This window comes from Leptodactylus fuscus, chromosome 7 (genome assembly GCF_031893055.1).
Source record: "Leptodactylus fuscus isolate aLepFus1 chromosome 7, aLepFus1.hap2, whole genome shotgun sequence".
Classification (NCBI taxonomy): Eukaryota; Metazoa; Chordata; class Amphibia; order Anura; family Leptodactylidae; genus Leptodactylus; species Leptodactylus fuscus.
The window spans coordinates 136,353,093-136,641,450 of NC_134271.1; the positions used below are offsets into that span (position 1 = coordinate 136,353,093).

Consider the following 288,358-nt stretch of genomic DNA (forward strand, 5'->3'; position numbering starts at 1 on the left):
CCCCACACAGTATAAAACCCCCTTTACACAGTATAAGGCTCCCTTTACTGGCTCCAACATGATATGAGGCCACCTTTTCTGGCCTAAAACCCTCTTTACTGATACTCATCACAGTATAAAACCCCCCGCATGGTGTATTGGCCTCCACACATTATACTGCCCGTTTATTGGCCTCCATGTTGTAAGTGCCCCCTTTAGTGGCCACTCTACCCTAGCTGACCCCTTATATGGCTCTTCACTTACTGATCCCTGCTCCTGCCATCCTCTTCCCCTTCAGCCATCCAGTGGGACCCCAATATCGCACATTCGACTCTGTGGAGCACAAGGCGAGGGCCCCACTGGAGGATGAAGGCAGGAGTGGGGATGGGTAAGTGATGGGCAGCAGTTACCAGTAATCCAGCAGGTAGGAGCCTATTAAATAATAAAAGCAGTAGGCCGACCAGGCCCTCTAACAATGGAGGGCCCCATAACAGTCTCGGTCATTACTCGAGAAACTATTTCTATTGGATGTTAGCAAACATACAGTGTATTCAAAAGAAACAAACAAGAACGATAAGAGGATTCAGGTCATCGAAGGCCAATGAGAAGAAACTAAGCCCAATAAGGAACGGTGTGCCTGTGTCTGAATAGTGACCACAGCTAATATGAGCCTGTAAGAGATTGGACTTCATTGTATAATTGTTATTATTATATTTTTATATCTAAAAATAAATTTCCATTTATTTAAACTATATATATATATATATATATATATATATATATATATATGTACCTATCATACCTACAAAGTGATACTACATACGTGTGTCCCGATGTCACCTGTGCTGCCCCGTGTCATTCTGCAGGTCGCTGTCTGCCGGTGACAGTGGCGCTGTCATTCTGACTGAATAGCCCTTAAATGAAGCTATTAATTGGTATAAAACAAGTCTCTCCCATCACTTAATTAGCAGAGCCCGTTACATTACATTAGAGAGTCAGTGGGAAGTCCAGGCAAATATCTCAAGATTAAATGGGTCAACTTGACGTCTGTGGATAATACAAAATAGTTGTATAGAGAACATGAGAAGGGAGGGAAAGGGCAGAGTGATTGTAGTGCGCGCCGCAGCTCATGTAAGTAAGGAGACAGTGCAAAGTGCCTATGAAATTATACCACATACAAAGTTTATTATCCCTGTACTGTGACATCACTGTGTGTATTATCCTGTACTGTGACATCACTGTGTGTATTATCTCTGTACTGTGACATCACTGTGTGTATTATCCCTGTACTGTGACATCACTGTTTGTATTATCTCTGTACTGTGACATCACTGTGTGTATTATCTCTGTACTGTGACATCACTGTGTGTATTATCCCTGTACTGTGACATCACTGTTTGTATTATCTCTGTACTGTGACATCACTGTGTGTATTATCTCTGTACTGTGACATCACTGTGTGTATTATCTCTGTACTGTGACATCACTGTTTGTATTATCCTGTACTGTGACATCACTGTGTGTATTATCTCTGTACTGTGACATCACTGTGTGTATTATCTCTGTACTGTGACATCACTGTTTGTATTATCCTGTACTGTGACATCACTGTGTGTATTATCCTGTACTGTGACATCACTGTGTGTATTATCTCTGTACTGTGACATCACTGTGTGTATTATCTCTGAACTGTGACATCACTGTGTGTGTATTATCCCTGTACTGTGACATCACTGTGTGTATTATCCTTGTACTGTGACATCACTTTGTGTATTATCTCTGTACTGTGACATCACTGTGTGTATTATCCCTGTACTGTGACATCACTGTGTGTATTATCCCTGTACTGTGACATCACTGTGTGTATTATCTCTGTACTGTGACATCACTGTGTGTGTATTATCCCTGTACTGTGACATCACTGTGTGTATTATCTCTGAACTGTGACATCACTGTGTGTATTATCTCTGTACTGTGACATCACTGTGTGTATTATCCCTGTACTGTGACATCACTGTGTGTATTATCTCTGTACTGTGACATCACTGTGTGTATTATCTCTGTACTGTGACATCACTGTTTGTATTATCCTGTACTGTGACATCACTGTGTGTATTATCCCTGAACTGTGACATCACTGTGTGTATTATCTCTGTACTGTGACATCACTGTTTGTATTATCCTGTACTGTGACATCACTGTGTGTATTATCCTGTACTGTGACATCACTGTGTGTATTATCTCTGTACTGTGACATCACTGTGTGTATTATCCCTGTACTGTGACATCACTGTGTGTATTATCCTGTACTGTGACATCACTGTTTGTATTATCTCTGTACTGTGACATCACTGTGTGTATTATCTCTGAACTGTGACATCACTGTGTGTATTATCTCTGTACTGTGACATCACTGTGTGTATTATCTCTGTACTGTGACATCACTGTTTGTATTATCCTGTACTGTGACATCACTGTGTGTATTATCCCTGAACTGTGACATCACTGTGTGTATTATCTCTGTACTGTGACATCACTGTTTGTATTATCCTGTACTGTGACATCACTGTGTGTATTATCCTGTACTGTGACATCACTGTGTGTATTATCTCTGAACTGTGACATCACTGTGTGTATTATCCCTGTACTGTGACATCACTGTGTGTATTATCCCTGTACTGTGACATCACTGTGTGTATTATCTCTGAACTGTGACATCACTGTGTGTGTATTATCCCTGTACTGTGACATCACTGTGTGTATTATCCTTGTACTGTGACATCACTTTGTGTATTATCTCTGTACTGTGACATCACTGTGTGTATTATCCCTGTACTGTGACATCACTGTTTGTATTATCTCTGTACTGTGACATCACTGTGTGTATTATCCCTGTACTGTGACATCACTGTGTGTATTATCCTGTACTGTGACATCACTGTGTGTATTATCCCTGTACTGTGACATCACTGTGTGTATTATCCCTGTACTGTGACATCACTGTGTGTATTATCCTGTACTGTGACATCACTGTGTGTATTATCCTGTACTGTGACATCACTGTGTGTATTATCCCTGTACTGTGACATCACTGTGTGTATTATCCCTGTACTGTGACATCACTGTTTGTATTATCTCTGTACTGTGACATCACTGTGTGTATTATCTCTGAACTGTGACATCACTGTGTGTATTATCTCTGTACTGTGACATCACTGTGTGTATTATCCCTGTACTGTGACATCACTGTGTGTATTATCTCTGTACTGTGACATCACTGTGTGTATTATCTCTGTACTGTGACATCACTGTGTGTATTATCCTGTACTGTGACATCACTGTGTGTATTATCTCTGTACTGTGACATCACTGTGTGTATTATCCCTGAACTGTGACATCACTGTGTGTATTATCTCTGTACTGTGACATCACTGTTTGTATTATCCTGTACTGTGACATCACTGTGTGTATTATCCTGTACTGTGACATCACTGTGTGTATTATCTCTGTACTGTGACATCACTGTGTGTATTATCCTGTACTGTGACATCACTGTTTGTATTATCTCTGTACTGTGACATCACTGTGTGTATTATCTCTGTACTGTGACATCACTGTGTGTATTATCTCTGTACTGTGACATCACTGTTTGTATTATCCTGTACTGTGACATCACTGTGTGTATTATCCCTGAACTGTGACATCACTGTGTGTATTATCTCTGTACTGTGACATCACTGTGTGTATTATCTCTGTACTGTGACATCACTGTGTGTATTATCCCTGTACTGTGACATCACTGTGTGTATTATCCCTGTACTGTGACATCACTGTGTGTATTATCCCTGTACTGTGACATCACTGTGTGTATTATCTCTGTACTGTGACATCACTGTGTGTATTATCTCTGTACTGTGACATCACTGTTTGTATTATCCTGTACTGTGACATCACTGTGTGTATTATCCCTGAACTGTGACATCACTGTGTGTATTATCCTGTACTGTGACATCACTGTGTGTATTATCTCTGTACTGTGACATCACTGTGTGTATTATCTCTGTACTGTGACATCACTGTGTATATTATCTCTGTACTGTGACATCACTGTGTGTATTATCCTGTACTGTGACATCACTGTTTGTATTATCTCTGTACTGTGACATCACTGTGTGTATTATCTCTGAACTGTGACATCACTGTGTGTATTATCTCTGTACTGTGACATCACTGTGTGTATTATCCCTGTACTGTGACATCACTGTGTGTATTATCCCTGTACTGTGACATCACTGTTTGTATTATCCTGTACTGTGACATCACTGTGTGTATTATCTCTGTACTGTGACATCACTGTGTGTATTATCCCTGTACTGTGACATCACTGTGTGTATTATCTCTGTACTGTGACATCACTGTGTGTATTATCTCTGTACTGTGACATCACTGTTTGTATTATCTCTGTACTGTGACATCACTGTGTGTATTATCTCTGAACTGTGACATCACTGTGTGTATTATCTCTGTACTGTGACGTCACTGTGTGTATTATCTCTGTACTTTGACGTCACTGTGTGTATTATCCCTGTACTGTGACATCACTGTGTGTATTATCCCTGAACTGTGACATCACTGTGTGTATTATCTCTGTACTGTGACATCACTGTTTGTATTATCCTGTATTGTGACATCACTGTGTGTATTATCCTGTACTGTGACATCACTGTGTGTATTATCTCTGTACTGTGACATCACTGTGTGTATTATCTCTGAACTGTGACATCACTGTGTGTATTATCCCTGTACTGTGACATCACTGTGTGTATTATCCCTGTACTGTGACATCACTGTGTGTATTATCTCTGAACTGTGACATCACTGTGTGTGTATTATCCCTGTACTGTGACATCACTGTGTGTATTATCCTTGTACTGTGACATCACTTTGTGTATTATCTCTGTACTGTGACATCACTGTGTGTATTATCTCTGTACTGTGACATCACTGTGTGTATTATCCTGTACTGTGACATCACTGTGTGTATTATCCCTGTACTGTGACATCACTGTGTGTATTATCCTGTACTGTGACATCACTGTGTGTATTATCCCTGTACTGTGACATCACTGTGTGTATTATCCTGTACTGTGACATCACTGTGTGTATTATCCCTGTACTGTGACATCACTGTGTGTATTATCCCTGTACTGTGACATCACTGTGTGTGTTTTCCCCAGGTGTAAAGGAGATCAAATAATGTAGCCTAATCCATTCCACAAACCGTGCCAGAGCCGTTTCGGAGGGGTATGTCGGACCCACACAACTGTAACGTTTGGGCTGAAGTAATGTTTGGTGTAAGGCAGATAACTGTGGATATTTAGGCGGTATCCTCTCATTTATGGCTAATCTATTGGCTACACCGCATATAATTTCCATCATTACACTACAGTTATGGAGACATGGCTCCATCCACATTTATTTAGACCCTTCATTATAAATTTGTTCCGATCAGTAAGCAGAAAAATTACCTCCCATCATAATGCGATAAGCTGTAATTTTCTGTCTGCTAATGTGCCGCCTCTCTCTGCCTTGTTATCGGAAATGACCGGAGATGCCGCGCATTACTTCTACAAGAATCGTTTACCCCCACACATTGCTATACTCATCTCTTTACTCATCGCCTTGTACTATTCAGTCCGAAAATTCACAAGTCCTTTCTTATCCGGGTACGGTAAGGTCATCCTTGTGTTAGCAGAATTGGTTAACAAGTTAAAGGGGTTACCCATTTATCTAGCTTTAGCGTAGGCCATCAATATTAGTCGGAATGATTCTTAAGTTTTTTTCTATTTTAAAGGGATAGAAAGGGGTACAGAAAGGAAAGAGTACGGTAAAATATAGTATTGGCATATTAGTGTATCCGCGTAATATCGAGGGCGATATGGAGTATACTGTAGTACCATCTGTATAAAACCTTATAGCAAAGTTCATGGTGGTTGGCACAAGAGGTGTCTCTCAAGAGCTGCCAACCATCGTTGAGATCTATGTCATAGTCCCTACTCCATTTTAGTATGTGGGTTTGGGACACCTTAGGGCTAGTTCACACGGGGGCGGATTTTGGCCCGGGGAGCCGAGCAACTCTAGGGTCAAAATCCGCCTGCCATGGTCGCGGCTTCTCACTCCGGAGGCAGCTCAAATGAATTAGTCGACTTCGGAGGTTGTTGCTGCCAGGTGGACACCGCGGCTCAACGAGCTGCGGGATCCGCCTGAAGAAGGGGCAGATCGCTCCTTTTTTCCGCTAGCGGTCTCCATAGACCACCATTGTGAGGGGGCGGATTATGCGCCATAATCCGCCCCCTCTGTGCCCATGTGAACAGGGCCTCAGACAGATGAGGAGTGAGGGCCCGATAAAAGGGGCTTATACCTTTTTATAGGTTAGTTGATCATTATAAAATAGGGATACTCCAATTGGCCGTAGTATTAGAGGACGGGGAGTTTTGAAGAAACGTTGCCCATCTCTAGTAAAACAATATAAATTGGGCAACAATCCATTAAAAACAGCCCCTTTGACATTAATGGGGCTCGTGAGACTGCGGCCTAGCCAGTCTCCAGACCTTAATCCCATAGAAAACCTATGGAGGGAGCTGAAGGTCCGAGTTACCAAGCGACAGCACCAAAATCTTAATGATTTAGAGATGATCCGCAAAGACATGTGCGCCAACCTCATCATCAACTATAAAACCGTCTGACCGCTGTGCGCGCCAACAAGGGTTGTACCACCAAGTACTAAGTCTTGTTTGCCCGAGGGATCACATACTTATTCCCCTCGCTGTATATACGGACAGAATTGATCATTCAGCTCTTATCGGTTCTGCTACATCAGACATACGGTATATCTTTTTTTACGTCAATTTTTCACTTCTCAGCAGAACTGTTTAGTAAGAAGAGAGACGCGGCGAGGACACAATGACTCCGATAAAGAAGTGTCCTTAATAAACTTAATTTCCGCCTATTGAGACGACAGTGTCGCGGTTACGTATTGATCGCGGGCACACATGGAGCTCAGTTAATGGGCAGCTGAATTGCACCAGCATTATGCCACCTTCTTATCACATGCTGCCAGCTTTGCATGTCCTATCTGGGTCTTAGAAGCAGCTCCTCATCTGTCACGTCTTATCTTCTCCATGGTGAGGATGAAACGCATTTGAAATTCAGACTAGAAACACAGTCAACAGAACATTTCCATTAATGGATGAGACGCATCGCCAGATAAGAGAATTGTTTAGCCGCGCTGAATTTGCATGAAAGTTTCTATGTTTGAGTAGATTGTTGGGGATGGGGGGGGGGGTTCAATTGTCTCGCTGATGGTGAGAGGGTGCTCAGTTGTCCTGTTGATAGTGAGGGAGTGTTCAATTGTCCTATTATTGGTGAGGGGGAGTCCGTTGTCTCATTGATGGTGTGTGTGTGTGGGGGTCTTCAATTGTCCTATTGATGGTGGGGGTTCTTTAGTTGTCCCATTGTTGGTGATAGCGTGTTCAGATGTGCTGTTGATGGTGTGAGGGGGGTTGTTGAGTTGATCTATTGATGGTGTGTGTGGGTCCCAATGTCCTATTGTTGGTGAGGGGGTGTTCAGTTGATCTATTGATGGTAGGTGGTGCTCAGTTGTCCTATTGATGGTAAGGCGGGGAGGGGAGGGGGTCATTGTTCCAATGGATGGTGATGGGGAATTCAGTTATCCTATTCATGGTGCTGGTGGGAATTGTTCAGTTGTCCTATTGAAATACGCATCCAATTACCAGAATTGTATGGGGGAGGCGCCAGGTGGCCACTCTACAGATATGAGCCAGAGAGGCCCTCTCTGCCCAGGAGATGGTTACTGCCATAGTGGAATGGGTTCCAAACCTTTAAAGGAATTGTGGAACTTGAAGAGTAGGTTAAGGCAATATCTTCCCAGGCTTAACCTCATACCACCAGATGCATGGTGTCCTTGCTGGGACTCCTTGCTACGCTTCTCTGATTTGGATAACATAAGTCCTTTATTACATTTACTCTGCGGGATCTTCTCACTGTCGAGGAATTTACTCTTGTACTAAGGAAATGGCTAGGACATCCCCAAAAAACCCCAATGTCCGAGCGCTCCGCTTACATGCTTTAGCAATGGGTGTGTCTATTGTAAGGCTCAATCTTCATCAGTCCTTTTCGTCAATAGGATAATTCCTCTTTAAAGATCAAGGGACCATCACTCTCCTATTAGGATTCTTCCATTATTTTCTGATGAGGCACTTAACATTACCATGAACACCCTTCTTTTCCTAGGGGCCAACGCCTCGAACACCTGGTCCAAAATAAAACAGGCTTCTTTGGAGTCTTCTAGCCCCATAGATACCATGACTGCTTTAATTAGGAAGTCCATGTCTTCCAGGAGGAAGGAGGGTCTGCCTGAAGAGTCTGAACCTGAATTAAGTTCTCCCTCATCTGAGACCTCAGAAACAGATCTTTGTGAGCTCTGAGGGCACTTAGGGCTATTGGTTGCGTAGTGGAGTGTCTCAAGCCTAGTAGGAAAAAGGAGACCTCTTACTTGACGATCTGCCTAATATTGTCCATATGAGGGGGGAAATTTTTTCGCCATAATCTTGTCCAAGCAGAACTGACACAATGGCTTAAAATCAGAAATAGATCTTACATTAGAAATATTCCAGCAACCCTCACAGTAACTGGGTGCTTGATCTGGGCTTTCCTCCTGAATCACATTTCTGAGGCTCAGATGCTTCAGACATGGTGGCAGGCCTCGTTTCTGGAATCGTGCAGCAGTGTCGTGAATGAGAAACAGACTGCTATGGACTAGAACCGTATCACATTTGCTGATGAATCCAGGTTCAATGTGGGATCAGATGATGGTCGGGTTCTAGTATGGAAACCTCATGGTGAAAGCTTTAATCCCGCCATTTCTGTGGAATGAAACACTGCCCCAACTGCTGGTTTGATGATTTGGGAAGCCATCACCTATGATTAAGGTCACCCTTAGTAGTGATATAAGGGACACTAAGAGCTCAGGGATCAGTCCAGGACATTTCATGGGAGAGCTTCCTACTGGCACATTTCAGCAGGATAATGCTTGCCCATACGCAGCAAGGGTTTCCCAGGAATGTCTCCTCCAGATTTGTTAATCGAGTGGTAATGGGACTCCAGCTTCAGCAACCTGAGACCTGTGTAAGAACTACAGGCCCGGGTGCAACATAGTTGGGCAAATGTGCTGGTGGATACCATATGAAACCAACTCTATTTCATCTTGTATCTAGGCTAAAGATGGCCCAAGAGGGTACTAAAGCCTCCTTTCAATTGAACCGTTTTCCCCAATAAACTTTTCCTTTGACTCTAATATTGTGATCACTTACCTATATCATCATACCATTCTCAATGAGAAAGTTCTATACCATTCCCACAACTCCTTCTTGGTGCAGTATTTTGTTGTCATTCAATGTACAAGTTAAATATAAAAAGTTTCTTGGTGGGTTCCTTGTAACACCAGTTGGCTCTCCAAATGGAAGAGGTAGATCTCAACTGCAGAGCTACCTCTTCTTTTTGGAACTTCAACTGGTGCTACAAGGAACCCACCAAGAAACCCTTTCTCAAACTCAACATGGAGAAAACGGAGTTCATCATCTTCACCCCACCCCATATGGCCCCTCCACCTGACCCATCTATCAAAGTTAATGGGACCACAATTACCCCTGTCTCACAGGCCCGATGCCTTGGGGTAACCCTGGACTCCGACCTATCCTTCAAGTCACAAGTTCAAACCCTCAACACTTCCTGCCACCACCAACTCAAGAACATCCACCGAATCCGCTCCTTCCTCACCCCTGAAACTAGTAAGATGCTTGTCCAGGCCCTCATAATCTCCCGCTTAGACTACTGCAACACCCTTCTACATGGACTCCCAGCAAACATCCTCGCCCCCCTCCAGTCCACCTTAAACTGCGCTGCTCGTTTAATTCACCTCTTCCCCCGCTCCTCATCGGCTGCTCCCCTCTGTCAGTCCCTCCCCTGCTAGCTATAGCCATGTGAACTGAGTTCAAGCTACTAACGCTAACATACAAAGCCATCCACAACCTGGCCCCTCCATATATCTCTGAACTAATCTCCTGCTACCTGCCCACACGTAACCTCAGATCCTCCACTGACCTCCTACTCCGCTCTGCTCTCATCCGCTCTTCACACAACCGCCTCCAAGATTTCTCCCGTGCATCCTCCATACTCTGGAACTCCTTACCACGACACATAAGACTGACCCCCACAATCACAGGCTTCAAGAAGGCCCTGAAGACTCACCTATTCAGGAAGGCCTACAACCTCCAATAACACTATCACCGCACCCCCATCTGTACAGTCTCCCCCTCTCCTTCTGTCTCTACCCCCTTCCCTCAGATTGTAAGCCCTCGCGGGCAGGGCCCTCTACCCCACTGTGCCAGTCGGTCATTGTTAGTATTATACCTACCTGTATATTTTGTGTATTGTATGTAACCCCCAAATGTAAAGCACCATGGAATTAATATAATAATGTAAAGCACCATGGAATATATATAATATATTGATATGAGAGAGAAAAAAAATTTCTCTGTTATTTTTGCATGTTTGTCATTCTACATCGCTTGTCTTATTATTAGCAAAAAATATCTGCAACAGCAAATTTTATCTTCATTATTTGGGATGTTTAAGCGCACATGACTTGCATATTTCTGCCCACCAATGGGAATAACGCTACAAGAGAACTACGCCAATTAAAGCCGGTCGGTAACCATAGATTGGATGCGGAATACGTAGTCCATTCAAATTGAATATTCTGGTCATTATCTTTTAAAGGGGTTCTCTGATTTTTACCATTCCCTTTTAGAAGTTTTCCCTGAGAAAAACACTGAATTGGTTTTCTCCTCAGTCAACAGTAATCTATGGAAGGACCCATCAGTATCCTACTGCAGCACCACCACAGGGCAAATGAAGCATTACATGGTGTCCAGCGATGTCAAATAAATATGGGTTCCTAAATTAGACAGAATGTAGATTGTAATATTCTGTAGGTACATCACCAAGAACAAGACCAGTCAAGGTAAAACCAGATGTGGTAGGGTAGAAAATGAGAGAAAAACATGCTGCTCTATGGCCAACACCAAGTAGTCCTTGGCCACAGGAGTGTCCACACTGGTATGGTAGGTATACCATTGAGTCCAACGATCCATCCAGAAGTAACATCAAAGTCACCAACAGCGGTAACAGATCCGGCAGGTTGGAATTTTCCCTTTGGTATTTGGCCACAATGTTGGGACCTAGACTAACTTTCGGCCAATTATTGTTAGGTCTATGGCCACCTCTTTAAGGAGGACCTTCCATCAACTTCAACTGTATGCTTCTATAGGTAGTGTTTGATTCTTACCATTGAAGTTGGAATCTTTTCTCTAGCACCCACCGTTCCCAAAAAATCTTTTCTGTTAGTTGCAACACAATATATGTCATGGGTCACTGGCTCTGAAGTGTCTCCAGCATGTGTACTATACACAGCAAAAACAGTTGTCACCGCACCCGGTATAGGGGCCCAGTGCCGATACTGCAGGTCAGCTCTCATTGGGGTCAATGGGACTGGGGCTGCAGTATTGGTGCTCGGCCACTATACAGGACACAGAATTATCTGCTTTCAACTCTGTGCACTGTATAGTATACAGACCAGAGGCACATAGAACAGGATGGATCCAAAGGATAGGCCATACATTAATATGGACAACCTCTTTAAGCCACCGACAGTGTTATATGGCAGCGACTTATTCTCCTCTCCCCATTTAGATGACATGCCTTGCTCGGCTGATAGTACACTGGGGTCAGGAGGAATATCTGTCCCATCGCTAACGTGTATCGTGTATGGCCAGTTTCAGTGAAGATCATCACTTTCTATAGTAGACTGATCACCGTGAGTTATGCGGCTCCATTTTCATTACTGGTGTCTGCGCCTTCAATCTTCTCTCCAGACAAGGTGGTGATTCTCACCTGAGAGATGCCAGATTACTCTGGGAAATATTACTTTAAGTTTCACATTTTTGGAACAAGGTAAGAATTTTTTTTCTTCATACATAGTAGAGGAATGTTGGTGGAACCTGCCGATTTCGACTGGACAGCCTACTATTTGATGTGTATTTCCTAACCCTTCTCCAACAGCAGTTGTCACATGGAATAGAAGGATTGGGCTGTTGGATTTCAATATGCCTGATCCTTTCTTCTCGAGAGAGATAAGCTATCGGAAGAGTCTGGTAGTGACTTATGGAGATCATATGTACACTGCCAAGCGTGGTCAGTGGTAATACCAAATAAGAGTTCGACTGGAGAATGTCACAATGAATCTAACTATATGGCGCCGCATGAGTGACAGCCTCAATACAGAGCTCCAAGCCGAGAGCAACCTTTATCTTTCCTTTTTCACTCCATGAATTAGCTAACTATAATCGAACGTAAGAACCTACGGACTATTTTCTTTGTGTCTATTGTTTAAGCTTGGAAGATACCTGCTTGGCTGGAATTTCCTATGTACATGTGCCTTGTTACATCCTCCCATGAGCAAAGGAAAGCATGGGCAACACGAGGCAGACAAAGCACAGAGGAGAAACTTGCATGAAATTGCAGACTTCTTCTTTAAAGGAAATGTTTTTGGTATCTATTGCTTATGCGTGGAAGATGCCTGCGGTCGGCTGACTGATATGTTTTTCTTTTACTGTGGACATGTGGGACTCTGTTATATCCTAGGAACCTACAATCCTGCCCCCATTGTGGGACTATTAAAAGATTATCTTATCTTAATTTCACTTATTATTCGCTAGATATAGGCTAAGTTCACAACTGTTTCACCGCCTCTGTTCAGTCTTCTTCTCAGAATCAAAAAAATTGCGAACTAAAAAAAAAAATCCTACATGCAGGAAATGTTGGACACCGAAATGGAAACATTATGGACAGTGGAATCTTTTGGGCTCTGCCGATGCTTAAAATATCTGCCGCTTCAGTAGTTCTGAGAACTAACGGAAAACAACAACGGAAGAAAGTGCTGATGTGAACATGGCCTTAGGGTGAGTTCACATCTGCATTAAGTTGCTCTTCTGGTCCATCTAATGACGTACACCAACAGATCATGAGGGACCCCACTGACGATAACGGGTTCTGACAAGCATCCGGAATTTTCTCACCAACACGTTTGGACTTACAGGGCCTTTTCATCTGAGATTTTAGACGGACTCTGGCGCAAATGTGAACATAGACCCTTGCGGTTTCGTGCCCTTAACTTTTTGTAGGGTGAATGTTTGTTAAAGTGATTAAAAAATATAAGTCCACGGACACCCAATGGTTAATTGCGTTGCTTTGTATCATTCAGGTATTGGGTTCAAACCCAACCAAGATCATCATTGATATATTCTTTCTGTATTTGGGTGGGCTTCATCCTACTCTCCAAAAACATTCCTATAACAATAGGTTACTTGGCTTCTTATACACTTGGAGTGTATGTTAAAAATAAAAAAAATCTCAAAAACACCAGTTTGTTTTTTTTGAATGACATAAATGGATTCGGATCGATTCAAATTTGTTACAAATTTCACAAATTTTGGCAAAACTTTTGCCAATTGTCCCACATGAATTTCTCAAAATGGAAACCGAAGTCTGAGATCGAGGTACGCGATCGTGAGCCCCAGTGTAGACAGGGACGAAGGTGATAGGTGTATAGCACTACAGAATATAATGGCGCTATGTGATCAACAGGAAAGATGGTACGTGGCATTGTCAGAAGAAAGCTCTACGGTGCTCTACTGTAGAAGTCAGGAACAATCGTAATCCTCCCATTTTCTTTAATTTTAAGGCATCATTACATGACAGATGCAAAAGACAGACAGTGTGTATACTATACTACAGAAATCGTCTCATCTATCTACAGGCTGAAGGCACTCTAACAACATTACAATCTAGTCACACCAGTCATAAGGCAATTCCCACTTTATGATTGTACACACAGTTTTCTGGTCAGCTCTCAGAAATCGGATGGGAGGACAGTCGGAGCTTTGGATGGCTGCTGGTCAACTGGGGAGGATTGCGAAAGACAAAATATTCCGAGCACAAGATCAGACAATTATTTTTGGCACGAACTGGAGAACAATTAAAGGGGTTGTCCCAGAATTCACTGGGTAGGTGACAAGTGAGGGATGGGCGGGGGTCCGACCGTAAGAATGGAGGACCTGTGCCCTCTGCCTGAATGGAGGAACCATCTCACTTGCTCCATTTAATCCATATGGGACAAATGGAGACAGCCTAGAACGGTGCTTGACCATCCATTAAATTAGAATGGAGCTGTAGTGAGCATGTGCGACCACCATTCCTATTGAGTGGTCAGGTGATAATTTGTAACTGTGAGACAACCCCTTTACCGTTGTATAAAATGAAGATCCCTAACAGAGAATTTGACAATTTTATTCTCATCCAGACAACCCTCTTTAAATCTTGGAAAAGGCCCTTTAAAGGCTGGGCTAACACATGCAGTTTTTTAAGCGAAATAAATATCTAAGGGTATATTCACATTTAGTTTTTTGGATTTTTTTTTTACATCCATTTAACGGCTGAATGAACGGTCATTCATTCATATAGAGATCAATGTTAAAAATGAAAAAATAAAACTCAAAAACACCAGTTTGGTTTTTTTGAATGAAATAAATGGATTCGGATCGATTCAAATTTGTTACAAATTTCACAAATTTTGGCAAAACTTTTGCCAATTGTCCCACATGAATTTCTCAAAATACAAGCTGTCTGGTTACAGATCAGAAGTAAAAATATCCTATGATCATGTGTATTGTCAGAGTCTGGGGAAAAATTCTGGACAGGACCTTTTCCTGTCCGTTTTGTAGCCCGGGCTCACTGAAAACAATGACTGGGTCCACAGAGGAACTGGCGACATACGGATATCATCCTTGTGTCGTCTATGCTGTTCAGCCACGGATCTGGCACATGTACATAGTCTTGTGCATGTACCCTTACACTGTGCAAAAAAAAAAAAGCACCTCAAAAACTGCATGTGTGATTCCAGCCGAAGCCTACAGTAGTATTTTGTGCGCAAAATCAAATATGTTGTATTTGTGAACTAAACCTAACTTTAAAAGGATTTTCTGGGAGTTACATACTTATGACCTGATCTTAGGATAGGTCACCACTATTGGATTGGTGTGGGAGCAATACCGGAACCCCATAGGTCAACTTTTTAAAGAGACCACAGTGTTTGGTTCTCTGCTGCAGTAAGCAAGCGGCCATTTTCTTGTGCCCAAGGCCTAGAAGCTGTAACCCAGCTCTGGAAGAAGACACGTGAAGAGACAGTTCCAGAAGAAGATGGAGGTGGCGCTGGAGATTTCTCTCGCAGCATTGGGGACACCCCCAGTGCTGTTTGAACGCTGGGGCCCGCCCCGAGTGCTACGAGAGAGCTCTCCAGCGCCGCCTCCATCTTCTTCAGGAACGGGCTCTTCACACGTCTTCTTCCGGCGCTGGGGGTCAAACTTCTAGGCCTTGGGCAGCCGACTGCACATGCCACCGGCCACAAGAAAATGGCCGCTTACAATACTGTGTAAGCGCCTATTCTCTTGTGGCCGGCAGGCATGTGCAGTCGGCTTTGCCCGAGGCCTAGAAGTTTCAAACCACCGCCGGAAGAAGAGGACGTTCTTGAAGAAGATAGAGGCAGCGCTGGAGAGTTCTCTCGCAGCATTGGGGACGCCCCCAGTACTGTTTGAACGCTGGGGCCCGCCCCCAGTGCTGCGAGAGAACTCATTTGCATACCGACGAACACCGGGATTTCTACCGAACGACGGCGTGGAGAAGACATCTAAAGGTAGGAGAAGAATAACCTTTCTTAAGGCTATTCCAACGTGTGATTGACAAAAAATATGATTTTAATGGTAGAATCCCTTTAATTTGAATGAGACTGAGCAGGCCACGTAACAAGATAACCCAACATGACCTGTGAAGTGCAAGTGCTTCTTTGAAAAGCTGATCTGTGGTGGTCCTTAGTGTCAGACCCTCACCGATCAGATATTGATGATCTATCCTGAGGATAGGCCATCAAATATGTAACACCCAAAAAAAAACCTTTATATATACTGTACATCATGAAGATTTCTTACTAGGCCTGACTCAAAAGTACTTTTAGCCTCACTATTGGGATCCAGTCTCCAGTCCACAAACCGATAATGGAGACCTGTTGAGCTATCCAATATGAAGGCCATTATAGACCGTTCTACGGCAGATCTTCCCATCGACACCTCTCTTCTCAACAATTTGCAACCAGTTATAAATAGGTCATTTTTTATATTATTTAATTGTTTGTTATCAAAGACAACGCCAAGAAACACGGGTTTAAGAATCATCTCATGGAGAATTTATACAAAAAAAAAAAAAATTCTTCCTACGGTAACAAACAGTGAATGGTTTTGTCTGTGTGATGGGCCATTCATGTACTGAACATCAATGTGACCTTTCCTCGAGGGGTCTGCCTAAACCCAATGTCTGTAGGTGGAACCATCTGACTTCCTTTAGACTCTTGGACGGGACTAGTTGTCAGTCACAATTGCTACGTAAGCTCCGGAGACCCGCACAGTGCTTCAGGCTGTGGCGGGCTCTTATTGACGGGCGAACCAATGGTAACAGGCATCGTCGATTAAAACCTTGCACGTATAAAACCTCTTCATGTCGCTCTAATTGCACAATATGGCAGTGTTAAACGTCTGAGATACCGTCACGTTAATGGCAGAAGGAGAGCACCGCGCTCTACTGGCCGGCCAGATCGGCAGACCGCTTTACGAGAGAGAGTTTTGCGCTGTAAATGTTCTGCAAAGACGTTCAAGGAATAGAAACTTTTTTCCTTTCGTCGTGTTTAATGTAAAACAGCTTTACGTCTCGACATAACTTAGACCTGCAGTCCAGTCTCTCTGGTGTTGCGATGGGCACGTGGTATATTCCAGGATCAGGCTGTCGTCTCCGCTCATTTGTCAGCGTCCGGGTATGTCGGGTATTTGACAGTTTCAATTTTTTCCTTAACTTTGTATGAAGGGTATAGACCGGTCCGGCCTAGTTTACGATTGACGCCCTTTGAGTAGCCGTCCCAGTGATTCCCGGCCACGCCAATAATGTCCCCTGGTTCCATAGGGATTTCGTCTGCATTTCGCGGATGGTGGGGATATATTGCGATTTGGTTGTGAGCGTTCTGTCCTCCGAAATAATAAATATCATCCAGGGAGTGGAAGTTTGCTGAGGCATCGGGGTGGAGCGTCTGCATGATCTCATAGGCAACTCGGCAGACCTGCGAAAGGAGGGGAAATCATCAATAACGCGACAAAACAATATAGAAATGTAACTTTTAACTTTGGAGTTTTGGAGAAAATTCTCCAGATTTTAGCCAAAAACAGAAACTTGTCTAATACTGATCCTGCTTACTTAAGGTGGAGGAGAAAGTACCACTGTAGTGCACAGGCGACGTGCCAAGGAGCTGTGAGGAGTCTGTGCCTTGACATACAGGTTATTAGCCCATAGGCATGAGCCCTTAAGGCAGTGGTTCTCAATCTTTCTAATGCCGTGACCCCACAATACAGTTCCTCATGTTGCAGTGACCCCATTCAGTTTGGAACGCGCGTCCATTACGGTGTGCATTCCAGCTGAATAGCGCTGCTGCAGACAGTACCGTGGCTTCTCAGCGGCTAAAGCCATTGGAAATATGTATTTTCTTATGGCTTTAGGCATACCTCCCAACTTTTGAAGATCAGAAGGAGGGACAAGATGTGCAGCGCGCGGAACATTTAGCTCCGCCCACTTTTGTTGACCCCACCCATTCTCATTCATTTTTCATTTGCTCCCACACAGTATAATCCTCCTACAGTCTCCCGTACATTATATGTCCCCCGCCATCTCTCCCCCAGATTCATATAACCCCTTTATCTGCCCCCAGTTTCATGTCCCCCCCCTCCATCTCTACCCCCAGTTTCATGTCCCCCCATCTCTGCCCTCAGTGTCATGGCGTACCCCCCCTTCATCTGCCCAGTTTAATGTCCCCCCATCTCCTCCCCCAGTTTCATGTTCCCCCATCTCTGCCCAGAGTTTTATGTCCCTCCATCTCTGCCCCCAGTGTCATGCCGTCCCCCCCTTCATCTGCCCACAGTTCTATGTCCCTCCATCTCTGCCCCCAGTGTCATGCCGTCCCCCCCTTCATCTGCCCACAGTTCTATGTCCCTCCATCTCTGCCCCCAGTGTCATGCCGTCCCCCCCTTCATCTGACCCCAGTTTCATAGGCCTCCCTTCATTACACCTTAATGTTTAAAACAAAAAAAAAAACACTTATATTCACCTTCCAACGCTACCCCGCCTCTCTCCACAGTCTCGCTCACTCATATAGTTGTAGGTGCGATGTGACGTCATCACATCGTGGCTACACATGCAGAAGCCGCAGTGCAGCGTTAAAGCAGGAGCTGGCTGTGACAACTCCTGCTTTAATCGCTTGTGCGTTCAACTCATCGGCATCCTCCGGGCGCCGATCAGTTGAAATCGGGACATACCTCCCACCGACCAGGACGGTTGGGAGGTATGCTTTAGGCGACCCCTGTGTTTTGGTCGTTCGACCCCCACCGGGGTCGCGACCCACAGGTTGAGAACCGCTGCCTTAAGGGGAATCTCTAATTTTATAACCACTTTTATTAATAAATGCACAGTAAAGGTTTCAACATAATAAATCTGTAATATATTTTACTAAAGAAATCTATTTCCTTCTCCATTTATCAAGCCGAGTTACTTTCTACATAGAAGTCTATGGAACGGGGAGAGAAACGTTGCTGGAAAAGGCACACAAATAACTGAAGCTGCAACACATTCCTACCCTTGGGGGAGCGAACGTAAGGATCTACCAGCACTCAGGAAGAAGCAATAAATTCCTCCCCTAACCTCTCCATAGACTTCTGTGTTTGACGTGAATACAGGGATGGACTATAGATAAACTAGCAGTCTTGGTGAAGATAAGGAGAAGGCCCATTAAAGGGGTTGTATGGGACTGTGATATTGACTGCTACGGCCTCTTCATGGCGTGGCAAGCACAGTGCCATACATTATGTAGTGGCTGTCTTTGGCATTGCAGCTATTGATGAGCCCCATTTATTTAAATAGAACTGAGCCACGGATGGCCATGAGATCAATGGACGTGATGTCACTGCCCGGACAACCCCAATAATTGTGAATTTTTAGTTGGAAATAGCTGTAGATAAGTGAGTTTGATGACTTGTCTGCACTGTGACAGGTACGCGTGTAAGGCAGCAGGTCCAATACATCGGCTTGTGTCCATTTAGTATGATGGTGGTCAGGTCCGGAGCAGATTCTACTGTGATGCATTGGCAGGAATAACATGAGGGGTTAAAATCCCAGATGACAACCTAACAACCCGCGCTATCTTGCCAAGAAATACATTGTTTGTCAGCATAATTACATTTAACAATACAAGCCTGACGGAGTATCTGGGAAGAAGCGCGTGTCCTCATTGCCATGCTCGGCACATTGATTTATATTACATTGTGCTGCCTCAGCACTTACCGCAGAACAATGCCATCTCCTCCGCGCCTGCCCTGTCATCTCTCCTGTCTGTGGAGAATCCCGAGACACATTCAATACAGACACAATGGGGAAGTCTCCGGGAACAAACGTCTCTCGCACAGTGCAGACTATTAGTACATACGCATAATAAAAGCTTTGTATGTACGGGACTCACAATATGATAAATGTCTCCTATCTGGCAATATCTCCTAGGACAGCTAGGCCCCGCCGATACTGCCAGAAGTTATTTACCGATCCATTATACGGCGGCGGCACTTGGGAGCCCCATCTCTAGATAATAGGGCCATAGCATTGGATGGGCCAGTGGGCTGTCCGTTCATAGAAAGGACAATGGAACAAGGACAGTGACAACTGGTCACTGCTGTAGCCCCTCAGGCTGCGCTAGCGCCCAGTGTTCCCCTTCGCTTGGTCCCGTTGGTTGAACAGGACTGGCTTTATTCTTATGGAAATGTCCTTTAACACAATACTAAAACCCGTTTCTGCATTCTGGAAGAACACCACATTAGATGTATTTTATCTCCGTTTTATAGGAGCGCGGTGAAGATATCATAAATTCTACACGTGACACGTATCAGCGGGTGGCAGATAACAGATGATAATTCTACGCTGCCTGTGCGGTTTATTCGGCGGCCACAAGTCTGTTTAGTCAGGCCTTTTATTACACACCATGATCTACAGTTCATGAAGTCACAGCCAGTCGCCTGCCGGGATATGACAGAACGGCGATGCTTTGTGTCGAACCTAATAAAATGTAATCCTCTCTTCTATCCTGAGCTAATGGTGGAAGATGCGGGCACGTCTTTGTGAGCCCAGGTCATTACTCGGGTCTATGCTAGGCAGTAGAGAAGAGGTAAAGTTATGGCCAAGGCCGATGCTTAGTCACATTAGTACAATGAAAGGCTACAGGCGTTATACGTTATTCCCATAGCTGAATGTAGCTGCATTGGAATAGACTATTGAATGATGTTTTTGAGCTGGTATTTGTAAGCTCCATACAGGACGATGGGCACATGATCACATGTTATGTCCATATTATATGGTCTATCAATGTCAGATTAATAGGGGCCCCCAATCCCAGCACCCACATGTCTCTATATACCTGCACGTCGCCAACGTAGTGGTAGCTATGTGTCCCATGTGAACGCAACAATGACGATACTGCAATGGTTGCCCAAGCACCGTGACCCCTTTAGACAGCTTATTGGCCCTACTGATCTGATATTGATCATATATTATGAAATTCTACCTTCCAACTAACAAAGGCTATATAGCCGGCAAGGATCTTCCATTATGGCCAAAACCCAAAATTCTAGGATTGCCATTAAGTCTCTAGAACAGCTGAGAAATAAAGGACAACCCAAAGAGGTCCGTGATGCTGTGTTTTTCAAGAAAACAAGCGTTTACCTTCATGTATAAGACATAAGTGCACAGAATATAATCTAAAGTAGACGCCACCATCGTGCACTTAGTATGAGTAACCTACTAAACTGTCCACGCCTAGACCGCGGCTCACAAGAAAATTCACCTAAACAATATTGTCAGCTCGGCTACTTCAGTGTCAGAATGACATCCAAGAGCTGCGGAAGATGTCAACTCCTTACATCAATATCCTGTGAAGAGGGCAAATGGGTCCCGTGTATCTATCAGAGTCGTGTGGAGACAAGCGTCAGGCTGGATTTCAATAAACTGGCAGCCGTATGTTACCAATCTCTTATGGAAACGCGGTGAGATGTGATGGATTTAGCTTCGCCAGCTCTAAGTGCCCATGGCAGGTGATGGGCTACACTCGTACGAGGCAAGCCATGTCTCCGCCACCAGTCTATAGCACTTTATATACTGAACTACCGTTTACCAGGTGCTTCTTCTCTACTCCAGGGCCAAGGGGGTTGGTGAGGGAGTCTATCGGTGGTGGTCTTGTACACCTCTATCCTATACCGCCCCCTTAGGTCCTGCACTACACATAACAGTGCAGACAGAAGAGTCGGCAGGGTTTGTAGAAATCATGGGGCCCCAAAACAAAAGCACTGGGCCCCTTCTTCCAAAAAACACAGTAAAGAAGGGCAGGGATCGGAGAAATCGCTTTATATTTTTAAGTAAAAATTTGAAGACAAAACAAAAACCCTCAGCAATAATTACAGCAATTGTGCGCTTACGTCCGCCTACGCCGTCCACTAGTCCAGCTGACAGAATACTGTAACCCTTTCAGAAACTTCCCCCCTGCCGCCACAGGCTCCCTTATTTTACTATACTATACTATTTTACTTTATAGGTCCAAGCTCCATCCACATGTTACAGGACACGACTGGTGACGGCTCATAAAGTTTTATGTTTGTGTAATGACAGTCACCTCTATTACAGAAGTGTCTGACCTCTGTATAAGCAATGCCGCCCCTGCTACCTCTTGTATCACCCCCTCTACCTCATAGATTGTAAGCTCTTGCGAGCAGGGCCCTCAGTCCCATTGTGTGAAGTGATTCTCTTTGTAATGTATCTGTATTTTAACCCTACAAATTGTACAGCGCTGCGGAATATGTTGGCGCTATATAAATAAAATGTATTATTATTATTATTATTACTATATATTGAACCCCTGCTACTTCTGTGACATTAAAAGGTTAAAGAAACATAGACTGCCAGACATCAAAAGAGAGCCAAGTCTTGTAAGGGAATGGCCGGTCTACTCTATCCCATAGCAGTTGCCTACACGGTCTCCATGGTAGGTATGTCACTGTTCACACATAACTGCGTATTATGAACCTCGGACCTGTCAAATATAGCCCCATATCTAGCTTCTTGTGAGTGTGACAACAGAGGAACACTTGAAGAAAGCTGGCCGTTCAGCAGGGATTTCAGAAGGCCATTTTCTCGATGATCTTCATGGTTAGGCTACATGCACACGACTATGTACTTGTAGCCTGGCCTTGATGGGAAGCAGAATCTGGGTGGAATCTACTGGAATCTGCCACCAAATCAAGTGTCAAGGTCTAACCGTTAAAGGGATCCTCTCATTAAAACTCAATTTTTTGTCCCTAACACATAGGAATAGCCTTAAGAAAGGTTATTCTTCTCCTACCGTTAGATGTCTTCTCCATGTCACGGTTCCGTAGAAATCCCGTTTTTTGTCAGTATGCAAATGAGTTCTCTCGCAGCACTGGGGGTGGTTCTCAGCGCTCAAACAGCACTGGGGGCGTTCCCAATGTTACGAGAGAACTCTCCAGCACCGCTTCCATCTTCTTCAAGAATGTCCTCTTCTCCCGGCGGTGGTTTCAAACTTCTAGGCCTCGGGCAAAGCTGACTGCGCATGCTGGCCACAAGAGAATAGCTGCTAACACAGTATTGTAAGCAGCCATTTTCTTGTGGCCGGCGGGTATGCGCAGTCGGCTGTCCGAGGCCTAGAAGTTTGACCCCCAGCGCCGGAAGAAGACGCGTGAAGAGCCTGTTCCTGAAGAAGATGGAGGTGGCACTGGAGAGTTCTCTCGCAGCATTGGGGCCCGCCTCCAGTGCTGCGAGAGAACTCATCTGCATACTGACGAAAACCGGGATTTCTAAAGAACAGCAGCGTGGAGAAGATATCTAAAGGTAGGAGAAGAATTAAAATTAAAAAATTGAGTTTTAATGATAGGATCCCTTTAAAGGAGATTTCCGGTTTCCCAAATCAAGTTTTCATACTGATGACCTATCCACAGGGTAGGTCGTCAGTACATGATCTGTGGGCGCCTAACACTTGGACTAAGCTCAGATCAGTTGTTCTAACAGCCTCCGAGGGTGCCAGAAGCTCACCAGGACCACTGATATACAGTTGACGGGGCTGCTGCTTACTGGCATAGGAGTGGTGTTGGATAAGCTGTCCATCCACTACTAGTTACTGGCACCCGAGGGCTGCTTGGACAGCTGATCTGTGCAGGGTCAGGGTGGAGGACCCTGACAGATCACATACTGACCACCTATACTGTGCATACTAGAATTGGGAAACTGGAAAACGCCTTCAAGGGGGTGTTAACATGTAGGAATTTGACACTGATTTTGGGATAGATTCCAGGAGACAGAGGTGGTAGCTGAATGAATAAGATTTAGCCGCGGAGTCTGCAGCTCCAGTCTCACCGCTCATTAATCCCATCTGGGCCTAATCACTGCTTCGGCAACGCGCCGTGGGGAGTGGGCGGCCGGAAAATGAAGAGGACTTACTCTTTACTTTCCACCTTGTGAACGGCCCCCAAGACCTTCACCAACTCTTTGCATCCATCAATGGGCGCTGCTCCAGTGAAAGGTCCCTTATTATTAGGAGCCATATATTTCTGAGAGATGACACCATACTTGATATTTCTTTACAACGCTACTAATCCTACGCCGGGTCATTTACTCTGCCGCACATGATCAATACAAACTAGAAGGGAAATTAGAAATGTTGAAGACTATAAAAAAAAAAATTGCATTGTGATAATTTCTAGCTTACCTGAAAGCGCCCTGAGAATACGCCGAGCAGATTAATGGAGGGACAATGCGGCTAGCATTATAAAGCAAGTCCATCCTGGGAGATTTATTACTGAGGGCGCCATCAATATCTCATCTATTAAATCAACAGTAAACTAAATTACAAAACACTCACCGCACGGCTCCCGAATTACCTGGCCGCCTTAAATAGAACTTCACAAAATGCTAAATCAATCGACATTGCAGAATCCATTTGCACAGTCTCCAACTACAACTCCCAGCATTCCCTGACGGCCTACCGAGTCGTCACCGCTGGAGATCCCCGTCATCGGAGGATCAATGAACTTGCTTTAGTAGTCAATTATCAATGACCGCCATGGCGGTAATGAACGGGACTGAGCTCATACTGTATCCAATGACCAGAATAGATTACTTGTGACAGCTCTTCACCACAGACAGGCAGTAACCGCGAAAGGGATCGATAAGTGCACTGTGGGAAAACGGCATCAAGTACGTCAATGTGGATGGACATTGGGTGACGTGGCTCTGCGGCAGCATTGATGAGGCAATGACAAGAGTCACCGTGGGAAAGGGATTTTTAGGAAAGTAAGTCGTCTTTGGTGGAGAAAGAAAAATTGCTCTAGCGCCACTTTTTGGAAGGTACATCCCTATGGAACATTGCCTGGTTTTCCAGATACCTAGTGTCATGATCTGGGAATAAAGCCAAGATATTCAACGACAGTTGTTTCAGGGTTACTGCTCCTCATCAGTGCTAAGCAATGGCTGAGTTAAGGTTGGCCGGAATATGCCCCCTTAAAAGAAGAGGAAACAACCAAAAGAAAATAAGAAAATAAGTTCTTCTTGGCATAAAAAAGGGAAATCGATCTGGCGCTACCTTTGGGCAGGTAGATCCCTATGGATCAGTTCTTGGTTTTCCAGAAACTCAGTGACAAGCCAGAATATTTCCCCCAAAAAGAAGAGAGACCCATCCCCTGATAGCTGTTTCAGGGCTATAGCCACGTTGGCTGGATAAGAGTCCCTCAAAACAGCTATCTGAAGATGATTCTCTCTTCCGTCTGGCTTGGTTTTAACTCCATGCCACCAGGTTTAAGGAAAATGATGCATTGATCTATAGGGAGCTACCATCCAAAAGCTGGCACTAGAGAAAGTTCTCCTTTTCTCCGCCAAGGAGGATGTAATTCCATGAATAATTCTTAGCAGGTCATGTAGGGTCTATAAGACACCAAAACATGTCCTGAAAAGATGATAGTCCACTTTAAGGTGACATACTTTATTTTTTCGAACTGTGCCACCATTCACACCAAGTGCATGAAAAAAGTGGGAGTGCCACTAAAAAAAAGGTGCTCAGGATGCTTTCTGCTATGAGTGCCCATCCCAAAAGGGAATAGGCTCCCGACTTGCTCAAGGCTGCTGGGCCAAAAGGCACCAAGCAGCCCAGTCACAGTTGGGACGGACTGCCGAAGTAGAAGGTCCCACTTGCTCTTTTCCCCTTGGGCTGCCACCATCTAGGGTACTAAGAGCCGATCCTACATCCAGTTTCTCCCTGGGCTGCTACCACCTGGGATACTCCTGGCCTCAGATCACTCGCCCACCTCCACCGAAGCAGGTCTCAAAAGAAGGGGAGAGCCCATTACAGACTCGCAACCCCTCCACTAAACGTCAGGAAGGTCCCAAGAGGGCACCGCATCCCTTCATCCACACAAAAAACGTGACAAGAGTGACAAAAACAAAACGTGACAAAAAGACTAAACGAGTGATAGAGTGCCCATTCAGGCCCAGTCTACCAGCCATACTACCCCTAGAAATGACTGTCATGCCATGGCACGAAGAATGAAAGCCCAAGTGTGATATTTTCCCATTGCCTCCATTCCTTTGTATAACTCACTTGTGACGAGAAGGTGCAAACAAGGAAGTCCGATTGCGATAAGAAATGGATATCTAGTATAACGCCCCTCAAGGAATTCTCTGTGTATCGATTGTGCAGACCGGCTGACCAGGATATGGAGTTGTCACTGATGAACTGATATTGGGGGTATCTGCAATAGAGACCAAAGAAAATCACGTTAGAGATTTTACATTTTTCTAGAAATCCAAAGGGTTTTTTTTATGCAGCACCCCCTAACTTTAGTTAGGAACCAACTTGTATTTTGTTAAGTGGTTGTGTCATCAAGACACCTTATGTCTATAGGGAGCCTATTAGGGAATGCTGACATGACAGCTATCAATCTGGATATCCGTGTAGCACGTGGATAGCAGTTCATATATCTGACCAGGGGCATAACTACCATAGAGGCAGCGGAGGCGGCTGCCACAGGGCCCGGGCCATTAGGGGACCCGGTGACAGCCGCTACCGCTGCGTTTTTTTTTTTTTTTTTTTTTTTAATAGGCCGTTATGGGCCCTATTCGCTTGCCGATCCTGGCAGGACCGGGATCGGTAATTGACATCGCGGGCCCCACAAATACTATCATTATACTCGGGGGTCTTTGCAGACCCCAGAGTATAATGATTGGCGGACCGGGAGAGTTAAGGAAACATAAACAGTATTACTTACCTCTCCACGATCCTGCCAGGCCTCCTTTCTGATGTCTCTGACGTCACATGAACCCGGCCTGCGTCCCGGGTCATGTGATGTCTGACGTCATTTCAGAAGGACGGCAGCAGAGAAGACAGCGTAGGAGCCGGGGGACAGGTAAGAAACAGTAATTTTTTATGTTTTATTTATATTCCCCCGGGTCTCCGATTATTATACTCTGGGGTCTGAAAAGACCCCAGAGTATAATAATTGTTTATGGGTGTCCACTATGGGGTATAATACTGTGTGCAGGGGACACTATTGGGGATGATACTGTGTGCAGGGGCCACTATGGGGGATAATACTGTGTGCAGGGGCCACTATGGGGGATAATACTGTGTGCAGGGGACAATACTGTGTGCAGAGGCCACTATGGGGTATAATACTGTGTGCAGGGGCCACTATGGGGGATAATACTGTGTGTAGGGGCCACTATGGGGTATAATACTGTGTGCAGGGGCCACTATGGGGTATAATACTGTGTGCAGGGGACACTATGGGGGATAATACTGTGTGCAGGGGCCAGTAAGGGACAAAATACTGTGTGCAGGGGCCAGTAAGGGACATAATACTGTGTGCAGGGGCCACTATGGGCTATAATACTGTGTGCAGGGGCCACTATGGGGGATAATACTGTGTGCAGGGGACCCTATGGGGGATAATACTGTGTGCTGGGGCCATTAAGGGACAAAATACTGTGTGCAGGGGCCAGTAAGGGACATAATACTGTGTGCAGGGGCCAGTAAGGGACATAATACTGTGTGCAGGGGCCACTATGGGCTATAATACGGTGTGCAGGGGCCACTATGGGGGATAATACTGTGTGCAGGGGCCACTATGGGGGATAATACTGTGTGCAGGGGCCACTATGGGACATAATACTGTGTATAGGGGACACTAAAGGACATAGTAGAGTGTGGAGGAGGGGGTCGGTCGAGGTCTTTGACGTCGGTGTCTGTTGGGGGGGGGAGCCTAGTTACGCCACTGTATCTGACTGTAGAAAATCCACGTGCTCTGGAGTGGGCACGACTGCCCTTACTACCGCCATGTTATTAGACCATCTGTTTAGGGTTGGGAGGGGGGACCCATTCTCATCAATTGGAGTAGTAGTGAGTCTTATAGGCCATGTAATGCATCCTGGGAAAAAGTGTTTGTAAATTAGCTCCCGCCCATGAGGAAGGCAGCTGTCTCTTTACTGCCACCTACTGGAGATAGCCACTAAATATGTCAATGTCCAAAGCTGTTAAACCATAATGTCAAGGGGTCTATTCTAGTAACCGATTGCCTTTATGAAATGTTTTACTATTGGGAGGTAGTAACAGGACAATTAAAAATTTGCTGAATCGTTAACGGGACGGCGCTCCTAATTTCTCTCAAAGGATGAGGGATTTTACACCGAGCTCCTTCGTGTTCATTCAATCCATTTGCATTTTCCGTATCATTTTCTTCCAATAAATAAGAGAGGGTCTAGTCGCTCATGAAAGATAAAGCAGCCCTATAATAATTACGCTCTAATATAGCCGAAGCCACTTGTGGACTGGAACATATCTCCCGCCGTTCAGCGCGCCATTCCCCCCCTCCCGCACATCATTCATGTGAGCAGTAGTGATGGCAGTCACGCCGCTTCTTCCGCCATTATTACAGGATTTGCAGCCGCTTGCGTTAAGCACTTCAACTAGAACTTGATTTGTAACATTAAAGATTTAACACTCCCTTGGTTTCCAGATAGTCACATTATCCAGAAAAGAGCCGGCGCTCAAAGCCATCGTCTATGCATCACTGGTGGACTAGTTTGCATACCGGCCCATAAATACGTCTCCGGGAGAAAAATGGCCATGAATGGGGATGGTGGAGGGGTCAGAAGAAGGTCTCCGCTAAACTAGCAGCACCCTCAGTGTGGGCCCTGTAGACTTCATTGTATCAAGTTTAACTCTTACTTGGACTTGGCCTCTTGTAGTAAACCTGGGTCGTCTGTGGCTAAGTAGACGCGCTTCTTGTCGATCTGAATCCTGCGGGCAAGGAGCTGAAAATGTTCTTCAACGTGCACCATGTATTCTTCAATGGGGTGGAAGGCGGCCTCCGTCCCGACTTTATCCGTTCTTCTGACATGGACTCTGAGGGACGTAAACAGAGAATACATATAAATAATGCGGAAGGGCTGTGTGATTGTGCCCATGATAAGTGTCGCAGTGGGGTTTTATGGGGATCTCTGGAGCAGTCAATGTCAGGTCTCCATAACATATGCATCCATTTACCTGAATAAATGAGAATAAATGGCTGCCTGGATATGACTAATAAAGGTCACTCTAACATTGACGGCACTGCAGCGGGATAGGGCTGATTCAGCAGTGTGCATGCGACCATAGAATTACACTAAGAAACTTCCGGAAATTACAGTCTGCAGTATATACCCATGACCCTCCATTACTGTACAGTCTGCAGTATATACCCATGACCCTCCATTACTGTACAGTCTGCAGTATATACCCATGACCCTCCATTACTGTACAGTCTGTAGTATATACCCATGTCCCTCCATTACTGTACAGTCTGCAGTATATACCCATGACCCTCCATTACTGTACAGTCTGCAGTATATACCCATGACCCTCCATTACTGTACAGTCTGCAGTATATACCCATGACCCTCCATTACTGTACAGTCTGCAGTATATACCCATGTCCCTCCATTACTGTACAGTCTGCAGTATATACCCATGTCCCTCCATTACTGTACAGTCTGCAGTATATACCCCTGACCCTCCATTACTGTACAGTCTGCAGTATATATATGACTCTCTATTACTGTACAGTCTGCAGTATATACCCATGACCCTCCATTACTGTACAGTCTGCAGTATATACCCATGACCCTTTATTACTGTACAGTCTGCAGTATATACCCATGACCCTCCATTACTGTACAGTCTGTAGTATATACCCCTGACCCTCCATTACTGTACAGTCTGCAGTATATACCCATGACCCTCCATTACTGTACAGTCTGCAGTATATACCCCTGACCCTCCATTACTGTACAGTCTGCAGTATATACCCATGTCCCTCCATTACTGTACAGTCTGCAGTATATACCCATGTCCCTCCATTACTGTACAGTCTGCAGTATATACCCCTGACCCTCCATTACTATACAGTCTGCAGTATATACCCATGTCCCTCCATTACTATACAGTCTGCAGTATATACCCATGACCCTCCATTACTATACAGTCTGCAGTATATACCCATGACCCTCCATTACTGTACAGTCTGTAGTATATACCCATGACCTTCCATTACTGTACAGTCTGTAGTATATACCCATGTCCCTCCATTACTATACAGTCTGCAGTATATACCCATGACCCTTTATTACTGTACAGTCTGTAGTATATACCCATGACCCTTTATTACTGTACAGTCTGCAGTATATACCCCTGACCCTCCATTACTATACAGTCTGCAGTATATACCCATGACCCTCCATTACTATACAGTCTGCAGTATATACCCCTGACCCTCCATTACTGTACAGTCTGCAGTATATACCCATGTCCCTCCATTACTGTACAGTCTGTAGTATATACCCCTGACCCTCCATTACTATACAGTCTGCAGTATATACCCATGACCCTCCATTACTGTACAGTCTGTAGTATATACCCATGACCTTCCATTACTGTACAGTCTGTAGTATATACCCCTGACCCTCCATTACTATACAGTCTGCAGTATATACCCATGACCCTCCATTACTATACAGTCTGCAGTATATACCCATGACCCTCCATTACTATACAGCCCATGACCCTCCATTACTGTACAGTCTGTAGTATATACCCATGACCTTCCATTACTGTACAGTCTGCAGTATATACCCATGACCCTTTATTACTGTACAGTCTGTAGTATATACCCATGACCCTTTATTACTGTACAGTCTGCAGTATATACCCATGACCCTCCATTACTATACAGTCTGCAGTATATACCCATGACCCTCCATTACTGTACAGTCTGCAGTATATACCCATGACCCTCCATTACTGTACAGTCTGCTGTATATACCCATGACCCTTTATTACTGTACAGTCTGTAGTATATACCCATGACCCTTTATTACTGTACAGTCTGCAGTATATACCCATGTCCCTCCATTACTGTACAGTCTGCAGTATATACCCATGACCCTCCATTACTGTACAGTCTGCAGTATATACCCCTGACCCTCCATTACTATACAGTCTGCAGTATATACCCATGACCCTCCATTACTGTACAGTCTGTAGTATATACCCCTGACCCTCCATTACTGTACAGTCTGCAGTATATACCCATGACCCTCCATTACTGTACAGTCTGTAGTATATACCCCTGACCCTCCATTACTGTACAGTCTGCAGTATATACCCATGACCCTCCATTACTGTACAGTCTGTAGTATATACCCCTGACCCTCCATTACTGTACAGTCTGCAGTATATACCCATGACCCTCCATTACTGTACAGTCTGCTGTATATACCCATGACCCTTTATTACTGTACAGTCTGTAGTATATACCCATGACCCTTTATTACTGTACAGTCTGCAGTATATACCCATGTCCCTCCATTACTGTACAGTCTGCAGTATATACCCATGACCCTCCATTACTGTACAGTCTGCAGTATATACCCATGACCCTTTATTACTGTACAGTCTGTAGTATATACCCATGACCCTCCATTACTGTACAGTCTGCAGTATATACCCCTGACCCTCCATTACTGTACAGTCTGCAGTATATACCCATGACCCTCCATTACTGTACAGTCTGCAGTATATACCCCTGACCCTCCATTACTGTACAGTCTGCAGTATATACCCATGACCCTCCATTACTATACAGTCTGTAGTATATACCCATGGCCCTCCATTACTATACAGTCTGCAGTATATACCCATGACCCTCCATTACTGTACAGTCTGCAGTATATACCCATGTCCCTCCATTACTGTACAGTCTGCAGTATATACCCATGTCCCTCCATTACTATACAGTCTGCAGTATATACCCATGACCCTCCATTACTGTACAGTCTGCAGTATATACCCATGTCCCTCCATTACTATACAGTCTGCAGAATATACCCATGACCCTCCATTACTGTACAGTCTGCAGTATATACCCATGACCCTCCATTACTATACAGTCTGCAGTATATACCCATGACCCTCCATTACTGTACAGTCTGCAGTATATACCCATGGCCCTCCATTACTGTACAGTCTGCAGTATATACCCATGGCCCTCCATTACTATACAGTCTGCAGTATATACCCATGGCTCTCCATTACTGTACAGTCTGCAGTATATACCCCTGACCCTCCATTACTGTACAGTCTGCAGTATATACCCATGACCCTCCATTACTATACAGTCTGTAGTATATACCCATGGCCCTCCATTACTATACAGTCTGCAGTATATACCCATGGCCCTCCATTACTATACAGTCTGCAGTATATACCCATGGCCCTCCATTACTATACAGTCTGCAGTATATACCCATGACCCTCCATTACTGTACAGTCTGCAGTATATACCCATGACCCTCCATTACCGTACAGTCTGCAGTATATACCCATGGCCCTCCATTACTATACAGTCTGCAGTATATACCCATGACCCTTTATTACTGTACAGTCTGCAGTATATACCCATGACCCTCCATTACTGTACAGTCTGCAGTATATACCCATGACCCTCCATTACTATACAGTCTGCAGTATATACCCATGACCCTCCATTACTGTACAGTCTGCAGTATATACCCCTGACCCTCCATTACTGTACAGTCTGCAGTATATACCCATGTCCCTCCATTACTGTACAGTCTGCAGTATATACCCATGTCCCTCCATTACTGTACAGTCTGCAGTATATACCCCTGACCCTCCATTACTATACAGTCTGCAGTATATACCCATGTCCCTCCATTACTATACAGTCTGCAGTATATACCCATGACCCTCCATTACTATACAGTCTGCAGTATATACCCATGACCCTCCATTACTGTACAGTCTGTAGTATATACCCATGACCTTCCATTACTGTACAGTCTGTAGTATATACCCCTGACCCTCCATTACTGTACAGTCTGCAGTATATACCCATGACCCTTTATTACTGTACAGTCTGCAGTATATACCCCTGACCCTCCATTACTATACAGTCTGCAGTATATACCCATGACCCTCCATTACTATACAGTCTGCAGTATATACCCATGACCCTCCATTACTATACAGTCTGCAGTATATACCCCTGACCCTCCATTACTGTACAGTCTGCAGTATATACCCATGTCCCTCCATTACTGTACAGTCTGTAGTATATACCCCTGACCCTCCATTACTATACAGTCTGCAGTATATACCCATGACCCTCCATTACTATACAGTCTGCAGTATATACCCATGACCCTCCATTACTATACAGTCTGCAGTATATACCCATGACCCTCCATTACTATACAGCCCATGACCCTCCATTACTGTACAGTCTGTAGTATATACCCATGACCTTCCATTACTGTACAGTCTGCAGTATATACCCATGACCCTTTATTACTGTACAGTCTGTAGTATATACCCATGACCCTTTATTACTGTACAGTCTGCAGTATATACCCATGACCCTCCATTACTATACAGTCTGCAGTATATACCCATGACCCTCCATTACTGTACAGTCTGCAGTATATACCAATGACCCTCCATTACTGTACAGTCTGCAGTATATACCCATGACCCTCCATTACTGTACAGTCTGCTGTATATACCCATGACCCTTTATTACTGTACAGTCTGTAGTATATACCCATGACCCTTTATTACTGTACAGTCTGCAGTATATACCCATGTCCCTCCATTACTGTACAGTCTGCAGTATATACCCATGACCCTCCATTACTGTACAGTCTGCAGTATATACCCATGACCCTTTATTACTGTACAGTCTGCAGTATATACCCATGACCCTCCATTACTGTACAGTCTGCAGTATATACCCCTGACCCTCCATTACTGTACAGTCTGCAGTATATACCCATGACCCTCCATTACTGTACAGTCTGCAGTATATACCCCTGACCCTCCATTACTGTACAGTCTGCAGTATATACCCATGTCCCTCCATTACTATACAGTCTGCAGTATATACCCATGACCCTCCATTACTGTACAGTCTGCAGTATATACCCATGTCCCTCCATTACTATACAGTCTGCAGAATATACCCATGACCCTCCATTACTGTACAGTCTGCAGTATATACCCATGACCCTCCATTACTATACAGTCTGCAGTATATACCCATGACCCTCCATTACTGTACAGTCTGCAGTATATACCCATGGCCCTCCATTACTGTACAGTCTGCAGTATATACCCATGGCCCTCCATTACTATACAGTCTGCAGTATATACCCATGGCTCTCCATTACTGTACAGTCTGCAGTATATACCCATGGCCCTCCATTACTATACAGTCTGCAGTATATACCCCTGACCCTCCATTACTGTACAGTCTGCAGTATATACCCATGACCCTCCATTACTATACAGTCTGTAGTATATACCCATGGCCCTCCATTACTATACAGTCTGCAGTATATACCCATGGCCCTCCATTACTATACAGTCTGCAGTATATACCCATGTCCCTCCATTACTGTACAGTCTGCAGTATATACCCATGGCCCTCCATTACTGTACAGTCTGCAGTATATACCCATGGCCCTCCATTACTATACAGTCTGCAGTATATACCCATGTCCCTCCATTACTGTACAGTCTGCAGTATATACCCATGGCCCTCCATTACTATACAGTCTGCAGTATATACCCATGACCCTCCATTACTGTACAGTCTGCAGTATATACCCATGACCCTCCATTACTGTACAGTCTGCAGTATATACCCATGGCCCTCCATTACTATACAGTCTGCAGTATATACCCATGACCCTTTATTACTGTACAGTCTGCAGTATATACCCATGACCCTCCATTACTGTACAGTCTGCAGTATATACCCATGACCCTCCATTACTATACAGTCTGCAGTATATACCCATGACCCTCCATTACTGTACAGTCTGCAGTATATACCCATGACCCTCCATTACTATAGAGTCCGCAGTATATACCCATGACCCTCCATTACTATACAGTCTGCAGTATATACCCATGGCCCTTTATTACTGTACAGTCTGCAGTATATACCCATGACCCTCCATTACTGTACAGTCTGCAGTATATACCCATGGCCCTCCATTACTGTACAGTCTGTAGTATATACCCATGACCCTCCATTACTGTACAGTCTGCAGTATATACCCCTGACCCTCCATTACTGTACAGTCTGCAGTATATACCCCTGACCCTCCATTACTGTACAGTCTGCAGTATATACCCATGTCCCTCCATTACTGTACAGTCTGCAGTATATACCCCTGACCCTCCATTACTATACAGTCTGCAGTATATACCCATGTCCCTCCATTACTATACAGTCTGCAGTATATACCCATGACCCTCCATTACTATACAGTCTGCAGTATATACCCATGACCCTCCATTACTGTACAGTCTGTAGTATATACCCATGACCTTCCATTACTGTACAGTCTGTAGTATATACCCCTGACCCTCCATTACTGTACAGTCTGCAGTATATACCCATGACCCTTTATTACTGTACAGTCTGCAGTATATACCCCTGACCCTCCATTACTATACAGTCTGCAGTATATACCCATGACCCTCCATTACTATACAGTCTGCAGTATATACCCATGACCCTCCATTACTATACAGTCTGCAGTATATACCCCTGACCCTCCATTACTGTACAGTCTGCAGTATATACCCATGTCCCTCCATTACTGTACAGTCTGTAGTATATACCCCTGACCCTCCATTACTATACAGTCTGCAGTATATACCCATGACCCTCCATTACTATACAGTCTGCAGTATATACCCATGACCCTCCATTACTATACAGTCTGCAGTATATACCCATGACCCTCCATTACTATACAGCCCATGACCCTCCATTACTGTACAGTCTGCTGTATATACCCATGACCTTCCATTACTGTACAGTCTGCAGTATATACCCATGACCCTTTATTACTGTACAGTCTGTAGTATATACCCATGACCCTTTATTACTGTACAGTCTGCAGTATATACCCATGACCCTCCATTACTATACAGTCTGCAGTATATACCCATGACCCTCCATTACTGTACAGTCTGCAGTATATACCCATGACCCTCCATTACTGTACAGTCTGCAGTATATACCCATGACCCTCCATTACTGTACAGTCTGCTGTATATACCCATGACCCTTTATTACTGTACAGTCTGTAGTATATACCCATGACCCTTTATTACTGTACAGTCTGCAGTATATACCCATGTCCCTCCATTACTGTACAGTCTGCAGTATATACCCATGACCCTCCATTACTGTACAGTCTGCAGTATATACCCATGACCCTTTATTACTGTACAGTCTGCAGTATATACCCATGACCCTCCATTACTGTACAGTCTGCAGTATATACCCCTGACCCTCCATTACTGTACAGTCTGCAGTATATACCCATGACCCTCCATTACTGTACAGTCTGCAGTATATACCCCTGACCCTCCATTACTGTACAGTCTGCAGTATATACCCATGTCCCTCCATTACTATACAGTCTGCAGTATATACCCATGACCCTCCATTACTGTACAGTCTGCAGTATATACCCATGTCCCTCCATTACTATACAGTCTGCAGAATATACCCATGACCCTCCATTACTGTACAGTCTGCAGTATATACCCCTGACCCTCCATTACTGTACAGTCTGCAGTATATACCCATGACCCTCCATTACTATACAGTCTGTAGTATATACCCATGGCCCTCCATTACTATACAGTCTGCAGTATATACCCATGGCCCTCCATTACTATACAGTCTGCAGTATATACCCATGTCCCTCCATTACTGTACAGTCTGCAGTATATACCCATGGCCCTCCATTACTGTACAGTCTGCAGTATATACCCATGGCCCTCCATTACTATACAGTCTGCAGTATATACCCATGTCCCTCCATTACTGTACAGTCTGCAGTATATACCCATGGCCCTCCATTACTATACAGTCTGCAGTATATACCCATGACCCTCCATTACTGTACAGTCTGCAGTATATACCCATGACCCTCCATTACTGTACAGTCTGCAGTATATACCCATGGCCCTCCATTACTATACAGTCTGCAGTATATACCCATGACCCTTTATTACTGTACAGTCTGCAGTATATACCCATGACCCTCCATTACTGTACAGTCTGCAGTATATACCCATGACCCTCCATTACTATACAGTCTGCAGTATATACCCATGACCCTCCATTACTGTACAGTCTGCAGTATATACCCATGACCCTCCATTACTATAGAGTCCGCAGTATATACCCATGACCCTCCATTACTATACAGTCTGCAGTATATACCCATGGCCCTTTATTACTGTACAGTCTGCAGTATATACCCATGACCCTCCATTACTGTACAGTCTGCAGTATATACCCATGGCCCTCCATTACTGTACAGTCTGTAGTATATACCCATGACCCTCCATTACTGTACAGTCTGCAGTATATACCCCTGACCCTCCATTACTGTACAGTCTGCAGTATATACCCCTGACCCTCCATTACTGTACAGTCTGCAGTATATACCCATGTCCCTCCATTACTATACAGTCTGCAGTATATACCCATGACCCTCCATTACTGTACAGTCTGCAGTATATACCCATGACCCTCCATTACTGTACAGTCTGCAGTATATACCCCTGACCCTCCATTACTGTACAGTCTGCAGTATATACCCATGACCCTCCATTACTGTACAGTCTGCAGTATATACCCATGACCCTCCATTACTGTACAGTCTGCAGTATATACCCATGACCCTCCATTACTATACAGTCTGCAGTATATACCCATGACCCTCCATTACTATACAGTCTGCAGTATATACCCATGACCCTCCATTACTGTACAGTCTGCAGTATATACCCATGACCCTCCATTACTGTACAGTCTGCAGTATATACCCATGACCCTCCATTACTGTACAGTCTGCAGTATATACCCATGGCCCTCCATTACTATACAGTCTGCAGTATATACCCATGACCCTTTATTACTGTACAATCTGCAGTATATACCCATGACCCTCCATTACTGTACAGTCTGTAGTATATACCCATGACCCTCCATTACTGTACAGTCTGCAGTATATACCCATGTCCCTCCATTACTGTACAGTCTGCAGTATATACCCATGACCCTCCATTACTGTACAGTCTGCAGTATATACCCATGTCCCTCCATTACTGTACAGTCTGCAGTATATACCCATGACCCTCCATTACTGTACAGTCTGCAGTATATATATGACTCTCTATTACTGTACAGTCTGCAGTATATACCCATGACCCTCCATTACTGTACAGTCTGCAGTATATATATGACTCTCTATTACTGTACACCCCTGTATTATTTTCCCTCTGACTCACACCTTAGTACAATATGAGATGTACACACTTACACCATGAGCTTTGCAGTACGATGCACAGCCCCACTTGTGGGTCACTTACCCAATTACTGGATGCTTAAACCCAAGCTTTTTAGTGGCTTCCTCTATTTCTTTTTCAAGCCATGGCTGCGGCCTGATCAGATACTTGACAAACTGGGAGACCCACCAGACGGCTGGATCCCCATGTAAACGTATTAGGCGATCTGCAAGATCCTCGGGCACTCCTAGTGGCAGGTAAGGGGGTCTCGGGTGAAGGCTATCCACGATTGGCAATTCCACAACTTGAACGTCTTTGTCGTTGGCTTCACCTGAAACAAGGAAACTTGTAAGAAATCCAGAAATCCATTACCAGGTCAACAATCCAGGCGCGCCATTCTCTAGTGCCAATATGCCGGTCATTGCCGATATTGTGGAATCTGGAAAACCCATGTACAGAAGACTGCACAATGCTGTAGGAACACGATCCATATCCCTATTGATAACCATAGGGCCATGGAGGCGCTCAAAAGATTAAAATCAGAGATTTGCTCTCCTTCCGATGACCGATTTACCCAAGGGAAACTTTATTAGAGTTACCGTACTGAAACACAACCCTTTGATATATCGCCAACATATTCAGAGATTGCTGTCACCCACGTTGGTCCTAGTCTCCATCAGGGATCTCAGTGTAATTTCCATGCTCCATGTGCTTGTTGTCTATGGATTGATCTGAACCCTCAGCCTATATTCACTGTCTATAGTCCAGTGATGGCGTGTCGTCCATAGTCATCTAAATGTCATTGGCGGCCACCACCGTGTAGGAATGCTCTGTGGTGGCGGAGTCACGTACCAACGCTTACGTTTTAGGCTTACAGAGGTGCCTTCATCCAGTCCAGAACAGGGTTGATATGTTGGTGGGCCATGCCACTGCCATGTATGGCTTTCCACCAAGTGAACAGTCCCTAGGACCGCCCATTGGACTCCTAGAAAGAGCAGGAACTTCAGCCAATAGGAGAAAAGGTATACTGAATTTTCACCAATTATGTATAAATCTGTTCAGATCTGACACCATGTACAACGTTACAGATTCCCTCTAAGCCATGTACACAAACATCTACAATGGAAAACCAGAGAATAAGACGTATCGGTGTTTGGGTAGCAGTCAGGTTAGCGGTAATTCAGCAATAAGTGCAGACGTATTAGAGGCAGATGACATGATGTAGAAGATCACAGGAGCGGCAGTCTCGTGACGAGATGATGCTCAGTTGGAGCAAGTCGAGAAGTCTCCATTTGCCGTCTACAGGGTGTGAAGGCAGTGACACATCTTCCATTAGCGCAATCCTACGGGCTTTGTTCTTAATGACGTGAAAGCTGCCGGCGTACAGGATTGTGGGAACGCTCGTACTTCTCAAACACTTTCATACTTCTGTCTATAGTTATTTTGCACGACGACAGCTTTGATATCTCTGTAAGGATCCGACCACGGCATATATATCACTCTCTGAACACACCAGGGGATTTACCAAGACGAGTGTTTCATAAACGACTGCTAAACTAAGTACAATACAACAAACTTATTAGAGAGGCCCTTGCACCACTTGTCGTCTTCAATAGGCGCTGTTCTACCGATTCCAGCACAGTTGGAATTTTAGCTTTAGCACTTGCCGATCCCAAGAAATCAGTGTCGTAAATGTTGTTGCCTGATATGTCTGTCAAGTGGCCAAAGCGACACGACCAACCTGGCGTCCCTCCAGTGAGGTGGGATCCGTCAAATAAAGCACCGTGCGGGTTGACGTCAGATTGGTCGTGTCGTTTTGGCTATTTTTCTTTTTTTTTTTAAATGTAGTTTGTGAGCCCCACATAGAGCTCACAATGTACATTTTTCCCTATCAGTATGTCTTTGGAATATGGGATGGAAATCCATGCAAACACGGGAAGAACATACAAACTCCTTGCAGATGGTTTTATGCCCTTGGCGGGATTTGAACACCAGGACTCCAGCGCTGCAAGGTTTTGGCTATTTTTCCTCCACTATTGGTGTTGGTAAAGGCAACTGCTGCTGGCCTCAATATCCGCGTGGTGCTTTATTTGGTGGATCCCACCTCAATGGGTGGACGCTAGGTTGGTCATGTCGCTTTGGCTATTTTTCCTCCTCTATTGGTATTGGTAAAGGCAACTGCTGGTGGCCTCAATATCCGACCACTTAACTGGAGACTCCCCTGACAAACGGTTCCATCGGAAATTACGGTGTGCTCGGTGCTACCCTTCCATTTTTCTGCAAATGTCTGTCAAGTGGGCAGTATCAGGCAGAAGCACAGAAGGGGGCATGACTTTAAACTCTAAGGGCTCGTTCACATGGTGGCAGAGGGGGCGGATTTTGGCGCGGAATCCACGTCGTAATCCGCCCCCTCACAATAGAGGTCTATGGAGACCGCTAGCTTACTTTTTTCCGTGAGCGGTATGTTCCCGCTCACAGAAAAAAGAAGCGAGCTGCCCTTTCTTCAGGCGCATTGATTTGTGTCTACTCCGGAGCGGAAAGCCGCGACCAACGCATTTTAGTCCTATTCTGACGCAGCTTCCCGTGTCAAAATCAGGACCAAAATACGCCATCCCGTGCCCCGTGTAAACTAGCCCTAACACTGTGAACCTCTGATTAGACAGTGACAAAGAACTTTGACTAACACCCCCTTGCCTGATACCGCCTACCTCACAGGCATATCAGGCACCAAAACTGACTGCACTGATTGTTCAGGAATGGCGGGGGCTAAAGAAAAAATTCCAAGAGTGTCAGAATCCTATATACACATTGTATCACGGTCTAGTAAGAAGACGTCCTGTTATCCAGCACGCAAGTGTCAGCTGCTTGTATCTTGCCACAGGAGGGATATTTTAATAATCCGCCTGCGGTTCTGGTTTTCTTCTTCCTGTGTCTAATCTTTTGCTCATCTCTACTCCTCTGCATTTGCATCTACAACCTGCGTCACGCCTTAACAAAGTTTACTTTGTACAACTTTTTGGCCACTACTTTGTAAACATTCAATAAAATGAACCAATATCGGAGAACAAACAGATGTCGGCGCCAGGTATTCCCCAGACTCCAGGAAGTACCTGCCTTGTGCAACCTTATTAGTCGCTGCCCTAAATCTCGTATGACACAAAATAAGACGCAAGCCTGTGTAGCGGCAGTAAAGCGAACTATATCCTATAACAGATGCAATAGTTGCCGTATTATAATAAGAATATACACAAAAACTAGGACACGTCCCTAACCGGCAACTGATCTCTAAAGCAAACACATTCCAATAGCCGCAAGTGGAGGCCATTCATTTGCTCATTCAATCCGAGGCAACGGATCTGACTGCGAAACAAAAAGCCTAAAAGTATAAATGAATGTTATACTCCCCGTGACTCTGGTACTCTATTCAACCGCAGAACAAAGGCTGGCGAGGGGAAAAATACGCCAAATAATCACACTCAGAAAACGGCGCCACGTGATGCCAACAGGTAGAAATAACATCAGTCTGTTATAGAGAGTTAATCGCACGTCAAATCCCAAGTAGCAGGTCCGTGGCTGAAAGACCTATGAAATAATACACTATGAGGAACGCACAATATTAATCCGGACCCTTTATAGCATGATCATTGTGACTAATTGTATGGTCAAATGGTGACGCACTTCGGAGGGAAAAAGAAAAAAAACCCCTAGGGAATGTACACTTCAGCCGCCATACAATAAAAAAAAAAGCTCTAAAAATGTCTTACCGTATGGTGTATACAGCTCCTGTACAGATCTATGGGTCCCTGTGATCATGGGCTATCGATGAACCTATTCCTGCAAACCTATGTTAGATCCCTCCTTGTTTCCACTATCTTCAGTAATTCATAGGATCTCAGTGTGACCTGTTTTTTCTAGCGTCGCTTGGTGTGTAAACAGGAGGTCTCTCTCTGCTGACTGCAGATACTATGAAGAACTACCATGTACCATGGGAAGAATATGCAAATCTGTCTTCCATGATATAATTAGGAAGTCAGCTGCTACCATGTAGTCTAAGATTAATAAGAATTCTGCAACTATTCCCCCACCGATTCATCTGCGTTACCTCTTTTGTTAATAAGTAGAGATGAGCGAGTATTATTCGAAACTCCCGTTTCGAATAGCACGCACCCATAGGAATGAATGGACGCAGCCGGCACGCAGGGGGTTAAGCGGCTGGCCGCTGGCAACATCTGCGTGCCGGCCGCGTCCATACATTCCTAAGGTAGCGCTATTCGAAACGGCTGTTTCGAATAATACTCGCTCATCTCTATCCTTCCCTGCTCCACTCCCGGGGGGGGGGGGGGGGGGGTGGACATCCAAACCCTGATCTTGCTAGACAAGAAGGTTGGGTGATGTCACAGCAGTGGGAAGATCACCTCCCACCGCATGGGGTGGCACGGGCAGAAGACAGAAGGGTCCAGTAAGGTTGAGTTCCAACTGGGTTCTTTGGTCCAGATTTTGACGCAGAATCCACCTCAGAATACGGTTTAGCCGGTCAATTTTTGGGCTCCACGCTGTGTAGCGATTAAAAAATCCCCTGGCTACTTTGTCCCGCCCCGCTTAACTGCACAGAAGCGCTGCCGCTTCCCGTTCATCTTGGTACTCATCTCTCTCATTCACACGCCTTCAGAGCGACGTGTGCGCCCCCACAGCTATTGTTACTTTTGCTGGGAGTAGGCGGGGCTTGTGGCTTAGGAGAGTGGGGGCGGGTACAGGGTGAGTGATGCACTCCCGTCTCCCCTCCCAGTACCTGCTCACACTCTAAACCACAACAAGCCCTGCCTTCTTCCAGCGTCTGTAACACTAGCCTGGGAGGCGGGGGCACGCACGGCGTTCGGCAGGCATATGAAGTAGAGAGAAGAGGAGCGAGAACAACAGAGTGCAGCAGCGCTTCTGCGCAGGTAAGTTGAGTGATCGGGATTCCGTTCTCAATCTTTTTTAGGCGAGATCTGAACCCGATCACGAAATTTACTCGATCACCGATCGGGATCCGATCGTTTCCGATCCCGATCGCTCAACCTTACCACAGAATCCAGCTCCGAAAAACGCCTCCCAATGACTTCAATGGAAGCCGTTCACTTCTTTTTTGTTAGCGTTTTTTTTGCTGCTTGCGGAAAAACGAAGCGAGCTGCCCTATCTTGACGTGGATTCCGCTGCGGATTTAGGCCTAATCTGGAACGGGATGCCGATGCAGGCATCCAGTCGCGGCTAGCCCTTTTTTCGGACCGGATTCTGAGGCGGCCTCTGCGTCAAAATCCAGTCCAAAAAACATTGTGTGAACTCAGCCTGATATATTATAGTTTTGCAGTAAATAAGGGTATATACTGTTACTAGTTCTGCAGCCCATTTACAGGACCAAACATCCGGATACTAATAGACCAGACTATGTGATGGGACAAAATTATTTCCATTTTGTAGGGTCTTTTTTACAGTGCACATTAAATCTTGCTCTCTTCTATGACTCATATTAGCCTTATTGTTTGGCGCGGAGGTTGTGCATCCACTTATACATGCATTAAGAGCCCATAGGTATCCGCAATTCAGCGCTGATGGCCGTCACATGACGCTTGGAAGCTTTCTGCTTGGAGCCAAAATGAGACATCTGCCCTTTTATTACCACTTATGATATGCGCCCAGTAATAGTGAGGTATAATTGTATTATATGCAGGTCCTTGTACTAATTTTTTGCCATTCTGTAGTGTTTGCCTTCCTAGGTATCATGAATCGGCACTCGAATATAGAGAGAGTTCTCTCCCAGATGAGCCATCCTGTTTTTTTCTCTTTCGTTTGCCTGCTCCTAACGTACCAGGGATACAAATCTAACAGGAGATATATCATAAGTGGAGTCTCTGTCAGTCTCGTCTGGTCTAACAGGCCATGAGACGTTACATAGGATGACCTATTATGGTGACACATCGGCTTTCAGAGGTTCTCAACCTCACAGTGTTTTCAAAAGGTTTGGGCACCTATGACAAGGAAAATATATAGTTACACGGTAGTAGTTATGCAGGTGTAGTAGGTTTAAAGCTGCCAACCCCATATGGGCATTCTCAAATCCCCTATTAGACTTCCCCTTATCCCAGTAATACATTCTAGATATGATTTCTGTGCATCCAGGAGGCTGCTGACATCCCTAGCTCTCATATATCAGCACAGATTTATTCATGTACTGATTTTACTTTCTATAGCCAATGAGGGCTGGAGACAGACACTGATGCCGATGAGTGTGTGTTCCTCCCCCTGCAGTGTCCTCCTCTCTCTATATGGATATAGTTCACTCCTTCCTACTGCAGACTGTAGTGTATGTTCTCCTCCATTTCACTCACAAACAGTATAGCTTGGGTGATCTGCCTTTCCTGAAGACTTGGAAGCTTTTCTTTCCACTCTCTGATCTGCTATATACAACCTAATTAGGGTTGAGCCAATCTTGAGATTTCAGGATCGATTTTAAAATCCGGTAGTGAAATTTGCTCGATCGCCGATCGGGATCCGATCTTTCCAGATCCTGATCACTCAACCCTATTTATGATATATACATGAATAGGGTTGAGCCGATCTTGAGATAACCTCTGACCTTAAACCTGCTGGAAAAGATCGGGATTGGAATTCCGATCGTGAAATTTGTTCAATCGCCAATCGGGATCCAATCTTTCCCAATCCCAATCACTCAACCCTATTAATGATATATACATGAATAGGGATGAGCCGATCTTGAGATAACCTCTGACCTTAAACCTGCTGGAAAAGATCGGGATTGGAATTCCGATCGTGAAATTTGCTCGATCGCTGATCGGGATCCGATCTTTTCCAATCCCTCAACCCTAAAACTAATCCAACCTCCCCGATGCTATCCCCATCACTGAAGGAAGATCAACAGCAAAGAGTAAACACAAAACAAGAACTGGTTCCATGTCAAACAGTAACCTTGGTGAAGGAGTTGAACAGATTCTACAACAGCAAAATGGTAGGAACTTTTCACTGACACACAGTATAACTTGAGTGATCTGCCTTCCCTGAGGTCTTTGATGCTTTTCTATCCTTTGTAATCTTTGATCTGACCCTCCTTGATTTTCTCCCTAACACTAAAAGAATGCAGGGGAGAACAGAGAAAGTCCACACAAGACAGCAACTTTGGTGAAGGCATTACACAGACTGTAAGAAATGTTAGTGAACACTTTAAAGAGTTGCACAATTTTGGTATAACCTTTAGGGAAATGCAATATAAACTCCTGATGCACTGGTATCACACCCCAGCTCTTCTTCATGCTCTGAACCCCGCTTCCGTCAAGGTGTTGACGTTGCAACGTCGCGGTGGGTACATTATTCCACATTTTTTGGTCTTGTCCTCGTGCCCTGGGTTTCTGGGGGGAGGTGAAGTCTTTGACAGACGCCCTCTTCATGCAGGGGGTCCCTTTAGATCCCCTCCTGTATTTATTGAACCTCCCTCCTAGACACCTGGGTAGCAAGACTTCCAGACTTTTTCCCCATCTTTGTACGGCTGCAAAAACCCTTATTGCAAAACACTGGAGGAGAGTCAACTCCCCCTCAGGTATTGAACTCTTAGCCCGCATGAAGGATGTGAGGAGCCTTGAGTTTTGACTGCTATCCTCAATAACACCCTGGACACCTTCGACTGTATTTGGTCTCCTTGGGATGCTCATTGTGCGCTACGTGGCCTCTAATCTTGGACGTTCCTCCCCCCCCCCCTTCCTCCTGTCTCCGTATGTCTGTTGTTTCCCCTTTCTGTTGTCTTGTTGCTGAGTTACACCGTCTGTTCTGGTTTGACTCCATTGGGGATTTGGCGGTTCCGCCTTTCCCTCCTGATTCTGGTACTTGTTTGCCTTGTTCTTTATTTGTGGTGTTAAGTATTTTTGAAAATTCAATAAAAATTACAGTCAATGACCAGCCGCAATAGTAATGAAGAGAATCTCCCATAAAATAGTGAAAGTGCCCGGTCTACAGAATATAGGGGATCTGCAGTGCTCCTGTTCCGTCGGGAAGGGGTTAATAGGAGCACTGCAGATCCCCTATATTCAGCCAGACTGAATTCCACGTGGGGGGAAAAAAAAAAATCACAGTCCTCAGGCTCAGGGAAGGGGCAGACAGACAACCAAAACACCCCCTCCCCTTCCCCAGCATCTACTGCACCCAAAAACTCCAACCATTTTAATTTTTGAAGTTTCCCAGTAGCTGCTGCATTTCCCCCCCTCGGCTTATACTCGAGTCAATAAGTTTTCCCAGTTTTTTGTGGTAAAATTAGGAGGGTTGGCTTATACTCGGGTCGGCTTATACTCGAGTATATACGGTAAATTGAAGAAATTGGAGAAAGACTGGTTATTTTGGAAAGACTACCTGATAACCGAATATAAAAGGTTGTAGCTGTCAGATCGTATGCCTATCTAGAGACCAGTCTGTCTCAAATGACATGGGTCTTAAAATGGGTGTCTCATCTCATAAAGAGATGGTATACATGGGTCCTGAGAATAAAGGAATCACAGCATTGATCCTATGTATAGGGTGGTGCTGCAGTTTGCTGTATGGAGTCTTACCGCAATCCCTACGTTCCGTACAGAGAATGCAGAGTCCCCACCCCCAATAAGGACCCTCTCATATTAGCGAGGCGAGCAGCCACCGATGGCCACTTCGCTGTGACAGATGCAGCAAGTACTTGCATTATACCTATAGTCCATTCACTTCATCCAGAAATGTGCAATGCCGTATTTCCTCGGTGGCATACTTGCAGTTACACTGAACATTTACTTCTGGGTTCTCCCACATAATCCAGCAAGATATTATGTGATGCTTATTAATAAAATGTTATAACGTAACCATTATCAACTTTATTTTCCCTTTGATGACCCTTTATAGCCATTACCAGCAGACGAAGCAGTACAGAGAGTCTAGTGAACGGAACAAACGGAACACAGGGAGCTGTAGAAGGGGCTACTGTAATAGGAACATCTAGTGCACAAGATTTCTACTGCTAATACAAAATAAACCATTAGAAAGAACCTTACAGATTTAAAGGTACAGTCCATGCTGGGTGGGTTACATTGACGCTATGGTCACCTACAAATTAACATACTGGGCCATTGGGCTTCCTTGTGCAGGAAATGGGAAAGATTCCTAGAATGATGGGAATCCTAAGGGTCAGAACATACACGATATGGGCAAAAGTATTGGAACATATCGACAATGCACTTATAAGAGCTTCTAAGACGTCTTATTCTGAATCCATAGGCATTAGTAGGGAATTGCCCCCCTGCAGATAATCCAGCTGTGAGGTCAGACACTGATGCTGGGCATTAAAAGGACCTAGCTCATAGTCTCTAGTGGATCGAACCAATTGACTATGCTAAATCCATGAAGATTGACCCAGCAAGCAGGAAGAGACCAAGGGAATCTGCTGCCTGCAGTGAAAGACTATATACTCATACCTATAGTGCATAGGACTGTAACTTTAAAACCACGCAGGGGCTCATGTATCAACGTGTCCATAGCAGATGGAAAATGGAGTAAATATGTTGTATATATGGCCCTGAAAAATCCATCCTATTAACCAATCCTCTGGTTCCTATAAGGCCGCCAGTACCGCAGCACAATCTAACAATTTTTACATGACACCATTGATACATGGCCGCTCTGTTCCTACAAGGGCAGTAAATAAAGCACGAAGGGAACCAATAAAAAAAAGGAGAACAAAAGTCAAAAATTACACTTCTGTGCGTACGCTGCCTTCATGGGATTTGTGGATCCAGTGCAGTAGGCTGTTAAAGAGAAAGAACAGGTGAGTAGATAGAGCAGTATCCATGATAGAAAGAACAGGTGAGTATATAGAGCAGTATCCATAGTATTAGAAACTCCTTAGGGAGAGACCACCATATAGGTGTGTGGAGACTTATTAAGCCTTTAGCACTCCACTTCGCAAAGAACCATGGGAAGAATATGCAAATCTGTCTTCCATGATGCAATCAGGAAGTCAGCTGCTGCCTCAGTGTTGCAAACCAATAGAGGGCGCTCACTGGAATGTGCAAGCCTGTCTTCCCTGATGTAGTTAGGAAGACAGAATTCCAGTGAAATAAAGGCCTCTTAGAAGGTCGAGCATGATGCGTAAAGGGAGCAAATCATTATTGGGTTATTTCACTGGAATTCTGTCTTCCTAACTACATCAGGGAAGACAGGCTTGCACATTCCAGTGAGCGCCCTCTATTGGTTTGCAACACTGAGGCAGCAGCTGACTTCCTGATTACATCATGGAAGACAGATCTGCATATTCTTCCCATAGTATTAGAAAGAACAGGTGAGTATATAGAGCAGTATACATAATAGAAAGAACAGGTGAGTATAGAGAGCAGTATCCATAGTATTAGAAAGAACAGGTGAGTATATAAAGTGAAATCCATGATAATAAAAGGAGCCTACAGGTGGACTGGACAAAGAAGTGTAGGACACATCACTAGACCATAAGTATGGAGGAAACAAGGGCAGCAGATCAAATACATTGGAAAATTGGCAAAGTCTGGTGTGGACTCTTACTTATATTACACATGAGTACCGTACGTAGAACAGACTTGCTATAGCCTACATACCTATTTAGGTGAATCCGACCAATAGCAATGGACAGCAGAATGGCCAAAACTAGCCATATGCATAACATAGCAGCCGATCTACTGAATTCTCCATAAACATGCATGTTTGGCCAAGTGCATGAATGGAGGATTGGGATAAGTGGTCTACATCTTACATTATTATTTCCCCCAAAAAAGCAAGGGATCATATAGATTAGGCTGGTCGCACACTTTAGATTTTGTGACTGTCCAACTAAAGACGGGATTATTTCTATGAATGTTCTCATCATCAATAATAACAACTAACCATGTAAAACACTGGTATTTTCAGCCAGCAGCCAGACGAATATACCCAGCAAGACCAACATGTTTTTGGAAGACAAAGGCCTGCCGTTAGTTGGCTATAAACTAATAAATATGACAACTTGCCGGACGATTGTTGACCAAAACCAGACATTTCAACCAAAAGAATCTAATGCCTATGACCAACCTTAAAATCTAAAAAACAATGGGAGAAGTGGATTATATCCCAACCTGTACAATATGGACCATTATTGGGTGAGGATCCCCTGGTGGTCCAGTCCACCACTAGAGGTGCGTAGCAAACGAAGACACATGCATGCAAGGCTGATCCTAATATACATGTGTATGGCGGAGTCGGAAGGGATAGCATTAATATGCACCATTACCCCAATAGTCAGAGAAGAGTGAATACGCCCATATACATTTTATAGGTTTAGCATATAGAAGTGTGTAGACCTCCGGGGTTAATGTGATGAATATTTTATCATGGGATCGGAGCAGCCGTTTAGGGACACGCTTGTGCGGTGTAATAGGCGAGGTGATTACCATCACACAGATTACCGTGTTATTTACCACGACTCATTGTGCTGTGAAGAACAGGCGAGTGGAAGCCAGCGATAAGATCGGGAGCGGATTAATGAAGCCACAAGTCACAGCTCCTTCAGCAATGTTATGCAGGAGTAATGGATGGCGTCTAATCACACGGATTACTATGAAGGACGCATATTACTGCTAGAAAACTAACAATTTCATCAAAGAAACCATTAGAAACCTGCAAAGATGTGTTTATACGTGGTACCGCATCAATAAGATAGGCACGTACAACTCCAGGACTAGTAATGCAACAGGTGCCATGGATGAGGTTACTAAAACACCAAGGACAGGTGACCTATAGGTCACCAAAAACAGCTACATTTGGGCAAAAGAGGAAGCAATTCATAAGGGGAAAACACTCGATGCAGGTGACCCTAACTTATCTATCTGCGGTGATATGCTGGTTCTGGTGTCACTAACCTATCTATCTGCAGGGCTGGGGTGATATGCTGGTTCTGGTGACACTAACCTATCTATCTGCAGGGCTGGGGTGATATGCTGGTTCTGGTGACAGTAACCTATCTATCTGCAGGGCTGGGGTGATAAGCTGATTCTGGTGACAGTAACCTATCTATCTGCAGGGCTGGGGTGATATGCTGGGTCTGGTGACAGTAACCTATCTATCTGCAGGGCTGGGGTGATATGCTGATTCTGGTGACAGTAAACTATCTATCTGCAGGGCTGGGGTGATATGCTGGTTCTGGTAACATTAACCTATCTATCTGCAGAGCTGGGGTGATATGCTGGTTCTGGTAACATTAACCTATCTATCTGCAGAGCTGGGGTGATATGCTGGTTCTGGTGACACTAACCTATCTATCTGCAGGGCTAGGGTGATATACTGGTTCTGGTGACAGTAACCTATCTATCTGCAGGGCTGGGGTGATATGCTGGTTCTGGTGACACTAACCTATCTATCTGCAGGGCTGGGGTGATATGCTGGTTCTGGTGACACTAACCTATCTATCTGCAGGACTGGGGTGATATGCTGGTTCTGGTGACACTAACCTATCTATCTGCAGGGCTGGGGTGATATGCTGGTTCTGGTGACACTAACCTATCTATCTGCAGGGCTGGGGTGATACGCTGATTCTGGTGACACTAACCTATCTATCTGCAGGGCTGGGGTGATATGCTGGTTCTGGTGTCACTAACCTATCTATCTGCAGGGCTGGAGTGATATGCTGGTTCTGGTGACAGTAACCTATCTATCTGCAGGGCTGGGGTGATATGCTGGTTCTGGTGACACTAACCTATCTATCTGCAGGGCTGGGGTGATATGCTGGTTCTGGTGACACTAACCTATCTATCTGCAGGGCTGGGGGGATATGCTAGTTCTGGTGACACTAACCTATCTATCTGCAGGGCTGGGGTGATAAGCTGATTCTGGTGACAGTAACCTATCTATCTGCAGGGCTGGGGGTATATGCTGGTTCTGGTAACATTAACCTATCTATCTGCAGGGCTGGGGTGATATGCTGGTTCTGGTGACAGTAACCTATCTATCTGCAGGGCTGGGGGGATATGCTAGTTCTGGTGACACTAACCTATCTATCTGCAGGGCTGGGTGATATGCTGGTTCTGGTGACAGTAACCTATCTATCTGCAGGGCTGGGGTGATAAGCTGATTCTGGTGACAGTAACCTATCTATCTGCAGGGCTGGGGTGATATGCTGGTTCTGGTAACATTAACCTATCTATCTGCAGAGCTGGGGTGATATGCTGGTTCTAGTGACAGTAACCTATCTATCTGCAGGGCTGGGGTGATACGCTGATTCTGGTGACACTAACCTATCTATCTGCAGGGCTGGGGTGATACGCTGATTCTGGTGACACTAACCTATCTATCTGCAGGGCTGGGGTGATATGCTGGTTCTGGTGACACTAACCTATCTATCTGCAGGGCTGGGGTGATATGCTGGGTCTGGTGACACTAACCTATCTATCTGCAGGGCTAGGGTGATATACTGGTTCTGGTAACCTAACCTATCTATCTGCAGGGCTGGGGTCATATTCTGGTACTGGTGACACTAACCTATCTATCTGCAGGGCTGGGGTGATATGCTGGGTCTGGTGACACTAACCTATCTATCTGCAGGGCTGGGGTGATATGCTGGTTCTGGTGACACTAACCTATCTATCTGCAGGGCTGGGGTGATACATATGCGTTGGGAAGGAGATCCACTGTGGCAATAAACGGCATATGGCTTATTACAGATGGAAATTTTCCTTCAACATGGCTTTAGCTCCAGTCGCTTTGTCGTTTACAGACTTGTGATGTCACTACACAATGGCCCCATTCATGATCTGCTTATAAATTGTTTATCCTATTAAAACGGCCATATTGTAGACCCGATGTTTCCCAACCCTCTCCGCCTCCTCAATGTATCTTCTCAGCAGACGTATACTTGCCCCAGGTAACTTCCTTGACATTTTCTTCCCCTATAATCCCTTACTAAAACACAGAAACTTCCTCGTTCACAAAGAAGTATTTATCCAATAAGACGTGGACTACGACTACAGTGCAGGCCGCACAATGGCCGACTTGTCATAACCCTGACGGGATCCAACAGGAAGCAGAAGCTTTGCCTTTAATAAATCCCTTTGAAAATTGGGTCCAAAGCCAAAGGGGCGACGAATGTGCCAGAAATATCAAATCTGACGTAGGGAGCTGAGAACAATGCACAGAAGAGGTGTCCTGGACAGGTAAATCTTATTTAACCTATAAGGTCCTGATACCATATCCTTGTCACTGGAAGTCTACGTCATGTGACTGCCAAGACTAAGTCATGGCCCCAGTGGTTGTTACTGGGCGCTGAACTTGTCGCAACAAGGGCCATGGCACAAAGACTGCACGGACACCTGTGGTGGAGAATGGAGTGGTGGGAAAGGTCAGGTTCGTCTGGTCGGCTGAGAGGGCCTCCATGACCACTGTGGTGAAAGTGGCCCTTAAATCCTCCAATCCCAGACATATTACAGCTCCTGAACCTGTGCCGTAATAGTGGCTGTCCATAGTTACCAGCATCAACATGTATGGGGGCGCTATTGTAGCGCTATTGTGTAGAGGAACATAGAGAAGAACCCTAGTCATGTAGGATCAAGTCAGACCCCACCGATCAGGTAGAAGGCCTTCAAGGGGATCAATTGGGAAAGAGTTGATTTTTCCTGACGGAGGACGTGACCAGTCTAGAAGTTTCCCTGTAGCCGCCATTGCAACGGGAATGTATTATTACACGGTAACAAGCACCTATACACGGCGGTGCCACGTCCCGTATCTCAGGACTTACTACGCCACCTCCCGGGCACAGAACGATTGAGTTCACTCACTTGGCTCATTTACCATTTCTAGAAAGAGTAAGGACGGGTATACAGACGCATTGTGTGTACTTCTTGCTGCCAGCCTCCATTACGCTTCATAGCCCAGTAAGTTCCAATTAATGTCAGGATTCGTTGCGGCGCTGCCATTGATACTAATTGCCACGAACATTTCAGACCATATACAGTAAGTTAATGCAGGAAGGCAGACGCCAGAGAGGACGGGAAGCTTTTATGACGCTTTCAATTTGGCGAATGCGAGATAGAAAAGTATAAAATCACAATATAAAGACTGAAAAACTCAAATGTACAGAGTCATAGGTATAAGATATTAACCCCTTAGACCCACGGCCTAGTCTAGCCTGTGGCGGGCTGCCATTTTTTTCCTGCCTTCTGAATGGCATACATGTTTGTTTGTTTTTTTACAGTCTTTCAGGGGCCTATACTGTATATAATGTATTCGATTACTGCAAGGGTTAAAGAGCACAATTTTATCATTCAGGTGGTTATGGTCGCTGCAATCTGTGTATTTTTTTACAGTTCTCTTGTATCTTTATGCCTGCTGAGAGAGTTGGCTCTGCTTGGTGTGATGTCACAGCTAAGCAGATTTCTTCCTTCTCTGCTGCTCCTTATCCCCTCCCGCAGCGTGAAGTCTAAGATTCTAAAACTGCAGCTGCATCCTCCTTTTCCCCTTCTTCTACGTATAGTCAAACCCCTAGATGAATATTTGGGGGGACTAAGGAAATTTTCAAACAGTCAAACAGATTATGAGGAGGATGACACTGTTTACAAAGCTTTAAGGGGGCAAGAGGAGGCAGGTTTTGACGCGGAAGCTGCCTCAAAATCCGCCCCCTCACAACAGAGGTCTATGTAAACTGCTAGCGGTTTGATCCCGCTAGCGGAAAAAAGAAGCGAGCTGCCTTTTCTTCAGGCGGATTCCGCGGCTGATTCAGCTGCAACAGCACTCTCCGGACTAGGCCCATTCATTTAGGCCTAATCCAGAGCGGAAAGCCACGACGGGATGCCGATGCACTGCACCGTGTGAACTAGCCCTAAGTATTTATATGTATTAAAGGGCAATCAATTAAAGATCGGCAAGGGTCTGATAACCAGGCCCTCAGCCTACCAGCTGTTTGAAGAGACCAGGTGAGCTCTGCAGCCTCTTCAGTACTTACCAGGCACATCGCTATACATTTATATAGCAGCTGTGCTTGATATAGCAGCTCAGACCATTCACTTGAATGGGACTGAGCTTCTATCAGGCTGTGTGACCAATGACCATGATTTCACATGGACTGTGAGGCAGAAGCTGTGCTTAGGGAGCTTTGCTGATGCTTCGAATAGTTGATCCGTGTGTGTGTGTGTGTGTGGGGGGGTGTTGCACCCCCTTGGATCCTCACAATTGAACTATCCTAAAAGTTATCACGTCTCCATCAGACTCTGACCGACCACCAGCCCAGGGGTCCTGCACCCTCTAGCCACCCATTAGGAAGAATGCAGACACAAGGAGCTACATGGGGTCAAGCATGCACCCTGCCACTCTGCATCCGGGCTATGGCAACGTATAATGACACTGGATGTATGGTAGATTGCAAATAACCCTTGACGCTCACATGACAATATAAGAGTTATCTATTCTCCGCATCTATGGTGATACTAGAATGACAGAGACATAGATACATGTACTGTATACACCTCAATAGAGCAATGCATTGCATAATGTACATAAACTACAGACATGTGTATACACGTGTGGTGACATCACGCTGACAGGCAGATTCGGCTCATTAATATTCATTCAGACATTGCCGGACCTGAGTTTTCAGTAATGTCTGAACCTGTCACAGCAGAGCTGGGTGTGTGTCCCGTGAGTCGGGGGATAGAAAAGCAGATCGTCTTAAGAGATCCAGAAGAATAGAAGGAAGCCTGGAGCTGATGCAAGCAGGAAACAAGGCGTCTGTATGTATACACGTATACGCACGCGTCCCCCACTATTTACTGAACATCCCGCTATAGTGTGAAACACAAATGTGCAACGACCCAAGTGATGGTCAATTGAGAAGGACGTTGGCTAAACTTACCAAATGAAAAAACGTTCCGCTTGAAAAAATCTGCAGACGTACGGCTCACGGGAGATTAAACGCAACGCAAGTCAAGCGCGGTTCTGCTCCGAGGTTTGTGAGATGGGTGTTAATGAGTGAATCCTTTCAAGGACGCAAGCATCACACTCCAAGAATTTCACATCACCGGGAAAGTGAAGGTCAATGGCCGGATGAAAGAGTCTTAATAGCAGAGGACAGTCGTGAGCAGATAATATCTACGGGGACACTTGGGGTCATCAGTAGCCGTCCAGATTATGAACACATTGAGGCAAGGCTTGAGAACATCAGGAGATATCATGAAGATCTAGGAGGAAGGGACTGACCTGACCAGTGTCCGGTGGATGTGCCAGACCTGTCCGTACACGTGTCACTGACTGGCTTAAAGACCGTCTCCCATCCACCGGTGGCGTATCTCCAGCTCTGCGACTCCAGGATGAGAGTCCTCTGCGTGCCAAAGGCGATCATGAAGCAGTAGACCACGTGGTGAAGTTGGCATCCATAGCCGCAGCCTTTGTTGATGTTACACACTAGTTTCTTTGCTTTGCTGCAATCCTTTGGGTTCTGAGGTCAAAACAAAGGAGAATTTTATTAAAAAAAAATTAAAAATCATTGTAAAGTGCCCAAAAAACATCTACCTAAGAGGGGTCGGTCTCCTGCACCTTCCTGAACGAGGAGCACTTGCTTCACTATAGCTGCGCTCTTCCATATAGGCTTGGTACGGAGGACTAAACTGGAACGGGATGCGCCAAGGGAATCAGTTACATGAAACTTCAACTATATATTGGCCAAACCCATAAAATTTTCATAAAAAACAGCGCAGAGTGGTGTAATCCAACAAAAGTTATTTGTTTTACCATTTTCCATCCACCCCTGCTCCGCCACCATCTTTGGTCCTTCTTCCACCCATGATGACTTGTCAACACCACCACAGTAGTCACAAGTCATGTTGACATGTTATCGCTGGAAAAAGGTAGACTAGAGACTGGTGGAGAATCAAGAAAGTGTAAGTATCAGTGCGGCAGGGTTTTTTTTTTTTTAAAAAAAAATTCATGTTAAAAGGGATTCTACCATTAAACTACCTTTTTTTTCTAATGAACAAAGTCGGAATAGCCTTAAGAAAGGCTATTTGTCTCCTACCTTTAGACGTGGTCTCCGCCGCGCCGTTCCGTAGAAATACCGGTTTTAACCGGTATGCAAATGAGCTCTCCGCAGCAATGAGGGCGGGCCCCAGCGCTGAAAGGCCGATGAGCGCATCCCCATTGCTGCCGAGAGCTCTTTCCTGCGCCGTCTCCTTCTTCTGCAGCAACTCCGCCTCTTCTGGCTTCTCTTGCTCTTGTAGTTCTATACATGAGCATAGAGAGGCCACCCCAAAATGGCCGCCGGCCAGCTCCTGTGTTGAACTGCAAGAGCGGCTACCCCAAAATGGCCGCCGGCCGGCTCCTGTATTGAACTGCAAGAGCGGCTACCCAAAAATGGCCGGCGGCCATTTTTGGGTAGCCACTCTTGCAGTTCAATACAGGAGCTGGCGGCCATTTTGGGGTGGCCTTTCTATGCTCCTGTATAGAACTACAAGAGCAAGAGAAGCCAGAAGAGGCGAAGTTGCTGCAGAAGAAGGAGGCGGCGCAGGAAAGAGCTCTCGGGCACCAATGGGGATGCGTTCATCGGCCTTTCAGTGCTGGGGCCCGCCCTCATTGCTGCGGAGAGCTCATTTGCATACCGCTTAAAACCGGTATTTCTATGGAACGGCGCGGCGGAGACCACGTCTAAAGGTAGGAGACGAATAGCCTTTCTTAAGGCTATTCCGACGTGGTAATTAGAAAAAAAAGTAGTTTAATGGTAGAATCCCTTTAAGTTACAGAAGGCTATGGGCAATCTTAGCTGGTCCACCAGGGGATCTGCTTGCGGCAAAAAGCAATAAACTGAAAAGCTCAGGTCTGAATCCTGCCATGTAAGACAGTGGGAACCATCGGTGGTTAATCCAATGCAATATGCCACATGGGGTCCCGGCCTGAGAGGACCTTACAGATCTATAGCCACCCAGTATTCCTAGGCAAACGGCAGTAAATATTAACAACGCAACTTCGGATGACATCTCGAACGCCATGTGAGATTTTTATTTTCCAGGGAGACATAAATAATCGTATACGTGATGGAAATCCACACTATCCCGCCTAGGCTACCAGTGAACATCCCTTATGGGATTACAGAATCCTACTAGCGGCATCTCATAAATAAATGAGGTAACATGGGTCATGGGACAAAAACAATCCCCGTAAGGATGTGGCAGAGCTGTGATTGTCAGTGTAGCGGAGCCGAGCCCGGTGCCGCTCATGGGAATATCGCAACGTGTCATTTCTTTTCTGTAAGGCTGGCGGTAAACCTCCTGCACAAAACAGAGAGACGACAACTCCAGTCTGTCACTGCCGCTAATGACTGTATTACCATACAGATTATTACCTAATATTCTGGAAGTAATCTCAACAGTAAAGACACTCGCAACGTCTCGAGACCTCACATTTCATGAATTGGAGAATATGTTCTAAGCTCTTGCACCTGCCCCGGGGGAAAATGGTTCATTCCTGCATATATTGCGCAGGCCCTAGTGGTAGTAGCAGGGCCAATGAGGTCAGGAGCCACACCGAGCCCTCTAGTCTATAATACGCCACATGTAGACCGGAGTATTTTATTATGCATGCAGCATAGCTAAAAGCAGTGCTCCAGACTTAAAGGGGTATTCCCACGTCGCATACTTACCCGTCTTCGTTCCTCTAAAATCTTCTGTCTTCCGGCTTTGTCTCGTCATTGGTGGGCGGGGTCACATATGCAAAGCCAAGCGGCGAGATGCCGCCGGTCCTGCGTGCGCGCTCATACACCAGTCTACCCTTCACAATGCGAATACAGTATAATGCTCCCTAGTGGGATCCACACACAGTATAATGCTCCCTAGTGGTCCCCACACACAGTATAATGCTCCCTAGTGGTCCCCACACACAGTATAATGATCCCAAGTGGTCCCCACACACAGTATAATGATCCCAAGTGGTCCCCACACACAGTATAATGCTCCCTAGTGGTTCACACACACACACACACACACACAGTATAATGCCCCCCAGTGGCCTCCACACACAGTATAATGCCCCCCAGTGGCCTCTACACACAGTATAATGCCCCCCAGTGGCCTCTACACACAGTATAATGCCCCCCAGTGGCCTCCACACACAGTATAATGCCCCCCAGTGGCCTCCACACACAGTATAATGCTCCCCAATGGCCCACACACACAATATAATGCTCCCCAGTGGTCCCCACACACAGTATAATGCTGCCCAGTGGCCTCCACACACAGTATAATGCTGCCCAGTGGCCTCCACACACAGTATAATGCCCCCCAGTGGCCTCCACTCATGGTATTATGCTCCACTGTGCCCATCTCTAAACATATGCTTATCAGACTGAACAATCTTGGCACCATTTGCAAAAAAAAAATATTAGTTACAGGTGGAGCCTTGAAGAGGTATATCTGTAAAGTGCAGCAAAATAGGATGATGCTATATAAGCGATATGAATGAATAAATACTGTAACCCTCAAAGCTCCCTAAAACCAGCCATACACATGCATGCTTAACCAAGGTGGGGCACCTGCTTGTCCATCACATGACAATTACAACATTTGTATCCCCTGGGAGTAAGATTCCTATTGTCGTATATAAGCAGAGTACCCCTTTAAAACCTCTAATCCCATAGACTGTATATAGTAGTGACTCTTTGGGCCTAGCTGATGTACACCACTCTGCCTATGTCGTCAGGAATTTGCAGTCACGGTACAGAACGGCTAGATGAAGTTCCAGCCAAGACTGGCGAGAACCGCCAACGTAATTGGCAACGACAACGTCCATGTCAATTATATAGGGCCAATTTATGTAATGATATGTAAATGGGACCACAACAATGCTAAAGATTTTTATGTTTGCACAAGATATAAAAAAACAAAAAAAATACCCAGCGAGACGGTAAAGTAAAGTTGGAAGGTGGTTTAGTTTGTTAGCTGGATGTCTTTTAACTAGATACCAAGGTGACCTTGTGTGGCACTCGCTGCATGAGGAACGCTTTGCTGTGTTCTTACATATGCATCAAACTCTTGATATGAGTCCAACTGGGAAAATCTACAAGCAGCATTGTGAATAAGAGCACTAAGATCCGTAATGACGGCGCGGCTCACGCGGAGCGGCCGCTCTCCAGAGAATTATGATATAGGGTTAGGGAGATGAGAAGAGGGATACAGTGGGGTAGATAACGTCACACGTGCGGTACTGCTCCAGATCAGATGGAATACATGTTTGTCTTACACGTATGCATTAAAGGGATTTGCAAGCCTTAGTACTGACGGACTTTCAATAAGATAGGGCTTCGATATCGGAGCTGACACACCACCTATTAGCTATGGCTGACGGGTCTGCACAGTGGAGATCCGTAAATTGTATAGTGGCTGTAGTGTTGAACCGCATGGGAGCTGAGCTGCAATAGCGCCACATGGCCACTATACGGTGTAAGGAGTCGTCTGTCTCTAACTCCGGACCTACTAATATATCCTAACCTACTAATCCTACTAATCCCATTTGGATGTTTGTGTGTTTGGATGTTTGTTCCTCAATCACGCCAAAATGGCTGACTGGATTAGCCTGAAATTCCATACATACCTAGATGGTCACTTGGAAGGAGACATAGGCTACTTGCGATGCCGCTAAAAGCACGGAATTCCGACCGCTGCCGCCGAATGTATGTGCCGGTTACACTTGAAGACCCAAGATGACGTCATCCAAGGTCCTTCACCTGGTGTCCAATGGATCGCCCACACAGTGCCGCGAACTTGACAGTGTGCGAGCCGGAGAACATGGCAGCTACTCGCAGCTTGCAGCCTCGCTGTGCGGGCCACGACATATCTATCGGGTGTGCCAGCTCGGTGAGTACCCAGCGGGAACTGTTGAGTTCGGGTATGGGTGCCCGTCTGGGGCCACGCGGTGAGAGGGGAGCAGGAGAGTTGCGCGGGAGGAGGTGAACTCGGGACAGGCATCTGGGGGGCCCGTAGGTGCCCCTGGGACCAAGAGGAGTTAGAGGGGGGGACGCACAGGGGCGCATGGGAGGAGTTTGGGGTTCGGGGGCGACCAGGAAAGGAGGGGACACGGGAGAGAGATTTGAGGAAGGGGGGTTGTGGCCCTGTGTAGCATAGGTACGCGCGCCTTCAAAGAAATGTACCACAGCCGAGAAGCGGGTGCCGGCGGATCGTGGCCAACAACTACACACAATCGAAGTCGCGGGCAAATGCTAGTGTAATATATAGGGAGCATTAGCTCCCATCTATGAAAGGGGTTGTGCAGGGCTCAAAAACAGCTAATTTCTTCGGACTGAGTTGTAGCATGGTCATGTGACCAACGGACATGATGTCCCTTCCTGAGAAGAACAAAGAATCCATGATTTAAAGGGGTTCTCTACTATGGAAGGGTGTTGTCCAAAGCATTGTCCCATAACAATAAGCTATTTGCGGCTTCCAACATTAGTCTGTCCAGCAGTAACTGTTCAATTTCTCTGCACTGCCTCCAGAGGAGAAATTACGCATTACACAATGTCCATTCATATCAATGGGTTATCTGTGCAATGGCAGCCAGGTCCTACAGAGCGAGAGACTGTCTGAAATGACTATTTTGGCTAAGAGATAAGGATTCTGGACAGAAGAACCCCTGCGCCCTTCCCTAAGTTTTTGTATGATAACGGGTTTACTAAATCGGATGACCCATTTAACATAAGTTAGTTGATTCTTAGGGGTTTTATATCTAATGGGGTATGGTAAATGATTGTGAGAGCTGCCATCTTGCCTGACCTTTTGCTCTGCTAACAAGATGTAATAACTGTGTCAATTAAAGAGGTGTTAACTCATAGTGTAATCGTGTCAGTTTATTATTAGGCTTAGTGGCCAGAGTAAAAATTGCACGATATACTTTTTTAAATATAGATAATGCCATGGAAAATTAAAAATAAAATCATCAAATATTCTTAAAAAATGTTTCACATAATTTTGTTAAAAAATAAATAAATAAAAAATAGGTCACTTTCTGAGGACGCCTTCCCCCTTAAGGCTGGTTTACATCGCCACGTGTAATACATTGTACATAATTCAATTTTTGTAAAGAAATTTTCCCTTAAATTAAATATTCACAAATCTACAAAATGTGACACCTCGTAATGACTTTTATTCAGACTGAAGAAGCTTTTCGGAGTACGCGGAGACATGGTTCGCGCTGGAAGCTGCCATGTTAAAACTTTACTGCAATTTTCACGCCCGTGGGCATGAAATCCAACTAATATTAATGACAAAGAAATAATATATGAGGCCGTCAATCATCGGTAACAGGAGCTGCCTCGCAAACAGATTTTTTTTTTTCCTTTTGTTACTTGGGGGATCAAAAACCCAATTTCTACAGCAGATTATTATTATATTTTTTTTCCTGGACTTGGGAACGGAAAGAGAAGAAAAGAGAAATAATTGGGTAGTACGGAAATTTTTTTTTTTTTTTTTTCTTCAAAAAATACATTTTCTGGTAAAGTCAAGCAAATCTGATTCCCGTTAACACAGACGTTAGAATGTCAAAATTCTGGAACAGTATAGAAAATTTTGGAGGTCACGCAACATCACAAAGTAGCGTATATACTCGAGTATAAGCCGACCCGAATATAAGCCGAGGCTCCTAATTTTACCACAAAAAACTGGGAAAACTTATTGACTCAAGTATAAGTCGAGGGGGCTCTTTCAGTACAAAAACTGTGCTGAAAAATTCGGCTTATACTTGAGTATATACGGTAAGTCCAAGAGTAAGGCCTCCTGCACATGGCCGCAAGGAGTCTGAATATTCCAGAATGTATTCTGGTTGCAAATCCCATTTCGACCTTGAGTCTAATGATCTGAGCTTTCAGCATCCTTATGATGTTTTAGGCCTGGGTCGTTTGACCTGAGGTCAGGATTGAATTTGTGCTCGTCATATGGCCTGAAAAATCCAGAAGACTTCCGGCCTTGTGCAAGAGTCCTAAAGGTGGCCATAACCTTCCATCTGTGAGGGTAGAGACAGAGGGTAGGGTGAGGGTAGAGAACAGTCTGGTTACTTTGTAGGAACGTGTAGGTCCTACAATATTATTTTACAGCCCAAGCTACATGGTGGCGTCCATGATCTTCTCACGACCTTAAGACACCATACGGCCCAAGTCTTGATCAAAGTCATCCTTTACAGGCCACCATTTCTGGTCTAGTGAAATTCCAGGACCCAGGAGATCCCTGGTACCTGGTTAGGTTATAGTCACATGATTGCTTTGATTCTCAGATGTGTTTTTCTTCACCTGCTCAGGTCCACTGTGGCAATGTCGTTTTCGCAGACCAATTGGCTATCGATGGGAGAGTCAGGTCTACGAAAATGAAATAAAACTCTTGGCCTACTTTTTCATAGGTCACGGATCTCTTATACTAGTTCAAGACGGGCCTGGATACCTTTCATAAGAGTAAGGTCACGGGAGACTGAAATTTTTGAGATGTTGACTCAGGAATTTAGTCCAATTTCCAAATTTGGAGTGGGGAAGGACTCTTTTCCTCTGAGAGTACAAGTGGCGTCCACCTCATGGGGGATTTGTGCCTTCCTCTGGATCAACTTAGGTTGGACTTGAGTCTTTATTTAACCTTATCTATTACGTTACTATGAACCTTGTTGGTGTGAATAGAGGCCAGGTAAGACCATGGCCTGATACTGATGCCCTTGTACTCGTTGTACATAATTCCAGTGCATACACATATAGCAAGAAGTGTATTTGTCACCTGAACATAGGCAATCCGTCGCTGTACAAGGTCTGTCAAATCTTTGGCCTCTCTTTCTCGCCAATCGCCTGCACCATCGGTCTGACTGAGGTAGTAGAGATCTGTCATAACTGACCTGTTAAGCAAAACACAATCCATTACTCTGCTGCCCTAACATAGATCAACTCTGTGTATCCGAAGGTATATACCGGCCCCCCTTGTGGAGACCCAGCCGGAGTAGAGAGGAGCCCTTCATGGTACGTACTGATATAGCAATAGGGAAGGATACCAATATCAAGGCACCAAGTGTACATTGCTCCTCCCTGGACAACCCCTATACAATAAATTCCTCCCTGGACAACCCCTTTACAATACAATATATATATATATATATATATATATATATATATATATATATATATATATATATATATATATATATATATATATATATATACCCACACACACACATATACACACATGATATATAATAATAGGGGTCCCGTTCGTACCTTTGCTGGTCACCCATGTCGGTTAGTAATTCATCCACATGTCTTTGGAGTTCGTTTCGGTCCAAATGTTTTAATTTTTTTAGCTCACTTTGGACAAAATACCAGAATTCCTTGGCTCCGTTTTCTATTGCCCGTCTTAAGATTTCATGATCTTTTCCCATGCCAGCCACTATAACAAAAAAAAAAACAAAAAAAAAAAAAAAAAACACCACATAAATAAAAAGTTGGCATTGATATTGCGTAAAGGGGGTATCTAGTTTGCCCAGACACATGGAAGGCCACAGACCGTATATACTCGTGATCCAAGTCTATATCCTGACTGCGGTTCTCTTAAAGGGATTTTCCAGGTGTATTCATAGAGGACAGGATCATGATTTATAGATCGGCGCAGGTCCAGCACGCGGGTCCACGGTCAATCAGTTGCATGAAGAGGTTGCAGCATTTAGGAGAGGGCCGCAGCTTCATCACTACTTACCAAGCACAGCACCATACAGGGGATAGTGGTTGTACTTGGTACTGCAGCTCAGCCCATTCATTTGTTTGGGACAGAACTGTGATCAGGCCAAGTGACTGATAACATGACATCACATGGCCTGTAAAGTGAATATACGGTTCAGGAAGTGACGCCGCTACTTTAAATAAGTAATCCAAAGGGGTTCTGGGTGTTGGATCCCAGCAGATCTGAAACCGTTGAGCGATCCTAAGTATAAGCCATCAATTAATAACTCCAGGAAAACCTCATTAAAGTACAGCTAAGAGGATTACAGTCATTGCCTACCTTCTAACATTATGTAGTTTTTGGTCCCAACATTGTGTGCCAAGAAATATCTTGAGTTTGTTTTTTCTATGACATAGGGCTCCAAACCCTCTGTATTAATAAAAATGTAACAAACAATAATCTGGCTGACGGTGACCGCCACTAGATGGCGCTAACGTTTATACTGTTAGATATGGAACCCATACACTACATCCCCCTCTAGTGGTGACTGCAGGTAGCACATATGCTAAGTTTACTATCTATTCTAGGTCTATGCATACGATTTGGAGCTCTGTATCACAAAAACATAATCTTGCACCAGCTATAATCATAGTATGAAGTTAACCCGTCTAAAATTGTGAACTGAATTTTAGCTGGTAATGGTATTCTAGGGTGAGCATTTCACTAAAGCGTTATGGCGTCCTCCAATGTAACCCCTTATGGGCAAGGCTGTATATATATATATATATATATATATATATATATATATATATATATATATATATATATTCTACGCACAAAGCTGTGTAGATCCATGCAGTGAATGGAACAATTCTTACAACGAACCGTCTAGTAATAAGCTATGAACATAGAAGCGGTGCGTGGGCGATATACGATATCACACGGTAAACATTTCCGAGTATTGCGAGACTCTATATAAAGTGCTGCACACTATGCTAGAGCTATATACAGTACATAACCGGAAAGAGGTAGAAGACTGTGTAACCTACATGTATATAGAAGACTATTTTTACATGACTGCTCATTTCCTGAGCTCGGCCAGAGGAAGTGCAGAGCGAGGAAAGTAGTCCAAGCCTTCGTGCGGTAAGACGCGAGCGAGGAGAATGTGTGTCACCCAGTACTGGAGGGTCAGCTATAAATCTGACTATTGTAAGGAGCCTTGTATCACTGCTATAAGACGCAATCGGAAGGAACGTGCCGACCTCTATGACCCATTAAAGCCCTTAATGGTATTGGTGTTGGGTGGGGTGGTGGTGGTAGCGGGGTGGGGGGTGGGGGGGTAGCATTGTTGGTATTGGGGAGGGGGGTGGAGGGACAGGGTTGCATTTTTTTTTGGGGGGGGGGGGCAGGGTCGCAGATTTTTTTTTTTTTTTTTTTTTTGGGGGGGGGGGGGTGACGCATAGGGTGTGGGGCGGAGCTCGGTCGGTCGATCCTGGTCCTGCATGGGGGGGAAGGAGGAGGCCGGGGTCGTGGCAGCTGCAGGCCAATGGGGGGGCCCGCGGACGCGCTGCCCCCCTATAATAACAATACTTAATAAAAAAAATTCCTTCCACCAAATGTTTAAAAAAGCCAAAACTACTCTTTATCCATCTACCAGTGAAAAAATAGTATAAAAAGCACTGAAAAAAACAACTTAAAAAATGGCACCAATAAAAACATACCGCAAAAAAAAAGAATCTCAAGTAATTTTATATTTAAATTTATAAAACGGCAGGGGTGTAATTGGTGCCCCCCCCCCTCCTCAGAAGTGTTAGTCTATGAGATTTCTGTACCCCAAAATGGTGTCATTAAACATTACAACCTGTCCCACAAAAAACAAGTCCTTATGTAGTTACACTGATGGAAAAATCAAAGAGTTACAGAAAAACTGCAAAATATGGCTCAGTCATTAAAGGGATTGACCTAGATATAGGTTATCAGTATCAGATTGGTCAGCGTCCAACACCCAGACCCCATACTGATCAGCTATATAGACTGCCAGAAGTTGTATACTAGTTATACAGCTGGAAGCAGCTCTGTGGTTTGGTCATCAGTATCCATCATGCCTAGACAACCCCTTTAAGCAGCAGGCTTTAGGACTAGCCACTAAGGTGTTAATATATATTTCTTAACATGAAGCAGATGGTGACTTACCAGCACTGCTAGACTGTTGTTTGTACATCTCTATCTGTTCTTTGGCCTTCAGCAGCTGCTCTTCTAATGCCCGTACCCTTCCCGTCACCGCTCCTTGCTCCACTGGACCTTCAGGTATCCTAAAAATATACACAAAGTGCAAGGTAAGAACTAACGCAGCAGCCAAGACAATATGGAGAGGGTCACAAAGTCTCTGCTAAAACAAGTTGCCACAAAAAACACACAAATGATCACTCGTTTCAGTTCTATAATGGATGAAGACTGCCGTTGTACTGTAACGTGCGGCCGTATTAAAAATAAAAAAGGTTTATACCTATCTAGAGGCGAGTCCACTTCTCAGTCAACAAATTTGTCTATGAAGAAGGGAGGGGAATAGAAAAGACGCCCTATCTAAACGCTGCTTTTACACTCTACTATTCTAAACTATTTTAAGACTGCTAGGTTTGTAGATAAGAGGCTGTAAGTGCACAGAACGAGGCAACAAATCAAGTCACTAGTCTGCAGAACTGCCCTGCTCCACCCCTCCCTGCTCTATAGCGCTCTATGTGTAGCTATATAGCTATAACAGTGATAATAAGGAGCAGGAGAATAGCTCAATAAGTGGTGAAGGAAACGGATCTCCTTAATAAGATATATTACAGAGTTTCTTATAGTCACAATTACTATTCATTCATGTAAGGTTTCCTATAACTAGAGGGACGCTTTAAGGACTGCACAAATAAACTGAAACGTAACACCATGAAAGCAAATGGCCGTCGCGCTTCTATGTGCTGCTTATGGCAATCTGGTATCTTATTTATTGTGGGTGCCCATTATTTGCCTAGTAATATAATGCCCTAACAGGCACTTCCATCCACAGAAATGACTGCACTGCGACTTGTACAGTCTCTAGGCACAAAGCAAGAGAGCAGAAGATGATAAAAGCCGCCTGGAAATGATGATAGAATTCAATAGATGGAAAACAAGGTGGAGAGCAGACGGTTTTATAAAGTGCACCTTATAAGGAGGAGGAAAGGAGTGGAAGAGTCTTCTATACACTGCACTATTGTCATCTAGCTGGCACCTTCCGGGCACCATGTCTGAGGCAGACACTAGGATGGGCGCACCCGTGCGTGGAGATATCAGCCATCACCATCCCACTAAGTACATTGTATGCGTTGTTTCCTCTTCCGTCCTCAAGTTTCCTCCTTTAATGAACGTGCGAACTCCGAACAATTGTGGAAACGACAACCGCAAACTAGATAAAGGCATTGCTTTATTCTAACACAAAGGGGGTTTAAAGGGCAACCCCACCTTCCTATTAGAAAGGTCAGGCACGTCCAGGCATCACACAGACAATCCAATGATTGCTATGAGTGTAATGCTTGTTTTCACCTGTGGGGGTGCTGTGGTAAAACTAGGAAAAAGAAAAAGCTTCCTAGTTTTCAATGGGGCCCACTGAACAGAGGAGCTAGTGTCAGGATAGAGATGAGTGAGTACTATTGGAAACGGCCGTTTCGAATAGCACGCACCCATAGGAATGAATGGAAGCGGTCGGCACATGGACTATGCCAGCAGCCGTCCGCTTAACCCCCTGCGTGCCAGCTGCATCCATTCATTCCTATGTGTGCATGCTATTCGAAACTGGAGTTTCGAATAGTACTCGCTCATGTCTAGATATGTCAGGCCGTGTGTGGTATAGCAGCTCAGCCCCACTCAAGTCAATAGGAAAACCAGCCATGGACAAGCACAAAGAATAAAAATAGTAATAGTCAGAACTTTCTGCAGGAATCCATCTGGAAAAAAAATCCTAAACAGAGCAAAAAGGGGTTAATCTCCTGCAGATCTGCTTCATCTTCAGCAAGTGGCAGCTAGAAAGGCGGCCTTAGGGTTGTAACCTTTTGCACTACCGTAACAAGATAAAGGGGAGAGGCTCCTGTTTCAGCCACTTGCCTTATCACCATACTCCAGCCAGTGAGGAGGAGCGATATCGGCTGCGCTCCTGAAATTTCTCATTTTCAATTGTAAAATGAATAGGACCAATGGGAAGGAGGAGACTAAAGGATGAAGTGCTGAGACTTGTTTTGTGTGTGTGCGCGCGCGCGCGCGCGCGCGCGCGCATGTGCCTTTTTCTGCGTTCCATTCATAGTTACATTTTTCACCATTTTAGTATGTCAAGATCACATAAAAAAACAAAAAACTTGTAATATTTTTTCGTCTTTGGATCTGTTAAAGGAGTGATAAAAATTACTTATCTGATAATTTGTTGATTGGTGGGGGTCCAACCACTGAGACATCCCCACCGATCTCAGAATGCAGTGGTGGACATAGAATGCGGGCCGCCCTCCATTCAGCCCTTAAAGGGGTTATCTGGTTTCTATGATCCTTAGGCCTAGACTCAAGTCTATGGGGCAGTGCTGCAGTACCTAGACTTGCCACTACACTTTGTACTGCTAGTGAGCAGTGAGGTTCTCCTGTGCTTCCTTGGCAATGATGATCTGCAGGGGTTCTGGGTATCGGACCCAACAGATCTAATATTGATAGTCTATCCCAAGAATGGGCCATCAATCATAGAAACCAGATAACCCCTTTAAGTACAGGACATGGGTATTGCCATGTAAATGGATGGACACATTCTACGCCCACCACTAAATTCTAAACTGAAGTGGGAATATCAGTGGCCCAACCAATCATCAATTTATCTTCTATCCATAGGATACAGGATGGCATTTTTTTGCCAAAAAAATGAATAAAAAAATATAAGTACAGCTTTTCCTGACACTGACAAGTGTGTGAAAATTTTACGCAAGAAAAGGAACCTTTAAAAAAAAAAAAAAAAAAAAAAAAAAAAGCTATCAGCACTTCCTCGTTTTGGCTCCATATTCACTTTTGACCCTATTCATTTTGCAATAGAAATTGTGCAAAAAAAAAAAAAAAAAAAAACTTAGTTTCAGTGTCCTAACTGTGGTGGTAAAAAGTAATAACCCCTAAACATCTGGTATAGTCAGGCGTCCGCACCCATCAGGGAGAAGTTATCAGACCGCATCAGGAACGTTCGTTAAAATGTGTTACAACACTCCAACATGTAAGAGCGGGGATGTGCAGGTTTCTTCTGGGTACTCCAATTTATTCCCACATTCCAAAAACTTACTACCGTATATACTTGAGTATAAACCGACCAGAATATAAGCCGACCCCCCTAATTTTACCACAAAAAAACTGGGAAAACTTATTGACTTGAGTATAAGCCGAGGGGGGGAGTATATACGGTAATAGATTGTGAGCCCTATACGAGTATTGTGGAATATTTTGGCAAAATACAAGTAGGGCAGATTTACAAATACTGTCCAAGTCTTCGTGCAAACTTAAGTAGACACTCCTAAAGCATACTTAAATCCGAAATCTCGTCTTTCATATAACACCAGACCCAGCCTTCTAGGTTTTATAATGCTTGAGATACAAGTTTTCGAAGTGACCCTACAGCCTCAGCTTCCTTGTATTATACAAGAGCCCATTGAATGAAAGCAATGTACAGGATAACAAAATAGGAAGATACAAGACGTCCCCATCCGACAGGGAAAGGGCACAGAAGGGACAAAGTGGATTTCAGCACAGAGTTTCACACAAAGGAGATACAATTTGCTAATAAATGATATTACGATGCTGCCAGAAAATAAAAAGTTGTAAAAAAGTTTAGGTACACTTTAAAATGCAATACGATATATATAGAAAGAAATTAGTATACAAAAACAGCATATAAAGTTTGCGTATAACTTTATGCAAAAATTAAAAAAAAACAAAACAGGATCATTGTTAGGCTAGGTTCACACCTGCGCCAGATCTCTGCATGGGGATTCCCTGCAAGTAGGACTCTTCTCTCTGCATTTTTCGCCCTTTTGGGGTGGAAACCCAAGGGACTCCATTATAGTGTATAGTTTCTGCATGAAACTGCTTTTTTTAAGCAGATTAGGTTTCCGCTCGGGGTCCCCTAGTGGACAAAAACAATGCTGCGAGAGAGATCTCCAGCGACGCCTCTGTCTTTGCCTGGAACGGCCTCTCCCTCAGTCTTCTTCCGATGCTGGGATCTACTTCTAGGCATGCACAGTCGGCTCTGTCATTGGGCCTCGGGAAGAGCCGACTGCGCAGGCCCGCGGCAATTTTGCTGTGGTCGCTTACACAGTAAGCTGGGGTAAGCAGCCACAAGAAAATGTACGCGGGCATGCGCATTCGGCTCTGCCCGAGGCCCGACGGAAAAGCCGACTGCGCATGCCTAGAAGTTTGAAGCCAGCACCGGAAGACGACACGGGGAGAGGCGGTTTCAGGCGAAAATAGGGGCGGCACTGGAGATTTCTCTCGCAGCATTGGGGACACCCCCAGTGCTGTTTGAGTGCTAGGGACCGCCCCCAGTGCTGCGAGAGAACTCATATGGATACAGAAGAAAACCAGGATTTCTACCGAACAGCGGCACGGAGAAGACATCTAAAGGTAGGAGAAGAATAGCCTTTCTTAAGGCTATTCCTACTTGTTAGGGACAACAAAATGTTTAAAATTTAAACTTTAAAATTTTGGTTTCCCATATTAAGCCTTCCTCTTTTTTTTTTTTTTGGCAAACCATGCCCCTTTTCCCATAAATTGCCAGCACGTCAGACGGCGCAGATACGTTTGGAAACATTGGCTAAAATGGCTAATAAATGTGGTAATACACGTATATTTTTGCCACAAATTGGTACCAGATTTCTAGAGTCTTTTCAATAGTAAATCTACACCACCCTGTAGGATGGCACATAGAGTTCCCATAATTTTCTACGGACCCATAGATACTAAATGTGCCACCCATAAGACAAACTCTACTAGGAGCGCTTCTGCTGCACGACAATACTTCCGTCATACAGAACAACAAAAGTTTAGCAGAAAAAATACTGTAAGTGAAACACTAGGGGCGCCCTATTATGGAGCCACATGAGGCCGTGCTATAACACAGGCACGAGCCCTAAGACCGGCCTAAGAGGCAGCTCGACTCTTTCATTGGCCCCAAATCCGCACAGATCGATACGAAACAATCCAAAAAATTAGATGCAAGTAGAAAACGTCTATGTGCGCTGGCAACCTGGCTCGAGGGATCTGTCAAGTCTTATGTAGGAGCAATTAACATGGCCGCTTCCAGTCCTATTAGTGTATTCAGAAATGCCAACATCGGCTACGCAATATATATAAAATCAATGTCTTTGAGTGCAAGTGAAATTGAATCTTTATAGCCATAAAAAAAGCGAAGCGATTGAATGAAATAACTACAGAGGACATAACGGGAGAGGACTTGGACAATTCGGTATGGCAGGAGGTATCATCCGGGGCACTGGAGACGTTTGTCTCTTATCTCTGGATGAAGCGATGGCTGAATGCTGCTTATAAAAAGCCATTCCAGTCCGCAGAAGAGAATTAATTCACAGCCTTGGAATAAAAGTAACCTCTAGATTAGTGTTGCCGCGATCAATTTTAATTGTGCTCAGTAGCTAGGAGGAAAAAAAAAAAATCAAAACTCATTACGGACTCTTAGACTACAAATTAGGTAACACAGCAACATATTCATCGAATGGAGGGGGAGGTTAGTGCTCGTGAAACTTCTACAGTCCATTGAATCAAATTCATTGGGGATGAGACCAAAGTAATCATTGGCCAGAACTGATATGGTGGAGAGCACTCAGAGATGGGTGCAGGGTGCCCAAGGCTGGACGGTCAGAGACTGGAGGGGTGCAGCATGGACAGGCAGAGATGGGTGCAGGGTGCCCAAGGCTGGACGGACAGAGACTGGAGGGGTGCAGCATGGACAAGCAGAGATGGGTGCAGGGTGCCCAAGGCTGGACGGTCAGAGACTGGAGGGGTGCAGCATGGACAAGTAGAGAGGGTGCAGGGTGCCCAAGGCTGGACGGACAGAGTCTGGAGGGGTGCAGCATGGACAAGCAGAGATGGGTGCAGGGTGCCCAAGGATGGACGGTCAGAGACTGGTGGGGTGCAGCATGGACAAGCAGAGAGGGTGCAGGGTGCCCAAGGCTGGACGGTCAGAGACTGGAGGGGTGCAGCATGGACAAGTAGAGAGGGTGCAGGGTGCCCAAGGCTGGACGGTCAGAGACTGGAGGGGTGCAGCATGGACAAGCAGAGAGGGTGCAGGGTGCCCAAGGCTGGACGGTCAGAGACTGAAGGGGTGCAGCATGGACAAGCAGAGAGGGTGCAGGGTGCCCAAGGCTGGACGGTCAGAGACTGGAGGGGTGCAGCATGGACAGGCAGAGATGGGTGCAGGGTGCCCAAGGCTGGACGGTCAGAGTCTGGAGGGGTGCAGCATGGACAAGCAGAGATGGGTGCATGGTGCCCAAGGCTGGACGGTCAGAGACCGGAGGGGTGCAGCATGGACAAGCAGAGAGGGTGCAGGGTGCCCAAGGATGGACGGTCAGAGACTGCAGAGGTGCAGCATGGACAAGCAGAGAGGGTGCAGGGTGCCCAAGGCTAGACAGTCAGAGACTGGAGGGGTGCAGCATGGACAAGCAGAGAGGGTGCAGGGTGCCCAAGGCTGGACGGTCAGAGTCTGGAGGGGTGCAGCATGGACAAGCAGAGATGGGTGCAGGGTGCCCAAGGATGGACGGTCAGAGACTGGTGGGGTGCAGCATGGACAAGCAGAGAGGGTGCAGGGTGCCCAAGGCTGGACGGTCAGAGACTGGAGGGGTGCAGCATGGACAGGCAGAGATGGGTGCAGGGTGCCCAAGGCTGGACGGTCAGAGACTGGAGGGGTGCAGCATGGACAAGCAGAGAGGGTGCAGGGTGCCCAAGGCTGGACGGTCAGAGACTGAAGGGGTGCAGCATGGACAAGCAGAGAGGGTGTAGGGTGCCCAAGGCTGGACGGTCAGAGACTGAAGGGGTGCAGCATGGACAAGCAGAGAGGGTGCAGGGTGCCCAAGGCTGGACGGTCAGAGACTGGAGGGGTGCAGCATGGACAGGCAGAGATGGGTGCAGGGTGCCCAAGGCTGGACGGTCAGAGTCTGGAGGGGTGCAGCATGGACAAGCAGAGATGGGTGCATGGTGCCCAAGGCTGGACGGTCAGAGACTGGTGGGGTGCAGCATGGACAAGCAGAGAGGGTGCAGGGTGCCCAAGGATGGACGGTCAGAGACTGCAGAGGTGCAGCATGGACAAGCAGAGAGGGTGCAGGGTGCCCAAGGCTGGACAATCAGAGACTGGAGGGGTGCAGCATGGACAGGGAGAGAGGGTGCAGCCTGACCAAGGCTGGACAGTCAGAGATGGATGCAGAGTGTCCAAGGCCAGACAGTCAGAGACTGGAGGGGTGCACAATGGACAGTCAGAGAGGGTGCAGCCTGCCCAAGGCTGGACAGTCAGAGATGGGTGCAGTGAGACCAAGACCAGATGGTCAGTCAGGTGCAGCATGTCTAAGAACAGAGAATCTGAGATGGTTGAGCGGGTTCAAGATCGGAAAGTCAGAGATGGGTGCATCGTGTCCAAGGTTAGACAGTCAGAGACGGGAGGGGTGCAGCATGGACAAGCAGAGAGGATGCAGCCTGCCCAAGGGTGGACAGTCAGAGATGGGTGCAGTGAGCCCAAGACCAGAAAGTCAGAGATGGGTGCAGGGTACTCAAGGCCACACAGTCAGAGACTGGAGGGGTGCAGCATGGACAGGAAAAGAGGGTGTAGCCTGCCCAAGGCTAGACAGTCAGAGATGGGTGCAGTGAGACCAAGACCAGACGGTCAGTCAGGTGCAGCATGTCTAAGAACAGAGAATCTGAGACGGGTGCAGCGAACCCAAGGCTAGACAGTCAGAGATGGGTGCGTGGTGTCCAAAGCTACATGGGTGCTGCAGATTCAGCCTGACCAAAACTGAACAGTCAGAGCCGGGTTTTGTGTGAACAAGACCAGACAGTGAAACAGATGCAGCATGCCCAAGATCAGACAGACAGAAAGGGGTGCAGCGTACCCAGGACTAGACAGAGACAAGTGCCATATATTATTGGGATCGTCTCCTCTAAGAACCTATTTGATGATCCACTCATATATATATCCATTATCAATAAATAGTAATGTTTCCTCCTCTGCCAATGGGGGGGCGCACTACTATAAAATGTTAGAAAGACAGCCGCACCATTAACGTCAATCTCTATTTTCTGAATCTGGTGATGAGCTCAATGTTTACGCTTATTGCATCGATATCCACATAAAAACATGCAAAAATGGTCATGATGATGCGAATACTGACTCCCTACGGCAATATTGACTCCCTACGGCAGCATTCAGCTGAGTACGGAACAAGAAGTTCTGACACGCAGGATAGCAGGCTCGCTGCCGCTAGGACCTGGATAGGCATAGACGCTTCCAAAACAAAATCGTCTGGGTTTTTCCCCTAAAGCGACTGCAGACTGACATTGTGCAGAGACAACGAGGGAATTTACGATTAGTTCTATGGCGGTGGAAACACGTAAAAAAAATAAAAAAATACCCATTTCATAAATTTGAACTGCAATACCAGACATAGTCCAAGAACAAGAGGGGGCGCCGTTGCTGGAAGAAAGCAGCCGTGATTTTCCAACCTCACACATTTCTTACCAGCAAACACACGTCTCCTGACTCCAGCAAGGAACAGTCGAAAATCCCCGAGATAAAAAGAATTACTGAACAATGTAATATATTAGGAGCGCTATTCACATTCTTCCGTCGTCGCCTAAACTGACTTGATAATTCTTTTCAGCTCCTCTTAAAACCCAACGCAACGCCATAAAGCAGAAACTTCCTATCGACAAAACAGCTTTGAACTCCCTATCATAGAGGAGACGTCGGTGGAAAATCCTTTAGCTTCTTTGTGAACCAGAGGAGAACGTGGCCGTCTTAGCGGTGCGAGCTTTAGAGAAGAAATAAATCCAATTTCTTGTTCCTGAATAATCTTTCTAATGTTTCGTGCTCATTAAAAATTACATGAAGGACATTGGCAGTCAATTAGAGAATGCTCCGTCTAAAGGTCACAGAAGAAGGGAAAGGAAAAAAAATTGGCTAGGTACTCGAGCAAAAAAGATTTCCCTAAAGAAAAGCTTTATTAAGAGCGATGCAATGAACACAGAAAATTAAATGGAAAATTTTCATAATGAGAGAGAAGGAAAACTCAGAGTCAGGAAGGGAAAAAAACTATCTTGTCGAATCTGTAGACTGGAAACGCTTAGCACATCTGTATTCCCTGCTGCGGTATGGTATCTACATTGTAGCACCCTGTGCCTCTGCTGCGGTATGGTATCTACATTGTAGTACCCTGTGCCTCTGTATTCCCTGCTGCGGTATGGTATCTACATTGTAGTACCCTGTGCCTCTGTATTCCCTGCTGCGGTACGGTATCTACATTGTAGTACCCTGTGCCTCTGTATTCCCTGCTGCGGTACGGTATCTACATTGTAGTACCCTGTGCCTCTGTATTCCCTGCTGCGGTACGGTATCTACATTGTAGTACCCTGTGCCTCTGTATTCCCTGCTGCGGTATGGTATCTACATTGTAGTACCCTGTGCCTCTGTATTCCCTGCTGCGGTATGGTATCTACATTGTAGTACCCTGTGCCTCTGTATTCCCTGCTGCGGTACGGTATCTACATTGTAGCACCCTGTGCCTCTGTATTCCCTGCTGCGATATGGTATCTACATTGTAGTACCCTGTGCCTCTGTATTCCCTGCTGCGGTATGGTATCTACATTGTAGTACCCTGTGCCTCTGTATTCCCTGCTGCGGTACGGTATCTACATTGTAGTACCCTGTGCCTCTGTATTCCCTGCTGCGGTATGGTATCTACATTGTAGTACCCTGTGCCTCTGTATTCCCTGCTGCGGTATGGTATCTACATTGTAGTACCCTGTGCCTCTGTATTCCCTGCTGCGGTATGGTATCTACATTGTAGTACCCTGTGCCTCTGTATTCCCTGCTGCGGTACGGTATCTACATTGTAGTACCCTGTGCCTCTGTATTCCCTACTGCGGTACGGTATCTACATTGTAGCACCCTGTGCCTCTGTATTCCCTGCTGCGATATGGTATCTACATTGTAGTACCCTGGGCCTCTGTATTCCCTGCTGCGGTACGGTATCTACATTGTAGTACCCTGTGCCTCTGTATTCCCTGCTGCGGTATGGTATCTACATTGTAGTACCCTGTGCCTCTGTATTCCCTGCTGCGGTACGGTATCTACATTGTAGTACCCTGTGCCTCTGTATTCCCTACTGCGGTACGGTATCTACATTGTAGTACCCTGGGCCTCTGTATTCCCTGCTGCGGTATGGTATCTACATTGTAGTACCCTGGGCCTCTGTATTCCCTGCTGCGGTACGGTATCTACATTGTAGTACCCTGTGCCTCTGTATTCCCTGCTGCGGTATGGTATCTACATTGTAGTACCCTGTGCCTCTGTATTCCCTGCTGCGGTACGGTATCTACATTGTAGTACCCTGTGCCTCTGTATTCCCTGCTGCGGTACGGTATCTACATTGTAGTACCCTGTGCCTCTGTATTCCCTGCTGCGGTATGGTATCTACATTGTAGCAAGTAGTGCCTCTGTATTCCCTGCTGCGGTATGGTATCTACATTGTAGTACCCTGTGCCTCTGTATTCCCTGCTGTGGTATGGTATCTACATTGTAGTACCGTGTGCCTCTGTATACCCTGCTGCAGTATAGTATCTACATTGTAGTACCCTGTGCCTCTGTATTCCCTGCTGCGGTACGGTATCTACATTGTAGTACCCTGTGCCTCTGTATTCCCTGCTGCGGTATGGTATCTACATTGTAGTACCCTGGGCCTCTGTATTCCCTGCTGCGGTACGGTATCTACATTGTAGTACCCTGTGCCTCTGTATTCCCTGCTGCGGTATGGTATCTACATTGTAGTACCCTGTGCCTCTGTATTCCCTGCTGCGGTACGGTATCTACATTGTAGTACCCTGTGCCTCTGTATTCTCTGCTGCAGTACGGTATCTACATTGTAATAACTTTTGCCTCTGTATTCCCTGCTGCGGTATGGTATCTACATTGTAGTACCCTGTGCCTCTGTATTCCCTGCTGCGGTACAGTATCTACATTGTAGTACCCTGTGCCTCTGTATTCCCTGCTGCGGTATAGTATCTACATTGTAGTAACTTGTGCCTCTGTATTCCCTGCTGCAGTATGGTATCTACATTGTAGTAACTTGTGCCTCTGTATTACCTGCTGCGGTACGATGTCTACATTGTAGTACCCTGTGCCTCTGTATTCCCTGCTGCGGTATGGTATCTACATTGTAGTACCCTGTGTCTCTGTATTCCCTGCTGTGGTATGGTATCTACATTGTAGTACCCTGTGCCTCTGTATTCCCTGCTGCGGTATGGTATCTACATTGTAGTACCCTGTGCCTCTGTATTCCCTGCTGCGGTATAGTATCTACATTGTAGTACCCTGTGCCTCTGTATTCCCTGCTGTGGTATGGTATCTACATTGTAGTACCCTGTGCCTCTGTATTCCCTGCTGCGGTACGGTATCTACATTGTAGTACCCTGTGCCTCTGTATTCCCTGCTGCGGTATGGTATCTACATTGTAGCAAGTAGTGCCTCTGTATTCCCTGCTGCGGTATGGTATCTACATTGTAGTACCCTGTGCCTCTGTATTCCCTGCTGTGGTATGGTATCTACATTGTAGTACCGTGTGCCTCTGTATACCCTGCTGCGGTACGGTATCTACATTGTAGTCCCCTGTTCCTCTGTATTCCCTGCTGCGGTACGGTATCTACATTGTAATACCCTGTGCCTCTGCTGCGGTACAGTATCTACATTGTAGTACCCTGTGCCTCTGTATTCCCTGCTGTGGTATGGTATCTACATTGTAGTACCCTGTGCCTCTGTATTCCCTGCTGAGGTATGGTATCTACATTGTAGTACCCTGTGCCTCTGTATTCCCTGCTGCAGTATAGTATCTACATTGTAGTACCCTGTGCCTCTGTATTCCTTGCTGCGGTATAGTATCTACATTGTAGTAACTTGTGCCTCTGTGTTCCCTGCTGCGGTACGGTATCTACATTGTAGTACCCTGTGCCTCTGTATTCTCTGCTGCAGTACGGTATCTACATTGTAATAACTTTTGCCTCTGTATTCCCTGCTGCGGTATGGTATCTACATTGTAGTACCCTGTGCCTCTGTATTCCCTGCTGCGGTATAGTATCTACATTGTAGTAACTTGTGTCTCTGTATTCCCTGCTGCAGTATGGTATCTACATTGTAGTAACTTGTGCCTCTGTATTACCTGCTGCGGTACGATGTCTACATTGTAGTACCCTGTGCCTCTGTATTCCCTGCTGCGGTATGGTATCTACATTGTAGTACCCTGTGCCTCTGTATTCCCTGCTGCAGTATAGTATCTACATTGTAGTACCCTGTACCTCTGTATTCCCTGCTGCGGTATAGTATCTACATTGTAGTACCCTGTGCGTCTGTATTCCCTGCTGCGGTATGGTATCTACATTGTAGTACCCTGTGCCTCTGTATTCCCTGCTGCGGTACGGTATCTACATTGTAGTACCCTGTGCCTCTGTATTCCCTGCTGCGGTATGGTATCTACATTGTAGTACCCTGTGCCTCTGTATTCCCTGCTGCGGTATGGTATCTACATTGTAGTACCCTGTGCCTCTGTATTCCCTGCTGTGGTATGGTATCTACATTGTAGTACCGTGTGCCTCTGTATACCCTGCTGCGGTACGGTATCTACATTGTAGTCCCCTGTTCCTCTGTATTCCCTGCTGCGGTACGGTATCTACATTGTAATACCCTGTGCCTCTGCTGCGGTACAGTATCTACATTGTAGTACCCTGTGCCTCTGTATTCCCTGCTGTGGTATGGTATCTACATTGTAGTACCCTGTGCCTCTGTATTCCCTGCTGAGGTATGGTATCTACATTGTAGTACCCTGTGCCTCTGTATTCCCTGCTGCAGTATAGTATCTACATTGTAGTACCCTGTGCCTCTGTATTCCCTGCTGCGGTATAGTATCTACATTGTAGTACCCTGTGCCTCTGTATTCCCTGCTGCGGTATGGTATCTACATTGTACTACCCCGTGCCTCTGTATTCCCTACTGAGGTATGGTATCTACATTGTACTACCCCGTGCCTCTGTATTCCCTACTGTGGTATGGTATCTACATTGTAGTACCCTGTGCCTCTGTATTCCCTGCTGCGGTATGGTATCTACATTGTAGTACCCTGTGCCTCTGTATTCCCTGCTGCGGTATGATATCTACATTGTAGTACCCTGTGCCTCTGTATTCCCTGCTGCAGTATGGTATCTACATTGTAGTACCCTGTGCCTCTGTATTCCCTGCTGCGGTATGGTATCTACATAGTACCCTGTGCCTCTGTATTCCCTGCTGCGGTGCGGTATCTACATTGTAGTACCCTGTGCCTCTGTATTCCCTGCTGCGGTATAGTATCTACATTGTAGTACCCTGTGCTTCTGTATTCCCTGCTGCGGTACGGTATCTACACTGTTGGTATACATATACTCCTCCTGACCCCACCAAACACAGGCTGTGTGTGTATGTATTCATGGTGAGAGGAGAAGAGGCTCTGCTAGACACCTTTGGTGGTGACTTATCTTATATCTCATGAGATATGGGCAGGGAGAAATCCTTTATCATGACATTATCTCTTGGAGAAGTCACCATGCTCCAGTCTCCACATTAGACTGTCTGTTGTACCATCTTTGTTCTTATGTGTAGAGATAACATAAAAGATGACTTTTCATCCCCTCTAACTTCTGGTGCAGTTGGATTATTTCCTCCAGCCCCCACCATTCCTGAGCAATCATTTCTATTAGTTTCAGCACCCAATTTGCTAATGAGATTCCCAACTGTCACGTGGGCGGTCCTGGGCCGAAGAAGACAGTCTGGGACCGCCCACCTGGCAGTAGAGAGACTAAATTTATACCAATTGTCAGAGAGAAAAAAAACGCTACCGTGCTGGAATCAATGGAGCAGAGGCTAAAGAAGGAGGCAAAGATTGGAGGAGGTGGTGAAAGGTCTTCTTTAAAATCTTACATGAAAGATTGTTTGCTTGCTGGTTTGTCTCCTCGCCCACTCTTTCATGCAAGACTTTAAACCAGCACGCAAGTAGAGAAAAGCCGATACACTTTCTGAAAATAAACTCAGAAAAGTGACAGAAACTGCAATTATTTTTTTATTATTTTTTTTGATGATAGGCCTCGAGGAATTTTTATTTTTGAAGAATTTCTTGGGATTTTTTCGCTCCTCCTCCTCTCTTTATACTAGTTTTGCAAAACCTGAGCCATCAAAAATTAACTGTTTTTATTTTTAAAGAATTTACTATGTCCTACAATTTCCACTCTGGCCACCAAGCCTAATAATAGTCTGCAACTTGCCAATTCTGCATTTGTTTTATTTTTTTACATCACCGGCAGGGTTACAACAGAAGATAATTGATCTACAGATAGCATATCTTATCATCGTATTCACAAGATGATGTCAAAGCTTCTCTCCTACCCCTCTTTGCCCAGAAAAGGTCTAGAAAACTCTCAACCCCCTATAGGCCTCAAAGAGTTGGCTCCAGACTATTGCTGCTCATGCCCATGACTATGCTGCTGTCAGGAACACGGATACAGTGTGCACATGGCCTTACTTCAATGGTTTCTGCCCCCTCATGTCTATCTATAAGTACACCCATGCAGAGAGATACGCCCGGATGAACTTGCGTACGAAACTTACTGCGGTTTCCTCCTGCTGGCACTACATAAAAGCCCTGAAACGAGACACGCTCCGCTCAGCACAACACATCCACCTGTGAATCCGAAACTGCAACAACCTTATTTTTAGACATTTTGTGTGGTGACCTTAAGACTGAGGCCGCTGCATGCGATACCCGGGAAGACTGCGGCAGGTGGCGGTATATGTTTTTACATACAAAACCATGCTCGTGGTGAGGTTTGGCGGTTTTTTTTAGAAACTTTCAGTATGATGTACATGTCATAATAAATTTCGATGGACCAGCTGACGGCGCCACTGAGAATTGTACACCAGGGGCGAAAAAACAAACAAACCCCAAAAACAATCTGAAAATGGAAGTGTTAGGTTTCATGTTATTCTACTGCGAGGTATCAGAGTTCAAGGTTTCCTGCTCTTGTTACAATGACTTGTCACCTTTAACCTCCCACCCATTCCATCTGCTCTACTACTCTGCCCAGGTGTCAGTCTGCACTGTAGTTCTAGAATTATATTCACTGTGTTGAAAGGGGCTCTATCATCAAAATTACGCCCTATGAGCCCCATACATGCCAGAATAGCCTTTAAGAAGGCTATTCAGGCACCGCTAATGGTATTTTAAAAGCCCCACTGTTTTAAACTAAGACCGAAAAACATATATACAAATTACACTTACCGTGCATGGTGGGCGGTTTGTGCACTGGTGGACGTCATCTTCGGTCCCGCCTTCTTCTGGTGTCTTCTTCCAGCGACGTCCTCCTTACACACCTTCATCTTCTTTTCTTCCGGCGGTTTGTGTTGAAATCCCGCGCATGCGCAGTATCGCTCCCTCCAAAGCTCCACGCTCCGGCGCCAATTTCGTCGTAGTTCTTAAGGGGAACTGAGCATACTGAGCATGCTCAGTATGCTCAGTTCCCCTTAGAACTACGCAAGCGTACTGCGCATGCGCAGAACGGTCGCGAACTTCCATTGACAAAACTGGCACCGGTGCTTGCGCAGTAGCGCTCCGGAGGGAGCCATACTACGCAACCCGCCGGAAGAAAAGATGATGAAGGCGTGGAAGGAGGACGTCACTGGAAGAAGACACTAGAGCAAGGCGGGACCGAAGATGATAGAGCCCCTTTAACAGGTCCTGTCTATGAATGAGCCATATAACACCCCAGCACGAGACCACTGCTGTATACCCCCTCCGTCCTGGGATAATCCACGAACAAACCAGAATATTCCGTTGTACCCTCTGGGTTATACAGTGCTACGCACTATGTTGGCGCTACGTAACTACAGAATGCCATTCTGACTAGTCAGCTCTTTCTTACATTACCAGGCTCTATGTACGGTATCTGCGGCGCGCTCTACTTTTCCCGGCAGTCTTACAGAATTGCTTTTGCAATAAGCCCCGGCGACTTATTACCCAGCCGGCAGGTTCCAGAGATTACAGCGGAGAGATTCTTTCGGAATGTTCTCCCCGGATACTATTTCCGCAGGTGGATTAAGAGGAGGATTAGACGCGGGTACTTTTATTTGATCTTATAATCAGAGGTATCTGATGGTCACATGCCGCACTCTAGATCGATTTTTCTTAGATGCGTCTCCTCTACCAAACATGTTGCGCAGGGGGGAGGAATAAAAAAAAGTCATTTCTCATATTTTTTTATTTCCTTTTCTCTCGTCAGATCCATTTTAGATCTTAGAAATCATTTCTGGTGATGAATCTCCTGGTAAGGAGACGGCGGCGCGGTGTACTAACGCACTTACCGGAATTTATTTATTTGTATGTTTTTGGAGTATGGGAGGAAAACCACACAAACACGGGGAGAACATACAAACTCCTTGCAGATGTTGTCCTTGGCAGGATTCGAACCCAGGACTTCAGCGCTGCAAGGCTGCACTGCTAACCACTGTGCTGCCCGGAATTTAGGTTTCTGGTTGGGTTTTCATGTGGTGACTGCAGGGGGCGGTAGTGTGCCACACAGCCCAGATCCCATGTGCTATTACCCAGTGGTACACAGCTGCCTAGGGCTGGGCAAGTCATCGAAAAATAACCAAAAGTCAACCCAGATAACCAACAATTCACTTATTACAACATTCGCCAGGTTCTACCTATAAATTCGTTCCAACCCAACACGTCCAAACCGGAACTGATATTATTACACTTTGGTGAGTCTTCAGACCCCAGAATATAATAAGCGGAGACCCATGGGACGTGATCCAACGTAATAAACAAAACTAGGGTAAGGTCACATGTAATTTTTTGGTCAGGATTTTGAGGCCATATCCGCCTGACCGAAAAGACGGCTCCTATTGAAGAAACGGCTCCCGGAAAAAAGAAGCGAGGCGCTCATTCTTCAGGTGGAGTCACCTCGCGTTTCGGCCTGAAGACACTCCCTCCTCCGGACTAGGCCCATTCATTGGGCCTAATCTGGAACGGAGTGCGTGACTGGATGCCGGTTCAGTGCAACGACGTTCAGTCGGGGCTACCCGGCTTCCAAAAAACCTCTGTGCGAACTTACCCTTACTCACCTCTCCTGGGCTACAGCGCAGGTCTTCAGGCCTCCTGATCTCTTAGACTGAGGCCCCACGTTAAGGAACCGCCGATTTTTTGTTACAGATTTTGCTGCGGTTTACTGAGCCGAAGCCAAGAATGTCTACGAAAGGAACGGGAAAATATAGGAAGCTCCAATACTTCTCTCTTCTGCTCGATCCGCTAATGGGTTTGGCTCCAAAAACGCAGCAACAAAAAGCTGCGTTTCCACAACGTGAGGTCTCAGCCTTGGGCTAAGGCCCTAAAAAACCACGGCAGAAATGAATTGTGATTTTTCCCGCAGCACGTTTTTCTCTGTGGACTATCTGCTTCGATTATACCTACAGGGAAACCATCAGCATTTCCGTAGGTATAATGGACATGCTGCGGTTTCGATAACCAGAGCATTTTTCTCACGCAAACTTTTCGGCAATGTGTCCTAGGTTGGTAGAGATCGAAACAAAAAAAAACAAAAAATACACTGTATCCTTAAGGCCCAAAGTAGGCCATGTCCTTAAGGGGTTAAGGTAGGTAAATATCACTTGGAGACGCCCACTTATAGATGTATTATTTATCTTTTGTGTTCACAAGATAATGTTTGTATTGTACTCCAGAGCTGCAATCACAATACCGCCTATCATCACAAGCAGCAAACGTCAGGCTTGTTCTCACACACACCCCAAACAGCCTAGCTGAGTTACTATCATATTGGCGTGACCATGTGGCGTGTACTGGATGTTCAGCCAACGTTCATTCAGCCTATGTCGGGGGTAAAAATCTGATAAAAAGTGTCGCACAAAGGTTACTCCACTCTCTTAATCCAATACACGACCATGCCAAGCTGAAGCGAGTGTGAAGGTATACGTACGGTTCGGGAGAAACAGAGCTACCGAATGTGTACGAGTCTCGCACATCAGGTCACCATATTACAGTAGCGTGTCATCCGGTGTAAAACTGTACCTTCTGAACCCAAACCTAGGATACTTGAACCCTGAAGGTTGCAGAATTGTGAATGCAGCTCTGGAGTACAATAGATAAAACAAATGATATATGTTATTGGAGGCAATATCATTTGAATCCTGAAGGTTGCAGAATTGTGAATGCAGCTCTGGAGTACATATACGTATATGGCATTGCCAAAGCTAGTAAAGTGGGGGGGGGAGTTGGAGTGGAGGGGGAGAGTATGGGTGGGGTGGGGTGGGGTGGGTGGTTTGGGGTATAACAGTCCGTGGAGTCTCGTCTTCCTCTTAGTTGGTGACCGCTATATTGGGAGGTGGGGTGGGGTGGGAGGTTTGGGGTATAACAGTCCGTGAAATCTAACATAACAAATGATATATGTTAATAGGTGGTTACATCATTTGAACCCTGAAGGTTGCAGAATTGTGAATGCTGCTCTGGAGTACAATATACACTCACCGGCCACTTTATTCGGTACACCATGCTAGTAACGGGTTGGACCCCCTTTTGCCTTCAGAACTGCCTCAATTCTTCGTGGCATAGATTCAACAAGGTGCTGGAAGCATTCCTCAGAGATTTTGGTCCATATTGACATGATGGCATCACACAGTTGCCGCAGATTTGTTGGCTGCACATCCATGATGCGAATCTCCCGTTCCACCACATCCCAAAGATGCTCCTCTATTGGATTGAGATCTGGTGACTGTGGAGGCCATTGGAGTACAGTGAACTCATTGTCATGTTCAAGAAACCAGTCTGAGATGATTCCAGCTTTATGACATGGCATTGCATTATCCTGCTGAAAGTAGCCATCAGATGTTGGGTACATTGTGGTCATAAAGGGATGGACATGGTCAGAAACAATACTCAGATAGGCTTTGGCGTTGCAACGATGCTCAATTGGTACCAAGGGGCCCAAAGAGTGCCAAGAAAATATTCCCCACACCATGACACCACCACCACCAGCCTGAACCGTTACCGATACAAGGCAGGATGGATCCATGCTTTCATGTTGTTGACGCCAAATTCTGACCCTACCATCCGAATGTCGCAGCAGAAATCGAGACTCATCAGACCAGGCAACGTTTTTCCAATCTTCAATTGTCCAATTTCGATGAGCTTGTGCAAATTGTAGCCTCAGTTTCCTGTTCTTAGCTGAAAGGAGTGGCACCCAGTGTGGTCTTCTGCTGCTGTAGCCCATCTGCCTCAAAGTTCGACGTACTGTGCGGCGTTCAGAGATGCTCTTCTGGCTACCTTGGTTGTAACGGGTGGCTATTTGAGTCACTGTTGCCTTTCTATCAGCTCGAACCAGTCTGGCCATTCTCCTCTGACCTCTGGCATCAACAACGCATTTCCGCCCACAGAACTGCCGCTCACTGGATGTTTTTTCTTTTTCGGACCATTCTCTGTAAACCCTAGAGATGGTTGTGCATGAAAATCCCAGTAGATCAGCAGTTTCTGAAATACTCAGACCAGCCCTTCTGGCACCAACAACCATGCCACGTTCAAAGGCACTCAAATCACCTTTCTTCCCCATACTGATGCTCTGTTTGAACTGCAGGAGATTGTCTTGACCATGTCTACATGCCTAAATGCACTGAGTTGCCGCCATGTGATTGGCTGATTAGAAATTAAGTGTTAACGAGCAGTTGGACAGGTGTACCTAATAAAGTGGCCGGTGAGTGTATCTAACATAACAAATGATATATGTTAATAGGTGGTTACATCATTTGAACCCTGAAGGTTGCAGAATTGTGAATGCAGCTCTGGAGTACAATATATCTAACATAACAAATGCTATATGTTAAAAGGTGGTTATATCATTTGAACCCTGAAGGTTGCAGAATTGTGAATGACGCTCTGAAGTACAATACATGTAATGTAACAAATGACATATCGTATCAGGCAGCCATATCTTTAACATATTATTGTATAACAGGACTGGAACGGCATTAACCGCAGAAAAGGGGAAATGCAGCTTGGCGATAGCGATACTATTTTTCAACCCAGATTTTTCCAAAAATAAACCTTCATGATTAAATCTGAAACTCAGATTTTCTTTGCTTGTAAACCATATAGACAGCTGTCCGAACTAAAACACCGACTGGCGTAATAGACTCTCACAAAAACACATCTCCAAAAAAAACAAAAAAAACCCCAGAAGAGCGGGTCTGATGCGTGAGAGGTAAGTGGCGAGATATAAAAGAAGAATGCCTTATTGATTTGCCATTCAGTAGCAGCCATGGTAACTAGACACATCTCAACTTTCTTTGGATAAAACGACCGCACTCGCGTCCCTCTATTAGTTGAAGCTTGGCAGCGGTATCGATCAGAATACCTGACATATGAGGATCTCTCTCTGAAGGGATTAGATAGAAGTGTCAGCTAACGCCAAGCCATGGGCGGTCTGTGTACACAGCCGCCTCACACTATGGACACATTTATGCAGAGATGCGCTCCATCAAGAAACTTGGGAAAAACTCTAACTCCAAAAATAACATTTCAATTTGTGTTTTTGACATAGAAAACTAGTAGAAAAAGAGAAACATTTTGCCCAATTAAAATACCTAATGGTGTAATTCTATAAGCTGAATCCAATATTCATCATTTTAAAAAAAATTATTTTTAAATTACATTTTAAATTATTTTAAATGTATACAATATCTATCTATCTATCTATCTATCTATCTATCTCATATCTATCTATCTATCTCATATCTATCTATCTCCTATCTATCTACAGTCCTATGAAAAAGTTTGGGCACCCCTATTAATCTTAATCATTTTTAGTTCTAAATATTTTGGTATTTGCAACAGCCATTTCAGTTTGATATATCTAATAACTGATGGACACAGTAATATTTCAGGATTGAAATGAGGTTTATTGTACTAACAGAAAATGTGCAATATGCATTAAACCAAAATTTGACCGGTGCAAAAGTATGGGCACCTCAACAGAAAAGTGACATTAATATTTAGTAGATCCTCCTTTTGCAAAGATAACAGCCTCTAGTCGCTTCCTGTAGCTTTTAATCAGTTCCTGGATCCTGGATAAAGGTATTTTGGACAAACAATTCAAGTTCAGTTAAGTTAGATGGTCGCCGAGCATGGACAGCCCGCTTCAAATCATCCCACAGATGTTCAATGATATTCAGGTCTGGGGACTGGGATGGCCATTCCAGAACATTGTAATTGTTCCTCTGCATGAATGCCTGAGGATTTGGAGCGGTGTTTTGGATCATTGTCTTGCTGAAATATCCATCCCCGGCGTAACTTCAACTTCGTCACTGATTCTTGAACATTATTCTCAAGAATCTGCTGATACTGAGTGGAATCCATGCGACCCTCAACTTTAACAAGATTCCCGATGCCGGCATTGGCCACACAGCCCCAAAGCATGATGGAACCTCCACCAAATTTTACAGTGGGTAGCATGTGTTTTTCTTGGAATGCTGTTTCTTTTTGGACGCCATGCATAACGCCTTTTTTTTATAACCAAACAACTCAATTTTTGTTTCCAAAATGAAGCTGCCTTGTCCAAATGTGCTTTTTCATACCTCAGGCAACTCTATTTGTGGTGTACGTGCAGAAACGGCTTCTTTCTCATCACTCTCCCATACAGCATCTATTTGTGCAAAGTGCGCTGTATTGTTACCGATGCACAGTGACACCATCTGCAGCAAGATGATGCTGCAGCTCTTTGGAGGTGGTCTGTGGATTGTCCTTGACTCTTCTCACCATTCTTCTTCTCTGCCTTTCTGATATTTTTCTTGGCCTGCCACTTCTGGGCTTAACAAGAACTGTCCCTGTGGTCTTCCATTTCCTTACTATGTTCCTCACAGTGGAAACTGACAGGTTAAATCTCTGAGACAACGTTTTGTATCCTTCCCCTGAACAACTATGTTGAACAATCTTTGTTTTCAGATCATTTGAGAGCGGGCTGTCCATGTTCGGCGACCATCAAACTTAACTGAACTTGAATTGATTTGTATTAAGAAATGGTCCAAAATACCTTCATCCAGGATCCAGGAACTGATTAAAAGCTACAGGAAGCGACTAGAGGCTGTTATCTTTGCAAAAGGAGGATGTACTAAATATTAATGTCACTTTTCTGTTGAGGTGCCCATATTTTTGCACCGGTCAAATTTTGGTTTAATGCATATTGCGCATTTTCTGTTAGTACAATAAACCTCATTTCAATCCTGAAATATTACTGTGTCCATCAGTTATTAGATATATCAAACTGAAATGGCTGCTGCAAACACCAAAATATTTAGAACTAAAAATGATTAAGATTAATAGGGGTGCCCAAACTTTTTCATAGGACTGTATCTATCTATCTATCTCCTATCTATCTATCTATCTATCTATCTATCTATCTATCTATCTATCTCCTATCTATCTATCTATCTATCTAATCTATCTCCTATCTATCTATCTATCTATCTATCTATCTCCTATCTATCTATCTATCTATCTATCTATCTATCTATCTCCTATCTATCTATCTATCTATCTATCTCCTATCTATCTATCTATCTATCTATCTCCTATCTATCTATCTCCTATCTATCTATCTATCTCCTATCTATCTATCTATCTATCTATCTATCTATCTATCTCCTATCTATCTATCTATCTATCTATCTATCTCCTATCTATCTATCTATCTCCTATCTATCTATCTATCTATCTCCTATCTATCTATCTATCTATCTCCTATCTATCTATCTCCTATCTATCTATCTCCTATCTATCTATCTCCTATCTATCTATCTCCTATCTATCTATCTCCTATCTATCTATCTATCTATCTATCTATCTATCTCCTATCTATCTATCTATCTATCTATCTCCTATCTATCTATCTCCTATCTATCTATCTCCTATCTATCTATCTATCTCCTATCTATCTATCTATCTATCTCCTATCTATCTATCTCCTATCTATCTATCTCCTATCTATCTATCTATCTATCTATCTATCTATCTATCTATCTATCTATCTCCTATCTATCTCCTATCTATCTATCTCCTATCTATCTATCTATCTCCTATCTATCTATCTATCTATCTCCTATCTATCTATCTATCTAATCTATCTCCTATCTATCTATCTATCTATCTATCTATCTATCTCCTATCTATCTATCTATCTATCTATCTATCTCCTATCTATCTATCTCCTATCTATCTATCTATCTATCTCCTATCTATCTATCTATCTATCTATCTATCTATCTATCTACCTCCTATCTATCTATCTATCTCCTATCTATCTATCTCCTATCTATCTATCTATCTATCTATCTATCTATCTATCTATCTATCTCATATCTATCTATCTATCTCCTATCTATCTATCTATCTATCTATCTCCTATCTATCTATCTATCTCCTATCTATCTATCTATCTATCTATCTCCTATCTATCTATCTATCTATCTCCTATCTCCTATCTATCTATCTATCTCCTATCTATCTATCTCCTATCTATCTATCTATCTCCTATCTATCTATCTATCTATCTATCTATCTATCTCCTATCTATCTATCTCCTATCTATCTATCTATCTATCTATCTATCTATCTCCTATCTATCTATCTATCTATCTATCTATCTCCTATCTATCTATCTATCTCCTATCTATCTATCTATCTATCTATCTATCTATCTATCTCCTATCTATCTATCTCCTATCTATCTATCTCCTATCTATCTATCTCCTATCTATCTATCTATCTCCTATCTATCTATCTATCTCCTATCTATCTATCTATCTATCTATCTCCTATCTATCTATCTATCTCCTATCTATCTATCTCCTATCTATCTATCTAGATAGATAGATAGATAGATAGGAGATAGATAGATAGATAGGAGATAGATAGATAGGAGATAGATAGATAGATAGGAGATAGATTAGATAGATAGATAGATAGGAGATAGATAGATAGATAGGAGATAGATAGATAGATAGATAGATAGATAGATAGGAGATAGATAGATAGGAGATAGATAGATAGATAGATAGATAGATAGATAGGAGATAGATAGATAGGAGATAGATAGATAGGAGATAGATAGATAGATAGATAGATAGGAGATAGATAGATAGATAGATAGATAGATAGATAGATAGATAGGAGATAGATAGATAGATAGATAGATAGGAGATAGATAGATAGGAGATAGATAGATAGATAGATAGGAGATAGATAGATAGATAGGAGATAGATTAGATAGATAGATAGATAGATAGGAGATAGATAGATAGATAGATAGATAGATAGGAGATAGATAGATAGATAGGAGATATATAGGAGATAGATAGATAGGAGATAGATAGATAGATAGATAGATAGATAGATAGATAGGAGATAGATAGATAGATAGATAGGAGATAGATAGATAGGAGATAGATAGATAGATAGATAGATAGATAGATAGATAGGAGATAGATAGATAGATAGATAGATAGATAGATAGGAGATAGATAGATAGATAGATAGATAGGAGATAGATAGATAGATAGATAGGAGATGGATAGATAGATAGGAGATAGATAGATAGATAGATAGATAGATAGATAGATAGATAGGAGATAGATAGATAGGAGATAGATAGATAGATAGATAGATAGGAGATAGATAGATAGATAGATAGATAGATAGATAGGAGATAGATAGATAGGAGATAGATAGATAGATAGATAGGAGATAGATAGATAGGAGATAGATAGATAGGAGATAGATAGATAGATAGGAGATAGATAGATAGATAGATAGATAGGAGATAGATAGATAGGAGATAGATAGATAGATAGATAGATAGATAGATAGATAGGAGATAGATAGATAGGAGATAGATAGATAGGAGATAGATAGATAGATAGATAGATAGATAGATAGGAGATAGATAGATAGATAGATAGATAGATAGATAGGAGATAGATAGATAGGAGATAGATAGATAGGAGATAGATAGATAGGAGATAGATAGGAGATAGATAGGAGATAGATAGATAGATAGATAGATAGATAGATAGATAGGAGATAGATAGATAGATAGATAGATAGATAGATAGATAGATAGATAGGAGATAGATAGATAGATAGGAGATAGATAGATAGATAGATAGATAGATAGATAGGAGATAGATAGATAGATAGATAGATAGATAGATAGATAGGAGATAGATAGATAGGAGATAGATAGATAGATAGATAGATAGATAGATAGGAGATAGATAGATAGATAGATAGATAGATAGATAGATAGATAGGAGATAGATAGATAGGAGATAGATAGGAGATAGATAGATAGATAGATAGATAGATAGATAGATAGATAGATAGATAGGAGATAGATAGATAGGAGATAGATAGATAGGAGATAGATAGATAGATAGATAGGAGATAGATAGATAGATAGGAGATAGATAGATAGGAGATAGATAGATAGGAGATAGATAGATAGATAGATAGATAGATAGATAGGAGATAGATAGATAGATAGATAGATAGATAGATAGATAGATAGATAGATAGGAGATAGATAGATAGGAGATAGATAGATAGGAGATAGATAGATAGGAGATAGATAGATAGGAGATAGATAGGAGATAGATAGATAGATAGATAGGAGATAGATAGATAGATAGATAGATAGGAGATAGATAGATAGATAGATAGGAGATAGATAGATAGATAGATAGATAGATAGATAGATAGATAGGAGATAGATAGATAGATAGATAGATAGATAGATAGATAGATAGGAGATAGATAGATAGATAGGAGATAGATAGATAGGAGATAGATAGATAGATAGATAGATAGATAGGAGATAGATAGATAGATAGATAGATAGATAGATAGATAGGAGATAGATAGATAGATAGATAGATAGATAGGAGATAGATAGATAGATAGATAGATAGATAGATAGATAGGAGATAGATTAGATAGATAGATAGATAGATAGATAGGAGATAGATAGATAGATAGATAGATAGATAGGAGATAGATAGATAGATACAGTCCTATGAAAAAGTTTGGGCACCCCTATTAATCTTAATCATTTTTAGTTCTAAATATTTTGGTGTTTGCAGCAGCCATTTCAGTTTGATATATCTAATAACTGATGGACACAGTAATATTTCAGGATTGAAATGAGGTTTATTGTACTAACAGAAAATGCGCAATATGCATTAAACCAAAATTTGACCGGTGCAAAAATATGGGCACCTCAACAGAAAAGTGACATTAATATTTAGTACATCCTCCTTTTGCAAAGATAACAGCCTCTAGTCGCTTCCTGTAGCTTTTAATCAGTTCCTGGATCCTGGATGAAGGTATTTTGGACCATTTCTTAATACAAATCAATTCAAGTTCAGTTAAGTTTGATGGTCGCCGAACATGGACAGCCCGCTCTCAAATGATCTGAAAACAAAGATTGTTCAACATAGTTGTTCAGGGGAAGGATACAAAACGTTGTCTCAGAGATTTAACCTGTCAGTTTCCACTGTGAGGAACATAGTAAGGAAATGGATAGATAGATAGATAGATAGATAGATAGATAGATAGATAGATAGGAGATAGATAGATAGGAGATAGATAGATAGGAGATAGATAGATAGGAGATAGATAGATAGATAGATAGATAGATAGATAGATAGATAGATAGGAGATAGATAGATAGATAGATAGGAGATAGATAGATAGGAGATAGATAGATAGATAGATAGATAGGAGATAGATAGATAGATAGATAGGAGATAGATAGATAGGAGATAGATAGATAGGAGATAGATAGATAGATAGATGATAGATAGATAGATAGGAGATAGATAGATAGATAGATAGATAGATAGATAGATAGATAGATAGATAGATAGATAGATAGATAGATAGGAGATAGATAGGAGATAGATAGATAGATAGATAGATAGATAGATAGATAGATAGGAGATAGATAGATAGATAGGAGATATATAGGAGATAGATAGATAGATAGATAGGAGATAGATAGATAGATAGATAGATAGATAGATAGATAGATAGATAGGAGATAGATAGATAGATAGATAGATAGATAGATAGGAGATAGATAGATAGATAGATAGATAGATAGGAGATAGATAGATAGATAGATAGATAGATAGGAGATAGATAGATAGGAGATAGATAGATAGATAGATAGATAGGAGATAGATAGATAGATAGATAGATAGATAGATAGATAGATAGATAGGAGATAGATAGATAGATAGGAGATAGATAGATAGGAGATAGATAGATAGATAGGAGATAGATAGATAGATAGATAGGAGATAGATAGATAGATAGATAGATAGATAGATAGATAGATAGATAGATAGATAGATAGGAGATAGATAGATAGATAGATAGATAGGAGATAGATTAGATAGATAGATAGATAGGAGATAGATAGATAGATAGATAGGAGATAGATAGATAGATAGATAGATAGATAGATAGATAGATAGGAGATATATAGGAGATAGATAGATAGATAGGAGATAGATAGATAGATAGATAGATAGATAGATAGATAGATAGATAGGAGATAGATAGATAGATAGATAGATAGATAGATAGATAGATAGGAGATAGATAGATAGATAGATAGGAGATAGATAGATAGATAGATAGATAGATAGATAGATAGATAGGAGATAGATAGATAGATAGATAGGAGATAGATAGATAGATAGATAGATAGATAGATAGATAGGAGATATCTATCTATCTATCTCCTATCTATCTATCTCCTATCTATCTATCTATCTATCTCCTATCTATCTATCTATCTATCTATCTATCTATCTATCTATCTATCTATCTCCTATCTATCTATCTATCTCCTATCTATCTATCTCCTATCTATCTATCTCCTATCTATCTATCTATCTATCTATCTCCTATCTATCTATCTATCTATCTCCTATCTATCTATCTATCTATCTCCTATCTATCTATCTATCTATCTATCTATCTCCTATCTATCTATCTATCTATCTATCTATCTATCTATCTATCTATCTATCTATCTATCTATCTCCTATCTCCTATCTATCTATCTATCTCCTATCTATCTATCTCCTATCTATCTATCTATCTCCTATCTATCTATCTATCTATCTATCTATCTATCTATCTCCTATCTATCTATCTCCTATCTATCTATCTCCTATCTATCTATCTATCTATCTATCTATCTATCTATCTATCTATCTATCTCCTATCTATCTATCTATCTATCTATCTCCTATCTATCTATCTATCTCCTATCTATCTATCTATCTATCTATCTATCTCCTATCTATCTCCTATCTATCTATCTATCTATCTATCTATCTATCTATCTATCTATCTCCTATCTATCTATCTCCTATCTATCTATCTCCTATCTATCTATCTCCTATCTATCTATCTATCTCCTATCTATCTATCTATCTATCTATCTATCTATCTATCTATCTCCTATCTATCTATCTCCTATCTATCTATCTATCTCCTATCTATCTATCTCCTATCTATCTATCTATCTATCTATCTATCTCCTATCTATCTATCTATCTATCTATCTATCTCCTATCTATCTATCTATCTATCTATCTATCTATCTATCTATCTATCTATCTATCTATCTCCTATCTATCTATCTATCTATCTCCTATCTATCTATCTATCTATCTATCTATCTCCTATCTATCTATCTATCTATCTATCTATCTATCTATCTATCTCCTATCTATCTATCTCCTATATATCTCCTATCTATCTATCTATCTATCTATCTATCTATCTATCTATCTATCTATCTCCTATCTATCTATCTATCTATCTATCTATCTATCTATCTATCTCCTATCTATCTATCTATCTAATCTATCTCCTATCTATCTATCTATCTATCTCCTATCTATCTATCTATCTATCTATCTCCTATCTATCTATCTCCTATCTATCTATCTATCTATCTCCTATCTATCTATCTATCTATCTATCTATCTATCTATCTATCTATCTATCTCCTATCTATCTATCTATCTCCTATCTATCTATCTCCTATCTATCTATCTCCTATCTATCTATCTCCTATCTATCTATCTATCTATCTATCTATCTATCTATCTATCTATCTATCTCCTATCTATCTATCTATCTCCTATCTATCTATCTATCTATCTATCTATCTCCTATCTATCTATCTATCTATCTATCTATCTATCTCCTATCTATCTATCTATCTATCTCCTATCTCCTATCTATCTATCTATCTCCTATCTATCTATCTCCTATCTATCTATCTATCTATCTATCTATCTCCTATCTATCTATCTATCTATCTATCTATCTATCTCCTATCTATCTATCTCCTATCTATCTATCTATCTATCTATCTATCTATCTATCTATCTCCTATCTATCTATCTATCTATCTATCTCCTATCTATCTATCTATCTCCTATCTATCTATCTATCTATCTATCTATCTATCTATCTATCTCCTATCTATCTATCTATCTATCTATCTATCTATCTATCTCCTATCTATCTATCTCCTATCTATCTATCTATCTATCTATCTATCTATCTATCTCCTATCTATCTATCTATCTATCTATCTATCTCCTATCTATCTATCTATCTCCTATCTATCTATCTATCTATCTATCTATCTATCTATCTATCTCCTATCTATCTCCTATCTATCTATCTATCTATCTATCTATCTATCTATCTCCTATCTATCTATCTCCTATCTATCTATCTATCTATCTATCTATCTATCTCCTATCTATCTATCTCCTATCTATCTATCTCCTATCTATCTCCTATCTATCTATCTATCTATCTATCTATCTCCTATCTATCTATCTATCTCCTATCTATCTATCTATCTATCTATCTCCTATCTATCTATCTATCTATCTATCTATCTCCTATCTATCTATCTCCTATCTATCTATCTATCTATCTATCTATCTCCTATCTATCTATCTATCTATCTATCTATCTCCTATCTATCTATCTCCTATCTATCTATCTATCTCCTATCTATCTATCTCCTATCTATCTATCTATCTCCTATCTATCTATCTATCTATCTATCTCCTATCTATCTATCTATCTATCTCCTATCTATCTATCTCCTATCTATCTATCTATCTATCTATCTATCTATCTATCTATCTCCTATCTATCTATCTCCTATCTATCTATCTATCTCCTATCTATCTATCTATCTATCTCCTATCTATCTATCTATCTATCTCCTATCTATCTATCTATCTATCTATCTATCTATCTATCTATCTATCTCCTATCTATCTATCTCCTATCTATCTATCTATCTATCTATCTATCTATATATCTCCTATCTATCTCCTATCTATCTATCTCCTATCTATCTCCTATCTATCTATCTCCTATCTATCTATCTATCTATCTATCTATCTATCTATCTCCTATCTATCTATCTATCTATCTATCTATCTATCTATCTAATCTATCTCCTATCTATCTATCTATCTATCTATCTATCTATCTATCTATCTATCTATCTATCTATCTCATATCTATCTATCTATCTCCTATCTATCTATCATATTATCTATCTGTCTATCTATCTCTTATCTATCTATCTATCTATCTATCTATCTATCTATCTCAGAGTCCCTTAAATACTGTATATATGTGTGTGGCCCAGGGCAGGTCTTGAGTAGGCCTCAACCCACGTGTGGGTCCTGGGCTTTATATTAGGCCATAAAGGACTGAAGAGCCTGCACTTCAGAGCAGATCCTGGGAGCGAGAGGAGGCGTCTGGGTCCTTCCCGAAATACTAAGAGTCTGGTGAGACTGTACTGTGCTATTTTGTATGTTCATGTGGTTGGTAGTAAGCCACACGTATGGTTAGCTCTTTACTGTTTAGTTAGTGCTCAGACGAGCAGGATTGTGTTTGTCGTTTTTTGCCTGACGTTAAGGCAAACCGTTCACACGGGGCAAGAGGGGGCGGGTTTTGGTGCTGAATCCACATCAGAATCTGCCCCCTCACAAAAGAGGTCTATGTAGACCACTATGTTCCTTTTTTCTGTGTCAAAATCAGGACCAAAATATGCCCCCCATGCCCCGTGTGAACTAGGCCTAAGGCTCTATCTTATTTTGCTTATTCTGTACCTGAAGTGAAGGTTTATTTATTTTGCAGTTTTTCCAAATAAACCTGTTTGCACCAGACATTGTGTCCCTATCTCTGACTGGTTGGGTCCGCACCATTGCTGCTACCAGAGCTACCTTCCCTACAAATATAATATAATATAAATATATATATTTTCCCCATATAGGGATCACAATGTACATTTTTCCTATCAGTATGTCTTTGTAGAATGGGAGGAAATCCACACAAACACGGGGAGAACATACAAACTCCTTGCAGATGTTGTTGCTGGCAGAATTCGAACCCAGGACTCCAGCGCTGCAAGGCTGCTGTGCTAACCACTGAGCCACCGGGGCCTTATAATTCTTCCTTCTTCCTTTCTGAACCATTTCAAATTCTGTACATCATTGCTGTTGGCATGAGCACAACAGGCGTGTCCGAGTATGACTGGCATATCCATACACTTATCTTGACCAATACAGTAAAGTTGTAGAATTTTAAAAATGTGAACAAAAAATTAACAAAAATTCTTACATATAAGAACCAAAAATACTACCAATGAAAATAACAGCTTGTTCTGCAAAGGTCGAGTCCTCATATAGCGTGTAGAAAAATATAAAAGATCAGTAGCTCGGGGGTTAGCTGTGTCGTCTTGCAACGTTGACGTCCTGGGTTCAAATCCAGCCAATGGCAACGTCTACAAGGAGTTTGTAGGTTCTTCCCGTATCTAGAAAAGCTGTACTCGCACCAACTGAGAGAATAAAGGTAGCATCGGAGTAAAATATAAAATGTAATAGAAAGAGTTGGAAGAGGAAGATTTTTTTTAAGGTTTCCTATTAAGAGTTAGCCAACGTTGAAACAATAAGTTCTATGTACCCCAACATAGATCCACTGAAAAACACTGCCTCTCCCACAAAAAAACAAGTCCTTATATGCATATGTCAGTGTAAAAATAAAAATAATGTTCTGGAGATTGGAATGAGACTATAAAAAAAACAAAAAGAACGTGTATTCTTAAAGGGGTTCTTAAAGGAACTTGGAAGGTTATACTCAACAAACGCCAACAGTCCGGTCCTTTTTACCTCTCGTGCAGGGACTCGTCAGGCCAGAAGTGGACAGGATAAAATGGGCAGTGGGATTGTTCAGAAGCATCAGCAATCACCGGGAAGAATGTCACGGCCACCGGTCCCAGAGGACAGTGATTGATCTCATTGTCCACCATGTGATCCTCTCCACTTTAGGTCCGATGGTTCTCGGCACGGGAGGTAAAAGGAACAGGGCTGTACAATACAATGCGGTGGATAGGCACGTCCCACCAATCTAACGTTCACCAGTCCATCGAGGATGTTTTTGATAAACAAGACATAAAACAAAAGTGAGAAGTTCCGTTGATGGCCCCCCACCATCCTGACTAATAGTCACATAAAAGTATATATATATATATATATATATATATATATATATATATATATATATATATACACACATAACACATATAATTGACTCTATGAATAAAATATACATCCCCTACTACGCAGAGACATTTGATGGCAGCGATATAACCCACTCCCCACCAAGATACCAACCTCAGGAAGAATACAACATAAAAAGCCGCAACGTACAGATGACTAAACAAAGCACGCTTTATCTCTATACCACAAGCAGCGCCGTATCCAGGCAATGACCCATTTTATTTCAGTGGACATATTGCACATGACTCAATGAATTTTGCTTTGGGCATCCGCACATGTAAAATCGATGGGGTGGAATCTTCTACTGTTTCGCTGCTTTTATTTTATGCGGTCTGTGTTTGACTTTGTTAGAGGGGAAATGTATAAATGAAAAACGACCGCGCGCTGTAGATCGTGATAGAAAATCTGGGGGAAAAAAAGCCTATTTTATGAACATTTGTATAGAAGTACAAATGTTCGGAAAACGATTGCCTGGTGACTCATGGGGCTTAGAAAAAAAAAAAATATATATATATATAAATATATATATATATATATATATATATATATATATATATATATATATATATATATATATATATGAGGCACTGTCATTTCGTGTAGTCTGAACAGCTCCCACTGGGACAGGTGTTCTTCAGTGCTTCTCTCCTCTTCTTCAGTCCCTGTGATAAGGAAGTGTGGGCGGAGCTTAAGGAGGAAGTGCTGTCATCATCCCTCCTCCAATCAGCTGTGACGCTTGAAGGTGATGTCACAATTTGTTTTGGGATTTCAATAAAAATTGGTCTGGCCATACAATATGTCTGGGTATCTAGAGAGGTGAGTATTACTGCTTTTTTACCTTTATTTTCTTTTTAAAAAGTTACTGTCTGACAATTCCTTTTAAAGGAATGTGTTCCCAAATGTTTTACTTTTATTTTTTTTTTAATTAAAAGAAGAATTCAGCACTTTTTTATAATTATTTTTTTTTCGGATTATAGATTTTTTACATTCTAATTTTTGTCCAGGATTATGGGGCTGCCATCTTTAACTGAGCTTCTCCTCTGCGTATAGTGATATATTTAATAGCATAGGTATGGCCCATAGGCAGCAATGTTCTGGAGCCGACTCATTGACGACTATGGAGAAATTTTCTACACAATGTTCTGCTTAGGTAGCAGGGGTAGATAAAAGTGATATAATTTATTGTCAGTGGTGAATATAATGCTGGGTCACTATGGATGTTATCTATACAGGTGTTATCTATTATTGTGATCCTATCTGTCTTAATTGTGATGTAAATGAGGTGATTGCTGCAATGAAAATCTCTACTGAATTGGCAAGTGTCTGTCTATTATTAGGCTTAGCAATATATATATATATATATATATATATATATATATATATATATATATATATCCTATCCTACTAATATTAATGTGAAAGCTTGGATGTTTGTTCCTCAATCACGCAAAAACAGCTGAACGGATTTGAATGAAATTTGGCACATAGATAGATTATAACCTCGATTAACACATAGGCTACTTTTTATCCCAGTAAATGTCATGGCTTCACGACTGTTATGAATGTATGTTCACATACTATATTACGCTGCATGTGCATATTATCTCATCTGCTCCAGGCACTGAAGACAAACTGATATGGGCAAACACCTTGAATCCAAATTGGCAGTTTGCCAATTTTCAACATGCCTGGAAAAAGAAAATCTAATTTGTCGCAAACAACGACAGCTATGAAGGAAGCCAGAAGTCACAGAGCTCTCCTCAAGCGGAGCAGAGGGGGATCATCAACAGCAACAACACGCTCGTTATATGGCATCCCAGTGAGCTGCTGAGATACCGGAACAATCACAGACACGGTGTGAGGAACAAGGTCAGCAGCAGGACAGCTTCAGAGCTGCCGAAATGCCGGAGAAGGCAAACCATCAGCGGCAGCAATTTGCTGAATATAGGCGGATCACCGACACCAACAATATATATTTAAAAAATATATATTTTTATTAATAATAATAATAATAATAATAATAATAATAGAGACAGTGACATAGAAAATTTTAAAAATATGTTTCACTTGAAACTTTGGCCTAAAAAAATAGCTGGTGGCTAAATCTCAGGATCCACACCATCGCCATCGAGACAAGTAATATGCGACCGATACTTAATTTTTGGCCGTTTTGTATTGACTCTTTCAAAACAAATAAAGAGAAACTGTTCCCCTAAGGTGAACACTTTTCTATGGGCACACAAAACAAAACAAAAAAATTCAGAAAATACACAAACCCACCCCCAGAAAAGAATCCCAGCAATTCCGCCCTTCTGATTTGTGGCCATACTTTCCTCTTATGTTCTCAGATCACAGCTCGTCCTGGCTGTAAGGCATCTGACTACAGCACTAGCTCTCCCCCACCGCTCTGCTTACAAAGACAGGAGGAAATAAATCCTTCTCCGTGAGACGCCTGCCAGAGCAAAACCGAATTAGTCAGGAGCAACAACTTTTCCTTGAAAGAAGCTTTGCGGTATACGCTGCAGAAAATAGAGGGACACTGTGGACAAGGTTCAGCTATATTTACATCAATCAGTTTTCGGTTTACAAGACGCTGGATCGGGAGAGGAGTTCTCGCTCACGCTCCTTGGCTCGGCTTCCTACAGCTGTATGTTCTGCCAGCTCCAGCAGAGGATGTGGACAAGGCCTGGAAGAGACTTTACTCCTGTTGAGGTTTCCGTTCACTTCACTTCCTCAAACTTTTTTGGTTGACACCAGAGATGGCGCAAACTGCTTTGTCACAAGCCGGGCTCGATCTGAAGATCTCAAATTGTTTCTTTTTCTACAAAACCGAACAATTGGGGATTTGTCTCAAAAGCAAATGAAATGGCTGCAGTAAATTATTATATTCTAGGGTCCCATCCCATCCGAAAGTATTATAGCTGGAGGCCCTGGTATAAAAATAATAAAAACATTTATACTCACCTCTTCTGGGTCACCTCTCCTGGCAACGTCGTGTGCCTGAGGTCACCACTGAGGCTTGGAATTGGGTGACAGCAGTCACATGGGCAAGCAAGGTGAGCGTCATGTCACGGCTGTGGCCCAATCATAAGGTCGGACACATGACGTTACCGAAGGGGCAGAGAGAAAGCGCCGGACACCATGAAGAGGCGAGTACAAGTGTTTTATATTTTACACCTCCTCTGGGATTTCACCTATCATACTCTAGGGCAAAGGACCTTAAACTTGTGAGTGATCTGGATGATGGCGCGACCCTGCCGGTGGGCCGGAAAAATGTCCATGTGGCCCGCAGGCTGTAGTTTGAGGACCCCTGCTCTAGGGTCTAAAAAGACCCCAGAGAATAACAATTTCACTTCCGGTTTTATCCAAATTTGTTTGACCCAAAAGGAATCAGGGGCCCGAGCCACATGAACCCAAAACAAAATGAATCTTGGGAGGATCACCCATCTCTCACACACCAGCAAACTAAACAACGATCAAGGTAAGGGCAAAGCTTTTATACTTTCCACTAGCTTCAAGGGAAGATGCCCTCTACCGTCCCCCAACATCAGCCATTCCACAATTACACAACTAATGGAAATCCCAAAAACTATCTGCACCAAAAAGTACCACTTTATCCCACACCTCATTAGCTATAAACGGTACGTGATATCAGAAGCTTCACTGCTGCCCATAAACTAGGAGACCTGATTACTTAGGTTTAGTGTCCCTTCATCTGTTTTGCAGCATTCCGAGAGACATCACAGTGAGGGCTTGTTTTTGTGGGACAAGCTGTATTTTTAATGGTAAATTTTTTTTCACTGTTTACCAAGCACCCCAGGTCAGTATGAATACAGCAATATAACATAGGTCCAGTTTTGTCAAGTTTTTTTTTTTTTTTTGTTCAATCTTTACAGTGATTCAATATTTTTGGATTTTTTTGCACATTAAAAAAAGTTGGGGTTTTTTTTGTTTTGTTTTTTTTTTAAACTTAGTCTAGGTTCACATCTGCATTTGGGGGTGGGGTCAACTTGGGAAAACCACATAAAAAAACGGTTACCTTAGGAAACCTACAGACCCCATAGACTATAATGGATTCCGTGTGGTTTCCGCACGAAAAATACGGAGAGGAAAAGCGTCTTTTCTCTCCACATTTTTCGTGCGGAGAGGGGAACGGAATCCCTGAACATAATTGTGAACTGGGCCTGATCCCTGTAGTTTTTATTGGTACTATATTGGGGTACATTAAATGTGTTTAATTTTTATTAGGTTTTTTTTGGCACCTTTTTTTCATATTATTTTTACTCTCACTAGAGGACTAGAAGCAGATACAGCTTTATTGGCCGGTATAATGCTTTGCAATAGAGGAATGGTCTAGTACCTGGGGGTCTTTTGTAGGCCCCCGACTCCTGAGGGACCCACAAATGCACCATCTAGTGGGTCAAACAGCCAATACTAGATGTTCCTCTGACCCAGCTAATACCATGGGAGTCAACCTATGTCTTTAAGATCCAAGGGATTAACAATCTAACCCAGAGGTTCCCAAACTTTTGTTTCTCGTAGACCACTTTCAAAATTTTACTGGTTTCGGTGGACCCCCTGCTGCTACATTTCTACCATATTCCCTTAATTTGTCAAAAAATGTAAAGGTTAGATCTAACGATGGTCCGTCAAGTCTCCCGTGGACCCCTGGGGGTCCACCTGGACCACTTTGGGAATGATTGATCTAACCACACAGACTATCAGGCACAACTTTTCCATAGTGCCCTCCATACTAACTTACACAAGACCCTAGACTAATGAAGGCCAAAAAATATCAATAGACTGGTGTGAATGACATCAGCCAGCTTGTTGCAGTGTCGGTATGTACAATGTGACCTTAAAACGTCCCATGACACTTCATAAATTCGACATAAAACAAGCTTGCATCACAAATCTCGTCTCGACGTGTATGCAATTTTTGGCACGAATACCCAACCTGAGTAAATGTATATGTCATAATACCGTGAGTCGGGGGTTTTGGAACTGGTTATACAAATTAAATACATGACCAAGTATATTTTCCGCTCATATTGAAGGTACTTTCCTGACGACATCATCCTGAGAAGATCCAGAGACTTTCCGAGAGGTCATATTCTGAGGTCACATGAAGATGATCTATCAAAACCAAAAAAAGCCAAGTAGGTCTTACCTGAGGGATTCTGCCATTCTTCTCAAGTCTTCATTCTGCTGCTTTAATCGCTCAAGTTTGGCCAATATTTTAGACAGTTCTCTACTGGAGTGATCCGGATTATCATTATCTCGGACTAGATGTCCTCCGATGTAAAAGAGTAAAGTCCCCCAGGCAAAGAGAATGAGCATTATCCAACGCCAGGATCCTGTCCATGGCCGCATCTTCAGCTTCTGCCCACAGAGTGCCGTCTCATGAAAGAAACATTGTATTCCCAAAGTCTTTCTCGTCATCCGAAGATCACCAGTCACTCGGCACGAAAGCCATGGTCAGCGTCCTGGTCCTCGGGGTAATCTAGAAGAGAAGACCAAAGCACTGGTGATATTACAATTGGGAATCCTACTGATAGAATGAAATATGGCGAGCATTACCTTTCATCGCATTACAAAATATACTTTATTTTAATTGAAGCGGCCAGACAACCCCTTTAAATTCTATAACATCCAGCAGAGTGACTACCTCAATATGGAGATGACCACAGATTCTTCAGACCCCCTCTAGGACCTCTAACTTATCATGGCTTCCAAACAGAGAGAATAGTTTTATAAAGGTTCTGCGTTATCCCCAATGGTTGGACCCACAGCGAACACAATAATGGGGTCTTCGAGTGCCCCATATGAATGGAACAATGGAGAGCAATGACCAATGGCCTATTGACCTCTAAAGCACCATCCACCCCACCAAGGTTCACAGGTAAGTGCTCCTTGTGAAGATGTAGAGCAAGGGTCCTCAAACTTTTTAAACAGTGGGCCGGAGGCAGAGCAGGTCGCACAGACATCGGGAGCGGTGCCCTCCAACAGGTAAAGTGAAGTGCGCTCCATGGCCTGGTCCGAGCTCCCCAGGAGCTTCATTATAAATGCATGCCTGCCGGCGTTGTCGGCGGGGACAGACAGAAGTGCTTGGCGGGCCGCATGTGGCCCCCAGGCCACAGTTTGAGGACCCCTGATGTAGAGAATGACGATTGATGTATATGGGGGGGATAGCACCATTTTTACGGAATTGACTCCCTCTAAAATTTCGGGTGGGAGGTGGATGCCACTTAGCCGAGAAAAGGAGCATGAGGTGGCAATGTCTTGTCAGTCACATGGACGTGAGAGGTGGTTACACGTTTGTACCACCACTTCATTCACATGTCACGCCATATGTTGCGATCATTGGGTTAGACCCCCAGTCATCAGACATTCACCCTTACCTGTGCATAGAGGTAAAGTGCTAGTAGTGGTAAAAAAAAAAAAAAAAAACCTTTAAGGCTTAGGCCCCACGTTGCGGAAATGCAGCTTTTTTGTGTTGCGGTTTTGTGAGCCAAAGCCAGGAGTGGATTGAGCAGAAGTTAGAAGTATAAGACCTTCCTATATGTTTCCCATTCCTTTGGTAGCCATTTTTGGCTTTGGTTCAAAAAACCACAACAAAATCTGCAACAAAAAAAACTTTGTTTCCGCAACGTGGAACCGCAGCACTAAAATGGGTTTGCCAGGCTAAACAATGGATGACCCATCTTAAGGATAAGTCATCAAAGAGCGGCAGGGATCCGAACGGTTTGAAGAAGGTTTGGGTGAGCGCTGCTGCCTCTTCGGTACTTACCAAGCACACCGCTGTACATCTTTGCAATGACAGGGCTTGGTCTCGCAACTCTCATTTGAATGGGACTGAAGGCGGTTAAGTCATGTGACCAATGACGATGATGTCACATGGACAGCAAATAGGGACCACAGGTCAGTGGCAGAGGATCCATGCTCAAAGGTTGTGGGGATGAAACATAGGCCAGAAATAATGGTAGGAGAACCTTTTATTGGATTAGGTATAAAACAGTACGGCACAACGCGTTTCGGGCTATAGATAGACCCTGTCTCAAGTGCAGAATCACATAAACACGTCGGGCCAAATACAGTGATGTCACAAGGTCTGCTACTGCCTCAAGCACGTGATTCATGGTGGTCCAAAGTGTCGACCCTTCAATTGGCAACCTATCCCAATGACAGGAGGTATCTCCCTTAACAAAAAAAAGATAAAGATTGGGCATGCGGTAATGGGCCCGATCCATCATCCCCCCCCCCATCCCCGACAACACATTTGAGGATCGGTCCTGCCTATATGAGCGAGTGCGCGCCTCCACCTTAAGACTTACTTGGTTAGAGCATAGTCCGACACCTCTTCACACCTTTCCAGAGAGAGATCAGCGGATCGTGTAGCGTCTGGCAGCTGCGTCGTCTCTTCTTGTGTCTGTAAAAGAAAGAAAACAGATGACTATGATTAGACGGCTTAATTATAATGATCAGGTATCCAGTCCCAGCGCAGCCGCTGAGCATCAACTTGTCAGCTTTACAGCAAAAAGCAGCGTATTACACAAGCGCTACAAAAGCGAAAAGCGTGTCCCCAAACAATGGAAAAATACTCCCTAAAAATATACTGCAACTCTGACAACAATGGCCAGGGCTCGGCACCCTACGCTGCTAAAACTTGTCAGATATTCAACTTTACCATATTTATTCACTTACTCCCCATGTACCAACCCCAATTTACGAGAGGTAGAGGATTGTAATTCAATCCCCATCACCCAGCTCAACCAGGGGCCTGCAGGAACAGGCACAGCTGCAGAAGCAGCAACGATCGCTTTCTACAACGCAATTCCCCCGGCGTGCCTTACAACGAGAGCGCGGTGTTGTTTTTCCCCTCGTCGGGTTCACATGGGAGTAGTGATGAAGTAAACAGATTAAGGCTTGGGAGGAGGAGAAGACAGAAACAGGCAGGGTATGGTATCGCAGTGTAGTGGCCTGGATACATGTATAACGGCGCAGAAACACGTAACAGGGTGCATAAAAGTGAGCAAAATACCTGCAAAAATAAATATAGTGTTATAGAAACAGAATAGAGAATGTACATGCGCGCAGGCATATTAAAAGGGCTATCCAGGCTTAGTAATGGATGACCTATCCTCACGATCAGGAAGGGGACAACATCAAGGACTCCCACCGATCAGCTGCTTGAAGAGACCACAGCATTCACAGGGGTAGGACCCCTACAAATCTTCAATAGGTAACCTATCCTAAGCAAAGGTAGTGGCCGTGCAGCATGCACAGTCGGCTCTGCCTGAGGCCTAGAAGATTGAAACCCAGGACAAAGACGACACATGGTGAGGCCGTTCCAGAAGAAGATGGAGGCGTCGCTGGAGAGTTCTCTCGCAGCATTGGGGACGCCCCTAGTGCTGTTTGAGTGCTGAGGACCGCCCCCAGTGCTGCAAGAAAACTCATTTGCATACCGAAATAAACCCAGATTTCCGAACGGTGGTGTGGAGAAGAAATCTAAAGGTAGGAGAAGAATAGTCTTTCTTAAGGCTATTCCTACGTGTTAGAAAAAAAAGGGGTATCCAATGATCGTATCCCTTTAAAGGAAGGATTTCTTTCTACTGGATCCAGTTGTTGTTCCGGCCCCAGAGACTGCCTGTGTGATTGCAGACTAAGGCCCCATATTGTGGAAATGTTGCAGAAAAATACTAAGAAAAAAAATTTGGTGAAAATAAAATACATAAAAATAAATCAATAAATAAATGTGATTGTCTTCTTCGTGCGCATTTTGCCATTTTCTGCTGCTGAAATGTATCCGCTTTTTTTCTCTCATAGTCCCCAAGTTTATGGGGGAGGTTTTTTTTTTTTTAATGCAGCACTGCACATAGTTTAGGCTTTAATGACCAAGCCAATTTTAAGCAATTTTCTCCTTATGTTGGTTAAATGTTTTTACCCATTTCAATTTTCAATGCTATTTTGTGATTTTTTTCTTCCCAGTTTTTGGAACAGGTTTTTTTTTTTGTTTGTTTTTTAAAATAATTTTCAAACACACATTATTTGGGGTTATACAATTATAGGATTTCAGGGGCAAGTATAATAAATTTTTCAGGTTTAAACAATTTTTTTTTCTTGTTTTTGTTCGCTACCATCCATTGTTGATTTTGATATATAATGAATTAGAGTCTGCTCACATCTGTATCTGAGCCCTCATCTCAGAGTCCATTAAAAATCCCAGATGAAGCCGCGAACCGAGAACCTTACAGGTACCATAAGGGATACCGACCTGACAGACCCCATTATAGTAAATGAGATCCCTCGGGATCTTTCATTTATCAGATCTGTTCACATTAGGATTTCCATTTTTCTGTTCCCATAACAGAAGAGAAACAATGAAAAATCCATCGCAGATGTCGCTAGTGGAAACGCGTCAGGACGAGGACTTTCGAAAAATTATTGGTGTGTAATGGAATTTTTTTTCCCATTTCTAATTATTTTAAAGGGATCCCATCATTAAAACTCAAATTTTTCTCCCTACCATGTCGGAATAGCCTTGTAAGCGGCCATTGCGCAGTTGGCTTTGCCCTAGACCTAGAAGTTTGAAGCCTGCGCCGGAAGATGACGCGTGTAGAGGCCGTTCCTGAAGAAGATGGAGGCGGCGCTGGAGAGTTCTCTCGCAGCATTGGGGACGCCCCTAGTGCTGTTTAAGCGCTGGGGTCCGCCCCCAGTGCTGCGAGAGAACTCATTTGTATACCGACGAAAACCAGGATTTATACCGAACAGCGGCGTGGAGAAGACATCTAAAGGTAGGAAATGAATAGCCTTTCTTAAGGCTATTCTGACGTGTTAGTGAGAAAAAAAAGTTTTAATGATAGGATCCCTTTAATAATATTTTATTTTTATTTTTTATTTTTTTTGTGCTTCTAGAAAATAAGGAAAAAACTTGTGGGAACATGGTTCTCCTGATAATCAATTAAGATGATGTCACCGTTGTCGGAGTCAGGGCTGTGCTGGATCTAGCACCTCCCAGTTGCTATGTCATCATACAGTCTTCCAGATGATCGAGTGATCGCCGGGATCAATAAGGGTAAGTTCCCACTGAGATTTTTGGTCAGGATTTTGAGGCCGTATCCGCCTCAAAATCCTGACCAAAAAAGACGGCTTCCATTAAAATCAATGGGAGCCACTTAGGAGTTTTTTCCGTGAGGCGGCTTGTTCCGGTTCCCGGAAAAAGAAACGAGGTGCTCATTCTTCAGCCTTAAGACACACCCTCCTCCGGACTAGGCCCATTCACTGCGCCTAATCCGGAGTGGGGTGAGCGGCTGGATGCCGGTAGAGTGAATCAGCTTTCAGTCGCGGCTACCTGGTTTTTGGTCCGGAACCTGAGACAGCTTCCGGACCAAAAAACTCTGTGTGAACTTACCCTAATAGCAATGGTGCTGTAGCCCATACGCAGTATATACTGAACGTTCTGGATTGACAAGACAAACATAGCCAAAAATACGTCTCTAGGAGCCGGGCACCTGAATATCCAAAGTGGACACCCCCTTTAAATTAACAGTATAGCCTTGTACTCCGAGTTTAGTCACATTTAACAAATATAATGAAGGAAAAAAAATGAGGCTGTGAAATATTTCATGCATCTCCTCACTACGTAATGGCCGTCGGACATTAAAAAGAATGAAGCGGAAATATCAATTATAAAACCTGGCGTATTCAAATAAGTAGAAACCTCGTGAAATATACGTGCAGATAAATACCGCTAAGTGCTCCTGGGAGCCGAAATAACGTAATCGAAAGTCGCCTGATGAATTGCTATAAAAGTGCCGCAAATTCTGAGCACAGGAAAGCTATAAAGCTTGATATAACACGATACATAAGCTTATAAAATATACATGAAGCTGGAAAAAAAAAAAAAAAAAGCAATAAGACCATTACATTAATTAATGGAGGAGCCCATCTCACTAAGTCATTCCATGATGGCAGATTGTTCCGGAGCACAAAGCCTGCCTCCGCTGAGCACCCTAATGGAACGAGAAATTAATACCTCCACCACATATTAATATGAATCACCTCATTAGGATGACGGAGAAACGCGACTGTGTATTAAGAAAAACACAAAGTACATAAAAACAACCTAACGTATCACCGAAGTCACAGAGTAAGGGGGGGCTCCACCTTTAAGCTACTGCGCAGAACATTCCAGAAGTCTTCTTAAAGAAGACCGGTCGCTGGGTATGACATACGTCATCTGATCGGCACTTTTGATCAGCATTTTGATGTTCTGTATATAAAAATCTGTTCAGCCGTTCCAAAGATATAAGCCCTTTGAGTGCTGACCCAGATTAGGGTGTACTAGCCACAGCATGACATATAGCCCTATGCCAAATCACAGTGTTACCGCCCACTTGGCTAATATATCCTTAATATGGATCAACACTAAATGGGCTTATATCTTTGGAATGGCTCAACAGTTTTGGTTAAACAAAGTATCAAAATGCTCAGGGTGATCGCGCCTAGATGATTTAAGTCGCTGATCCTATCCAATCCGAAAAATCTGGTGAAAGTCATCCCTATGACATTTATCCTTCCCAGTAGTGCTCCACTGCACCACAATCCATCCAAATAAGAAGCGTTGTGTGTTCTTATTCCCTGCCAGCCAAGGAAAAATCTAGCCATAAGCATTTGTTGGGGGTCCACGCCATCTTTGTTCAACTATAAAGTGTCAGGGTGCACTACTGCTCCATTCAGACTCAACCACCAACAAGTTCATTTAATAGGCGCTGCTCCACCGATTCTGGCACAGTTGGAATTTTTTCTCTAGCCCCCACCATTCCTGAGCAATGCTATTAGTTTTGGTCCCGGATATACTATTTATGCTCTGTACTGTCAGGTGGGCGGTATCAGACAGGAGCAGACAAGGGGTGTGATTCTGAGCTCTGATATTGGCTGCCTCTGATTGGAGCTCTGAATCACGCCCCCCTGCCTGACTCCACCCTTCTAAATAGCACAACAGGCACCAAAACTAACTGTGCTTGTTGCTCAGGAATGGTGAGGGCTAGAGAGAAAATTCTAACTGTGCTGGAATCAGTGGAACAGCACCTATTATAGGATGCAAAGAACTGGCATTGTTGAGGGTTAAAAAGTCTATAAAATTACTCCATACTAGCACTGAGCATGTACATTTCTACCTCACTAATTATAAGACGTCACCCTACTGACTGAGCCACAGGAACTCCTGGGATAGAACTCACGACCTGGTGCGAACAAATATACAAAGAAGGTGACGTCTTTGTATATATCTGTTCGCACCAGGTCGTGAGTTTGACCCACTAAAATAAGCAGAAACTTCCATAAAAAGCACAAAAAAACAAATAAAATCCTACAAATATGTCTTGTGTGACATCACCAACAATCGTATGATGTCACCAATACCTGTAGACGTTCACCGAAGCGTTAACCAACCAGCGAAAACAAAAACAGCAATGGTCACCCCTAAAATCTCAGTATTAGTTACAGAGACGGTAACAAGATAAGTACCTGCTAAGCAAATGAATCAAAGCGGAGCGTTCACCGGCCTATTAAACCCACTTGTAATTAGAGGTTTGATGGCTCGTGGGTCCTAAATGTCACCATGTTTGGTTGGTCGTACATTAGCAACATTAATGGGCAATTAAAAAGGCGAGTAAACAAGGCAAACGCCATTACTCACCTGTCTACCTGCACACTACCTGCCAGTCTAACACCTAAATCTTAGGCTTACTTACTCTACAAGGGCTTCATTGTAAATGCAACGTTTGACAAGTAGATATTCATTTATTTTGTTATATTATAAAAAAAAAAAAAAATACAATAATTTTTTAATTGGTATCCTAAGCAAAAAATCTGCAGCCGCTCCAATGATTCCAGCACAGTTGGAATTTTCTCTCTAGTTCCCATCGTTCCTGAGCAACAAGTGCCGTTAATTTTGGTGCCATCTCAGTAATGTCAGGTGGGTGGTGTCAGGCAGGGGGTGTGATTGTCCAATCAGAGGCAGCCAGTGTCACAGCTCAGACTCACACCGCCCTCCTGACAGTACAGAGACTAAACGGTCATTCCTCATATATTGGAGATTATGTTGGTTAGAGGACCTTTCATCACCTCCAACAAGTCCAGCTGCAGCACTAATTCTGGCACAGTTGGAATTTTCTCTCTAGCCCCCACCATTCCTGAGCAACCAATAGTGATACTTTTGGTGTCTGATATACTATTTATTCTCTGTACTGTCAGGAGGGCGGTGTCAGGCAGGAGCAGGAGCCTTTAAAAAGGTGCTGCTAAATGTTTTTGAACCCCCTCCACCAGTTTTTCTCAATTACCGCTAATATATATATATATATATATATATATATATATATATATATATATATATATATATATATATATATATATACCCCCCACGTAATAGCTTGTTCACGCCCTCCTCTCTTCTTTGACGTCCTCCTCATTGCGAGTCACCGCCTCCAAGACGGCGGTTTCGATCAAAATCTTGCGCAGGCTACTGCGCACGCTCCCACGCCATTTTTGTGTGGGGAACTGCTCAGTTCCCCTGCGCAAGCGGCGTACGGTCTCCAATGTTTTCTACAGGAAAATGGCGCTGGATTGGGCGCAGTAGCGCTCCGGAGGGAGCAATACCGCGCATGTGCGAGATTTTGATCAAAACCGCCGGGCTGGAAGCGGTGAATCGCAAGGGGGAGAATGTCAAAGAAGAGAGGACGGCGTGAACAAGCTATGGCGCAGGTAGGGGGGGGGGGGGGGTTGTGTGTGCACGGAACGCCCACCTTGCACGGTAGGACTGATTTGCATATACATTTTAACAGTAATTCAGAAAAACGGGGGGCGGGGTTCAAAAACGATTAGCAGAATATGTTTATCTTAAAACTGGAAAATCTAATGTTAGAGTCCCTTTAATTAAAACATTACATTTGAGTTGATTAAAAGAGTGAATAAAAATTGGGTAAACACAACACGGGTGATGAATTTCCTAAAAATTTTCAATTTTCTGAAATGCAATTTCTGGCGTTTACGGTTATTAGTCTATGCTGTGCGAGTGCCCCACGATCTCTTCTGAATTTTTCGGCACCGTCAGGGGGTCCCTGTCTGCAGGGTAAATGATTTCTATAGACGTGCATTACAAAGCCAGCCATATGTCCGTCAGAAGAGAAACAATTTCTTTCCAAAAACGAAGCCTGCAAGGCCCTGGGATGGATTTTAGGCACATAGATCTGAGAGTACGACAAATCCTTCACATAGTGGCGCAAAAGGTGGCGGCGGCGGTATAAATAAAATGTTACATGTGGCTGGTTTGGGGGCATTATTAATGTATGAAAGGCCCGTGATTGCATTGATGGGGCGATGTAAATAACCCTCTCCAGCTTTTTGGGGTGTGATTTTTCCTTAATAGGCCATTTCATAGCCCCGCTGCTCGCAGTTCGCGCTCTCTGGGGGTCTGCATTTCGTAGAGGGAGGAAAAAAAATATCTAGTACGCGCAGAGCTTTTGAAGTGTTCAGATGCTTTTTTTTTGGGAATGCTGTGATAAGACAGACAAAGCAGAAGGATCACAGCCTCATTCAAATCCTCCAGCCTGACAAATACACGAGAACGCAATGTACTTATTGTGAGAGCCGGAGCAGAACAACCACATAGCCTCTGATTTTACAACATACTTCAAGTCGAAGGGTAAAGGAAAAAAAAAAACTGCTCAAGAAAGAGCTCGGCTGAATGCATCTTATAGCGGTGACTGCAGGGGAATTTTAGAGGCTTTTGTTGCACTTGCTTGTGCTCCGAGGAGAGAAAAGCAGAGGCAAAAACGTTTCCCAATATATGTTTGACTTTTTGCACTTGCCAATGTGTGTACTAACACAAATATAGAACATTCAATGTTTGGCATCTATCAGGTTGCTATTCGGGAGTTGGGGTCCTGTCGTCATAGTCGGGGGTCAGTTTTATACTAATATACAACATCCAATGTTTGGCATCTATCAGGTTGCTATTCGGGAGTTGGGGTCCTGTCGTCATAGTCGGGGGTCAGTTTTATACGAACATAGAAAGTTCAATGTTTGGCATCTATCAGGTTGCTATTCGGGAGTTGGGGTTCTGTCGTCATAGTCGGGGGTCAGTTTTATACTAATATAGAACATCCAATGTTTGGCATCTATCAGGTTGCTATTCGGGAGTTGGGGTCCTGTCGTCATAGTCGGGGGTCAGTTTTATACGAACATAGAAAGTTCAATGTTTGGCATCTATCAGGTTGCTATTCGGGAGTTGGGGTCCTGTCGTCATAGTCGGGGGTCAGTTTTATACGAACATAGAAAGTTCAATGTTTGGCATCTATCAGGTTGCTATTCGGGAGTTGGGGTTCTGTCGTCATAGTCGGGGGTCAGTTTTATACTAATATAGAACATCCAATGCTTTGCATCTATTAGGTTGCTATTCGGGAGTTGCGGTCCTGTCGTCGTAGTCAGGGGTCAGTTTTATACGAACATAGAACATCCAATGTTTTGCATCTATTAGGTTGCTATTCGGGAGTTGGAGTCCTGTAGTCGTAGTCAGGGACAGTTTTACACAAATATGGAACATTCAATGTTTTGCATCTATTAGACTACTATTCAGGAGTTGGGGTCCTGCAGTTGTAGTCAGGGACAGTTTTGGGTGGACTGTGCTACCCATATAGAACATTCAATGTTTTGCATCTATTAGGTTGCTATTCAGGAGTTGGGGTCCTGTCGTCGTAGTCGGGGGGTCAGTTTTATACGAACATAAAACATTCAATCCTTTGCATCTATTAGGTTGCTATTCGGGAGTTGGGGCCCTGTCGTTGTACTCGGGGGTCAGTTTTATACGAGCATAGAACATCCAATGTTTTGCATCTATTAGGTTGCTATTCAGGAGTTGGGGTCCTGTCGTCAGGGACCGTTTTATACGAATATAGACCATCCAATATTTTGCATCTATTAGTCTGCTATTCGGAAGTAAGGAGACACTTCTTTAATCTCCACTGTACAAACCGGGTTCTGCAAATACATTCAAGGCCAGTGTCAGCACCCAGCAATTCTAGACAAGTGCCAGGGTCCAGGGTGCTTTGGGGGTGCCCAATGAACATCCGCAATAGCACAGACAGCAGCACTTATTGCATTGCTAATGTCCTGAGGAGCGAGCGGCGAGTACAGCCTTCATCATTACTCACCGCTCTTATCTCCTCGCCGTTCCAGGACACAGCGCTGGATAAATCTGATCTATGTCCTGCGAGATCTTGGTGCTTAACGCAAGACCAGTACGAAAGCACGCTAGCAAGTGAAAAAACACAACACCAAGTTGCCTCTGTATTCAATTCCAGGAGGAATAACAGAGATACGTTGCGATAGCCTTTGAATCACTTCACTAGAAGTGCAGGTATCCCCTTCCTCGCACAGGTCCTCTTTAGCACAGTGCCCCACACCCAGACATTAGTTTGCAGATGACGCCTGTCCATATAGCGTGCAGGCACTGATCTGATTAAACCGTGCCCTTTAAGCAAACAGAAAGCTGCCGGCATTAAATCACTTTTTCTATAAACGTTCCCTTTAGGTTTTTTGGTTGCTACTCTACAGTAATGTGAATGAGGCGGCTGTTGCTGCATAGGCTGCATATGATTTTTTTTTTATTTTTTTTTTAGGGGGGTACTAACCGCCACGGAGACGTCCCGCTCGCTATATTACAACCCCCGCTTCATTAATTAAAAAAAAAACAAACAACACATTGACGGAAAGATTAAAGAGTCACTCCGCTCTAATAAGACGCTGAAACGGCACTATTACCAATTCCCAGCGTAAGGCCTCCTTTTTTTTTTTTTTTTCCAGCCGACATAAGCAACAAATCAAAGACGAGAGTTTATAATATTTTTTTTAACCCTCGCACAGGAGGAAGAGCTGGAGACGTTCAGCGCGAGTCTACGGGCAGAGGCGATGTCTTCCTGTAAAAGGAAATGACAACTTCGATCTAATGGTTATAGACAAGTATGGGAAGAAGACGGAAATCCAAGGATTGAGATTTCGGTCAGCGGTACAGTGAGGTGTTCCTTATAAAAGTAAAGGCGCCATTGGCAATACCGATATCAAGTATCTTGTACATTACGGTCTGAATGATAGGCCGTAGAGGCGTGCCGGTTACTACTGGAAGCAGTCAGTAAGGTTGTTGACAAACCCATCCCTAGAACTGGCATATCTTGGCCAACTTAACCAAAAACGGCAAAATAAAAAAAAAAAGTCCTGCATGGATGGTTGGTTTCAATTCTAAAACAATAGACACCTAATGGACCTCATTATAGTCAATAGGGTCCTCTGGACTCTGCATGTAACCATCATTTTACAGGGCCGCCTTTCCGTTGTTCTGGCCCTTCGACGGACCAGAACAGAGAGGCAGCGCTAGTGAGAATCTAGTATTAGTCTAATATTAGGCTTTGTGGTCAGAGTTAAAATTTTCAGGTTTATATAAGTATGGGGAGGGGTCAAGAAGAACAGCGGTCAGGAATATTCTCTCCAGTTTCCCGTCTCCTCTCCTGCTACCTCTTTCCTTGTACTTGGATTTCCCTGGATGTGTATGACCAGGCTTGCCTTACAGACCTCCCCTCCATGATCCTGATTTGGCACCTTCCTGACCTCCTGTGTATGACCTTTGGCTTCCACCTGACCTCCCTTTTGGATCCTGATTTGGTTATTCCATTTATCTCCTGTGTATGACCCGACTTCCTCGACTTCGCTTCTGTCTCTACCTTCTGCTACCACGTGACCTCCAGTTATCGACTCGGCTTGCTTGACCACGAATCTGCTCCTTGGGTATCTGCATGAACTTCCTGGATAACCCTCCTGCTCATCTACTGCTCCATTCCTTCCTGCCTTCTTGGACTTCACTCCAAGGTTAGTGTTTGGGTCCTCTTTCTTGGGGTTCGCTGGCTGTGCGTCACTCTCTGGGCAGTTGCGGATCTGGACCTCGGACTTTTACCAAGTCCAACTCCACCATCAGGAGAACTCGGGGCCTTGTTCCTCTCCGGTTGGGAGAGCGTAGCACACCCAGGACTGTTTTTGCCCCAGCGCTTCGGGATTCAAGTTGCCCAGGACTTACTGAGTTGTTAGTTGCATCAGGTTCCTAACACATATCAGTTCATTAAAAAATCAAAATATTGCACACTGTAACGCAATACAGTCAATTAATTAATTTTGCAAGAAGGCGCCACTGCATGTACGGTCAACACGACACGGTCATAATGTAATAATGGGGGAGGTGGAAGTGAAATGCCACCCCCTTGTGGCCTCCAAACTGGCACGTAGGGCATCTGCCCAACCCCTTATCAGAAGGGAGGGGGCCGATGATCCCTCCATCTATACCATCATACCGTAAGACATCTTTTCCTAACCCAACGCTTATGATGGAGCTGTCATTTAGGCGCGCCTCTGTTTCTGTAAAGCTTTCACATTCGTGTCAGTCAACTTTTGTTACAGTCCACGGTCTCCGGTACTTAGATTTTGCGACTCTACAAAAGGCGACATCTTGAAGCCTCTCGCTCGCATTATAAGGACCACTAAACAGCAAAATTGAATTTTTTAGAAATGAACCATGAACAAAAAATACATTGCTCGGTGTCACCCGACAATCCAACGGAGCTTACGATATAGAAAATAAAGCCTTTCTATAGAGTTGTCTGGAGCTTATCCTAATGGGATTTTTATTCCAGACAGTACACTCGCCCTATGCGATACGGGCGCATTCACATGTTGCAGTCAAATCAATTACTATAAAATCGGGGCAAAATGCTCGCCTTAACATCGCCGGCAGAATTGGGGTGACTTTCGTGGAGACGTTCCTGCTACAACCTTACCAGGTGTTTTGCTGCTTTGCGTTGCAGTGTAAATCTAAAGTCGGAGACTCAGATACAAGAGATAGCTGAATGCAGCCAAAGTCTTGCCATGGATGACCATGGTTTCCACAGTCAGATCCAAATCTACTGGTGCTGCCGTCTCTACATAACCATCTCTTCTTAAAACTTCAAATTGTGACATTCCTCCTCAAAATGTATGTATTGACAATGAAGTGTTTGGTTCCGTGGGGTCCGACACAGTGCCAGACAATAAGGAGTCCCTGCACGGTACCTACCAGACCGTGCAGGGACACCTCATGCTTTCAGGAACTACCTATTAATTCATACAATCCTTTTATATAAGGTGTCTGTTTTGGGCAATCCCTATATATCACAGGATGCCCTGTCTTAGGCCTCACGGGCATGGGCAAATAGTGCGTAAAATCTGGACCATATATTGACTACATTTCCCGGACTGAATCAGATCTGGAAATCGAGACTGGTATCATATAGTGATCCCTTCATTGTCCCCTATAGTATGGGACAGCAGAGCTGCGAGAAGGTAGGGACTATGATCGAGTTGGTTCCCTAATTGGGTTCAGGCCAAGAAAATCTATCCGATGTACAGACCACAATTTTCGGGCCTAATTTACGTATGTGATGGGGTCTCAGAGAATCACAACAATCCACTATAACCTGTTACAATTCTAGAAGCAACTGTTCAATTATCCTGCAGCGCCACCACAGGAGAAACTAAGGATTACATGGTGTCCACTGAAATTTTAAGATTCCCATACTGTATACAGACAGCCATGTTAATCACTTAGGCAGGATATACTCGGTATATGTACACACTATATATATTTAGAAGATATTTGTATTTCTGAACAGAGACCGTTTCCGTTTAATTCATCAGCGCTTGGCGCCTGACAATCCTGCTGGGAGGCCGACGCTCTTTTATATGTAAAGCATTAGATCCCATCGGGCTACGGCAACATGACTTCAAAGCCTGACCCTTTGTACAGACCGTGCTATTCCTCCGAATTAGGCCTCCTTCTACTCCTACCTTCAACGTGCCGGACATACCAAGGTCCTTCGCTCATCATTAAAAGATTATACGATGGCGTTATTATGCACATGCAGCAGATTTCGCGGTTTGATGGCTTGTTAAAAGAAAGGTCATTTGCACCAAAAAATAATAATACATACAGAGATTAAACAAAGTCCCCGAGGTGTCGTGTCGATCTATGAAAGTGATGTTAACTGCCAGAAAGCTTCGTAGCCACCTGCCATGTCCGATCATAGTCTAATAATCAAGTGCAAAGTGGGAAAAAGTACTGTCTAACCTAGCAGATGTCAACCCTCCCAATGCTCCTCTTATCACCCCACGCTTTACGCTGCAGCTCTTCTTACTCCAGACTGCATTGACATTGAGATCGCCATCACCTGACAGAGTACCCGCTGATTCTCCAGTTTTGTCATAAAATAATAATTTTATTACATCTCTTCTTAAACTCTGAGCTGTGACATTCCTCCATTACCCCTCAAAATGTATGTATTGACAATAAAGTGTTTGACCCTGTGTGGTCCGACACAGTGCCAGACAATGAGGAGTCCCTGCACGGTACCAGACAATGAGGAGTCCCTGCACGGTACCAGACAATGAGGAGTCCCTGCATGGTACCAGACAATGAGGAGTCCCTGCACGGTACCAGACTGTGCAGGGACACCTCGATGATAAAGGAAATGCTCTGTTATGCCGGTGGTATTGTATTAGGGTACATATATATTGTACTAGCTGGTACCCGCGACTGCGTCTGCGGTGATTGTAGCAGTGGGTAAATACAGGCGTGGGTAAGGTTTTCGCACTGTGTATATGGTATGGGATATGAAATGTAACTTTGTATTTTGTTTTTGCTGTAATTCAGAGAATACGTGAGACTTTTGTGTTGAAGTTACTTTGTATTTGAGCTGCTATATATACTGTGTTGTGAGAAACTTTACATAGTGACTTTGGGACAGAAGTATTTGAATTTAACCCTTTCCCGCCGATGGCATTTTTTGATTATCGTTTTTGACTCCCCTCCTTCTAAACCCCATAACTGTTTTATTTCTCCGCTCCCAGAGTCATATGAGGTCTTAATTCTTCCTGGGACAATTTTTTTCTTCATGATGCCGCCATTATTTATTCTGTATAATGTACTGGGAAGCAGGGAAAAAATTCAGAATGGGGTGGATTTGACGAAAAAATGCATTTCTGCGACTTTCTTACGGGCTTTGGTTTTACAGCGTTCACTGTGCTGCCAAAATGACATGTCCCCTATATTCTGTGTTTCGTTACGATTCCGGGGAGACCAAATTTATATGGTTTTATTAACATTTTGACCCCTTAAAAAAATCCAAAACTGTGTTAAAAAATTATTTTTTGAAAAGTCGCCATATTTCGACAGCCGTAACTTTTTTATACGTGCGTGTACGGGGATGTATAGGGCGTCTTTTTTTGCGGGACCGGGTGTACTTTGTAGGTGTACCATTTTCGGGAAATGTCATTGCTTTGATCACTTTTTATTCAAATTTTTATCAGAATCAAAACAGTGAAAAAATGGCAGTTTGGCACTTTTGACCATTTTTCCCGCTACAGCGTTTACCGAACAGGAAAAATATTTTGATAGCTTTGTAGAGCGGGTGATTTCGGACGCGGGGATACCTAACATGTATGTGTTTCACAGTTTTTAACTACTTTTATATGTGTTCTAGGGAAAGGGGGGTGATTTGAATTTTTAGTCCTTTTTATTTTTTTTAAAAAATTTTTTTTTAGCATTTATTAGACCTCCTAGGGGTATTGACATGGGTGGGCGGTGTCGCGGATTGTCAGAGCAGTGGGGGTTGGCAAACATGGCTGCTCCGGAGCGTTAAAGAGCGCCTCCTGGAGTATCGTTAAGGTGAGGGGCAAAGTGGTAAAGTATATGTATATGTGATTGTGTGGGGTTAGGGGCGAGGCTGCAGAGGGCAATATGAATTTTGTGGCTTGCTATGGTCCAAAGTGTGTGAGATTGCAGAGATGGTGGTGTGAGTTTGGGTTTTGTGGGGGTCCTGGCACAAACGTATGTGCGCTATTGTGACGAAAAGTAGCCTATTGTTTAATCGGGTGTATTAACTATGTTTGTGGAAAATTTCAGCCAAATCGGTGGAGCGGTTTTTCCGTGATTGAGGAACAAACATCCGAACATGCAAACACACAAACACACAAACTTTCACATTTATAATATTAATAGAATATAATGTGGTAACGTAAAAAGGCAATGGGTACACATGGACTAAAACACACAGCTAAGACTGTTATGTTCACATGTAATCCAGCTACGTAGTGTGAATGGAGGCTTATATACTGTCTAGTCTAGTGACAATAGACACAGCATTATTAATGCAGTATAATAACCTGTATAGGTGTGCATGACACCTGTATCGGTATTATTGCAACCCCTGAACGCAATGGACACCCAAGAGACTCCATTATAGTCAATGGGATCCTGATCTGTTCCATTCTTCTAGTCCTCTCACTGACCAGGAGAAGGGAAAGACATACACAAGTGTGAACCAGGCGGGTTTCGTACGGGATCATTTGGCCCATGAGGTACAGACCTAATGTAGACTGTATTCTGCAGAACTCCCAGCACCATAGATGGTTATGATACCCGGACTTTCCTCCCTCCCCGCAGGACTACCGACCAATACTATGTTTTCAGTATGGAACAGCAGTCCAGCGGGGAGGCAGAGACCCTCCCCAACACGCCCAACCTCCGAGCCCCTATCTCACAACCCGTATGCACTAAAGTGAAGCTGATTTGGTAAATTACACTAATTTTGACTTCTGCTTTTTTTTTTTTAAGGCCACTTGAGTGACAGCAATGGCAGCATAATGATAAACGTGTATTAATGGGAAAAACACGGGTATCATTAACCATTACAATGTTGTTCTCAGGTGCACAGCTGCCGCGGAGTATAATTTGCGGTAATTACATGTTGTCGCTCTCCTCTGCCATCATTGTGTTGTCAGCTCATTTATTTTGTTTTCTTTTTATATCATTCATTACTGTAAAGGGAAAAAAAAAAAGCTGCTGTTGTCTTCACGTTACCTGTCTACACAATGGAAGAAATGAACATTACAAACAAGAGGAAACAAATAAACTACCGATGAACCCAGCCGGAACGTACAAAATCTGATGCGCTTTACATCCAAGTTATGTGATAAGGCCTAAAGGGGTTAATCCAGGGACTTGAGAGTAACTTATTGTAGGTTCATACTAGTGTTTGCTCTTCGTTGATCGGGTTTGGAAGGAAGGAGGCCAACGGCTAGAGGTGGTGTCTGCGCTCTCTGGTCCACAGATTGGAGTGTGGACAAGGTGGATAAAATATATGACCTTTATTGGTCAAAAAAGTACTTCACAACGCATTTTGAGCTCCACAGGCTCTTCTTCAGGTGCACATTTACTTGCTAGGTGAGGTCAGATGTGTGTCATCTGACCTCACCTGGCAAGTAATTGTGTCCCTGAAGAAGAGCCTGTGGAGCTCAAAATGCGTTGTGAAGTACTTTTTTGACCAATAAAGGTCATATATTTTATTCAACTTGTCCACACTCCAATCTGTGGTCCAGAGAACACAGACACCACCTCTAGCCGTTGGCCTCCTTCCTTCCATTACCGTCTGGTCCTCGGTGACCAGTCTGTGGATTCTGCAGCCACCTCAACCTCTATGCTTCCATTGGTGGTGTGACTCATTCACAACACCTGAAGGTGAGGGACCATCTGGTTCATTTTTCTGTACTTTTTTTTTTTTTTTATCTCCTACATCCATTGCAAACTTATCTACACTATAAACACGCTCGATGTTCTCCCCCTTTTTTGTTCTCATTGATCGGGTTTGTCTGGGGACCTGAACAACAGAGAGGTAGACCGCGGTTGAACACGGAACCTGGAAGACCCCACTGACTGACTATAATGGGGTCCGGTTAAACGCGGAACCTGGAAGACCCCACTGAGTGACTATAATGGGGTCCGGTTACACGCGGAACCTGGCAGACCCCACTGAGTGACTATAATGGGGTCCGGTTACACACGGAACCTGGCAGACCCAATTGACTGACTATAATAGGGTCCATCGCTTTAAGTAAAAGTCCACCAGAGACCCCTACGCAGAGGTGAACCCAGCCATACCTGGTCTGGGTGTTTGTTGCAGATGGATCTGGTGATTCCAGGTTGTTTCCAACCAAATATGACAAGATCAGAACCAGCCCCCATTCTCTTCTAGCTTTGCTGAGGCCTGAGGCCTAGAAGTTTGAACACAGTTCCGGAAGAAGACGCGAAGAGAGACTATTCCATATGAAGATGGAGGCGGCGCTGGAGAGTTCTCTCACAGCATTGGGGACGCCCCCAGTGCTGCGAGAGAACTCATTTCATACCGACGAAAACGGATTTCTACCAAACGACGGCACGAAGAAGACATCTAAAAGGTAGGAGAAGAATAGCCTTTCTTAAGACTATTCCGACGTGGTAGGCAGAAAAAATACAATTTTAATGATAGACTCCCATTAACTAAAAAGGACAGACACCTGACAGACCCCATTATAGTCAAAGGGGGCTTTGAGCTCAGTTTGTGTCCATCACTCAACAGATCTGTTTTTCTGTTCTTCCAGTCCTCCAATGGGTGGAAACATCTACACAGGTGCCTAAAAATATTTAGAGCCTCCAAAAATATTCCCGTGCACTGGCGTGGATGATACGAGCAGCACACCTACAAGCCGTGCACTCGCTGAGCGTGCCTCTAAGTCGATAGGCCCTGGTAACAGTACAGAAGGCGAGGCGAACGCAGGGAGGGAGAACATATTGTGACTGACAGGTTTTGCTACAAGGTCACTGTGACTGCAAATGAATCACATTCACTCAATTAATGCAGAATGAGAGGCTTCTGGGGGTAAGCCCCTGGGATTAGCGGGAGTCTGCACATGTAATGGAAAGGATGCAAGTGCCCAGCGTGAACAGCGCCAACAAAGCCTCTCGTAATGAGTAAACATGAGAAGTGGAACAAACTCGAAAAAAAGGCTCGAATTTCAAGAGAACGGAGCAGAGAGCTACGTAGGATCACAATGATCTCCATTACCCAGCAGACATGACTTATTGATGTGCTAAGAGCCGCCACAAACCATCTCCTCACTGGTATTGAAGGCTTCTTATTTGACACACATAGGCTTGGGCATGATCCGCTCTATGTTATCGCAGAACACGCGCTGCGTGCTGGTGGACACAATTTGGCCGGAAAGTGAGTATTGGCCACAACTTATTTACTTCCATGTACTGAAAAATGGTCTTGAGGATTGGCCCCTCAAAGAAGACAACTGCAGGGTATAACAGAAGTGGGAATCCTTCACAAAAAGGAAAAAAAAAAAAAAACACTACCCGAGATTGGGTTGGTCTTCTCCAAGAGTCTTCTCCAAGAGTTGGTCTTTCGCAGAGCTTTGACTGGATACCTTCTTGATACCAATAAAGATAAGAATGGGGCTAGAAAGTGGTGTTGCGCGATGGATTTGATCATGGTTTTTCCCATTATTTTACATCGAAATATATTTTTCCCTAAAATTGGCTGAGCCAAAGAAGATACTCCTATGGGGTCCATGTGGTTTCTTAGCTAACCGCTTATTAATGCGCTCGGTATTCCGTTCGGTGGGCGCCCAAGTGGAATACCGAATGCAGATGTGGACCAGGCCTCATATGTATACACTGTCTACTGGGTCTCTTCAATAAGAACCAGTAACCACCCTCCCTAAATATAAAGTCAAAAGTGTTCCTCATTTTCGAGAGGCCAGGAGAACCTTCAGTATTTGTTAAGGTTCCTGACCCTTTCAGGTACTTTTGGCTTGGAGAGTTGGGGAGGTTCCAAGGTCTTCCTCTTTCAAGAGTGGGCTTGAGATGGACCACATCCTTCAGTGTGTCAGTTTTTACGGCACGGGGATAAGAGAAAGCACAATCTTGGATATAAAAAAAAAAAAAAATTGTGGGAATACCTCTCCTGAGGTGTAGGGGTAGGAGATGTAAGAGTAAGTTCACACAGGTTCTTCTGGACCGGAACCTGAGGCGGAGGCCACCTCAGGTTCTGGTGCAAAGTACGGGTAGCTCCAGATTATTCCCAAATGAATGGGCCTAGTCGGGAGGGAGTGTCTTCAGGCAGATATCGTGAGGTGAATCCACCTGAAAAAATTAGCATGTCGCTTCTTTTTCCGGGAGCCAGAACAAACAGCTCCTGGAAAAAAGAACTGACCAGCTCCCATTGACTTCAATAGGAGCTGTCTTTTTGGTCAGGATTTTAAGGCGGGTACGGACTCAAAATCCTGACCAAAAAAACCTTGTGTGAACTTACCCTAAGGGTGCATGCACACTACGTAACGCCGGGCGTGTATGAGAGCCGTACACGCCGGCATTACGGCAGACTGCCGAACACTTCCCATTCACTTCAATGGGAGCGCTCGTAACAGCGGCGTTTACGAGCGCTCCCATTGAAGTGAATGGGAAGTGTTCGGCAGCCCTGCTGTAATGCCGGCGTGTACGGCTCTCATACACGCCCGGCGTTACGTAGTGTGCATGCACCCTAAGACTATTTAGGCTCTCTCCTTTTGTGGAGAAATGGTGCAACCAGTTGGTGGACCAGATGGTGAGGGCCCGGGCGGAGGCCAGGACTAATTATGGCTCCTTCTAGGCTTTAGCGAAGAGGAACGATAGACACTCAAACTTCTTATGGTCTTCTGGTTTGGCTTATTGGGGCCTCTAAGGCGATCGTAGAGATGGACCACATTTGTTAGCACTTTCATTTGAGTGGCACCCCCTTACTTGAGTTATAAAATGTACCATCTCAAGCTTTCTATAGAAGCCCATAGGTAAATCAAGTTTACATGCACCTATAGCAGACTGCAACCCTTTTGTTTTAATAAAAGTCAAGTGTCAACTTGGTGTGCCCCCCACCCAAAATGAGAACGTACATTTTTTTTTTTTCGGAGTTCAATGAGCACAGAGTTGCACGGCCTGTAAATTACCACAACTATCAGTGCGCTGCCATTTAGGAAATATTTTTCAACAAAATGTTCACATCCCAGCTGAGCCATTAGAAAGACTAAATGGGTCATCGGAGAAGTAATATATAGCACAAATGCATCAAAAACCCAAACTCACGCTTGCCCGGGGCAGCAATATTGTTTATACAATAGCATATAAATGATTGTAATTTCCAGCTTTCATCTTCTCTATATTTGCTGCGGGATTATTCCTCTCAGTGTAAATATTAGCGGTGCCGAGGATATTTGGCATACTTAACTCTGACCTTGCGACTTGTATAAACATACAGGAAGGCATGCACATCCGAACTACTTTACATAAATGATGAGACTCTTTACAATAAATTGAGACACATCGAGAGTGTAATAGCGGCCTCATTCAGAAGGAGAAGTCCCTCACACGACCTTATGGTCTGGTTGGTTAGACAGGCACATGATGTACATTGTCGTGAAGGTTTGGTGGTCTTCTTGTGGCTGTCTAAGTGCCTTACCACTCGCTTCTGGTCCTCAGCTGTGTCATGTGACCAACACTTGGACTCTCCAACTGAAACACAGGGGCTTCCAGCCACGCGCTCCGCTCCGGATTAGGCCCAATGAATGGGCCTAGTCCGGGGATTAGGCCCAATGAATGGGCCTAGTCCGGGGATTAGGCCCAATGAATGGGCCTAGTCCGGGGATTAGGCCCAATGAATGGGCCTAGTCCGGGGATTAGGCCCAATGAATGGGCCTAGTCCGGGGATTAGGCCCAATGAATGGGCCTAGTCCGGGGATTAGGCCCAATGAATGGGCCTAGTCCGGGGATTAGGCCCAATGAATGGGCCTAGTCCGGGGATTAGGCCCAATGAATGGGCCTAGTCCGGGGATTAGGCCCAATGAATGGGCCTAGTCCGGGGATTAGGCCCAATGAATGGGCCTAGTCCGGGGATTAGGCCCAATGAATGGGCCTAGTCCGGGGATTAGGCCCAATGAATGGGCCTAGTCCGGGGATTAGGCCCAATGAATGGGCCTAGTCCGGGGATTAGGCCCAATGAATGGGCCTAGTCCGGGGATTAGGCCCAATGAATGGGCCTAGTCCGGAGGAGGGAGTGTCTTCAGGCCGAATCGCGAGGCGACTCTGCCGGAAGAATGAGCCGGCTTCTGGAAAAAAAACCTGAGCGGCTCCCATTGATTTCAATGGGATCCGTCTTTTTGGTCAGGATTTTGAGGTGAATACGGCCTCCAAATCCTGACCAAAGTACTCCATCTGAATTTACCCTCATAAACCAGAGAGTAAAAATCTTCCGGAAATTGATGCAGGGCAGAAAAAAGGGGCAGTTACTGATCGAGTTGGCTAACATATCTAAGGCTGAGTTAAAGGGGTTACCCACTTTCTCAAATTGATGCCCTATCCTTATTCTATATTAACAACAACAAAAAGCTTCTCGTAACTTCGACATAGGAGAAGAGGGGGGAAAAAACCTTGAATTTCAAGAGTATGGATAGTTCATCAATATGAAATGGATTATGCCAAACCCCGGTCCATGTAACCTATTAAAGGCATATGGATTCAGGTTGTATCAGCAGCAGGTAATTCTATAATTGTCCTATAGTGGGCACTGCAGGGGTGTATCCACCCATCACTGATGGGGGACTGGGGTTAAAAGGGGTTTTCTGGGTACACGAGCTCAATATTTGATGGGTTGAGCTTCAATACCCAAGACCACGCTGTTCCGAGCAGCCGCTATACAGAGAACATAGCTGGAAGCAGATAGCTCCGTTACCTGTACGGTGGTCAGGTTAAGATACTGCAGTTCAACTCTTAGACAAGTAATGGGAGCTGAGCTACAGGAAGTCAGCATGGCCACTACACTGCTTCCATATAGCAACCACTGAGAATATAATGTGTACGGTAGTAGATTTCAGCATGTCCGATCCTTTTTACAGGGGTCAAGCTGTAGCAAGAAGTAGCAGCCATACAAATGATATTGATGGCCCATCAATAGCAGATTGGCGGGGCTCTTACACCGGGGACCCCCACTAATCTGATATTGATAGATAGGACATCCATATTTGTCCTGACACCCTTCTGGCGACAACTTATGAATGCTTGCTGAAATTTACTATCATATACATTATATGGCTGGCTAGTCCCATTAAAATCAATGAGTTTGGCTAGCAGTCATCTACGGCCAACCTTTTAGTTCTCCATACGTGGCTAGGTATAATACACAGGAAAGACAGAGACATAAATAGCACAAGTGCCGTGGATGGTCTCACGCTGCCCATTGTTCCTTTGCTAACCAGCTCCATGTAACTCAATAGACCACAGGCTTATACCTAGCAAAAGCAAATCCAGTCTTCCCTTAATGGTAGACAAACTGGTTTAGAAAGAATTAGACGCTTCGATAGGCAAACACTTTATGTGTAGCCCTGGGGGGGCAATTTCATGTGCACTGGTGGAAGTAATGTGGCGGCACTATATGATATTATATGCCTGGAGGGGGTGACGAAAATGAAGTTATTGACAATGTGGGCTGGACAATAAAGCCCACAAACCAGGAATCCTTATGTTAGCATAGAATATAGACTGTATATAGATTAGATAAAGGGATTAGATGAGACGTCTATATGACAGAATGTAATTGAATTACGTAATATAATAATGTGACTATCCTGTCCATGCCTTAGGGACAGGCTTTGTCCATGGCCACAGTGGCATGGATTTATGAAGACAGGCCAGTCCTAATAATATCTGCCCTGATCGAGTTTGCACCTAAGTTATGGTGAGGTGCACCAGTTATGATGTGGCGCACTATCCTGCAGGGTCCTTAGGGATGTACGGAAATGTACGCTAGCTCCTTCGTACACCAAACTGGTGCAAAGGTTGATAAACCTGATGGGTCAGGGGCCCTTGCCGCCACATCCTCTATGCTTGTATGGCTCTATTCTGGTGCACAAACTAGGAAATATCAGCCCAACTATTTACCTACAATATGGGTATCAAATATGAGAATCAAATTATGTAATATTAAGACTATGTTCACATAGTCATATGGTGTGGCGGGCCTTCCAGTCTCGCACCCTCCATCTGCTCTGCCACGACAACTTCTCCATCTCCGCAGGCAGTTTCCCTCCACTCTTGATACCTGAAGACCCAAAGAGGCCCCGGTGAGAGGAACGCCTTATGGCGCCGAAAATCGGTACCCACAACGGACCTTACACTGCGACAAAGTGCTGGCGTGTTACCTGTTGCGGACGCTGGAGCCCTATCGTTATGCTCACATTTGGCTTTGTTGACTGTAATATGGCAAGCACCTCCAGCTTTCCAAGCTGACGGACCCAGTTAAAAGTCAATAAGATATGTCGTTTGATGGGGTGGTCAATTGAATGATAGATGACACCATGATACAGACGTGAACAGAGCCTAAAACACGTTACAGCAGTAAATGGCTTCCATTTAGAAACCCGCTACCAAAGAAGTTACAAAAACATTACTCAACACCAATCCCCTACATCGGTCTCTGTGGACAAGAGCCATACTGCTGGTACCATCACTCAGGCTGGCCGGGAAAACAGGACGATTGGCTGCTGTTGCCACAGGACGGCTTGGCGCATGTAAACAAAAAGTGTCGGGAACTGCGGTAGCATCTGCGCTGGATCGGCTGGAAATTGAAGGGCAAGTAGTAGAGACAAACAAGAATTTTTGCCACTTATAACCAAAGTACCATGTGATCACACAAAAATGTATCTTGGGCTTTCTTATCCAAAGTTCGGAAGTCGAATTGAGGGGAGAAGGAGATAAGTTGTGGCCATAGGTCCTGACAGAAGAAGGGACAAGAGGACCCCCTATACATTAGACCTTGCCAAAATTGTTAAAGATCCACCAAAACTTTGTGGTAGAACATTTAGACAATTGTACCAATGTACAACACAACAGGTCCTTTCTAGACATAAGGAACAAAACTGCCAGAAAAATGGTCACCAGGTTAATAGTATGTGGTGTCATTCTAGTAATCCCCTGAAGTCGGGGCGGAGATTTCACCTGTTGTCTTTGGCAGCTGGCCCGTGGTTTAGAAGCCACCGCAAAGAACAAGTACAAATATTCTCCAAACATGTAAGGGAAGCCTGGGCGTTGTTTGTAAAGCCTGACTGATAAGGGCGGCGGCGGCGGGAGAAGACGACGTAAGCCGCAGCACAGAAAGCCTAGCCTCGGGCAGCGTTTCTGATCTTTATTTATTAAATTTACAACCCACAGAAATGTCGGAGAAATACCTCGCCTGATGGAACGTTCTCTCAGTAGCGTGCCACCTGACTAACCCAAGGTCAACATGAATTGGTGGAGGAGTCTTGCGAATCGCAGAGGATTAGTCTATCTTACTAAACACAGGCCCCGGAGTCTTTCGCGAACATATAAAACAATTTTATGAATTGTAAACAATTCTTTAGCCAAATGCGTGTAATCTCCCTCCCCTGTTTCACTTTCACTTTGATCCACCGTTGTCTATTCAAAGGCGATGAATGCAAGCCTACGGAGACGCCATCCTACAACCGCGACTTTCAAAGCATCCATATATAATGTAAGCGGGGATTGAACGTAGGGTATTCTTCTTCTGGATGGATGGAGACTCTAAGTAAGAGACTTTTAACCACATGCCTGTAGCGGGAGGAGGCCGGCGTTTATAATGGACATCTTCTGCGCCACTTTATTGGAGATGACAAGTCAGTGAGAATCGATTTGATTAGAGAAGATTATTCTGACCTCCAGTCAGGGGCCGGCTTCTTGCTCTTCACGGGAAAGCAAATTCATAAATTCCTAATCTGATCATGGCAAGATGTTGCCTCATTAGGTTACATCCTAAAGTGCCGCCTGTTTCCTCCAAGTCTCTGAGTTTGGGCTAGTCAAAAGGCTACAGGCTTTGCCCTCGACAACCCAAGTACTCAACACAGAGATAAGAGTGAAGTAACCATGCCGTATAAAATGGTTAAAGGGATTCTATCATTAAAAATTGTATTTTTTCTGCCTATCACGTCGGAATAGCCTTAAGAAAGGTTATTCTTCTCCTACCTTTAGATGTCTTCTCCGGGTCACCGTTCAGTAGAAATCCGGGTTTTCAGCGATATGCAAATGAGCTCTCTCGCAGCACTGGGGGCGGGCCCCAGTGCTCAAACAGCACTGGGGGCTCTCTCAATGCTGTGAGAACTCTCCAGCGCCACCTCCATTTTCATCCGGAACAGCCTCTCTTCGCATCTTCTCCCGGCACTGGATTCAAACTGCGCATGCCCGCCGGCCACAAGAAAATGGCCGTTTACACAGTAAATGTAAGCGCCCATTTTCTTGTGGCTGGCGGACATGCACAGTCGGCTTTGCCCGAGGCCTAGAAGTTTGAATCCAGCACCGGAAGAAGACGTGAAGAGAGGCCATTCCAGAAGAAGATGGAGGGGGCGCTGGAGAGTTCTCTCGCAGCATTGAAGACGCCCCCAGTGCTGTTTGAGTGCCGGGGCCTGCCCCCAGTGCTGCGAGAGAACTCATTTGCATACCGACGAAAACAGTGATTTCTACCAAACAGCGGCCCAGAGAAGACATCTAAAGGTAGGAGAAGAATAGCCTTTCTTAAGGCTATTCTGACATGGTAGGCAGAAAAAAAATAGTATTTTAATGATAGAATCCCTTTTTTAAAAAAAATGTGAATATACTGACTGAACATATTTCAGACCTGTTTCACATCTGCATTCGGGCCATTACGTTCCCCTCTCTGCATTTTAAGTGCGTAAACCACACCGACCCCATTATAGTCTATGGTTTCCTTAGGTAACCGCTTTTTTATGCATATTAGGTTTCTGTTTGCGGGGTCCCCAAGTGGAAACCTTGCACAGATATGAATCAGACCTCAGTACAATAGTAGAGTTTGGTACCAAAGTTCTAGTAAAGTGGTTTTCCATGAGAATGAACATAGGCTTAAAAAAATTTCAGCATATAAAATTGGTACTCCCCTCTTACAGATCCTCCAGTCCAGTTCTCCCCTGTTCTACATTGGGTAATATCAAATGACAAATATCTGTAATGCACTTTTCTCACAGAAGGACTCAAAAACTTAGGAAGCGTTGTGGAGTGGGGGAGTTAGTGGCTGCCGTGGTGGCGCTCATCTCCAACACCCACAATACACAGTTGTAGAGGCCCATTATATTTTTAGGGAGGAAACCGGAGTATCCCGGAGGAAACCCACGCAAACCAGGTGAGAGCATCCAAACTCTTTACCAATGTTGCCCTTGTTCGGTTTCATACTCAGGACTCCAGTGCTGCAAGCCAACACTGCTAACTACTGACAAATGGCTTAGCCAGTGGCTGGAGAGACCTCAGGGATGAACAGACGGTGGATCAATGAGAGTTGAGGACCATTTGCTCACGTTTTTTATTTTATTTTTTTTTATATTTTAGCCTTCAATCTCACCAGCCATGTAGTATTTTCTCTTCACCCTTTACCACCTGTTTTTTGATTCTTGAACCTTGGAACCGTTGCATCACTTCATGTTGACATTCTGCCAGCCATTGCTGGCATACTAAAATGTGACAGGCAGAAACTCTCTGCTCCGTCCATTCGCTTTCCCCTCCATTATTCTTGGAGTCAGCCAGTTCTAGCAACAACCCCCTGACACAGGGAGCAGGGTTTTTTCGCCTAGGTCAGGGACAGAGAAGCGGACAAGGTGGTGGACGAACCAGAGAATCCACTATTAAGATAGAGACCAATACAAATATTTATGGAAAAAAATAAAATTCACACGGGCCACGGATGGCGGAATTTGGTCCCGATTCTGACGCGGAAAGCCGCGTCAGAATAGGGCCAAAATCCGCCTGCCATGACTTCCGACAGTTGTGGCACTCCGGTCTGGCGTAGGCCCAAATGAATGGGCCTAGACCAGAGCGTGCTGCCGCGAGCGAACGCCGCGGCTGAATTAGCTGCGGAATCCGCCTGAAGAAAGGGCGGATAGACCGCTATTGTGAGGGGTCGGATTATGACGTGGATTCTGTGACAAAATCCACCCCCTCTTGCCCCGTGTGAACGGGGCCTTAAAGAAGGAAAATCTCTTAGCCTATAGGGATAATTCCTGTTTACAATATCAGATGGGTGGGGGTCCAACTCACTACTCCCCCTACCAAAGAATTGCTTGAAAGAATTGAAGCACTTGGGTAAACAAGTCCACTAGTGGCTGTACAGGGTATTGCAGCTTTTATCAATTCACTTGACTAGGACAAAGCTGCAATACCCTGTACAATGGCGCCCAAGTACATGGCGTTTGCGTGGCACTTGCCAGACTTTATACGGCTTTGCCGACCCAGTACCTGCCTGCACGCACCTTTTGTATGGTTTCTCTATTAATTAACCTGGCGGCGCGGCGATTTCTAGATGCGAAAGACGAAAAGTCGGACAATTGAAGGCATTTTGCTTCCAGTAAATAAACATTCCAGCGAGAGATTAGCTAGAAATTCAACAATGATGAGAGATTAGAACCGCTTCAATGTGATACAATGGACAATACGGTTTTTTCTTCCCTTGTGAAAAGACTTCTACAAATGGTATAAAAGAAAATGTTCAGCAAATTAAATTCTTATGTCCAAGGTCGACAGGCTTTACAATTACAATCCCGAGCACTGAGGATTCATTTCTCGCAAAGCCACCGGGCAAAATTAGGCTGTATTCACACATCGGTATTAAGTCTAATGTGCGCGGCAGAAATCGAAGGACTTGGATGTGCACCAGGTCTGTGTGTGGATTGGCCCCATTGTTACAGCATGAGGCCGCTCTCACTTTGCTGTGTGAAGTAGTTAGCATGCTGCTTGTTTCCACTGCTGATTTTTTATTTTTTTTATTTTGTTTTTTTGGGGTTTTTTTTGGGGGGGGGCAACATGTGAATGAAGTTACAGAAACTCCAATAATATGCAAGGAACAGAAACAGTCAATGGATTTGAGAAGTCAAAATCTGCCTCATTCCTCAAACATGTGAATGGACACTTACAGACAAATAGTTGTTAGGCCCCGTTCACACGGTGCCAGGGACCGCATATTTTGGTTCTGATTTTGACGCGGGAAGCTGCGTCAGAATAGGACCAAAATGCGCCTGCCGCGGCTTCCTGCTCCAGAGTAGGCCCAATTGAATGGACCTAGTCCGGAGGGTGCTGTCATGAGGCGGATGCCACGGCTGATTCAGCCGGGAGCAAACCACTAGCGGAAAAAAGAACGCTAGCGGTCTGCATAGACTTCTATTGTGAGGGGGTGGATTTTGAGGAAGATTCAGCGCCAAAATCCGTCCCCTCTCTTGCCCCGTGTGAACGAGCCCTAATGCAGGCTTCTCAGTACAATTGGTAAGACGTGTGCTCTCTGCACCCACAAAACGGACCAATTTGTTGGGTAAAAGTGTACCACAATATTGCTTTAAATAGGTATTACCTAATGGCACAGATCTCCTTATATAAGGGATGTCCATATAGGGTTAAAACCATAAACAAGGTGCTGGGCTGCAGTACCAAACAACATACAGCGCCTTGTTTTCATATTAGATGAAAAAGCTGCAACGCTGCAGACTCATTGATTAACTAATCGATAGGAGTCCAGGGTATCAGACCGCCCGCCAATCACAGGTTAAGGACCAATACTAGAGGATAGGTCATCAATATGCAGGTCCCAGGTCACACAGAGGTTTTTGGTCAGGATTTTGAGGCCGTATCCACCTCAAAATCCTGACCAAAAAGACGGCTCCCATTGAAATCAATCACGGATCCGCCTGAAAACACTCCATTCATTTATTGGGCCTAATCCGGAGTGGAGTGCGCAACTGGATGTCGGTGCAATGCGCCGGCATCCAGTCACGGCTACCCGTATTTTGGACCGGAACCTGAGGCAACCTGCGCAATGGGCATCTCCAACCTCACTCACTACACCCCCCATTGACAGGGGGTGATGTAGTCCCCTAGGCCATTATCTACCTAGGTCTACCTTTCCACCCAAAGGATCGCAATTCGGTATTTGGTAAGCAATGCTCTAGTCTAGAGTAACCCAAAACTATAAATCAACTGTAATGGTTGGGTTGGGAACGAAGGGGGGTTCCTATTAAAAGAAATTCAAGACGTCCAAGTCAGACACATCCGATTACGACAATTTGGGAAGGCACCAAAATCGGTGTTTTGGGGGGTTTTTTTAACATTAGTCCGACGTGTACCTTAATGTAGGCTAATGTGAGACTACTCTTCCACCCATTATGTGCTGACCTAGAGTTATACCATCTTATCTCTTCACATCACATTCTCTATTCTGCTGGCTGCATAGGGGAAGCGGTCTGCATCGTAACGTTTTTGTACATATGCATTTGGAGATAATCCCTCAGGCAACAGGACCGCTATAGCCTTCTTCTCCTCCTCCTCGCCCTTCAGTTCCCATACCGAATAGTACAATGCTGGAGGGGTGAGCGCATGTTTGGCACCGAAACTGAAGCAGCAGGGGGCTATAGAGGGATGGGAGGTCCTGAAGCCTCAAAGCGGTAATGTGGCTGATTTTATGGTCAGAGGGAGAGCAACCACATGACAGCTGGAAACAGCGCACCATACACAAAAACACATCACAGAGCACGCAATGTGAGCCGACAGAATAAATACCATTACTGACTGGTGGAGGAGTAGGGGGGAGAGGTGTTGCAACTAGTGCGGGAGAGAAGGGAAACAAATTACAGGACGGTGGGGAACAAAAAGGGGGGTTCTCCGGGACTTTTAGATACTGTACACTAGGTGTTCCAAGTCGATTCCAACCTCAGGCCACGTGATCGGCATCAGCACCCGATCGCTGGGTGGATCAGTCTCCTCCTCCTCCAGTTTTTACTTGGAAGGAAGACTTTAATAAAGCCAGTCTTCATATAACAGGTAACTAGTGGTGAAAATGGAAAGGAAGGAGGCGGCAGATTGGCCTGGGGGCTGGTTCTAAACATCTGGGTACAGCAGAGGATGCAAACAACAGAGATTCCCTGGAGTTCCCCTTTAAAAGAGCACTCATGATGACATATATAATGCCTGCTGCCACACACGTCTATACACATAGGCCACTACAGATAATCTCTGATCTTCTCAAGGCCTTCTCCTTCGTTCTGCATTTCACACAACCATCTCCAAGACTTGCGCATCCCTGATATTCTGTAACGCAATAGCACGACACATAAGTCTTGTCCTCCCCCTTCAATCGCAATCTTCAAGAGGATACTGAAGGAAGGCCTACAAGGCCCCATTCACACGGGGCGGATTTTGATGCTGAATCCACCTCATAATCCACCCCCTCACAATAGCGGTCTACGTAGACCGCTAGCTTACTTTTTTCCGTGAGCGGCAACATGAAGCGAGCTGCCCTTTCTTCAGGCAGCTTCCGCAGCTGATTCAGTCGCGGCGCCCTCCTCGCGGCAGCACCCTCTGGGCTACACTCATTCATTTGAGCCTAATCCGGAGCAGGAAGCCGCGACTGTCGAAGTCGCGGCAGGCGTATTTTGGTCCTATTCTGACGCGTCAAAATCAGGACCTAAATAAGCCCCCCTGGCCTCGTGTGAACTAGGCCTTACCTTCAATATCTCTGCCACCACCACATCATCTGAACAGCTCCTAACTTCACCTACTCTCTCGATTCCTCTTCCCTTATAGACTGTAAACTCTTGCGAGCAGGGCCCTCAATTCCACATACTAGTTGGTCACCAAGTTAGTATTGAACATGTGTCTGTGCCATTTTTGTATGCAAAACACCATGAAATGAATGGTCGTCTACTACTACCACTTACTACTACCACTACTACCACTACCACTACCACTACCACTACCACTACTACTACTACTACTACTACTACTACTAATAATAATAATAATAATAATAATAATAATAATAATAATAATAGTAATATAAGAAAGAAGGGACTATATTGTCAGCTGCCAGAGGGGGAAGTAAACTGATTCTGTCCAGAGCTTCCCCAAGCAGCAGAGATTAGCAGGAGCTCCAAGGGGACACGTAATAAAGTGGAGATTACTAAGTATTAGAAGGACTTGCAGTATTGAAATAAAATAGACGCTGGTGGTTTATGCTTCTACTTACTAAGCTAATGTGATCTCCAATAAAGCTCTGCTGATGACATCATCAAAGTCTGTGCAGACACTATATAGGGATATATCCCCGGATACAGTATACCAGACAGACAGAGCTGTGGAAAGGCCATAGGTGGAAAGTATTAGCACTCTACACATATACTCTTATAGGTGCATGAAAACAAAATTTGCCCCCTCCCTTGTCTTATTCTCCTGCATAGTCTCCATTGCGATGTCCACCAGGTGAAAAAATCCTGCGCGCATGGCTTATTCATCCGCTGGTTTCAGACTTAAAACAAGGACACCCAACGTACCGAATTATAGTCGATGGGATGTGCCGGGCTCCGTATTTAACCCATGTTTTAGCGATCTGCCCGTCCGTTGTCCATGACAAGTGGTGCTAGTGTGAACCATGTAGAACGGTTGGACTGTGGTACGAAATGAAGTATACTATACATTTCTCCAGTCATTCCAGGATATAGCATACATATCTGCTAGGTAGTCAGACCTGCACCTCCAGAATGGGGGTCTTGTCTGCTGTGGTGGTCCCCGTCTTCCACACCCAGGTACAGAATCCATTCACTCCTTTGGGAGTCTGCAAATCGGTCAGGGGCACTTGCACAGCTAAGGCCCCGTTCACATCTGCGTTCGGGCAGCACTTTTCTCTCCACATTTTTCGTGCGGAAACCACACGGACCCGGTTAAGGGCTCATTCACACGGGGCAAGAGGGGGCGGATTTTGAAGTCGAATCCACCCCCTTACAATAGAGGTCTATGGAGACCGCTAGCTTCCTTTTTTCCGTGAGCAGTATGTTCCGGCTCACGGAAAAAAGAAGCGAGCTGCCTTTTCTTCAGGTGGATTCCGCGGCTCGCGACAGCACCCGCCGGACTAGGCCCATTCATTTGGGCCTACTCCGAAGCGGGAAGCTGCAACTGTTGGAAGCCGCGACAGTTGTGGCAGGCACATTTTGGTCCTATTCCGACACAGTTTCTCGCATCAGAATCAGGACCAAAATACGCCATTTTACCCAGTGTGAACTAGCCCTTATAGTCTATGGGGACTGCGGATTTCCTTAGGTAACCACTTTTTTATGCGGATTAGGTTTCCGTTCAGGGGGTCCCCAGGCGGACTCCCCAAACAGAAACCCATGCATAGATGTGAACCGGGCCTAAGGCTCCATTAACATCATGTTTTTTTGGGGGGTTTTTTTACATCAGTCTAGCAGATATATAAAAAAACAGATGGCCATCCATATAGATAGAGATCAACGTACCGCAACACTGCACTGTTGTACCTGTAGGGGCGCACACACATACAGTCATGGCCAAAAGTTTTGAGAATGACACAAATCTTCTATTGTCACATGATCTGCTGCCCTCTGGTTTTGATGTGTGTTTGTCAGATGTTTTTATCACATACAGAAATATAATTGCAATCATATTATGAGTAATAAAAGCTTATATTGGCAGTTAGAATGAGTTAATGCAGCAAGTCAATATTTGCAGTGTTGACCCTTCTTCTTCAGGACCTCTGCAATTCTCCCTGGCATGCTCTCAATCAACTTCTGGACCAAATCCTGACTGATAGCAGTCCATTCTTGCACAATCAATGCTTGCATTTTGTCAGAATTTGTAGGTTTTTGTTTGTCCACCCGTCTCTTGATGATTGACCACAAGTTCTCAATGGGATTAAGATCTGGGGAGTTTCCAGGCCATGGACCCAAAATCTCTATGTTTTGTTCCCTGAGCCTTTTAGTTATCACCTTTGCTTTATGGCAAGGTGCTCCATCATGCTGGAAAAGGCATTGTTGATCGCCAAACTGCTCTTGGACGGTTGGGAGAAGTTGATCTTGGAGGACATTCTGGTCCCATTCTTTATTCATGGCTGTGTTTTTAGGCAAGACTGTGAGAGAGCCGATTCCCTTGGCTGAGAAGCAACCCCACACATGAATGGTTTCAGGATGCTTTACAGTTGGCATGAGACAAGACTGGTGGTAGCCCTCACCTCGTCTTCTCCGAATAAGCTGTTTTCCAGATGTCCCAAACAATCAAAATGGGGATTGATCAGAGAAAATGACTTTACCCCAGTTCTCAGCAGAACACTCCCTGTACCTTTTGCAGAATATCAGTCTGTCCCTGATGTTTTTTTCTGGAGAGAAGTGGCTTCTTTGCTGCCCTCCTTGAGACCAGGCCTTGCTCCAAGAGTCTCCGCCTCACAGTGCGTGTAGATGCACTCACACCTGCCTGCTGCCATTCCTGAGCAAGCTCTGCACAGCTGGTAGCCCGATCCCGCAGCTGAAACACTTTTAAGAGACGGTCCTGGCGCTTGCTGGTCTTTCTTGGGCACCCTGGAGCCTTTTTGCCAACAATGGAACCTCTCTCCTTGAAGTTCTTGATGATGCGATAGATTGTTTACTGAGGTGCAATCTTTCTAGCTGCGATACTCTTCCCTGTTAGGCCATTTTTTTGCAGTGCAATGATGACTGCACGTGTTTCTTTAGAGATAACCATGGTTAACAGAAGAGAAACAATGATGCCAAGCACCAGCCTCCTTTTAAAGTGTCCAGTGATGTCATTCTTACTTAATCATGACAGATTGATCTCCAGCCCTGTCCTCATCAACACCCACACCTGTGTTAATGGAGCAATCACTAAAACGATGTTAGCTGGTCCTTTTAAGGCAGGGCTGCAATGATGTTGAAATGTGTTTTGGGGGATAAAGTTCATTTTCTAGGCAAATATTGACTTTGCAAGTAATTGCTGTTAAGCTGATCACTCTTTATAACATTCTGGAGTATATGCAAATTGCCATTAGAAAAACTGAATCAGTAGACTTTGTAAAAATTAATATTTGTATCATTCTCAAAACTTTTGGCCATGACTGTACATATAACCTTCACTGCAGGTCTCTCCTACTGTTTAGGGCAGCCATGTAAATCCGTCACTTCTCTAAATGCAGCGCAACGCGTACACGGCCCACATCTGGGCAATCTGCTCGTCCTGCCTGTTAACTTTACCGGCCATGAGAGGAAATTATTCTAATACCCTGACAGGTCCACCAACAAAGAGAAGTCATTAAACATGGAGTTTAATAACTCAGAGATGGACATCAATGGCCGGGGCCCACCGCACGGGCGAGACAATGTTCCCTATTTTAATTCTAATTGCAAAAAAACCATTGTGAAGACGGCAATATACAAGATGTATACAGCCGAGGCAACGGCCCGGAATAACAGCGAGGAGCTATATTACTGCCTCTGACACCAGCGCAGCTTACTGGAGGACATTAGCTTATAAAATCAATTGGCAGTGAAGTAATGGCTTTACTTTCTTAAGGTTCAAGGCCTAGTGTAATGCAAGTTACAGTCCTAGAGCGTAAAACACACACGTACATTAGGAATCATCAGCGGGATAAAATGGAGTTTATTACAATTTACCAAAAGAGCTGTTTTACGGCCCAGGGTTACGTCCTGAACCACAACGGTCTAGAAACCTTTCCACATTGATAGGACAGAACTTTCAAGTCCCGTCGAGGTACGGCCCCACCTCAGATGGGATGCTAGGGGGTCCTAAGACATTAGCGGTAGATTTTTATGTTGTGAGCTGGGTGCTTTTTTTCCGACACATCCCACAGATGTTGGATCGGATGAAGCTCTAGGGAAGTTGGAGGCCATTTCCCTTATACTACTCCTGAACAATTTTCTGATTTCGGCAGAGTACATTATACTACTGAAAGAGGCAACTGCCTTTGGGGGTAGCACTCAACGTTGGGGTACTCCATCTGCTTGATGCTTAGGTACTGTAGATGGTGCACATCACAGTAACATCAACATGGAAGCCAAAAGCCAAGGGCTTCCAGTCAGTGTTGACCCACGAGATAAAATGATTTGGGGGACCTATCAAACCACCACTAGGAAACAGACCATAGTATGGTATTTGGGTGTCTTCTTCTGGTCCATTACTATGTTAGGGCTAGGCCTACTGGCGGATATTCTGATACTCTATTTCGTGATTCCGACCCAGATCCCAGCAGCCACCTTCTTCCATTAATCCATGGTCCACTTATGATGTCCATGTCCATATCTAACAGCTCTTGTTTCATTGAAGTTTAATCATTGCAGTACCAAAACCCACCACTACAAATCGTAAGGCAAGAGCAAACATTAGCAGGAGTTGAGCGTTCCTCAAATAACAGATCAGTGGGGGGTCTCGGCTACTGGACCCTCAAAGATCTAATATTGAAGGCCTGTCCTAAGCCTGGTTTCTTTATTAAGAGCTGAACTCTGTACTTACTTTTCACTAAGGCCTCGTTCACATCTGCATTGGTATTCCGTCTGAGGGAGTCCGCATGAAGACCCCCCGAACGGAGTACTGAACGCGACTGAAAGCGGTGTGCTAGGGAATGCACATGGACCCTATAGATGATAATGAGGTCCGTGTGCTTGCCGCCAGATCTCTGCAGGGATCATGCGGACAGGAAAGTAGTTCACAATCTACTTTTCAGTCCGCGGGGAGCAAGCGGCAAGCACACGGACCCCATTATAGTCTATGGGGTCCGTGTGCTTTTACTGCACACCGCTTGCAGTTGCGCTCGGTATACTGTTCCGGGGGTCCCCATGCGGACTCCCCCGAACGGAATACCGAACACAGATATGAACGAAGAGTAAGAGTGTAGCGGTCGCAAGTAGAGCAGTGCCTCTACTGTCATACGAAAAATTAGACTCTAAGCTTTCATAGGGCACAACAATCACAGTTCTACCTGCACTACTTCCAGAGAGATCACCAGCAGCTGCATACAGTATAAGGCTAGGTTCACACTAGCAAGCAGAGCATTTCTCTCTGCATTTTTCAGCCAGAAATTCAGGTGGCGATTCAGACAGGTCTCCGATTATGGTGTCATGAAAGCTGAGAATCTCAGCACTAGAGATGAGCAAACACTATTTGAAACAGCCGTTTCGAATAGCACGCACCCACAGGAATGAATGGACGCAGCCGGCACGCTGGGGGTTAAGCAAAGTCTGAGTGCCGGCCGCTTCCATTCATTCCTATGGCAGCGTGCTATTTGAAACAACCGTTTTGAATAGTGTTCGCTCATCTCTACTCAGCACCATTCCAAGCTCTATAATGCCGAAATATAACTGTATGAAGGACCCTCCAGTCTCGGCTTCCCTGTCCTATACGAGAGCCCATATACCTAGTGAAAGCAGTGTACAGATTTCATCTCCCACCAGAAGAATAAAGCAGCGCGAGATTTCCCAGAAAGAAGCCAAAAATTCATTAATAATTTATATTACAATACTTCGTAACGTCACAAACGCTGCCAGAAAAATCAAAAGTTGTTAGAAAGTTTAGTTCCGCTTTAGCATTCTCCGTAAATTCAGCCAATCTTAATAAATTTTCCCCCTGTGTGTTCTGACACCTGTTCAGCAATTTGCGCTGCAGTACTGAACGACTTGCAATTTAACGGCTTGTGTAAAAGGACCCTAAGGATCTGTGCACACCAGTCAGAATTACCTATGGCAAATCCGACACATTCATTAGAGAGTTCGCTCAAGAAATCGAAGGCTGACACTCCGGAATGTGAATACACAGTTACCAAAAGCCCTATTTAGAGGCATAGAACGTGGATTGTTTTCCGATGTGATGAGAACCCCCCTTTAACACTTTCCCGTAGTTGGTTTTTCTTGCACACAAATACTGATCCACAAAAAACGTGATATTAGGTCATTTGCAATCACGGATCCGTAAAGAGACTTGTATGATCCCTACACTTGTCTGTGCCGCAAAAGTCGACAGGAATAGGGCATGCTTCGTATTTTGCGGCCCTTGTATACGTCACAGACACACGGTCACAAGAACTACAGCCGTGCGTATGGGTCCACAGAAATGAATGGGTCCATGTGGCATGAGGCCACATGCTTGACCGAAAAGTGATCATCTCAGCTCTTCTGCTCCTTGTGACCAGTGGACAACTCGGCACCAGGACCCTAACCGATCAAATTCTGACAATTCAAGACATACCAGAAGTTTTTAGAAATTGGAGGCAACATTAAAGGGACCCTATCATTGGATTCCCTTTTTTTCTGACTAACACGTAGGAATAGCCTTAAGAAAGGCTATTCTTCTCCTACCTTTAGATGTCTTCTGCGCGCCGCCATTTGGTAGGAATCCTGGTTTTCGTCTGTAGGCAAATGAGTTCTCTAGCAGCACTGGGGGCGGTTCCCAACCCTCAAACAGCATTGGGGGAGTCCCCAATGCTGTGAGAGAACTCCCCAGCGCCCCCTCTATGTTCACCTGGATCGGCCTCTCCCTGTGTCCTCTTCCGTCCTGGGTTTCAATCTTCTAGACCTCGAGCAGAGCCGACTGTGCATACCCAGGCCACAAGAAAATGGCTGCTTACACAGTAAGCTGGTGTAAGCGGCCATTTTCTTGTGGACTGGGCATGCGCAGTCGGCTCTGCCTGAGGCCTAAAAGATTGAAACCCAAGACGGAAGAAGACGCACAAAGAGGCCGTTCCAGAAGGAGATGGAGGCGGCGCTGGAGAGTTCTCTCACAGCATTGGGGTCCGCCCCCAGTGCTGCGAAAGAACTCATTTGCATGCAGAAGAAAACCGGGATTTCTACCAAACGGCGGCACAGAGAAGACATCTAAAGGTAGGAGAAGAATAGCCTTTCTTAAGGCTATTCCTACGTGTTAGTCAGAATAAAAGGGTATCCAATGATCCCTTTAAAGAGGACCTTTCACCATATCCAGGCACATGCAGTGTTATATACTGCCAGAAAGCTGACAGTGCGCTGAATTCAGCGCACTGTCGGCTTTCCCGATTCGTGCCCGGTGTAAAGCGCTATCGGTCCCGGTACCGTAGCGCTTTACAGTCAGAAGGGCGTTTCTGACCATTAGCCAGAGACGTCCTTCTGCCTCGCGGCGCCAATCGCGCTGTGCTGTGGAGCGGGGAGGAACGCCCCCTCCCTCCCTGATAATGCTAGTCTACGGACAAGCTGTGTGAGCAGAGGGAGGGGGCGGTCCTCCCCGCTCCACCGTACAGCGCGATTGGCGCCGCGAGGCAGAAGGACGTCTCTGGCTAATGGTCAGAAACGCCCTTCTGACCATAGAAGAGCTACGGTACCGGGCCGTAAGCTCTTCACACCGGGCACAGATCGGGAAAGCCGACAGTGCGCTGAATTCAGTGCACTGCCAGCTTTCCAGCAGTATATAGAACTGCCTGTGCCCGGATATGGTGAAAGGTCCTCTTTAAACATTATTAGAAGTCAGAAACTGATAGAAAACACATTGGGAAGATTTACTAAGCTAAAGGCCACATGTGGCAAACTAACTGCATGCTTCATGCCACAGTGGACCCAGGCTCTAACACAATAAAGGTCCCACAAGTTGAAAGGGTACTGCGGTCTATTTCAGGAGCTATTGAAGGTGGTGTCCCAGAATCATTTGTGTGCTGGGCTCAAGGAACCTCACAATTCCACCAGCAGCAGTGACTACACCACGTGTGGCCCCGGCCTTAGACACTCTTATCGCCTCGTCCAATAACGTAGCGTGGTATCACGAGAAAGGGGAGTTGCTTATTGAAAAGGGGATGTGGCTACAGATGCAACAATACCCGCCAAAATTTGGACGCAAGGTAACTCTGGTGGAATAAAGTTATAATAGAAAGTCTAAAGTTAAAGACATGGACCGAACATCCCAATGTTATACATCAAGATATATAAGCCAACTAGCCAATTCAGGGCGACCTCTATTGGGTGCGGCACAACATGGCAAGCACCCACAGGAGGACTGACCCAAATGCAATAGCACCCTGTGGTCAGGCTCAGCCTCCAAGCCTTGGGCCACCATACAGCACTGCACCATGTGAACAGATCCTAAAAAGTTCACCTTACCATATGGTCCCAGTCAAAGGACAGAGCGCTAATAGGCAGATCCCCTATGCTGTCCCCTCGGGGCCTTGTAAAAAGGAAAGTTTGCACTGTCTATAAATTAGGATTAGTAAATCTGCCCCATTGCTCTAGGCAGTCTTACCCTTACGTGATAAGATCCCATATCGCCTACTCACAGGACATTCAATTACAAGGCGTGTGTAGTTTCCTCGTAGACATCAATTACGTTTCGTTTCATCCTTGTATTCCGTGAGTCATATGTAAATCAGGTTGTCGTAAGAGCAGAACACAATACAATATCACATTCTCCTAATGAAAATATGGCTTTAGTCCATCAACGTTGTGGTACCTTTAAGAACCTGCTTGGCATACGCTCCCATATTACTTCCGGACGTGTGGGTTATTATCTGCAGCGCCCATAGTCTGCCACGTCTTGGATTACTCTGGGAGTTACACTAATGTTCCTATCTGTTTGTGCCTAAACACATTGGTCACGGCCAGGAAATGACACACTTAAGTGTAACTGATATAAACACGGATCGGACTATTAAAACGTGTGGTGTTGGCAAGTGTGACATTGTCGTTATCCGAAAATATACATTACGCTAGTAAAAGATAAAACGACAATGAAGAAAAGACCTGCACAACACCAACGCCTTAGGCTATTGTGAAATAGAGTGTGCCCTGGTTCCTGCTCACCCTGTGTTCACACTGTAGACCTGGTCCAGGTCCGAGAGAGGTCCCCATGCAGACCCAAACGGAGAGACGAACACTAGCATGAACGGGACAGAATTTGCATTTGAGAAAGGGCCGATGCTGGCCCGAAACGCATCATGTAATAAAGAAGTTACCGTATATACTCGAGTATAAGCCTAGTTTTTCAGCACAGTTTTTGTGCTGAAAAAGCCCCCCTCGGCTTATACTCGAGTCAAGCAAAAAAAAATTATTTTTTTTTATTTCTTTGGGGGGTGTCTATGACCAGCCGCATAGTAATGTATAGGATCTCCCCTAAAATAGTGAGAAAAAAAAAAAAAAGCTTTAAAAAAATATAATAAAAAAATAAAATAAAAGTTGTAAATGCCTCCTTTCCCTAGAATACATATAAAAGTAGAAAATGACTGTGAAACACATACACATTAGGAATCCCTGTGTCTACTGAATATAGGGGATCTGCAGTGCTCCTGTTCTGTCGGGAAGGGGTTAATAGGAGCACTGCAGATACCCTATATTCAGCCAGACTGAACTCCAAGTGGGGGGAAGAAAAAACAGTCCTCAAGCTCAGGGAAGGGGCAGACAGACAACCAAAACACCCCCTCTCCTTCCCCAGCAACTACTACACCCAAAAAACATCGAATCATTTTTAATTTTCGGCTTATACTCGAGTCAATAAGTTTTCCCAGTTTTTGGGGCCAAAATTAGGGGCCTCGGCTTATATTTGGGTCGGCTTATACTCGAGTATGTACGGTAGTTATACATCTAGGTGAGCGCTGAATTCTTGCCTGTTCCTTGGAGGAAGCTGGTCCGTTTTTTCCTGCTGCACAACACCAACGTCATCACTACTGTACTACAGGATAACATGATGGAGCCCCCCAAAATAGAATTGGAGTCCATGGCACAATTGAGCAAGATTCACCAAAATTTGCGCTTATTTTGAGGCAGAATTTGCCTCAACATCAGCTGTAAATTCCTCCGCACTACCCTAAGGTCAAGTTCACACAGTGAAACTTGGAGCCCATTTTAGGGCCAACAGAAGGCCGTGACGGAAACATCTTTTTTTAGCGCTCTGAAAAAGATAACGAATCTCCTTGGAAACCTTGGCTCAGGGCTCACTCTCGATTACCCCATTGTATATATGCAGCAGAAAGCCAAAGCTTTTCCACCGTGGGTTCCAAAAGGCCACCTCAAATTCCTCCGTGAAAATTTCCCTCCCCAGCAAATTCCTCCTTGTGAACTTACCCATAGCCAATGCTTGGCAAAGATCCTGAGGATGGGCTCCGTTTCCAGATTTGTCTTTGCTCATCAAACCCTGAATTTTTTATTCAGATTACACATGCCCAGGCTCATTTACTTCCGACTTGGAAGGAATGAGGACACTTGTCATCTTGTAATGTACGTGTTGTGCTTGCTCTGGGGTATCCAAGGAGTGAGCCTTCTGAGCAAGCACGTCCGGTCATGTGACCTCCACTGTTATGAATGTGTTGCACATAGAAGACTAGTCCAGCCTTGATATACAAGCAGGCACTTCATCTTCACATAAAGAACGTGGACATTATAATCCGCCATCTCCTTGTGTGTGTCTACCAGGAGGTGCCATATTTTCTCCTTGACCGCACTGTTTCGTACCGGAACCCGACGATCAATATTATCTAGTCTGTAAGCAGTCAGCATTTGATAGGGAACGCTATAAAACAATGGCAGAGACTGTTACAGAGAAGTTCTTCATTCACAATGACTTTACCTAATAAATCTGAAGAAGAAAGCGAGAACAATGGAAGAAAAATCAACAAAAAAAAGGAACATAAAAGAACTAAAGCATTTTAAAGTCAAATATTTTACAATTTTTTTTATCAAATGCTCCAAAAAAAACTCCAAATAGGACATCTTATAATTTACCATAGTATGGCTTACAGTCATAACATGTAAGAGTATCGGGAAAAAAGATCCTACCAATAATTCTAATATCCAGGGAATTTTTATAGAATTTTTAGAACCCCACCAATCACAAGTATGGGGGTCCAGTGTTCCCCATCTGAATAGAGTGGCGCTCTGTTGACCCATTCAAAGCTTACAGGACTGTGCACAGACAGCGGTAAACTGTACTCCGCTACCTCTCTTAGTCCCATAGAGAGTGAATGTTCAGCAGCAAACAAGTTCCAAGGAGCAACACGGGACCCCATTCTTGTGATTTGTGGGGTCCCATTATTAGAGATGAGTGAGTAGTATTCGATTGAGTAGGTATTTGATAAAATACTACGGTATTCTAAATATTCGTACTCGATCGAATGCTACTTGCTATTCGCAGTAAAGATTCGATTCAGAAACAGCGTTGATTGGCCAAATGCTATACAGTGTACGGGATTCGGCCAATAAACACTGGTTCTGCCGGAGGCTCGTCTGTGAAGAGGCGGAGTCTAAGATCAGACCACAGCAGTCTCCATTATGGTCCGATCTTAGACTCCGCCTCGTCACAGACAAGCCTCTGGCAGAACCATGCTGTACACTGTATAGCATTCGGCCAATCAACGCTGGTCAATGCATTCCTATGAGAAAACGTCAGCTCCCGTATAACTCAAGCTGCCAGCTCTCCCGACTAGCAAAGAAGAGCCTGTTGCAGAACCAGCTTTGATTGGCCGAATGCTGTACACTGTATAGCATTCGGCCAATCAACGCTGGTTCTGCAGGACGACACATTAGCGCTTGCCTCCCGTCCAGAAGGCCCTCCCCCCCGAACGGAATATCAGTGCAACTGCAAGCGATGTGCAGTTAAAGCGCACGGACCCGTTATAGTCTATGGGGTCCGTGCGCTTTAACTGCACAGCGCTCCTCTTAAACACTCTCTCGTGGACTTGGTGACCCTCCTTTAGTCGAATAGTGGTTTCCCCTGAAACAAGCATCTTTTCCCATAGACGGTAATGGGATTCGATATTTGATCAAGTAGTCAAATATTGAGGCTCTACTCAAAACGAGTATCGAATCTCGAATATTTCACTACTCGCTCATTATCTATCCAATGGATATCTCACACGGTCTGACCATGGAACAACCCCTGTAATGATCTTTTCTTCTTAATGCAGACAGGGCGGGGGGGCGGGGGAGCTCCTGCCGCAGCCGTTTTATATCAAGACACAGGACAGTAAAGAAGAATCAGGGAGATAGGTCTGAGCTTCTGGGACATACTGAGAAGTTTTTACATATTTGTTTCAGTTTTATTTGTAATCTAAGATAAAAGGACCAAAGGAAAGGAGCAGATGAAAGGAAGCAGCTTGGGATTTTTTTTAATGCATTTTCTATGTACCGTATATACTTGAGTATAAGCCGACCCGAATATAAGCCGAGGCCCCTAATTTTACCACAAAAAAAACAGGGAAAACTTATAGAGTCGAGTATAAGCCGAGGGGGGGAAATGCAGCAGCTACTGGAAAATTTCAAAAATTAAAATGGTCGGAGTTTTTGGGTGCAGTAGGTGCTGGGGAAGGGGAGGGAGTGTTTTGGTTGTCTGTCTGCCCCTTCCTTGAGCTTGAGGACTGGGATTTTTTTCCCCCACTTGGAATTCAGCTTGGCTGAACATAGGGGATCTGCAGTGCTCCTATTAACCCCTTCCCGACGGAACAGGAGCACTGCAGATCCCCTATATTCAGCCTGGCTGTATTCAGACTGAATTCCAAGTGGGGGGGGGGGGGGACTGCCCTTTAAGCTCAGGAAAGGGGCAGATAGACAACCAAAACACCCCCCCCCTTCCCCAGCACCTACTGCACCCCAAACCCCAACCCTCCATCAACTGTTATATACACTCCAGACACTGTATTGTTTGCACGGTGTAGGTTGTAGTCACATTCTGCTGCAGTTGTTCCAGCGAGAGAAGGTTGTCCAGCCAGAAGGTCCAGAGGGAGTGCAACGGGATGCCCTCACTGTCCGGCTCCTGCGGCAGCTCCAAGCCGGTGATGGTTCAAGTGCAGCTGCTCGTTGCTGTCTGCCTTCAGCTCCCACCAGGCTGGACCCGCAGGGAGCACCATCTTCCTGTGGACCCCGCCAGCATCGTCACTTAACTGCGAAGAGAGTCAGCAGTTTTGGCAGCAAGGTCTGCACCCACGTGGAGTGCCATCTTCCTGTGGACCCCCCAGCATCGTCACTTAACTGCGCAGAGAGTCAGCAGTTTTGGCGGCAAGGTGCGGACCCGCGGGGAGCGCCATCTTCCTGTGGACTCGACGCCGAAACTGCTGATTCTCTGCGCAGTTAGTGACTATGATGGCAGGGTCCACAGGAAGATGGCGCTCCCCGCAGGTCCGGACCGGCAGCGGCTGAAGGCGGAGAGCGAGGAGCAGCTGCACCTGAACCAACACCAGCCTGGAGCTACCGCAGGAGTCGGACAGTGAGGACAGCATCCCACTGCACTCCCCGTAGACCTTCTGGCTGGACAACCTTCTCTCCCTGGAACAACTGCAGCAGAATGTGAGTGCAACCTACATCGTGCAAACAATACAGCGCCTGGAGTGTATATAACAATATCCTCCCTGCGCTTGACTCGAGTATAAGCCGAGGCGGACTTTTTCAGCAGAAAAACTGTACTGAAAAACTCGGCTTATACTCGAGTATATATGGTATATTGTTCCTTTTTTTTTTTAACCAGGATTTTACATTAATTACATATTCCTGATAATTTTATTGCCCACGTCACTATCTATATGTTAAAGAACGTACTAAATCCTACAATTTTTCACTCTGCCCTTATAATAGCCCTACACTTCCCAATTCCATTCACCGGAATCATAGACAGGATTACAATAGCAGATAACACCACTGACCCATCATTACCTCCACTTCTGACAATAGAGGATACCACATCTCATCTACTTGACAGAGGATGCCTAAAAAACCTCAGTGAGTCGGCTCCAGACTATTGCAGCCTATGGCCATGACCGTGCCGTAAAGCAGATCACTAAATGCTGTTAACAGAGCCAAAGCTCCGGGAAGAAGGCCGACCCCATAATCGTATACAGAAAGTAGAATAAAAAAAATACACTATTGCAAAATAAAAAAAACAGGTTAGAAAGAGATTTTTTATTTATTTTTTTTTTCAAAAATCGGAGATACATTCCCTTTAATTCGGAGCGCGAATAATTGACACGTCTGACAGTCTGAAGCCAGGCACATCGGCCACCCCTCTATAGATAGGCGCTTACCTGGAACACAATGGGAGCCATGTATGAAATCTAGAGCAAGAGAAAAAACTGGAGGTGTTGCCATGCATGCATACATGTATACAGCACATTATGGCGGTTAATCATAACCGACTATTAAACTTTATCTACTCGATGCCGCAAAAGCCTGTTAAAGGAATATTACGAGTATATATTATCGGGATTACATCCATAGAGAAATAGCTTACTGGGTTTTATACACGGCCGTGTGTAGGAAAGGTTGGATTAGGTAAAAGGTTGGGTTTTTTGTTCTTTTCTGTAGATAAAACCTCCTGGGGATGGAGGGCAACACCCTGAATACACTGCAAGACTCAATAGCAAACACTTGGACTTTGAAAGGGCACAACATAATACTATCCTATTCATCTCCCATAGAGAAGTATCACTCCGACCCCATTGCACCTACTGTACGTGAGCAACACAAAGCCAAGCGAAGGGTCAGAAACTGATCCCGGGACAACACCCTCTACACACCGCACAAGCTGGAACGACGTATACAATGGGCACCTGCAAAACAACCCTTTAAGGCCGGGTTGACAAAGGGTTTTTTTTGGTCTGGAGGCCGCCTCGGTTTCCAGACCAAAAAACGGGTAGCTGCGACATGATGCAGTGCACCGACATCCAGTCGCGCACTCCGTTACGGATTAGGCCCAATGAATAGGCCTAGTCAGCCTTGCGAATCCGCCTGAAGAATGAGCATGTTGCTTCTTTTTTCCGGGAGCCAAAAAAAAAAATGGCTCCCGGAAAAAAAGAACTGGCTGGCTCCCATTGATTTTGAGGCAAATTCGGCCTCAGAATCCTGACCAAAAAACTACGTGTTAACTCAACCTAAAAAGGATGCCCAAGGAGTTTTATTTTAGTTAGTTCCTCTGGGGTTTTTCATGCTGGAAGAACCAACGCCCGTACCCTGGGCCTCTCCAAGATCCTTGGAGGAGGTGGAGTGACTCGGGGTCGGAAACAGCCCAAGTTAAGCATGAAAAATAGGGTAAGATAAAACTCCCAGGAGAACATCTCACAGAGGACCCATCATCACAATGCTTCACTGGTTCCAGAACAGTCGGAATTTCTTCTCTAGCCCCCGCCATTCCTGAGCAATGCATGTTCTTAGCTTCAGCCAATAATATGTTAATTAGACTCTTTACTGGCAGGTGGGCAGTTCCTCTTTCAGCCCAGGACCGCCCACCTGCCAGTAGAGCTTGATTAATATCTTGACAACTGTGTGTATGTACCACGTTCATGGTTGAACGGTGTGGACCGCAATGATGCTCTCCATGTGCCACCCGTGACATTTCACTTTCTTGAGTAAACCTGGGACTCAACGTGGACAGGAACAAGACCAGTCCTGAATTTTGGCCATCGCTCATGGACCTGTGATAACACACGGACATCTCTATGGGGCAGATTTCACGTGGTGTATATCCAGCCTTATTCATGGAGCTGTACATGTACATGCGGCGTAAAGTGGTGTTAATGCCTGGAGCCCCCAAGAATGGCTGAAATACGAATGGTAGGTAAGAGAAAGGATCACGATGAATAATTTACTGGAGAGCCGCACACATCTTATACACACACCTTATACTATGGGTACAGATTAGGCCGCAGGAAACCTTCACTGTCCTGCAGTATAAATAATACAGCCGACATGTGTGTCCTTGGTGAACGCTTATATATTATTTATACATGAACCGGGGTTAGTTTTCCTGTAAATGATTTCTTCTAGTAACAGCGAGAGAGGAAGACGCTATAAACCTGTAAGAGGAATACATCGCCAATATTTTTATTTAGTAAAACCTATGACTTTTTTCTAATCCGTTTTTATTTTGTATTGCGTCAGCCATCTTGACTGAGCTTCTCTGCTCTGTTAACAGCATTTAGTGATATGCTTTACAGCATTGTCAAGGCCATAGGCAGCAAGAGACTAGAGCCGACGCGTGGTTTATGGGAAAGGTGACTGTGTCTGGCAATAGTAGATACAATGATGGGTGTTATCTTCTATTGTAATACTATCTGTGGTGTAAATTAGGTTAGTACTACAAAGAAAACCTCTATAAAATTGGCAAGTCAGTCTATTATTAGGCTTAGTGGTCGGGCCTTTATGCCTGATCCATTTGGAAGTAAGTTGCCAGCAGAGTTGTCGGGGAGCAGCAGAATCGGCTCCCCATTAGAGCACGTGTGTGTCTGGCTAAGTGGCCCCCTTCGTTGTAGCTAGTAACTAGTGTTGAGCGAATAGTATTCGATCGAATACCCCGCCGGCATAGGAATGCGTGTAATCGGCCGAACACCAAGGGGTTAAACACATCAAATATTCGAAGCGTTTAACCCCTTGGTGTTCGGCCGCTTACACGCATTCCTATGCCGGCGAGGTATTCGATCGACTACTACTCGCTCATCACTACTAGTAACTAATATAGGGACCCCCTCAATTATCAATTAACATTTGGGATGACTTTTCAAAACAAGCCTGTCATGTGTGTAGTCTATTAATAACACTTTCTGCCCATTATGTGATGTGTATTCTGAATTTATTTTATTTTTTTTGCAGTTTTCTCCTCTGCACTGAATTTCTTAGCTGGAGACTAGCTGTTATCTTGTCTCCCTTAGGCCCAGTTCACATCTGTACATTCCCCGAACGGAATCCTAATCCACATAAAAAAAGCGGTTACCTAAGGAAACCCATGGACCCCATAAGACTATAATGGGGTCCGCGTGGTTTCCGATCGGTTTCTGCCCGAAAAGAGCGGGACTTTTCTCTCCGTAGGAAATGGAATAGCCCGAGTGCAGATGTGAACCGGGCCTTAGACTGTACATGGAAGAAACACAAGACTCTGCTTTCTAACTTTCTTTCCCTCCTTAGGATTGGCCACCAATTGAGACCTGTGGGAGTACTGGGTGTCAGACTGCCACGCTGGTCACCTGTACAAACTGTGGCGGCCAGTTGAGTTACTACACTCCCACTGAAGTCTATGGGACAGCGCAGTGGGGGTCGCTGGGGGTTTACGCTCCCTGGCCTGATGCTCTCTATATCCTGGACAACCCCTTTAACCTATCAAACTACCTTTCAATTAAAAAACAGGCTGTAAAGTTCCAACTGAGCATTGCCAGAGAGACTCTGTCCGCACACCTGTACTCAATGTAGTATGTAGCACTGAAGCATTTACTAAACGCAATGGTGACCCCAAATGGCTGTATCTCTGGTTTTATACAACCAAGAAAAATGGTACTAGTATCAGGTGTAAGGCCTCGTTCACATCTGCGTTGGTATTCCGTCTGGGGGAGTCCACATGAGGACACACCCCCCCCCCCCCGCACAGAATACCAAACACAATTGCAAGTGGTGTGCTAGTGAAAGCACATGGACCCCATAGACTATAATGGGGTCCATGTGCTTACTGCCAGATCTACACAGGGATCATGCGGACAGGAACATAGTTCACAATCTACTTTCCTGTCCGCATGATTCGTGCAGGCAGCGTGTGGCCAGCACATGGACCCCATTATAGTCTATGGGGTCCATGTGCTTTTACTGCAGAGCGCTTGCGGTTGCGTTCGGTATTCCCTATGCAGACTGCCCGACGCAGATGTGAATAAAGGGTTATACAACCAAAGCTACAAGCATCTGAAGTGACCACCCCGCACTGCATATTCATAACACAATGTGTACAGCTCAGTTAGAGGGTTGCCAATGAGAACTTTGCAGTCTGTTTTATAATAAATAGGAAGTTAGATAGGCTACTAAAGCGTATTACAAAAACGTTCACCAAATACACTAAGAATGCGATCCTAATCTGAAGATTTATTTTTAGTGACACCATTCCGGTCTCTAACACAATTATTACAATGAGCGCTAAACAACGTCTGGGCTCCGTTACCCCAGCTGGTACAGTCAGCAGGATCTCGGCTGAGCACGGTCGTGTGTAACACATCCAATTATGTCATCTTTCAGCAAAAACTGACAAACTATGAAACTATTTTCTCCTGTAAACAGCCAGAAAACACATTTCCTTTACCTCCAGTTGGATTCCTGTGATTTTCCTCCTCAGCTGTCAGTCACCCTGAGCTATTATATTAGCAGAGGGGTTTGCAGAACGCTTTAGAGCAAGGCGCTGCAGCCCCCCTCTGGCGGTATAAGGGGCACGCAGTGAAGCAGGAAGAAATCTGCGGCGCGTTCAAAGAAATCCTCCTCTTCTATCAGGAAGGAAATGATGCGGCCGTCATATAATATAGAATCACCCAGAACGTATAGCGTGCGGCGCGGACGTGCCTCTCTGGCAGGGCAGAGGTTAACAACTTCCAGTAATACGGCAGATGGCAATATAAACATTAGGAGTAAATTTCAGCATCAATTTAATGAAATGCATGTATAATGCTGACATAGGTGTTACTGTCCAAACACAAAGTGACAAGTCAGGAGGTTTAATATGCAGCTCAGCCTCGTGGTTTGCAGAAAAATCTGCTCTACCCTCAGGCCTCGGTTTTCCACTTAAAGGGTACCCGTCAGGAAAATCTGGGACACTAAACCACCAGAAGGTCCTTAGGAAGCTATGGTTTTGTGTCCTACATATCCCCATCGATGACCTGGCTGCGGCTGGGGTGAAAAAAAGAAAAGCTTATACTAGCATCAATGGCTCCTGGCGCATGCGCAGATCTGCAAAGAAGCCAGGGTAGTAGATATCGGCCCCGCAAAACTGCGTACATATCAGAAGCACCAGCCTTCGGTCCGATGATGCTCAATCCTGGGCATAAGCAATCTTCTATTGGGATTTTAGGGACACTAAACTATCAATCCACATGGACTTGGTTAGTTCCCCACACTCGACTGGTACCGAACGAAGGGGTTATCGGGGATTAGTAAAACATTCCAGTGCATTCCTTAACCTCAGTCCCCTGGTGCCCCATTTATTACCTTCGTATAGGGCAGATCTCTTGTCTCACCTTCCGCTGCTGACGGTCTAACTCACGGTCAAATGACCAATTTTACTCTACTCAACAAGTCTACGGCTAATGAGACAAGGCGGCTGCAGGGGAGGTTGAGGAACATGAGTTTTGGCCTCCCCAACAGCCCTCCACAAAATTAACTTCAGGGCTCTGGGGGACGGATGTGTATATAAGTAATGAAGCTTAACCAGTGCAGGGAATGCACTAGTAACCCCTCGTTCACATCTGCGTTCCATATTCCGTTCGGGGGTGCGCATGGGGATCGCAACTGCAAGCGCTGTACAGTAAAAGCACATGGACCCCACAGACTATAATGGGGTCCGTGTGCTTGCTGCGCACTGCCTGCACGAGTCATGCATACAGGAAAGTAGATTGTAAACTACTTTCCTGTCCGCATGATCCCTGCAGAGATCTGGCGGCAAGCAAACGGACCCCATTATAGTGGGGTCCTTGGGCTTTTACTACACAGTGCTTGGAGTTGCGTTCAGTATTCCATGTGAACAGGGCATAAGCTATAGTGCTCCCCTTTAAATGGGTTGTCTCAAGTTTTTAAAGAGGAATTTCATGACCTCCAACTATTTCCATCCTCCAGTAGCCAATGCCCAGCTGATTCCAGTACAGTTAGGCCACTGAAGCCTGTAATTGGGCCTCTGTGGTCACATAGCATTGCGACACTGGTCACTCATGCGTTTCTGTGTCACAAACCGTTGAAGCCGCATCACAGGCCTTAGCGGTCCGACATCATTCAGGATGCCCAGAACAGGATGAAGAACACTGTATGGGGTTTTCAAAACATTTGCTCATCTCCCATGGGACCCCCTAGCTATACTTTGGAGTCTGGAAAGACCCCAGAGCATAATTGCAGTTCCAATTCGGACAAGTTTGGTCCAAAAGTAACCACTGCATGATCCACACAAGACGAATATTGTGAGGGTCGCCCAACACCTACTGATACTTCAAAAGAGGCCTAAACAATCAAAATTAATCATAATGGAAGTAAAATTCCCGATTCATCGCAATAACCGCCCAGGCCTAACCAAAAGTCACACACAGCTCTTTTTGTTGCAGATTTTGCTGTGTTTTTTTTTTTTTTTTTTTTTTTAAGCTAAAGTAGAAGTATATGGGTAAGTTCACATGGGGTTTTTTGGTCCGGAACTGGAGGCAGAGGCCAAAGTACGGACCAAAATACAGGTAGCTGCGACTGGATGCCGATGCATCCACTCCGCTCCGGATTAAGCCCAAATGAATGAGCCTAGTCGGGAGGAGGGCGTGTCCTCAGGAGGATGTCACGAGGCGAATCCGCGTGAAAGAATGAGCACGTCGCTTCTTCTTCAAGCTCTCGGAAAAAAGAACTGACCGGTTTTGGTCAGGATTTTGAGGTGGATACGGCCTCAAAATCCTGACCAAAAAACCCAGTGTGAACTTAACCTAAGAGCCTATTATATATTTCCTATTCCTTTTGTGGCCATTCTTGGCTTTGGCTCAAAAAACGCAGCAAAATCTGGAACAAAATAAGCTGCGTTTTCGCAACGTGGGACCGCAGCTTAAAGGCTGTATGCTGGAGCCAATATAAGGGGTCTCAAATGACCCCACCTTCCTCTACATCCCTGCTGTGATACAGACAGTCCCCTGACCGTCATACCCAGAGGTGCGTCCCAAATGATGGAGATGGGAATATCCCTTTAAGAGAATTTTTTCATTGAACACAGTTCTGACCCATGGCACACAAAAGCACCATTGATTTTCTTCCCATATCAGGGTGGGTACGACCCCGTGACTTAGTCTCTGGCATCCGACACGGAGCAGTTACGCTTCCATAAAAATCCTGGATACATTCGCCCATGCGAGCTTCTCAGTGGCAGCGATTCTGGGGATTCTGCCATACTCCTGCATGAAGGACGGACGCTAGAAGCAACGCATGTAGTGCGAATGGAAATAACGTCGGCGCCGAGTGACTTTTCCAATTAGAAGCAAAGTTGCTGTAAGATCTATTCACACATCGCAACTAGGAGAGCAGAGGGAAGAAAGGAGAAAGCTTCTTGTGTATCTGCAGCGAGGTAAGTGCCTTTTACGAGGCTCTCGGAGAGCTGCGCGCTGTAACTGCTGGGTAAATATTGACTGCACTTATTAATCTCCAGATTGTATAATTTCATAGTCAACTTTCTGGAAAGAGACTTGTTGCACCTGTACGTACAGTAACAACAGACTAGAACAACAAGCCGAGGGGATATACAGCCATGGACCATATGAAAGGGGTATTCCCATCATGCAAAGGGGCGGTGTACCCCTAGGACCGTGATGGCGAACCTATGGCACAGGAGTCCTTTCTTTGGGCACCCATCTATGGAGTATACTGTGTGGGGACCACTGTGCAGCAGACTATACTGTGTGGAGGCCACTGTGCAGCAGATTATACTGTGTGGAGGCCACTGTGCAGCAGATTATACTGTGTGGAGGCCACTGTGGAGCAGATTATACTGTGTGGGGACCACTGTGCAGCAGATTATACTGTGTGGAGGCCACTGTGGAGCAGATTATACTGTGCGGAGACCACTGTGCAGCAGATTATACTGTGTGGAGGCCACTGTGCAGCAGATTATACTGTGCGGAGGCCACTGTGGAGAAAATTATACTGTGCGGAGGCCACTGTGCAGCAGATTATACTGTGCGGAGGCCACTGTGCAGCAGATTATACTGTGCGGAGGCCACTGTGCAGCAGATTATACTGTGCAGAGGCCACTATGCAGCAGATTATACTGTGCGGAGGCCACTGTGCAGCAGATTATACTGTGCGGAGGCCACTGTGCAGCAGATTATACTGTGCGGAGGCCACTGTGCAGCAGATTATACTGTGCGGAGGCCACTGTGCAGCAGATTATACTGTGCGGAGGCCACTGTGCAGCAGATTATACTGTGCGGAGGCCACTGTGCAGCAGATTGTACTGTGCGGAGGCCACTGTGCAGCAGATTATACTGTGCGGAGGCCACTGTGCAGCAGATTATACTGTATGGAGGCCACTGTGCAGCAGATTGGAGGCCACTGTGCAGCAGATTATACTGTGCGGAGGCCACTGTGCAGCAGATTATACTGTGCGGAGGCCAATGTGCAGCAGATTATACTGTGTGGAGGCCACTGTGCAGCAGATTATACTGTGCGGAGGCAACTGTGCAGCAGATTATACTGTGCGGAGGCCACTGTGGAGCAGATTATACTGTGCGGAGGCCACTGTGCAGCAGATTATACTGTGCGGAGGCCACTGTGCAGCAGATTATACTGTGCGGAGGCCACTGTGCAGCAGATTATACTGTGCGGAGGCCACTGTGCAGCAGATTATACTGTGCGGAGGCCACTGTGCAGCAGATTATACTGTGCGGAGGCCACTGTGCAGCAGATTATACTGTGCGGAGGCCACTGTGCAGTAGATTATACTGTGTGGAGGCCACTGTGCAGTAGATTATACTGTGTGGAGGCCACTGTGCAGCAGATTATACTGTATGGAAGCATTTATGGAGCAGATTTTGGGTTGCAGTTTGGGCACTCGATCTCTAAAAGGTTCACCATCACTGCCCTAGGATATTCCATCACCAACCACTAGGAGCCCTGCCCTAGTTCTGATAATGAAGGGGCCATAGAGTTGGTGTAACAATAGGATCCCTTCACTGTTATTGGAAACCTCAAGACGGACCTATTCAAGTGAATGAAGCTGGATAAAGTTCCTTGCATGGTGGGTGGCCAGGAATGGTCCAGTGAAGGAAAAACTTAGCCCTGATTCACATCTGCGTTGAGGTTTCTGCTTGGGGAGGCCACCAAATGGAAACCTATCCGTATAAAAAAGCGGTTACCTAAGGAAACCTGTGGACGCATAGACTATAATTGGGTCCATATGGTTTCTGCAAGAAGTGAACAGAACAGCCCAAACATAAATGTGAACCGGGCCTTACAGATATGCCATTACCCCTAAGCTGCAGCTTAGTATGGGCTAAACTGCAATACCAAGTACCGCCACTAAGATACGTGTGGCACCGTACTTGGTATTCAGTAGAAAAGCAGCCGGTCTGTGGTGGGTCGTGGGTTTTGGACCTCCACTGATGACATATCATTGGTCCATCCTAAGGATTGGTCAATAATATATAACCATTTTAAGGGGGGGGGGGGGCTACTTTTTAGGACAATCGAAACTTCTGAATAAGGATGTCTCACTCTGAAGGAACGGGGGTATCCATGCACACTAAGGAAAGCCCATTATACCAAATAAAACCAGTGTAATGCTTGATTTCTCCTGCGGTGGCAGTGTAGCACAACTGGTCACTGGTTCCTCCGCAGATCACAACAATCACTCAGATTACAGAGATCTGACACTTTGATCTCCTTATCCTTGTGGGACCTTCCTAGTAGAAAGATTATCCAATGAGGTCAACCTCTCTATCCGAGACATCTACATCATCGTGATAGAATCAGGCTTGACGTCTGGTGACTTTGTTATAGGATTTCATACATAATGTCATTCTGATATACAGGGATTTCCTGGGTAAAAGATATTGATGACTTGTTCTAAGGCCATCAGTATCAGATGATTGGGTCAGGTGATGGCAGAAATTCTGGCAAGGTCACTGCACACTACACTAAGCAGAGCTGCAGTAACCTGGTATGGCCACTAGACAGTGGATTGAGTTTTCTACTTACAAATCTGTACACCGTATAGTAATGGAACCACAGCTCCTGTTATCAACCCATTTTTGAAAACATTCACCTTGATATGCACTGCCCCCACAGGAGATGTGAGGTATTACAAAGCAGGGTCCTCCAGCTCTACTTTAAATTCTATTAATTAGGAATGACCAACGGGAATCAGATTTTTAAAGACAAGGAGTCGATCAATTGATAAAAAGCCATTTCTATTGATTATGACGACAGTCCCCCCCAAAAGCTCCCAATAGACTGTTCCGGTTTGGCCACGCAAGCCTATACGTTGAGATGGGAGTAAGTTACTGACAGTTACTTCTAAGGGCAATTTCAATATGCCCCATCATCACCTGTCATGGGAGAGTCTGAAAACTGTCATGCATGTAATATAGTCAGCTGGTACTGCCAAAATAGTTGGTTTCGGCCTACTTTACTCTTAGGCCACGGTTCAAATCCGTACTGCGTTGTTCTCCAACAGAGCAGAACAACGGCCATGCGGTCTGCTATATAAGTGAATGCACCCTGAGCCCGACGGACCCATTGACTATTTCGGCTGCCAATCTTGGGCAGATATGTACTTAGGCAAGGTTCACATCTGCTCTCCATCGTCCTGGTCCAGCAAGGTACCAAAACGATGAAGAACTGGACCGCTGGACCAGTCCCTTGCAGACCCCATAGACCAGGGGTAGGGAACCTTGGCTCTCCAGCTGCTCCATTCACTTCCATCGGAGTTCCAAGTATGCATGCTGGGAGTTGTAGTTTTGTAACAGCTGGAGAGCCAAGGTTCCCTACCCCTGCCATAGACTATAATGGGGTTCGCTGGGTGTCCGCCATTTTTATAGTGAAATTGACAGAGAAAAAGAGACCTCCATCCAGGACTTTTCTCTCTGCTGACCTCTAGTGTTTTGTCCCTAACGGAGACCCTGCCACAAATATGGATTTAGTCTAATACATCCTTTTGCCAACGACGTTTGATATCCGTAAAGCGCTGCGGAAAAAGCTGGCGACATACAAACAAACAAAATAAACATCAATAACATACAATACATTACAACAGAGACAATGCTACAACGGCTACGAGACAAAGAACTCCAAACATAAGCCTACAAAAAAAAGTTTGCAACTTTTTCTGCAACTTTTCACAAGTTTCCAGCATTCTATACTCCCACCTCTTATCAGCGAGTAGATGAAAAGCCATCATTGTTATTCCTACAGAGGAGGACGCCCGACCCAAAGGAAAACAACAGGGCAGAAAAATATCCCGGCGAACGTAGGCGCCCGTCATATCAGACACGGACAGTACCCGCCAGCAGAGACGCAATGTCTATGGACATCTATAGCCGGGTCGGTAGGTGACAGCCTTGTCACTTACATAGAACTGAGCAGGGTCACAACATCTGTCAGTATATAAGAAACGAAACCTGCCGCACCGCTCTAGACGTCCCAGTCATATTAAAACTGAAAAAAAACATCTTAGGCTACAAGAAATAGGAAAGGGTTACGCACCAGCTTCTTTTATTTTGACGGAAGAACTGAACGTTTTCGTCATTCCAATGATTCTCCGCGTGACATCTGCCACCGGCAGGAGACCGATAAGTGTATTATTACACAGAACGATTACGTGTACCTCCATTGTTAAAGGGAACCCGTCAGCAGATCCTGAAACACTCGGTATTTGCTTTGTTTAAGGTGCAATGTGACCTTATAAAAGATCACACGGAGAGAGAGCTCTAAGTCTTAGGATAGGAGTCAAAGGAATACGTAAAAATTCGCAAATCGTAAGGGTTTACCATAACTAGACGACTACTTACAGACAGGTCGCCGCCCTGGTGGTCATGTGCTCATACTGCTAGAATAATAGCACAAAGTAGGTTCAAACAAATGGTCAAATATGTAATATAAGGTCATTTCAGATCCAGCCAAGTGGGAGGTGATCATCCAGCAAGGCTGGAATTAGAATTAGAGACACTTTCTGCTTCTGTCTGACCAACGGCTGAGGCCCGGTTCACTTCTGCGTTCGGGAAGTCAACTTGGGGGACCCCCGCCACCGAATGGAAACCTATATGCATTAGGAAGTGGTTACGTGGGAAACCCACAGACCCCATAGACTATACTGGGATCCGTGGGATTTCCGCTCAAAACATGAGGAGAGAAAAGTGCTGCTTGAGTTTTGTCTCCGCATGTTTCATGCGGTCACCGAGCGGAAACCACACGGACCCCAATATAGTCCTCCCCGAATGGAAATCCGAACCGGGCCTGACCACCATTTATGACAGAGAGATATCAAAGTCGGTGGTTTGGCCTACCGACTCCACAGCCCTGTTTTCCAAGCAGAGGACCAATTGAACACGACTGTCCAACGCTAGAGATGAGCGAGTACTGTTGGGATCAGCCGATCCGAACAGCACGCTCCATAGAAATGAATGGAAGCACCTGGTACTTCCGCTCTGACGTCGGGCGGCCGCTTAACCCCCCCGCGTGCCGGCTACGTCCATTCATTTCTATGCGAGCGTGCTGTTCGGATCGGCTGATCCGAACAGTACTCGCTCATCTCTATCCAACGCTAACCAGATTGTTACAAAGCTCCTAAGGCCAGGGACACACTGTGCAAACTCATCCTGGGGAAATTCTGCAACAAAAGCACCTGAAAACCAGCGCCTCTTACTATAGCTCACCTACAGGTCCTCTACAGCTTCGAGCTCTGCATTGCAAAAATATAGGCAAAACTCATACCGATATTTGTCATGCCGGGGTTTGTTGCGGGTTCTTGTTGCAGTATGTGGATCAGAGGTGTCGACACTCGGGGACTGTATAGTAGATTATAGTGAGGAAGTCGCTGGCAAGTATGTAATGATCACATGCCACGTGGCCACGGCCTCATGCTAGAAAACAAGACACTTTGTAGATGCTTCTCACATTTATTATAGGTCCACTGATGTTAAGTGTGTGGTCACAATACAGCGATGAACGTCTATTGCTCTCGTCGGTCATAGAATAAGAGCAATAGCCATGACGGTAGTAGAACGATGGATGCAGATGGAGCCCCCTGTGTTTGGTGTCCGGTCGCTTTCTTGTTTACTACACTAATGGAAGAAAAAGTCCTGCACGTGGGACTTCCCCATCCAGCAGAAAAGTATAAAGCACGACACAAGAAAGTTCCAGCATGTTTTTTACATTACAGTCAAAGGAAGCGGACACCAGACCCAGGGGGCTCCATCTGTCATTGAATGGACATTGCAGGGTCTGTGCTGCTAAAGACACTCAGAATAGGGGATAAGCGTCCCATCACTGGGGGTACAACTAAAATTAAACGTCCCCCTAAAGCCTTCATGTAAATGAAACGACACTCACATGACCGGACCTCCATTCACTTCTATGGGGAGATCACAGTCCTGATAACTCCATAGCAGAGAATGGAGCACTGGTCATGCAAGCGCACTGGCGCTCGATTTCCGCTGAGGTTTTAGGGGGGACTCACGGCCCCCATTCTGATCGCTGAGAGACACAACGGTTGGACCCCCAGCAATCCGACACTTAACTTCTATCCTAAATATTCTTAATAGCACTTCAGCCCGTGGTGACTTTCACACCAATAAAATAATAAAAAATAATTTATTTTTTTTAGGACTCATCATCCAACCCCTGAAACCCCACCAGGCCTTTTCCAACATCGTCCATGTCCCCTGCCAGATTTCTACGTCCTGGTCACCCCGATCCGATCACAGGCCAGAGCAGTGACAACATAAGAGGAGAGAGTCCAGGAAGTCACCGCCCGGGAAATACTGGCAGAGGTTAATTCCGAGTCATCAGTCATTTCACTAATTTGCATGCCAGCCCCTTTAAGACGCACCATCTCACGTGTATGGGTGAATTCACAGATTTGTTGATGACCAGAAATAACTTCTCAATGGGGCACATGGGTTCCTACAGGGCCCGCTTCGAGAACAGGACAGTTGCCTGCCAACTATGAATACAGCCCGAGTCCACTGCATCTTGGGGTCCATACGTCTTAACACCCAACCGTCTTCTAATTTCACTAAGCCAAACCTACAACACCAACGACCTTACCATGGATCCAAGAAACCTGTCCATTATACGTCAATCTGAAACCAACACATTCCCAAAAATTGGCCGTGTTTTGTTGCAAATTTTGCTACATTTGTCTTAACCGAACCCAACAAAGTCTTCAAAATGAACAAGAACCCTTAAAGCCCCATCGCAACAAAATCTGCAACTTTTCTTTTTTTTTTTAAATGTAGATTGTGAGCCCCATGTAGAGCTCACAATGTACATTTTTCCCTATCAGTATGTCTTTTTTTGGAATATGGGATGGAAATCCATGCAAACACGAGGAGAACATACAAACTCCTTGCAGATAGTTTTATGCCCTTGGCGGGATTTGAACACCAGGACTCCAGCGCTGCAAGGCTGCAGTGCTAACCACTGAGCCACCGTGTGGCCCCAAAATCTGCAACTTTTCTTCAGCGTGTGGCCTCGGGCTTAGGCCTTGCCGTTTCGGATGCAGTTCTGTCCAGATCTCAGCGTTTTACCGGAGGCGCCTTGTTACCATTGTTCATAAAAATGACAAAAATGTACAATTTTCCAAAATGTATACAAAGCAGTCACAATGGCACGTGTGGATACAGACATAAGGAGGCTGCACACACTCACTGCAACAAGGGCAGAATAAATAAACTTTCCTCGAAAATATCTTAGATCTTGGTCAACAGGACACGTTCACATCACCGCAAGGTAAGTGACCCTCTTCTAGACGGATATTGGGGTCTAGTCACACAAGGCTGATTTGTTACAGACACATTTTCCATCTATCTGATGCAGTTTTGCAAAATATATAAATCAACCATGGACGGGACGGATAGGCAATGGCAACATATTGACACAAATGAACACAACCCAGCCGTTCAGGACTTTAGAAAAGAAGGATGAAAAGATAAATAGTCATCTCATGATACGTGAGACGATGAGACAGAGGGCTTGTATTTCCTGGAGGTATGGGATGTATTATACAACCCGCTGCAAATATGACACAATATACTGCAAATATTTACCCCGCTGCATCCTAGCATCAGATTGTCTATAGGGTCTCCTGCAGCATCTGCTGGACCACAGGACCCCGGGCTCACGTTGTATCCTTCCAGGATCACAGGGATGACGTGTGTTTGATCCTACAGCAAACGAAAAGATGCTCTGGAGCGGCGCAGCGCGCAGGAAACCAGAGCAACATGTGTACTGTACAGAGCGAGCAGCTGCACAGTGTATACAGTCACCAACCCAACATCTAGCACATACTGGTCTCCAATGGAGACGGGGAATCACGCAGGAGCAGGGTCACAACCCCTAGCCAATGTCGCCGTGCCACCGCCAGGGTCACGCAGACCCCCGTGCATCACCGAATTGACATGGAATAGCTCAAATCCTCCGTAAATACGGTCGCCGCCATTCAGGGGATACATCTGCTTTTGTTATTTAGTGGTATATACAAGGACAGCTGGTAGCAACATGTTCATCGTGGCGACTCGCCACCGGTTTACGGGGAAAAATAGCGCCCGTGGAAGTTGTGCAGAATTAGTGGTGTTCCTCGCCAGTCATGTGACACAGCATGGCTGTGGTAGGTAGTGGTGACACTATCCGTGCCCCCCCATATACCATGGCATCACACAGCCTGCAGACCCTCCTCCCCATACACACAAGTGCCCCAATGCTGATGACAATACACACACATCCATGCCATAGGGTCCTGCGGCCACCTACCGTGGGGACTGCTGACACTGTCTGAGGGCAACTTGCTGCAAGAATCCCAAGGCAGCGAGGTCCACGGTGCAGCCGGCAGAGCCTCCACCCTGTGCCCGGCACCTCCGGGTGGTGAGGAGAGACACTAGCACCGGGGGAAGGAGAAGGAGCAGGAGGAGAAGGAGGGAGCGGGCGGGGAGAGGATGCAACGCGCAGGCGCAGACTACTGTGTGATCAACGGGGGCGATACGGGGAGGGGGCTATACGGATGGGCGGGGGGGACAAATCCAGCAGCATGCGACACCCCCGGAGCTACCGTGCCCGGGAACTGATGTACGAGCTGTGTGTATATCGGTAGGGCGGTATATACTGTATACATACGGGACGGCAGGAGGGTATACAGCTAGCGGCTCACTACATATATATACATATATAATATATGTATACAGCGAGGTATAGTATAACCCTATGTATATACAGGGAGGTATAGTATAACCCTATGTATATACAGTGAGGTATAGTATAACCCTATGTATATACAGTGAGGTATAGTATACCCCTATGTACGGTATATACAGCGAGGTATAGTATAACCCTATGTATATACAGGGAGGTATAGTATAACCCTATGTATATACAGTGAGGTATAGTATACCCCTATGTACGGTATATACAGTGAGGTATAGTATACCCCTATGTACGGTATATACAGCGAGGTATAGTATAACCCTATGTATATACAGGGAGGTATAGTATCCCTATGTATATACAGTGAGGTATAGTTTACCCCTATGTACGGTATATACAGTGAGGTATAGTATACCCCTATCTACAGTATATACAGTGAGGTATAGTATACCCCTATATATATACAGTGAGGTATAGTATAACCCTATGTATATACAGTGAGGTATAGTATAACCCTATGTACGGTATATACAGTGAGGTATAGTATAACCCTATGTATATACAGTGAGGTATAGTATACCTCTATGTATGGTATATACAGTGAGGTATAGTATACCCCTATGTACGGTATATACAGTGAGGTATAGTATACCCCTATATATATACAGGGAGGTATAGTATCCCTATGTATATACAGTGAGGTATAGTATACCCCTATGTACGGTATATACAGTGAGGTATAGTATACCCCTATCTACAGTATATACAGTGAGGTATAGTATACCCCTATATATATACAGGGAGGTATAGTATAACCCTATGTATATACAGTGAGGTATAGTATAACCCTATGTATATACAGGGAGGTATAGTATCCCTATGTATATACAGTGAGGTATAGTATACCCCTATGTACGGTATATACAGTGAGGTATAGTATAACCCTATATATATATATATATATATATATATATATACAGTGAGGTATAGTATACCCCTATATATATACAGTGAGGTATAGTATAACCCTATATATATACAGTGAGGTATAGTATAACCCTATGTACGGTATATACAGTGAGGTATAGTATAACCCTATGTATATACAGGGAGGTATAGTATCCCTATGTATATACAGTGAGGTATAGTATACCCCTATGTACGGTATATACAGTGAGGTATAGTATAACCCTATGTATATACAGTGAGGTATAGTATACCTCTATGTATGGTATATACAGTGAGGTATAGTATACCCCTATGTACAGTATATACAGTGAGGTATAGTATACCTCTATGTACGGTATATACAGTGAGATATAGTATACCCCTATGTACAGTATATACAGTGAGGTATAGTATAACCCTATGTACAGTATATACAGTGAGGTATAGTATAACCCTATGTATATACAGTGAGGTATAGTATACCCCTATGTACGGTATATACAGTGAGGTATAGTATACCCCTATGTACGGTATATACAGCGAGGTATAGTATAACCCTATGTATATACAGGGAGGTATAGTATCCCTATGTATATACAGTGAGGTATAGTATACCCCTATGTACGGTATATACAGTGAGGTATAGTATACCCCTATCTACAGTATATACAGTGAGGTATAGTATACCCCTATATATATACAGTGAGGTATAGTATAACCCTATGTATATACAGTGAGGTATAGTATAACCCTATGTACGGTATATACAGTGAGGTATAGTATAACCCTATGTATATACAGTGAGGTATAGTATACCTCTATGTATGGTATATACAGTGAGGTATAGTATACCCCTATGTACGGTATATACAGTGAGGTATAGTATACCCCTATATATATACAGGGAGGTATAGTATCCCTATGTATATACAGTGAGGTATAGTATACCCCTATGTACGGTATATACAGTGAGGTATAGTATACCCCTATCTACAGTATATACAGTGAGGTATAGTATACCCCTATATATATACAGGGAGGTATAGTATAACCCTATGTATATACAGTGAGGTATAGTATAACCCTATGTACGGTATATACAGTGAGGTATAGTATAACCCTATGTATATACAGTGAGGTATAGTATACCTCTATGTATGGTATATACAGTGAGGTATAGTATACCCCTATGTACGGTATATACAGTGAGGTATAGTATACCCCTATATATATACAGGGAGGTATAGTATCCCTATGTATATACAGTGAGGTATAGTATACCCCTATGTACGGTATATACAGTGAGGTATAGTATACCCCTATCTACAGTATATACAGTGAGGTATAGTATAACCCTATGTATATACAGTGAGGTATAGTATACCTCTATGTATGGTATATACAGTGAGGTATAGTATACCCCTATGTACAGTATATACAGTGAGGTATAGTATACCTCTATGTACGGTATATACAGTGAGATATAGTATACCCCTATGTACAGTATATACAGTGAGGTATAGTATAACCCTATGTACAGTATATACAGTGAGGTATAGCATAACCCTATATATATATACAGTGAGGTATAGTATACCCCTATGTACAGTATATACAGTGAGGTATAGTATAACCCTATATATATACAGTGAGGTATAGTATAACCCTATGTATATACAGTGAGGTATAGTATAACCCTATATATATACAGTGAGGTACTCTTATGTATATACTGGTAGCCAAGATACATACATAACTGAAGGCCACAGGTAGCAGTGGTACAAATATGCCGGAGGACACAGGTAAGGGCTCGTTCACATCTGGGCCCGGTCTCCGTTCTGCAGGTTTCAGTTCCCTGTACAAAACTGAGCAGGAGATGGAAACCTGCAGGAGTCTTTCATACCTATTCATTTGAAAGATGTCCGGCCATGAGCGCCGGTGAGCATTCATGCTCTCCGCCGCAAAACAGTTTTTTTTAAACGGGACACAGAGTCGGACATGCAGTACTCTGTGTCTGGTTTAAAAAAAAAAAACGGTTTTGCGGCGGAGAGCATAAAACGCTCACAGCCTGGACCCGGTCTGACAGCTTTCCGTCTTCTGCATGCAGAAGACGGAAACCTGAAAACGGAGTTCGGGCGCTGGTGTGAACCAAGCGTTACACACATATATATGGTACTTATATAACTGAAGTCCACAGGTAGCAGAGGTATATACATTAAAGAAGGCTATAGGTAACAGAGGTATATACATAACTGAAGGCCACAGGTAGCAGAGCTACATATATAACTAAAGGCCATAAGTAGTAAAGGTATATAGATAACAGATGGACACAGGTAGCAGAGGTTCTAACAACCTGAAAACCAACCATAACAAAAGACCATAGACCAAACATTCACAGTAGAATCCCAAAGGCCACAGGAAGCAGAGGTACTTACATAATGGAAGCCTGAAGGCCAAACATTCATAGCACAGCCCAAAGGCCACAGGCAGCAAATATACTAACATAACTGAGGCCTGTAAGCTAAACATCCAGAGCAGAAAGCCACAGGTAGCAGAGATACAAATACTGTATAACAGAAGGCCTGTAGGCCACAGGTAGCAGAGGTACATATATAACACAGTCTGAAGGCCACAGGTAGCAGAGGTACATACGGAACAGAAGGCCACAGGTCGCAGAGGTACATATACAACAGAAGGCCACAGGTAGCAGAGGTACATATACAACAGAAGGCCACAGGTCGCAGAGGTACATATATAACAGAAGGCCACAGGTAGCAGAGGTACATACATAACAGAAGGCCACAGGTAGCAGAGGTACATACATAACAGAAGGCCACAGGTCGCAGAGGTACATATACAACAGAAGGCCACAGGTAGCAGAGGTACATATACAACAGAAGGCCACAGGTAGCAGAGGTACATATACAACAGAAGGCCACAGGTCGCAGAGGTACATATACAACAGAAGGCCACAGGTAGCAGAGGTACATATACAACAGAAGGCCACAGGTAGCAGAGGTACATATACAACAGAAGGCCACAGGTCTCAGAGGTACATACATAACAGAAGGCCACAGGTAGCAGAGGTACATATACAACAGAAGGCCACAGGTCGCAGAGGTACATATACAACAGAAGGCCACAGGTCGCAGAGGTACATATACAACAGAAGGCCACAGGTAGCAGAGGTACATATACAACAGAAGGCCACAGGTAGCAGAGGTACATATACAACAGAAGGCCACAGGTTGCAGAGGTACATATACAACAGAAGGCCACAGGTCGCAGAGGTACATATACAACAGAAGGCCACAGGTAGCAGAGGTACATATACAACAGAAGGCCACAGGTAGCAGAGGTACATATACAACAGAAGGCCACAGGTTGCAGAGGTACATATACAACAGAAGGCCACAGGTCGCAGAGGTACATATACAACAGAAGGCCACAGGTAGCAGAGGTACATATATAACAGAAGGCCACAGGTAGCAGAGGTACATACATAACAGAAGGCCACAGGTAGCAGAGGTACATATACAACAGAAGGCCACAGGTAGCAGAGGTACATATATAACAGAAGGCCACAGGTAGCAGAGGTACATATACAACAGAAGGCCACAGGTATCAGAGGTACATATATAACAGAAGGCCACAGGTAGCAGAGGTACATATACAACAGAAGGCCACAGGTATCAGAGGTACATACATAACAGAAGGCCACAGGTAGCAGAGGTACATATACAACAGAAGGCCACAGGTCGCAGAGGTACATATACAACAGAAGGCCACAGGTAGCAGAGGTACATATACAACAGAAGGCCACAAGTCGCAGAGGTACATATATAACAGAAGGCCACAGGTAGCAGAGGTACATATACAACAGAAGGCCACAGGTATCAGAGGTACATACATAACAGAAGGCCACAGGTAGCAGAGGTACATACGGAACAGAAGGCCACAGGTCGCAGAGGTACATATACAACAGAAGGCCACAGGTAGCAGAGGTACATATATAACAGAAGGCCACAGGTAGCAGAGGTACATATATAACAGAAGGCCACAGGTAGCAGAGGTACATACGGAACAGAAGGCCACAGGTCGCAGAGGTACATATACAACAGAAGGCCACAGGTAGCAGAGGTACATATACAACAGAAGGCCACAGGTCGCAGAGGTACATATACAACAGAAGGCCACAGGTCGCAGAGGTACATATATAACAGAAGGCCACAGGTAGCAGAGGTACATATATAACAGAAGGCCACAGGTAGCAGAGGTACATACGGAACAGAAGGCCACAGGTCGCAGAGGTACATATACAACAGAAGGCCACAGGTAGCAGAGGTACATATACAACAGAAGGCCACAGGTCGCAGAGGTACATATACAACAGAAGGCCACAGGTAGCAGAGGTACATACATAACAGAAGACATGAAGGACACAAGTAGCAGATATACTAAAAGCCTGAAATACAACCACAACAAAGGACCATAGGCCAAACATTCATAACAAAGGCCACAGGCAGCAAAGATACTAACATAACAGAGGCCTCCCTGTAAACTAAATAGCCTTAGCAGAATGCCACAGGTAGCAGAGATATTATAGAACTGAAAGCCACAGATAGCAGAGCTACATATAGAATAGAAGGCCTGTAGGCCACATGTAGCAGAGGTACAGATATTACAGAAGGCCGAGTTTGCAGCAGAATGCACTCGGATGACACTCAGAGTGACATCCAAGTGCAGTCTGGTCTATGGGGCTTTCCAATCTATTTCGTTCTGGTTCGGAAGCCCCCACAGACATGACTACATCACAGAATGCACTTGGATGTCACTCCGAACTCGACACCACATTGGAAACACACTCGGTTGTATGCGTGGGACCTTACACTTGCCCATTTTTCCTGCTTCTAACACATCTTCTTTAAGAATTGACTATCTATACTGCTTGTTAATGTGGATGTAAGACTTTTCCTAAATACACTGCTTCAGCAATACTGCTTTGTCTGTCCACTATCTTACTTTATTCATTTTTTTGGGACACATCCCTTGACTTATCTGGCCATAAGTCAAGTGATGTATCAGCCTGCTCTGAGGGAGGAGGGGCTAAGTGCACGGGAGCGAACCTCAGGGGGGGGGGGTTAGTTTACCCTTTGGGGGGAAGGGGCCACCAATACAGACCCGGCATCCGCTGTAATAGAGAGGCGGATGCCGGGGACGGTTAGACGCCAGCACAGATGCCTGCAACATCACTACGCTCCTGCCCTGCATGAAGCCAGCAGCGGCAGGAGCGATGCTGCTATTCCGGGGAGGGGGGGGGGAAATAACAGCATCACTCCTGCCGCTGCTGGCTTCATGCAGGGCAGGAGCGTAGCGATGTTGCAGGCATCTGTGCCGGCGTCTACACTCCCCGGCATCCGCCTCTCTATTACAGCGGATGCCGGGTCTGTATTCACATATGCACAGCCAGCGACGAGATGCCGCTGGCCCTGCGTGCACGCTCATAGACCAGTCTAGCCTTCACAATGCGAATACAGACCCGGCACCCGCTGTAATAGAGAGAGGCGGATGCCGGGTCTGTATTCGCATTGTGAAGGCTAGACTGGTCTATGAGCGTGCACGCAGGACCATCGGCATCTCGCCGCGGGCTTTGCATATGTAACCCCGCCCACCAATGACGCAACAAAGCCGGGAGAAAGAAGAATTTACAGCAACGAAGACTGGTGAGTATGCGACGTGGGAATACCCCTTTAATGCAATGTTTCCCAAACTGTGCTGTGTGGAACGCCAAGTGCTACGTGAACCGTCTACAGGTGCTCCGCGATATGGCGATAATAATCAGTTAACAATAAAAAAATAGTTAAATGTGAAGGGTTTCCAAATTAAAATACTGGTTCACATATTCTACCGGCGCGGCACTACGGTCTGTTCGGCGAATATATGAGGCGGATTAACGCTTCACGGTCGGACAGCACTTTCAAACTGGTCTCAGACCGCCCTTTTCAGCTTAATACGCCGGTCTCATATATTCGCCGAACAAACTATCTACGGATGGAAGTGCTTTAGTCATCGTTCACGCTCGTATTGTGCGGTCACTCGATCCTTGCTGTGCGGTCACTCGATCCTTTCAGTTTATTTTATTTATTTTAAATATGATTTTTATTGAAAAGAAGAAAACTTTTACAATATAATAGAAAAGCAATTACAAACATAAGAATCGGCATAGGTCCAATCAATAGGACAGGAATTACAAGTTATTTCAGTTTAGTTTGCGCAGTATTTGCAGTTATTCGCCACGTGTTATTCGAAAAACATTCCTAATTTGTTCAGCAATGGATCGCTGGTTGAAGACTGGATCCTTCAGAAAAGCAGTTAATACCACTGACACAGACCCTCCAGTAGGAGCCGCCACTGACACAGACCCTCCAGTAGGAGCCGCCACTGACACAGACTCTCCAGTAGGAGCCGCCACTGACACAGACCCTCCAGTAGGAGCCGCCACTGACACAGATGCTCCAGTAGGAGCCGCCACTGACACAGACGCTCCAGTAGGAGCCGCCACTGACACAGACCCTCCAGTAGGAGCCGCCACTGACACAGACCCTCCAGTAGGAGCCGCCACTGACACAGATGCTCCAGTAGGAGCCGCCACTGACACAGACGCTCCAGTAGGAGCCGCCACTGACACAGACCCTCCAGTAGGAGCCGCCACTGACACAGACCCTCCAGTAGGAGCCGCCACTGACACAGACCCTCCAGTATGAGCCAACACTGACACAGACCCTCCAGTAGGAGCCGCCACTGACACAGACCCTCCAGTAGGAGCCGCCACTGACACAGACCCTCCAGTAGGAGCCGCCACTGACACAGAAACTCCAGTAGGAGCCGCCACTGACACAGACCCTCCAGTAGGAGCCGCCACTGACACAGACACTCCAGTAGGAGCCGCCACTGACACAGACACTCCAGTAGGAGCCGCCACTGACACAGATGCTCCAGTAGGAGCCGCCACTGACACAGATGCTCCAGTAGGAGCCGCCACTGACACAGACGCTCCAGTAGGAGCTGACACAGACACTCCAGTAGGAGCCGCCACTGACACAGACACTCCAGTAGGAGCCGCCACTGACACAGACCCTCCAGTAGGAGCCGCCACTGACACAGACGCTCCAGTAGGAGCCACCACTGACACAGACCCTCCAGTAGGAGCCGCCACTGACACAGACCCTCCAGTAGGAGCCGCCACTGACACAGACGCTCCAGTAGGAGCCGCCACTGACACAGACCCTCCACTAGGAGCCGCCACTGACACAGACCCTCCAGTAGGAGCCGCCACTGACACAGACCCTCCAGTAGGAGCCGCCACTGACACAGATGCTCCAGTAGGAGCCGCCACTGACACAGACCCTCCACTAGGAGCCGCCACTGACACAGACCCTCCAGTAGGAGCCGCCACTGACACAGACACTCCAGTAGGAGCCGCCACTGACACAGACCCTCCAGTAGGAGCCGCCACTGACACAGACCCTCCAGTAGGAGCCGCCACTGACACAGACACTCCAGTAGGAGCCGCCACTGACACAGACACTCCAGTAGGAGCCGCCACTGACACAGACCCTCCAGTAGGAGCCGCCACTGACACAGACGCTCCAGTAGGAGCCGCCACAGACACTCCAGTAGGAGCCGCCACTGACACAGACCCTCCAGTAGGAGCCGCCACTGACACAGACGCTCCAGTAGGAGCCGCCACAGACACTCCAGTAGGAGCGGCGGCTTCAGTATCGAACAGGTATGTTCAAATATTATGTTAAAAAGTTAAAATATGGACATTGTGATTATCCAGAACCAGATTTGGGTGATACGACTTTTCAATTGCAGTGTTGAAAAGATTACTGATGCTGAAATACACTGCTCCAAAAAATAAAGGGAACACTCAAATCCTAGATCTGAATGAATGAAATATTCTCATTGAATACTTTGCTCTGTACAAAGTTGAAAGTGATGACAACAAAATCACACAAAAACCATCAATGGAAATCAAATGTATTAACCAATGGAGGCCTGGATTTGGAGTCCCCCCAAAATGAAAGTGGAAAAACACACTATAGGCTGATCCAACTTGGATGTAATGTCCTTAAAACATGTCACAATGAGGCTGAGTGGTGTGTGTGTGGCCTCCACGTGCCTGTATGACCAATACGTGTCCAGCTGTCACCAAACAAGAGGAAGATGAGACCCCACGGACTGTTATACCCCAAACCACCCACCCGACCTCCCCATATAGCGGCCACCAACTAAGAGGAGGATGAGACTCCACGGACTGTTATATCCCAAATCAACCACCCCACCCCCACATACCCACCACTCCGCCCACACACTTTACTAGCTTTGGCAATGCCAAATATCTATTCGGACGTGCCAATAAAGCCGATTTGATTTGACCTCCCTACAACGCCTGGACATGCTCCTGATGAGGTTGCGGATGGTCTCCTGAGGGATCTCCTCCCAAACCTGGACTAAAGCATCTGCTAACTCCTGGACAGTCTGTGGTGCAACGTTGGTGGATGGAGCGAGACATGATGTCCCAGATGGGCTCAATCGCATTCAGTGCTGGGGAACGGACAGGCCAGTCCATAGCTTCAATGCCTTCATCTTGCAGGAACTGCTGACACACACAAGATACAAAGGGTAAAATGTGCGACAGCCATAATGTGATTATTAGCAGCCAAAACACTGATAGGACACCATGTATGAAACATATACAGTCATGGAACAGACTGCCCAGCAAGGCCCTACCTATATTTCAACTTTTCATGAAAACATGAATAAAATTGTAATACACGTGTTTATGTAAAACGCAGCAATCTAATTTTACCTGCAGAGAAGCCATGTACAGTATTTCCCCACAGTCTTCAGTGGGGGAGTCAAAAAAGCTAAAACACAAGCATTTTTGCTGTTTTCTTTCGCTGCTCGTTTTTTTTAGCTGAGATTTGATACGCGTGGCCTTAGCCTAAGGCTTTTTATGGCTTTCTGATGGTTTGTACAATAATACCCATCCCTGTAACTTATTATTATTAATGTTTTATCTTTACCTGACTATAGCTGACAGTGTGTAGAGAGAAAGCTAGAGAAACGCTAGCCGTGGTAATACTCGGCTTAGTTGATCATTGCCAAGCATTCCTAATTTCCGAGGACATTCTTTGACTTCAGAGATTAAATGCTCCATCATGGGTGACATTCTTGTATTCTATCCAGAATATTCCATCACAAGAAAATCGTCTTATCACTCATGCACATTTATGTTTCAGCCCACACCAAAGGCGCCCAAGGAATTCCAATTGACTTGGGGTATGTCAAGGAAAGTCATTGAAAGGTTCAAGTAGTTCATGGATTAGACCACTCTTGTTTCTGAAATCAGGACCAATCCATTGCACTTGTGAACCTTCCACCAACTCCAGATCTTTGCATCCTTCGATAGGCGTTGCTCCACTGATTCCAGCACAGTTGGAATTGTTTCTCTAGCCCCCACCATTCTCAATAGTTCCCACCGTACTCAATATGTTAACTAGGCTCTTTACTGTCAGATCGGAGGTCCTAGTCTCTCTACTCCCACCCAGGGCCGATCACCTGACAGTATAGAGTCTAACCTTCTTATTGGGTGCTGAAACTAACACCACTTATTGATCAAGAATGGTGGGGGGGCTAGAGAAAAAATTCCAACTGTGCTGGAATCAGTGTCGCAGCGCCTTTCGAAAGATGACACTGGAATAGATGGAGGTCGTGAAAGGGGTTCTAGGATTGAATCCCGCCAAGGACAACATCTGCAAGGAGTTTGTATGTTCTCCTCGTGTTTGCGTGGGTTTCTTGCGAGTACTTCAGTTTCCTCCCACACTCCAAAGACATACTGACAGTGACTCAAAGTCTGAAAAGCGGAATATGATGGCGCTATGTAAGTAAGTATAATAAATAGATAAAAAAGGTCCTCTTGAACCCTTTAGGACCAACCCTATTTTGGCTTTATTAACCAAGCCTTTTGTCATATTTTTAACCCCTTCCCGCCGATGGCATTTTTTACTTTTCGTTTTTCACACACACCCCCCCCTCCAAACCCCATAACCTTTTTATTTCTCCACTCTCAGAGCCATATGAGGTCTTAATATTTGCAGGACAAATTTTTCTTCACGATGCCGCCATTATTTATTCAGTACAATGTACTGGGAAGCTGGAAAAAAAATTCAGAATGGGGTGGATTTGAAGGAAAAATGCATTCGTGCGATTTTCTTACGGGATTCGTTTTTACGACGTTCAATTAACAGCCAAAATGACATGTCACTTGTATTCTATGTTTCGGTACAATTCTGGAGATACCAAATTTATACGGTTTTATTTACATTTTAACCCCTGAACAAAAATCCAAAATTGTGCCAATTTTTTTTTTTTCTAAAAGTCGCCATATTCTGACACCCATAACTTTTTTAGACTTCCGTGTACGGGGATGCATAGGACGTCTTTTTTTGCGGGGCTGGATGTACTTTTTAGTTTTTCCATTTTGGGGAATTGTTATTGCTTTGATCATTTTTTATTCAAATTTTTATCAAAGGCAAAACTGTGAAAAAATGGCGGTTTAGCACCTTTGACTTTTTTTCCCGCTACGCTGTTTACCATACAAAAAAAATATTTTTATAGATTTGTAGAGCGGGCAATTTTAGACACAGGGATACCTAATGTGTATGTGTTTCACAGCATTTAATTACTTTTATATGTGTTCTAGGGAAAGGGGGGTGATTTGAATTTTTAATACTTTTAATTTTTTTTAAAAAAAACTTTTTTTTTTGCATTTATTAGACCCGCTAGAGGTCTTGAACCCCAGGGGGTCTAATCACTAATGCAATGCATTACAATGCTAATGCATTGCGTCAGGGTCTGGGGTTGCTAGGTGGGGTGGCATAGACACAAAAGTCCAGATTCTTTAGTCCAAAACAAAGGTAGAGTTTATTTTCACCCAAAAGGGTAGTGCAGCAACAAAAGGAAACAATACAAAAATAAATCCCTGCCCGGCTAGGCTCTAACTAAACATAGAATAGGTTACCTCACCTAGAATAATAGAAATCCCAAAAAAGCCAGTTGAATTACTCAGGACACGGCTCCAAAAATATGACCTCTTTCTTTGGCTCTCCAGCCAAGCTCTGCCCCCAGGCTGCTGCTGGAGCTGACTTCTTAAGCCTCCTTGATGAGCAGACTCTCTGCAGCTGAGTCGCTGCCGGAACATCCCCAAAGTGTGGACTGGAGGGGGGTGGAATGACAGGTCCCACTACCAACCTACCTGTCATTCTTAAAAATCCAGCCCAATAACCGGAACTCTGAAATAACCATCATCAGACAATAGAAAAAAACAATCCGGTCTGTCAGCAACTTGTATGGATGGAAAATGTCCTATTATTGGAAAAAGCAGTACACCACGTGTTGTGTCTGGGACTTTTCTCAAGTGCAACAATAGTTATCTGCTGAGAAATGTTCTTTCTGGAGTTTTCTTATCTCACCCACCTTAGAAGTCTGGGTGAGATGTACACCCCCTCCACTATTTGACCAGCCATCAGGTTCCTGAGGCACATTGTTAACAACTGTCACATTATCACGAGCATTAGCAAGAGTGGGATCTCTCAACTGTGCAGTACCAAAATTATCCCGTGAGACCTCTAATTCAGGTATAGTAGGCTCAGGGGCTGGGGAAGAGGCATCATCTTCCTCTCCAGCTAGGACCTGTAACGGAAAGGTGTTGCCCTCCTCATGCACTTTGAGCGTAGGCGGGTTTCCACATTTGGCTGTGTGGTTGTACCTTTTTCCCACAAATCCCAGAACAAAGGGAAATCACGTCCCAAAATCACATTATGCATAAGTCTTTTTACAACAGTCTTCTCTATGGCAGCGAGGTTTGGGGCCCAGCGACCTACCCAGACCAGGTCAAAGTGAGATTCCACCCCAACAGAGAACTTCCACCTGGAGTTCTGCAAGTACCTGCTCCATGTCCATCGCAACACCTCCAACATGGCCTGCAGGGCAGAACTAGGCAGACTCCCCCTATGGCTCACCATGCAGAAGAGAGCGCTATCATTCTGGACACACATACAGGACAGCAGTCCTGGCTCTTACCACCACCAAGCCTGGCTGAGCCACAGAGCCCCGAGAAAAACTGATACCCCCCCAACCAAGCATCAGCCATTTGCCAAACCAAAACCCCCAACATGCCCTGAACAAGGCTCAAATAAAAGGAGTCATTGAGAGACGGAGAGTGGTACATCGAGGAATGGAGAAGTGCAATAAATAACTCCAAGAAACTCACCGTGTACCAGTCACTGCAAAGAGACTACACCATGGCCACCTACCTGGAGAGAATACGCCACCCCAAACACAGACAGACCCTGAGCCGGTACAGACTGAGCGCCCAAACCTAGAGATGGAGACGGGGCGACACAGGCAGACGTACAAGCCACGGGAGAAGAGACTGTGCCAGCACTGTGACCAGGGGGCCCTAGAAGACGAGACCCACTTCCTGCTACACTGCACCAAATACTCAGCTGTGAGGGCCGTCTACTACCAAAGACTCTCTGCCCACATCCCAGACTTCATATCTGCAGACGAGAAGAGGAAACTCTACATCCTACTGGGAGAAGAAGAGGCCACTGTGGAGATCGCTGCCCAATACGTGTCCAGCTGTCACCAAACCAGAGGAAGATGAGACTCCACGGACTGTTATATTTATCCCAAACCACCCGCCCCACCCCACCTCCCCATATAGCGATCACCAACTAAGAGGAAGATGAGACTCCACGGACTGTTATACCCCAAACCACCCGCCCCACCCCACCTCCCCATATAGCGGTCACCAACTAAGAGGAAGATGAGACTCCATGGACTGTTATACCCCAAACCAACCGCCCCACCCCACCTCCCCATATAGCGGTCACCAACTAAGAGGAAGATGAGACTCCATGGACTGTTATACCCCAAATCACCAAAATTTCTCCAGCAAGGAGTTGATGTGTCGTTGCCCCTAGCAACTGCTGTAGTGCAACATAAAAATAAAGCCCTATGTGTCACCGAAAAAAGACGTAGAAATTAGTTAAATACCCCATATGATGAAAATGTTATAGCCCTCAAAACCGGACATACAAAAGACCCAAAAATGTGTCTGGTCCTGGACCACAAATTGGCCCAGTACTGAAGTGGTTAACGGTATCCTATCATTAAAACTCAATTTTTTGTCACACGTAGGAATAGCCTTAAGGAAGGCCATTCTTCTCCTACCTTTAGATGTCTTCTCCGCGCCGCCGTTCTGTAGAAATCCCGGTTTTTGTCGGTATGTAAATGAGTTCTCGCAGCACTGGGTGTGGGCCCCAGCGCTCAAACAGCACTGGGGGCGTCCCCAATGCTGCGAGAGAACTCTACAGCGCCGCCTCCATCTTTTTCAGGAACAGGGTCTCTTTGTGTCTTCTTCCGGCAGTGGCTTCAAACTTCTAGGCCTCAGGCAGCCGACTGCGCATGCCCGCCAGCCACAAGTAAGTGGCCGCCTCGGGCAAAGCCGACTGCGCATGCCCGTCAGCCACAAGAAAATGGCCGCTTACAATACTATGTAAGCGGCCACTTACTTGTGGCTGGCGGGCATGCGCAGTCGGCTTTGCCCGAGGCCTAGAAGTTTCAAGCCACCGCCGGAAGAAGACGTGAAGAGGCCATTCCTGAAGAAGATGGAGGCATTGCGGAGAAGACCTCTAAAGGTAGGAGAAGAATAGCCTTTCTTAAAGCTATTCCTACATGTTAGGGACAAAAAATTGAGTTTTAATGATAGGATCCCTTTAAGTACCCTTTGCAGATCACTTGCTTATACGTGAGGCTGAATTACGGGGTTACAAGGACTTTGCAGCACTCCTGACGTCTGTTTTATTGAATACGGCATTCCCCATAATATATATAATAATTCTGCTGATATGTATTGTGTCTTTCCTCTGTTATTCCTCCTGGAAATACCTGAATAAATTGCCATTCTCCTTGTCATTAGGGCACGTGCACACACCATACTGGCCAGTCACTACTAACAATATATAAAAGGTTCCAGCACGATTCTGTTTGGACAGGTTCATGGAGAATACAAGGATGTACTAAACAGATATGACAGGAGAACTGACAGGTCCTTGTTAACTCGGGTAATTTCTTGTGTAGGATTTACTGATTCTTGGACAGTGTGCATCATTAGGTCTTGTCTTATTCGGGCAGCCCCATTCATGTGAATGGTCCCCTGGCAATGAGCTAATCTGGGGGACCTGCTGATGCCAGGGAAAGTAGCCAACGGGTGTCCATTGTCCCGGCAGCAATACTGCAAGAGTAATGAAGCATTACAGTAGGCACTCACATGCGGCACTCACCCTAAGGGTGCTGCTTACAACAAGTGGTTTATCAAGAGGCAAATATTACATTCAATGACTGCGTGTCTGGTCTATGAAGCCAGCCGCTATCAAGCAGATGCAGAATGGATTCTTTACATACACTTGCAGCCTCCCTTAAAGGGGTTGTCCAATTTTAGCAAATAAATGTTATTGGTGGAATGAAAAGTTCTATCATTTTCTCATAGACTTTCTGTATCAATTCCTCATGGTGTTCTAGATCTCTGCTTGCTATCATACTTTACTTTTACTTCAGCCCATGGTCATGTGATGGACACATGGGTGCGCTGCTCGGTACAGTCGCTCCGTCTTGTAGTGAGCCGTGCAGCTGTGTAGCGTATGTAACACCACTTGTTAAAGTCTGTAACCACATATCTCAACTTTACAAGAAATGTCATGTATAGTCTAGAATGAAAGCATTGCTTCTAAAAATGTATCTGGAAATACCCACAAAGCATAAAAGTGATACAAACATCTGTTACAGATCTTAACCGTAATAACCAACAAATCTGCCAGTAAATGGCGTAATTCTTAGGACAGTCCTTTAGCCATTGCTGTCCAACTTTATATAATGTATATGGTCTCTTAGGCCGTGTTCACACAGGGTGTTTAGGTCCGGAACCTGAGGCGGCTCTGCTCCAAAACACAGGTAGCTGCAACTGGATGTCGATGCAGTGCTCTGGCATCCAGTCGCGCACTCCACTCTGGATTAGGCCCAAATGAATGGGGCTAGTCGGGAGGAGGGAGTGTCGCGAGGCGACTCCGTCTGAAGAATGAGCATGTCCTTTCTTTTTTCCGGGAGTTGGAACAAACGGCTCCCAGAAAAAAGAACTGTCCGGCTCCTATTGATTTCAATGGGAGCCGTCTTTTTGGTCAGTATTTTGAGGCGAATACGGCCTCAAAATCCTGACCAAAATACCCCGTGGGAACTCAGCCTTAAAGACGTGCGGTATTATATGGTGCCAGAAATTCAACAGTGCATCCTGGTGCTAGAGATCTTGCTGCCGTTAATTTCAACACCGATATCTCCCCACTGTCAGAAGGGTGGGTTTTACAATTTAGCCTCATCATTGGGCTCTGAGGAATGCTCCATCTTATAGTACTCTTCCATAGACTTGTTCTGCCACAGCCCAGTAATGACGTTGAGGTGTAAGCAGGGGTGAACCTGCCCCTCTCGCCGCCTGAAGCGAACTATAGAAAGCCGCCCCCTCCTCCCCGTGGCGGATCGGAGGGGGCGGGGCTTAGCGCTGTTCGCAGGCAGAGAGCAGGCACGGAGAAGAACTGCTCTCTGCCTGAGCGTGAGGGGAGGCTGCCGGAGCAGCGCTGCTTCAGCGGCCTCCCCAATCCACCGCTCGGTGCTAATCCAGTCCAGAGCAGCTTGTCCTGGACTGGCTTAGGTAAGAAAAAATGCCGCCCTCCCTGGGGCCCTGACATAGCACCGCCTGAAGCGCTCGCTTCAGGTCGCCTCATGGGAGGTGCGGCGCTGGGTGTAAGCCTCGCCCTTCTGATAGTGGTAATAAATCCCTGGGGCACATTCCAGAAAAGTTAGTGCACTCTCTGCTTTCTAGCAGTATACAATACCACGCATCTATAAGGACATGAAATTTCCTCTTTAGGGTAAGTTCACACGGCAGAAAGTGGAGAGGAAATTCCTCTTCACTTTCCGCCGCTGGCTTATTCGTGCGTCTAGCAACGATGGGATGCCGATGCAGTGCGTCAGTATTTCGCCATGGCATTCCGCTCCTGATTGGGCCCGGATGAATAGGTCTAATCATTTGTATACACTTTTCTATTTTTATCTAATGTTATTCATACTTTCACATTGATGGATAGACATTTTCTATAAGATTCATAATCTATCACACTTTCACTTTTATATCTGTCACTATTATTTTCACTTATCATATTGAGTAGCCTCTTTTCTTATTTTTTCACTTATCACTTTCTATCTCACTTTTATTCCTTATCTTTCACCTCTATTCTTTTATCTATTCTTTTTGTCTTTTTCTTCTTTTATAGGTGGTTGGGGCTGTTCGGCCCTTTACAGCATCCGCTCCCTTCTTGCGGTCTTCGGCGTCCATGTGATATAGGCAGCGCCGCACCTCCCATGAGGCGACCTGAAGCGATCAATTCAGGCGGTGCTATGCCAGGGCCTCGGGAGGGCGGCATTTTTGCTGACCTAAGCCAGTCCAGGACAAGCTGTCCTGGACTGGCTTAGCGTCACCGTGTCTGCAGCCCGACACGGGAAGCGAGTGGTGTATTGGGGCGGCCCTGCTGGATGCAGCGCTGCTCCAGCGGCCGCCCCTCACACTCGGGCAGAGAGCAGGACCTCTCTCTGCCTGTGAACGCCGCTCGCTCTGCTCGACCCCGCCCCCTTCCGCTCGGCTCTGCCCCTTTCTTGCGACCCACCTCCTCAGCTCCGCCCCTCCTCCGGGGGGGCAGCTTTCAGGCGCTAGAAAGCCCAGGTTCACCCCTGGATATAGGCGATGGGCGCTGTTGGGCAGGAGGGCTAAGAAGGGCTTTTTGCGGTCTTCAGCGTCTATGTGATGTTCACAGCGTTGCCTCGGTGACGCGGTCAGGTGACTTTTAGTCACATGATGCCGCGGCCCGCATCATCGGGGGGCGGCGGCGGCTTGACGCGCTGCTGTGCGATCTTTTTCGCGGTCTATTGTTGGGAGACTGGGAGGCGGTTTCTGAGGACGTCATTCCGTCCCTCGACTTGTATCTTCTTTTGGCGCCGATGTTTGAGTGACGTTAAGGGCGGACGATTAATATGCGGCACATGTGACTTGATACTACGCTTTCATTGGCCAGGTATCCATTTATTATGGTCTGTCATTCACATTCATGCCATCCCCCCGGAAGAAGGCTTAGAGCCGAACCGTGCATTGGGGTTAGGTGTGTGGGCTAACTAGCAGCATTCTGTACATTCCACCTATGGGTATATAAACTTCTTATCTTACTCACTTCCTATATTTCATGCTCTTGAACTATTTGGTGTGTTATTTCTTGATATATCAATATATTTACTGACTACTCTTAGAATGAATAATACACCTTGTTCTGCTTTCCTTACCACATTGCGCTTCAGCTTATGTTATTGTGCTGTGCGCTCGCCCTGAACAATGTTAAGTTGCTATGAAGTTAGTGTGATGTGGCTCAGGATTATGTAATGATTGCAATTGTTAAAGTTCTCAGTTTTTTGGAGCATTTGTTACATCATTTTATTCATACCCCTGTTATGCTGGGTTTGTCCTCCACACCTACTTGTTGGTAGATGTTGTTCTGTCACCTTTTTAACATACTATGTATTGTCTTTGTATAGTTAATAAAAAGTTGTCAATTTATTTAAGCATTTTCTACCTTCTGTTTGTTTATCCCTCGCTATGGTTTTTTGAAAATGCGCTTATGCAATGACCTTACATAGGCCTTACATAAGTAGGCCTTATCACTGATGGCGACGATAGGGAATACAGAGACTTAAACTGGGATTTTGTTGAATGGTGCCAGCAGAACCAGCTCAGGATTAATGCTGGGAAGACCAAGGAGATGGTGGTGGACTTTAGTAAGCGGAGAAGTGCTCCGACCCCAGTGGAGATCCAAGGGACATGCATTGAGATAGTCAGGACCTATAAGTATCTGGGTGTGCTCCTCAATAATAAACTAGACTGGGCTGATCACCTGGAGGCGCTGCACAGAAAGGGCCACAGCAGACTCTACCTGCTCAGGAGGCTGAGGGCCTTCGGAGTCCAGGGGACACTTCTTAGGGCCTTCTTCAACTCTGTGGTTGCTTCAGCCATCTTTTTCGGTGTGGCCTGCTGGGGGAGCAGTATATCAACCAGGGACAGAAATAGACTTGACAGGCTGATCAGGAGGGCCAGCTCTGTCCTGGGGAGCCCCCTGGACCCAGTACAGGTGGTGGGTGACAGAAGGATACTGTCTGTGGTTACCTCCATGCGGGAGAACAAATCCCACCCCATGTATGGGACCCTGATGGGACTTGGCAGCACTGTAAGCGACCGTCTGCTTCACCCCAAGTGTGAGAAGGAGCTATCGCAAGTCCTTCCTTCCAACCGCGACCAGGCTGTATAATCTACATCAGGCCAAGCGAAGATCACTCCACACAGAGAACTAATGATTATGACGATGACCATGAGGTCTCTTTCTCTTCCGTTTTTCCTTAGCTGCTATGGACTCCTAGTATATCTTCTCTTCTCAGCATATGTGTATCTACGTCTGTATTATATTACTGTGTATTATCCTGTATCTGTATTACTATGCTGCTCTAACATGCTGAAATTTCCCCAATTTGGGACTATTAAAGGATTATCTTATCTTATCTCTCTTACCTTACAGAGGGTACTATACGTTATTTGAATTAGTCTACTTGATGTACCCTATCTTCATGCTTGTGTATATACTAATCAGGAGGGTGTCTCGAGCTGTGGACACCGCGATCAACACAGCCGCAGAATCCGCGTGAAGATAGGTTGTGTCGCATTTTGTTTCCGCTAGCGGAAAAAAAGCTGCAAGTGACTCCCATTGAAATGAATTGGAGGCGTTTTTTCAGACGCATTCCACGTCAAAATCCGCCTGCAAAAAACTCTGTGTGAACCTATCCTTAAAGCGAAGGCACCATGTAGTGGGCTGCAGCAAGAAAGCGCTGCAGGAAAAACCGTGGAGACAACGTATTCACGGAAAGTCAGCAGCGGTTTCCTAGGCAGACTTTCTGCTTCCACTATACCTATAGGGAAATCGCTTTATTTTTCTGTAATGTGTGGATGGGATTTGCTAGAACACTATCTACTTTATAATCACTATAAAACGCTGTGGTTTTTGGCACAGCGTTTTCACTGTGGCCAAACCACAACATGGGGCCCTGGCCTAAATGAGTCGTGTCATCAGAAAGTACCTTTTGTTTGAATCATGTTTTTATGTGAAATATACCTCGAAGAATTTTTGGTAATTTTATTTTCAATTTTCTCAGTCATTATGTATATCAGTATATTGCATTCAACGAGAGGCAGAGATCAGTGTCCGATCACCAAGTCTCCCAGTGATCAGGAGGATTGCAGGATACACAGACTCCAGTGCCGTGGTGGCAAACCTATGGCACACGTGCCTGAGGTGCACTCAGAACCCTGTGTGTGTATCTATATATATGTATGTAAGTATATACACATACATAAGTACACTGGGCATTAATGAAAAACCTCTAGGAGGTGCAGTGAGTAGATGCTGGGAGGAACTGCCTAGAAAAGCACTGACACTCCCACAACCGGGAACTGGAAATCGGGAGGTCTTGTATGTGTCTAAAAATATGAGAAATGGTCCAAACACACATAAAGGTCCTCAGTTATGTATATTCGTTCAAGTGTCAAGTACACAGTCCAGTCACATTAATGTGACCACCTGTCAAAATCCAGAATAACCCCCTTTGGCAGAGCGGACCGCGGTGAGGCGTGCAGGAAGAGAGGGGATGTTGTGATGATGTCACTGGGATGTTGAGCCATGCCGACTCCAGTGCCGTGGCCAGCTGCGCTAGGTTACACAGTCGAGCATCCATGGCGCGAACAACCCGATCGTGGTGGTCCCAAAGATTCTCCATTGGGTTCAAGTCTGGGGAATTTGCTGGCCAAGGGAGTACGGTAAACTCATCCAGGTGCTCCTCCAACCACGCACGTACACTGCGAGCTTTATGACACGTCACATTGTCCTGCTGGTAGATGCCATCATCCTGAGGAAAAACAATTCACATGTAGGGGTGAACATCGTCCGCAAGGATAGATGCATACCTGTGTTGGTCCATCGTGCCTTCCATAATGATGAGTGCACCCAGATGGCTGATGACACGTACCTTCTGCGATTGGTTATTTAACATTGACGTCAAAAGTAGGCGCTGGTCACATTAATATGGCTGGACTGTGTATATGTTATGTTTCCTAAGCATAGTTTGATAGTCTGAATGGTCTACACGTGTTTAGTCCCATGACCTGGGTTCCAGAGTTTTACGATGATCCCATATTGTGCTTCTGGAATGAGCAGCGAGACACAGTGGAATAGGTGTAGTCTGCTTACGCAGTACAAACAACGGACAGATGTGCTTCTAAACTTTTGTGCAGTCCGCCTGATCTGCAAACAACTTTATATCTTTTCTAATTACACAATTAAAAATAACAAATGTCAATGTAGCACATATCCGGTTGTTACATCAGATGTTATTGCAGACAAGTTTATAGCCTACACTACAAAGATGTGGCCCTGTACAAACAAAGGCATTGCCAGAACGAAAGAAATTACTGTCAATTCACAGCCTGGTGAGAGCGCCACCATACACTGAATAGTGCTGCCATTGCTCCGGTAGTGAGTGATGGAGGGAAAGGTGACAATATTCATTGGTTGTGGATCAGATAATACTGGGACACAAGCCAAAATCTGTTTATCACTCCACAATTTTACTGCTAAAAAATATCCTCGGGTCATGGTCCTCAGAAGAGTCAGATTGGCTGCAGTAGCTTTGATGCAGTACTAATGAAGACAGTAACAAAGTCAGGAGAGCACCCACCCCCCTATCCACCACCCAAACAAAAAAAAAGTCAGCAGAGTGGTCAGGAAGACCAGAGAATGATGGATGGGCATAGTAAGAAACAGACCCTGGAGTAGAATAACAAGTACCAGAGATACAATCTAAGCAGATGCAGTGACCAAGAATAAGCCCAAGGTCAAAATTGGGGTCAGCCAGGAGTGATAGCCTAAGGAACAGGTTCAGAGTCAAGTGACACAAGCAGAATTGATTCAGAAGTGGGTAACCCAAGCGAGGGTCACATACAACTAGTACAGACAGAACTGTGATGGTCTCCTTTGCAGGATTCTAGGCACCTATATTGCTCAGGCACCCTTTCTTGAGTGAATAAGTGATATGTGGTGGTTGGTGCAAGCTGTGTCCAAGGTGCACACCAGCCCCTTGAAAAACACTACTAGCACTAAGACTTGGGAGCCACTGGGCCTGTGCAGCAGGAAAAGGCAGACGCAACTACATCATTTATACTAAGCTTTGCTCCTGAGATAGTCTTGGTTCACACCCGCTACCTCCTTCACATTCAGGGTTTCCAGCCCTGAATTCGCTTGAGAGCTTTTCTCTCTGCGTTTTTGGGCGGAAGCCCGGTGAACCCCATTATAGTCCATGAGGTCCACGGGTAACCACTTTTTAAGTGGATTAGGTTTTTGTTCTTCAGGTCCCTAAAAGTAAGTTCACACGGGGTTTTTTGGTCAGGATTTTGATGCCATATCCACCTCAAAATCCTGACCAAAAAGACGGCTCCCATTGAAATCAATGGGACCCGGTCAGTTCTTTTTTCCGGGAGCGCCTCGCTACATCCGCCTGAAGACACTCCCGACTAGGCCCATTCATTCGGGCCTAATCCGGAGCGGAGTGCGCGACATCCAGTCGCAGCTACCCGTATTTTGGTCCGGAACCTGAGGCGGCCTCTGCCTCAGGTTCCAGACCAAAAACACCCCGTGTGAACTTATCCTAAGACCACCTGAAGAACAAAAACCCAGGTGCAGGTGTGAACCCAGCGTTACTTAAAGCAGTGTCCTGTGATTTCTTTATGGATCTTCATTTGATGATACATACAACGAATCTCTGGTCCTGTGAAGGAGCAGCAGCTGAGGACTAGATACATATTTGATATACTCACTAGTTCCTGGTGAGCACACTACTGTTGGCCCGTTCTGGCACCATGTTTTTATACTACATCATGAGGCGTTGTCTTCATTTTTCTGCCAAGATTACAAGGCAGCACAAACTCTGCCTGTCCTGACCTTATCCTGTACTCTGACCATATCTCTGCCTGTCCTGACCTTATCCTGTACTCTGACCATGTCTCTGTCTGTCCTGACCTTATCCTGTACTCTGACCATATCTCTGCCTGTCCTGACCTTATCCTGTACTCTGACCATGTCTCTGCCTGTCCTGACCTTATCCTGTACTCTGACCATATCTCTGCCTGTCCTGACCTTATCCTGTACTCTGACCATATCTCTGCCTGTCCTGACCTTATCCTGTACTCTGACCATATCTCTGCCTGTCCTGACCTTATCCTGTACTCTGACCATATCTCTGCCTGTCCTGACCTTATCCTGTACTCTGACCATATCTCTGCCTGTCCTGACCTTATCCTGTACTCTGACCATGTCTCTGTCTGTCCTGACCTTATCCTGTACTCTGACCATATCTCTGCCTGTCCTGACCTTATCCTGTACTCTGACCATGTCTCTGCCTGTCCTGACCTTATCCTGTACTCTGACCATATCTCTGCCTGTCCTGACCTTATCCTGTACTCTGACCATATCTCTGCCTGTCCTGACCTTATCCTGTACTCTGACCATGTCTCTGCCTGTCCTGACCTTATCCTGTACTCTGACCATGTCTCTGCCTGTCCTGACCTTATCCTGTACTCTGACCATGTCTCTGCCTGTCCTGACCTTATCCTGTACTCTGACCATGTCTCTGCCTGTCCTGACCTTATCCTGTACTCTGACCATGTCTCTGCCTGTCCTGACCTTATCCTGTACTCTAACCATGTCTCTGCCTGTCCTGACCTTATCCTGTCCTCTGACCACATCTCTGCCTAACCCTTTGGTGATATGTGTCAATGTCTCTCAACCCACCTTGGTCAGTTGTCACTGAACAAAAAGTTCTCTGAGATTAGTGACTTGGTGGTTTCCATGCAGTGAAGTCCAGATCCATTTGCAGGGGTTAAAAGGTGAACACCAAGGAGCCACTTAGACTAACCCTTAGGAGCAACACCAAGTCAAATCCCTTCAGTGACATGTGTTATACAATGATCCCTCCATTCAGAGGCATAACCTGAAGTTTCTGGTTCTCAATACAAAATATGTAATGGGTTCCCCACTTACCATAAGCCATCGTATATTGAAGAAAGGCTTTGGGTATCCTGAGGCTCAAGGCCCCGGTAGTAATAGCTACCCCTATACCCCATATAGCTGCACCCTTGCCTCCACTATATACCTAGCATCCGGAGCATGCCGCACCACCCAGCTACAGCTCTCAGATGCTCTTTGTGGTAATAAGTAACACTTTGCTTCCATTTAGCTATATTAATATTTTTATGGATTCTCTGTAGAAGGAAATTCCATTTTCTTGCTGCAGTTTTACAACTATGTGTTTTTTTTCATAGTAAATTTTAGATAAATGCTTAAGATGAACAAGGCCCATTGCTCTAATAACTACCTATTATACCCAGTTGTGTTCTTAACAAGGAAAGATGTTGGATTCAAATATGATCTCATGGTCTTAAAGAGTAAAACCAAGTAAGCGATAATGATGGTCAAGTACAAGGGTAGCCATAAAATAAAGTCAGGATCTGCTTCATATAAGCTGTGCAGGAGACGGACACCTTAAACTAGCAGTCTAGATAAGATCCTTAAGATCCTTACCCCTTGTATTCATATCTTAACGATCTTATCTAGACTGCTAGTTTATGTAAATTCAAGAATTTTCCTAAATACGCCCAAAGCTGTATACTAGGTAGATGCAGATAGAGGTCTCCCTGCTCCTCTTTAAGTGAATGGGAGTGGGGCTGCAGTTCCAAGTTCCACCACTACAGTGTACGGTTTGTATACAGTTTGTGGTCTGTATAATGTAGCGTTCAAGACTGGTGGCTTCTGGTGGCCACAACACCTATTTGGGATGGGGTTTGGGTGTCGGACCCTAATTGATCTGATATGGATGACCTATACTTCGAATAAGTCATGAGTACCAATTACCTTCAGGTCTTGGACAACACGTTTAGGCTAAGGCCCCATGCGAGCGAGCCACAGCAAAAAGGCGCTGTGGGAAAAACCCGGGGCAGGAACTCTGTGGACTTTCTTCTTCCATTATACCTATAGGAAAACCGCCAGCATTTCCTTAGGGTATAATTGACATACTGCGATTTTCCAAAAAAACACTACAGTCATTGAGCACTATATACACAGCGATCGAGAAGGCAAGGGAGGTAATAAACCTTCCCTGCCATCTCTGTGGGAGCTACGGCTGAAGTTACAGCCGGCTCCCAGCTTCAGCAGCTGCACGATCTCCGTGCAGCTACTGTGTTCTGACTGGACGTACCAGTACGTCCTGTCAGAACAAGGCAACCATGGAAGTGGTTAAAGAACCCCTGTAATAATTCTGCCACATGTCACACCACTATAGGTGTCAGTCTTAACAAATCGGCCCCATTGTCTTACGCCTGAAGAGACGAGTACTAAGCAGGTGCTAGATAACTCCTGGCTCCTTACGCAGTGGTGAGAGCGCTGCTCTGTCACATTTGTGCTATGTGACTCCATATTAGGTTGGTGTTATAGCAATTAGCACATAATGGCATTTTTTACATTCACGCTATGTGATGAGTATTATGTTGGTGCTAAATCGATCCTAACATAATGGGAAATTTCCTTTCTAACCGTCTGCCATTGAACTGCGAACGGCCTCTACTGTCAATGAACTTTTAGCAAAACTGCTGCTTATTTTTGGGATCAATGCTAACAGACTCTACAGCGGCGACATCGAGTAAAATAAAAGCAATATTAAGAGGTAACTCATCCATTTAACCTGTCTGCGTTCACATTTTGCTGCCTCAAAGAAGTAAGAATAATTAGACCCGGAAAAAAAAAGAGAGAGAGAAAAAGCCAATTAATTTGATGAGTTGTTTATGAAGCGGTTTTTATTTTATTTTTTCCTCCTCCTCGCTTTATGACCCATTTTACTTTTTTTTTTTCGTATGGCAGCAAAAGAAAAAAAAAATTAGCAGTAGCACATGGCATTTATACATCATCAGATATTATAGATGACTTTGAAATGGTGGAGGATGCGGGCCTTTGAAGTACACGGAAATGCAATGCTCAGAAAAAATACCGTACTGTAAGGCTGGAGCTAAGCTTTAAGAAAAAAAAAAAATACTAATGCAATAAATAATGGAAGGTAATCTCCAAAGCAACAGATTAACTCTTTTCTTGCCAAAGATTGTTGGCAACTCCATTTGCATGTTCTTGCTGCATCTGCTCCTATATTTATGTATAGCGGGCATTTTTGGCACTGGAACCCGGTGTGCCATTTTTGGAGGCGTTGGAAAAAAATTCTTCTTGACTTAACCTTATCTTGTCTTTTTCTGTTTTGCGAATGCAATAATTTATATTATAGTTAGGGCTAGTTCACACGGGGCAAGAGGGGGTGGATTTTGGCACAGAATCCACCGCAAAATCCGCCCCCTCACAATAGAGGTCTCTTTTTTCCTTTAGCGGTTTGTTCCCACTCGTGGAACTTTCTTGAGGCGTCCACGTCAAGACAATCTCTCCGGACTAAGCCCATTCATTTGACGCTACTGTCGGAAGCTGCGACATTCGTGCTAGCCACGGCAGGCGCATTTTGGTCCTGATTCTGACACACTCCAAAATACGCAGTCACTAGCCCCGTGTGAACTTCATTTTTTTGCAAGCATACCAAAACAATACAAAGTAGTACGGACCAGGTTAAAGAGGGTACCACATGAGGACGGCCTCTTTTTTAAAGGGGATCTGTCAGGGCAATTTGGGACACTAAACCATCTACAGGTCCTTGTAGACCGGCGGGTCTAGTGTTCCATCTCGCCCTGATAGAAGCTAGTTGGTGGGTCTACGTCTTCGACGATAAGCTGTTGTAACCATAGGAAACCAATTCTGGTCATTTAGCATTACATGGCACCGTGATTGGTTGTGTGAGGTCATTCAGGGTCACTTTTATAGTCTGGTTCTAAAAGGAGTGGAAGACCCCCTCTACAATACCCAAATGCCTCCATGTATTAATGCGGGTTCTAAGGACCATGGGAATCAAGGTTGCGACACACCACAGATGTAAGGGATTTCAGAAAAGGATAGAACAAGTACAATCAAGTAAAAACAAGAATATAAGAAAACCAAGGGTGGGTTCTTATCTGTGGTGGAGTCTCCGTTGGGGACTCCATCACAGAAACTGATGAAAATCGGCAGAGAGAAAAGTCCTGCACGGAGGACTTTTCTCTCCGCTACTTTCAGTTTGAAAATGGCAGATCCCAATTTGGTCAAGGGGTCTGCCGGGGTCTGTGTGTAACTGCTGGTTTAGCGGTCCAGCTCTTCACCGTTCTTGTGCCCTGGTGGACCTGAACAAGAGAGATCATAGCGGAGATGTGAACTTAGCATCACGCAAGCCATGGGTGAACGCAATGTCAGTTAGCTGGTACCCCAAGGTATACAGGCGAATCACAGATTATGAGTCCGAAACATAAGTCTGCATGTCTGGGTTGGCTGGCATAGCATGTTCTCAACATTTTATAGTGTTCCACCCACCCCCATTCTAAGGGTAAGTTCATACGGGTTTTTTTGGTCTGGAACCTGAAAGCCGGCATCCAGTCGAGCACTCCGCTCCGGATTAGGCCCAATGAATGTGCCTAGTCGGGAGGAGGGAGTGTCTTCAGGCAGATTCGCGAGGCGACTCCGCCTGAAGAATGAGCATCTTGCTTCTTTTTTTTCCAGCTCCCGGAAAAAGAACTGACTGGCTCCTTTTAATTTCAATGGGAGCCATTTTTTTGGTCAGGATTGGTCAAAATCCTGACCAAAAAACTCTGTGTGAACTTACCCTTAATGTATAGAACTTTCCATAAGCTGCATGTACGCACGTCTGCTGGTCACTGGTTTGGAATTTCACTATACATCTTTTGTATCAGACTACTGCTGTCACCACCATGGTATACTAGGTTCACATTAGTGGTGGTTCTCTGCCATTCATGTCCATCGGCGGGCCCTGAACTATGGAGAAACAGACTGCTAAAATATGGGCTACGCAAGGAGTCCGGCAGACCACATTGACGGTAATTTTTAAACTGAAAGCCGCGGAAGAAAAAGTCCTCCAAGCAGGACTGTTGGGACTTCCAACCCATTTAGCTTAAAACCTGTGATGACCCCACCTTATCAAGAGTTAAAGATAACACCACAACGGATTTTATGGTTGACGCTGAGGTTGGCCACAGCGTTTATTAAACTAGATTACATAACCGTAAATATAAACAGGAAACAGGAAATAGATCATTGCCATGCCCCGCCTCTTCCTTCTTGACCCTTGCTCTGTAATGATGTCCCGCTATCTGACAGCGGGCAGTTGAGGCCCGAAACTTCCTCCCAAGGGGCATGGACCTTCCGCCTGCTGTGACACTGAAAAACAAAGAACAAAACAAAGACAAAAAAACCAAAAGACAGACCTATACCAAAACAAACAAACCGTGCTCTTTGCCTCAGTGACGGCAGCGGTATAAGGTGCTCGGTTCTTCAGCTGAAGCTAAAGCCTGGTGTCCATCCGGCGACTAACACCCTGTAACTCAGCCATCCGCCTCCACACGAGCGCCCACTCATCTCAGCCATGGCCTCCGTCTCCGAGCTCGCCTGTATTTACTCCGCTCTCATCCTCCATGATGATGATATCACAATCACGGAAGACAAGACTCTCGCCCTGATCAAGGCTGCTGGAGTCAGCGTGGAGCCTTTCTGGCCAAGTCTTTTCGCCAAGGCTCTCAACAATGTCAGCATTGGCAGCCTGATCTGTAACGTCGGTGCTGGAGGTGGAGCCCCCGCTCCTGCTGCCGCTGGCGGTGCTGCCCCCGCTGCTGGTAGAGCTGCTTCGGTCTTTTTGACTAAACTATTTTGTAAGAGGACTTGTAATAAAGAGAATCCATCTAAGAAAAAAAACAAAAAAAAACGTGAGGGCAAGGGTGGGTGGGAGTTCCTCTCACCACGCTTCAGTACTGGCAGAAGTGGAGCCCCCACACACGTGTCTCCAGTTTTATTCAAATAGCTCCACCTCCATACATGTGACCGAACACGTCATCACTTTTAAATGTACACTTCCTTTTAACCCATAAGATGCCGGCCCAACAGTCCCTGTCCCTTTCCCTATATGGTTTAGGGACTTCCAGAATTTTCAGCAAACTCTGCAACAAACTCTCTTTAGCAGAGACTCTGAGGCCAGGTTCACACGGGGTTTTTTGGTCCGGAAACTGAGGCCACTTCAATTTCCTGACCACAAAACGGGTAGCTGCGACTTGATGCCGATGCAGTACACCAACATGCAGTCGCGCACTCCGCTCCAGATTAGGCCCAATGAATGGGCCTAGTCGGGAGGAGTTAGTGTCGCGAGACGAATTCGTCTGAAGAATGAGCATGTCGCTTCTTCTGATTTCAATGGGAGCCGTCTTTTTGGTCTGGATTTTGAGGCGAACAAGGCCTCAAAATCCTGACCAAAAAGCTACCTGTGAATTTAGCCTTACAGAGCCCATTAGGTCTAGTTCACATGGCAGAAACGTTTTCCACCGTGTGTTTTTTTGGCATTGCTAGTTGCAACGGAATTCTGTCATGGCATCCCGCTCCTGATTAGGCCTGAATGAATGGGCCTAAACAGGAGCGTGTCTTGAGCCACGGACGCTGCGGTTGACTCAGCCACTGAATCCGCGGCAAGATAGGGCATGTTGCTTCTTTTTTCCGGGAGCTAGTTATCGGGAAAAAAAAATCAATCGGCTCCCATTGAAGTAAAGTCCAGGCCCAGGGCACCCTCTGTTACTGCGGTGGGTCTGTCTGACCCCGGAGCCCCGATATATTTCTTTTTAGAGGACAATAGCTTAAAAACTTGTGGTTTCCATCAAGGTCAATGGCTCGGGGCTGCAAAATAGTAAGGTAAACCACGCTGCCCTTGTCCTCATAGCATAAGGTTATTACTAGCACAAAGTGTCCTCCCTCGTGACGGAAAAGTATATTTTCTCAAGATTTTAAGCATTTCGAAATATAGTTGGCTTGTACAAATGCCCAGAAAAGAATGGCACCCTGGATTTATCAGTCGTATGATTGAAAGCAAAATGCTTTCAATTGTCCTTGATTCGTATAATACATTGGAAGCAAAGGGACTATTTCCCCAGTATTGCAATCTTTGTGGAATGGCATTAAGCCGGCATCATGAAATAAATACATCAGAGGCAAAATATATTTTATAATTTATACCCAAATCCCTCCATGATTTCCCTTCTGACTGGAGGGGTCTATACATTTTCAGATAGGCACGGTGAATTTATAGAGGTGTTCAGCTCGAGATAGAATACAGCTGTTTTGTGGCAAATCTTCCTATGAGATATCCTATAAGATATAAATATTCCCTCCAGTGCAAGTGGCTGTTCAGAAGTAATATATATTTTCATGAATGTCATTTCCGAGGAAATAGGAAAGATTTTTATTTTGGAATCTGCTCTCTATATATTTGATATGTGAATAGAAATGTAATTTACTGTGTTGTTCTATGAAGTGTTTCGGCTTCTCGGGTGAGAACTCTTAACTCCGACTTCTTAACTCTTTTTCTATTTCTTCTCTTCCAACACAGCCGTGCACAAACTTTTCTAATCCAAGGGGCCACACGGAATTTTACCACGTTTAGGGGCCACAATAAAACATAAGGGTTCATACAGAGATTTTTGGTCAGGATTTTGAGGCCGTATCCGCCTCAAAAGCCTGACCAAAAAGACGCGAGATGTTCATTCTTTAGGTCAAGTCGCCTCGCTATTCGACTCCCTCCTCCGGACTAGGCCCATTCATTGGGCCTAATCCGGAGCGGAGTGCGCGGCTGGATGCAGGTGCAGCTGCGGCTACCCAGTTTTTGGTCTGGAATAGGGTTGAGCGATCGAGATCGGAAAAGATCGGATTCCGATCGGCGATTGAGTAAATTTCACGATCCCAATCTTTTCCGGCAGGATCAAGGTCAGAGGTTATCTCAAGATCGGCTCAACCTTATTCATGTATATATCATTAATAGGGTTGAGGGATCGGGAAAGATCGGATCCCAAGCAAATTTCACGATCGCGATTGGGGAAGGCTCGAAAATTATCGGAAATCGGATTTTAAAATCGATCCTGAAATCTCAAGGTTGGCTCAACCCCAGTCTGGAACCTGAGGCGGCCTCCGATTCTGGACCAAAAATCTCCGTCTGAACTTACCCTATGACTGAGGACTCTGAGGATGCTTTTTTTGGTGGAGATTTTGGTGCGTTGTTTTCAGCGAAAGCCAAGATTGAGTTCAAGAAGAATGGGAAATATATAGGAAGCTCTTAGGGTCAGTTCGGAATCCGCTTCAAAATCCGCTGGCAAAAGCGGTTCCCATTCGTTTCAATGGGAGTCGCTTGCCAATTTTTTTTCAGCTAGTGCAAAAAATAAGCAATATGACCTAGCCTCCTGAGACAGCCGCGGCGTCCACGGCGCAAGATTCACTCCCGATTGGACCCATTCATTCGGGCCTAATCAGGAGTGGGATGCCAGTGCACTGCATCTCCATCCTGTCGCAAATTCACACGGTGGAAAAGGTTTCGGCCATGTCATTTAGCCTTTAATGGGGTTGTCCTGTTGTGGACACTTATCTCCTATCCACAGGACAAGGGATAAGTATCTGATTGCTGGGGGCCCAGGTGATCAGGAGGACAGGGGACCGAGAGTCCGCCCAAGGCCTCCTGGTGAATGGAGCGCCAATGAGCTTTTGGGAGCGGCACTCCATTACTCAGTCTCCTTGGTGATGTCATGTGCCCAGGACCACCGCTGAGGTCCAATCACAAGCCTCAGTGGTGACCCCAGACACCAGAAGAGTGTATGAATGTTTTTATTTTTTTTTCCCCTCCCCTGGGCTTCCAACTATTATATAGGGCCTGAGGAGCCCCTACTGTATAATAATTGACCACAATGCTTGAGGTGTTGACCATTTTAGTATGTCCGAGACAAATACCCAATTGTTTGGTCATTAAAAACCCAAAAATTTGGGTTGAGCCTAGCTCGTGAAGAAGTGGTTTGCCATCTAGTCAAGACTAGAGTTTAAGGGTAAGCTCACATTGTTTTTTTTGGTGGAGGCCTCCTCAGGTTCCGGTCCAAAATACGGATAGCTGCGACTGGCTGCCGGGCCTAGTCGGGAGGGAGTATCTTCAGGTGGATGTCGCGAGGCGAATCTGCCTGAAAGAATGAGCATGTTGCTTCTTTTTTTCGGGAGCCGGAACAAACGGCTCCCGGAAAAAAGAACTGACCGGCTGGGAGCCGTCTTCTTGGTCAGGATTTTGAGGCGGATACAAGCCTGGAAAATTCCCATATGTGCCTCTCACTATTTGTATCTTTGATCATTCTCTGATCTACTGAAAAATGATATCACGCCACGGGAAGGTTTTTGACCCCTTCGTAACCAGGTCTTGTTTCAGATTTGGGAATTTTCACGTTGCGGTATTCTTCTATACGACTTTCTGGGTTTGTTCAGGTAAGATTTTTCCCATCTTTTATTTATAGTGTAGGATGTAGAGTCTCTGCACCAGCCAGACAAGGAGAAGAACTTGTCCTCCCTCGTGGTCATGGACTGATTCTCTCCTCTTTGTTGGAATAAGAGCTGTCATTCCGATTCTCCCAGGTCATTTGGGGCCAATAACCAAATGAATCCTCCGAAACGCCTCCTTTCCGGAAACTTTTAAAAAAAAAAAACTGCACAACAAAAATAGCAGCTAAACAATACATTAGAGAGATGTGCGCCACGATGAGCAAGTATCTATGGAAACCAAATAAGAGCAAATGCATGTTATAGAAAAATTTGTCATAGATAAATACATACATTGTTAGCCATTGTGACTAGCTCATGAATCATTTTAGTAGACCAGTTTAACCCCCATAGCCTATTTTGAACCTCTAGGCCTAATTCACATGTCCATAGCGCTTACTGCATCAAACCTATGACTTTGTACGTTCCGGTCATTACACTGTCCCACTTTATGGGTTAAATATGATCTCTAGCCCCCACCATTCCTGAGCAATAAGTTTTGGTGCCTGGTATGCTAATGACTCAAGTGGGTGGTGTCAAGGAAGAGCAGGCAAAGGGGCGGAATTCTGAACTTTCTGAAACTGTCCAATCAGAGGCATCTAATATTACAGCTCTGAATCATGCCTGCTCCTGCCTGACACCGCCCACTTGACAGAACAGAGCCTAAATAGCGTATCAGGCACCATAACTAACTACACAGATTGCTCAGGAATGGTGGGGGCTAGAGAAAAAATGCCAATTGTGTTGGAATTAGTGGAGCAGCAGCAATTAAATGGTGTAAAGAACTGGAGCTTGTGGTGCTGCGAAAGGACTTTTTTCATGTTGCCGTATGAGGGCACACAGGGTTTTTTTGATCCGGAAACAGAGGCGGAGGCCGCCTCAGTTTCCAGACCAAAAAACGGGTAGCCGCAACTGGATGCCGGTAAAGTGCACCGGCATCCAGTCACGCACTCCACTCCGGATTAGGCCCAAATGAATGGGCCTAGTCGGGATGAGGGAGTGTCTTCAGGCGGATTTACTAGGCGAATTGGCCTAATGAATGAGCATGTCGCTTCTTTTTTCCAGGAGCCGAAACAAATGGCTCCTGGAGAAAAGACCTGACCTGCTCACATTGATTTCAATGGGAGTCGTCTTTTTGGTCAGGATTTTGAGACGAATACGGCCTCAAAGTCCTGACCAAAATACCCCGTGTGAACTCAGCCTCAGGGATTCAGTAGCTGAGATCTCCATTGTCAACAAACATGGGCGCAATAGTGAGAATATGCTTGTCAGTCAAAAACAAAGCTGCTCTCTTTCAAAAACAGTACAACTAATTCCTATTTAATTTAAAGGGATTGTCCACGAATTCCAGGAGAACGCGGAAGGTGAAACATAAAAAAAAGTTATACTAACCTGGTCCCTGGTTCTCCGGTGTCCCAGGCCAGCATATGGTTGAGTGTGCACCAGCTCTTGTGTTGGCGGAAGTTCTCACCGCACGTTAAGAAAAGAACTGGTGATGTATTTGGTTGACAGGTGAGTATTTTTTATTTTTCACCTTCCCCGGACCTCCTGCCCAAATACTATAAACCCCATTCTAAGCTGCAATGGACAACCTATGGCCAAGAGTGCTGCTGTTTTTGGAAGTGAGGAGCCATGCATTTATAATCTCTTACAATGTCAACTGAGATACATTGAAAAGACATAGAGGAGGGGGCAGGCTGGATAAATAACCTCGTACGTGTCCTGGAGGTCTAATGTGATCTTAGGGTTGATTCACATCTGCGTTTGGTAATCCGTCCGGGGGAATCTGCATGGGGACCTCCGTGAAGGGAATACCAAACACATTTGCAAGCGCTCTGCAGTAAAAGCACACAGATCCCCATAGACTACAATGGGGTCCGTGTGCTTGCCACTCGATTTCAGTAGGGAACATGCGGAGAGGAAAGTAGTTCACAATCAACTTTCCTGTCCGCATGTTCAGTGCAGAGATCGTGCGGCAAGCACATGGACCCCATTATAGTCTATGAGGATCCTTGTGCTTTTACTGCACACCACTTGCAAATGCGTTTGGTATTGTGTTCAGGGAGGTCCCCATGCAGACTCCCCCGAACGGAATACCAAACACAGATGTGAACGAGGGGTCATGAGGAGTCTTATATATTGGTGTCCAGTTCTCTTACAGCCTTCTTGTATTGACAAGGATCACACAACCTAATTCCCTGTAGTAGGTGTACAACCAGATTAGTGAAGCACTACTATATATTGGGCCTCAGAGCAATTTTATTTTACTTACAAAGGAACAAAAAAATCCAGCATATCAGAAGTAAAAACAGGTCACCCACTACACCCGACTCGAGTTTCACCATAACAGCTTCCTCCGGGACATGACTGATTCCTAACCTAATGTTCATAGCTTGTGATCAGTTATTACAATATAACTATCAATTAATAAAAACACAAGGTGAGGCCTCATGTTCCGGAAATGAACTTTTTTTAGTTGCAGATTTCGTAAGTCAGGAATGGGGAAAAGTAATGGGAAATATAATACTTTTCCTTCTGTTAAATCCACTCTTGAGTTTGGCTCCCCCCCCCCCCCCAGTAAAATCTGCAACAAAAGCTCTGTTATTTCACAACGTGAGGCTTTAGCCTAAGGGTGGTGATATATAATGTACTGAACACAGTAAGGGTGCATGCACACTGAGTAACGCCGGGCGTGTATGAGAGCCGTACACGCCGGCATTACAGCAGACTGCCGAACACTTCCCATTCACTTCAATGGGAGCGCTCGTAACAGCGGCGTTTACGAGCGCTCCCATTGAAGTGAATGGGAAGTGTTCGGCAGCCCTGCTGTAACGCCGGCGTGTACGGCTCTCATACACGCCCGGCGTTACGTAGTGTGCATGCACCCTCAGGCTCCGTTCCCACGGAGTAACGCACTGCTCATTTAGACACGTGAACACGGCACTTCAAAACAGATCCCATTGACTTCAATGGGTGCCGGCTTACGCGCGCTACACATTGAAATCAATGGGAGGCTTTGTAACCCATGGATTTCAATGTGTTATGCGCGTAAGCCGGCACCCATTGAAGGCAATGGGATCTGTTTTGAAGCGCCTCGCTCTGATACGTGTATACGAGTCTAAATGAGCAGCTCGTTACTCTGTGGGAACGGAGCTTTATAAGGGCCACAGGGGCAGACACTGGCGTCAGGGCCTCTTTGACCATAGGGCCAACAGTGCACTTGGTAGCAGAGGCGCCCCCTTGAGATAGTAGAACAGTCCTGCATATGCTGTCTCTCTGTTTTGGGCAGTGGGTCCAGGTTGCCCCAACTTCAACTCATCGGCATCCTCAGGACGCTGATGTGTTGAAGACAATGGATGAAGCAGGAGGCTGTCCACTCTCAGCATCACCATTCATCCTGTATCTTGATTGATTTCAATGGGGAGCGCACGTATGCCGGCACCCATAGAAATCAATGGGAGCTGGTTTTTACATGCTCATTCTGAACAAGTTTTATGTTCAGAATGAGTGGAGCGTATACTCCGTGTGAAGGCTCCCTTATACTGTGCTTGGGCCACTAAGGGGCATTATATTATATGGGGGCTATTGAGCTTTGTTTTTTTAATTTGCAGAACAGGTATTTCTAAGTGTTAGTGATGGTGGGGGGGTCCCACCAGAGGTGAACCTTCCCCTTTTGCCGCCCGAGGCGAACTTCAGAAAGCCGCCCCCCCCCCCCCCGGAGGAGGAGGCATGGCCGAGCGGAGGGGCGTGGCTAAGTGGAGGGGGCGGGGCTTAGCGCCGTTCGCAGGCAGAGAGCAGGCACGGAGAAAACCTGCTCTCTGCCTGAGCGTGAGGAGAGGCTGCTGGAGCAGCGCTGCTCCAGTGGCCTTCCCAAACTACCGCTCGTGCTAAGCCAGTCCAGGACAGCTTGTCCTGGACTGGCTTAGGGAAGCAAAAATGACGCCCTCCCTGGGGCCCTGACATAGCGCCACCTGAAGCGCTCGCTTCAGGTCGCCTCATGGGAGGTGCGGCGCTGGGTCCCACTTATGAAACCTTTGCACTGGGCCCACCATGTGTCAAAATGGCACTGCGTTCACGTTTTGTTCCGCAAAAACAACCAAGCCTTACTGTACATTTTGCTTTTAACAAGGCCAGCAATGACTATAGTTATTATTGTATCCAGGTACATAGGAAGGAATTGCAGCGCTATGCAGAGGTATTGTCACACACATTTGGCGCAGGACCCCCTCATGCTCCCAAGGTATATGTTAAATATTATATATTTACAATATTCTCTAGCAGACATGGGGTTAACACTCTACTGACATCATAGTCTTATATTCTTGGAACATGGGTGCGGTTAGAGTACACTATTTTAGAAATCTCCTTACATAGCTACAAGATGGAAGGTAACACCCACTCTCATGAATATAAATGAGTAAGAGATACACATGTCTGGGTCTGTCTTTGGGAAGACCAGGAGAAGACCAGGAGGTCTGTCTTTGGGAACACCAGGGTGGGTGGTCCAGGCAGATGGACATCCATGGACGTCGTAACCAGCCCAAGTCCACCAACCAGATGACAAGCATGAACCAAGCTGTAACTACAAGATATCCAGATGATTTAACTTCTCTGAAGATGTAAGCTATTGACAATTGACTGATATTTGTGTTATTTGGACATTTTCCCTGTTCCTGTGTTTTCCTTCAAGATATTAATAAACCTCTACACTGATTTATAACAAGCTGACTTCTTCCTATCGTGGACAAGGCCAGGTCCGGATATTTAACAGTGGACACAAGTCTCACCGGCAAATACAAGATATTTAACAGTGGCGAGCCAAGCACGGTCGTTTTTTTCCTGTTTTTCTTGTTCCGTTCACTTGCAATTAAGGGGGAGGAGAGGAGTATTTTGCAAGTTGTATGAATTGCAAGATTCAGGAAGACTTCGAAAAGAAACTTATATTGGTGAGATACAGATGACTGTTGTACGTGTTATATGATACGGAAGCCTGTGTGAGGAAAGCCTGTGAGGAAATACAGAAGGACCACAAGTGCCAGACGTACTGAGACGTTCTGATGACAGGGACCAACTGTTCCAAGGACAAGCTAAAGGTGAAGCTTTCCACAGTGGTGAGTAAAGATTTTACTTTTAAAGTATGGAAAAATTAGAGTCATTGTCTAAAAAGTGTAACGTTGAGTTTAAAATTGTGTCTAGTGACAGTATAGAGAGTATATGGCAAGATTTGTATACACAATGTGAGCAGGCAAATTCTAAGATTGAAAATAGAATTTGTTCTACAAAAGAGAAGCGGATATTTAGGAATATTGCTTCTTTGGTAAAGATTTTTAATGACGTAGTAACAGAAAAGAAATTAAGTAATAGTATGCATAAATCTGTTCAGACAGATAATGAGAAATCTCAATATGTTGATAAAGAGCACCATGTGGCAGTAATGGCCATAGATGGTGAGGAACAAATGATACAAGAAACTGAATTGAAATTAAAATCTCAGGAATATTTGATCAATCTGAGTAAAGCCATTCCCACATATGATGTAAAGATCCATGTGTGTAGAAACTCAGAAATTTTTGAAAGCCATGCAGAGAAATTTGATCTAAATATTGAACAGAGAAATAAACTGTTTAAATTATGGCTTCCTATTGATTTTACAGAACGTTTATCTGCAAAAATGTCTTATGATAACGAGTCAAATGAATGGTTAAAAGACAGTGATGTGGAGAGATTAAAGAAATTAATCTGGTGCACTAGAGGCGATAGCATGCCAACACCTGACATACTGAATGAGATAAAGATTGGCAGAAAAGAATGTACATATGCATTCATGTCTAAATTTGAAAGGACATACAAAACTGTCATTCAAAAAGTGAACTCTTCATCTATGGTGAAAAGTTTTGTTAAAAAGTTCAAATTCTTGGATGCACTCACCCTTGCCAGTGCGTCAGATAAGAAGACTTTATTTGAAGCTGCTAGTTTATTGGACATGGCCAGAAGACATCAGAAACATATGGCAAAAGCAAACCGAGTATGTCCAAAGCAAAAAGCAAAGCCTATTAAGAGACATCTGTCAAATCAGGTTAAAGTGTCCCCTATTTATAGGAGGGAAAGTGACAAAATCTATGAGAAACGTAGGAAATTACATGTTGCATATAAACCATATGCCATGCAAGAAAATCCACAAATTGAAATTCCATTATTAACTGAAATTAAAGAATTGCAGCCAACCAAATCTATTGATAGTCAAAAGATTGTATCTGGGAATGTACCAGTTGTCTCCAAAATGTCAGATCTTTTCAGTAACCCAATGGCATCTGACCTGTCTTATATTCTTAGGAAAAGGGCAAGCTTGGCATTCTCTCATGACCTGGCGAGGCTATTATGGATGGACGTGTTGACAGGAAGTTCATGGGTTTAACTTAAAAATATATATCTGAAAGGAGGTCAGGGATCAAATGTAAAAGTATCTCTGAAGGAATGACTGTCTATTGAGGTTTACTTATGTATTATTCGGCTATGTAAAGAGAAATCCCTTTTATATGAGGAGAAGTCCAATGATCAGGTATAATCCACATGATTATGTGATAATGTTTGTAAAATAATCCTAATTATGCTATTGTGAATAATACTATGGATCATATTATTATATATATACACACACATATAGGAGGAGAGCCTGATGTGTGGTGACAGATTTTTGTCATAGTCCACTCTCTGGATGCAGAGAGAGGAGGAACATGTTATGTACATTATATGAATATGATCAAATAGTACTAGGGATCCATAAAGTTATTAAATTTTCCATTGGTTAAAATCATTATTGTATTAATTTGGTTTTTGCTAAAGTTTATCTATTTTTCTCTTCAGATAAGTCATATATGGAAAAATGGATCAGTTCAATCAGTGATTTCCATTCATTCATCATTCTTTCCTTATAGTTAAAAGAATGCATGGAGTGTCTAATTATTAATGAGTAAACAAATTAACATGGTGTGACTAATAACAATGCATGATAAAGTGATATAAGTTCTAACTTACCTTAAGCATGTTTTTCAATAGTTTCATGTAAAGTCCATGTTTTTAGGATTTTCATGTATAATCCATTATGTATGAAGGCATGCAACTAGGCATGGAGCTCTTACTTACTGTGAATCAATGTCCGTTCATGTGGTCAGTTGATTGACAGCAACACATTGTGACCTGTGACCGTGATGGGCTGGTCAGTATAAGTGTTAAGTGTTATGTGTCGACTGGTGTATACAACAGATCTGTGACATCACAACTAGGCCTAAGAAAATCAGGATGCATCCAACAAGGAAAAAGAAACATCTATCCAGCAAAGACGTTTCTTTCTATTTTCTATTTCTTTCTATTTTCTATTTCTATTTTCTTTTTCTATTTCTTTCTATTTTTTATCTTATATGATCCTCTATATTAAACTGGGAAATTAGCAAATATATTTGAAATCCATTGAAAGGAACCTCATATGTTTATACCTACAGGAAAACCAAGTGTTTAAGTCACATGAGCTGAGGAAAGGTGACAGATGAACTAGGGTGAAGGTTATTTTAGTTTGTGAATATTTTGTAGCAAAAGAAGAAGCTTTTGACTAAGATATAGATAGCTCTTCAATATATTTGTTCAAACCTGACAAATAATAAAGGTTTATTGGGGTAATTGGATCATGGGATAATAAATATATTAGGTATGGTGGAAAATCTAGTTAGCTATAGCCAGTATTGTTTTATTGTATTATTATTGATTATGTATTCTTACATGTACGCACACACTTGCATACACTTACACACATCAACATCCACAAACATTGGGAAAACAACATTGGGTAAACATAAATGTCTTATATGCAAATGAGATAAGCTTATCTTCATGAAAGGAAAAGTATATCATCATCAAAGGATATGGGATATCAAGAGAGATAGTCTCTGGTTTATTCTTTAAACTTCTGATTATAGGATGTGACATATTATGTTTTATATACTTATTTCATATATATGGTGTTCATATACAGCCAGTACACAAGAATATATACAGTTAAGTTAAGACAGAGTCAAGTGTCTTAAGTCTTGTCTCTATTCTTGGTATTGGAGGTATCTGAAAGGTTACGAAGGTCACAGGAATCTGTGAAGAGACGAGGTGTTAAGAGGAAACTTTAGGCACATACGTTTTTATGAATAAAGGTTAATATTGTGTCTCAGATAAAGAACACAATGATATTTAATAAATGAATGTTTAAAATAAAATAATATCTTATTAAAAAGGAAATAAAGTGATTAAACTTTAGGAAAATGTATGATTAAGTATGATAACACATTCATATAGGAACATATGTTTAGTATAATTGGTGAAAAGTTCTAACTGAAGAATAAATATAGTGATTGTCTATAGAATGGTAGTTAATAATGAAATCACATTATATTTCAAAGTCATGTTGCAATTTGTCATCACAAGTAAAGTACACATATATATTCATACATATAGATATAAAGATATATATGTTGATATATGATGTTTATATAGATTATTGTATCCAAAGTACTATTATCAGATAGTTTGATAAATGTATTGAATATCAATATTTTATAAGTCAAATATAAATATTGATACAATATAAAGAGAAGTATGATATATAAATGAGTGGTATGGTACACTGTGATATTATAGTTTAGTAAATTGCCTAGTTTGGCTTAGCTATTAGGGAAAGAAAACTTATCTTCAATCAAGTCCAAGATTATGAGAAAGTTTGATATCAAATGTTAATAAAAAGACTTTAACAGTTACAAGAAGAAGATGTGCGGGAAAAGACAAAATCTGAAGGTATGATTCTATATGCTTATGCCAAGGACTGTGTTTAAAAATTATTACTGGAGGTTGGAACCTTTGATCAGCTGATGATTGGACAGATATAAAGAAGTCCTCATCAATGTTTGGTGGGATCCTCTCTATTTCAAGACTTCAAGGTGTTTGGTGAGCAAAAGGGTTGTGAATGATAAAACCCGAACACAGATATTGGTAAAGTGAAACATAACATATGGACTTTGTTGTTATATCAATATGTTGATAATATGAACTTTAATGGACAACGTTATAATATCTGCGCAACACGGAGGAAATCTAAAGGACTTTAAGTCAAGAACTACATTTGTGGTAATAAGCCTTCTATTATGATGGAAGAAGAGATGACCAGAAGACCAGACGATGAAAGAAGAGCCTTCATCAGGTGTAGGTTAGATAGTGGATCAAATTGTTTTCATCTTTGATCACAGTTTACCATAACATACCATAATATTTATTAATGTCAAAATGTATCGCAAATTGATGAAATTATTGTTATATGGACAATTAATGAAAATTAAGTTCCAGTATTCAGCAAAGAAGAAAGAAGATATAATCTAATTGTATGAATATTGTTGTATGGTATATCTTGAGAGTTCAAACAGATATTTCACTCTCAAAAGGGGGAAATGTTAAATATTATATATTTACAATATTCTCTAGCAGACATGGGGTTAACACTCTACTGACATCATAGTCTTATATTCTTGGAACATGGGTGCGGTTAGAGTACACTATTTTAGAAATCTCCTTACATAGCTACAAGATGGAAGGTAACACCCACTCTCATGAATATAAATGAGTAAGAGATACACATGTCTGGGTCTGTCTTTGGGAAGACCAGGAGAAGACCAGGAGGTCTGTCTTTGGGAACACCAGGGTGGGTGGTCCAGGCAGATGGACATCCATGGACGTCGTAACCAGCCCAAGTCCACCAACCAGATGACAAGCATGAACCAAGCTGTAACTACAAGATATCCAGATGATTTAACTTCTCTGAAGATGTAAGCTATTGACAATTGACTGATATTTGTGTTATTTGGACATTTTCCCTGTTCCTGTGTTTTCCTTCAAGATATTAATAAACCTCTACACTGATTTATAACAAGCTGACTTCTTCCTATCGTGGACAAGGCCAGGTCCGGATATTTAACAGTGGACACAAGTCTCACCGGCAAATACAAGATATTTAACAGTATAGCACAAGGCCTGGTCACCTGGGAACGTCTTGGCCATAGACATGCACTACAACTCAAGCCAAAAAACAAGGTTTCCTCTGCAGACTTTCTGCTTCGATCATACCTATAGGGAAACCGCTTTTCCGTAGGTATAATTGTCATGCTGCAATTTCCAAAATCGTGACATTTTTGGAAATTGCAGTGTCCGCTGCGAGTATTTTTCCCATCCACACCTTGAAGTGACTGTAAACCGCTGCGTCTTTTTCCAACTTTCTTTTCATGGTTTATGCGACGTGGAGCCCCAGCCTTAACGGAGAATGGGTCCGCACCATAGCAAAAACAAAGTAGCTACATACAGATGATCAAGATTCTGAGAAGGATTGTCCAAACCCCGAACTGGCCGATACAGTAACACATAGAAGTTACATAAGTGTTAATATTTTTGCCTATTATTTCTCCAGCTGATCTTTTCTATCTAGAGTAAATACCGGAGATACTTTTACATCCTGGATATAGAGCGTTCTGTACTTACTAAAAGACATATTAAACAACCATTACGAGCGCTACTATATCGCTTTATACGTCAGTTTACTGTTCCTGGAACATCATGTCCCTGACACTCAGAAACTGATGTCTACTAGTGTACATAAGGTAATGCTGCTTATGGAAATGAAATATATTGTGTACATACAGTATATAGTGTATATCAGGAGTACTGTGAATACATACACTGTGCGGAGTGGCGTAACTAGGAACGGCGGGGCCTCGTGGTGAACTTTTGACATGGACCCCCACCTGACCGACGCCGAAGACCGTGACCCCCCCACACCGCATTCCTGAGTGCTTGATTATGCCCCATAGTAGCCCCTGCATACAGTATTAAGCCCAATAGTGGCCCCTGCACACAGTATTATGCCCCATAGTGCCCCCTGCACACAGTATTATGCCCCATAGTAGCCCCTGCACACAGTATTATGCCCCATAGTGGCTCCTGCACACAGTATTATGTCCCATAGTGGCCCCTGCACACAGTATTATGCCCCATAGTGGCCCCTGCACACAGTATTATGCCCTATAGTGGCCCCTGCACACAGTATTATGCCCCATAGTAGCCCCTGCACACAGTATTACGCCCCACAGTGGCCCCTGCACACAGTATTACGCCCCCATATTGGCCCCTGCACACAGTATTATGCCCCATAGTGGCCCCCGCACATACTATTACGCCCCATAGTGGCCCCTGCACATATTATTACGCCCCATAGTGGCCTCTGCACTTAATATTACACCCCATAGTGGCCCCTATACACAGTGTTTTGCCCCGCAGGTCCCGGTCATGTGACATCATGGACGTAACACAACTAGGCCCGAAGCCTGTCCGGAGCACGGAGAAGTAAGTAACAGTGTTTTTTTATGTTCCCTTACCTCTCCCGGGCCTCCGATCATTATACTCGGGGGTCTGGAAGGTGGCTAATCTTCAACTTTATATAGAAAATGGAAAAAATGGCAGCACTCCAATATTTAGAAATTTTTTTCTAGATAGGAGATAGATAGATAGATAGATAGATAGATAGATAGATAGATAGATAGGAGATAGATAGGAGATAGATAGATAGATAGATAGATAGATAGATAGACAGGCAGGGTATGTATATGCAGATTTATGACTTCCATGGTCATGACCTCCCTAGAGTTCCTCCACAGGTCATTTCCAAGATGAAAATGCCCATCTTGTTGTGTCTTGTTATAGAACAATTGGTGAGTCAGCCATGTAAGACGAGGACAAGAACACCCAGCGTCATATCACATGTAGATTATGTTCCATTGGTATCTCATATCTATTGTCTTGTCTTTACACCTCCTATGGACACCTGTATGTTTTCATACCAACAGAATATCAACAATGTTCTACTGAGAGACCTTGATATTTGGGGGGTCCCAACCAATGTTATGTCTGGGGGTCACGCTATTAAAAATATTAGTCCATGAACCCTCCCAATGTACAGTTCACAAAATCTAGACAAAACAGTGCAGCATGCTGTGCTATGGTGTCCGAAAAAATGCCGGGCTCCCTATACTGCACCCTTCCGTATTATACACAGGGTTGCTCCATACAGTTTAACACCCCTCTAACTGGCCCCACAAAGTAAATTGCCTGTTTGATTGGCCCCCACACAGTATATTGCCTCCTTAACTGACCCCCACATAGTATATTGCCTCTTTAACTGACCCCGACATTGTATATTGCCTCCTTAACTGACCCCCACATAGTATATTGCCTCTTTAACTGACCCCCACATTGTATATTGCCTCCTTAACTGACCCCCACATAGTATATTGCCTCTTTAACTGACCCCCACATTGTATATTGCCTCTTTAACTGACCTCCACATAATATATTGCCTCCTTAACTGACCCCCACACAGTATATTGCCCTCTTTACTGGACTCCACACAGTATATTGCCCTCTTTACTGGCCCCCACACAGCATATTGCCCTCTTTACTGGACTCCACACAGTATATTGCCCTCTTTACTGGACTCCACACAGTATATTGCCCTCTTTACTGGCCCCCACACAGTATATTGCCCTCTTTACTGGACTCCACTCAGTATATTGCCCTCTTTACTGGACTCCAGACAGTATATTGCCCTCTTTACTGGACTCCACACAGTATATTGCCCCCTTTACTTGCTCCCAAACAATCCAGTGTGTGAGGTCCAGTAAAGGGGGCAATATACTGTGTGGGGTCCAGTAAAGGGGGCCCTTTACTGGACCCCACACAATATAATGCCCCCTTTACGGAACCACACACAGTATATTGCCTCCATTACTGACCCCCCCCCACACACACACACACACACAGAGTATATTGTCCCCTTTACCAGCCCCTAAATATTGACTATTTTACTGGACCCCACAGAGTATATTGCCATCTTTACTGGTTCCCACACTGTGAAACAATTGGTCACCATCTACTGGATTATTTTAATAGGTTCTCACTGATCCCCTCTCCTGTCCAGGCCCACCTCCTCTTTTTCTCTAGCCTGTCTGGATGCTGAACAACATCAGGATGTAATATGTGAAATTCCCGGGAGCCAACGTCGAGATGAGCCTGGGTGGAAGCAGGGGATAGGTGAGTATAATATTGTATAAAAAAAAGCCATAACAGATTCCACACAACCCTGAACAAACAAAGAGTTCCAGACATGGGTAAATAATAGGATAATGGACTGCACCTTTACCTTTCCCATCCACACAACCCACTGCCGCTGGACCCCTTCCCCCCATTCTCTGAGACCAATACAATTGTGTGGGCTACGCCATGGCCAAATCTGCCATATTCCCTAATGGCAGTGTCTTCTTTCAACAAAGACTTGACCTCGAGATTCCCCAAATCTTAACCTGTTGACATGAACTTAACCTGACCAAACAAGTCAGATCCATGGAGGCCACACCATACAACTTCTTGGTGCCACATAGCACAGGACTCCTTCGGAGGACACGTGGAGTCCTGGGTGCCACAATATTAGAAAGGTGGTTTTATTGTTATGGTCAATCAGTACATTAAATACTCTTATTCATGAACAGAGGAGCTTAGTGGTATTTAGGGAAGACGTCATTGTCTAGAATTGATCTCTAGTATGGTATTTAAGGGAATCTGAACCAAAGAGCTGAGGATTGTCTCACAAGTCGGTGGTCAAGAATACAAAAAGACTACAAGTGGCCTAAAGAGATTCTAATACATAGTCACCGTCATAAAAGAGATTTGTGATGTTCATAGGGAATTAGTAACAGAGTGGTTAATCCTAGGTGATGTTCTGAATTCTACCATGCTGATTTATCTCCGTTTCGCATCCCTCAATCTCCTGTGACACATTATTCCTATTGAAGATTTATGGCTGTTCTGGACTTCGGTTTAACAATGGAAATGATAGACGCTGAAGGACAATTTATTTTTCGACTGGAAATTCAGAAAGTCACGCTATCCATATGGAACTTGCTTACGGCGGCGCTACCTGTTTTATCTTCACTGGATGTATTCCTTCTACCTCGGCCCTGGGCCTAAGTCAAGTACTATGTCATTGGGCAGGGGTACTCAACTAGATTTAGTGAAGGTCTGCTTGTCTGGGTCAGTGGTCAGGTGAAGGTCCTACCTGTTACCATCAATATTGAAGATGTCATCTTGTTAACATTTTGTAAACCTTGTAAACTATTTACATTGAGATTTTATAAAAAGACCAGAACCCAAAATCAATCCCATCCAGACTCCTAATATGAATCAGACCTTGAAATATTCAGTTCTTAGATTAGGGCTAAAGTTAATTGAGATCCCAGAACCGGCCCTAAAATAAATCAGACCCCAGCCCGGAAAAACTATTCAGGCCCCTGACCAGATCCTTTAAGTAACCAGACCTTAGACCAGGGCTAAAATGAATTGAGATCCCAAAAAATAATCTCAATGACTCAAAAAATGACAACAAGATCCTAAAATTAGTTAGAACCCAATCCATTAAAATTTATTAACTTCTAAAATTAGGCATTCCCCAAATCAGTAAAAATAATTCAGAATCCGTACCAGACCCTTAAAAGTAAAACAATCCTAGAACTGGTCCTTAAAACAAACCCATACCAGACCCTTAAAAGTAATACAATCCTAGAACTGGTCCTTAAAACAAACCCATACCAGACCCTTAAGGCTGAGTGCGGAGGCCGCCCCAGTTTCCGGACCAAAAAAGCCGTGACTGGATGCCCGTGTAGAGCACCGGCATCCAGTTGCGTACTCCGCTCCAGATTAGGCCCAAATGAATGGGCCTCGTCGGGAGGAGGGAGTGTCTTCAGGCCGAATCACAAGGTGAATCGGCCTGAAGAATGAGCCTGAGCAGCTCCCATTGATTTCAATGGGAGCCGTCTTTTTGGTCAGGATTTTGAAGCGGATACAGCCTCAAAATCCTGACCAAAATACCCCGTGTGAACTCAGCCTAAAGGTATTAAGACCCTAGAAAAGATCCCTTAAACTAATCAAATACTAGGCCAGAAACCTAAAATTATATAGACCCCAGACCAGACCATAAATCTACTCCAGACCAGACCCCAGACAATACTCTCAAATTAGTCAGAACACATCCTATAATGAATTCAGAATCCGTATCAGACCCCTAAGACTTAGACCCTAAGTAGCAGGCTGCAGCAAAAAAAAATGCTGTGTGAAAAACCGTAGAGGCAAGTTTCCTCTGCGTACTTGGTGCTTCCATTATACCTGCCGTCCTTTCCATAGATATGATTGACACTCTGCAGGTATTTTTTTGCAATGTGTGTATGGGATTCGCTAGAATCCCACCCACTTTGCAGGGATGTTTTTTTTCCGCTGCACTTCCGCCATGGTTTGTTCTGCTATGTATACGCCACATGAGGCCCCGGCCTAAGAGTAATAAGTGCCCAGAAACCTAAAATAATTCAGACCTCAACCCAGAGCCTAAAAAAAGAGAAAAATATATTCTTGTCCTTCGACAGCTCGTGCCTACTTCATCCTGCAGACCCCCACTACAGTGTCCTATATTAGGGATCGCATTGTCTTAGTAATTCAACTTGATGGTCGGGGCCTTCCAAAAAGTTTGTAGTTTTATCCCTTGCCCATAACGCAAGAAGTGCCAATGTCTATCAAAGATTAGAAAGTAGAAGATGCCATCGTTGTATAACACATCATCCGGCGTCTGAAGTACATCAGCCTCGATCAGAGGGGTCCCGAGGATCTGATTTTTCGAGTAATTTTACAGTCCATCTGACAAAGATGTCCGCCCTGCTGAGCCTGTGAGCAGTCTACTGTCACATTTACATTACAATGGCAAATACAATCTCCTCCAGCCATTATATTACTTATAGGCTACCAGTGAATATTGTCTGCTGTGTGTGACCAGAAAGCTACAGAAATGTCTTTATCTGAGTCTTCCAGAAACGCGTTAGCTAATGCATCATGTCAGGGAAGATATCACAACTAGATTGAGCTCTTACATATCAGCAACAAGCTGTATCTACCTACCAAAGCCCCAATGATTAGTAACATCGAGATATGCCCATATTCACACACAGAAGATTTGCTACAAATATCCCATTTTTGGGTGTAGGGTTGTAGAAATCTACCTGTACAAGTTGTAGAGTAACCACGAACAGAAACCGTAGACAAACCCAAGGCAACGTCTAGATGATTGATTTACGTGCCGAGATCCTGAACCCTCGGGACCCGTTCATGAAGGATGGTCCGGGCCCTACAAATGACTGAGAACTTTATGACAGCTCGCTCCTTTGAAGTGTCAGTAAAGCGTCTTCACGCGCCGTGTCCTTAAATTATACATCAAGGCAAATGACCGGCGTTTTATTACAGTTTTGCGAAATTAGGAAGACTAAACTGCATATTTAAGGTGTAGGCTCAGCCTAGGGCAACATAAGAGGAGCCCACACTTAGGGAATGACATAGACGGAGACTAAGGACCCGGTATTGTAATGTGCACAAGACACTGAATGATCACTTTAGTAAAAATACCATAATAAGACATATTAACCAAGATCTTGTTAATATTACGCACTGAGGAACTCTAATAGTAGGGGGTGCGTGTATGTGGGTGACACAAATGGAATCGGAACATGATAAATGACAGGTTAGGGCTCACAATGTGTTCAGAAATGCTTTACCTAAATGGTCTGTAAAAATATCTACAATATCAGGCGGCCCCATCTGTACCAACCATACCGCTGCTATACACAGGGCTGGACAAATGGTGCACTTGCACCGGGCCCTATGGTAAGGGGGGGGCCCTCTATTCCATGTCTGGCCATGGAGTCGCACAACTATGTCAGTACCCCTGCTTCGTTTAATGCTCTAATCACTGTACTCAGCCGCATATAGAAGCAGCGGTAGGCAGAGACTATCTGTAAGCATATCCTACCGCGCCAATCACGGTCTTTGTTTGCAGTAACACAGTGCAGGATTGTTGTGGTAGATTGTGCTACAGGTAGGGTCCACCTACCAATGCTTCTTTCCTTGGATGAGTGGCTGATTCTGGTGTGTTTTGCACCGGGATAGGCCAGAATTCAAAATGATGCCACTATATTGTTGCACCAATCTGTGCGTTACAGTGAGTGACCCATTACCTACTCCTACACCCTCCCCTCCAGAACTCCCCAGTCACCACCACCGGCTGGCTGTGGGGTTGAGTCTACTGAATGTAGTACATGGTCTGGCTGTGTGATGAAGGTAACTGAAGGCTCCTAAGAAGAGTGTTTACTCATTAAAGTGGTAATCCAGTTTTTAGTACTGATGGACTAAGCTTAGGATAGGCCATCAATATTAGATCACTAGGGGTCTGACGCTCATGGTATGAAGGTGGGCCAAGATGAATTTTACTGCCTAGTGCTATAGTCTGTATACACAATGACATGTTCTCCATTCTACTAGGAATTAGAGATGAGCGAGTAGTATTCGATTGAGTAGGTTTTTGATTGAATACTACGGTATTCGAAATACCCGTACTCGATCGAATGCTGCTCGCTATTAGAATGGAAAAATTCGATGCAGAACCAGCGTTGATTGTCCGAATGCTATACAGTCGGCCAACCAACGCTGGTTCTTCTCCTACCTTTAGAAGTCTTCTCTGCGCAGCGTCCCTGCGACGTCTTCCGGCTCTGAATTCACTCAGCCAGGCATCGGGCCTGGGCAGAGCTGACTGCGCATGCCTGCGCTACAAGAAAATGGCCGCTTTGACTGTAAGCGGCCATTTTCTTGTAGTGCGGGCATGCACAGTCGGCTCTGCCCAGGCCCGATGCCTAGCAGAGTGAATTCAGAGCCGGAAGACGCCGCGGGGACGCTGCACGGAGAAGACTTCTCGGAGGATCCAGCCCGACACTCAATCGTGGACTTGGTAAGTTCTATTTGATCGAATGTTGCCTACCCCTGAAACGAGCATTTTCCCCCCATAGAGTATAATAGGATTCGATATTCGATTCGAGTAGTCGAATATTGAGGGGCTACTCAAAACGAATATCGAACCTCGAACATTTTAGTGTTCGCTCATCTCTACTAGGAATCTCTACATTCTAGAACTCACCTTTGTTTCCTTTCCTTACAGGCTAGGTGCATTATCACATACCTAGACCTCCAGATGACATTGCCTAGGGCACGGGTCATTGACAGGTGTGTTCTGCACCCTCTCTGGATGTTCCTTAATTTCCCCTGCCTGTATGGTCTTGCCCACTCATAGCTGTAACACAGATGGGTTAATGGCGTCCATCATATCTTCGAAAAAAATTTCTTTTCTTTGAAAAGCTTGAATATTCACCGGCATTGAGTGACATCACATAACCTGTCCCTAAGGGTAGAAGTTTGAAGAATGTCAAATATGACACCTTGAAATAAGAAGAGGAATCGGTATATTTACTTTATCCTATCCACAAAGCTTAACTGAGAACTCCTCAATGGTAACTTTGGGGGCCATGCGTGGTACCCAGTAGGTGAGTGTTATTAGGGTATCACGTGTTAGCTTCTCGTGGCCAATTTACCCTCACTGCACTAACCTGGGGAACTGAAGAAGAGTCTAGCATGGATTAGGGTCATAACCGTCATTAGTACATAGGGACAATGTAGCCTTTGAGCCGTCATCGAGGAAAGATTATCCCCCTGACCCCACCGGCATTCTGATATTTTTGTGTCAGGGCTCATCGGGATAGAGGAATCCTGTAGCCAATTCTTCCCATACAAAATATTTCATATAATGGGAACTATTGTACATCTTAGCATCCTGCCTCCGAATAGCCTCCTGGGTTTACTATATAGTAAAATAAGGTTTTTGAAACCATGGTAGTCAATAGGCGACATGTGACTGTACGTCTAAACAAATATAGACATAGCAACCACCCATGAGAGGTATATTGGGGAATACTCCCAAAGTATACCTCCAATGGAAGGAAAAAACAAGGCTTGGAATTTATAAAGACTGATGTCTCCATTACCAGTCTTAATCCATAACAAGGCTCCGACTTCTTAATAATTCTGGGGCACCTTAGAAGGTCCAATGTCCAAAATGGACATCTACACCAGGTATAAGTCATGGCAGTATTTTGGTATGAATCAGAATAAATTGGTGGTGCCAAGGCATCCCCGTCTTGGCTCTGCCCCGCTCGGTCCACGTTTCTAAAAACTGGTGAGTAGGGTTGAGCGATCGGGATCGGAAAAGATCGGATTCCGATCGGCGATCGAGTAAATTTCATGATCGCGATCGGAATTCCGATCCCGATCTTTTTACGCGGAATCGAGGTTGGAGGTTATTTCCCACAAAGCTTTGCCACTGGCCAAGCATTGTGAGAAAAGCTAACAATGTTAGCTAGGTCCCATAGGGATGAATGGACGCAGCCGCCCCCTGCGCGCCGACTGCGTTAATTCATTCTAATAGGAGCCTAGCTAACATCTCTAGTAGCTAACACTTTCCTGCACAGATCGCTGGTCCAGTCCCCACTGTTCTCGCTCCTCTTCTCTCCTCGCTGCCCCGGCCTCTCAAGTTAGTGTTACAGACCTAGGAAGAAGGCGGGACTTGTGCCTTAGGAGAGTGTGGGCGGGTACTGGGAGGGGAGACGTGAGTCTCCACAAGCCCCGCCCTCTTCCTAGTTCTGAAACACTAACCTGGGAGGCGGGGGCAGCGAGGCGAGAAGAGGAGCGAGAACAGCAGGGACCGGACCAGCGATCTGTGCAGGTAAGTGGAAAGCAGGGGGACTAAGTAGCCAGAAGATTTTTTTTTAATCACTACACAGCGTAGAGTCTAACAATTAAAGCGTTCAATTTTTAGACTCCATGCTGTGTAGTGAATAGGATAGTTTTTAAAATCCGATCTTCGATCATTAAAAAATCCCATTGACTTGCATTGGGATCGGAATTGGGATCAGGATCGGGATCAAATGGAAAATGATCAGAAATCGGATTTTAAAAACGATCCTGAAATCTCAAGATTGGCTCAACCCTACTGGTGAGCCAACCAAGAGAAATGCATTTTTGGACCACTTTGCGCCAGAAAATCGGCACGTCTATTTTAGAAAATTCTCCCCAATATGTCAACAAAATCACAAAGACAGAAGGAAAGATATCGAGCAGCCCATAGTGTAGATCTGTTGTATAGCAGGTAGGTTTAACAAAAGTGAGGCTCACCGTTGGAGGTTGTGAAATCACAACTTTGTATCAGCAATGGGAACACTTAACAGTGGACCCCTCTCTAGAATGGGTGCAGCTGCAGGGCTCCTCACACCTCATGGGCGTATGTAGAATGCAACAAAGGACCAGTAACAAATGTATAGAAAATACGGTTAATAAGGAACCGCGCTCACCATAGAAATCGAAATGAACGGCTTTATTTATCAACTCACAACAAAACGCGTTTCGGGCGTATACCTCGCCCTTCCTCAGGTGCAATGGTTCTAAAATATTAAAAAACAACATAGACCACATAGATGTATGTCCCATATGTTGGCAATTCAGGACAGGTGTAGTGCTATAGACATTTTTGAATATTTTAGAACCATTGCACCTGAGGAAGGGCGAGGTATACGCCCAAAACGCGTTGTGTGTGAGTTGATAAATAAAGCCGTTCATTTCAATTTTTATGGTGAGCGCGGTTCCTTATTAACTGGATTTTCCATACAAATCTGTGTTACTGGTCCTTTGTTGCAATATGTCAACAGAAGAGAATCTAGCTTTGTGTGACCTGTGCGTTTGTCTTGCTGTCCTTGTTGATGGAAGCTCCGCCATTGGCCTGTATAGCATTGCTATTTCTTCCTCTATACGGAGGTTTTATCTGAGCACTACTTGATGGTATTATTTGAGCACTTTGCAGTGTATTTCCTGGTATTGTGTGGCACTAATACTCAGGTACTGTATAGTGTATTATTTTTCAGTGGCCCACGTATGACAAAATACTGTATGTGACTGATAAGTCAGTACTAAATTGGTTATAAGAGTATACCCAAGAACTCAACTTGTGCGGGTGCAGTCACACCCTGATCCTCTAGGGGTCCATAAGGTGTCTCTTTCCAAAACAATAAAAAAAATTTCTAGCACTGTATAACTATAAAGCGAGCAGTTAGTGCGGTGGTGGAAGTCGGCCGTCTCCTTTAATTGTGTTTGTATACTTGAGTAGAGTAATGAGCCTGCCCTTTCCATGCTGTATATGTCAGTGACTACAATGCGGGATGCTGTAATTTAACACACTGGGAGAGTGACCCTTCCATAAATATGTAATGAGAGTCACACCGAGAGAAATGTCATTCAGTTCACACGGGATGTAATTTAATGCAGAGCCATTGACACAATGCAATGTTCTTATTTTAGATTATTATGTAAGAGCAATTTTACTGTAATAATAAAAACATATTAATTACATCAAGGCATGTGTTTATACCACGCAGGCAAGTAAAAGGTTACCCACAAAGCATACCAACAGGTTTTCTATTGTGCTCGTGTGCATCTGATTCCACTGTAATCCAGGTACAGGCACCAGAGAGAAATTCGTGCTGCAAATGTGATGAATGCAAATGTGATGAAAAGATGAAACACATGGTAAAAAGGCAAAAACATCCGCACGACGCCATCCTGTTGTCACTTTAGTAATACTGTTACACCCAACATCTCAGCCCTGGCCTCATTCTGCACAGGACCGCATGAAAGCTGCGTAAAACTATGCACAGAACCTACCGCTATAGGGGTCCTATCATGTAGTGCAGGTAGAGGGCAGTACAGTACATGCAGTACAGGTAGAGGGCAATACAGTACATGTAGTACAGGTAGAGAGCAGTACAGTACGTGTAGTACAGGTAGAGAGCAGTACAGTACATGTAGTACAGGTGGAGAGCAGTACAGTACATGTAGTACAGGTAGAGAGCGGTACAGTACATGCAGTACAGGTAGAGGGCAATACAGTACATGTAGTACAGGGAGAAAGCAGTACAGTACATGTAATACAGGTAGAGAGCAGTACAGTACATGTAGTACAGGTAGAGAGCAGTGCAGTACATGTAGTACAGGTGGAGAGCAGTGCAGTACATGTAGTACAGGTAGAGAGCAGTGCAGTACGTGTAGTACAGGTAGAGAGCAGTACAGTACATGTAGTACAGGTAGAGAGCAGTACAGTACATGTAGTACAGGTAGAGAGCAGTACAGTACATGTAGTACAGGTAGAGGGCAGTACAGTACATGTGGTACAGGTAGAGAGCGGTACAGTACATGTAGTACAGGTAGAGAGCAGTACAGTACGTGTAGTACAGGTAGAGAGCAGTACAGTACATGTAGTACAGGTAGAGGGCAGTACAGTACATGCAGTACAGGTAGAGGGCAGTACAGTACATGTAGTACAGGGAGATAGCAGTACAGTACATGTAGTACAGGTAGAGAGCAGTACAGTACACGTAGTACAGGTAGAGAGCGGTACAGTACATGTAGTACAGGTAGAGAGCGGTACAGTACATGTAGTACAGGTACAGAGCAGCACAATACATGTAGTACAGGTAGAGAGCAGTACAGTACATGTAGTACAGGTAGAGAGCGGTACAGTACATGTAGTACAGGTAGAGAGCAGTACAGTACATGTAGTACAGGTAGAGGGCAGTACAGTACATGCAGTACAGGTAGAGGGCAGTACAGTACATGTAGTACAGGGAGATAGCAGTACAGTACATGTAGTACAGGTAGAGAGCAGTACAGTACATGTAGTACAGGTAGAGAGCGGTACAGTACATGTAGTACAGGTAGAGAGCAGTACAGTACATGTAGTACAGGTGGAGAGCAGTACAGTACATGTAGTACAGGTAGAGAGCAGTACAGTACATGTAGTACAGGTAGAGAGCAGTACAGTACATGTAGTACAGGTGGAGAGCAGTACAGTACATGTAGTACAGGTAGAGAGCAGTACAGTACATGTAGTACAGGTAGAGAGCAGTACAGTACATGTAGTACAGGTGGAGAGCAGTACAGTACATGTAGTACAGGTAGAGAGCGGTACAGTACATGCAGTACAGGTAGAGGGCAATACAGTACATGTAGTACAGGGAGAAAGCAGTACAGTACATGTAATACAGGTAGAGAGCAGTACAGTACATGTAGTACAGGTAGAGAGCAGTGCAGTACATGTAGTACAGGTGGAGAGCAGTGCAGTACATGTAGTACAGGTAGAGAGCAGTGCAGTACGTGTAGTACAGGTAGAGAGCAGTACAGTACATGTAGTACAGGTAGAGAGCAGTACAGTACATGTAGTACAGGTAGAGAGCAGTACAGTACATGTAGTACAGGTAGAGGGCAGTACAGTACATGTGGTACAGGTAGAGAGCGGTACAGTACATGTAGTACAGGTAGAGAGCAGTACAGTACGTGTAGTACAGGTAGAGAGCAGTACAGTACATGTAGTACAGGTAGAGGGCAGTACAGTACATGCAGTACAGGTAGAGGGCAGTACAGTACATGTAGTACAGGGAGATAGCAGTACAGTACATGTAGTACAGGTAGAGAGCAGTACAGTACACGTAGTACAGGTAGAGAGCGGTACAGTACATGTAGTACAGGTAGAGAGCGGTACAGTACATGTAGTACAGGTACAGAGCAGCACAATACATGTAGTACAGGTAGAGAGCAGTACAGTACATGTAGTACAGGTAGAGAGCGGTACAGTACATGTAGTACAGGTAGAGAGCAGTACAGTACATGTAGTACAGGTAGAGGGCAGTACAGTACATGCAGTACAGGTAGAGGGCAGTACAGTACATGTAGTACAGGGAGATAGCAGTACAGTACATGTAGTACAGGTAGAGAGCAGTACAGTACATGTAGTACAGGTAGAGAGCGGTACAGTACATGTAGTACAGGTGGAGAGCAGTACAGTACATGTAGTACAGGTGGAGAGCAGTGCAGTACATGTAGTACAGGTGGAGAGCAGTGCAGTACATGTAGTACAGGTAGAGAGCAGTACAGTACGTGTAGTACAGGTAGAGAGCAGTACAGTACATGTAGTACAGGTAGAGGGCAGTACAGTACATGCAGTACAGGTAGAGGGCAGTACAGTACATGTAGTAAAGGGAGATAGCAGTACAGTACATGTAATACAGGTAGAGAGCAGTACAGTACGTGTAGTACAGGTAGAGAGCGGTACAGTACATGTAGTACAGGTAGAGAGCAGTACAGTACATGTAGTACAGGTAGAGAGCAGTACGGTACATGTAGTACAGGTAGAAAGCAGTACGGTGCATGTGGTACAGGTAGAGAGCAGTACAGTACATGTAGTACAGGTAGAGGGCAGTACAGTACATGTAGTACAGGTAGAGAGCAGTACAGTACATGTAGTACAGGTGGAGAGCAGTACAGTACATGTAGTACAGGTAGAGAGCAGTACAGTACATGTAGTACAGGTAGAGAGCAGTACAGTACATGTAGTACAGGTAGAGAGCAGTACAGTACATGTAGTACAGGTAGAGAGCGGTACAGTACATGTAGTACAGGTACAGAGCAGCACAATACATGTAGTACAGGTAGAGAGCAGTACAGTACATGTAGTACAGGTAGAGAGCAGTACAGTACATGTAGTACAGGTAGAGAGCAGTACAGTACATGTAGTACAGGTAGAGAGCGGTACAGTACATGTAGTACAGGTAGAGAGCAGTGCAGTACATGTAGTACAGGTGGAGAGCAGTACAGTACATGTAGTACAGGTACAGAGCAGCACAATACATGTAGTACAGGTAGAGAGCAGTACAGTACATGTAGTACAGGTAGAGAGCAGTGCAGTACATGTAGTACAGGTGGAGAGCAGTACAGTACATGTAGTACAGGTAGAGAGCAGTACAGTACATGTAGTACAGGTGGAGAGCAGTACAGTACATGTAGTACAGGTAGAGAGCGGTACAGTACATGTAGTACAGGTAGAGAGCGGTACAGTACATGTAGTACAGGTAGAGAGCAGTACAGTACATGTAGTACAGGTAGAGAGCAGTGTAGTACATGTAGTACAGGTGGAGAGCAGTACAGTACATGTAGTACAGGTGGAGAGCAGTACAGTACATGTAATACAGGTAGAGAGCGGTACAGTACATGTAGTACAGGTAGAGGGCAGTACAGTACATGTAGTACAGGGAGATAGCAGTGCAGTACATGTAGTACAGGTGGAGAGCAGTACAGTACATGTAGTACAGGTGGAGAGCAGTACAGTACATGTAGTACAGGTAGAGAGCGGTACAGTACATGTAGTACAGGTAGAGAGCAGTACAGTACATGTAGTACAGGTAGAGAGCAGTACAGTACATGTAGTACAGGTAGAGAGCAGTACAGTACATGTAGTACAGGTACAGAGCAGTACAGTACATGTAGTACAGGTAGAGAGCAGTACAGTACATGTAGTACAGGTAGAGAGCGGTACAGTACATGTAGTACAGGTGGAGAGCAGTACAGTACATGGAGTACAGGTAGAGAACAGTACAGTACATGTAGTACAGGTAGAGAGCAGTACAGTACATGTAGTACAGGTAGAGAGCAGTACAGTACATGTAGTACAGGTAGAGAGCAGTACAGTACATGTAGTACAGGTAGAGAGCAGTACAGTACATGTAGTACAGGTAGAGAGCAGTACAGTACATGTAATACAGGTAGAGAGTAGTACAGTACATGTAGTACAGGTAGAGAGTAGTACGTTACATGTAGTACAGGTAGAGAGCAGTGCAGTACATGTAGTACAGGTGGAGAGCAGTACAGTACATGTAGTACAGGTGGAGAGCAGTACAGTACATGTAGTACAGGTAGAGAGCGGTACAGTACATGTAGTACAGGTAGAGAGTAGTACGTTACATGTAGTACAGGTAGAGAGCGGTACAGTACATGTAGTACAGGTAGAGAGCAGTACAGTACATGTAGTACAGGTAGAGAGCAGTACAGTACATGTAGTACAGGTAGAGAGCAGCACAATACATGTAGTACAGGTAGAGAGCAGTACAGTACATGTAGTACAGGTAGAGAGCAGTGCAGTACATGTAGTACAGGTAGAGAGCAGTACAGTACATGTAGTACAGGTGGAGAGCAGTACAGTACATGTAGTACAGGTAGAGAGCAGTACAGTACATGTAGTACAGGTAGAGAGCAGTACAGTACATGTAGTACAGGTGGAGAGCAGTACAGTACATGTAGTACAGGTAGAGAGCAGTACAGTACATGTAGTACAGGTAGAGAGCAGTACAGTACATGTAATACAGGTAGAGAGTAGTACAGTACATGTAGTACAGGTAGAGAGTAGTACGTTACATGTAGTACAGGTAGAGAGCAGTGCAGTACATGTAGTACAGGTGGAGAGCAGTACAGTACATGTAGTACAGGTGGAGAGCAGTACAGTACATGTAGTACAGGTAGAGAGCGGTACAGTACATGTAGTACAGGTAGAGAGTAGTACGTTACATGTAGTACAGGTAGAGAGCGGTACAGTACATGTAGTACAGGTAGAGAGCAGTACAGTACATGTAGTACAGGTAGAGAGCAGTACAGTACATGTAGTACAGGTAGAGAGCAGCACAATACATGTAGTACAGGTAGAGAGCAGTACAGTACATGTAGTACAGGTAGAGAGCAGTGCAGTACATGTAGTACAGGTAGAGAGCAGTACAGTACATGTAGTACAGGTGGAGAGCAGTACAGTACATGTAGTACAGGTAGAGAGCAGTACAGTACATGTAGTACAGGTAGAGAGCAGTACAGTACATGTAGTACAGGTGGAGAGCAGTACAGTACATGTAGTACAGGTAGATAGCGGTACAGTACATGTAGTACAGGTAGAGAGCAGTACAGTACATGTAGTACAGGTAGAGAGCAGTACAGTACATGTAGTACAGGTAGAGAGCGGTACAGTACATGTAGTACAGGTAGAGAGCAGTACAGTACATGTAGTACAGGTGGAGAGCAGTACAGTACATGTAGTACAGGTAGAGAGCAGTACAGTACATGTAGTACAGGTAGAGAGCAGTACAGTACATGTAGTACAGGTAGATAGCGGTATAGTACATGCAGTACAGGTAGAGAGCAGTACAGTACATGTAGTACAGGTAGAGAGCAGTACAGTACATGTAGTACAGGTAGAGAGCGGTACAGTACATGTAGTACAGGTAGAGAGCAGTACAGTACATGTAGTACAGGTACAGAGCAGTACAGTACATGTAGTACAGGTAGAGAGCAGTACAGTACATGTAGTACAGGTAGATAGCGGTACAGTACATGCAGTACAGGTAGAGAGCAGTACGGTACATGTAGTACAGGTAGATAGCGGTACGGTACATGTAGTACAGGTGGAGAGCGGTACAGTACATGTAGTACAGGTAGAGAGCGGTACAATACATGTAGTACAGGTAGAGAGCGGTACAGTACATGTAGTACAGGTAGAGAGCAGTACAGTACATGTAGTACAGGTAGAGAGCAGTACAGTACATGTAGTACAGGTAGATAGCGGTACAGTACATGTAGTACAGGTAGAGAGCAGGACAGTACATGCAGTACAGGTAGAGAGCAGTACGGTACATGTAGTACAGGTAGAGAGCAGTACGGTACATGTAGTACAGGTAGAGAGCAGGACAGTACATGCAGTACAGGTAGAGAGCAGTACGGTACATGTAGTACAGGTAGAGAGCAGTACGGTACATGTAGTACAGGTACAGAGCAGTACAGTACATGTAGTACAGGTAGAGAGTAGTACGTTACATGTAGTACAGGTAGAGAGCAGTACAGTACATGTAGTACAGGTAGATAGCGGTACAGTACATGTAGTACAGGTAGAGAGCGGTACAATACATGTAGTACAGGTAGAGAGCGGTACAGTACATGTAGTACAGGTAGAGAGCAGTACAGTACATGTAGTACAGGTAGATAGCGGTACAGTACATGTAGTACAGGTAGAGAGCAGGATAGTACATGCAGTACAGGTAGAGAGCAGTACAGTACATGTAGTACAGGTAGAGAGCAGTGCAGTACATATAGTACAGACCCTTACAGACACCACTAAGTCAATGTGGTTTATTACATAGTAACAGGACCTGGTACATAATTGAGCTGATGTTGAAGTAAATGTACCAGTGTGAACAGAGCCTAATAACCACTTCAGTCTTTGTTTCTTTCTTTGCCAATCTAACCGCTATTATAACCTCCTATACCAGCACTACAATGACTATGGTAATGACATACCTAGCACAGCACTTCACATGAATATTCGGATCGGTGTGTGCATGGACGGGTGACAACCTCTATTGGCACCACATTGGCCGCAATCAATTTTGCAGTAAATTGTAATGTAAATTCCACTTTACAGGTCCGTGTGCATTTCACAAATCTCTTGTTTTATCTGCAAGAATCCGAGGCTTGCGGAGGCAAGAAGCCATTTTATTAGTGTTTAAGTGGCAAATCACTCAATCTGGATTTCTCATCACAGATACATAACAATGAGGCCTCGAATGTCATTTTCCTGCTCATTTTACGACTAATATGACCTCTGCATATGGCAACCAAGATGTATTCTGTGACTTGAACAAACGATGTGTCGTAAAATGAAATACATACGAATTCATCTAAATAATTCTACATAATTCAATAAAACGAAAGAAAATCCTTAGACAAGACCTGACGGAGAGATTAGACATCTCTGCCTCATTGTGCTGTACATAATATTAATATCTGTATAGTAATATTCATAAGAAAGATTCTGCCCACTGCTGCCATCAGTCTTCATGTGCACATACTGTAAGCTGTAGAAACAAGCTGAGAAAATGTATCATAGTCATTGTAGTTCTGGTAGTTTTATTTGCAAAGTTCCATTTTTAATATATATACCATATTTGTGGGGAAGATAGCTTGGTAGCAGCAATGGTGCAGACCCAACCAGTCAGAGACAGGGACAAGATGTCTGGTGGAAACAGGTTTATTTGGAAAAATGGCAAGAAAATAAATCAAGCTTCACATCGGGCATAGAATAAGCAAAATAAAATACAGGCAAAATGTCAAACAAAACCCTGCTCGTCCGAGCACTAACTAAACAGTAAACACTAACTATACATGTGTCTTACTGTTATGACCCGGTCTCTGCAGTCTCAGGCGTAGAGTGTCTGAACGGCATTCTGCACATGGATCATCTGATGCACTGTATGTTCACGCTAGGCATGCTGTTTCTGCAGTAGCACTCAAGCATGGATCACGTGATGAGTTGCCTTGTGGATCGGTGCTTGGTGTGTCTTGGCCTCTGAAGGGGTTAAGTCCTCTGCAGTGCTGAGGACTATATACAGGCTGTGGGTGGTTCTTAGACCTGCTCTTTCCTAATTAGGTCCGCTGTGCATGCTGTCTGATGCCGGTCTTAATCTTCAGCTCCTGTGCTCCAGATATGGTCTGTCTGCCTGAAGCCTGCAGTTCCATCTGCATCTGAGTCCTGGCCCATTCAGCTTCCTGATTTACAGCTAAGTATTGAGCTTCTTTATCCATGCATAGCAGCTGCGGGTGCAGCGAACCCTAGGTTTTTTTTTTTGCTTGGATGTTTGGAATTTTTGTAGGGTTTTTTGTGTGTGATACTAAGTTCTGTTTTTCCTATTCCCTTGCATAGTGTCAGTATCTCTATGTTTCACGTTTATTTTCTGTGCTATACTTTGTGTTCCTCATATTCACCGTTAGTCCAGTCGGACACCTGGGCGGGGCTTTTCTGTATCTCCCTCTCCTTCATAAATGTGAAACTAGTCAGGGTTTCTGTTTCACTAAAAGGTGAGTTATTTCTCCGGCTGTGTTCGTGCCCACTCAGGCAAGTTAGTCGGGCCCACGGCTACTTCTAGTGTGCAAGGCAGGGTATAGGAGTCTCCACAATAGCATTCCAAACTGCTCATACTCCTGATTTTTGTTTTTTCTTTTGTGTTTTCTTTTTTAACTTGACTGAGAAGTTATCAGTCAGGGGCCAGTCCATGGTCAGAGACCCCCAGACCATAACACTTACTACCAACCATACAAGCAAAGTAACGCAATACAGTCTCACCAGACTCTCAGTGTTTAGGGACAGACACAGGCACCTCCTTTCATTCCCAGGATCTGCCCTGAAGTGCAGGCTCTGCAGCCTATTATGGCCCAGTAACAAGTCTAGGACCTACACCTGGGCTGAGGCCTACTCAAGACCTGCATTGGACCACACATATGTCATAAACCTGGGGCTGATATACCGGGACTCCAACACTCTGCCTGTCACTTTCTCACAAAATCCTATCCTACTACGGTAATATTATGCAAAAATGGTTGAACGGATTTGGATGAAATTTGGCACATAGATAGTTTGTAACCTTGATTAACACATAGGCTACTTTTTATCCCAGTAAATGACATGGCTTCATGACTGTTATGAATTTATGCTGATATACTATATTAAACTTCTCTTTCCAGCAGCAGTATCTCAGCTAATTGGAGTTTGCTGATAAAGCCTGGTCTGATATATTTCTATATAAACACACAGATAACACTGAGCCCATTGTGCACAAGCATTTGCATATTATCTGATCTGCTCCAGTGCTGAAACACTGACATGGGAAAACCCTTTAATCCAAATTGGCAGTTTGCCAATTTTAAACATGCCGGGAAAAAAGAAAATTTAATTTGTTGCAAAATTGTAAAACAACGAGAGTTATGAAGGTAGCCAGAAATCCGCAGAGTTATCCTCAAGCGGAGCTGAGGAAGATTGAGCAAGCTAGGTGGAACAATGACAGGCACGGTGTGAGGAACAAGTTAAGTGGCAGGCCAACATGAGAGTTGCCGGAGCAGGTGGATTATCGACACCAACAACATGCTCATTATATAGCGTCCAAGCGAGCTGCTGAGATGCCGGAACAATCACAGGCACGGCGTGAGGAATGAGTTCAGTGGCAGGCCAGATTGACAGCTTGCGAAACACCGGAGCAGGCGGATCATTGAAGGCAGGAATTTGCTGAATATAGGCGGATCATTTCAATTCTCCTGCAACACCACCACAAGTAAGATAAAGCATAGTGACATTCCTATTGAAATTAATGGACTATATGTACGGTGTTTGGATACATTCTGTCCTCCACTGTGGAAGACGTGAAGTACTCCCCTGTTTTTAACTTCACCCAATTCCTGTGGCAAGTTCCCTGTTGGGCAAGTACATGTCACCTCTGTTGCAACTGTCTCCTGTCTTCTGCCATGTCACTGCTAGATCAGGCCACAGCTTTTACTCTGTGCTGGCATGGCAGCTGCCAAGGCAAATGGGTTACAAAGGTGACAGTAAGTCCTGGTAGTCTATATATACAGGATGTCATAGGTACCATATCACCTGCATTTGCCTGGCTCCTGTTCCTGTACATTGTGACTCTGATCCTGATTGACCTTGACCTCAGCCTTGTTCCCGGACATATCTGCTACTTTACTCTGTCTTGGTTCTTGTTGTATCTCTCCTGGCTGTGTCCCGAGACTCCATTATTGACTACACTGTTGTTGTTTTGCTCTCTCTTCTGGAACAGAATTTTGGTTCAGCCCTATTGCTTCTTCAAGGCTATTACCATCTATCTGTGACTGTTTTGAGGACCGGACATGGAAATCTATGTAGAAAAGTTTGCATCTTCTTAGCTCAGGCCGAGGCTGTCAAGGCAAATGGGTTTCAAAGGTGACAGTAAGTCCTGGTGGTCTATATATAAAAGATTTCATAGGTACCATATCACTTGCAGAAGGTATTTTCATTTGCCTGCCTCCTGTTCCTGTACATTGTGACTGTGATCCTGATTGACCCTGACTTCAGCCTTGACCTCAGCCTTGTTCCCGGACATATCTGCTACTTTACTCCTTTGACTGTTGTCTTGGTACTTGTTGTATTTCTCCTGGTTCTGTCCCGAGATTCCATTACTGACTACACTGTTGTTGTTTTGCTCTCTCTTCGTACAAAACCTTGGTTCAGCACTATTGCTCCTTCAAGGCTACTACCATCAACCAGTGACTGTTTTGAGGACCAGACCTGGAAATTTAAGTAGAAAAGTTCACATCTTCTTACAGAAGTTAAAGGGATTCTACCATTAAAAAACAATTTTTTCTAGGTAACACGTCGGAATATCCTTTAGAAAGGCTATTCGTCTCCTACCTTTGGAAGTGCTCTCCGCCACGCCGTTCGTTCAAAATACTGGTTTGTAATTAGTTCTCTCGCAGCGATGGGGGCGTCCCCATTGCTGCTCGAAAACTGACTGCAGTGCCGCCTCTATGTTCTTCTGTATCCTCTCCTTCCTTCTTCAGCTTGATGTCGGACACCTGCGTAGTACGCTCTGTTCGGCGAAGACTTTGAGGAACGTACTGCGCATGCGCAAAATTGCAGTGTCGGCACTATGGCCATGGGCATGCACAGTATGTTCAGCAAAGTTCGCCGAACAGAGCGTACTGCGCAGGCGTCCAACATCAAGCTGAAGAAGGAAGGGGAGGATACAGAAGAACATAGAGGCGGCGCTGCAGTCGGTTTTCGAGCAGCAATGGGAACGCCCCCATCGCATCTCCTGCTCTGGGGGATGCCCCCATCGCTGCAAGAGAACTAATTAGCATACTGGTACAAACTGGTATTTCGAACGAACGGCGCGGCGGAGAGCACTTCCAAAGGTAGGAGACGAATAGCCTTTCTAAAGGCTATTCCGACGTGTTACCTAGAAAAAATAGTTTTTTAATGGTAGAATCCCTTTAATGGTGAAGAACCAGAAGATTGAGGTTTAGAGAGCTCTGCTTCAGAGGCTCACAGCTGCAAGCTCAAGTTCCTCTTAACTTTTCCCTAATAGGACCCTTAAGACTATGTTTTATATATGTGAAACACCAATGTATATAGACCCCAAGCCATTCGCCTTGAGCAAACGGCATGGTAGTGTTGTACCTTTCCTTGACAATCCATAACTCGAACCGTGTTATATTTGTATGAGCTCAGCTTGCGGCCTGTTGCGCGCTATTGTTCACACGAACGCAAGCAGGTGTTTATTGTTGTCTGCGCCGGTGGTGCGAGTTGTCAGCCTGCGAGTTCACATAATGAAGACATTCTGCTTGTACATTGTGTCTTTGCTAATTGCTCCAAATTAAAAGGCTCTCGGTTCGCCGTGCATGCTGTGAGTTTACAAATATAGGATTTGGCAATGGGGTAATAGGTCAAAATATTGTTAGCATGTCATTTTTATTTCTTCAGAATAAACATAATCGCTATTCTAAGCCGTAAAAATGCATTCACTCCACTGTGTCACAGCACCTCTTACTGGGAATATTGCGGCTCGTGCCGAATTCTTTCTTTGACCAAAAGATTAGAGATTTATGTTTTTTCGTTAGGCTTGAAATTAACATTTTTTGCACTGGATGAAACGGAACATTATGCAGAAAATGCTCTGATTAAATATGGATTTATACATGGAGAAGAGATACAGCTAGATATTCCATCAGTCGGGGTCCCATATTGAAATACCCTAGCCAAGGTAGAGTGGTTCTGTGCACCCCCTTTGGTGCCAAGCATGTGGAGCACATGCCCCATTAGTCCTCTGAAAAGTACACTCCGTCATAGAAGATTTGGCAGAATGTGTCCATGAAATTATATGCGGTATTAATATTCAGCACTACCATGGATCTCTAAAAAACAGGAAGTTGAAAACAAGTTTTTGTAAATGGATAGTGCGGGTGAATATAAGAAACTTTGTCATATACATTATTTAAGAAATATTATTCCTTCTCAACTTATGAAGCTGAGTTACTTTTTTACATAGAAGTCTATGGAGAGGGGAGGGAGAGGAAGGGGCTGCTGGAAAACGTGGTTTTGTAACTAGGGGGACAACAATCTGATTCAGCAGTGTTGCTTGCTACATGGTATTAAACATCGGTAGTACAATTTCCAAGACATATGTTTTGTCCCCTGCCCCTTTCAAAATAAAGATCAGACTTTATACTGTATCTATGTAACTTTTATAGTAACATAGAAACATAGTTGATGAGGTTGAATAAAGACACGTGTCCATTAGAGATGAGCGAACAGTGTTCTATCGAACACATGTTCGATCGGATATCAGGATGTTCGCCATGTTCGAATCGAATCGAACACCGCGTGGTAAAGTGCGCCAAAATTCGATTCCCCTCCCACCTTCCCTGGCGCCTTTTTTGCACCAATAACAGCGCAGGGGAGGTGGGACAGGAACTACGACACTGGGGGCATTGAAAAAAATTGGAAAAAGTCATTGGCTGCCGAAATCAGGTGACCTCCATTTTAGACGAATAGTGGATTTCAAATCCGGGTCATATGAGAATGTGAACTTTGTGACTATGAGACAGGGATAGCTGTACAGGCAGGGATAGCTAGGGATAACCTTTATTTAGGGGGGAATGTTATTAAAAATAACTTTTTGGGGCTCTATCGGGTGTGTAATTGTGATTTTTGTGAGATAAACTTTTTCCCATAGGGATGCATTGGCCAGCGCTGATTGGCCGAATTCCGTACTCTGGCCAATCAGTGCTGGCCAATGCATTCTATTAGCTTGATGAAGCAGAGTGTGCACAAGGGTTCAAGCGCACCCTCGGCTCTGATGTAGCAGAGCCGAGGCTGCACAAGGGTTCAAGCGCACCCTCGGCTCTGATGTAGCAGAGCTGAGGCTGCACAAGGGTTCAAGCGCACCCTCGGCTCTGATGTAGGAGAGCCGAGGGTGCACTTGAACCCTTGTGCACCCTCGGCTCTGCTACATCAGAGCCGAGGGTGCGCTTGAACCCTTGTGCACACTCTGCTTCATCAAGCTAATAGAATGCATTGGCCAGCGCTGATTGGCCAGAGTACGGAATTCGGCCAATCAGCGCTGGCTCTGCTGGAGGAGGCGGAGTCTAAGATCGCTCCACACCAGTCTCCATTCAGGTCCGACCTTAGACTCCGCCTCCTCCAGCAGAGCCAGCGCTGATTGGCCGAATTCCGTACTCTGGCCAATCAGCACTGGCTAATGCATTGTATTGGCGTGATGAAGCAGTGCTGAATGTGTGTGCTTAGCACACACATTCAGCTCTACTTCATCGGGCTAATAGAATGCATTGGCCAATCAGCGCTGGCCAATGCATTCTATTAGCGTGAACTGAGTTTGCACAGGGGTTCTAGTGCACCCTCGGCTCTGCTACATCAGATTGCTACATCTGATGTAGCAGTGCCGAGTGTGCATCAGATGTGTAGTTGAGCAAAACTGACTCAGCACTGCTAAGTCTCTGCATTCGCATAGGAATGCATTGGCCAGCCTTCGGCCAATCAGCGCTGGCTCTGCCGGAGGAGGCGGAGTCTAAGGTCGGACCTGAATGGAGACTGGTGTGGAGCGATCTTAGACTCCGCCTCCTCCAGCAGAGCCAGCGCTGATTGGTCGAGTTCCGTACTCTGGCCAATCAGCACTGGCCAATGCATTTCTATGGGGAAAAGTTAGCTTGCGAAAATCGCAAACTGACAGGGATTTCCATGAAATAAAGTGACTTTTATGCCCCCAGACATGCTTCCCCTGCTGTCCCAGTGTCATTCCAGGGTGTTGGTATCATTTCCTGGGGTGTCATAGTGGACTTGGTGACCCTCCAGACACGAATTTGGGTTTCCCCCTTAACGAGTTTATGTTCCCCATAGACTATAATGGGGTTCGAAACCCATTCGAACACTCGAACAGTGAGCGGCTGTTCGAATCGAATTTCGAACCTCGAACATTTTAGTGTTCGCTCATCTCTAGTGTCCATCAAGTCCAACCTATACCCTTACCCTTACTATATTCTGTTCGGGGAGTCCGCTTTGGGACCCCACAAATGGAATAACAAACACATTGACAAGCGGTGAGCTTATGAAACCACATGGACCCCATAGACTATAATGGGGTCCGTGTGTTTTCTGCACAATGTCCACATGAGTCATACAGAGAGGAAAGTAGTTTTCTCTTAGCATACCGCTAACTAACATAGTGATCAGATAATGGTAATAAGGAACCAGTCGTACACAATCTTTGATTGTAGATGTTTTTCCTTTTCTTCTCTATCTGGCCCAGATCACCATGATGACTTCTCCAGACATGACTCAACTCTGCACACAAACTCCCCAACTTACCGCTACCCCCAATGTCCATATAAATGTCAAACACACTGTAAAAGTGGCCATTTTATGTCCAACAAATAATGGTTCTATACAGTAATATTACCCACTTTGTACTGGGCTTTCCATGGAAACCATGACTATTACAGGACAGTTACTCAACTTTTCCAATTACTTCTAAAAATTATATAAATGTGGTATTGAAAAAAATCATACCAACCTGCAGAATAAAAGGTAATGTATAGAGATGAGCGAACAGTGTTCTATCGAACTCATGTTCGATCGGATATTAGGCTGTTCGGCATGTTCGAATCGAATCGAACACCGCGTGGTAAAGTGCGCCATTACTCGATTCCCCTCCCACCTTCCCTGGCGCCTTTTTTGCTCCAATAACAGCGCAGGGTAGGTGGGACAGGAACTACGACACCGGTGACGTTGAAAAAAGTAGGCAAAACCCATTGGCTGCCGAAAACATGTGACCTCTAATTTAAAAGAACAGCGCCGCCCAGCTTCGCGTCATTCTGAGCTTGCAATTCACCGAGGACGGAGGTTTCCGTCCAGTTAGCTAGGGGTTAGATTCTGGGTAGGCAGGGACAGGCTAGGATAGGAAGGAGAAGACAACCAACAGCTCTTGTAAGAGCTAAATTCCAGGGAGAAGCTTGTCAGTGTAACGTGGCACTGACGGGCTCAATCGCCGCAACCCAGCTTTCCCAGGATCCTGAATGGAATACACTGTCAGTGTATTCCCGTATACCCGATATATACCCCGATACCCGTTCCAACGGTGTGCCCCCCCACCTTCACCCCAGAAATACCCTGCAAGTCCCCTAGCAATAGAATTGGGGCTATATACACCCACAATTTTTACTACTGGTATACAGTGCCATTGTCTCACTGGGAATTCAAAGAGTATATTGGGAATACAAATACCCTCATTTCTTGCTACTGCCATATAGTGCCAGTTTCTGACTGGTAATTCAAAGAATATATTGGGGTTACGTGCACCCACAATTTTTACTACTGGTATACAGTGCCATTGTCTGACTGGGAATTCAAAGAGTATATTGGGAATACAAATACCCTCATTTCTTGCTACTGCCATATAGTGCCAGTTTCTGACTGGGAATTCAAAGAATATATTGGGGTTACGTGCACCCACAATTTTTACTACTGGTATACAGTGCCATTGTCTGACTGGGAATTCAAAGAATATATTGGGGTTATAAATACCCTCATTTCTTGCTACTGCCATATAGTGCCAGTTTCTGACTGGTAATTCAAAGAATATATTGGGGTTACGTGCACCCACAATTTTTACTACTGGTATACAGTGCCATTGTCTGACTGGGAATTCAAAGAGTATATTGGGAATACAAATACCCTCATTTCTTGCTACTGCCATATAGTGCCAGTGTCTGACTGGGAATTCAAAGAATATATTGGGGTTACGTGCACCCACAATTTTTACTACTGGTATACAGTGCCATTGTCTGACTGGGAATTCAAAGAATATATTGGGGTTATAAATACCCTCATTTCTTGCTACTGCCATATAGTGCCAGTTTCTGACTGGTAATTCAAAGAATATATTGGGGTTACGTGCACCCACAATTTTTACTACTGGTATACAGTGCCATTGTCTGACTGGGAATTCAAAGAGTATATTGGGAATACAAATACCCTCATTTCTTGCTACTGCCATATAGTGCCAGTTTCTGACTGGTAATTCAAAGAATATATTGGGGTTACGTGCACCCACAATTTTTACTACTGGTATACAGTGCCATTGTCTGACTGGGAATTCAAAGAATATATTGGGGTTATAAATACCCTCATTTCTTGCTACTGCCATATAGTGCCAGTTTCTGACTGGTAATTCAAAGAATATATTGGGGTTACGTGCACCCACAATTTTTACTACTGGTATACAGTGCCATTGTCTGACTGGGAATTCAAAGAGTATATTGGGAATACAAATACCCTCATTTCTTGCTACTGCCATATAGTGCCAGTGTCTGACTGGGAATTCAAAGAATATATTGGGGTTACGTGCACCCACAATTTTTACTACTGGTATACAGTGCCATTGTCTGACTGGGAATTCAAAGAATATATTGGGGTTATAAATACCCTCATTTCTTGCTACTGCCATATAGTGCCAGTTTCTGACTGGTAATTCAAAGAATATATTGGGGTTACGTGCACCCACAATTTTTACTACTGGTATACAGTGCCATTGTCTGACTGGGAATTCAAAGAATATATTGGGAATACAAATACCCTCATTTCTTGCTACTGCCATATAGTGCCAGTTTCTGACTGGGAATTCAAAGAATATATTGGGGTTACGTGCACCCACAATTTTTACTACTGGTATACAGTGCCATTGTCTGACTGGGAATTCAAAGAATATATTGGGGTTATAAATACCCTCATTTCTTGCTACTGCCATATAGTGCCAGTTTCTGACTGGTAATTCAAAGAATATATTGGGGTTACGTGCACCCACAATTTTTACTACTGGTATACAGTGCCATTGTCTGACTGGGAATTCAAAGAGTATATTGGGAATACAAATACCCTCATTTCTTGCTACTGCCATATAGTGCCAGTTTCTGACTGGGAATTCAAAGAATATATTGGGGTTACGTGCACCCACAATTTTTACTACTGGTATACAGTGCCATTGTCTGACTGGGAATTCAAAGAATATATTGGGGTTATAAATACCCTCATTTCTTGCTACTGCCATATAGTGCCAGTTTCTGACTGGTAATTCAAAGAATATATTGGGGTTACGTGCACCCACAATTTTTACTACTGGTATACAGTGCCATTGTCTGACTGGGAATTCAAAGAGTATATTGGGAATACAAATACCCTCATTTCTTGCTACTGCCATATAGTGCCAGTTTCTGACTGGTAATTCAAAGAATATATTGGGGTTACGTGCACCCACAATTTTTACTACTGGTATACAGTGCCATTGTCTGACTGGGAATTCAAAGAATATATTGGGGTTATAAATACCCTCATTTCTTGCTACTGCCATATAGTGCCAGTTTCTGACTGGTAATTCAAAGAATATATTGGGGTTACGTGCACCCACAATTTTTACTACTGGTATACAGTGCCATTGTCTGACTGGGAATTCAAAGAGTATATTGGGAATACAAATACCCTCATTTCTTGCTACTGCCATATAGTGCCAGTGTCTGACTGGGAATTCAAAGAATATATTGGGGTTACGTGCACCCACAATTTTTACTACTGGTATACAGTGCCATTGTCTGACTGGGAATTCAAAGAATATATTGGGGTTATAAATACCCTCATTTCTTGCTACTGCCATATAGTGCCAGTTTCTGACTGGTAATTCAAAGAATATATTGGGGTTACGTGCACCCACAATTTTTACTACTGGTATACAGTGCCATTGTCTGACTGGGAATTCAAAGAATATATTGGGAATACAAATACCCTCATTTCTTGCTACTGCCATATAGTGCCAGTTTCTGACTGGGAATTCAAAGAATATATTGGGGTTACGTGCACCCACAATTTTTACTACTGGTATACAGTGCCATTGTCTGACTGGGAATTCAAAGAATATATTGGGGTTATAAATACCCTCATTTCTTGCTACTGCCATATAGTGCCAGTTTCTGACTGGTAATTCAAAGAATATATTGGGGTTACGTGCACCCACAATTTTTACTACTGGTATACAGTGCCATTGTCTGACTGGGAATTCAAAGAGTATATTGGGAATACAAATACCCTCATTTCTTGCTACTGCCATATAGTGCCAGTTTCTGACTGGGAATTCAAAGAATATATTGGGGTTACGTGCACCCACAATTTTTACTACTGGTATACAGTGCCATTGTCTGACTGGGAATTCAAAGAATATATTGGGGTTATAAATACCCTCATTTCTTGCTACTGCCATATAGTGCCAGTTTCTGACTGGTAATTCAAAGAATATATTGGGGTTACGTGCAACCACAATTTTTACTACTGGTATACAGTGCCATTGTCTGACTGGGAATTCAAAGAGTATATTGGGAATACAAATACCCTCATTTCTTGCTACTGCCATATAGTGCCAGTTTCTGACTGGTAATTCAAAGAATATATTGGGGTTACGTGCACCCACAATTTTTACTACTGGTATACAGTGCCATTGTCTGACTGGGAATTCAAAGAATATATTGGGGTTATAAATACCCTCATTTCTTGCTACTGCCATATAGTGCCAGTTTCTGACTGGTAATTCAAAGAATATATTGGGGTTACGTGCACCCACAATTTTTACTACTGGTATACAGTGCCATTGTCTGACTGGGAATTCAAAGAGTATATTGGGAATACAAATACCCTCATTTCTTGCTACTGCCATATAGTGCCAGTGTCTGACTGGGAATTCAAAGAATATATTGGGGTTACGTGCACCCACAATTTTTACTACTGGTATACAGTGCCATTGTCTGACTGGGAATTCAAAGAGTATATTGGGAATACAAATACCCTCATTTCTTGCTACTGCCATATAGTGCCAGTGTCTGACTGGGAATTCAAAGAATATATTGGGGTTACGTGCACCCACAATTTTTACTACTGGTATACAGTGCCAATTTCTAACTAGGAATTCAAAATGCGCAAGGCTCCCGGAAAGGGACGTGGACGAGGCCGTGGGCGAGGTCGGGGGAATGGTTCTGGGGAGCAAGGTAGCAGTGAAGCCACAGGGCGTCCCGTGCCTACTCCTGTGGGGCAGCAAGCATTGCGCCACTCCACAGTGCCAGGGTTGCTTGCCACATTAACTAAACTGCAGGGTACAAACCTTAGTAGGCCCGAGAACCAGGAACAGGTCTTGCAATGGCTGTCAGAGAACGCTTACAGCACATTGTCCAGCAGCCAGTCAGACTCTGCCTCCTCTCCTCCTATTACCCAACAGTCTTGTCTTCCTTCCTCCCAAAATTCCGAAGCTTTACAGAACAATAACCCAAACTGTCCCTGCTCCCCAGAGCTGTTCTCCGCTCCTTTCATTGTCCCTCAACCTGCCTCTCCACGTCACGATTCCACGAACCTAACAGAGGAGCATCTGTGTCCAGATGCTCAAACACTAGAGTCTCCTCCATCTCCGTTCGATTTGGTGGTGGATGACCAGCAACCCACCCTCATCGACGATGATGTGACGCAGTTGCCGTCAGGGCATCCAGTTGACTGGCGCATTGTGCGGGAGGAGGAGATGAGACAGGAGTTGGAAGAGGAAGTGGTGGATGATGAGGACACTGACCCGACCTGGACAGGGGGGATGTCAAGCGGGGAAAGTAGTGTGGATGTTGAGGCAGGTGCAGCACCAAAAAGGGTAGCTAGAGGCAGAGGCAGAGGTCAGCAGCTTAGGCGAAGCCAGGCCACACCCGGAATCTCCCAAGATGTTCCAGTTCGTACCCAGCCCCGAAAAACTCCCACCTCGAGGGCACGTTTCTCGAAGGTGTGGAGTTTTTTCAAGGAATGCGCCGAGGACAGATATAGTGTTGTCTGCACAATTTGCCTCTCGAAATTGATTAGGGGCTCTGAGAAGAGCAACCTGTCCACCACTTCAATGCGCCGTCATTTGGAATCCAAGCACTGGAATCAGTGGCAGGCAGCAACGGCAGGACAAAGGCCGCCTGCCGTTCACGCCACTGCCACTGCCTCTGCCTCTGCCTCTGCCACTGCCACTGCTGACTGTGCTGGCGATGCACTCCAGAGGACGAGCCAGGACACCACTTCATCTGCCTCCGCCACTTTGTTGACTTCTACCTCATCCTCCCCTGGTCCTGTCTTATCTCCTTCTCCTGCACCATCAAAGGCACCATCAGGCGTTTCTTTACAACAACCCACCATCTCTCAGACATTGGAGCGGCGGCAGAAATACACTGCTAACCACCCACACGCGCAAGCCTTGAACGCCAACATCGCTAAACTGCTGGCCCAGGAGATGTTGGCGTTCCGGCTTGTTGAAACTCCCGCCTTCCTGGACCTGATGGCAACTGCGGCACCTCGCTATGCCGTCCCTAGCCGTCACTACTTCTCCCGGTGTGCCGTCCCCGCCTTGCACCAGCACGTGTCACTCAACATCAGGCGGGCCCTTAGTTCCGCGCTTTGCACAAAGGTCCACTTGACCACCGACGCGTGGACAAGTGCATGCGGACAGGGACGCTACATTTCACTGACGGCACACTGGGTAAATGTAGTTGAGGCTGGGACTGCTTCCCAAACTGGCCCGGTGTACCTCGTCTCCCCGCCTAACATTCCTGGCAGGGACACGAGAAGAACACCCCCCTCCTCCTCCTCCTCTACCGCCTCCTCCTCCGCCTCCTCCTCCGCCACCGCCTCCTCCTCCGCTGTTAGATTGACCCCAGCTACGAGTTGGAAACGTTGCAGCACTGGCGTTGGTAGACGTCAGCAGGCTGTGCTGAAGCTGATCAGCTTGGGGGACAGACAGCACACTGCCTCCGAGGTGAGGGATGCCCTCCTCGATGAGACGGCAATATGGTTTGAGCCGCTGCACCTGGGCCCAGGCATGGTCGTTTGTGATAACGGCCGGAACCTGGTAGCAGCTCTGGAGCTTGCCGGACTCCAACATGTTCCATGCCTGGCCCACGTCTTCAACCTAGTGGTGCAACGTTTCCTAAAGAGCTACCCCAATGTTCCAGAGCTACTGGTGAAAGTGCGGCGCATGTGCGCCCACTTTCGCAAGTCGACAGTAGCCGCTGCTAGCTTAAAATCTCTCCAGCAACGCCTGCATGTGCCACAACACCGGCTTTTGTGCGACGTCCCCACACGCTGGAACTCAACGTTTCAGATGTTGAATAGAGTGGTTGAGCAGCAGAGACCTTTGATGGAATACCAGCTACAAAACCCTAGGGTGCCACAAAGTCAGCTGCCTCAGTTTCACATCCATGAGTGGCCATGGATGAGAGACCTTTGTGACATCCTACGGGTCTTTGAGGAGTCCACAAGGAGGGTGAGCTCTGAGGATGCGATGGTGAGCCTTACAATCCCGCTCTTGTGTGTTCTGAGAGAATCCCTGATTGACATCAGGGATAACTCAGATCACACAGAGGAGTTAGGGATAGCATCCGATCCGTCACAGCTGGAGAGTAGGTCCACACATCTGTCCGCTTCACTGCGTTTAATGGAGGAGGAGGAGGAGGAGGAGGAAGAAGAGTTGTCCGATGATGTGATGGTGATACAGGAGGCTTCCGGGCAACTTCGAATCGTCCCATTGTTGCAGCGCGGATGGGTAGACATGGAGGATGAGGAGGAAATGGAGATTGAACTTTCCGGTGGGGCCAGAGGAGTCATGCCAACTAACACTGTGGCAGACATGGCTGAGTTCATGTTGGGGTGCTTTACAACCGACAAGCGTATTGTCAAAATCATGGAGGACAACCAGTACTGGATCTTTGCTATCCTTGACCCCCGGTATAAAAACAACATCTCGTCTTTTATTCCGGTAGAGGGGAGGGCCAATCGCATCAATGCTTGCCACAGGCAATTGGTGCAGAATATGATGGAGATGTTTCCAGCATGTGACAGTGGCGGCAGGGAGGGCAGTTCCTCCAGTAGGCAACCAAGTTCTCACCGGTCCACACAAACGAGGGGCACACTGTCTAAGGTCTGGGACACCTTGATGGCACCCCCTCGCCAAAGTGCCGCCACGGAGGGTCCTAGTGTCACCAGGCGTGAGAAGTATAGGCGCATGTTGCGGGAATACCTTTCCGACCACAGCCCTGTCCTCTCCGACCCCTCTGCGCCCTACACGTATTGGGTGTCGAAGTTGGACCTGTGGCTTGAACTTGCCCTATATGCCTTGGAGGTGCTGTCCTGTCCTGCCGCCAGCGTCCTATCTGAGAGGGTGTTCAGTGCAGCCGGTGGCATCATCACTGACAAGCGCACCCGTCTGTCAGCTGAGAGTGCCGACCGGCTCACTTTGATAAAAATGAACCACCACTGGATAGAGCCTTCATTTTTGTGCCCACCTGTGTAAAGCACCCCAACATGAAACTCCATGTCTGTACTCAACCTCTCCAATTCCTCCGCATCCTCATACTCATCCACCATAAGCGTTGCACAATTCTGCTAATACTAGGCTCCCTCCAACATGATTTCCCCCAACTCTGCTGGTTAGAGGCTCCCTCCACCCTGATTTCCACCAACTCTGCTGGTTAGAGGCTCCCTCCACCCTGCTTTCCCACAACTCTGCTGGTTAGAGGCTCCTTCCACCATGAATTTGCCCAAACTGGGCTGTTTAGAGGCTCCCTCCACCATGAATTGGTCCAAACTGGGCTGGTTAGAGGCTCCCTCCACCATTAATTGGTCCAAACTGGGCTGGTTAGAGGCTCCCTCCACCATGAATTTGCCCAAACTGGGCTGTTTAGAGGCTCCCTCCACCATGAATTTGCCCAAACTGGGCTGTTTAGAGGCTCCCTCCACCATGAATTGGTCCAAACTGGGTTTTTTAGAGGCTCCCTCCACCATGAATTGGTCCAAACTGGGGTGGTTAGAGGCTCCCTCCACCATTAATTGGTCCAAACTGGGCTGGTTAGAGGCTCCCTCCACCATGAATTGGTCCAAACTGGGCTGGTTAGAGGCTCCCTCCACCATGAATTGGTCCAAACTGGGGTGGTTAGAGGCTCCCTCCACCATTAATTGGTCCAAACTGGGCTGGTTAGAGGCTCCCTCCACCATTAATTGGTCCAAACTGGGCTGGTTAGAGGCTCCCTCCACCATGAATTTGCCCAAACTGGGCTGTTTAGAGGCTCCCTCCACCATTAATTGGTCCAAACTGGGCTGGTTAGAGGCTCCCTCCACAATTAATTGGTCCAAACTGGGCTAATTAGAGGCTCCCTCCACCATGAATTGGTCCAAACTGGGTTTTTTAGAGGCTCCCTCCACCATGAATTTGCCCAAACTGGGCTGTTTAGAGGCTCCCTCCACCATGAATTGGTCCAAACTGGGCTGGTTAGAGGCTCCCTCCACCATGAATTTCCCAAAACTTGGCTGTTTAGAGGCTCCCTCCACCATGAATTGGTCCAAACTGGGGTTTTTAGAGGCTCCCTCCACCATGAATTGGTCCAAACTTGGCTGTTTAGAGGCTCCCTCCACCATGAATTGGTCCAAACTGGGGTGGTTAGAGGCTCCCTCCACCATTAATTGGTCCAAACTGGGCTGGTTAGAGGCTCCCTCCACCATTAATTGGTCCAAACTGGGCTGGTTAGAGGCTCCCTCCACCATGAATTTGCCCAAACTGGGCTGTTTAGAGGCTCCCTCCACCATGAATTTGCCCAAACTGGGCTGGTTAGAGGCTCCCTCCACCATGAATTGGTCCAAACGGGTTTTTAGAGGCTCCCTTCACCATGAATTGGTCCAAACTTGGCTGTTTAGAGGCTCCCTCCACCATGAATTGGTCCAAACTGGGGTGGTTAGAGGCTCCCTCCACCATTAATTGGTCCAAACTGGGCTGGTTAGAGGCTCCCTCCACCATTAATTGGTCCAAACTGGGCTGGTTAGAGGCTCCCTCCACCATGAATTGGTCCAAACTGGGGTTTTTAGAGGCTCCCTCCACCATGAATTGGTCCAAACTTGGCTGTTTAGAGGCTCCCTCCACCATTAATTGGTCCAAACTGGGCTGGTTAGAGGCTCCCTCCACCATGAATTGGTCCAAACTGGGTTTTTTAGAGGCTCCCTCCACCATGAATTTGCCCAAACTGGGCTGTTTAGAGGCTCCCTCCACCATGAATTGGTCCAAACTGGGTTTTTTAGAGGCTCCCTCCACCATGAATTGGTCCAAACTGGGCTGGTTAGAGGCTCCCTCCACCATGAATTGGTCCAAACTGGGGTGGTTAGAGGCTCCCTCCACCATTAATTGGTCCAAACTGGGCTGGTTAGAGGCTCCCTCCACCATTAATTGGTCCAAACTGGGCTGGTTAGAGGCTCCCTCCACCATGAATTTGCCCAAACTGGGCTGTTTAGAGGCTCCCTCCACCATTAATTGGTCCAAACTGGGCTGGTTAGAGGCTCCCTCCACAATTAATTGGTCCAAACTGGGCTAATTAGAGGCTCCCTCCACCATGAATTGGTCCAAACTGGGTTTTTTAGAGGCTCCCTCCACCATGAATTTGCCCAAACTGGGCTGTTTAGAGGCTCCCTCCACCATGAATTGGTCCAAACTGGGCTGGTTAGAGGCTCCATCCACCATGAATTTCCCAAAACTTGGCTGTTTAGAGGCTCCCTCCACCATTAATTGGTCCAAACTGGGCTGGTTAGAGGCTCCCTCCACCATGAATTGGTCCAAACTGGGCTGGTTAGAGGCTCCCTCCACCATTAATTGGTCCAAACTGGGCTGGTTAGAGGCTCCCTCCACCATGAATTTGCCCAAACTGGGCTGGTTAGAGGCTCCCTCCACCATGAATTGGTCCAAACTGGGTTTTTTAGAGGCTCCCTCCACCATGAATTTGCCCAAACTGGGCTGGTTAGAGGCTCCCTCCACCATGAATTGGTCCAAACTGGGCTGGTTAGAGGCTCCCTCCACCATGAATTTGCCCAAACTGGGCTGTTTAGAGGCTCCCTCCACCATTAATTGGTCCAAACTGGGCTGGTTAGAGGCTCCCTCCACCATGAATTTGCCCAAACTGGGCTGTTTAGAGGCTCCCTCCACCATGAATTGGTCCAAACTGGGTTTTTTAGAGGCTCCCTCCACCATGAATTGGTCCAAACTGGGCTGGTTAGAGGCTCCCTCCACCATGAATTTCCCAAAACTTGGCTGTTTAGAGGCTCCCTCCACCATTAATTGGTCCAAACTGGGCTGGTTAGAGGCTCCCTCCACCATGAATTGGTCCAAACTGGGGTTTTTAGAGGCTCCCTCCACCATGAATTGGTCCAAACTTGGCTGTTTAGAGGCTCCCTCCACCATGAATTGGTCCAAACTGGGGTGGTTAGAGGCTCCCTCCACCATTAATTGGTCCAAACTGGGCTGGTTAGAGGCTCCCTCCACCATTAATTGGTCCAAACTGGGCTGGTTAGAGGCTCCCTCCACCATGAATTTGCCCAAACTGGGCTGTTTAGAGGCTCCCTCCACCATGAATTTGCCCAAACTGGGCTGTTTAGAGGCTCCCTCCACCATGAATTGGTCCAAACTGGGTTTTTTAGAGGCTCCCTCCACCATGAATTGGTCCAAACTGGGGTGGTTAGAGGCTCCCTCCACCATTAATTGGTCCAAACTGGGCTGGTTAGAGGCTCCCTCCACCATGAATTGGTCCAAACTGGGCTGGTTAGAGGCTCCCTCCACCATGAATTGGTCCAAACTGGGGTGGTTAGAGGCTCCCTCCACCATTAATTGGTCCAAACTGGGCTGGTTAGAGGCTCCCTCCACCATTAATTGGTCCAAACTGGGCTGGTTAGAGGCTCCCTCCACCATGAATTTGCCCAAACTGGGCTGTTTAGAGGCTCCCTCCACCATTAATTGGTCCAAACTGGGCTGGTTAGAGGCTCCCTCCACAATTAATTGGTCCAAACTGGGCTAATTAGAGGCTCCCTCCACCATGAATTGGTCCAAACTGGGTTTTTTAGAGGCTCCCTCCACCATGAATTTGCCCAAACTGGGCTGTTTAGAGGCTCCCTCCACCATGAATTGGTCCAAACTGGGCTGGTTAGAGGCTCCCTCCACCATGAATTTCCCAAAACTTGGCTGTTTAGAGGCTCCCTCCACCATGAATTGGTCCAAACTGGGGTTTTTAGAGGCTCCCTCCACCATGAATTGGTCCAAACTTGGCTGTTTAGAGGCTCCCTCCACCATGAATTGGTCCAAACTGGGGTGGTTAGAGGCTCCCTCCACCATTAATTGGTCCAAACTGGGCTGGTTAGAGGCTCCCTCCACCATTAATTGGTCCAAACTGGGCTGGTTAGAGGCTCCCTCCACCATGAATTTGCCCAAACTGGGCTGTTTAGAGGCTCCCTCCACCATGAATTTGCCCAAACTGGGCTGGTTAGAGGCTCCCTCCACCATGAATTGGTCCAAACGGGTTTTTAGAGGCTCCCTTCACCATGAATTGGTCCAAACTTGGCTGTTTAGAGGCTCCCTCCACCATGAATTGGTCCAAACTGGGGTGGTTAGAGGCTCCCTCCACCATTAATTGGTCCAAACTGGGCTGGTTAGAGGCTCCCTCCACCATTAATTGGTCCAAACTGGGCTGGTTAGAGGCTCCCTCCACCATGAATTGGTCCAAACTGGGGTTTTTAGAGGCTCCCTCCACCATGAATTGGTCCAAACTTGGCTGTTTAGAGGCTCCCTCCACCATTAATTGGTCCAAACTGGGCTGGTTAGAGGCTCCCTCCACCATGAATTGGTCCAAACTGGGTTTTTTAGAGGCTCCCTCCACCATGAATTTGCCCAAACTGGGCTGTTTAGAGGCTCCCTCCACCATGAATTGGTCCAAACTGGGTTTTTTAGAGGCTCCCTCCACCATGAATTGGTCCAAACTGGGCTGGTTAGAGGCTCCCTCCACCATGAATTGGTCCAAACTGGGGTGGTTAGAGGCTCCCTCCACCATTAATTGGTCCAAACTGGGCTGGTTAGAGGCTCCCTCCACCATTAATTGGTCCAAACTGGGCTGGTTAGAGGCTCCCTCCACCATGAATTTGCCCAAACTGGGCTGTTTAGAGGCTCCCTCCACCATTAATTGGTCCAAACTGGGCTGGTTAGAGGCTCCCTCCACAATTAATTGGTCCAAACTGGGCTAATTAGAGGCTCCCTCCACCATGAATTGGTCCAAACTGGGTTTTTTAGAGGCTCCCTCCACCATGAATTTGCCCAAACTGGGCTGTTTAGAGGCTCCCTCCACCATGAATTGGTCCAAACTGGGCTGGTTAGAGGCTCCATCCACCATGAATTTCCCAAAACTTGGCTGTTTAGAGGCTCCCTCCACCATTAATTGGTCCAAACTGGGCTGGTTAGAGGCTCCCTCCACCATGAATTGGTCCAAACTGGGCTGGTTAGAGGCTCCCTCCACCATTAATTGGTCCAAACTGGGCTGGTTAGAGGCTCCCTCCACCATGAATTTGCCCAAACTGGGCTGGTTAGAGGCTCCCTCCACCATGAATTGGTCCAAACTGGGTTTTTTAGAGGCTCCCTCCACCATGAATTTGCCCAAACTGGGCTGGTTAGAGGCTCCCTCCACCATGAATTGGTCCAAACTGGGCTGGTTAGAGGCTCCCTCCACCATGAATTTGCCCAAACTGGGCTGTTTAGAGGCTCCCTCCACCATTAATTGGTCCAAACTGGGCTGGTTAGAGGCTCCCTCCACCATGAATTTGCCCAAACTGGGCTGTTTAGAGGCTCCCTCCACCATGAATTGGTCCAAACTGGGTTTTTTAGAGGCTCCCTCCACCATGAATTGGTCCAAACTGGGCTGGTTAGAGGCTCCCTCCACCATGAATTTCCCAAAACTTGGCTGTTTAGAGGCTCCCTCCACCATTAATTGGTCCAAACTGGGCTGGTTAGAGGCTCCCTCCACCATGAATTGGTCCAAACTGGGGTTTTTAGAGGCTCCCTCCACCATGAATTGGTCCAAACTTGGCTGTTTAGAGGCTCCCTCCACCATGAATTGGTCCAAACTGGGGTGGTTAGAGGCTCCCTCCACCATTAATTGGTCCAAACTGGGCTGGTTAGAGGCTCCCTCCACCATTAATTGGTCCAAACTGGGCTGGTTAGAGGCTCCCTCCACCATGAATTTGCCCAAACTGGGCTGTTTAGAGGCTCCCTCCACCATGAATTTGCCCAAACTGGGCTGGTTAGAGGCTCCCTCCACCATGAATTGGTCCAAACGGGTTTTTAGAGGCTCCCTTCACCATGAATTGGTCCAAACTTGGCTGTTTAGAGGCTCCCTCCACCATGAATTGGTCCAAACTGGGGTGGTTAGAGGCTCCCTCCACCATTAATTGGTCCAAACTGGGCTGGTTAGAGGCTCCCTCCACCATTAATTGGTCCAAACTGGGCTGGTTAGAGGCTCCCTCCACCATGAATTGGTCCAAACTGGGGTTTTTAGAGGCTCCCTCCACCATGAATTGGTCCAAACTTGGCTGTTTAGAGGCTCCCTCCACCATTAATTGGTCCAAACTGGGCTGGTTAGAGGCTCCCTCCACCATGAATTGGTCCAAACTGGGTTTTTTAGAGGCTCCCTCCACCATGAATTTGCCCAAACTGGGCTGTTTAGAGGCTCCCTCCACCATGAATTGGTCCAAACTGGGTTTTTTAGAGGCTCCCTCCACCATGAATTGGTCCAAACTGGGCTGGTTAGAGGCTCCCTCCACCATGAATTGGTCCAAACTGGGGTGGTTAGAGGCTCCCTCCACCATTAATTGGTCCAAACTGGGCTGGTTAGAGGCTCCCTCCACCATTAATTGGTCCAAACTGGGCTGGTTAGAGGCTCCCTCCACCATGAATTTGCCCAAACTGGGCTGTTTAGAGGCTCCCTCCACCATTAATTGGTCCAAACTGGGCTGGTTAGAGGCTCCCTCCACAATTAATTGGTCCAAACTGGGCTAATTAGAGGCTCCCTCCACCATGAATTGGTCCAAACTGGGTTTTTTAGAGGCTCCCTCCACCATGAATTTGCCCAAACTGGGCTGTTTAGAGGCTCCCTCCACCATGAATTGGTCCAAACTGGGCTGTTTAGAGGCTCCCTCCACCATGAATTTGCCCAAACTGAGCTGTTTAGAGGCTCCCTCCACCATGAATTGGTCCAAACTGGGTTTTTTAGAGGCTCCCTCCACCATGAATTGGTCCAAACTGGGCTGGTTAGAGGCTCCCTCCACCATGAATTTCCCAAAACTTGGCTGTTTAGAGGCTCCCTCCACCATTAATTGGTCCAAACTGGGCTGGTTAGAGGCTCCCTCCACCATGAATTGGTCCAAACTGGGGTTTTTAGAGGCTCCCTCCACCATGAATTGGTCCAAACTTGGCTGTTTAGAGGCTCCCTCCACCATGAATTGGTCCAAACTGGGGTGGTTAGAGGCTCCCTCCACCATTAATTGGTCCAAACTGGGCTGGTTAGAGGCTCCCTCCACCATTAATTGGTCCAAACTGGGCTGGTTAGAGGCTCCCTCCACCATGAATTTGCCCAAACTGGGCTGTTTAGAGGCTCCCTCCACCATGAATTTGCCCAAACTGGGCTGGTTAGAGGCTCCCTCCACCATGAATTGGTCCAAACGGGTTTTTAGAGGCTCCCTTCACCATGAATTGGTCCAAACTTGGCTGTTTAGAGGCTCCCTCCACCATGAATTGGTCCAAACTGGGGTGGTTAGAGGCTCCCTCCACCATTAATTGGTCCAAACTGGGCTGGTTAGAGGCTCCCTCCACCATTAATTGGTCCAAACTGGGCTGGTTAGAGGCTCCCTCCACCATGAATTGGTCCAAACTGGGGTTTTTAGAGGCTCCCTCCACCATGAATTGGTCCAAACTTGGCTGTTTAGAGGCTCCCTCCACCATTAATTGGTCCAAACTGGGCTGGTTAGAGGCTCCCTCCACCATGAATTGGTCCAAACTGGGTTTTTTAGAGGCTCCCTCCACCATGAATTTGCCCAAACTGGGCTGTTTAGAGGCTCCCTCCACCATGAATTGGTCCAAACTGGGTTTTTTAGAGGCTCCCTCCACCATGAATTGGTCCAAACTGGGCTGGTTAGAGGCTCCCTCCACCATGAATTGGTCCAAACTGGGGTGGTTAGAGGCTCCCTCCACCATTAATTGGTCCAAACTGGGCTGGTTAGAGGCTCCCTCCACCATTAATTGGTCCAAACTGGGCTGGTTAGAGGCTCCCTCCACCATGAATTTGCCCAAACTGGGCTGTTTAGAGGCTCCCTCCACCATTAATTGGTCCAAACTGGGCTGGTTAGAGGCTCCCTCCACAATTAATTGGTCCAAACTGGGCTAATTAGAGGCTCCCTCCACCATGAATTGGTCCAAACTGGGTTTTTTAGAGGCTCCCTCCACCATGAATTTGCCCAAACTGGGCTGTTTAGAGGCTCCCTCCACCATGAATTGGTCCAAACTGGGCTGGTTAGAGGCTCCCTCCACCATGAATTTCCCAAAACTTGGCTGTTTAGAGGCTCCCTCCACCATTAATTGGTCCAAACTGGGCTGGTTAGAGGCTCCCTCCACCATGAATTGGTCCAAACTGGGCTGGTTAGAGGCTCCCTCCACCATTAATTGGTCCAAACTGGGCTGGTTAGAGGCTCCCTCCACCATGAATTTGCCCAAACTGGGCTGGTTAGAGGCTCCCTCCACCATGAATTGGTCCAAACTGGGTTTTTTAGAGGCTCCCTCCACCATGAATTTGCCCAAACTGGGCTGGTTAGAGGCTCCCTCCACCATGAATTGGTCCAAACTGGGCTGGTTAGAGGCTCCCTCCACCATGAATTTGCCCAAACTGGGCTGTTTAGAGGCTCCCTCCACCATTAATTGGTCCAAACTGGGCTGGTTAGAGGCTCCCTCCACCATGAATTTGCCCAAACTGGGCTGTTTAGAGGCTCCCTCCACCATGAATTGGTCCAAACTGGGTTTTTTAGAGGCTCCCTCCACCATGAATTGGTCCAAACTGGGCTGGTTAGAGGCTCCCTCCACCATGAATTTCCCAAAACTTGGCTGTTTAGAGGCTCCCTCCACCATGAATTGGTCCAAACTGGGCTGGTTAGAGGCTCCCTCCACCATGAATTTCCCAAAACTTGGCTGTTTAGAGGCTCCCTCCACCATGAATTGGTCCAAACTGGGCTGGTTAGAGGCTCCCTCCACCATTAATTGGTCCAAACTGGGCTGGTTAGAGGCTCCCTCCACCATGAATTGGTCCAAACTGGGTTTTTTAGAGGCTCCCTCCACCATGAATTTGCCCAAACTGGGCTGTTTAGAGGCTCCCTCCACCATGAATTGGTTCAAACTGGGCTGGTTAGAGGCTCCCTCCACCATTAATTGGTCCAAACTGGGCTGGTTAGAGGCTCCCTCCACCATTAATTGGTCCAAACTGGGCTGGTTAGAGGCTCCCTCCACCATGAATTTGCCCAAACTGGGCTGGTTAGAGGCTCCCTCCACCATGAATTGGTCCAAACTGGGTTTTTTAGAGGCTCCCTCCACCATGAATTTGCCCAAACTGGGCTGGTTAGAGGCTCCCTCCACCATGAATTTGCCCAAACTCTGCTGGTTAGAGGCTCAATCCACCCTGATTTTCAAAACAAATGTTGGTGCCAACCTCAACTTACTACAAGGGCCAAATTCACTGCTGGTGACAAGCTCTCCTCACTGCAAGTGCCAAATACACATGTTTCAAGGTGTTTTCCTACTGTCAGAGAGGTGGTATTGAGTGTGTAAAGTGTGTAGTTGTTAGGCTGTGATGTTGGGGTAATAGAGGGTCTTTGGTGTGTTAGATGCCCCCAGACATGCTTCCCCTGCTGTCCCAGTGTCATTCCAGAGGTGTTGGCATCATTTCCTGGGGTGTCATAGTGGACTTGGTGACCCTCCAGACACGGATTTGGGTTTCCCCCTTAACGAGTATCTGTTCCCCATAGACTATAATGGGGTTCGAAACCCGTTCGAACACACGAACATTGAGCGGCTGTTCGAATCGAATTTCGAACCTCGAACATTTTAGTGTTCGCTCATCTCTAGTAATGTATTATTTATGCTTTTACAAATGGTAGAGTTTGGCAAAAGCAATGACAGAATTGTTGCCTATCTCATGCACTCTCAATAAGTTATATGTACCTATGAATGGTGCCATTGAAAAATGATACTCATCCTGCAAAAAAAAAAAAAAAAAAAAAAACAAGCCCCCATATGGTTACATCAACAAAAAAATAAAAAAGCTATAATATTTGAAATGCACATATGAGAAAAGTTGCAATAATTTCTGCATCTTAATGGATTAATGGTAGCCCATGAAGTCAGATCCATTGTAATGTATAAAATGTTCCTCTACTACAAGACAGAATACATTGTGTATGTGACAGGCAACCACTTACTGGCCCACTTATGTATCGAGCAGGTCACAGCATTCATCTGTCTGCCATCCACAGATGGGAGAGAAGATTCTACAAACAGCCATAAATAAGTAGGTATTTGCTATGCACTGTCTACCAATAAGTATTTGGACACCCATGCAAATGAAGCTATCTGCGGTCGTGATATACGTCACGCCTTGGTCCTAGTGCATGGTAAACCCAACCCCGACACCTATTGCACTATTTTAGATAACCGTGTGCTTCCTACATTATGGCGGTTCTACGGATTGGACCAATGTTACTTCCAGCTGTCATATAGAGAGGTCTACCATGGCTTGGTGCAGTGGCAATCGGGTTAACCAACTGGACTTCCCTGTCCAGGGCCCAGACTTGAACCCTATCGAGCACCTCTGGGACAAGTTGGATCGCCGAACTAAGGGGTGCAGCAGCCGACCAAAATCAGTGAAAGAACTTACCTGTCTGCTCCAAGCCAAATGGAATAAAATCCCACTAGCCGTCATACAAGGACTTGTGGGAGAACATATAACCCACACCGATCAGCTAATCTGGCTGTCCCCGGGCAACAAACGTTATAGAGACGGATGTAACCGGAAGAAGCTCGGCTACTAGTCAAGAAATAGGACCAAAGCTTCCTCCAGTCTCTATAGCTTGTAGTGTCCCACCGATCCGAGTGATAACCTATCCTGAGGAAACCCCTTAAAATGGGATTGGACCCTCTTAATTGATGTTTTCATCTCTGCTATTAAAGAGGTTCTGTCATCAGGGAGATCCCTATTGAAGTATAGTCGGGGTTCACGTGAATAAAACTAATTTTTAAATAATAAAACTAATTTTTCTGCTTCCCTATCGATGCCTCCATTACTGAAACATTAACAGTTTGGTGTGACAATGGGGTCACCATTGCTCTCATTATACCAAATAGTTAATTCCCTACCATGATTGATAGGACCAGACATTGTACATGTCCGTTCCAATAGAGAAGGAACGACGGACCGGGTGGTGTATTGGACTGGTCACAGAACAGAGGTAGGGAATGTTGGGTGCAAGTGATTTACCTGGTTTCCCTATTGATCGTCCCATGTATTGATCCAACTGGTGACACTAGGTTCTTGGCTCTTCCTGATAGACCATATGCTCGGCCTTGACACATAACTCAACTTTTTCACAACCCGGTCTTTCAGACAAGAGTTTCTTCATCTGGAATTTGACATAATGTCCCGCTTAAAAAAGGTATAGACAGATGTTGGCTCACTTGAGGCCGGGGAATGTGCCTGAGGTTTCATACTTGGAGTATGAGCAGATACATTCTTTTATTCGACTGGCAATGTGCGGTCTTCCAATTGACATAACACACTTGGATTTTGACTACTTGTTCTTCCAGTCTGATCCAATGCCAAAATGGCTCTCCACCATGTATCATATCATCCTATGCACCTGTAGTGCTGACCGGGCGCCCTTTTCTGCAAATGGGAAGAGGAGATGAATGTTTCTCTTGGCCCGCAGGAGGTTCTTATAACTTGTGCTCTGGATCATGGTTTATTTGTGCCACCCCAGATTAAGGAGAAGAACTTGAAAGGGATTCTACCATTAAAATGCATTTTTCTCAATAACACGTAGGAATAGCCTTAAAAAAAGTTATTCTTCTCCTACCTTTAGATGTCTTCTTGGCACTGCCGTTCGGTTGAAATCCTGTTTTTCTTCGGTATACAAATGAGTTCTCTCGTAGCGCTGGGGGTGTCCACAATGCTGCAAGAGAACTCTCCATCTTCTTCAGGAACGGCCTCTTCATGCATCTTCTTCCGGAGCTGGGTTTCAATCTTCTAGGCAGATTGCACATGCCCACGGCCACAAGAAACTGGCCGCTTACACTTACATCTAAAGGTAGGAGAAGAATAGCCTTTCTTAAGGATATTCCTATGTGTTATGTAATGGTAGAATCCCTTTAATATCCTCATAAGCTGGCCCAGTGGATGAGCAGCACAAGGGCACGATGGCCCATATTTGGTGGAGCTGTCAGGTGGTTTGGCAGTTTTGGAAGAAGGTTTCTTGGTTATATGGACTATACTCTGAGACGGCTCCTAACTTTTGGGCTAGGACACATTTTCCGGCTGGGGCGGTAGCGTTGGCGCGTTACCCAATGGGTACCTGTCTTGTTAACAGTCATTGAGGTTAGGGTCTAGCCGGCTCTGTCCACCCCCTTTCCCCTCTTCTTTCCTTCTCCCTTCCCTTTCCCCTCTTTTTCTTTCTCCCTTCTTCCCTTTCTCTTCCTTTAATCCTTGTATACCCGAATCTATTAGCATTAGGGGTGTATTTCGTTGCCCATTCACACTTGTGCTGATACTCTGTATTGTCTATTGTACCACTTCATTATTTCTAGAATACTTGAGGTCCTTCAGTTGTCACTTTCCAATTCTTTACTTTTGGCAGGGAATAAGCTACAGAGAGGCACCTTGAGGTCTTGTACACAGTTTAACTCAGTTATTAAAGGGGTTTTGTGGCTTTAAAACCTTGATGGCCTGACCTTAAAACCTTCACGTTTAGATTGGCGGGGCTCTGATGATCGGGACCCCTATAAATCAGCTCCTTCCCAGACCGTACATCTCCCGGCATTGTAAGGGCGCTGGTTATCCGTACAGCGCGCTGCTCCATTCAAGGTCCCTGTCAATCAAACATTCATGGCCTTTCTTAAGGAGAGGCCATCAATTTTTAAGAGCTCAATAACCTCTTTAATAATAACATAATTACTTACCCAGGAAAACAAATTCTACTGCATAAAGATTTCATTACAACACGCTTTGGAGATAGAATCCATTAATATAAATGCTTTGAAGACTGCGTTGAGATGGGACTCGCAGATAAACATGTACGGTTTCTTAAGGTGGCAGGTACAGATTCCTAGATACAGGTCCCTGGCTCACGTCAGCAGTGCTGTCCCATTGAAGCTAGGTGACCACCAACGGGTGGGGGGAGGGGAGATCAAAATAACTGCAAATAAATACCATAAAAAAGGAATCGATGTTAGGGTGCATTCACACTGAGTAAACGCTAGCTTATTCTGAACGTAAAACACGTTCAGAATAAGCGGCGTCTAAAGCAGCTCCATTCATTTCTATGGGAGCGGGGATACGAGCGCTCCCCATAGAAATGAATGGGCTGCTTCTTTCACTCCGTGCAGTCCCATTGAAGTGAATGGGGAGTGCCGGCGTGTACGCTCCGGCATGAGCAGAGCTTGCCGTATACGCCGGCACTCCCCATTCACTTCAATGGGACTGCACGGAGTGAAAGAAGCAGCCCATTCATTTCTATGGGGAGCGCTCGTATCCCCGCTCCCATAGAAATGAATGGAGCTGCTTTAGACGCCGCTTATTCTGAACGTGATTTACGTTCAGAATAAGCTAGCGTTTACTCAGTGTGAATGCACCCTTACATAATAAACATAAGGATATGACCCTACTCAGTGGCGTAACTAGGAATGGCAGGGCCCCGTGGCGAACTTCTGACATGGGTCCCCACCCGACCGATACCCCGACTGACCAACCCCCCTCCCTCCCACATTCCTGTGCACACTATTATGCCCCATAGTGGCCCCTGCATAGTATTATGCCCCATATTGGTCCCTGCACACAGTATTATGCCCCATATTGGTCCCTGCACACAATAGTATGCCCCATAGTGGCCCCTGCACACAGTATTATGCCCCATAGTGGCCCCTGCACACAGTATTATACCCCACAGTGGCCCCTGCACACAGTATTATGCCCCATAGTGGCCCCTGCACACATAATTATGTCCCATAGTGGCCCCTGCACACAGTATTATACCCCATAGTGGCCCCTGCACACAGTACTATGCCCCATAGTGACCCCTGCACACAGTATTATCCCCCCATAATGGCTCCTGCACACAGTATTATCCCCCATAGTGTCCCCTGCACATAGTATTATGCCCCTTAGTGGCCCCTGTACACAGTATTATACCCCATAGTGGACCCTGCACACAGTATTATCCCCCATAGTGGCCCCTGCACACAGTATTATACCCCATAGTGGCCCCTGCACACAGTATTATGCCCCATAGTGGCCCCTGCACACAGTATTATCCCCATAGTGGCCCCTGCACACAGTATTATGCCCCATAGTGGCCCCTGCACATAGGATTATGCCCCATAGTGGCCCCTGCACATAGTATTATGCCCCATAGTGGCCCCTGCACACAGCATTATCCCCATAGTGGCCCCTGCACACAGTATTATACCCCATAGTGGCCCCTGCACACAGTATTATGTCCTATAGTGGCCCCTGCACACAGTATTATGCCCCATAGTGGCCGCTGCACACAGTATTATGTCCCATAGTGGCACCTGCACACAGTATTATCCCCCATAGTGGCCCCTGCACACAGTATGATGCCCCATAGTGGCCCCTGCGCACAGTATTATGCCCCATAGTGGCCCCTGCACACAGTATTATGTCCCATAGTGGCCCCTGCACACACTATTATGCCTCATAGTGGCGCCTGCACACACTATTATGCCCCACTGTGAACAGCCATGAACAATTATTATACTCTGGGGTCTTTTCATACCTCGGAGTATAATAATTGGAGACCGAGGGGGGATACCAACAAAAAAAACACTGTTACTTACCTCTCCCTGGCTCCTCTACAGTCCTCGGTGGTGTCGGCCATCTTCAATTATGTCTGGGATGTCACATGACCTGGGACACAGGCCCTAGTTATGTGACGTCAGGGACGTCACACAAGTAGGCCCAAAGCCTGTCTGGAGCCCCGAGAGGTAAGTAACAGTGTTTTTTATGTTCCCATACCTCTCCTGGGCCTTCAATCATTATACTCAGGGGTCTGAAAAGACCCCCGAATATAATAATAGTGTTTGTGGGGCCCACGGCATCACTTACCGATCCCTGCCAGGATTGGTAAGTAAATAAGGCCCGTTACTGTCTGGAGTAACTCCAGCCGGTAACAGTCTATTAAAAAAAAAACAAAAAAAACGCAGCTGTAGCCGCTGTCGCCGAGCCCCCTAATGTCCAGGGCCCTGTGGCAGCTGCTACCCCTGTAGTTACAGCCCTGACTCTACCACTAAATGCCTAATATACAACAAGATGTACATATGATACAATGTGCTAGGTAAGGAAGAAGGAAAAAAAACATGAAATAAAGACAATATAAAGTGCGCCAACAAATAAGTTACACAATATATAACCCAAAAGTACAATCACTTATGACAATACAGCGGTAGGTATAATAGTAATGGAAGGTGATGTAATCAAATATATAAACAGCCATTAAAACAGTCGCCCTTTATTATAGCGCTACAGAGAACGACCGCATAAACATGGCCGAGCAAGTCGTAATAATCCACAAACATATGATGGAGTCCACATGCCAAAAGAAGAAGATACACCCGCCATACCATCAGACCACATGCACACTGGAGTCTCTGATCTACATACTAGAAAATAACAAACATAATTAAAAACAATATAATAAAACCAACCACAAAGTACATGGAAGCGGAGAACAAAGAACCGTACACCAAACCGAAAGGAAAAGAGAGAGACAAAGCAAAATAAGGGCGACGAGGAACAGGTTTATATCAGGTAATAAGAAAGAGGCATAACTGGTATTCTCATGACCCCTTAAGTACTATCACGGTGTCTATCATACACCACTACCATACATATAGCATTACGAGAGACACCGTGATAGTACTTAAGGGTTAAGACCAAGGGGAAGGACGATTTTTCCAGTCACTGGCTCTTGTACCAATGGTGACCTGCTCTATTGCTTGGACATGTAGTAGGGATATGTCAGAATTGTGAAGCAGCCTGAAGAGTTCAGGAATTGGTTTGAGATTATCCATCTCCAGCGTTCAGTATCCCCAAGACGTATTCTCTTTCTTGACACCGTAATTCGCGGGTGGTCAAACCCATGTATGTTAGACCATAGGGACATGTAGTTTGGTAGATCACACCTGCAGACTGACAACTGAGGGAGTAAATGTTGATGATGATTTATGGCTTTGGTCAGAATTCCAGAATTATTTTTTTCTTTGCGTTTCTCTCTCTTTTCCTTTCGGTTTGGTGTACGGTTCTTTGTTCTCCGCTTCCATGTACTTTGTGGTTGGATTTATTATATTGTTTTTATTATGTTTGTTATTTTCTAGTATGTACATCAGAGACTCCAGTTTGCCTGTGGTCTGATGGTATGGTGGGTGAATCTTCTTCTTGTGGCATGTGGGCTCCATCAGTTCTACATTTTTTATGTTTGTAGATTATTACGACTTGCTCGGCCATGTTTATGTGGTCATTCTCTGTAGCATTATAATGAAGGGCGTCTGTTTTAATGGTTATTTATATATTTGATTACATCACCTTCCGTTACTATTGTACCTAGCGCTGTATTGTCATATGTGATTGTACTTTTGTGTTATATATTATGTAACTTATTTGTTGGCGCACTTTATATAGTATTTATTTCATGTTTTCTTTTCATGCTTCCTTTCCTCCTTACCTAGCACATTGGGTCATATACACATCTTGTATATGTGCTGTGCACCCTATTTATTATAGTAGACATTTGGGGGCAGGGTCATATTGGAATATTTATTATGTAACAATGATTCCTCATGACCCTTTTTGATGATATTTATTTGGGATTATTTTTGATGTCCCCTTTTATCATGTTTGTACGTTTTCATTAATAAAGATCCATTTCAACTTCATGGTTGTTACTAGGAGATGTCAATTTTGGTATTCTGGGTGATCACTGCAGTCAAACAGCACATGAAGGTGAATGCTGAGGCCTGTGCTTGACCATAGTGGTCACCTGGCACAAACAGCGTGAGGACCTGTAAACTGAAGACCAGACCTGCTGCCACTGGAAACGGAAGACCGGACCTGCTTCCACTGAAAACGGAAGATCGGACCTGCTGCCACTGAAAACGGAAGACCGGACCTGCTGTCACTGAAAACGGAAGACCGGACCTGCTGCCACTGGAAACGGAAGATCGGACCTGCTGCCACTGAAAACGGAAGACCGGACCTGCTGTCACTGAAAACGGAAGACCGGACCTGCTGCCACTGGAAACGGAAGACCGGACCTGCTTCCACTGGAATCGGAAGACCAGACTTGCTACCACTGAAAATGGAAGATCGGACCTGCTGCCACTGAAAACGGAAGACCGGACCTGCTGTCACTGAAAATGAAAGACCGGACCTGCTGTCACTGGAATCGGAAGACCGGACCTGCTACCACTGAAAATGTAAGACCGGACCTACTGCCACTGAAAACGGAATACCGGACCTGCTGCCACTGAAAACGGAAGACCAGACCTGCTGTCACTGAAAACGGAAGACCAGACCTGCTGCCACTGAAAACGGAAGACCGGACCTGCTGCCACTGGAAACGGAAGACCGGACCTGCTGCCACTGGATACGGAAGACCAGACCTGCTGCCACTGGAAACGGAAGACCGGACCTGCTGCACCTGGAAACTGAAGACCGGACCTGCTGCCACTGGAAACGGAAGACCGGACCTGCTGCCACTGGATACGGAAGACCAGACCTGCTGCCACTGGAAACGGAAGACCGGACCTGCTGCACCTGGAAACTGAAGACCGGACCTGCTGCCACTGGAAACGGAAGACCGGACCTGCTGCCACTGGATACGGAAGACCAGACCTGCTGCCACTGGAAACGGAAGACCGGACCTGCTGCACCTGGAAACTGAAGACCGGACCTGCTGCCACTGGAAACGGAAGACCGGACCTGCTGCCGCTGGAAACGAAAGACCGGAGAGAGGTGGGTAAGGTTTTTTACGTTCAGCATTGCTATTAAACATCGTAAAAATAGCCACATAACCCCTTTACTATCAACCGAACCAAATGATTTTAGAGGAATCCATATCCCAATTCTCTTCGATAGCCCATGTAAAGATTGGCTATTGGATTTCAATGCCCTTTTGGGAGATAATCGAATTCCAGAAGTGTCTGGTAGTCACCTTGTCCCCTTTCCTAATTCAGGTTGGGAGGGATAACTCATTCAGCTGACCGCTATGTATGGCCAACCTTGGATACCAGAGACCTCAATCAGGGATTGGAGACAATGAGGCAGAATTATTAAGTCATAAAAATGACTTGTGGCAATTTTTTTGCACAAATCAGTACCATGGTAAGGGCGTGTAGGGGGCAGGACCATCGGCTTTTCTAGATGTATTATCATTTGTTCCAGGAATGTGATGTAAATGATGCTGCAAATCTAGATATCCCTCCAGATACATGTCCTAGTGGAGGGTGCACCTCATGTATGAAGAGCGTCTCCTCGTATACAAGGTGCATCCTCCGCCATGAAGGCCGGTGCTGATATTACAAGCCTTCATAGATCTCCCCCATTGTGTTTGTTCAGCTTGAGTATCATTTTATATAGTAGAGCAAACACAGGAGTTTCCAGGGACTGGAGGACGTGACTCAACTTTAGTCACTTGGGTATTTTTTTTATAATTGTATCCAATGTGTAAACTCCATAAGATTGTTGGTTGTTTGCTGTTTACTTCATTAACAAGTATTTTAATTGCCATGAATATAATGCAGCAGTGCTAGTATATCAGAAGGTTTGTCTCTGTATAAAGGCCTGTTAGTTGCTTTTAACTATGTCCTCTACAAATAACTATATAGAGTCACTGGGCAGTTAAGAAGTTACTAACCTTCAACAGACTTTGTGTAAATCAATAGTACAAATGAATAGAAGAAACTTGGTAATATATCCTAGCAGAGAAAAATGCTTTTTTCTCCACTTTTTGGGCTCTTTTCATCCTTCCCCACCGTTCTAAACTATTCAATAAGTCAGTGTTGGTGATCCAGGACGGACTGCTAGCTCACTGAAGGATCAGCTCTAGAGATCTATGGAGACGGGACGGAGATGAAGAGTTGGAAGGGACAGCGGAGCAGTAAGACACACAGACATGATGCTCCACCTAATAGTAGATTTCTTTTTTTTCGCTCCAAGTGCTTGATTCACAGCAGTACTGTCCATAGTGTTCTTCATGCTGCGTGAGTGAGAGAACATCATGTAGCAAAACCTCCTGTGTTCTTCATGTTCTGCCTACGGGAGACATCATAGCTCATGGAGAACTCAGAATTGCATAGAGAGGGAAATCTTCTAAAGATACATTTTGAACTATTTTGTTACATAGATACATATATAGGAGTTATTCATTAAGATGGCTTATTTTTTTTAAGAATGACTGTTTTTATACACTGGCCCTGATTAGAGATGAGCGAGTAGTTAAATACTCGATATTCGATATTCGTTTCGAGTAGCCCCTCAATATTCGACTACTCGAATCAAATATCAAATCCTATTATACTCTATGGGGGAAAATGCTCGTTTCAGGGGTAGGCAACATTCGATCAAATTTAACTTACCAAGTCCACGAGTGAGGGTCGGGCTGGATCCTCCGAGAAGTCTTCTCCGCTCAGCGTCCCCGCGGCGTCTTCCAGCTCTGAATTCACTCTGCCAGGCATCAGGCCTGGGCAGAGCTGACTGCGCATGCCCGCACTACAAGAAAATGGCCGCTTACAGTCAAAGCGGCCATTTTCTTGTAGCGCGGGCATGCGCAGTCGACTCTACCCAGGCCCGATGCCTGGCAGAGTGAATTCAGAGCCGGAAGACGCCGCGGGGAAGCTGCACAGAAAAGACTTCTAAAGGTAGGAAGAGACCAGCGTTGATTGGCCGACTGTATAGCATTCGGCCAATCAACGCTGGTTCTGCATCGAATCTTTCCATACTTGATCGAATACGAGTATTTCGAATACCTTAGCATTCGATCGAATACCTACTCGACTGAGTACTACTCACTCATCTCTAGTCCTGATCTGTGACCTGCTACAGATAACTAGCGTGAATATTTGTGAGGGTCATTCACAAGCTTTTCATTCAGACTTCACTGTTTCAGACTGAACCAAACTGCTATTATTATACTTTGGGGACCCTTGGAGGCCCAGAGAAAGTGATCAAACACAAAAAAACCCATCTTACTCACCTCCCCTGGGCTATGACACTAGCCTTTGGGCCTCTTCAGTGACCTCACAGACTGCTGTAATTGGACTTTAGCGGTCACGTAATCCCGGCGTGACTCATATAACCGCTGAGACCCAATTACCGGATTCGGCATTCTGTGACATCATTGAAGAGGTCCAAAGACTTGCGATGGAGCCCACAAGTGAGGAGTAACACTGATTGTTATGTCTGATCAGCTCCCTTAGGCCTGTGATCATTATACACTGCGGTATAGAGTACAACACCGTTGCTCATCTTTCTTCATCTCTCCGGGACTTCAATGTGGCATCCAGTTTTTTTAAAATGTAGATTGTGAGCCCCATATAGGGATGACAATATACTTTTTTTTTTTTTTTCAATTAAAGGGATTCTACCATTAAAGCAACTTTTTTTTCTAATTACCACGTCGGAATAGTCTTAAGAAAGGCTGCTGTACCCTGTTAGAGCCGACTGCGTATGCTCAGTAAGGTCCGTACAGCCCTCCAATGCGCGAGTGAACTCATCCAGGTGTCGGAGGGCTGTACGGACCTTACTGAGCATGCGCAGTCAGCTCTAACAGGGTCTCAGAGCCGACTGCGCAGGCGTCAGACATGATGAAGAAAGAAGACGGCAGACAAGGGGAGGAGGCAGATGGAGAAGAAGGACGCCCACATTGCTGCCGAGACCTCATTAGCATACCGGTAAGTACCGGTATTTCTAAGGAACGGCGTGACGGAGACCACATCTAAAGGTAGGAGATGAATAGCCTTTCTTAAGGCTATTCCGATGTGGTAATTAGAAAAAAAGTTGCTTTAATGGTAGAATCCCTTTAAATATGTCTTTGTAGAATGGGAGGAAATCCACACAAACACGGGGAGAACATATAAACCCCTTGCGGATTTTGTTCCTGGCGGGATTCGAGCACAGGACTCCAGCACGGCAAGTCTGCAGTGCTAACCACTGAGCCACCGTTATGCCCCGATGTGGCATCCACTTCTGTCTCGTGATGCCTAATCTGTGACATCACTGGCCTGGCGGACCACTGAGGCCTGTCATTGGGCCTCAGCAGTCATGTGGGGTACGCTGATGTCATAACGCTTTATTTTTTTCCCGCAGTCGTTCACGTATCATACTCTGGGGTCTGAAATATAATAATGATTTGTTAGTCATGAACCCCGACAAATAAACCTGGCTTGTTGTGAACCAGTTCGGTCATCTATAGAACACGTATAGGTGGTGAAGAGCCGCAAGCCGCAACCATACTGTCACAGGCCGGACGAAGCCCCGGCAATGTACTGATCGAGAAGACACATGGTGTCATGGGTCATGTGACCTTTTGCATTGATTCTCCGCACTTGCCTAGGATAGACAATCTATGTAACTTTTAGGATTTACGCCATACATTCGCCGCTTTCCTGTGTGGCTTTTTTCATGACTTCAATCAATGTTTCCATGGCAATATCCCTCAGTTGGGAATACACAGTGATAATAATTAGTAGCCGCGGCTCAATGGCGGTTTCCTCGGTAGGAAGGTTAGATGTAACCCTTAGCTTCAAGGAACATCTCTCTTAGCTCGAATTATGATGTGGTCAGGACTGGAACCAAAGCAGATATGAGATGCCCCCACCATTGTTTTATCTCGAGATCTTGTGATTTGAGTCACATCGGAGATAAGATGGAGAGATCGCAGTCACAAGGAAATGTCAAATATCAGTAAATGAATATATTAGGGGGAGTTCACACGGAGTAACATGCCGCGTGATGTGGCACGTATACGGCGTGTGAGACTTTGAGCGCCGTATGCGCTCCCATTGATTTCAATGGGAGCTGGGATCGTATACGTGGCGTTATTTTGCGGCCGTATACGTGCCACATCACGCGGCACGTTACTCCGTGTGTACTCCCCCTTTATACTGTATATTACGGTAACGTTAGTGACTGGTGCGACCTGCCATATAGGAATATTGGACTCTTGTTGTTTGGTGTCCCTAAAGAGTCCAATGGGAGTCCATGTTGGGGGCCATCCGGTGGTTGATATTCATAATAGTTGTCTACACAGGGGCGCACTAGGGGGAGGTTTCTACAACCTGCAAATCCATCTGGTTCCTCCAGGCATTTGTGAACTTATTAAAGTCTGAAAACCAGAAAGAAGCCACTCCGCCTCCACCCTTCATCCAGCGAGATGATCCAGTTCCATCTGTATCTGCCTGTTCACGATGCACCAAGACCTGTGCACTGATTCCTCCTGAGAACAGGGCTAGAGGAGCGGTACTTTTTTAACGATTAGATCTCTATTTCTTTGTAAGGTACACTAAGGGGTCACCACAGTGTTTGTACCAATAAGAGGGTATCATGCTATATGGTGAGATACTAAGGAGTCATCATACTGTGTAGGATACCGTAAGGGGGCATTATACTGTGTACGATACCCTAAGGGGGCATTATACTATGTAGGTTACCCTAAGGGGGCATTATACTGTTTAGGATACCCTAAGGGGGCATTACACTTTGTAGGTTACACTAAGGGGGCATTATACTGTGTAGGATACCCTAAGGGGGCATTATACTATGTAGGTTACCCTAAGGGGGCATTATACTGTGTACGATACCCTAAGGGGGCATTATACTATGTAGGTTACCCTAAGGGGGCATTATACTGTTTAGGATACCCTAAGGGGGCATTACACTTTGTAGGTTACACTAAGGGGGCATTATACTGTGTAGATTACCCTAAGGGGGCATTATACTGTGTAGGATACTCTAAGGGGGCATTATACTGTGTAGGATACCCTACCGGGCATTATACTGTGTAGGATACTCTAAGGGGGCATTATATTGTGTAGGATACCCTACGGGGGCATTATACTGTTTAGGATACCCTAAGGGGGCATAATACTGTTTAGGATACCCTAAGGGGGCATTACACTTTGTAGGTTACACTAAGGGGGCATTATACTGTGTAGGTTGCCTTAAGGGGGCATTATACTTTGTAGGATACTCTAAGGGGGCATTATATTGTGTAGGATACCCTACGGGGGCATTATACTGTTTAGGTTACCCTAAGGGGGCATTACACTTTGTTGGTTACACTAAGGGGGCATTATACTGTGTAGGATACTCTAAGGGGGCATTATACTGTGTAGGATACCCTAAGGAAGCATTATAGTGTGTGGAGCATTAGCAGGGTATCATACTATATGTTGAGGCACTAAAGGCTTATCATATAGTGTAAGCTGCTGTAAGGGGGCATTAAGGAGTGTGTTGCATTAAGAGGGTATTATGCTATATGGTAAGGTATGGAAGAGGCATCATACTGTCTTGGGGCACTGAAGGGTCATCATACTGTTTAAGGAACACTAGGAGGATATCATTCTATATGGTGAGGCACGAAGGGGAAATTATAATGTCTGGGAAGCACTGAAAGTCCACTTTGCCTATCGGCTGGGCATTGGGGTGGATGATGCCAGTCTGTATAATCTACATCAGGCTAAGCGAAGATCACTCCACACAGAGAACTAAATGATCCTGAGTCTTTCTTTTCTTCTTAGTTGCTATGACTCCTAGTATCTTATCTTCTATGAGCTTGTATGTGTTCTTTCTTGTAATATATTACTGTATTATCCATGCTGCTATAACACTGAATTTCCCCATGGTGGGACTATTAAAGGATTATCTTATCTTATCTTATCTTATGAGACCCACTAGGAGGACAACAGACTATGTGGTGCATTAAGGGTCATCATACCATGTAGGAAACACTAAAAGGGTATTGTTCTCCATGATGGCACCAAGGAGCCACCATCACTTTACGGAGACCCTTAATGTGTGCCATACAAAGAGGGCACATTATGGGGGGCATCACACTGAGTTAGAGTATCTAAGGGGATATTATTCTGTGTGAGGACACAAAGATAGCGCTATGAAAGTTTGTGGGGGCACTAATGGGGCGCCATTGTATAAGTTAAAGAGGTTGTCCAGGCTTTTTTTATGGCCTATCCACAGGATAAATACTGTATATGCTCAGTAAATCCACGACTGATTGATTTGTATAAAGGGGACTAAGTGGGACTAAGTAGGATTAGAGGCATGGCTTACCATCCCACACACAAAGTAGGGAACATGCTAATCTTCTATTTGTGTTCAGTTGTAAATGTATACATTCCTACATAGTAACCTTCTGTAGTGGCCGCTGCAGACAGAAATCTATTGTTACTCTGTGAATGTGTGAAGGTAAACAGGGCATTGGGAGCTCTTTATAAAAAACCCAGACCTCTTAAAGGGGTTGTCCAGTATAAACAAATATTGAGAGACAGCAGTTATTGTATGTGTAATGAAAAGTTGTACAATTTTCCATTATACTTCCTGTATCAGTTCCACAAAGTTTTCTAGATTTTTACATGGTGTAATTGATTCTGTTTACTTCCAGTGGATAAAAATCAATCCATGGTCATGTGATGTATAGTCCATGGTTATGCGATGTACAGTTAATGGTCATGTGATATACAGTCCACGGTCATGTGATATACAGTCCACGTTCATGTGATATATAGACCATGGTAGTGTGATGTACAGTCCATGGTCATGTGATATACAATACATGGCCATTTGATATATAGTCCATGGTCATGTGATGTACAGTCCACGGTCATGTGATATACAGTCCACGGTCATGTGATATATAGACCATGGTCATGTGATGTACAGTCCACGGTCATGTGATATACAGTCCACGGTCATGTGATATATAGACCATGGTCATGTGATATACAGTATATGGTCATGTGATATACAGTCCATGGTCATGTGATATATAGACCATGGTCATGTAATGTACAGTCCACGGTCATGTGATATATAGTCCACGGTCATGTGATATACAGTCCATGGTCATGTGATATACAGTCCATGGTCATGTGATATACAGTCCACGGTCATGTGATATATAGACCATGGTCGTGTGATGTACAGTCCATGGTCATGTGATATACAATACATGGCCATTTGATATATAGTCCATGGTCATGTGATATACAGTCCACGGTCATGTGATATATAGACCATGGTCGTGTGATATACAGTCCATGGTCATGTGATATATAGACCATGGTTATGTGATATACAATACATGGTCATTTGATATATAGACCATGGTCATGTGATATACAGACCACGGTCATGTGATGTACAGTCCAAGGTCATGTGATGAACACACAGGTGCACATCTTGATACCTGGCAGATGTCTGACTACTGTGCTGTGCTGCATACATGTGACATAAGTCAATACTAATATACTACCAAGGAGTAGGATACAGACAGAAGTGAGTACGACTACAGGATCAGATCCTACAGGGTGTGTTTATAGTCTGTTTCCATAGAGACAAATAGACCTGCCTAGAAACTGTAAACCCAAAACGGCAGGACATTTTTAAAGCAAATCTAATTGTAAAATCCCTCTTTTTTATAGATAAAATAATTCTCTCCCCCCCCCCCCCACCCTTTAATATCGCTCCTATATCATCCAAAGACACAAGTCCAGTGTATCGGCATCTGAAGATACAGCCGCAATTTCAGTAAAAAACCAATGTGATAATTGGGTTATTATCTCTCCGGCTTGAAGTGTCCGGCGCACATTACACCGGATGCCTCTGCGCATGAAATAACTTTTATCTTAATCTCAATAATCCTCTCAAACCACAAATTGGGAAATATTTAACAGATAAAAAGCCCATTATTAGAAGTGAAGAGATTAGGAAATGACTTGTCTCTACCAGGTTATAGTAAGAAGCCTGGCGCAGGTGGACGGAGGGGAACATATGTCATTTGTATAACGCATCGGGCTGCTATTCTTGTAATGTATTTAATCCTTTAATGTTCTCATGGTAACCAAATGTCTAGAGAGCTTTGTGCATCCTGCAATTAATCATCAGCGAGCATGGGTACGCTGACATCTGTGCCCAAACTTACCGGAGGACCCTGGCAGGAGAAGTCCCCGCTGAACACTAGTCAACGTTACTAGCAGATGAAAAATAGCACCGGAACGCGTCCAGTCTGACACAGCGAAGGCCGAGCCATTCCTTTCATGTAGCGTTCAATAAACCCGAGACTCCGACGATCCTGCTCTTGTGATCAGAAACATAAGACGAATGGAGAGAGAGGCTTGGAAGTATGGTAGCTCCGCGGTTACAACTTGGGGTATTCAGTTTGAGTCCAACTACGACTACTTGTTTGTACAGGTTTCCTATCTTCTAATACCTTAAAGGGATTCTACCATTAAACCTCTTTTTTTGTGGATAAGACGTCGGAATAGCCTTTAGAAAGGCTATTCGTCTCTTACCTTTAGATGTGATCTTCGCCACGCCGTTCCTTAGCAATACCGTTTCTTACTGGTATGCAAATTAGTTCTCTCGCAGGGGTGGGGGCGTCCCCACTGCTGCTCAAAAACAGGCTCCAGCGACGCCTCTATCTTCTGCTGGATCCTCCCCTTGTTTCGTCGTCTTTCTTCGGCACCTCCGACGCCTGCACAGTTGGCTCTACCAGTGAAACACTAGTAGAGCCGACTGTGCATGCGCGCAATTGCGGCCTCGGAACTATAGCCGCTGGCCGGCATGCGCAGTCAGCTCTACTAGTGTCTCACTGGCAGAGCCAACTGCGCAGGCGTTGGAGGTGACGCAAGAGGAAGACGACAGAGAAGGGGAGGATCCAGCCGAAGTTAGAGGTGTCGCAGGATCGTGTTCTTGAGCAGCAGTGGGGACGCCCCCATCGCATTTCCAGCACTGGAGCCCGCCCCCATTGCTGTGAGAGAACTAATTTGCATACCGGTAAAAAATGGTATTTCTAAGGAACGGTGCGGTGGAGATCACATCTAAAGGTAAGAGACGAATAGCCTTTCTAAAGGCTATTCCGACGTCTTATCTACAAAAAAAGAGGTTTTGATGGTAGAATCCCTTTAAAAGAAACCTGTCACATTGAAAATGCAGGCAGCAAAGACTAGGTTCAAATGGTCACTCCAATGGTAGCGACAGGTAGGAGTCGAAGGAAATGCAACATAACATTGCAAAACCAATATCTCACTGGTCACTATATCAGTAACAATCATTTAAGATAATAAGAAGAAGGGGAGAAGGTGAATGTAGTGTATGATATTTCTGCCCAACTACCTAATGCTTACATTCGGCAGATCTCACCAGCCCCTCCTATTTTCGGGGGTGGGGGCTTCACTGTAGTGCTATAAGAAGTTTTACTGTTAACATATGAGAAGCCAGGTCACTTCTAGCCAGTGTGAGGTGACAGGCAGGGTGCTGGAATCTCGCTATATCTTCCCCAGGTTTCTCACCTATGTGTGGTCCAGTGCGGGTCTGGAGTAGGCCTCAGCTCCAGGTGTGGGTCCTTGGTTCATTACTGGGCCAGAAAGGGCTGCAGATCCTGCACTCCAATGCAGATCCATGGAGTGAAAGGAGGTGTGTGGTTCTGTCCTGTAACCCTGAGTCCGGTGAGACAGTTGTGCTTGTTTTGTTTGTGTGGCTGGAAGTAAGCCACACGTATAGTTACTGTTTGGTTAGTTGCTCGGACGAGCAGGTTTTTATTTTGTTTTTCTCCTGAAGTTTAGGCTCTATTTTGTTTTGCTCATTTTGTCCCTGAAGTCAAGGTTTTATTTATTTTCCTGTTTTTCCCTAGACAAACCATTTGCTGCACATTTTGTGTCCCTGTCTTAACTGTTTGGGTCCACACCACTGCTTCTACTAAGCTTCCTTCCCCACACCAGTTTAAAAGTGGGTGAAGCCATCTAGATTAAAAGTGTGGGGATGGGGCAAGGACCTCCTGCTTAGACGCCAAGTGATCTCCAAAAAGGTCTACTAAGGAGACAAGCCCACAAAATTTGTATATGGAATCTTTTGTTGGTTCCACAGCTCCAACCTCCAGAAGGTAAGATCTAATCTATGATGATATAGTCTTCCTATCTGCTGTCCCACATGCTGAGAAGTTTATATGAGTTCTCTTGGACCAATGCAACACTCAGGAGGGCCAGGGCTGGTATCACGGTAATATATCAGATGTGGCCGGCTTGCAGGGAGTCCCTGGGTCCCGAATGTGCACAAAATTTCCCTTTTTGATGTCCCCGACTACCCTCCCCTGCGTGATATCTGACAATGACAACAGACAACCAGGCTTCGGGGGTAATCGTTGCTTTTCTTTTTACTAGCAGGACAAAGTAATACACATGTACATATGGAGGACTTCTTCACATACAATACAGCGATCTTTGCAGGTAGTGTCCAATTAGCGGAGGATGGGGCAGAATGCTTTGGATAGTGGTTGCTTGGCAGTTAACTTGTATATACTTGTAAAGATGGCCTGTATCCAGGGGGTTAGTCCTCAACAAACTGGGTACACGTATGTAGAAGAACAAATACAATTTTTCTTAGCAGCGGGAGATTCTCAATTTCTGCCAGACTAGCTATGGGCTTCTTTAAATATAGATTTGTCCCAAAGACTTACTTGGATAGAGATATACGTGGGGGGTCCCAGATGTATGGATAACCAGGTCCATCAACTTCAGCACTTGTAAGATTAGAGCTTCAGAGGAAAACGCTCTCTGAGAAGGGCCTTGAAGATAGGGAAGAAGACATCTCTGCTTGGTGCACCCTGATAAGTCGGAAGCCATTATCCATGCTCCATGTGCTCTGTCTCACAGCTGTGTCTACACTTGTAGCCCCACACAAAAGACATCAGCCAAAAACGTCCCCAACCCCCTCTAGAGAGGGTCGTCACTCAACTCTCCCTCCAGGCCAGTCAAGGGAGCCTCATTGGTCCTGGAGGTCAGCTAATCATAATGGACACTCCCTTTACAGTTACAACTCAAATTACAATGGCAAAGTATAGGCAGGTGCAGTTCACAAAAACATCCACAAGATGGCGCATTAATAGACCCCCTGTGTGCTGGCTCTGGAAGAATAGAAATATATAGAAGGAATGAAGGGGGAGGAAAATATTTACCTTATATGAAAATGTCCATGCTATCTCGGTCTGCATTAGAGGGAATTGGACTAGCAGTACCGGGACATTACATACACCCCCACTAAGAAAAGAGCCGTCCTCGGCGACTAACTAGCGCGGAGGAACCTAGAGAGATGGGATGCGCACAGGTAGTAGGGCTGGATACCTGAGAAACAATAAACAGAATAATGGCAAACAACAATGTGACATGACTTATGTACAAGAACGATACTCCGTGATTATATGCAAAACCAAAACATAATAAACAGTAGAAACATAATGCCAATAGGTGGGTAGAGTCTCTTTCAGCAATAGGGCATTGTCCATGGAAAGGCTCAGGGTAGGCACTATGTGGCACAAATACAGTCCTCAGTAGTCCATAGGCTGTAGAGAAATATGTAATGCAAAACAAGAACATAACAAAATGCTTGGGATTACCCAGGTATGGAGGCTTAAACGGTTGCTAACTAACTAATTAATAAGAACATAGGTATATGAAAGAGGCAAAGTATATATATATATATATGAAAGGATATGGTTGCTCAGTCTCTATAGCGAGCTGGGGGAGTTCCCTTGGTACTTCGCTCTGATCGCCTCAGCACTTGGTCTTCTACTTGCGTAGGAACACTGGAAACTGGAACTCCATCTTGTGCTGGTTCAGGAGCAGCAATTGGAGCAGCAACACTGGAGTCCGGAATTTCATCTTGTGTTGATTCAGGAGCAGCAACACTGGAGTCCGGAATTCCATCTTGTGTTGGTTCAGGAGCAGCAACACTGGAGTCCGGAATTTCATCTTGTGTTGGTTCCGGGGCAACAATTGGAACCGGAACATGAGTCGGGATAGGAACTGGAACAGGAACAAACTGGTAACAGCTGGGGATAAGAAATTGAGATCTAAAGATCGATTCATCTACAGAAGGCTGTCTTGGAGGAGTTGCCATCACAGGAACTGGTTGGTAGACAGTTGTAGCTTGTGGTGGTGCTGACATCCTCAGTGAGTCCTCTCTGGTGCACAATTTGATGCGGTTCCGATGCACTGTTTGTGGAGCCATGCCTGGTTTCTTTACTTCATAAACATCGGACTCTGGATAGGGAATGGCTGTAATGGTGTAGGGCTCCGCTTCCCAAAGAGAATCAAGTTTTCCAGTTCTGTGGTACTTCTTTAACCATACTTTGTCACCAATGTGTAAAGGTGTAGCATTAGCTCTTTGGTTGTAGTTCTCTTCTTGTCGTCTGTGAGCTTCCTTCATGCGACAGTCGACTATCTCTTGCGCTTCTTGCATTCGGCGCTGATGTTCTAGAACCCAATCAGTCTTTGGCAGAGGGTTGATCACATCTGGTATCTGAATTCCTAAAGCACGGTCTTTTGGAAGTTGACCTTGTCTTCCAAACATTAAGAAGTATGGTGAATAGCCTGTAGAACAGTGGGTAGTGTTATTGTAGATCTCCACTAATTCATCAAGTAGTTGAGGCCATTCTGCTTGTTTGGTGAAAGATGCTGTTCTCAGCATGTTGATGAAGATCTGGTTAACCTTCTCACAAAGTCCATTCCCTTGGGGATGGTAGGCAGTTGTTCTCAGCTTTTTGCATTCATGGAACTGGCATAGTTCTTGGAAAAGCTGTGACTCGAATGCAGGTCCTCTGTCAGTTAGGACTGCTTCAGGACACCCGTAGTGTCTCACATATTCGCGGTAGAATGTGATGGCTGTGGTACGTGCGGTGAGGTCTTTAACTGGCACAACGACAACCCACTTGGAGTAGTGGTCCACCATGGTAAGGGCATATGAGTAGCCTGAACGAGTCGGGGCTAACTTCACATGGTCAAGAGCAACTAGTTCGTTTGGTCTCTGAGTATGGATGGGATGTAGTGGTGCTCTAGCATCCTTCTTACCAGTCTTTGTAAGGTTGCAGGCTGGACATTCACTACACCAACTCTCAATGTCAGCACGCATTCCAATCCAATAGAAGCGTTGGCGTATGATGGCTTCAGTTTTCTGCACTCCAAAGTGTCCAGATTGATCGTGGTAGGCATCAAGAATGATCTTGGCATCCCGCCTAGGAATGAGAATTTGGTGCAACCTCTCACCGGAAACAGGATCTAAGGTGTTGCGCAGAATCAAGCCTTTCTGGATGAAAAGTCTTTTGCGCTGCCTCCATAGGCGTTTGAGCTCAGTATCCGTATACCGTCTTCTGAGTCTGACAGGTATTCTTCCAGTGATTAGGTAATCATAGATTTCACCTATGACACGAGATTCTTTCTGGAGGGTTTGCCATCTAGATAGTTCTTGAAGTGGGTCAGATTTCTCTTGAGGACCTTCTTCAGGCTGTGTAGCAGCAATGACGTTCTGCGTAGCAAACTTCTGATAGAAGGGAGGCATCTCAACATCTTCCCACATGTCTTCTTCAGGAGGTTCTTCTCCTATAGGCAAACGGGATAAAGCATCAGCGTTTACGTTGGTCTTACCACTGCGGTATTTGAGGTCGAAACAATAGTTCGCCAATCTGGAAGCCCATCTCTGTTCGAGAGCACCTAGCCGTGCTGTGTTTAGGTGAGCTAGAGGATTGTTGTCTGTGTAAACGGTAAATGGTGTAGCCGCAAGGTAGTCTTTGAATTTCTCTGTGACGGCCCACACAACACCAAGCAGCTCTAACTTGAACGAACTGTAATTGTGATCGTTCTTCTCAGCACCTCTCAAGCTTCGGCTGGCATAAGCGATGACTCTCTCTTTGTTGTCCTGGACTTGTGACAGTACAGCTCCTAGGCCTTGATAGCTGGCATCTGTATAGAGACGGAAAGGATGGCTGTAGTCAGGATAAGCCAGAATTGGAGGAGAAGTCAATAAGGCTTTCAAAGTCTGGAATGCAGTTTCTTGTCTTTCAGACCAATCAATTAGGAGTCTTCTGTTTGAGTTTTCTTTAGGACAACCACGTAGCAATTCTGTCAGTGGTTCCGCTACCTGTGCAAAGTGAGGTATAAAGCGGCGGTAGTAGCCCGCGAATCCTAGAAAACTTCTGACTTCCTTTACTGTCTTTGGAGTTTCCCAGTCTTTGACAGCAGAGATCTTGTCAGGATCAGGCTGGATACCTTCAGCACTGACTACATGACCTAAGTAATGGACCTTTGGTTTTAGCAGGTGGCATTTTGAAGGTTTTATCTTCAGGCCGTGTTCAATAAGAACCTGGAACACTTCTGCTAGGTTGTTCAGATGGTCTTCATAAGTGCGAGAATACACAACAACATCATCGAGATACAGCAAAACACTCTGGAAGTTGAGGTGGCCAAGACATCTCTCCATGAGTCGCTGGAATGTTGCTGGGGCATTGCACAACCCAAAAGGCATGCTATTAAACTCATAAAGTCCCATCGGGGTGGTAAAAGCTGTCTTTTCTCTATCCTCAGGAGCCATGGGGACCTGCCAGTAGCCACTGGTTAGGTCGAGAGTTGAGAAGTATGCAGCTGAACCAAGAGCAGTGAGGGATTCTTCAATCCGTGGAAGAGGATAGGCATCTTTATGTGTGATGTCGTTCAGTCTTCTGTAGTCAACACAGAATCTGATGTTACCATCCTTCTTTCTTACCAAAACGATAGGTGCTGCCCAAGGACTTTGACTTTCTTGGATGACTTTGGTGTCTTTCATCTCCTTTATCAGCTTCTTTACTTGCTGGTAGTTAGCAGGAGGGATTGGACGGTATCTTTCCTTGAAAGGAGGATGATCACCTGTGTTGATTTTATGCTGGATCAAAGAGGTTTTCCCAAAATCAAGTGGATGCTTGCTGAAAGCTTGGCTGTGCCGTTTCGCAACTTTGATGACACCATTGATGTGTTCCCTAGGGGTATTCGCATCCCCAATGTTGAGTTCATTCCACCAGAAGGTAGTAGGTTTGTGAGTACCTCCGGCAGGGACATGAATTGACTTTTGATAAGCAAGTGCTTCATCATCTAAGATGTCTTCTGAATTGAGCTGATACAGTTGAGCAACTGACTTAAACTTGTGCAATTCAATAGGTGCATCACTTAGGTTGACTAGCCGTACTGGTACTTTACCGTTGGAGACGGTGACGATGCTTCTGGCGGCTTTCACCAGCGGCTGTCCTTCAATCTGAATAGGATCAAGAAGAGCTTCGTAATCTTCGTTGTTAATGCCTGGACGGACTCGGCACCAGATGAGAGTCTCACTGTTAGGAGTCAGAGTGACGGGTCTGGCATCCTGGATACGGACACGACAGATTTCACCATTACGGTTAGCAAACTTCTGCTGGGCACAGAGCACTTTGATGGTACGTTGTACAGCTTGCCTGTAAGAAAGAGTAGCAGTAGGGAGAGAAGCATGCAAAGCATCTAGCAATTCAGTGAATACATGACGCATAACATTCATGCCTAATACCACTGGTGTAGCCATTCCCTGAGACTCTGTAACAATTACACCTTGTCGTGGTAATTCACGATCACCAATACGAATGGTAGGTTCCCAGTAACCTAGTTGGGATATAGGCTGACCATTACTTGCAATCAAACGTAACTTCGCTTTGCCCACAGAATTTAGTATGTCAGAGTCCCAATATTTCTCAAAGGCTTGTTGCCCAATAGTTGTTACTTGTGACCCAGTGTCCACTAAAGCTTCTAATGGTACACCCTCAATCCAAATAGTTATGTACGGGCACTTGGAGACGAATCTGGATGTCCATGGCGATTGTCCCCCTGGGCCTTTGGATTCACCTCCCGAGGGGCGGCCCTTGGCCTCGGTGGTGTCCCGTTTAACTTAAAGCACTGGTATTTGTAATGCCCAACACGCTCACAGTAAGTACAATAAGGACGTTCACGTGGTGAAGACCGGTCAGGAGGAAGCCTATCAGGACTTGGGCGGCTAGAGTGAGGCTCTGCAGGCAATGTTCTAGATAAAGAGGGCTCACATGATGCAGACTGGCCTTTTAATTCCTTTAGGGCTTGGCAAAGAGATTCCACTACCTGAGCAAGAACATCGGTGGTAGAGGGCATAGTGGCAGGAGTAGGAGCCTGTACAGTCTGAGTGGCCTGCATGGGCACAATAGGAGGTAATGGAGATGCAGCGGAGATTCCACCAGCCAGGTCTGGGGAATATGTGGCAGAGTAATAATTAGCACAAGGTGAATCAGTTCCCACTATTCGTAGGGCCAAAGTCTTAAAATCTAGAAAAGACATGTCTGGATTTTGGGCTGATAGCATGCGGAGTTGACTCTGTATTAGTCGTGAGTCCACACCTTCTATGAACCTGTCTGTAATAATGCTTTCTGCAGCAGTAGGATCAATGTTGTCAACTTGGCGCAGAGCCCTATATGCTGACTGGAGGGCAAGTGCATAGTCTCTGAGGGTCTCACCTGGTCTCTGACGTCTGTCATAGAATTTAAGACGAACCTCAGTTGGTGATTGGACTTCGAATTCTTTTCTCAGACGCGTGAGGACCTGGTCAACGGTGGTCTTTTCTGTCGGTGGCCAGGAACGAACTTCCTCAGCAGCTGGACCTTCAAGTTGTCCTAAGAGAAGCTGTACCTGTTGCTTGGGAGAAAGTGATACAAGTTCAAGAGTACGCAATATCTTTTCCTGAAACTGAGCAAGGGTATGAGGATCCCCTCTGTAACTTGGAAGACTGGAGGGTCCTATAAAGAAAGGCAAGCCTGTCGCCTTAACAGGAGTTGAAGCAGAGATGGTAGCTGTCTCCTGAGGTGCAGGAGAACTGGAGGATGAGGTTGTAGTGTTATCTGCGCCAGACAGGGCATCTCGAGGCGATGTAGACATTTTTGCAAAAATTAGGATACTGTCTCTTTAAGTAAAATAATAAGGCTTCTGTCTCTTTTATGAAATGCAAATCTCAGCAAATACAAAGTCACTTTATAAAATGCACTTATCTGTATCCCAGGAATGGCAGGTAACAGCAGACAATGGCAGTGGAGGTTCTGGCAGAAGTGATGAGCAGGAGCTGCAGGCAGGATGATCACTTTGATCCTTGAAGAGATAAGGAGTCTTTGCAAAAAGAATTGGGGGCAGGGAAGTTGGAGTCTTGTTACAGCTGGGATGGATTTGGATTCAGTGTTGGATAGAGATGGCGACACCCAGTTTTGGCACCTGGGGGAAGTTTGGTGGGGGGAGTTTACTCCTGCTGAATTGCTCAAGAAGCTAGTCAATCCAAAATGGTGGAATATGCAGTCACACAGCATGGCATACAACAACACAGTCTTTAGGCAGGCACAGAGGCAGAATGCTTTCACCCCCACTTTGTAGAGAGTATCGGTTAGTCTTGGAGCAGTAGTTCTCCAGAAGCAACATACAGTCTTTAGGCAGGCACAGAGGCACAATCCTGTTCGTGACGCCACAAAAAGGGGTTTGCAACACTCAGGAGGGCCAGGGCTGGTATCACGGTAATATATCAGATGTGGCCGGCTTGCAGGGAGTCCCTGGGTCCCGAATGTGCACAAAATTTCCCTTTTTGATGTCCCCGACTACCCTCCCCTGCGTGATATCTGACAATGACAACAGACAACCAGGCTTCGGGGGTAATCGTTGCTTTTCTTTTTACTAGCAGGACAAAGTAATACACATGTACATATGGAGGACTTCTTCACATACAATACAGCGATCTTTGCAGGTAGTGTCCAATTAGCGGAGGATGGGGCAGAATGCTTTGGATAGTGGTTGCTTGGCAGTTAACTTGTATATACTTGTAAAGATGGCCTGTATCCAGGGGGTTAGTCCTCAACAAACTGGGTACACGTATGTAGAAGAACAAATACAATTTTTCTTAGCAGCGGGAGATTCTCAATTTCTGCCAGACTAGCTATGGGCTTCTTTAAATATAGATTTGTCCCAAAGACTTACTTGGATAGAGATATACGTGGGGGGTCCCAGATGTATGGATAACCAGGTCCATCAACTTCAGCACTTGTAAGATTAGAGCTTCAGAGGAAAACGCTCTCTGAGAAGGGCCTTGAAGATAGGGAAGAAGACATCTCTGCTTGGTGCACCCTGATAAGTCGGAAGCCATTATCCATGCTCCATGTGCTCTGTCTCACAGCTGTGTCTACACTTGTAGCCCCACACAAAAGACATCAGCCAAAAACGTCCCCAACCCCCTCTAGAGAGGGTCGTCACTCAACTCTCCCTCCAGGCCAGTCAAGGGAGCCTCATTGGTCCTGGAGGTCAGCTAATCATAATGGACACTCCCTTTACAGTTACAACTCAAATTACAATGGCAAAGTATAGGCAGGTGCAGTTCACAAAAACATCCACAAGATGGCGCATTAATAGACCCCCTGTGTGCTGGCTCTGGAAGAATAGAAATATATAGAAGGAATGAAGGGGGAGGAAAATATTTACCTTATATGAAAATGTCCATGCTATCTCGGTCTGCATTAGAGGGAATTGGACTAGCAGTACCGGGACATTACACCAACACACACCAGCAGAATTAAAGGAAGTTTTGTAAGATGGTGGTGACATTGTTATGAGATCACGATAAGTCAATATAGGCAGGTTTGTTGGGGGCAACTTGTACAAGGTAAGCCAATATAAAGGCAAGTTTGTTAAGGGCAGCTTGTCCAACTAGGTCCCCGTATATCTTAGGAACTAATTTGATTAGAGACTTGGGAAAGCGAATGAGAGTATCCAATCACAAAGTGGGGGCATTCAGACATGAGTTAACACAATGCCAGGGAGGAAAGACATCAGCAATGATCGTAGATGCAATTGTTTCTGCACATCAGTCTGGGAAAAGTTATCAGGCCGCTTCCAAGCGATTTGAAGTCCATCATTCTACAGTGCTAACCCTTATTTCTTACTTTTGGAATGTATTCAAGACAGTTGACAATCTAAGGGTGGGTTCACACTACCGATGTTAATGTCTGTTGCTGTCATCTCTCACAGGATGACAGCAACAGACATTAAAAGACAAATGCAGACACAGCCCCCTCTGTCTGGTGTCTCTCTGCATTCACTGCCATGTAGAAAACATGATAGAAGCTTTGTTCCATTATGTTTTTTAAGTTTTTTTCCATTACAAAAGTAAACAAACATGACAGGAGGAACGGATACAGACAGAGGGAGGAGGCTCAGCATCCATCCGTTACTCTACTACCGTTAACGTCTGTTGCTGTCATAGTTGTCGATGACGGACAATAACAACGGCAGTGTGAACCCACCCTTACTGAGAGTGGATGACCCAGCAAATTCATCCAAAGTGGAGACAGCGCCATATTGGGTGAAAACTAGAGATGAGGGAGTAGTATTCGATCGAATAGGTATTTGAAATACTCGTACTCGATCGAGTACCACTCGCTATTCGAATGGAAAAGTTCGATGCAGAACCAGCATTGATTGGCCGTATGCTATACAGTCGGCCAATCAACGCTGGTTCTTCTCCTACCTTAAGAAGTCTTCTCCGCGCAGCTTCCCCGCGGCGTCTTCCGGATCTGAATTCACTCTGCCAGGCATCGGGCCTGGGCAGAGCTGACTGCGCATGTCCGCTTGTAGTGCGGGCATGCGCAGTCGGCTCTGCCCAGGCCCGATTCCTGGCAGAGTGAATTCAGGGCCGGAAGACGCCGCGGGGACGCTGCACGGAGAAGACTTCTCGGAGGATCCAGCCCGACCCTCACTCGTGGACTTGGTAAGTGTAATTTGATTGAATGTTGCCTACCCCTGAAACGAGCATTTTCCCCCCATAGACTATAATAGGGTTCGATATTCGATTCGAGTAGTCGAATATTGAGGAGCTACTCGAAACAAATATCGAATCTCGAACATTTTACTGTTCGCTCATCTCTAGTGAAAACCAAACACAGCATATGAACACCAAACACTTCCTACCAACTGTTGTGTATGGTGGTGGAGGGGTGATGATTTGGTTTTATTTTGTAGCCACAGGCCCTTGACAACTTGCAGTCATTGATTTGACCATGTATAACAAAGTATAAGGTGATACGGTGAGGTCATCTATCCAACAGAAAAATTTGGCTGAGGCTAAAGGAGTTTTTGGCTTAGACAACCCATTCTTATAAGAAGTAATTTCCCATTTCAGGATCATCATCCACTAGTCAAAGCAGAGAGTGACTACATAGAATTATCTTGCTCTGGAGGACTTGGCATGTCTGTTCATTACATAGCCCATTGATTTCAATTAAAATTATGTAATTCTTCATTTCCCCTGTGATGGCGCTGCAGGAAACGGAACACTTGCTGCCAAAGCTTCCTCCCAATGATCACAGATGATCCAGCCCAGTGTCAGTATCTTTTATTCAGACAGGCAAATTACATATCTGTCAATGTCTTGAGGAAAGAGGTTTTAGCACTTAGTAGGTGGTGTTTTCTGTAACTTCAAATGGCCAAGAACAAAAAGCCATTGATTTCAGTGTTGAGTGCACAAGCATGAGTGGCCTCCATTGCTCTGCTGCGATCATTAGGTGTATGAAGGGGAGTAGGTGTCCTTTCCATCTACCGACTCCTGAGATTCCATTGTTAAAGGCAAAGGTAGCTACCAACTTCCAAACCCCCACCAAAGTGACCAAATACCGAGACTCTTAAAGGAGTATTCTTATCATAGATGTCTATTGCCCACCCACGCGATAAGCCATAGAGATGGGTAAACGTCTCAGGATTTATTTCATTTAGGGTATGGGTGGCTTGGGTCCAAGATTCTTTTCGGGTTGAACAAGTTTGATATTAACCACAACTTAAAATAGCTTAAAATATTGTGTAGAATATTCCTAGGGTTCATAGGAACCTATCTATAAAACATAGTGTAGAATACTGTCAGGGCTCCTAGGAACCTATCTATAAAACATAGTGTATAACACGGTCAGGGCTCCAAGGAACCTATCTATAAAACATGGTGTAGAATACTCTTAGAGCTTCTATGATCCTATCTATAAAACATAGTGTAGAACACTGTCAGGACTCCTAGGAACCTATCTATAAAACATAGTGTATGACACTGTCAGGGCTCCTAGGAACCTATCTATAAAACATAGTGTAGACCACTGTCAGGGCTCCTAGGAACCTATCTATAAAACATATTGTATGACACTGTCAGGGCTCCTAGGAACCTATCTATAAAACATAGTGTAGAACACTGTCAGGGCTCCTAGGAACCTATCTATAAAACATAGTGTAGAACACTGTCAGGGCTCCTAGGACTCTATCTATAAAACATAGTGTAGAATACTGTCAGGGCTCCTAGGAACCTATCTATCCTATTAATATTATAAATGTGAAAGTTTGTGGGTTTGTGAGTTTGTGTGTTGTTTGGATGTTCGGATGTTTGTTCCTCAATCACGCAAAACCCGCTCGACCGATTTGGCTGAAATTTTCCACAAACATAGTTAATACACCCGATTGCGCAATAGGCTACTTTTCGTCACAATAGCGCACATACGTTTGTGCCAGGAACCCCACAAAACCCAAACTCACACCACCATCTCTGCAATCTCACACACTTTGGACCATAGCAAGCTCCAAAATTCATATTGCCCTCTAAAGCCTAGCCCCTAACCCCACACAATCTCATACACATATACTTTAACACTTTGCCCCTCACCTTAATGATACTCCAGGAGGTGCTCTATAACGCTCCGGAGCAGCCATGTTTGCCAACCCCCACCGCTCTGACAATCCGCGACACCGCCCACCCATGTCAATACCCCTAGGCGGTCTAATAAATGCAAAAAAAAAAGTTTAACAAAAAAAATATATATATATATAAAAACAAATAAAAAGGATTAAAAATTCAAATCACCCCCCTTTCCCTACAACACATATAAAAGTAGTTAAAAACTGTGAAACACATACATAATAGGTATCCCCGCGTCCGAAATCGCCCGCTCTACAAAGCTATACAAATATTTTTCCTGTTCGGTAAACGCCGTAGCGGGAAAAATGGTCAAAAGTGCTAAACCGCCGTTTTTTCACTGTTTTGATTCTGATAAAAATTTGAATAAAAAGTGATCAAAGCAATAACATTTCCCGAAAATGGTAGAACTACAAAGTACACCCGGTCCCACAAAAAAAGACATCCTATGCATCCCCGTACACTTACGTATAAAAAAGTTACGGCTGTCGGAATATGGCGACTTTTCAAAAAAAAAATTTTTAAACATAGTTTTGGATTTTTTTAAGGGGTCAAAATGTAAATAAAACCATATAAATTTGGTATCCCCTGAATCGTAACGAAACACAGAATACAGGGGACAGGTCATTTTGGTTGCACAGTGAACGCCGTAAAACCAAAGCCCATAAGAAAGTTGCAGAAATGCATTTTTTCTTCAAACCCACCCCATTCTGAATTTTTTCCTGCTTCCCAGTACATTATATAGAATAATTAATGGTGGCATCATGAAGAAAAATTTGTCACAAAAAAATTAAGACCTCATATGACTCTGGGAGCGGAGAAATAAAAAAGTCAAAAACGAAAAACCAAAATCAAAAAATGCCATCGGCGGGAAAGGGTTAACTTCAAATACTTCTGTCCCAAAGACACTATGTAAAGTTTATACCAACACTGTATATATAGCAGCTCAAATACAAAGTAACTTCAACACAAAAGTCTCACGTATTCTCTGAAACAAGATACAAACTTACATTTCATATCCCATACCTTATACACACTACGAAAACCTTACCCACGCGTGTATATACCCACTTTTCAAATCAAAAAAGCTTTATTGGCACGTCCGAATAGATATTTGGCATTGCCAAAGCTAGTAGAGTGGGGGGGGGGGAGTTGGACTCGGGTGGGTGGTGGGGGTGGTGTGGGTGGTTTGGGGTATAACAGTCCATGGAGTCTCATCTTCCTCTTCGTTGGTGACCGTTATATGGGGAGGTGGGGTGGGGCGGGGCGGTTGGTTTGGGGTATAACAGTCCGTGGAGTCTCATCTTCCTCTTCGTTGGTGACCGTTATATGGGGAGGTGGGGTGGGGCGGGGCGGTTGGTTTGGGGTATAACAGTCCGTGGAGTCTCATCTTCCTCTTCGTTGGTGACTGCTATATGGGAAGGTGGGGTGGGCTGGGGTGGGGCGAGTGTTTTGGGATAAATATAACAGTCCGTGGAGTCTCATCTTCCTCTTATTTGGTGACAGCTGGACACGTATTGGGCAGCGATCTCCACAGTGGCCTCTTCTTCTCCCAGTAGGATGTAGAGTTTCCTCTTCTCATCTGCAGATATGAAGTCTGGGATGTGGGCAGAGAGTCTTTGGTAGTAGACGGCCCTCACAGCTGAGTATTTGGTGCAGTGTAGCAGGAAGTGGGTCTCGTCTTCTAGGGCCCCCTGGTCACAGTGCTGGCACAGTCTCTTCTCCCGTGGCTTGTACGTCTGCCTGTATCGCCCCGTCTCTATCTCTAGGTTGTGGGCGCTCAGTCTGTACCGGCTCAGGGTCTGTCTGTGCTTGGGGTGGCGTATTCTCTCCAGGTAGGTGGCCATGGTGTAGTCCCTTTGTAGGGATTGGTACACGGTGAGTTTCTTGGAGTTATTTATTTCGTTTCTCCATTCTTTAATGTACCGCTCTCTGTTTGCCTCTGTGGTCGCCTTTATTTCGGCCTTGGTTATCATCTGTTGGAGTTTTTGGTTTGGTGGTTGGCTGTTGTTTGGTTGTTGAATGTCTGGTTTGCTTGGGTGGCTTAGCCATGCTTGGTGGTGGTAGGAGTCGGACTTGCTCCCCTGGATGTGTGCCTGGAAAGCTAGCGCCCTCTTCTGTATGGTGAGCCATAGGGGGAGTCTGCCTAGCTCTGCCCTGCAGGCCATGTTGGTGGTGTTGCGATGGACATGGAGCAGGTATTTGCAGAACTCCAAGTGGAAGTTCTCTGTTGGGCTGGAATCCCACTTTGACTGGTCTGGGTAGGTGGCTGGGCCCCAGACCTCGCTGCCATAGAGAAGGATCGGGGAGATGACAGCGTCAAATATCTTCAGCCAGACCCTCACCGGTGGTTTGAGGTGGTACAGTTGTCTTCTGATGGCGTAGAAGGTTCTGCAGGCTTTTGCTTTCAGGGTTTCTATTGCTGCTTTGAAGCTTCCTGATTGGCTGAGCTCCAGCCCCAGGTAGGTGTAGCTGTTGGTTTTCTCTAGTGTGGAGCCGTTCAGTGTGAATTGTGGGGTGGTGGAGGCTTTGTTTTGGCCCTTCTTCTGAAATACCATGACTTTGGTCTTCTTCTGGTTGATGGGTAGGGCCCATGTGGTGCTGAATTTTTCCAGCACTGACAGGCTTTCTTGGAGGTCTTTCTTGGTGGGGGCCAGGAGTAGGAGGTCATCAGCGTATAGCAGGAACTTCACCTCTCGATTGTTCAGGGTGAGGCCTGGGATTGGTGAACAGTTTCCCCAGCGTGCTGCTGACGCAGATCCCTCTGTAGTTGTTGGGGTCATATTGGTCCCCATTCTTGTAGATAGGGGTTATGAGCCCTTTGTTCCAGTCTTCGGGGAAGTGTCCAGCATTGAGCATGAGGGTGAATAGCTTTGCCAGTGCCGCGTGTATTGCTGGAGGGCTGTATTTGATCATCTCTGGTAGGATGCCGTCAGGGCCACTGGCCTTTTTGCCTTTCAGCAGGACAATTCTTTCCTGTATATCTTTTATGGTGATTGGCGAGTCCAGAGGGTTCTGGAAGTCTTTGATGACTTTCTCCATGTCCCTCAGTTTGGTGATTATCTGTTGCTGTTCTGGAGTTAGTTCTTCTTCTGGGATGTTTTTGTAGAGACCTCTGAAGTAGTTGAGCCAGATATTGCCATTTTGGATGTGGAGAGAGTTTTTCTTGGGCTTTGTGCCCATGTGGTGCCAGGTCTCCCAGAATGAGCTGTCCTGGAGGGAGTCCTCTAGTTGCTCTATTTTGTGGGAGAGGTCCCTCTGTTTCTTCTCTCTGAGGGTGCCCTTGTATTGCTTGCATAATTTGTTGTAGGCTTCCCTCGACTCTCTGTTGTTGGGGTCTCTGTGTTTCTGGTTGGAGGCTGCCCTTAGAGAACGGCGTAGAGCCTTGCAGTCGCTGTCAAACCATTTGTGTGACTGTTTGTTAGTCGGTCTCTTGGGCTTTGTCTGTTTCAGGCCTGCTAGTTCTGCCGTGGTGTACAGGATGTTACTGAAGTCCTTCACTGCTCGGGTGACCCCTTGTTGGTCTGGCTGGTAGGAACTCATATAGAAGTTCTACAATCACCGCAGACGAAGTCGCGGGTACCAGCTAGAAAACCATAGTGGATGACACTGTCAGGGCTCCTAGGAACCTATCTATAAAACATAGTGTAGAACACTGTCAGGGCTCCTAGGACTCTATCTATAAAACATAGTGTAGAACACTGTCAGGGCTCCTAGGAACCTATCTATAAAACATAGTGTATGACACTGTCAGGGCTCCTAGGAACCTATCTATAAAACATTGTGTAGAACACTGTCAGGGCTCCTAGGACTCTATCTATAAAACATAGTGTAGAACACTGTCAGGGCTCCTAGGAACCTATCTATAAAACATAGTGTAGAATACTCTGAGGGCTCCTAGGAACCTATCTATAAAACATAGTGTAGAACACTGTCAGGGCTCCTAGGAACCTATCTATAAAACATAGTGTAGAACACTGTCAGGGCTCCTAGGAACCTATCTATAAAATATCTAGGAACCTATCTATAAAACATAGTGTAGAACACTGTCAGGGCTCCTAGGACTCTATCTATAAAACATAGTGTAGAACACTGTCAGGGCTCCTAGGAACCTATCTATAAAACATAGTGTATGACACTGTCAGGGCTCCTAGGAACATATCTATAAAACATAGTGTAGAACACTGTCAGGGCTCCTAGGACTCTATCTATAAAACATAGTGTAGAACACTGTCAGGGCTCCTAGGAACCTATCTATAAAACATAGTGTAGAACACTGTCAGGGCTCCTAGGAACCTATCTATAAAACATAGTGTAGAACACTGTCAGGGCTCCTAGGAACCTATCTATAAAATATCTAGGAACCTATCTATAAAACATAGTGTAGAACACTGTCAGGGCTCCTAGGAACCTATCTATAAAACATAGTGTAGAATACTGTCAGGGCTCCTAGGAACCTATCTATAAAACATAGTGTATGACACTGTCAGGGCTCCTAGGAACCTATCTATAAAACATAGTGTAGACTACTGTCAGGGCTCCTAGGAACCTATCTATAAAACATAGTGTAGAACACTGTCAGGGCTCCTAGGAACCTATCTATAAAACATAGTTGTCAGGATACGGATTCGCCGCGGTTTCCTTGCTGGGCGGCGTCTCCCTGGGAGACGTGTTAGGAGTTCTATTGGGTGTGCTTAGGTCATTAAGGGTTAATCTTTTCCTTGCTCTCAGTCTCCATGCCGTTAGCCATCAGGTGTGTTCTCTGCTGCTATTTAAACCCCACCCAAGCATGGATCCTTGCCAGCCATTCACTTTGGGTTTCCTGGTCCCCCTGCTCAGTCTTATTCCTTGTCTGTTTGTATTCCATATGTTTCTTGGTTTTTTTGACCCGGCTTGTATTTTTGACTATCCCTTGTCTTTTGATTCGGTACCTTTATTATATCTCCTGGCTCGACCTCTTGCTCGTCTGACCTCGCCTTCTCTTCTGTGTCTTGCTGGGACTTGTGGTCCTCCCTGGTTCCATGCTGTTTAGTCTTTTGTTTTGCATTGCAGTTACACTGTGCTTTCTGTTTAGGTG

General features: G+C 44.9%; 1 protein-coding gene across 3 annotated transcripts; it reads right to left on the minus strand.

Annotated features, from left to right (window-relative positions):
• Window positions 1–16,335: 16,335 nt before the first annotated feature.
• Window positions 16,336–166,460, minus strand: FUT8 (fucosyltransferase 8). 3 transcript variants are annotated; one of them, XM_075283147.1, is made up of 12 exons: window positions 166,301–166,460; window positions 106,399–106,493; window positions 104,235–104,567; window positions 66,196–66,314; window positions 63,564–63,732; window positions 63,073–63,187; window positions 55,541–55,778; window positions 48,052–48,102; window positions 38,381–38,627; window positions 28,586–28,762; window positions 25,961–26,111; window positions 16,336–17,335 (listed from the first exon to the last, which is right to left on the minus strand). In XM_075283147.1, the coding sequence occupies exons 3-12, from the start codon at window positions 104,504–104,506 to the stop codon at window positions 17,018–17,020; spliced, it is 1,857 nt and encodes a 618-aa protein (XP_075139248.1). In that variant the 5' UTR covers window positions 104,507–104,567; window positions 106,399–106,493; window positions 166,301–166,460; the 3' UTR covers window positions 16,336–17,017. The 3 variants fall into 3 exon arrangements, with proteins under 3 accessions (XP_075139248.1, XP_075139249.1, XP_075139250.1); XM_075283148.1 differs by having other exon boundaries at window positions 104,235–104,588; XM_075283149.1 differs by lacking the exon at window positions 48,052–48,102.
• Between the last annotated feature and the right edge of the window lie 121,898 nt (window positions 166,461–288,358).

Bases quoted from the DNA above. Each gene is read 5' to 3' on its own strand.
- FUT8 (XM_075283147.1), bottom strand. From the start codon at position 104,506: ATGACGAGAAAGACTTTGGGAATACAATGTTTCTTTCATGAGACGGCA. The intron at 55,779-63,072 runs GTGACAAATACA...TTTTGACCTCAG, and splicing joins GACGGATTGCCTATGTTCAG to AACCCAAAGGATTGCAGCAA. The intron at 17,336-25,960 runs GTGAGTTATACA...CTCCTTTCGCAG, and splicing joins TTTGCACCTTCTCGTCACAA to GTCTGCCGAGTTGCCTATGA.